Source organism: Hibiscus syriacus, unplaced genomic scaffold, assembly GCF_006381635.1.
Source record: "Hibiscus syriacus cultivar Baekdansim isolate YM2019G1 unplaced genomic scaffold, ASM638163v2 tig00110863_pilon, whole genome shotgun sequence".
Taxonomy (NCBI): domain Eukaryota; kingdom Viridiplantae; phylum Streptophyta; class Magnoliopsida; order Malvales; family Malvaceae; genus Hibiscus; species Hibiscus syriacus.
This window is the reverse complement of record NW_024062892.1, coordinates 268926-514908: the sequence shown is the minus strand read 5'-3', so window position 1 is coordinate 514908 and position 245983 is coordinate 268926. Positions and strand designations below refer to the sequence as shown.

Here is a 245983-nt window from a genome sequence, read left to right as displayed (position 1 = left end):
CGGCGGGGACTGAAGTCTGTGGGTACTCGATGAGAAATCCCATGCTAGTTTTGTCGAACAATCAGCCATTTTATTACTCTTACAAAAGGTACGCCAGAATTGCAACCTCCAGTCTTTCTGTATGGCTTGCACTACCTATTTACATATTTTAATATAAATATAATTATCAAAACTAGATATACTGTACACATTAATTCAAATTAATTAAGATAAAATTTGGAAATCGATACTACAATAAAAAAATTACTAAAAAGCTATTGGAAGAAAGATAAAACATCCACCAGCGTCCGAACTATTCTTTGAGATTAAATTTCACTAAAAAAAACCTGTGCTTTTTAGTCGTGATGTTTGACTACAGGATTTCATATTCTAGAATGACAATACAAATTTGCAAAAGCAATAATTTAGGGGTATTTCCGGAAGATAAAATATAATCCACCAGTTATAGCGATGATTATTAGAAAACGAATCGCCTCACGCAGTCATTAATTGTGTACCCCGGTTCTTACGCTTTTGCTTGTGGGTGGAAAAAAAAAGGCTTATTATAATACGATGAAAACTTGGGGGCGTAAAAAAAGGCTTTTTGTGTGATGAAATCACGTGTTAAATGTTAATCCCATCTTACTTAAAAGTAATCCCACTACGCCATGGTGCTGGGTGGGAATTGAGGAAACTTCCAAATATAAAAAGTTTAAGCTGTTTACGTATGATGATTGGTTGCTCTCTGGATAATGATACCAAATATTTGTTGGAAAATTTAAATCATTACTATGTCTTTTTGTGAGACCTTGTAACTGAAGTCTGAGTTTGTAACAGTTAGACGAGTGGTACTAAAACTAAAAACAAAATTCCATATATAATAGATAATGGATTTAAATTACGATTACAGTCGTACTTTTATTTGTCATATTTATAGCGATTATAGACACAATGAATGTTAGTGTGGTGATTTTGGATATCATGGTCATACAATAATAATATTGGGGAAGACAAAGATAATGAAATGATAAACTTACTGTTGCTGTGATATGTATATATGTACATTTAGAAGTGGAATACAGCTGCTCAATACCAACCTTTAAAGGATGCGATTACACTGATTGAAAAGCCGTTACTCTATACTTCCATCAGAGAGCACTGTCTCTACAACTGTTGAAACATCAAATGTCAAAGCATTAAAACTTTAGATTTATAGGACCATTGATATAGGTAGGCAGAAAAATACGAGTTAATTTAAAAGGGAAAACAAGTTTATCATAAAATTAATGTATTCTTAAATTATTCTTTTAATTCCTAACTATACTTTTCTTATTTTACTTGGCATTGGAGATAAATAGACATTGAAAAATATATATACTTTTAAACAGTGATAAAAGAATTTTGAACCTGCACTATTAAAAATTCTATATTCTTTTTCGGAAAAAAATTATTATCCATAAATCCTCAAATATTTTTTAATCATTTTTTTATTATACATCATGCTAAAAATACATTATACTAATTGAGTCGATATTAAAACATGTACAACAATCATCATCATCATCATCATCTATCCGTCTAATATATAAAAATACGAATTTAGAAAAGAAGAGTAAAACCCACTAATCCAAAGCCCTAGTTTTTTCCCTCAATGCTGAGTATAACAGAAATGCTTGCTGGGCCTTGAATACTAATTAAGCCTGACCCAAGATGAACATTGTTCGTATCGAGTCTGGAGAGAGATTTCAACTGTTATAAGTATGTTAAGTGGCATGGTTAGAAATTGGGGCTTCCAGCTTGGATCGGGATCCAAAGTTTCTTTCAAAACACACTTGCCAGCGGCAATAATTATTATCATGACGCTGTGTACTTTAACTTTTCCAATATAACATTCATTGGGACTAAATTATTCGTTTCCTCAGTGGACATAGTCCTTAATGTTGATAATTGGAATTCCCTAAAGTTGACTGCTCAAAAGCAACTGTTATTATTCTTTCCAAAAAGAAAGAAGCAACTGTTATTATTAGAGTTGTAAGTGGTGGTCTTATAGCTTCTTTTTTCTCTTTGGGAATGCCAGAAGAATGTTACTGTTTTGCATTAATGGAATAATTGTTGCTTTGGGATTGGGAATTTGAACACATTGTGTAGTGGATGAACCCTTTTTGCCTCTTTGTAGTGGATGCACATTAATGCCAATGTCGGGGAGTTGAATTATGGAGATTTTGCTTCAGTTTTGTGCAATTCCAGCTACTAGATACCATGGACCGCACTCCCCTCTATTGACATCATTCTGGACACTCCTCGGTTGCCGAAATTGTTTCAATTAATATGTTTTCAAAATGAAGGGAAAATGTTTAATTCTATAATGATTAATCTTCCCATTTAAAAATAACAGTTCGAGGTTTCAAATAAAACCTGAGTGGGTCTCTCAACGCTGAGTTAAACTCAATCCTACACGGGTTCAACTCAACGAAAGCGAGAGAGTGAAGCTTTTAACAGAATAAATTAACTTGCCAAGTCCCATTAAAACAAACGTGAGGAGAATGAGGCGTAGCTCGGTCGGTTGCTAAACGGTGACGTTTGATTTGCCTATATAGGTCATTATTTTGACCTATTTTAATTACCTATATAGGTAAACGCGGTAAAAAAATCTGATCAAAAAATGATGTTTTCGGTAAAGCGGTATCTAAAACATTATTTTTGACCGGATTTTTTTCACCGCGTTTACCTAAAACCGGTCAAAATAATGATTTTTCGGTCATTTTTACCGGTTTTATTATTTAAAATAATAATAAAACCGGTAACGCCTTATTTTAGCCGTATACTAAGGTGTCGCACGTGAGCGTTTCCCGTATATAAACGTTCTCCGACCTGTATTGTTTTGTTAAGTATATCGGATATTAAAAATTATAAAATAATATTTTAATTATAGATTTTATGTTATTGTATCTTTTAATTATACAATGTTATTTTATTGAGTCTATTGATTATTGAAATTTATAAAATAGTTCTCTTGCTATAGAACATTGTTTTTTTAGTATTTTAGCTATTAAAAGTTATAAAATAATTACTTGACTATTCATATGTTACAAATTCGTTCTTTTTCATTAAAAAATCGGTGGTTGTCTAAGTTGGACGTTAATTTGTTAATTGAGATATGATAAAATATGATCTCAAAATCATTTGAGTTATATTTTGTGGATCGAATCTCCGTTTATATTATGTCGTCAAAGCTAGTGCTTGAAACATTATGACTTCGAGCCAGTGCTTGAAAGTAAAGACGAAATTAGTAGACATCATTTAAAATATGATTTTATTATATCTTAATAACATGTTAACGTCTAGCTCAGAAGATCGTCATTTTTTAACGGAAAATTACAAGTTTGAAACATATTAATAGTTGAGTGATCGTTTTATAACTTTTAATAGTCGGAGACTTAACAAAGTAACACTCTATAATCAGATGATCATTTATATAATTTATCATTTTTTTATTAATATGAGGTGATTATAATATAATATATGTTTGAACAACTTTCAACCATTTAACAATGAATGTTTAAATATTTTTACAAACGTTGTACTTAATTTCGAACCTCTAAAAATAACAACTATTTATTAACTATTGTGATCATTTAATTCATATCTACCTCGAAAATAATTAAATAAACAACAAAGGCTCGGTCCGGATCTGCTTGGTTTTGGTACGGAACCAATGATTTGAATTTTTTGAACGTTAATAAAAATACACAGTGCTACTGGGATTTGAAATTAAAAAAGGATTGTATGATATCTCAACGACTTTTGGACTTTTAATCTAACAACTGTCAGTATAACTAAAAACCTAATAACCACAAATCTATGATTAAAAGAAACCTTTTGCTCTCTACCAGAACTGTCTTCGCCCAATGAAGAACCCAGAAATAAATTTGCGCAAAGTTGAGACGAAGCTCATTTGCTCACTCTTTGTTTGTTTCTCCGTCAAAGATTCGAAAGCTGCATGTTGCCTACCAATGGCCCATTTTCCACCAAGCGCCCAACTTTAGAATTCTTTATTCGCTTTCTGCTCACCTCCCTATTCCCTACAGAGCAGAGATCTCCATCAACTGATAACATCAAATCTTTTTTAACCTAAACAATAATCATAGTTGGGCTCCTCCAAGTCAATGTCTGTAAACGTGGAAGGAATTTGTTAGATGATTTTGTTGACAATAGCAGTTTTAATCATGTTTATAACAAAATAACTCGGATTCTATGAGATTTATGTGCTAGGTTTCAATTCAATCTTTAAAGATGATATTGTTGAAACACAAGTTTTGAATATAGGCCTTCAAATAAATATGGATCATTTGAATGTTTTGTAGAACTGGGTAGGGGAGATTTTTCTTTAAAAGCTGACCCTTTTATTAAACAAATTAAAAAGCATAAAGGAAGAAGTTTAAAAAAGAAGGCAGACACCAATAGGGCTGAGCTGCACCAGAATTCCTTTAGAGGGACCATACGCCAAGCCAACCTAACTTCCTATTCCGCCATTCCCGCCATTTGCATAATTTAATTACAACCTTAATCATACTTTTCTACTTTCCTTAATCATTCTCTGTACTCCACGCGTGCCAAGTCGGGCATTAGCCAATGATCTTCTTCCCCTCTTCTTTTTTGAGCCAGAAGGTAATCTCCTCGTTGGATTAAAAAAAAATTTGCTTCTGAAAATGTGAGGGTCGGAGACAGGTTTGGCTGTGGGGAAGAAGAGAGAGAGAGAGAGAGAGAGAGAGAGAGAGAGAGAGAGAGATTTAAAGTAGAGCTGGCTTTCTACATTCTACTGGAGCTAAAGAAGATAAAAGGTATGGAGAGAATGTGATTGTGCTGTCTGTAGTATCGAAAACGAAGCTAAAAATATAACTCAAACAGCGAAACCCCACCCAACTTTGCTTTCTTTTGTTCTTTGCTTCCTTGTTTTGATCTCTCATTTGTCATTTGTCATTTGGGAGAATTTTTGAATTTGGTTTCCTTGGGGGATTTGGGTGTTTTGGATGGTGGAACTGTAATATTTTTCTCCTTTCTTGGAATCTAGAAAATGGCGGCAGAGAGATTGTTGTCGTTTTCAGTTGCTTCGGTTGTGGAGGATGTACTGCAACAGCAATGTAATCGTTCCAAAGATCTTGATTTGGAATCTAGAAAAGCCGAGGAAGCTGGTATTTATTTTTTGTTCTTTTAGTTATTAATAACAGATAAAAAACAGCAGCTAGATTTTGTTGAATATAAAATTCCAACTGAAAACACTCATTTTCTTCCTTCCTTGTATACTTTTAACTAGTCACAACAATTGATTTCCATTGGTTTTCTCTTACTCTGATCCCCACCCTTTTCGAATAGGAAAAAAGAAGAAAAACTTGGATCATGGATCATTTACAGTTATTTAAAAAAAAAAACTGTGACATGTTGGTGAATAAAATTTGAATGAAATGATTTAATTTTTAAAGTTGTAAAAAGAACACAGAAAAACTGGCAGCAGCTGAATGTGATAATCTATTTTATGGCAGCATTAAGGAGGTATGAAGCGGCTGGATGGCTGAGGAAGATGGTTGGCGTAGCGGCGGCTAAAGATTTACCGGCAGAACCATCAGAGGAAGAATTTAGGCTTGGTTTGAGGAGTGGAATAATTCTATGCAATGTTCTCAACAAAGTTCAACCTGGAACTGTGCCTAAGGTGAGCTTTGTTAATTTTTCTTTCTTTGATTTTTCAATTGACTTTCCTTTTAATTAGGGTTTATTTCATTCTTTTTAGGTGGTGGAAAGTCAAGCTGATGCGGCCCTCATACCTGATGGAGCTGCATTGTCAGCATTCCAGTACTTTGAAAACGTGAGGAATTTCTTGGTTGCTGGGCAAGAGTTGGGGCTTCCTTCTTTTGAGGCATCTGATCTAGAACAAGTATGTTTCCCAAGTAATCTATTTGTTTACCGTGTAATGGAGCTTCCTGACACTTTTATGTACCATTTCTTTTACTCACAAAAAAAAAAAAAAACCGTTTTACCGAGTAATCTATTTGTTTACTTCAAATTTGGTTAAAATTCTTTAGGGAGGCAAATCTTCAAGGGTGGTGAATTGTGTTCTAGGGATGAAATCCTATTACGAATGGAAGCTCACAGGTGGAAATGGAGTATGGAAATTTGGTGGAAATATAAAACCTGGCACTACCACGTTGGGAAAGTCGATTGTAAGAAAGAATTCAGAGCCTTTCACCAACTCCTTGCTAAGGACCTCATCAATGAATGAGAAATTATCAAATGGTCACCCTAATGAAATTCAACCGAATAAAATGGTTGTGGTAAGCTTTGACTGTTAGTGTTTGTTTTATATTCTACTTGAACAACCAAAAAGGAATTATATTAGTTTTTCTTGTTGTACAAGCAGGCTGGTTCTGGTTCATTAAGTATGTTGGTTCGTGCCATTCTGATAGATAAAAAGCCAGAAGAAGTTCCGATGGTAATTTTCCTCATTTGTTTGTGTGATTAGTCTGCTAACTACTGATATATCGCAGTCATCTCAGGTCTTCCTGAGCCTGATATTATTGTAGAACAGTTTGCATTCTTATTAATTTATCACGTCTTCTATTAGTTTTCATTTTTATTTTTTTATATCATAAATGATGGTTATCCTTTTGCTATTTCTAATACTTATTTGGGTCATCTTGGTTGTTTTAGCTGGTTGAATCTGTGCTCGGTAAAGTCGTAGAGGAGTTTGAACATCGGATTGCAAGCCAATATGAAGTGGTATGCTAGTTTTTGTAATTGTGAAGTGTGTACTTCAAATAATAAAAGTCATTTACTGTTTAATTACTGATCTTAACTAATTTTTGCTATATAATTATTTTCCTTCAAATTGAAAGATGAAAACAACTTCAAAAGACATCACTCCTCATTTCAGCAAGTCTCTATTGAAACAAACTCCTGGGGACAATAAGGTATACGGTGCTCCTTTTCTACTTACAGATCATTAGATGAATTTTCTTATATGTCTCAGTGATGCAGATCATGTTTTATCTTTCTTTTTCATGATTGTAATGGCTTAGATTGAGGAAAAGAACATCAAAGTGATAAACCGCTATCAAAAGAATCTCACTGATGTTAAGGAATTAAAAAGGCGATGTCAAAAACAACAAATTATCTTTGATCAACAAGAAAGAAATATTCAGGTTGGAGCTAATTGTGCACTATTTTCTTTTTCTTTTCAATTTACATACTTGAATGAAACACTTATACGAACTATAAATTTTTATAGGAACTAAAACATTCTATTAATTATACAAAAGCTGGCATGCAATTGATACAAATGAAATTTCATGAAGAATTCAACAATCTTGGTATGCTAACTTTAATAGAAGTATTTATTTGTTTATTTTCTTGTTTAATGGAAGTATTCAACGGGTATTTTTCTCTTATTTTAGTTAATTATTATTTTACAGGCATGCATATTTGTGGTCTAGCTCATGCTGCTTCTGCTTACCATAGGGTTCTAGAAGAAAATCGCAAGCTATACAATCAAGTGCAGGACCTTAAAGGTAAATAATAGTTTATCATTGCGCAACTTTTAAATATCATGATCATCCTTGTTTTGAGTCTTCCCATTGATTATAAAAGGTTATCCACTTTATCTAACCAGGAAGTATTCGTGTTTACTGTCGGGTGAGACCATTCTTGTCTGGACAATCAAGCTACCTGAGCACTGTTGATCATATAGAAGAAGGAAACATCACTGTAAACACCCTGTCAAAGTATGGTAAAGGACAGAAGTCCTTCACCTTCAACAAAGTCTTTGGGCCATCTGCAACTCAAGGTTGCTTCACTATGAGTTTAATTGTATGGCGATAGTCTTTATTAAATTTTAGCTTCTATTTAAGTTATATCTTATTATATTGCCTTTGCAGCGGAGGTTTTTTCTGATATGCAGCCTCTTATACGATCAGTTCTTGATGGATACAATGTCTGTCTATTCGCATACGGCCAGACAGGCTCGGGAAAAACTTATACTATGGTAATACAGAGTGTTTGGATTATTCACTGAACTAGGAGAATGATAATTCGTACATTACTACTTGTTTTATGAAATATACCTTTAGCTTTGTAACTTAGTGGATTATTTTGGTTTGCATATACAGGCTGGCCCTAAAGACCTGACAGAGAAAAATCAAGGTGTTAATTATAGGGCATTAGGTGATTTGTTTATTCTAGCAGAACAAAGAAAGGATAGTTTCCGCTATGAAGTTTCTGTTCAGATGATCGAGATTTATAACGAGCAAGTCAGGGATCTCCTTATTACTGATGGAAGTAACAAAAGATATCCTTTTCTCAATCCATTTGGTTTTATATGCTACAAAAGTTATAATATTATATCATCTTATCAGTTCCCAAGTATGTAAATTTGTTTTGAGTTTTGACAGATTGATAATTTAGAAAAAAAGCTGTCCTACTATAGGTTTGGATGGATGATCCTTTGTATTCGTTTTTCTATCGAGGCTTATCCTTAATATATTAATTAATACATTAGATATTCGCAACAGGTCCCAAACAGGTCTTAACGTACCAGATGCTTGCCTCATGCCTGTTTTATCAACGGCTGATATTATTGATCTGATGAACCTAGGACAAAGGAATCGTGCAGTTGGTGCAACAGCCCTAAATGACCGTAGTAGTCGTTCTCATAGGTAACATCTTACTCTCTAGACTGCTTGATCCTGAAAATATCTTCATTCTAAAGCTAATTTCAGTTTTTATCACTTTGCAGTTGCTTGACTGTCCATGTTCAAGGAAGAGATTTAACATCTGGAACTATTCTCCGTGGCTGCATGCATCTTGTTGATCTTGCAGGAAGTGAGAGAGTAAACAAGTCCGAAGTAACAGGAGATCGACTAAAAGAAGCACAACACATAAACAAATCTCTATCAGCTTTAGGAGATGTGATTGCTTCCCTTTCTCAAAAGAATCCACATGTCCCTTACAGAAACAGCAAACTCACTCAACTTCTTCAGGATTCACTGGGTAAGTTTAAACTGTCAAAATAATTGTTGTTCAGTTCCATTTAGGTGTTAAATTTACTACATCAGTTTTTTTTTTTCTTTTCAAAAGTTTTAATTGCTCTGGAAATGTATCTTCAGGAGGGCAAGCCAAGTCACTAATGTTTGTTCACATAAGCCCTGAGCCTGATGCCATAGGTGAAACAATAAGTACTCTCAAATTTGCGGAGCGTGTGGCTACTGTTGAACTTGGAGCAGCGCGAGTGAACAAAGATACTGCTGATGTTAAAGAACTCAAAGAACAGGTTATTCTACTTTTAGTTACCTATTCATATTGATTGAGATTCTTATCTTGAGATAGTTGGAAAATGTGATATTGTCCCCTTTGGTAACTTATTGGAGTCATCTTTTTAGATTGTTAGCCTTAAGGCAGCATTGGCAAGGAAAGAGGGAGAAGCCGAGAAAAATCAGCATTATGAATTTAACAGCTCTGAAAAATTCCGAACAAAGGCTAGTGACTTATCTCCCTTTACGCCTAATCACCGGGCTGGAGATGTGTTGGGGGCTAGACAACCCATGGGTGATATGGGCAACATTGAGGTACTTGTTTTACATGAAGGTTTTAATTTCTTTAATCACGTTAGATACCATCAGTCACAAGTCCAAAATGCCTCCTCATAATTTAAAGAATATAGTGTTGATGGGTTCAACGAATTTAAATTTTTATGGCAATATGCAATCGAGTGATTGAGAGTGAGGACCATGGCCTAATACGAATTGACATGTGCATTTCTTTCTATTTTGCTCTCTCTCCGTTAAAGTTGTTTGGATAGGGGGAAATTATTCTCCAGTCAGTTTTCTTTTGAAATTTCTTGCCAAATTTTATGAATAATTATCAGTAATGTATCAACTTCGCTCGACAAGCTCTAGAAAGCTTGGCTATTCATATCATCAGGCATTCTGCTATTGCCATATTTACATGCATGCATACATATACTCTCTCTCTCTTGAGTTCAAATTTGATTACGTTTTCTGCTTTTTCAGCTGTGTACCAACTCTAAATTGAGGCAAAAGACGCAAAGCTTTGATCTTGATGAGCTATTAGCAAATTCACCTCCTTGGCCTCCTGTTAAGAGTCCTGCCCAAAATTTTAGGAATGATGAGCAAGAATTGGGCTCGGGTGAGTGGGTGGATAAGGTTATAGTGAACAAGCAAGCTGCCATTAACAGAGTAGGAAACTCCCTAGGATGTTGGGAAGCAGAAAATGGGAAGTTATCTGATGTCCTTTACCAGAAATATCTACAAGATTCTTCGAAGATGTACCCAGAACAATCATATAATGTGTTCATTGGGAGTAACAGGTTCAACATGGCTTGTTCTAATGACATAGATGATATTGATGCTGCTACCACCAGTGACTCATCTGAGACTGATTTGCTTTGGGAATTCAATCGTTCCAAGCTTAGCAGCATAACCAATGGGATGGAGTCAAATACCAAGAAACCTACTTTAAAACCAGCAAGGAGATCTGAACTAAGGTAAGGCAATTACGATACTCATGATCTCGAATATTGTGTACGTTCATCGTAAGCTTTTTCCAAGCAACTAAAAGAGCTGGTAAATGTTTTGCAGCAAAAGTTTATATCCAATGTCAGGGCCATCACCCTCTAGGAAACTTGCAAATGGAGTTGGCCAGCATTTGAACCGAAACGGTAGGCAACCAACTACTGCTGATGGTAAACGCAAAACTGGAAGTAGAAAGTAACAAGTTTATATACGCCTTAATTACCACGTTTGGGTGATTTATGATTCTTTCCTTTCCTTCTCTATGTTCTTTTTATGTCTTTTAGAGAGGGAAAAATATATATATAATTTTTAGGGTATAGTTAAAATGCAGCATAGAAATAATCCCAGTTGCTTTGTTTTTCAAAAGCAAGTTGCGTAGATACGTCTTGCTAGTGCTTTCTTGGTTTTGTGTGTGTGTGTGTGTAAGGACAGCTCCTATCGTATTGCAATGGCTGTTTTATTTCAAGATTGGTTAAATTTTAAAAGAATAATCAATTCAAAAGCCCATTTTTGTTTCCAATTTTCAACATCCTCACACGTTTTGTTCATGTATATTGATCATTTTATTTCCATACATAGTAGTACAAAATATGCATATTTTCTCTTAACAAAAAGCAAAAAAATAAGAGAATTCATTAGGAGATACAGAATGATTCAGAAGCTTCAATAACTAATACAGGGTTCTACAGGCTTTAAGCCCAGCTTTGACAATTTTGACATAATAGAGTTTATCCCAAGGAAACTAAGTGATAACTTTGCAATTCAAGCTAATAAGGTCCCAGATGGCTGGAAGAATAAATTGTCTACCATTAGCACCATATGCATTATAACTAGCTTTGCTCATTTTATTGACCAACAAAGCTCCGGGATACCCGGGATACGCCCCGCTGCCAAATATTCCAGGACAGGCCGCGACAGCTTCCAATGGTGCCAAAGCATCCCCTTGAAAATAACCTGTCTTGAAGGGGTTACTGGCAGCCCCTGCAAGTAGGGTAGCAATGTTTATGATCATGCCATCAGTTCCAATGCCGTTAGGTGCCACTAAGGCTTGTCCCGGAGGGCCATAAGCAGGCAGAGCATAAGGCCAAGCACAAAGACCGTGGCATTGGACAGTAGGGTCTCCCACATGTGCGAACACCACTTGAGATGTTGCCCCTACTAATATGCTGTCATGGAAACCGCATGATCCCATGCAGAACCTCTCTACTGTAACACTTTAGCAGTCAAAACCAAGTAAATTCCATTAGTGTCTAATGGAAAGATTTTGCTGTCTATCTTGCTTTTCAACAAGTTGGCTGTTTGGGCGCGCTTAAGGTTCTTCCCTGAAGAATATGCATCATCAACTTGTTTCACAAGTCTAACAGTGTTGGAAACTGGTTTCCCAGTTTTGTCCTTGTATGTACTGACTGTTCTCCACCATGTTGAAACAGAACGTCCTTGACGTGGACCGGGGCTCACGAAAGAAGCGAAGAAATCTGTTATGGAGCTTCGATCTTTCAGAGAGAACCCTCCGTACCATACGAGATAAACATTAATGCCATTCGAGTTGGACAAGAGAGGGCCTCCATGGTATCGAACCGTGTTGGATGCAGCGACTAACGAAGAAGGTTGCTGTTGCCGTTGGCTCAGCCCGTGTGACCACGGGGCTAAGGCCAAGACACAGATAAGAGGCAATAGCAAAGACCTCAAGAACAAGCTGGACATTTCTCGATTGGAATGAAGATTATTGGAGAATGATGAGTGTCATAGCTAGGCGAAGGGACGCTTTTTTTATAGATGCTAGGAAGTCAAGTTCTGGCACGTAAGTAGCTACAAATATAGAGTTTACAGTCGGATAACTTTTTGCATTATTGCAGCAAAGGATTGCCTAATTAACTTGAACCTCAATGTTGCCAAAAACACGTCGAGCTCATGCACTGTTGTGAAAGCAGTGTTTTCCAACCAAATTTCACGAGAGATGGATGATAAAGACATGTGAGAAAGGAGTAGCTTGAAACAATGGATTTGTAGCTGTAGATGATAACTGTCATGGTTAAGTTGATTTGTCAGCCAGGGCGCCAGCCCATTCATGATCCGATAATTTCTAAGCAATAAATAATGGTCAAGCACTACTACTTAGGGGTATGCAAATCCGGGTACCCGGATTTTCGTGTACCCGGAACTTCCGGGTCGACGATTTCTCGGCCCGTGTCTCGACCCGGATTTTACGGGTACCCGGTACCTGGTTTTTTTATTTTTTATTTTCAAAATATTAATTTTTTAAAAAATATACACAAATTTAAATATTCAAAACTTCGAATTACATACTCTAATATCCGAACATAAAATTTAAAAGTTCGAAATACAAAATCTAATAATCCATAATATAAATAATTTATTATATTTTATATAATTATATATAAAAAATATAAAAAATAAAAATATAAAAACTAATCGGGTACTCGGATAACCGGGTATCCGGAAAAACTAGATTTTGTGACCCGAGCCTGACCCGGAAAATGTCGGGCCGGGTACCCGACCCGGCCGGGTATTTTTTTAGAGAATTACCCGGTTTTTTATATCCGGGTCGGCGGATCAACGGGTCGGGTCAACCAGGTCGGGTAAATTTGCAAACCCCTACTACTACTTCAGGTATTTGAAATGGATTTTCTTAGTTGGCCTTTCGATATCGTATGAAAGTAACCCTCTTTTTCTTGAAATATCATGTGAAACTTCATTCGTCTTTAGTTGGATTAACTTTCCAAGAAGAGGATTTAGATTCAGATTTTAGAGATGAAATTGTTAAAACCTTAAAAACAGACACAATAATAATAATAATAACTCCTAACATAATTCTTCAAATCATTCCACAATTATAAATGAATACAACGTCGGATGAATAGTTCATTGACAATTTAATTTTAACTCGTTAATATTATTTTATTATACTAAATAAACATATATAATTAAGATTTTGAGTTTCGTGTATAAAATAGACTAATTACGAATAAGATATATCATAGACGTCGACTACATGTGGTGGTGGACATGGGGGTTAATTAATTATTAATCATGCATTTAAAATTTAAACCGGCCTTAATTGTTAAATAATGATGAGATACAAAGTGTTAAACCAAGTGGACGCAGCCATGCAAAAGATAAGGTGGCCATATGTGGAATGGGCTCCAAGCTGATTAATGTTAAGATAAGCATGGTTAGCTGCCCCCATTATTATCAACGTGTAATTAGGATAGGTTCAAGAATCCCAACCCCTTGATTTTCTTGTTTGGATCAGAGGGGAAGACTTTGAAGCTTCGTTGACAGGCCACCTACCACTTCGCCAATGCCACTCGCTAAGCTTTTCCATATGATCTTGATTGCCCGACATCACAATTTCCGCCATTCACTCTCTTAATCTCAGAGATTCTTCTTCAATCATTTTCCTTACTGATGTATTGTCTATTGTTCTGAAATGTACTTTAAGATAAGGCTTAACCTTATTTAGCATTTTTAGGTTAACAGAAGCAACTAGTTTTTTTTAAAAAAAAAAATAGGAAGAAAATCTAAAATTATAATAAAATGTTTATAACCATAAGCCTAATCTAAATGTATAATTAATATATTTTCCTATAACAATTATATAATACACTATTCACTTGAGATCATACAAAAGACCATGCAAGGAAAAGGTTAAAAATCCATTTAATAAAACTCGAATAAAATATTAATACAAATATATTTGACTGTATTGGCAAACGAACCATAACATGAAATGCAACTATTGTAAGACCATAAAAAGTGCAAATCAGAGTCAAGCATCATTAGATAAGTATATATGAACCCAAATTGCGAATCCAAATCGAATTTAAATCGAATTTGAGGGTCCAAAATATAGAAGATCAGTATGATACCAAATAAGCGTCATCCTGATCAGTCGAAATGATGTCAAATCTAATCCTGAGAAAATTAAATAAAAAATGTCAACCCATTGATAAAAAAATAAAAGCATGCCAAAAAAATATAACAAAAAGTGTTATAAAAGTAGAAAAATACGAATCATAAATATCTAATGATTAAAAACATATATATCAACGACCGAGAATCAGCTTTAAAACTAATGTCGTCCTCTGTAAACGAAAATAAAAGAGAGAGCGAGCGAGCAGAGCAAAAAATATAGAGGAATTTGACCTAAGCGCTTAATTATATTTAGTTAATTATTCTTTTTCGTTGGGTTTATACATATATATATATATATATAATTGTCATATGAAGTAAATTTTATGGTAGTAAATGTTGAAAACATTTTTGATGTTTTGATATAACAAATTAAGTTTAAATGAATTTTAAGATTTTACAAGCGATTTTCTAAGTATATTCGATTTAATTAATCGAATATCAAATTGTTACTCCAAGTCTTTCAAGATCAATTTCAAACCTTACTAAAAGTGTAAATTTTGTGTTTTATACTTAATATATATTTGAAACAATTTTCACAAAGTATTTTGAACCAAAATCAAGCCTAAAATCAATTTTTCAAAGTGATGCACCAATCCATGCATCGATGCACCATGGAATAAATTGAACATCAAATGGATTTTAATGCATCGATGCACTGAGGATTTTATGAAAACATCGAATGCATTTGATGCATCGATGCACCAACCATGCATTGATGCACTCTGACTATTTTGAAACATCGAATGCACTTGATGCATCGATGCACTCTTAGTGCACCGATGCACTAAGGGTCCAAACGGTTAAAATATTTGAATTTTACACTGATGCACCGATGAACCATGGGTATGCATCGATGCATTGACTCTCCCAACTGCTTTAATTAATTGTTTTCACACTTAAACGGCTCTATTGACTCCACTAAGCATCTCCAACGTTCAAAATCATTTGAAGGTGTATTTAAACAAGCTTAGAAGCCATTGATCAAAACAAGAAACAACAATCAACAAGAATCAAGAGAGAATCAAAGAGAAAGCAACAAACCTCAAGTTTGAGCATTTCAAGCATATTTTTCATTCAATATTCATTTTGCTTTCAAGAACACTACTTGTATTCAATTGTATTCATTTTTTAGTGTTTTTTTCTTTGTTCTAGAATTGTGCAAACATCTTGTCTTGTGAGAATTTTCTTGTAAGTTTGCAAAATTTGTATTATTCTCTTTGGGAGAGAGTGTTCTCAAGAATTTGGGGTATAATTCTTGAGGGATTTGTAAGGTTACTCTTTGTCCTCAAAAGAAAGACAAATTAGTGAATTTGTGGAAAATTCTTAGTGTGGATAACTAAGGTAGTGGACGTACACTTTGGTTGAGAAAGTTGAACCACTCTAAATCGTTGTGCAAATCTTTTCAATTTTCTGCAAAACTTCCACATAAAGTTTTATTTGCCAATTCACCCCCTCTTGGCCGATTCCGTCGATCGATTAACTCAATAATTGGTATCAGAGCCTCACTTATTTGAAGGTTTAATCGCCTCTTGAGTTGATTCGGGAAGAGTTACATCGATTATCAAGTCATCAATGGCCTCTACTTCAAATGTCGACTCCAGTCTCGATTCGATGCCCGTCAACAAGCCTCCTTTCTTCAATGGAGCTAACTATGCCTATTGGAAGAATATGATGATGTATTTCATTCAAGCGAGTGACATAGGAGCATGGAATGTTGTAGAAGACGGATATTTCAAGCCTCTCACTCATCCGAGATTGTAGAGTGAAGGAGAGACAAGAATGTTCCAGCTCAACTCCAAAGCAATCCATATCATATTTTGTGCTCTTGGACCAGATGAATATGGAAGAGTTTCATCTTGTACAATCGCCAAAGAAATATGGGATAAACTACAAGTCACTCATGAAGGCACCGAAGGTAAAAGAATCTAAAATTAGTCTTCTAACACATAGCTATGAAAATTTCATGATGAAACCAAATGAAGATATCAAAGCTATGATGGATAGATTCTCAACGATTGTCAATGGTCTCAAATCATATGGAGAGATCATTCCAAATGAAAAGCTTGTGAGGAAGTTAGTTTACTCACTTTCAAAATCGTGGCAATCCAAGAAGACGGCAATCATCGAGGCTAAGAACCTAAAATCCTTAACTCTTGAAGAGCTAATTGGTTCCCTCCTCACTCATGAAGTGATGCTTAAAGATGAGGTGGACCTCGATAAGATTAATAAGACACCAAAGGAGAAGGAGAAAAAGAAAAACATTGGAGTTACTCTCAAATCCACAAAAGATGAGAGTGATTTAGATGAAGATGACGAGGAAATGACATTGTTTGTCAAACGGTTCAGAAAAATGATGAGACCTTACCGAGGAAGAAAATTCAAACGAAATAAAAGTCTAAAAAATGAACCAAAAGAGAAGGACCATATCATTTGCTATGAATGCAAAAAGTCAGGGCATGTCAAATATGTTTGCCCACAATTGAAAAGAAAGGGTCAATCAAAGAATAAGCACAAGGCTCATGTGGCTACATGGAGCGATGAAGAGGGTTCTGATGAAGAGGAACAAGAAGTAGCAAACTTGTACTTGATGGCATTCGGGGAAGATTCTAAGGTAACCTCTAACTCATCTGAATTAGATGATTTATCTTATGATGAGTTATTAGAGGAATATAATGGGTTGACTTCGGATTATAAGAAATTGTTTTTAAAATATAAAAATGATGTCTCAAAATTGAAAAATGAAAATAAGCTCATATCCAATACCAACAATGATTTTGAAAGTAAAATCAAAGATTTGCAAATCAAACTAGAAGAATTTGAAAAGAAAAATTCAGATTTGCAAAATTTACTTTCAAAGGTCAATGATGATCATCAAAAGAAAATTGATGATCTTAAAGCTTCTTTTGATAAAGTTGAAACAAAACGTTTTGAAAATGGAGAAAATTCAAAATCTAACTTTGTTAGAAAAAGTTTTAAAAACTACAATCATAGAGGTCCCCGAAGAACCTCTAATGGAAAAATCGTTAGAAGTATATGGGTTCCTAAAGGACTCATTACTATTAAAGATAAAGATATCCTACACAAATGGATACCTAAGAGGACTAGGATTTTGGAAACTAATGATTATGGACCCAAAATAATTTGGGTACCAAAAATTAGAAATTAATCTATGTTTGTAGGAAAAGGAGCTTTGCTACAAGGCACGGGAAACAAATTCAAACTCATGGTACCTTGATAGTAGATGCTCAAGACACATGACCGGAAACAAAAGCCGGTTCATAGAGCTTAACGCCAAAAATGGAAGAGAAGCGACTTTTGGTGATAATTCAAAAGGTCACATTGAAAGTGTTAGGATCGAGTCATTCATTTCTGAACAACTTCCCAATGGGTCACCCATCCTTGGATTTCCCTAGTCCAAGCACGCTTAACCATAGAGTTCCGAAGCGAATGGTCACCATTCCTTCTTAAAACCAATTGGTGATAAGTAGGTGTGTCATTTTAATCTCATATCTTTGTAGTGAGTGATCACTGGGTTCCCCCAAGCCAAGGTGAATTCTTGTGGGGCACCTCCCACAGTTCACCACGGCATTGCAGAGCCCCGCATCTATAGCGTGCTGCGGGCGGGCCTAGGGGCTTCGCAAGGCATATGTGGGCCTCGGCAGGTTGGGCAGTCACGCACCGATATCGCGCCCATACATAATAAAATCCCTAAAGGTGATCGTTGGACCCCATAACCCAACAATCACCCTCCCAGCGACATCTGGGGAATTCGAACCTGCAACCTGCTCTGATACCAGTTGTTAGGATTGAGTCATTCATTTCTGAACAACTTCCCAGTGGGTCACCCATCATTGGATTTCCCTAGTCTAAGTACGCTTAACCATAGAGTTCTAAAGCGAATGGTCAACATTCCTTCTTAAAACCAATTGGTGATAAGTAGGTAGACCATTTTAACCTCATATCTTTATAGTGGGTGATCATTGGATTCCCCAAACTAAGGTGGATTCTTGTGGGGCACCCCCCACAGTTCACTATGGCATTGCAGAGCCCCGCATCTATAGCATACTGCGGGCGGGCCTAGGGGCTTCGCAAGGCACACGTGGGCCTCGACAGGTTGGGCAGTCACGCACCAATATCGCGCCCATACACGATAGAATCCCTTAGGGTGATCGCTGGACCCCATAACCCAACAGAAGGTATAGGTACCATAGGTAATACCTCTTCCATACAAATTAAAAATGTTTTATATGTGAATGTATTAAAGCATAATCTCTTAAGTATTAGTCAATTATGTGATAAATGATTCAATGTCATGTTTGAAACTAATGGTTGTAAAGTTATTGACATTGCATCTAATCAGATTATGCTTGTTGGTCATAGAATAGGAAACATATACATGGTGCATTTAGACTCTATTGATATGACTAATTTATGCCTAGTTGCTAAGGATGAGCATGATAGTTGGTTATGGCATAGGAGACTAGGACATGCTAGTATTAGTGTTTTGAAATGGCTAATTCAAGGAAATTTAGTTCGAGGGTTGCCTAAGCTTAAATATGATAATGATAAAATCTGTTATGCTTGTGCTAAAGGAAAATAAAAATGAATTTCTTTTAAATTCATTAATGATGTATCAACTAGTAGAGTATTACAATTGATCCATATAGATCTTGTTGGGCCAACTAGGACTACTAGCTTGGGTGGAAAACAATATGCATTTGTCTCAGTAGATGACTATTATAGATATACTTGGGTTCTTTTCTTAAGTACTAAAGATGAAGCATTAAAAAATTTCATCACATTTTCAAAAGTAATCCAAAACGAAAAAGGTTACTCTATAACTAGTGTTAGGAGTGATCATGGCTAGAATCATGCTTTGTGAAAACAATTTGCCAAAATATTTTTGGGTGGAAGCCACAAATACCGCTTGTTGTGTTATAAATCGAGTAATGATTAGGCCAATCTTAAAGAAAACTCCATATGAAATTTTCAAAAATAAAAAGCCTAACATTAACTATTTTCATCCTTTTGGATGTAAATGTTTTGTTTTAAACAATGGTAAAGACAATCTTGGTAAATTTGATGCTAAAAGCGATGAAGGAATTTTTCTGGGTTATTCCTTAAATTCTAAAGCTTATCGAGTATTTAATAAAAGAACTTTAGTTGTAGAATAGTCTATACATGTTGTTTTCGATGATAATCCCCTTCCGAGGAAGGATTCTTGTTTGAATGATGATGTAGGTATTATAAATATAAATGAAGTTGAACATGACGTTGGAGAACCATCATCAAAGGAAGAAACGAAAGATGAGGAAACTCAAGATCCTCTCAAGAATCCAACCATTGAAGAAAGGGAAGTATCTTACCCAAGAGAGTACAACTACGTCAAGGATGGTGAGATTATAGGTGATCCATCCAAAGGGGTAACAACTCGATCTTCTCTTAGAAATATTTGTAATTATGTTGCATTTATCTCATGCATAGAGCCTAAGAATAATAAAGAAGCATTAAAAGATAAACATTGGATTATGGCTATGCAAGAAGAGTTAAATCAATTTGAGAGAAGTAAAGTATGAACATTAGTTGAAAGGCCTAGAAATAAATCTACTGTAGGTACTAGATGAGTGTTTAGGAATAAACTTGATGAAAGTAGTAATATAGTGAGAAACAAGGCTAGACTTTTTGCTCAAGGGTATACTCAAGAAGAGGACATAGACTATGATGAAATATACGCTCCCGTAGCTAGGATGGAAGCAATTAGAATGTTATTAGCATTTGCATGTTTTCATGAATTTAAATTATACCAAATGGATGTTAAAAGTACATTTTTAAATGGTTTTATAAAGGAAGAAGTGTATGTGGAACAACCTCCAGGTTTTGAAGATTTAAAATTTCCAAATCATGTTCTTAAATTGACAAAAGCGCTTTATGGTTTAAAACAAGCTCCTAGAGCTTGGTATGAAAGATTGCCAAATTTTTTAATTGAAAAAGGTTTTTCAAAAGGGAAGGTTGACACTACATTGTTTTTAAAGCATAAAGGTAAAGATTTATAAGTAGTTCAAATTTATGTTGATGATATAATATTTGGTTATACTAATGATGTTCTTTGCCAATAATTTTCTAAGCTAATGCAAAGTGAATTCGAGATGAGCATGATGGGGGAGCTCTTATTTTTCTTGGGACTCCAAATCAAGCAAAGAAAAGATGACATCTTCATCAATCAAGCTAAGTACGTCAAAGACATGCTCAAGAAGTTTGGACTGAAAAATGGGAAACCACATGACACTCCAATGAGCTCATCAACAAAGCTTGACATAGATGAAGGAGGTAAATGTGTGGATGTTAAATTATATAGGTCAATGATTGGTTCTTTGCTTTATCTAACTGCAAGTAGTCCGGACATTATGTTTAGCGTTTTCTTATGTGCTAGATTTCAATCATGCCCTAAGGAATAACATTTACTAGCTGTTAAGAGGATCTTTAGATACCTTAAGGACACTCCTAGTTTAGGGCTTTGGTATCCTAGAGACTCTAGCTTTAGCTTGCATGCCTTCTCTGATGCGGATTATGGAGGATGCAAATTAGATAGGAAAAGCACCTCCGGTACTTGCCAATTCCTTGGAAATATGCTGATTTCTTGGTTTTCAAAGAAACAAAATTGTGTTGCATTATCTACCACTGAAGCAAAATACATTTCAGTCGGTAGTTGTTGTGCACAAGTTTTATGGATAAAACAACAACTTTTTGATTATGGAATTAAAGTAGGTACCATTCCTATCAAGTGTGACAATACTAGTGCTATTTGTCTCACTAAAAATCCCATCCAACACTCTAGAACTAAGCATATTGAAATTAGACATCACTTTATTAGAGACCATGTCGCTAAGGAATATGTAGTTCTAGAATTTGTTGATACTTTGCACCAATTAGCGGATATCTTTACAAAACCTTTAGAGAAGGAAAGATTTTGGACACTTAGGAGAGAATTAGGTTTAACTGAATTATCTTTACTTAGTGTTTAAAATAATTTTATCACTTTTAAGTATAAATGAAAAATGCTTATAATAATAATTTTTGATTGCATTCTTTGCTATTAGTTAGGGGGAGTTTATGTTGCTTGATGAAAATTAATTTTATGTTCAAAAGTAGTTTAAGGATTTATTTAATTGATTGGACATGATTAATTTTTCAATATATGAGTTGCCAATACCACTAGAGCCAATTAATTTAGCATTTTGAGTGTTTAAAACATATTTTTGACATTTTCGTGCTTCATGCATCGATACACCTAACAGTGCATCGATGCATCCTTGAATATACATCGATACACCATGAAGGTGCACCGATGCACGCCTTGAATGTGCATCGATGCACAAGGCCATGCATCGATGCATCAGTCAGATTTTGAGGTTTATAAGGCTTATTTTCTCATTTATTTCAAACCCTAAAAACTAAACTCTTTCAGCCGTACGCCTCCTCTCCATCTCATTCATGCTACTATCATTAAATCATGCAACACAACATCTCATTCCTCTTAAATCCGAAATTTTCAAGGTAATATTTCAAAAACCTCTATTTTATTGATTTTTGATCTTATGACTAGTTTAGATTAGTTCTAGGATGAACATTATATCAGACATTGAGTATTTGATGATTTCAAACTAGATTTTACAACCAATTTCATCAAAAACTTACAAATTTTCAATTTTTTTAAAATTTTTGAAATTAAAAAAAATTGTATTTTGAAAATCTGAATTTAATTTTTAAATTTGATGTTTTTATTTAATTATGTTGTTTTCATATACATCTTATGATTTTTCAAAAATTATTTTCAAATAGTTTACAAAACCTTGCCCATTAGGATTTGATTTAGAGAACCTTGAATTATTGAGGACTAAATTGAGTTTTGGGATTGATTAAATTGCATACATATGTTTCAATTTGCAGGTTATATTCTTTTTTTTTTATTCTTAAACCATGTCTAATCCCAAACGCCCTAGAACTTCATCGAGTCGTTCTCATTCAAACCAACCTCCTAATCCCGTTCTTCCTCCACCTACATATCTATTAGGATCTTGTTTTAATATGCCTGAGCGTCGTAGAGACGAATTGTACTCTAGGTACAGAAATTCTTTTCAATCTTATAGAATCCGGGAAGAGCGTATTCATTCTCTTCAAGCTATGATAGATATTGACTTTGAATACCTTCCGATTCTTAAAGCTTAGAAGTTTGATAAAATGTTTCAGCTCAAACCTATCGTTTATCAACAGTTAGTCCGCATTTTCTATTCCAATGTGGTATGTATTCAAAACGAAACTCAATGTGGGACTATAGCCATTAGATTCTATCTTTTAGGCCAATATATTAATATTGACCCCGAGACTATAGTTTTCCGTTTTGGGTTAGATGATGATGGGTTATTTAATGAGAATGAAAATGTGGAATATCACTATGTTCCAAATTCTAGTGTTAGTACTCTACGATCTCATCACGATTATTTCCTTCATTTGATGATTTCTTGGTGGTTTAGACCATCCGGAGGTAGGTACTCCACTCTACGTACTAGGGATTTATGGTGGATGCACTGTATTAAAAATAAGATCAAAATAAATCTGCCCACATTATTTTTAGTCAACTAGTAGACATCATAAACATTGTTCCTTCAAAACATGTCGAAACATTGATTTATGGATGTCTTATGAGTAACCTCTTTATCAAACTCGGTCTAGACGTCTCTCTCGACAATCATATCCCACTCCAAAATCAAATCAATCTTACCTCCTTGAAGAAAGCGGATTGGAAACAAGATGAGGAAACCGGTCTTTGGGTCTTTCGACCCGGTAAGCAAACTCCGGGAGCGAGTTCTTCACGAGATGCTCCTAGCTCTTCTTGTGCTCCTCCTCCTCCTCCGGCACCGGCTGCTGATGATGATCCTGAGTTTCAACAACTTATGCAAGTTATCTACGATCACGTTCCAGATGATGAGCCTGCACTGGAACCGGCACGGTAAGAAGATCAAATGCAACCATATTTTCGATCCTTCTTAGAGTCGTTTGATCTGAGGTTTGCCTCCATGGAGTCTCTGTTGAGTTAATCGATTGAAGAAATCAGCCAATAAGGGGTGAATTGGTAATTAAAATTTTGTGGAAGTTTTTGCAGAAAATTGAAAGTAATTGCACATCAATTTAGAGTGGTTCGACTTTATTAACCAAAGTCTACGTCCACTACCTTAGCTCTCCACACTAAGGATTTTCCAACTAATTCACTAATTTGTTCTTTCTTTTGAGGCCAAATAGATAACCTTACAACTCCCTCAAGAATATACCCCAATTCTTGAGAACACTCTTTTCTCAAAGAGAAGATTACAAATTTGTAAACTCACAAGAAAAACCTCACAAGGCAAATATGTTTGCACAATTTTAGAACAAAGGATGGACACTCAAGAATAAATACAATTGAGCACAATAAGTGTTCTTGAAAGAAAAATGAATATTGAATGAAAAATACGCTTGAAATGCTCAAACTTGAGGTTTGATGCTTTCTCTTTGATTCTCTCTTGATTCTAGTTGCTTGATGTTTCTTGTTATTGATCAATGGTTTCTAAGCTTATTTAAATACACCTTGAATCACTTCTGAATGTTGGGGATGATTAGTGGAGTCAATAGAGTTGTTTAAGTGTGAAAACAATTAATAAAATTAGTTGGGAGCATCAGTGCATCGATGCATACCCATGGTGCATCAGTGTAAAATTCAAATATATTGACCGTTGGACCCTTAGTGCATCGGTGCACTAAGAGTGCATCAATGCATCAAGTGCATTCGATGTTTCAAAATAGCCAGAGTGCATCGATGCATGGCTGGTGCATCGATGCATCAAATGCATTCGATGTTTTCATAAAATCCTCAGTGCATCGGTGCATGGTATGTTCATCGATGCATGAAATGCATTCGATGTTCAATTTAATTCATGGTGCATCGATGCATGGATTGGTGCATCAGTGCATCACTTTGAAAAATTGATTTTAGGCTTGATTTTGGTTCAAAATACTTTATGAAAATTATTTCAAAAATATATTAAGTATAAAACACAATTTTACACATTTAGTAAGGTTGAAATTGATCTTAAAAGTCTTGGAGTAATAATTTGATATTCAATTAATTGAATCGAATATATTTAGAAAATTATTTGTAAAATCTTAAAATTCATTTAAACTAATTTGTTATATCGAAATACAAAAATGTTTTCAACAATCTCCCCCTTTTTGATATAACAAAACTCTTAAGTAATTTTAAGATTTTCTTTGAAAATAAGTTTTGAAATCAATTGAAAAATTACTCAAAATTACTCCAAATTACTCCCCCTTACTATAACACTTCTCCCCTTTAAAACTGTTAACACTTAACACTTCTCCCCCTTTTTGTTAAATCAAAAAGACTTAAAATTGATTTAAACAAGGTTTTGAAAAACATAGCCAATTGATTATATATAGCTTAAGCTGCTAAGATCACAATCAAAAGAGAGATTAGCTATTAGTTTCATAATCAATATTCATAATAAAATGTGAAATGATAAATTAGTCATATTTCAACTAAAAGGTAAATGATGCATTTATTGAAACAAACCAGAATATATATATATGAAATAAAAGTTCAAATATCCATCAAACAGTCATCCAACAATCAAAGAAAGACAATCCAAAATGTTTTAACAATTTAAATTAAAGTTCAACCCAAAAACAATCAAAGCAAAATAAGTATATTCATCCATAGAAGGATCGGGAGGAGGAGGAGGGTAACGAGCTCTCATCTCAAGCGTGAGTGCATCCAAACGATCATTCATATCTTGTTGTCGAGCTCCCAAGGTAGAGAGCTGGGACTCAATGCATGTGAAGCGCGAATCCAAGGACGCATATCGTAAATCAAATGTCTCCAAAAACGAACGAAAATATGGAGGCATTTAATCTTCTTGTGGAGCTGGTTCCGGTGCAGGCTCGTCATCAGGTACGTGATCATCGATGTCTTGCATAAGTTGTTGAAATTCAGGATCATCGTCATCAGCCGGAGCTGGAGGAGGAGGAGCTAGGAGCAGTTCGTGAGAAACTAGCTCCCGGAGTTTGCTTGCATGGTCTAAAAACCCATTGACCGGTTACCTCGTCTTGTTTCCAATCCGCTTTCTTCAAGGATATGAGATTGATTTGATTTTGAAGTGGGATAGGATTGTCAAGAGAGACGTCTAGACCAAGTTTAATAAAGAAGTTGCTAAGAAGACATCCATAAATCAATGTTTCAATATGTTTTGAAGGAACAATGTTTATGATGTCCACTAGTTGACTGAATATAATGTGAGGGCAGATTTATTTTGATTTTATTTTTAAGACAATACATCCACCATAAATCCCTAGCACGAAGTGTGGAGTACCTACCTTCGGATGGTCTAAACCACCAAGAGATCATTAAATGGAGAAAACGATCGTGATGAGATCGTAGAGTACTAACACTGGAATTTGGAACATAGGGATATTCCACATTTTCATTCTCATTATATACACCACTATCTTCTAACCCAAATCAGAAAGCTATAGTCTCGGGGTCAATATTAATATATTGGCCTAAAAGATAGGATCTAATGGTTATAGTTCCACATTGAGTTTCATTTTGAATACACACCGCATTGGAATAGAAAATTCGGACCAATTGTTGATAGACAATAGGTTTAAGTTGAAATAATTTATCAAACTTCCATGCTTTAAGAGTCGGAAGGTATTCGAAGTCAATGTCAACCATGGTTTGAAGCGAAGGAATACGCTCTTCGCGAATTCTATAAGTTTTGAAAGAATTTCTATACCTAGAGTACAATTCGTCTCTACGACGCTCAGGCATGTTAAAACAAGATCCTAATAGAGATGAAGGTGGAGGAGGAACGGGATTAGGAGGTTGGTTTGAACGAGAATAACTCGATGAAGTTCTAGGGAGTTTAGGATTTGACATTGTTTAAAGGAAATCAGAATAAGGAATATTACCTGCAATTTGAAACACATGTATGCATAATCAATCCCAAAACTCAAATGAGTCCTCAATAATTCAAGGTTCTCTAAACCATATCCTAATGGGAATGTTTTGAAAACTTTTTAATAATATTTGATAATCATAATATAGTTTTCATGAAACCAACACAATTAAATAAAAATATTACTGTTGAACTATGTTTCGATATAACAATTTAAGGCAAAATGGTTTTTGGACTTGAATTGAATTTACAAAATGGTTTTTAGACTTGAATTGAATTTACAAAATGTTTTTGGACTTAATTGAATTTATTCAAAATTTACAAAAATAATTCAAAGTTCTTTTAATTTAAAATTGAGCACAAAAATGTTTCGAAATGAATGTCTCTTGTAGGTGTGTGTGAGCAATGGTGATGAAGATGATGATATTCAAGATGCTCTAGCCACACATGAAAAAGGAATGGGTAACCTCTAAGCTTAATGCTTTTAATTTTGGTTATTTGGTTGCTCATTTAATTTTAAGCATGCATGAGTATTTTAAGCATGCATGAGTTTTGATTTTAAGTAATTATGTATTATTTTTAATCTCATGTATGTTAAAAAGAAATTATGATGAACATTTTAATGTCTTAATAATTTTTCAAAATTTTTAGTTCATCATAATAAAATTTTGGTCAAAATTGGTTGTAATGCAATTGATATCTCTCTAACAATTGATATCAATTTTTCAAATACTTTGATTTTACAAATTTTAAAAATTTTTGACCTAAATTTGAATGTTTATGCATGTGGTTTAAATGAAAATGATATCTCTCTAACAATTGATATCAAAATTTTCAAATGCATAACATTTTTGGAAAACTTTATGCATATGCACTTAATTTTAACAATTGGTATTAATATCAAATTTCAACAATTGGTATTGCATAAAGTATTTTAGACTTGGATATATTGAATTTCATGTGCCTCTAACATGTTTGTTATTATTTGTAGAAATTCAATATTTTGTTTAAGTGTCATGAACTTAAAAATTTAATTTTATTTGGAATGCATTTATTCAGGGGGAGTTTTGATTTTTCAAATGATTTTTAAAATGTCAAATTTACTACTTACTCTCCAAAGTTATTTTGAACTTCAAAGATTGAATTATTTTTGATATAACAAAAAGGGGGGGAGGTTATGGTTTGAAAAATTCAATTTCTTAATGAAAAAGGAGAAAAGGGGGAGCTTAACATTTTCATATGTTTTCCAACAACTAGTATCTTTTTCATTAAACATTTTACTAAGGGAGAGTTTTGTCAAAAACAATTTTTCAAATGTTTTGTTATATCAAAAAGGGGGAGATTGTTGAACTATGTTTCGATATAACAATTTAAGGCAAAATGGTTTTTGGACTTGAATTGAATTTACAAAATGGTTTTTAGACTTGAATTGAATTTACAAAATGTTTTTGGACTTAATTGAATTTATTCAAAATTTACAAAAATAATTCAAAGTTCTTTTAATTTAAAATTGAGCACAAAAATGTTTTTCTGAATAGTAATTTACTATTTGAACAGTTTGTAAAAGGGGAACCGATTCCCCCCAAGGGGGTACCGATTCCCTCACTGTTCATCAGCCCAACGGTCATAATATTTGAATATTATGAAGGGGTATCGATTCCCTATGAAGGGGTACCGATTCCCCCCATTCTGGGCAGCCTATTTTTGTAGAAAAATCATTCCCAAACGGCTCCAAAACATCCCCAACGGCTAGATATGACTTCAAACACATTCCAAGCTATAAATACAAGCTAAGGACACTTGAAGAAGTAAGAGAACAATTATCCAAGCAATCAAACACAAGAGAAGAGTTTTTCAATCTTATTTCATCTTTCTCTTGTAAATATTTTGTTCTTGAGAGCTCAATCTTGTAAACACCTACCTTAGAGAGGTTTTCTTGTTTACATTCTTATCCTTTTGTAAAGGGGAAAGGTTCTAGCTTAGCCCGTGTAAAAGCTAGGGAAAGGTTCTAGTTTAGCCCGGAAAAACTAGGGAGTTTGTAAGGTTACTCTTTATCCTCAAAAGAAAGAACAAATTAGTGAATTTGTTGGAAAATCCTTGGTGAGGAGCTAAGGTAGTGGACGTAGACTTTGATTGAGAAAGTCGAACCACTCTAAATCGCTGTGCAATTTTCTATCTTTCAATCTCCTTACTCCCTAAACACAAAACCGTTCCAACCCCTCTTTGCAAACCATTCCGGTTGTCGATTCGAGCTTCCGAAAATCCCAACAATTACTAATTTTCGAAATCAATATTTTTTTATTTTGAAATTCAAGGAAAAATCTTGAAAAATTGTTTGTTTTTGACGAAATTGGTAGTAAAATCAAGTTTAGAACCAACAAACAATCAATGCCCGATATAATTTTCATCCTAGAACTAATCAAAACTAGTTCTAAAATAAAAAATCAATAAAATAGAGGTTTTTGAAATATTACCTTGAAAATTCGGATTGAGAGGGATGAAGAGTTGTTTTGCACGATTTAATGATATAAGCAGGTTTGAAAGATGAAAAACTTTAAGATTCCGACGAAAAACCGTTTATTTTGAGCAAGAATGGAGATTTTAGATAGAGAGGGATGAATGACTAGAGAGAATAGTTTTTAGGGTTTGAGATAAATGAGAAAAATAAGCCTTTAAAACCCCAAAACCCGACGGATGCATCGATGCATGACCTTGTGCATCGATGCATATTCAAGGCGTGCATCGGTGCATCAACATGATGAATCGATGCACATTCAAAGGGATGCATCGATGCATTGTTAAGTGCATCGGTGCATGAAGCACAAAAAGTCAAAAATTCGTTTTAAATACTTAAAATGCTAAATTAATTAGCTCTAGTGGTATTGGAAACTCATATATTAAAAATTAATCATGTTCAATCAATCAAATTAATATTTATTTGAACATTAATTTTCATCAAGAATCATAAACTCCCCCTAACTAATAGTAATGAATGTAATCAGAAATTACTATTATAAGGATTTTTTCATTTAATCTTAAAAGTGCTAAAATTATTTTAAACACTAAGTGAAGATAGGTCAGTTAAACCTAATTCTCTCCTAAGTGTCCAAAAACGTTCCTTGTCTAAAGGTTTTATAAAGATATCCGCTAATTGATGCAAAATATCAACAAATTCTAAAACTACATCTTCCTTAGTGACATGGTCTCTAATGAAGTGATGTCTTATTTCAATGTGCTTAGTTCTAGAGTGTTGGATGGGATTTTTAGTGAGACAAATAGCACTAGTATTGTCACACTTGATAGGAATGGTACCTACTTCAATTCCATAATCAAAAAGTTGTTGTTTCATCCATAAAACTTGTGCACAACAACTACCAGCTGAAATGTATTTGGCTTCAGTGGTAGATAATGCAACACAATTTTGTTTCTTTGAAAACCAAGAAATCAGTATATTTCCAAGGAATTGGCAAGTACCGGAGGTGCTTTTCCTATCTAATTTGCATCCTCCATAATCCGCATCAGAAAAAGCATGCAAGATAAAGCTAGAGTCTCTAGGATACCAAAGTCCTAAACTAGGAGTGTCCTTAAGGTATCTAAAGATTCTCTTAACAGCTAGTAAATGTGATTCCTTAGGGCATGATTGAAATCTAGCACATAAGCAAACACTAAACATAATGTCCGGTCTACTTGCAGTTAGATAAAGTAGAGATCCAATCATTGACCTATATAATTTAACATCTACACATTTACCTCCTTCATCCAAGTCAAGCTTTGTAGAAAAGCTCATTGGAGTGTCATGAGGTTTCCCATTTTCCAATCCAAACTTCTTGAGCATATCTTTGACGTACTTAGCTTGATTGATGAAGATGCCATCTTTTCTTTGTTTGATTTGGAGTCCCAAGAAAAATAAGAGCTCCCCCATCATGCTCATTTTGAATTCGCTTTGCATTAGCTTAGAAAATTCTTGGCAAAAAACATCATTAGTAGAACCAAATATTATATCATCAACATAAATTTGAACTACTAATAAATCTGTACCTTTATGCTTTAAAAACAATGTAGTGTCAACCTTCCCTTTTGAAAAACCTTTTTCAATTAAAAAATTTGACAGCCTTTCATACCAAGCTCTAAGAGCTTGTTTTAAACCATTAAGTGCTTTTGTCAATTTAAGAACATGATCCAGAAATTTTAAATCTTCAAAACCTGGAGGTTGTTCCACATACACTTCTTCTTTTATAAAACCATTTAAAAATACACTTTTAATATCCATTTGATATAGTTTAAATTCATGAAAACATGCAAATGCTAATAACATTCTAATTGCTTCCATACTAGCTACGGGAGCGTATGTTTCATCATAGTCTATGCCCTCTTCTTGAGTATACCCTTGAGCAACAAGTCTAGCCTTGTTTCTCACTATATTACCACTCTCATCAAGCTTATTCCTAAATACTCATCTAGTACCTATAGTAGATTTATTACTAGGCCTTTCAACTAATGTCCATACTTTACTTCTCTCAAATTGATTTAATTCTTCTTGCATAGCCATAATTCAATGTTCATCATTTAATGCTTCTTTAATATTCTTAGGCTCTATGTATGAAATAAATGAAACATAATTACAAATATTTCTAAGAGAAGATCGAGTTGTTACCCCTTTGGATGGATCACCTATAATCTCACCATCCTTGACATAGTTGCACTCTCTTGGATAAAATACTTCCCTTTCTTCAATGGTTGGATTCTCGAGAGGATCATGAGTTTCCTCATCTTTCGTTTCTTCCTTTGATGATGATTCTCCAACGTCATGTCTAACGTCATTTGTATTTATAATACCTACATCATCATTAACACAAGAATCCTTCCTCGGAAGGGGATTATCATCGAAAACAACATGCATAGACTCTTCTACAACTAAAGTTATTTTATTAAATACTTGATAAGCTTTAGAATTTAAGGAATAACCCATAAAAATTCCTTCATCACTTTTAGCATCAAATTTGCCAAGGTTTTCTTTACCGTTGTTCAAAACAAAACATTTACATCCAAAAGGATAAAAATAGATAATGTTAGGCTTTTTATTTTTGAAAATTTCATATGAAGTTTTCTTTAAAATTGGCTTAATCATTACTCGATTTATAACATAACAAGCGGTATTTGTGGCTTCCGCCCAAAAATATTTTGGCAAATTATTTTCACAAAGCATGGTTCTAGCCATTTCTTCTAAAGTTCGATTTTTCCTCTCAACAACTTCATTTTGTTGAGGGGTTCTAGGTGCTGAAAAATTATGGCTAATACTATTAGAATTACAAAACTCAATAAATCCAAGATTTTCAAATTCAGTGTCATGATCACTCCTAACACTAGTTATAGAGTAACCTTTTTCATTTTGGATTATTTTTTGAAAATGTGATGAAATGTTCTAATGATTCATCTTTAGTACTTAAAAAATAGAACCCAAGTATATCTAGAATAGTCATCTACCAAGACAAATGCATATTGTTTTCCACCCAAGCTAGTAGTTCTAGTTGGCCCAAAAAGATCTATATGGATCAATTGTAATACTCTACTAGTTGATACGTCATTAATGGATTTAAAAGAAACTCACTTTTGTTTTCCTTTAGCACAAGCATCACAGATTTTATCATTATCAAATTTTAGTTTAGGCAGCCCTCGAACCAATTCTCCTTTAACTAACCGTTGCAAAACACTCATGCCTAGTCTCCTATGCCATAACCAACTATCATGCTCATCCTTTGCAACTAGACATAAATTAGTCATTTTTATAGAGTCTAAATGCACCATGTATATGTTTCCTATTATATGTCCAACAAGCATAATCCGATTAGATGCAATGTCAATGACTTTACAATATCAAACATGACATTGAATCCCTTATCACAAAATTGACTAATACTCAATAGATTATGCTTTAATCCATTCACATATAAAACATTCTTAATTTGTATTGAAGAGGTATTACCAATAGTATCAATACCTTCAATGTGACCTTTTGAATCATCACCAAAAGTCACTTCTCCTCCATTTTTGGCGTTAAGTTCAATGAACCGGATTTTGTCTCCGGTCATGTGTCTTGAGCATCCACTATCAAGGTACCATGAATTCGGATTTGTTTCCCAAGCCTTGTAGCAATGCTCCTTTTCCTACAAACATAGATTAATTTCTAATTTTTGGTACCCAAATTCTTTTGGGTCCATATTCATTAGTTTCCAAAATCCTAGTCCCCTTAGGTATCCATTTGTGTAGGATATCCTTATCTTTAGTATTAATGAGCTCTTTAGGAACCCATATACTTCTAACGATTTTTCCATTGGAGGTTCTTTGGGGACCTCTATGATTGTAGTTTTTAAAACTTTTTCTAACAAAGTTAGATTTTGAATTTTCTCCATTTTCAAAACGTTTTGTTCCAACTTTATCAAAAGAAGCTTTAAGATCATCAATTTTCTTTTGATGATCATCATTGACCTTTGAAAGTAAATTTTGCAAATCCAAAATTTTCTTTTCAAACTCTTCTAGTTTGATTTGCAAATTTTTTATTTTACTTTCAAGATAGTTGTTGGTTTTGGATACGAGTTTATTTTCATTTTTCAATTTTGAAACATCATTTTTATATTTTAAAAATAATTTCTCATAATCCGAAGCCAACCCATTATATTCCTGTAATAGCTCATCATAGGATAAATCATCAAAATCAGATGAGTTAGAGGTTACCTTAGAATCTTCCTCGAATGCCATCAAACACAAGTTTGCTACTTTTTGTTCCTCTTCATCAGAACCTTCTTCATCCCTCCATGTAGCCACATGAGCCTTGTGCTTATTCTTTGATTGACCATTTCTCTTCAATTGTGGGCAATCATATTTGACATGCCCCGGCTTTTTGCATTCATAGCAAATGATTGGGTCCTTCTCTTTTGGTTCATTTTTAAGGCCTTCATTTCATTTGAATTTTATTCCTCGGTAAGGTCTCATCATTTTTCTGAACCATTTGGCAAACAATGCCATTTCCTCGTCATCGTCATCTTCATCCGAATCACTCTCATCTTTTGTGGATTTGAGAGCAACTCTAATATTTTTCTTTTTCTCATTCTCTTTTGGTGTCTCTTCAATCTTATCGATGTCCACCTCATCTTCAAGCATCATTTCATGAGTGAGGAGTGAACCGATTAGCTATTCAAGAGTTAAGGACGTTAGGTCCTTAAACTCGATGATTGTCGTCTTCTTTGATTGCCATAATTTTGGAAGGCAGTAAACTAACTTCCTCACAAGCTTTTCATTTGAAATGATCTCTCCATATGATTTGAGACCATTGACAATCGTTGAGAATCTATCTGTCATAGCTTTGATATCTTCATTTGGTTTCATCCTGAAATTTTCATAGCTATGCGTTAGAATACTAATTTTGGATTTCTTTAACTCATCGGTACCTTCATGAGTGACTTGAAGTTTGTCCCATATTTCTTTGGCGGTTGTACAAGATGAAACTCTTCCGTATTCATCTGGTCCAAGAGCACAAAATATGATATGGATGGCTTTGGAGTTGAGCTGGAACATTTTTGTCTCTCCTTCACTCCATAATCTTGGATGAGTGAGAGGCTTGAAGTATCCTTCTTCTACAAAATTCCATGCTCCTATGTCACTTGCTTGAATGAAGTACATCATCCTATTTTTCCAATAAGCATAGTTAGCCCCATTGAAGAAAGGAAGCTTGCTGACGGGCATCGAATCGAGACCGGAGTCGAAGTTTGAAGCAGAGGCCATTGATGACTTTGACTATCGATATAACTCTTCCTGAATCGACTCAAGAGGCGATTAAACATTCAAATGAGCTAGGCTCTGATACCAATTTTTGAGTTAATCGATTGACGGAATCGACCAAGAGGGGAGTGAATTGGAAATTAAAATTTTGTGGAAGCTTTTACAGAAAATTGAAAGTAATTGCATAGCGATTTAGAGTGGTTCGACTTTATCAACCAAAGTCTACGTCCACTACCTTAGCTATCCACACTAAGGATTTTCAACAGATTCACTAATTTGTTCTTTCTTTTGAGGCCAAAGAGATAACCTTACAACTTCCTCAAGAATATACCCCAATTCTTGAGAACACTCTTTTCTCAAAGAGAATATTACAAATTTGCAAACCTCACAAGGTAAATATGTTTGCACAATTCTAGAACAAAGGAAGAACACTCAAGAATAAATACAATTGAGTACAATAAGTGTTCTTGAAAGAAAAATGAATATTGAATGAAAATAGGCTTGAAATGCTCAAACTTGAGGTTTGATGCTTTTTCTTTGATTCTCTCTTGATTCTAGTTGCTTGATGTTTCTTGTTATTGATCAATGGCTTCTAATCTTGTTTAAATACACCTTGAATCACTTTTGAATGTTGGGGATGATTAGTGGAGTCAATAGAGCCGTTTAAGTGTGAAAACAATTAATAAAATTAGTTGGGACCGTCAGTGCATCGATGCATACCCATGGTGCATCGGTGCATCAGTGTAAAATTCAAATATATTGACCGTTGGACCCTTAGTGCATCGGTGCACTAAGAGTGCATCGATGCATCAAGTGCATTCGATGTTTCAAAATAGCCAAAGTGCATCGATGCATGGCTGGTGCATCGATGCATTAAATACATTCGATGTTTTCATAAAATCCTCAGTGCATCGGTGCATGGTATGTGCATCGATGCATGAAATGCATTCGATGTTCAATTTAATTCATGGTGCATCGATGCATGGATTGGTGCATCGGTGCATCACTCTGAAAAATTGATTTTAGGCTTGATTTTGGTTCAAAATACTTTGTGAAAATTGTTTCAAAAATATATTAAGTATAAAACACAATTTTACACATTTAGTAAGGTTTGAAATTGATCTTAAAAGTCTTGGAGTAATAATTTGATATTCAATTAATTGAATCGAATATATTTAGAAAATCATTTGTAAAATCTTAAAATTCATTTAAACTAATTTGTTATATCGAAATACAAAAATGTTTTCAACAGTCTCAGATTACTGAGTTTCAGCGGGAGATGCGTGAACGAATGGACGCTCTCACTCTTGAAGTTCAAGCTCATTATCCTCCTCCTCCCGATCCTCCAATGGAGTAGATTTGTTTCCTTGTTATGCTTTCTTGATTTTCTAAAACTTGGATTGATTTTGATGTTTTTGGATTGTTTGTTTTAGATTGTTAAATGCTTGAATTTGTTATGGTTTGGATGATTAGATTTTGAACTTAATATATATATATATTTGATTTGGTTGAATTTTCTTATTTTTGCATCATTAGATATATATGACCAATTATGCCATTTCACATTTGTTTTTTAATATTGATTATGAAACTAATGACTAATCTCTCTTTTGATTGTGATCTTAGCAGCTTAAGCTATATTTACTTATAATCAATTGGCTATGCTTTTCAAAACCCTATTTAAAAACGTTTTAAAATCCTTTTGATTTAACAAAAAGGGGGAGAAATATTAAGTGTTAAAATGGAGAAGTGTTATAGTAAGGGTGAGTAATTTTTCAAAATTGATTTCAAATTTTTAGAAAATCTTAAAATAACACAAATGTTTTGTTATATCAAAAAGGGGGAGATTGTTGAAAACATTTTTGATGTTTCGATATAACAAATTAAGTTTAAATGAATTTTAAGATTTTACAATTGATTTTCTAAGTATATTCGATTTAATTAATCGAATATCAAATTATTACTCCAAGTCTTTCAAGATCAATTTCAAACCTTACTAAAAGTGTAAAATTATGTTTTATACTTAATATATTTTTGAAACAATTTTCACAAAGTATTTTGAACCAAAATCAAGCCTAAAATAAATTTTTCAAAGTGATGCACCAATCCATGCATCGATGCACCATGAAATAAATTGAACATCGAATGCATTTCATGCATCGATGCACACACATGCATCGATGCACTAAGGATTTTATGAAAACATCGAATGCATTTGATGCATCGATACACCAGCCATGCATAGATGCACTCTGGCTATTTTGAAACATCGAATGCACTTAATGCATCGATGCACTCTTAGTGCACCAATGCACTAAGGGTCCAACTAGGTCTGTAAATGAACTGAACGTTCAGTGAACCGTACGACGGGAAGTTCGTTTATGTGTGTTTATTTATTAAATGAACGAACATGAACAAGATTTTGTGTTCGTTTAATTAAATGAACGAACATAAACATAGGTCTCGTTCGTTCATTTACGTTCGTGAACGTTCAGTTATGTTCGTTCAGTTATGTTCGTTTATGTTTGTTCGGTTATGTTCATTCATTTATGTTTAAGCCAATTTTCTTAAATCAATTTGGGTGACTAATTTGTAAGTATCTTAAAAATATTAATTAATCTGATATTCTGATGACCAACTCCATAATTAACCCAATTTTATTTTGAAAATCCAACAATATTAACATGGTTTAGTTCTTTTTGAACGATCCATAAGCTGCATACCCAGCATCGTCAACATCCACTGCGCCGGAACCCTATTTGACTACGCCACCAACTGGTTATCCGATGAGCAAAGAGGAGTCCCAGAAACCGGTTGCTTTCGAAACCAAGTCCAAAGGTGATGGATTCCGGAAGGGATGTTAAGTATTAAGCACTGTTTCTTCTACTCAAATAATCTTCTTTTCTTTCATATATAATGGAGTATTCGAATTTACAAGTAAATAGTGATCATCCAGCAACTCAAGTCAGCTTACTTTGAACTCAAGAATCCAATAATCTAGCTCTTAATTTTTTTTTTGAGTTCGAGCCTTTTCGAGTTCGAGTCGAGTTTCAATATTATATTTCGAGTTCGAGTCGAGCTTGATAATTTTAAGCTCGCGAGTTTTCGAGTCGAGTCAAGCTGCCTTTGAAAGTTTTCGAGCTCGACTCGGCTCGTTTACACCCTAGGTAGGGTCTCCAATGTTTATGTTCGTTTATGTTTGTGTTCATTTATGTTCGTGTTCGTTTATGTTTGTGTTCGTTTATGTTCGTTTATTTATTAAATGAACGAACATGAACAAGTTATATTCCTTAATAAACGAACATGAACAAAAAACATTTTGTTCGTTTATGTTCGTGTTCGTTTATGTTCGTTTATGTTCGTTTATTTATTAAATGAACGAACATGAACATACCTCCGTTCGTGTGCGTTCGGTTTGTTTACAGGCCTAGGTCCAACGGTCAAAATATTTGAATTTTACACTGATGCACCATGGGTATGCATCGATGCACTGACGCTCCCAACTGCTTTAATTAATTATTTTCACAGTTAAACGGCTCTATTGACTCCACTAAGCATCCCCAACGTTTAGAATCATTTGAAGGTGTATTTAAACAAGCTTAGAAGCCATTGATCAAAAACAAGAAACAACAATCAACAAGAATCAAGAGAGAATCAAAGAGAAAGCATCAAACCTTAAGTTTGAGCATTTCAAGCCTATTTTTCATTCAATATTCATTTTGCTTTCAAGAACACTACTTGTACTCAATTGTATTCATTTTTTAGTGTTCTTTTCTTTGTTCTAGAATTGTGCAAACATCTTATCTTGTGAGGATTTTCTTGTAAGTTTGCATATTTGTATTATTCTCTTTGGGAGAGAGTGTTCTCAAGAATTTGGGGTATAATTCTTGAGGGATTTGTAAGGTTACTCTTTTTCCTCAAAAGAAAGACAAATTAGTGAATTTGTGGAAAATCCTTAGTGTGGATAGCTAAGGTAGTGAACATAGACTTTGGTTGAGAAAGTCGAACCACTCTAAATCGTTGTGCAAATCTTTTCAATTTTCTGCAAAGCTTCCACAGAAATTTTTATTTGCCAATTCACCCCCTCTTGGCCGATTCCGTCGATCGATTAACTCAACAGTAAATCAAGATGAACCGACAATTTAAGGATTATATTTTGAATGTAAATGTAATACTCATATCCCGTATACCTTTCCGTACACGAGATACAGAGATCATATTACTTTATAAAAATGTTTGTCATTTGAAAACCCGTAAAAATTTGTTTTAAAATGATCAACTATAAAATATATTATTTCTGAAAGCAACTTACTAAACCTATCACATAATTACATTCCAAAAATATTTACCATAATTTAATTTACATGCCAACTAAGTTCTTAAATTAAATAAGATTGTCATAATATTACTGACGAGTCAACCTTTAATTGATGAAAGCTGCTGATACTGCTACACTCCTTATGAACTAGTCCTTGCCTCTACCTACGCGTGAAATAAACATACATTAATTAATTACTTAATGATATATAATATTGTAACGTAACCTTTGAATATACATAAATATGTCACATTTGTTTATTTTGTACTAAATCGTATATTCTTTAATTATCTCATACTCCTCCTCATTTAACCATATTTCATTCACAATTTTCTTAATTATTTTTCGTATGCCTAGCATACCTATCTTCCTTTACATTTTTCCTTTCCATTTATCTCTTTAGTCATTATTCTTTATTTTCATTGATAGCCTCCATTCATCAATATAATGCATCTATATGCATTTCAATTATGTCATCTTTACATGCCTTTTATACATTATTATACCTTTCAATTATGGCATCAATTTCATGCTTGTGTTATTTTGTTTACCTTTTTCCTTTATAACATCCATTCATACCATTATGCATTTTTGTACAATATATATACATATCATCACAATACATTAAAATTTATCCATTCTCTTACTCAACGGTGTTTAACGTTCGTCTAACTGACATAATTGACACCTTTCTACCAATGCACAGTTAGATAATTATTCTTTTACTCAACTGTACTTAACCGTTCATCTAACTGGCATAATTGACATCTTTCTACCAACTGCACAACTAGGCCATTTTCTTTTACTTAACCATTCATCTAACTGGCATAATTGACATCATTCTGCCAATTACACAGCTAGGCCATTTTTTTTTTACTCAACGGTACTTAACCGTTCATCTAACTTGCATAATTGACACCTTTTTGCCAATTGCACAGCTAGGCCATTTTCATTTACTCAACGATACTTAATCTTTCATCTAACTGACATAATTGACACTTTTTTGTCATATGCACAGTTAGGCCTCAAAGGCACTTAGCCTTTCATCTAACTGGCATAAATGACACCTTTATATCATATGCACAGTTAAGCCTCAAAGACATTTAGTTTTTCATCTAACTGGCATAAATGACACCTTTCTGTCATATAAACAGTTAGGCCTCAAAGACACTTAGTCTTTCATCTAACTGGCATAAATGACACATTTCTGTCATATGCTCAGTTAGGCCTCTTAATCTTTTATTTTAGAACAGTCTCTACTATAATATTTATTCATCATATCAATTAACATTTTCTATCATTCTACATTATATGGTTTATTCACATACTGCCAGTGCACTAATAGCTCAATTTTATTATAATTTACATGGATTACTCATCCAATACAATTACAATAATTCACATTCTATGTTGCCTAGTATCGATACCTTTACCATGGTATTGATACTACCCTACTAATGTATCGATATCCCCTACCGATATCGATACCAAAAATAGATTCGATGTTTCTTGGTATCGATACCCTTTATTATGGCATCGATACTACCTAATCGGTATCGATACTGATTGAATCAATATCGATACTACTCATCTAATATATCAAATTTTAGCCTATAGTATCTGAACTGTTCTTAGCAGTACTGATACCCTTGCCCAGAATTTCCAGTTTTCAACTCGATTATTACATAAATAGGGCCAAATTTTGTTATTTTTACACCATACAATACTATCAAACTATTCTTTAACTATTCATACTAACCTTTCTTCATTTTAATACTTAAAACATCCAATACCTCTCAAGATCATTGGATTCTAAGAATCACACCAATATTTCTAACTTGTTTTTAAACTCATCCAATGCTTCTAATCTCTTATTTACTACTTTGACAAGTCAATTCTATCAATAAACACTCATATTCCAACATATCATTTAAAAACTCATTTTCTTAAATCTCCAATATTTCATTCATTTCATAGTTTTAATCTCATTTAACTTTTCCTTAAGCTTACATATCACCTAAGGTTACAATAACAACCCAAAATCGAAAGGAAAAACTGATTAATTGAAGTTTACCTTGTGGAGCTATGGAAGAGAGAAAATCAGGAGAAGAAGATGAAGAGAAATAGGTGTTTTCACTTTCATCTTTTTTCTTAAATCCCTAATTTAATTGGTTTTTTAAATTCATTTCACCTAAAAGACCAAAATACCCTTTCAATAAACTATCTCTTACAAATTGGTCTTACTTAAGTCATTTTTTAGTTTTTACCAATTACTCAATTTAATCCTCCAAACTTTAATTCCTTTCAAATTAGTTACTACCTACTATTTGGGGTATTACTGTAAATCTTCTGCCCCTTTTATATACCCCTTCATATGCCCACCAATGAATCAATGCCACGTATATTAACGAGTTTTATTAAACTTAACAGAAGTTTGCCTTCAGTTTGCTGTTTTCAACCTTTTTTCTTTTACCGTGCGCTACTCACCTCCGTTACCCTTCTCTAACGAATGATCTCCATTGGTGAGTTGATATTTTGATGCCTCTATCGGTTGTATCAGAATTTTTAAGGAAGGTCCGGCGTAGGTAATGATGTGGTGGTTCTCTAGCGCCATGGTGATTTTGTTCGCATTGTTAGAGGCAGAGTGATGATCCCTTATCGTCTTCCTCTGTTTTGCTTAGGCGGAGCGATGATCCCTTATCGTCTTCCTCTGTTTTGCTTTCTTCCTGTTTGCTTGTTGGGTTTTAGCCATTATCACCGTTACCTTTCTTCATTGTTTCGTTGTGCAAATCTCAAACCTTTAAATTTGCAACGCCAATGCTATCAGAAGGAAGGAATTTGGACTCAAAGTATAATTCACTAATAGATATTATTCGCCGGAAGAGGGTGAAGGAGGAGGTGATTACCAACAGCCAAAAAAAAAGAGAGGCTAAAGAGTATATAAACAAACTGACGACAAACCTCCGTTAAATTGAGTAAATTTCATTAATACAAGTGGCATTGAATCATTGGTAGAGCATAAAGTGGGGCATATAAAAGGAGCACAAATTAAAATGGACATAAATATAAAAAAATAACTTTGTAATTGTTGGATCTCTCGACATATATAATAATAAACGAGCAAATATTTTACTTTCGCTCAGGCTATAGATCGATTTGATATATATATATTAACTTTTTTAGTAAACTTTTGGTTTGCATTGGTTTTCAAAAGTGTTTGAAGTTAAAAACAAGAAAGACTGATGAATTTTATAAACATTATACAATAACCATTTAATGTCTGATGAAATATATAACTTCCAAGCCCAAATGTGTCCATGCAATGCCTTAAAAATCTAAGGCCGGCTAAAGTAGAGTTCACTCGTAAGGATAAAATAGACCTGGAAAACATATTAAATTTTGCAGTTAAAGTAGAGTCCACTGGTGAAGATGAAGTTGACCTGCAAAACATATCAAAATTGAAATATAATAGTAATGAATCTTTTGTCCTGAATCATTAACTATAGGCAACGATTAAAAATCAAAGATCAATGAAATCAAATAAAAATTATCTGACTCTATTCCCATATATAATGGGGTGAGAGGGAGGTAGGATAGTAAGCTGTCCCAATACCAGGTTGAGAGCAGCTTCCGTAGAAGACCTCCGATAGTCAAAATTATGAATTATCCACCGTGGGACTCGATCCCACGACCATAAGATTAAGAACCTTGCGCTCTACCAACTGTGCTAGACAGGCAATTCATTAGTGAAATCAAATGTCATACCTAAAATAAAAATGTAATTATAATAAACCCTTTCTCGTTCTTTTCAAATTTGAGCCCTTGAATGGAACTAATTATCATTGTTGTTCACAAAAGAAAATATGATGATATTCTTTAAGGAACTAGAAATTAACTATATACTATTAGGTGGCGTTTGGTTCGTTAGAATCTTTACGAGAGAATTGGAATCTGTGAAGAAATTGGATTCTGGAGGAATTGGGATCTGAAGGAATTAGAATCTGAATCTGAAACCTGTTTGGTTGGCAATAAATTGAATTGGAATCCAATTCCATATTTTGTTTAGTTCGCAGACATGTTAGATGAATTTGATTTCAGTAATGTAAAATGATAGAATTGTCCTTCTTGTTTTTTTTTTTTTTTGCTTAATTTTAGTTTGTTTTATAACTCACATGTAGCAATATATTATAAAAACTTTGAAAATATTAAATTTTCATTTTATTGACTGATTATTCATTTCAATAAATTATAAAAATCATACTAATAAACATAATAAGTTAAAATCATCCTAATTAGGGATGGTCATGGGTCGGGTTTTTGGTCCACCCGACCCGACCTGAGAACAAGGGAACCTCCACCCGAGATCCGACTAAAATAAAGTTTCACCCGACCCGAATATATGAATTAGAAATCCGACCCGAAATAATAAAAAAATATTTTTATTCAATAAAAACAATGACTTAATTGAAAAATTATATATACAGGGGTATTATTATAATTATTCCTAAATATATAAGGTAACATTATATATTTTTTCGGGTCAGGTTGGGTGTTTTTCACCCTAAACCCGAACCCGACCCGAATATCACACTTAAAAAAACTTGACCTGAATATCAAACTTAAAAAAACCCGACCCGACCCGAACTCGAATTTTTTTTTTTAAAAAATCCTACCCGATCCCAATTTTTTTAAAAAAAAATCCGACCCGAATACTAAAAAATTGATGAGGGTAGTATGATCAAATTTTATATTCTCTCCTCTAAAGGATTTCAATTCTATCATGTTATAGATGAAATTTACTTTCCCTCCCTTGATGGAATTAGATTCCAATTTCTCCTTTAAAAACTTGAACCAAACATAAAAAAATAATAAAATTAGATTTCAATTCCTCTTTATTTTAAAAAATTTCAGCAAACCAAACATCACCTCTATAATAATTTCTCTGTGTTTTTAAAAGGATAAAATTTCATGATTAAAACTGAGAATAAAAAACCTTTCAAAATATAATACTTAATATTAATATCCTAATTTTGTGGGCTCGTACAACAGCTTTCACTTAACAGTAAGAAATTTGCTGTATTCTTTATTTTTATATACGGATCCATCCAATATGGACACCTTTGTCACCGAAATGAATTCGCATGTACCAGAAAAACCTTTTAAAAAAATATATATACTAAATAAAATCCAAATCAGTTCCTGCACGTGCAAAACAACCCCCCCCCCCCTTGAATGCGTCGTCTTCGCTGTCCGTGAAAGCCTTTGGCTTTCGCCCTCCTTCCACTTTACTCATTTTTCCACCTTCCCTTCCTTGCTTCTTCTTTCTCTCGCAGTTGCAAGTTGCAAGTTGCAAGTTGCAACTTTAAGAACATCAAAGAAAGAAGCTCGGAAGGGAAAGGGATACCGCTATCTCGAAAAATGGACGGCTTGGGTCACGCTCCTCGCATCTGCAACTAATCTATGGCCGTTCAATCTCCTTTTCTCTCTTCACTAGCTTGGTAATCCATTCATCTTCCCTTTTTTTAATCTATATTTATCTTTAGATTAAGTTTTCGAGGTTCATTTATTGTTTGTTTAAGATGAACTATGTTTTGGTATAATATATCCTGATTAACGAGTTTCGGGATTTGAGTAGTTTTGTTTCTTAAACTGTGTTTGAATCGAGGGACTTTATTTTCATTGGGGAAAAAAAGAGAATAGCTTCTCTCTGGAGAAAAATAATTTTGATTTCATATCATTAATTTAGTGATGCGATTAGCCGACTACTGATTAGCTATGCAAACCTTTTCAGAAAATGTTTTTCCTTCTATTTTTCTTATTTTCAAATGTATAATGATGTAGAAGACGACGGTGAATGTTTATGGAGAAAACATATTAATGTTCTTTTCATATATAAGAACTGGTAATGGAATCTTATACTCATGTTCTTGTAGGATAATTTTAAGATTGACTTAATGAATCCTATCATTGTACTGAGTTTTTTTTTTCACTAATGTGGCGCGATATTCCTTCTAAATACGGATATATGAATTTGGAGGGAAATCCTAACAAATTAAGCAGATCTTTCAGGATATATGTGAGCAGAACGAATTTCTCATTTACTTTATTGAATTGGAAGTTATATAATCTTTTCTTTTCTTTTCAGATTTAGAGCTGTTATTGGCCCATAATGGAGGCTTGTTACTGTATTGACTCTCAGTGGCCACCCGATGAGCTTCTGGTTAAATATCAGTATATATCTGATGTCTTAATCGCCCTGGCTTATTTCTCAATTCCTCTGGAACTTATCTATTTTGTTAAAAAATCTGCATTCTTCCCGTATCGATGGGTGCTTATGCAATTTGGTGCTTTCATCATTCTTTGTGGAGCAACCCACTTTATAAACTTGTGGACATTCACCATGCACACAAAAGCTGTTGCTGTGGTGATGACCATTGCAAAGGTTTCTTGTGCTCTTGTATCATGTGTAACTGCTTTGATGCTTGTACACATTATTCCCGATTTGTTGAGTGTTAAAACTCGTGAATTATTTCTGAGGAACAAGGCGGAACAGCTTGACAGGGAGATGGGCCTTATTCTCACTCAAGAAGAAACTGGAAGGCATGTAAGGATGCTAACTCATGAAATTAGGAGCACACTCGACAGGCATACGATATTGAAGACCACCCTTGTTGAATTAGGTAGGACCTTGGGCCTGGAGGAATGTGCATTGTGGATGCCATCAAGGACCAGTATGGATCTGCAACTTTCCCATACTCTAAACTACCAAATACAAGTTGGATCTACAGTTCAAATAAATCTTCCAGTTGTCAACGAAGTATTCAATAATGCTAGAGCAGTGCGTATACCCTATACCTGCCCTTTAGCTAGGATCAGACCTTTAGTGGGAAGATATTTGCCCCCAGAGGTTGTTGCTGTCCGGGTTCCACTTTTACATCTCTCAAACTTCCAAATTAATGACTGGCCTGATCTCTCAACCAAAAACTATGCTATCATGGTCCTTATTCTCCCCACTGATAGTGCCAGAAAATGGCGAGATCATGAATTGGAACTTGTTGAAGTTGTGGCAGACCAGGTAATCTTTATGTGCTTTATTTTGTTGGCTGCTTTTATGATATGCTCACATTCGGTTTTGATTATGTACTTAGTTGTAAATTTATGAATTTACTTTTAAAAAGCTCTAATGATTGAATTTTGTCTTCTCCTAGTTAGACAATGTTATTTACTTATTATGATTCACGAGCCTTTGATTCTTATGATGACTCCAGCGCTGAACTTATGGTAGTATTTGTACAGGTTGCTGTTGCTCTCTCTCATGCCGCTATTCTGGAGGAGTCTATGAGGGCCCGTGATCAGCTCATGGAACAAAATGTTGATTTAGACTTGGCTCGCCGAGAGGCTGAGAGGGCAATTCATGCACGGAATGATTTCCTTGCTGTAATGAACCATGAAATGCGAACGCCAATGCATGCAATCATTGCATTGTGTTCCCTTCTTCTCGAGACTGAGCTAACTCCAGAGCAAAGAGTTATGATCGAGACAATGCTAAAGAGTAGCAACCTTTTGGCAACACTAATCAATGATGTTCTGGATCTTTCAAGACTTGAAGATAATAACCTAAAATTAGAATTTGGAATGTTTGATCTTCATGGAATCTTCAAAGAGGTAGTTAATTGGATATTATATATATATTATATATATATATATATATATATATATATATCATGGAATAAATGGGAAAAAATTGCCTTTGCAGTTCAACTTAGGTATTAATGTTGATATTTTTGCATTTTAGGTCTTTAATCTGATAAAGCCTATCACATCTGTAAAGAAGCTATCTATGACTATGATTCTGGCACCTGATTTGCCAATGTTGGCTGTTGGTGATGAGAAACGTCTTGTGCAAACTATTTTAAATGTCGTGGGTAATGCTGTGAAGTTCACAAAGGAGGGTTATGTTTCAATTATAGCTTCTGTTGCAAAACCAGAGTCTTTAAGAGACTGGCGGCCTCCAGAATTTTACCCGGTTTCAATCGAAGGCCATTTCTATTTACGAGTGCAGGTTCTTAATTACTTCATTTAACTTTATTTTCAGTTCAGTTTACTTCTGTTTAGATTTTTGACCATATGATCTTAAAGGCACCGAATATTAATTTAAAGATGACTAAGTTTTTTTTTGTTTTGTTTTTCAGGCATCTAATGCTTTAAATTTCCTTTCGAATCATGTCATTTAGGATATACATTGAAGTTATCTCCTGGCTTTTGTTTATGAATTACCATCCATGTGATCTCATTGTGCATATTGTCTGGAGCTTTACTAGCTTCCAACATGATGCTCTTGTTGATCCTATCATCTATTCTTGCAGGTTAAGGATTCTGGTTGTGGTGTTCTCCCACAAGATATACCAAATCACTTTACCCAATTTGCACATCCTCGAAGTGGATCTGTTAGCGGTTGTGCTGGACTTGGACTTGCTATTTGTAGAAGGTAAAATTAGAAATACCGAATTCCTTTGCATAAGAAACATTTGGTTGTTAATCTTATTATAAAGGGACCATCCATTATAGGCATAAAAAATGACGTTGTCAACTTGCTGTAGTCATCACATGAATGACCTTTGTTCTCAAATGTTTGAACCAGGTTTGTAAATTTGATGGGAGGCCACATATGGATCGAGAGTGAGGGCCATGACAAAGGTTGCACTGCAACATTCCTTGTGAAGCTGGGGATCGGCAGCTATCCAAATGATTCGGCTATCCATCAAGCTTCACCGCACGTTAGAGCATACCATGGAAGTGCAGAAATGAGTGGACAAAAACCGGTGTTAAGAGATCATCGCGGTACTGCTAATCCCAATGCACGATACCAAAGAAGTCTTTAGGTGGCAGTGGTAGCTGACTAATGTTTGCAATGAGAAAAGGTTCGACTTACACTATTTTCTGTTTGAGGTGAAGATTGCTGCTTTTAAACTAAAAGAAACTTCTACAACATAGCCTTCACTGTTATTTGTTAAAAGGAGTTATATAGTGGAGTTAGAAGCGGCATTCCTTGCGTTTTATTTTCATTTTTTCCCCACGTTGTCCTTTCACACAATTTGAATTGGCCTTGGCGGGTACGGGTACGTAGGGAAGATCCCTTCAATATTTGAAAGGATACTAACAAACGCAAAAGCTAAACTTATACATTCAAAGTATAAATTAAGTTTTAAACTTTTTTTAACAATAGATCGATATTTCATTAATAAAAGCAAGGAAATAGTGAACCAGCCCATCAAACATCAATAGTTATTTTTGGGCCCCACAAAGTATAAAACCCAACGGCCTTAAAACGTCAAATGACTTGAAGAAAGTACATAGAATAGAAAGCTAAAAAAGAAAAGGTAAAGAGATGCCATAAATTAAGGGCTTGTTTGGTTCGGGGTATGTGGGATTATCGGAAGATATGAATCCTCATTCTTCCATTTGGTTGGCCAATAATCTTATTTCCGGTAATCTTTTATTCCCAACAGTGATTTTTTTGGAGTATATTACCGGGAATGTGATTACCCCTTCCCTTAGGTATTGTTGGATTATCGGCGTTTTGGACTAAATGACCTTAATTTTTTTTCTCAAAAATATCATTCTTCTATCGTTGAATAATAAAAAGTCTACGAAGGTTAAATTACAAATTTATCCTTGAACTATTTTAGATTTACAAAAAAAATCTATAATTAAAATTTTATATGAAGTTCAGGGGTTAAAATAAAATTTTACCCTTTCATTAAATCTATTTATCTTTTCAATTTTGTAAAAAAAATATAAATTTTATGAATTTATTTTTTTTAAAGAAAATATATAAATTAATTATAGTAATATTATAGTAGAATTCAACTTGTTAAAAAAACAAATATATAATAAGGACAAATTAGTAAAATATACATTTCAATAATCTTTTATTCGTTTAACCAAACACTGGAATCTTACATTACTGATAAATCAACCAAACACAAAATACAACATTCTCAGTAATCCTATTCTCCGATAATCTTTTATTTCCACTGGTAATCTTACATTTCGTAAACCAAACGCACCCTAAGAGATGTCCTCTTTCATTTACTTGCCTGTTTAGCCCGATAAAACCAGTCAATAAAAACTCTCCATCAAGCTAATATCTTCATCATCATCAATGTCCATTGGCAGTTAGCACAATTAAAAGATATTATTCATAAATGATACGCTTTTTTTTCAGAAAATTATCTAATAGTCGATTGTTTCTCATCCACAACACTGCAACTCGAACAATGATTTAGGTTTTGGTTTGTGTTGAGACCGAAAGGTCAATAAGTGATGATCATGGAAAGTTGATGGTTGAGTAATTATGGTTTGGGAATAGATTATTATATGTACTCGAAGCTTTAACGGTTTGTTGGATTATCTCAACGATGTAAAAATGATAAAGAAATATATATGGTTTAATATCAATATAACCTAATAGTAAGCGATAAAGATTAAAAATTAATCAAAACATTCTATAAAATATTTTCAATCAAAGGAATATAAAACTTACATTTAGGCAGATAAAACGAATTTAATAAAAATAAATGGCGAAAGTGTTTGAATAATACAATGGAAAAAATTCTTCACATAGTGCAGTCAAACAATTATTTTCTTAAGTATGGTGATTGCTACAGTGACCACCATATGTCTTCAGGAGCATATGGCGACCTCCAAAGGTCTCCAGGAGCATACGGCGACCTATGGAGCACTTGGGCGACCTATGAAACTACAACAGCGAGGAAAGAGAGAAGAGTTGATGTAACAAAGGAGGCTTTGTCGCAAGGAGCACTTGGCGACCTATGAAACACTTGGTGGCCTATAAAGTTACTGTAATAAACACTCTATTTCAAGAAATAATTTGGATAGAACCTTATATGGGAAATTTTTTTTTCTAACACCCTACATAGGCGAGAAAACCAAAAATAAATTACGAATCTCATCACCATTAACTATCACCGACGATAACCAATACAATAGATCACGATAATGACTAAAATTCAAGCTAATCAATACAATAGATCACAACACTGGCCAAAATTCGAGTAGATAGAGAAAAGATAAGGACGAACAAAAAGGAAAAGAAAAATAAGGATCTTTTTATATAGATCCAATACATTATTTTTAGTAAAAGTTTTACTTTTTTAAAAGACATTGTTTTATATCATGTCATAACATCATCAACTATTGCACAAATACCTCAATAATTAAAAAGATAATTATATCTTTAAAATTTTTGAGTTTAAACATGTTATTTGTAAGAGTATTTGAACAAACATTATCAAATGATTAAGAATGTTTTAAACATATATTACCTTATAATCACAAGTAAAAAAAGAACCTCTAACTATTTAAACACAATAAAAATTCAATGATTAAGTTAAAAATTTTAAACTTTAATGACTAAAATAAAAGTGAAGAAAAGTAAAGGGGTGAAGTTTGTAACTTTTCTAATGCCAATATGTAGCAATGCTTGCCAACCCAACCCAAACTTAGAGCAATTATGATACACTACTAATATGATAAAGTCCAAATCTGGTCTAATCCATAAAGATCTCAAAGTCAGAAAGACAACAAATGTTAACAGATGTATTTATGGACATGAGATTCAGAAATCTATAAAATCATAGCAAAAATAAAATAAACGTCAAATATAGGTAAACAAAAGAAACGGGAAAGTGAGAAGAAAATCATAATCCAGCTTAAACAAGTTTATATTAACCAAAAACAGCTCGACAGAAAACTACTTAGACAAGTTCATATTTAATTTCATGGCTCGCAAGTTCATCACAGATCTTCCGGAGGCCACCTTACTTCTTGGACTTCTTGGAACCACTGAATAATCAACATGAGCGGATAATACATCATTTGAACACTGATCATTTTCGGAAAAAAATTTCTCAACAATATACTTACCCAACTGGTTGAGCAGCTGCGGCAGCAGGAGGTGCTGCAGCTGGCTTATCTCCTCCTCCAGGCCCCTGAGGAGATTGAGAGAAAAAATGGAAACCCACATCAAAACATGAGATGAAAAATAATGAGCATGAATCTATTCAACATTATTGACAATAGCATACCGATAAAAAATCATTAAAAAGTAAAAAAGGATAAGAATTATAGAGGACGATAAGAGAACTTCAAAGCAAGGAACATCTATAGTTTCTGTAAAATATAGGAAAACACCAAAAATAAATGGTAAAACCAAATAATAGCGCACACTAGAAAAACTATAACGATACAAAAATTTTACCTGTGCCAATCGTTCCTCCCTCCTAGCAAATTTTCTTTCCCTGCTTGCCTTATTCTTAGCCCTCTTAGCTTCAAACTGGTCAGCCAAAGTCTTTTCTCTGGCCTTCTCAGCCTTAGATTTGTGGATGCTCTCCATGAGCACTCTCTTGTTCTTAAACACATTACCCTTGACTTTCATGTACATGTCATGGTACATATGCTTGTCAATCTTCTTTGATTCCCTGTACTTACGAAGCAAGCGCCTGAGAACACGCATCCTCCTCATCCACAAGATCTTTGTGGGCAACCTTGCCTCCCTTGTACCCTTACGCTTACCTAGAATCAGAATAAGAGTTGAGACCCAATTAGTCAAATTAAATTCAATACATATATTTTACATAATATGCATCACAACTTTAAGATTTGCTAACAAAGATTCCTAGCAGCATAAAAATCTCAATGATACTTCAATTGATTCTTTCCTCATGATTTTGGACATCCTAACTCTAGAAACATGATGAGTAGTCAATAATATGCTCTGATTTCAACATGGTAATTAATGTGCGAGTATGTAAAGTAACCAATTTCAACCAAGAATATGATATGGTGTCAACATGGAATTAACGTGCAAGTATGTAATTAGGTCAACAATTTCAACCGTGTACTCGGCATCTATAAATAACACCAAGTCCATTTAATTCCATGATCAAAATTAGATATCATACCATATCCAGAGTGACGTCCCTTTCTCTTGGCTTCCTTCATGCGACGAGCACGAGATCGAGAGTGAATCTTGGTTGGCTTCCTGATGATAAAACCATCTTTAACCAACTTCCTTATGTTCTGACCTGCAGTTTCCAGTTCATGTACAAAAATGAAGAAAAACAAGCAATTGCAAATATATAAAACCCTTTTGTTTTGCTCAAGTAAAAACAAAATACCCCTAATTCAATCAATTATTTCAGATTTGAATTATAAATAAATAAATGTACATGTATAACAGTAGAGTGAATTAGAAATTAATCCTTTGTTTAATCAAAATAATTTTCATTTGTAAAATACGTGACTGCTTCAGTGGAAATTAATCACTCTCCTGTATACAACGATGAAACAGAAAGGTAATTATTTTATCAGCAATCCATTAAGTTAATTGTTGTATTCACCAGAGAAGTCAATTAGCTAAAAGTGTCATCGTTTTACAACAAAAAAGTTGGATATTGCAAGCAAATTAACAATTGCATAATCACAAACTTAGCCTACATATCCCAAGGCTCATACGTGCTCGTTATATGAAACTTTTCCATTACAAATTAAAAGAAAAACCCATTCCAAAGAACACGCTTCAAACTGAGATTTAAATTACAGACTCCATTCCTGGAAACTAAAGCTTTAGCTTTCATTTTCCTAGTAGCTGATTATATACATAAATAAATGCTCTGAGCTTCAATTCAACCATATATTTGGATACAAATGAAGCTAAAACAAGATCAAATTACATTTAAACATAAAACCGATGATAAGGAAAATGAAAAGGAGTTGAAGCAGTGATAAAAAGAGAGGAGAAAAACGTACGGGAGTTGGCCATGGAGATTTCGTTGACTTCATTTGGATCGAGCCAAACCTTTCCTTTTCCACACTTTAGAACGCTGGCTGAGAGCCGCTTCTGGAGCTTCAGAGAAACCATTTTCTCCCTCTCTTTCTCTTTGGTAGCGGAGAAGGATAAGAAATACGTGATAGCGTCAATTTATATGAGCTCCGCATTAACCCTAGGGTTTGCGACGCCTGGTACTTCTGTTTGGACCGGGTTAGAAGTCGGTTTTTTTTAATTGCACTTTTAATGGACCGGGTTAGCTGTTTGGAACGCCTTAGCCTAAAACCAATTATTTTTGGGCCTAATTTTAGTTAAGAAAAGAACCCATTGGGCTTATCATGCTGAACTAAATACCCAATTATAGATTTAGAAAATCAGCCTAATAATTTCAAAACATTTACATAATATTTGAAAAAAATGGAGAAAAATACTTGTTGATGTTATTTTCATTTTGCAATGGTCACCGGTGAATCTAAAATAGTTGTAATATAAATAAATTAACACATCATACGGTATACATGTTTTAACCTCAACTTCTACAATGCAAGTTGCAAGCACTCTTTTATTCATATATATAACTTTTTATTAAATAAGGAGGAAATATCTTAAATTTATAAAATAATTCTATAAAAATAATAATAATAAGCTAATCATGTAATCTTAAAATTTCTCCTAAAACTATCGAAGTGCACAAACTAAACACACAAGAATTAAAAAATATCATAAAAATAGGGTTAAAAACGGAACAAAACAAATCAAACAAATGATAAATACAAATAACACTTGTCAACAATGAAGGATAAATACTATCAATATTAACGTAAAATTATATATAATGATGATTACTCGTTATTAAATTGATATGATCATAATTCAATCGTAATCTATCTTTAATGACTACAAGCGTCTTATAATATCTAGTCCGAGAAAAAGAAAGTAAAGATAAAATTATATATATAAGTTCTTATTAAATAAAGAGTGGAACCACCTCCCACCGTTCCCTCTATCTATCATGTATAAAATGCTAATGTCGGTAAAACAAATACCAATTAAATTAGTACAATTTTCTAAACGAAATATTCGCTGCTCTTTGCACGTCGTATTTAGATAATTAGATTGTGTATAATGCATGCATGGTTGGTTATTTGGTGCACACCAAATCCATCGTGCACCGTCTCTCCCATTACTGTAATCATTTCTATATCCTAATGGATAAGATTGTCCCTTCTCTTCAGAAAAATATATAAACCCCTTTCGCTATATCCCCTCAAGTAACTATAGCTCGATTCAGCAGTATGGGTCTCTCAAAGCGCCCTGAATTGATGGATTCCATGCAAATTTCTTTCAAAAGAATTGGGATATAGTTGGAGAAAAGTGTGTTCTCTTATCAAGAAGCGCCTTAATGGTGGTCAGATTGAGGAAGCCTTAAATAGAACTAGTCTTGTTTTACTCCCTAAGGTGCCTAAGCCTGAGAGAATAAACCAGTTTAGACCTATAAGTCTTTGCCAAGTAATCTATAAAATAATTACTAAAGTTATTGCCAACCGTCTTAAGCCTATGCTCCCTACTATGATTTCCAACAGTCAAACTAGTTTTATCCCGGGCAGGGTTATTACTTACAATATTATCCTTGCTCAAGAAGTGATCATTCGATGAAGAAGAAGAAAGGTAAAATAGGTTGGTTGGCCATCAAACTAGACCTTGAAAAAGTTTATGACAATTAGAGTGGTCTTTTATTAAAGATGGCATCGAAAGGATAAGGCTGCCAAATAAAATTATTGTGGCAATTATGAACTGCATTACTTTCAGTACTATTCAAATTAATTGGAATGGGGAACTTACTGAACCCTTTCAGCCTTCTAGGGGCATTAGACAGGGAGACCCTCTTTCGTCTTATCTCTTTGTCATCTGCATGGAAAGATTAGCTCAAGAGATTGTTTTAATAGTAAATCAAGGGAGGTGGAAACCTATTAAATTATCTAGAAATGGACCTGACATATCTCACATTTTTTTTGCAAATGACCTCATATTATTTGTGGAAGCAAACAACACTCAAATTGGAATTATCCAGAACACACTCAACAAATTCTGCAATAGCTCGGGACAGAAAGTTAGTCTCGAGAAATCTAATATATACTACTCCGAAAATGTCAATGCCCAGACCATAACCATTATTTCAAATTTGATTGGAATAAAGGAGATTGAGAACCTTGGAAATTACTTGGGAGTTCCCCTACTGCACAACAGAATTAATAAACTAACTTACATCAACATCACTCAAAGAGTGAAGGACAAATTGACAGGGTGGAAACCTAAATCTCTATCACTAGCTGGAAGAATCATTCTTGCCAAGGTTGTCCTCAACTCGATCCCTGCATACACCATGCAATCAATTTTAATCCCCAAAGGAACTTGCAATGAGCTTGAAAGACTTACAAGAAATTTCATTTGGGGAAACTTGAATGAGCAAAAGGGAGTACACCTTGTGAACTGGGATAATCTTTGTAAACCTATTAAAGGAGGGGGTCAAGGGTTAAAAAACCTTAGATTCCAAAATGAGGCTTTCATCTTTAAAATAGCTTACAAACTTACTAACCGAACTAATCTGTTATGGGTACAGGTAATGAGAAGCAAATACAAAATGAAAGAAATTATACCTGAAGAGCTTCAAAAAAGGGGAGGATCACCTCTATGGAATCACATATGTTCTTTGTGGACTAAATTCAAGCAGAACATTTGTTGGAATGTTGGAAATGGTAATCATATTAGCTTCCGGCATGACATATGGCTTGATCATAATGGCCCTCTGTCCAGATTCTGCAACCAACCGTTGGAGGTGGAAAAGGACAAGTCAAAAGTAAAGGAATTGATTAACCAAAATGGTAACTGGGATTTTAACAAACTTACGTTGTTGCTGCAGTCTCAAGCCATTAATATGCTGAAAGCCACTCCCCCTCCAGTGGATGAGAACATTGAAGACTCCCTGGGATGGATTTCCTCGGAGAATAGGGTCTTCACAATCAAATATGTATATAAGTGGATTGCAAATGTTAATAATGATATGGAATATAAGATTTGGGGCATCATAGCAAAGCACAAAAACATTCCCAGAGTCAAAACTTTCCTATGGCTAATTGGAAGAAATAGTATTTTGACTAACTCGGAAAGAGCTCGAAGACATATGACTATGGATGCAAGTTTCCCTATGTGCAATTATGAAGTTGAAGATATTAATCACGTGCTGAGGTATTGCCCTAATTCAATGGCAATCCCCCAGAAGATAGACAGGTTTCTGAACTGCAGACTCAAGGACTGGATCATTGAAAACCTTGAAGAAACTCAGTCACCGTCGCCAAGAATCGCGGGGTGGCCAAGTTTTTTCAGCTCAGTAATCTGGTACATATGAAAGAGAAGAAATCAAATGATTTTCGATCCTGAGATGATTGAAAGGGATTCGATTATTCAGCAAGCTAGTATACTGACCCAAGATTTGCAGAATTTTGATACTACTAATGCTGGAAGTATACAGATCAGAGATAATGCTCGATGCAAATGGCAAAAACCAACAATCAATTACTGCAAAATAAACACAGATGAAACCAAAAGACAGATCAATGGAGAAGATATGTGCGGGGTTGTTGCAAGGGACTACAATGGTAATTGGTGATGAGGTTTTGGGAAAAAGATAGGGATATATTCTATTTTAGAAGCAGAGTTATGGGGAATCCATGAGGGATTACGAATTGCTTGGTTGAGGGGAGAAAGGAGCGTGATTTTAGAAACAGACGACAGTGAAGCTATCAATCTAATAAAGAATAGATCGAGCACACACGGGAAATTTACCATTCTACAACACATTGAGAAAATGCTTAAGAACTGGCTTGAGGTCGTGGGATCAAGTCCCATGGAGGGCATTTCATAATTCAGAAGTCTCTTACGGAAGCTGCTCTCAACCTGGTGTTGGGGGTAGCCTACTATCTTACCTCCCCCTTACCCATATATATGGGAAAAAGGGACAGCCATTTTTGCTTAAGAACTGGCTTGTAGAATTGCATCACGTACCTAGAGAGGCCAATCGAGTCGCCGATTTTGTCTCCAAGAAGATGTGGAAACACCATGAAGATTCTAATTTCTGGAAGAATGCCCTAAAAAAGCTGAGGATATGCTGCTAGTGGATAAAACGGGAAGCTAGGCGGCCATGTACCTTTTTTCAACTAAAAAAAGGCATTTCCGGTGCTCCTATCGACATCTTCAGTCGCCTGCGTGATAAGAATATCAAGTTGTTTACCGTTGGGCCTTTCTTCTTCGTTCCACGGCAAGAGGCTAAATCAATCCCCGATGGATATTGAAATAAAGCATACAAGGAAAGAATCATTTTTGTTTAAGTTGTTATCTTTTACTTGAACATGAAAATTGGGAATCATCTTCTACAGCTTGCGTAAACGTATCAAGAAACATAAAGAGAACTGCCAAACTGCAACTAATTGAAGTGTAATCTCAATACCTCAGGCTCATACATATTATTTATATTGGAGAGAACAAGCAAATACAAGGCTAATGCTTGTTTATTTCAGCTTTCATTTCCTTAAGTTTGAATATTTTGATAATTTCAAAAAAAAAAATTGTAGCTTTGATAGTCGTGCAGTTGCACCGTTGTTTCCTTTAAGCTTGTCTATTTCGGTCTCCATCTTTTTGGATTTTCTAATGTGGTCTCAGTTGCTTGGATTTCCTTCTTAGATGATAACTTGTATCAGCGACATTCTCTTGGGTTACGTATCGTCTTACGAGGTGAAAACTATGGAATCTCAGCAAACCTCCGGGCGTGAAGCAAATTAAGATTCTATTTAGCCTCCCAACGAAATAATCTATGCTTCAAGCTCCCATCTTCCCCTCTTCAAGAAGAGTATCCCTTTGCGAGAGATTAAAGCCAAGAATACAAAACCAAAAATATTGAACCAATTAGTCTTCAAGAAAATAAACATGGAGAAGCGCAAGAGGGATGGTGCTGGTACCAGCAGAATGGAAAGGGTTGCTGTGTTGGGTGGAACCTTGGCTATTGCAAGCCTGGTGGGGAAAGATTACAATTTTTTTACGGAGAGAATCAATTTGGCAGAAGATGGAAAGGAAAGCCATATCAAAATTCACTGTGAGTATTTCATTGATATGGTTCCACCAAGTTCTACATGCGAAACTCTTGATTGTATGATTATATGAACTGTTAAGTTGCATTTGCGAATTTCTTAGACTATCGCTTGCATGTTTCTTTTGTAAATAATGTAATTTGGATGATCATTTATTTGCAGTTCCACAAACAATGGTGCATCGGATATTGTTATCCTAGAGATTGCAATAAATGATAGAGAGCAAGAAACAATTGGACTAACTGGTGGTTACGGTGATGTTGACCAGAGTTCTCGATCAGAAACTGAGCATGGTGCAATGAACGTGCTCGAGAATGAGAGCGATGATACTTTGGTGATGGAAAACATTGACATACTGGATGGGGAAGTCGGTACAGATGTAGAACGGTCGACGGTTGAAGAGTGTACACTGCAAGAACCATCTTTGTCATTATCAGAAGACAGATCATCATTTTCAGCGGTGGAAGATGATGCAGAAGAAAATCCACTCATTCAATCGTCGTTTTCAACGCAAGAAGAAGATGGTGAAGAAAGACATTCGCCAAGGCCGTTGTCATTTTCAACCGTAGAAGAAGAACAAGAAGATTATGATGATGATGATGATAAGGAGGAGGGGGAGGAGTATGAAGACGAGGATTCACCAATGGAATCACCACTTTCAGAAGAAGAAGAAGAAGAAGATGGTGTTGGTGTTGGTGGTGATGATGATTCACCATTGCAATCATCAACTTCAACAGAAGAAGAAGAAGAAAAAGATTATTATTATGATGATGATGAGGAGGAGGAGGAGGAGGATGGTGGTGGAGAGGATGATGAAGAAGAAGATTCACCGATGGAATCACCATTTTCAGAAGAAGAAGAAGATGTTGATGGCGGTGGTAATGATTCACCATTACAATCATCAGCTTCAACAGAAGAAGACGAAGAATATTCACCAATGCTATCAAGACTTTCAGAGGAGGAAGAAGAAGACTCACCGCGGCAATCATCATCATTTTCAACAGGGGAAGAAGATGAAGAAGAATATTCACGAGTGCAATCATTTGTTTCAACGGAAGATGAATATTCGCCAACGCGATCAACATTTTCAGAAGCAGAAGAAGAAGTTACAGAAACAGAAGAAGACAGCTCAGAAGGGACATGGAGCTCTTCCCCAGAATCTACTATGGAGCGAATTACGCAAGCAAAATAGATTAATAAGCCTTCCACTATCTGTAAACAAATTCCAGGAAAAAGACACAACAGCAGATAAATCATCACTTGGCTAAATTTTAATTTCAAAATAAATTAATATCCTTTTCAATTTTGCATAAACGTATCATTAATTAAATGAAACTTCAAACTTATAATTTCTAATTTTTACAACAAGTAATTGACTACGACATTTTAAAGTGCTAATCATTCTCTACACGTATGAACGTCGAACTCTCCTAAACTAAAAAACCAATATTTATGTAAAAACTGAAAGTTATATCTTGGTCTTAATTTTTAAACTTAAATATTTAAGTTTCAAAAATGAAACTTAGAATCATGTATCTATGTAATATTTATGTTTTATATCTAAAAATAATTCAAAAATAGGCGATTTTTTTGATATATCATCGGTGACCGGTAATATTATCGATCTAACACCGGTCAACTATATTTCTCGATCTAACACCCTTAGCAGTAAAGCGCGCCCACTGCACCGCGCTATACGATGATTTGGCGCCACGTGGGGTATAGCGCGCCCCCTGTACCGCGCTATACGGTGAGCTGGCGCCACGTAGGTATAGCGTGCCCCTTGCACCACGCTATACCTGTATATTTGATACGTGGGGTATAGCGCGGAGCAGGGGTCGCGCTATACCCCTAATCACCGACCCATCCTCCCTATAAATACCTCATCCTCAATAACTTTTATCACACCAAATTCTCTAAATTTCTCTCAAATACTCACTTTTTAAGGTATATTTTATAATATTTTTACTATTATGTTTTTACTTTATTTAATATTTTACTAATATAATTTTTTTGCATATATATAATGGAAGGCAGTCTACTTCGCTCAGATGGAAATCATATATCTCTACACTTTACTGATACGGTAACATTTTAACGTTTTAATTTAATTTAAATTATTAGTAATATTTAGTTGATTTATTTAATGTATGATTATTAGATTAAGAATTAAATATCTCGACACTTTGTTGATACGGTAACATTTTAACGGTTTAATTTAATTTAAATTATTATTAATAATTAGTTGATTCATTTAATGCATGATTATTAGATTAAGAATTAATTTTTGTAATTATTTATTTTTAGGAGAAGGATCGTGTATTAGATCCTTTTATTGGGAATCTTAAGTTAGTGATACACAGCTGTGTCTTGCCGTATTTAGTAGAGGTTGGATTCGGTTACATAGGTAGATATCAGGGTCAATGTAAGATAGAGTCAGGCCTGATTTCTGCCTAGTAGAGCAGTGGAGGCCGGAGACCCACACATTCCATCTTCCGTGCGGAGAGTGCACAATCACACTTGAGGATGTGATAACGGGGATAGCTTCCGGTTCTTGGACTGCTTTGTGTCGGGATAGTCTAGGACGTGTCCCAGAAAATTTTATCGGAGGTAGGATACCGTTAAATTGTTTAGATGCTAATTTTCGGGAGTTGAGCGCAGACGCATCTAAGGATGAGGTTAAGATGTATGCACGGGCATGCATACTGCAGCTGATAGGAGGGTTGCTGATGCCGGATAAATCGCGCAACCTAGTTCACTGCATGTGGTTGCGACATCTTAGCGACTTTCGTCTCGCCGGATCATTCAGTTGGGGCTCGGCAGTTTTGGCTTTGCTTCAGAGAGATGTGTGGAGCCACTGACTACAGGCGTAATGCTATCGGCGGATGTCTCCTGCTGCTGCAGTCTTGACCATGGTATCGATTGCCCTTTTTATATCCCGTTGTGAAGAACCCATTCATATTTCCACTACTTCTGAGGTAATTATAAAACTGATTTTGTATATTAATAATTTTATACAGCGTATAACAAATTTTTTCCCTTGAATAGGTGGTCTACTGATAGAAAAATCATCACGAGCTACCTAATGATTTAGAAAAGATTAGGGTGCTTAATCGATCAGAAAGCTGGCACACAGGTATGAATTTTAATGTTTAAAAATCGATTTTAGATTATAGTTATATAATTAGATTATTATTTTGATAAAAATTATATATTTTTTGTTTTAGTTTGAATGGGTGTCATATTCTACTGATGATGTGAGTGCGGTGATCCCACCTGAGTTGAGGGGTCCATTAGATATTTGGATGGCGATGGTCCCTCTGATTGTTATGCGACCATCGAGTGGCACTCCACTGATCGCGTGCTTCGACAGTTTGGTTGTTTTCAACCAATTTCGGAAGCATCTCGCAATATGGACGAGTTGCATAGCTTAGATAGACGCGGCAAGACAGATACAGATTGCTGGTGACGTGCACCCTTTAAGGTTGAATTGATTGCCTCTGCCAAGTTGGTTGTCATGTGTCCATATCGATATCCACCATCATATGCGTTCGTCCACATTTCTTTATCGATGAGGCTGATGTAATCATATCCTTCCTCGTTCTTCTCCCGCAACTCTTGAAACATTGATTCAAACGTTCGAGGAAGTAGTTCGTAACCTGATCAAAAAATATATAACTTACTAACTTGCTGTCTTTGCAAAATTAAAACGATCGAAAGAAAACAAACTTGCTAAGTTTCACTTACCTATGCGCACAATTAATTGACGCTCATCATTCTTCTTGTACCTTCCACGGTAGTTCGCGGCAATGTGTCGAAGACAATACCTATGTTGGACAAAGAGTGGTTGCCACATTGGACCCAAAGACTCCATTGCTGCTTTGATCTCAGCTCAGCGATCTAAAATGACACATATGTTTTCCCTCGTGATAACATGTGCCCGTAAATTTCGGAGGAAAAAAGCCCAAGAAGCTGTATCTTCTCATTCGACAAGAGCAAAAGAAACTGGAAGAATGTTGCGATTGCCATCTTGGACAACTGCCAATAATAAAACTTGCTTGTATTTTCCATACAAGAAAGTCCCGTCGATCTGGACCACAGGCTTGTAGTATTTGACAACATTAACGCACTCTGGGTAACTCCAAAAAACCTGGTAGAATTGGCATCGATCGCGAAGAACTCGATTATTATGGTATGCATAGGAGGTTTCGAAGTCCACAATTGTCACAGGATTCAACGTTCGCACCAGCCTAAACCAACCTGGAAGTTCGTTGTAAAATGCATCCCATTCGCCATGAAGTTTGACAATGGCATTTTGTTTTGTCAACCAAGCTTTTTTATAGGAGACAGTGTACCCATACTGCGATTGTATAGCTGAAATCAACATTGCAACAGCTATATGAGAGCTTGCTTTGACCATGGGCATGATGGCTTGGCATATCACTTCAGAGTCCAAGTTGGGATGATCTTGGTTGACCCCTCCAACGCAACATGTGTGAGGACCATTGTATACTGTTAGTTCCCATCTATTGTTTTTCCTCTTCCTTTTCGATACGCGAACCATCCAATTGCATCCGTTTTCACGCTGGGCACAGTAGCATACATATTTTTTGGTCGTGGAGCGGTCTACTCTGGACTGAACAGAATTACGGATATTGTAATTTTTGATAGCCATCATCGCTTCTTCTTTGCTTGAAAACTCCATGCCTAAAGATAACTCACCATTATTTATTGATGAGTAATACCCATAGTCACTGAGATGAGCATATCCGCAAATTCTGGCCCGTACATTGCACCATAATAAGCTTCATACATGTGTGCAGGAGGGTCAGTTTGTGTCATATTTCCTGGAACTTCATCATCATCGGAGTTGAATTGCGGTGATTCTGGGTCAATAAATAGTCCAGTCTCAGCACCATCCGCACCAGGCTCACGAAGCGGTTCTTCTGGTGGATATGATGGTTCCTCCATGCTCTCCACATTTAGGTCGAAGAACCCACTACTTGCACGCCTTCCCCTTGAACTGGAAGGCATATCGACATTGAGATTGAAAAAGCTCGCAGTCGAATGCCTCCCCCTAGAGCTTGAAGCCATCGCGTCAAATGAAAACTGCACAGATGGTTGCGTCGATGGCATCTCCATATTAAGGTCAAAGGGATTTGCAGATGAATGCCTTCCCCTTGAACTAGACGCGATGTTGCCATACGGATTGTTTGTCGACCTACCTCGGTACATATCGTAAGGAGTTGCGGATGAATGTCTCCCTATTATGGCATTAAAATCATTACACATTACTGTCGTCAGGCTGTCAACTTGATCAACTTGTTCAGTCAGCCCATAGTGGGAGCTTAATGATTGACCCCGAACAACACGCACTTGAACAAAATATACATACATCTCAATAGCGGCGTCTGAATAATTACTTTGAGCTTCAACTATCATTTCAACATCATCATTGTTCGAAAGTTCGAACGTTGTATAAGTTAATGGCAACAATGATGTTGGAAATCTATACTGCAACGACGACACTCTTCTACTACTTCCAACATGAATCTTCCTCGAAATCTTCGATATCAGCTCCTCAAGAGTTATGTTTCTCTTGAATGATATTTTAATACGCTCATTTGATATGAAAACAACGCCGGTTTCATCTTCTCGAATTTCACCATCATAATAAACAATAGCTAAAAGTCGCGCCATTATTTGAGTTTAAAAGTGCGGCACTATTATATCTGCAAAAATAAATAAATGAAACAAACCTGATTTAATAAATTATATATGAACGAACATATAACACAATAAAATTTTTACACATCAACGTAAATAAATTAAATAATATAATTTAATATTATTACTTGCACCGCAAAACTATTTCGACGTATGCTCCCGCTTTCCAATTTTACAAATACAAAAATTAATTGAAAATAATTAGTATACTATTTTTTCAAATAATCATAATAAACAATAAATATAATAAAAAATTATAACAAAATTACCTTATAACGAAAAATCGCACGAACTTCTAAATAAAATATGAGAATATTGCCAGAATTATTGACTCGTTGATGGAATTGTTGTATTAATTTATAAGTTGAGAGGAGAGATGTGAGAAATTAACCGGAGGAGAATGGTATTTATAGCGAGGAAAGTTATACAAAATGCGGTACATGCCCCGTGCTATATAAAATTATGTCAGGAGTAAATGTATGTCGCAGTACCTGTCCCACGCTATATAAAATTATGTAGTAAAGGTATAGTGTGGTACCTGATCCGCGCTATACCCATACGTGACGTATAGCGCGGTGCAGGGGGTGCGCTATACTCACGTGGCGCCAGCTCACCGTATAACGCGGTGCAGAAGGCTCGCTTTACTGTTAAGGATGTTAGATCAGAAAATATAATCTGATCGGTGTTAGATCGATAATATTACCGATCACCGGTGATATATCGAGAAAATCACCTCAAAAATATCCTTAAATAAACAATGAAAACAAAAATAACCAATGGTTAGAACATTAATTTAATATATTTTTATCATAATATAATACTCTTCGAATAATGTGAAAATGCTGCCATTTTATCTAATTAGGTTTGGTTCCTCCAACCAGCTCTAATTACCAACTACTTGGAAGGTTTGTCCAGTAGACTAATCTTAGCTCAGTTCTGACAGTCTCTGAAAAGGACCAGCTTTTTCTATACCACTGATTAACAATGTCGATCACGTGTAGCTCTTTGTTCGTACCAATTTTTTGCTTTTATCCCTATCAGGCTATCACTTTTCCCCCTACAACATTTTTTCAACGGTCAAATATCGTTTTCCCATTAAAGCTACAACGGTATAATATTCAATATCTGCATGCAATGCAACATTATCCACTATTACATTAATGGTCCCAACTAAAACACATCTAGTACAAGAGAGGTGTAACAGTTGTGCAAGTAGAGAAGACAAATTACAAGCTCCAAAAGAACATAAAGAAAGCATGGGAAAGGAGAAAAAGCAAATCCCCAAAACGGACTATTACTTGTTCGAGCCCAAAATTCTTATAGCTTGAGCTTTGCCGTTACAAATAAACGCCGTTCTTGGCACGCCATTAATACCAAAGGCTAAAAACTGTTTATAGATAAAAACAAACACAACCCCGTTCATCCTTGACAATTGTGCTTCAGCCTTCAAGGTTTGGACCCCCATTTGCCTCGACGCTTTGTGCACTTCCCGGAGGACTACTACTATAACTTTTTAACACTTTTTAAATTAATTAAAAAGAAAACATTACGGATACCTAAATATGTTAAAGTTGCAGATAACCCTGAAAAGGGGTAGTGGTGGAGACTATTGGGTCCCTTAAAGCTGACCAAAAGAGTGAGCAAGGTAAGCTAACGCTCCTACAAGGGGTGCATTGATGTATGTTGCTGGTTCTGATTGCTCATAATCAGACCGTTGGTCTGGAAACCTGTCGTGCTGGTCTGGACCACCAATGACTGCACCTACCAGAATGTTGGGGTTGGGAGATTGAGACTTCATGAAACTAAAGCCTGCGGAGCATTGGATCTTGGCTGGGTGATTTGCAACCGATGGCAAAGATGAGCCCCTATGGTGTATCCTTTGCGGGTACCTTGGACCGTATCCTACCATGTAGGACATCTTTAACGGGTTGTCCCCTAGCAGATAGTCCACCTGATAATTAACATATTTATGAAAGTCGGTTACAAGTTCAAAAAAATATAAACTCAAAAAAGAAAATGAACCAACAATGACCTGTTTCTTGGCAATGGTTCGGAGCCTTTTCGGGGTGACCCTGATGCCACCGCAGTTAACAACCTGGTGGGCTGATGTTAAGTACTTGGCATAGGTGAGAAGCAGGAATGAAGTGGAGGTAACATACTGCATGTTGCTGTCACTCATCTTAAACAAGAGCCCACCTTTTTATAGCAAGAAAAAACATTAAAGAAGAAAAAGATTGGCATTTTACATCTATTCGAGAAAGCTATATGGGAAGTAGGGACCTGGAGTGTATTGAGATGAAGAGAATGGGGCTCCTGGTATGATGGAGCAAATGAAATTATCTGCGTGTCCCTTGTAATCATGGAGAGATTTCAGTCTCTGGACAAGGAATGCCTGAAAGTTCAAGGACCACACGAATCAATTTAACTTTAATGACGAGGAACGTGATAAGAAAAGGACAAGAAAGGAAAGAAATAGAACCTTGGAAAGAAGAATCCTTGCTCCGACATGTTTGTTATCCCATCCGAAAGTGTTGTCGAACTCTGCAGCTCCAAGTATCTGCCCATTTACCTGAATGTAGCTTAGGTAGGTAGGGTTCTTGGTGGCTCGGTGTAGCCAAGCAGCCCCCCACAACAATTCATCCTAGCATTAAGCAGAGAAATAACTTAGGTTGGCGTACACTCACATTACCTCCAGCAAACAACACTTAAAACATCAAATCTTGAGTAACATTAACGCACCTGATAACCAGAATAAGAGCAATAGAACGGGCATACATTCTTTTTCAACCCATTGCTATAGGGGCCTCTGTACTTATCAGCAAACTGAAACACCTGTTACTCAGGGACAACGAAAATTTTCAATTTCCTGAGGAAATTTAGAACAGAGCAGGAATCATTTCACAAATGTTTTGTAGGAATGTATGATATTTTTTACCCTGATAGCCCTCCTAGCCAAAAGCTTGGAGTAAGTGGGGTCACTTCTTCTGAAGACCAAAGAGGCAGCTGCTAGAGCAGCAGCAGTTTCCCCAGCTACATCAGAACCGGGAGTGTTTTTGTCTACTTTGAAAACACTTCTCGGAGTGTCCATATCTTCTGGTCTTTCCCAGCAAGAATGGTCCTTGTTTGCATCACCAACCTACAAAAAAACCCAGAGCCAATATTAGATCCCCTGTTTTCTGCTTTAAAATTTTCCTTCCACATTGTTTGCAAAACAAAGTAGAAATTTTGAAGAGTTGGTGTACCTGAACATAAATGGTGTCTGGATGTGCAGTAGCTTTAAGCAAGTAATCAGTAGCCCAACGGATGGCTTGTTTTGCATTTTGTAACTCTCCTTTCATCAGCCCACCAAACTCAAGCACACTCCAGGAAAGCATGGTGGTGGTGAAGGCCATTGGGAACCCGAACTTCACATTATCTCCAGCATCATAGTATCCTCCCACCAAATCAACCTGCATTTTCATATTTCACACTCAAAATTTCACACGACAACCCAACCTGAAAATGAAACCAATAAAACATGCAAAGAAACAGACTATTTAAAAGTAAATGAGAGTATGGCTTTGCGTATTTACATGCATGGCAGCACCATCTGAGAGGCCAGAGTCTCTTCTCCAAGTAACCCTCTGGTTAGAGGGAAGCTTCCCTGACCTTTGGCCTTCGAAAAATATGATAGATTTGGAAAGTGCATCTCTATAGTTATGCTTGGCAACGCGACTGTGGTGGCGGCGAAAGGGGTTGCCATTACATTGAAGAAAAGAACCAGTGGAACAAGCAAGAACTATTAGAACCAAAGGAGAAAGAGAGAGACCCATATTTTCAGGCTGCCCCAAGTCCCCAACTAACCAATCTGCTGTAAGCCGCAGCGCAGATTACTTCCCTTCGTTGTTTATATAGCAAAAGCTGCTGCCCCTTTACCTTCCCGCTTGGCTACTGGCTACTGGCTACTGGCTACTGGCTACAACTTACAACTTACCACTTCACTCTTTTTGCTCTTTATTTATTTTTTAACAAGTTACCAGTTAGAACAATAATTAGACCCACATTCTCTATCAGGTGCTTAGCATTGTCTCATAAATACGTTGGAAATCTAGTAGAATGTATTATTAAGTTTGATTTAATTTAAAAGTTTTAAAATTGAGTTTGATTTGATTTGAAAATTCATGAGTTTATCACTATAAATCTCAACTCAATAAAAAATTAAAGTTAGACTCGAACACGAAACATTCTCAGTTCGATTGAAGCTTAACCTCTAGATCAAATATGAACTTTAAGTACATTAAATCTATTCAATTTAAGTATTGATCAAACTTTAACCGAATCGATTTTAAACATATTATAATATATCTCGTCTCGTTCACACCTATGCTCATAAATTCTACTCGATATTCCCCCAAGGTTTTTGTGGATTAATTTATTGAGCCATAGATACCCTTTTGAATTCAATGTTCATTTGCCCAAAAATACGGGCATGCAAGCAGGAATGGGGGTATTGATAACAGAAAAATCCAGTGGTCACATGGGTGTTTTGATTACATTAATTAACGTTTTGTTAAAATGTTCTTGGAAATTTTCCCAATAGTGTCATGACATGTAAGTACTCTCAGGAACACTTTTTCCACACCTACAACTGCTACTCTACACAGGATGTTCCATGGAGAGCGAAAAAAATAATATTGTTTTCAGAAGAAACGGTGGAAATCCTTTCACATTCTTCATCACCGGATCAGATTTGCAAGAAGAATATATTTTAAAAAATTTAACAACAGCAAGAGTGTTGTAAGGGCATTTTTGTATCATGGAGATTGCATTTTGATTTTCTACTTGTAAAATGAGTATAAATTTTCAATATTTTCAATATATTTTTTTGTAATATCTTAATAGAAAATTATTAATTTCACGAGATGAATTAAATTAAATGATATGATATTAGTTTAAAATATGATGTGATATTTTTAAGAGATATGAAATATCCATCCATTTTGTTATAATTTAAAATGTTTAAATAGTGCATTAAACTTTAATTGATTCGTAATTGATTCACTTGTTAAATATAACAATTTGAAAATTATAAACTAGAAGCCTGTAAACGAACCGAACGAACACGAACGGAGGTATGTTCATGTTATGTTCGTTCATTTAATAAATAAACGAACACGAACATAAACGAACAAATTTTTTTGTTCATGTTCGTTCATTAAGGAATATAGCTTGTTCATGTCCGTTCATTAAAATAATAAACGAACACGAACGAACGAACATAAACAAACAACACAAACACACAAAAAAACTTATTCGAACAAACAAATGAATGTAAAAAAAAGTAAACAACAATAATAACAACTTAAAATTCTTTAATATAACCTGCAACTTTAGAGTTAATTTGTTCGAATACAACAAAAACATACATAAATCATAAATAAATTATATGAACATAATAAAGTCTTAAAGTTAATTTGTTCAAAAAAACAATCTTCTTGAAATCCAAACAACTTCAATAATCTTCGTAACTTATTCAACTTGCGCTTTGTTCGAACATAAATGAATGAACATAAACGAACATATAATCAAACGTTCACGAACGTAAATGAACGAACGATCCCTTAGTTCATGTTTGTTCATTTAATTAAACGAACGCAAAATCTTGTTCATATTCGTTCATTTAATAAATAAACGAATATAAACGAACTTTTCGTCGCACGGTTCGCTGAACGTTCAGTTCATTTACAGGCCTAATAAACTACAATAAATTTGATGAATATATCACATTATTTTTCTCATAATATGTTAAAGATGAAGCTCGATCAAAGCTAATGCATCTTAAACATAATAGGTCAATATGAAGTATGTGTGTCAGTTCATTGAGCTCATGCTACAAGTCTCGGATATGAGCGACAAAGACACCTTCTTCACTTTTATGGACGGTTTGTAACGTTGGACTAATTATGAGCTTACAATGAAAAGATGTTAATGAGTTTTCCAAAACTATAACTATCATCGAGTCAATGATCAAGTTTGTTAGAGAAAATTGATTAGATTTAAATCTTCCATGTCCTAAAACGATGAGGAAGAATGGAAGATGATGAAAAATAATAAAGTGATGACCAAGGAAGCTCCTTGGATAGGAATGACAAAACCAAACCCAAACAATGGGAAAAGAAAAAAGAACAACAATCATTGAAGTGTTACTTTTTAGATGATCTTCACTTAACGAGAGGCTATCTCCAAACAATTGACGAAATTTTTTACGCAGAAAATTAAGTTATAAAATTTATATATAAGCCCAAATTGAAAAAATTATGTCAAAATTTAACTTCAGGCTCCTTTTATTTCCACTCTTCCACTTATTCCACAAAAGAATAAATATTAGCCAAAATTCAAAAATAAATATTCAAACCAATAAGACTCGACGATCACCGAATAAATAAAAACAATGCAACCAATCGTAAGATATAATTTTAGTTAAATTCGACATCCATAGACACTGAACCATACACGTAAAAGAAAAAAAATGGGAACAGATGTCCAAGACTGAACACTTATGTCGGAGAAAGATGGTGAATGGAAGCGTGGGTTAAAAAATGCTCTGGCGAAGCGATCTTTTGAGTTCAATGAGTTAGTCACAAAAGGGTGGATAGAGGCCCATAAAGAAGAAAATTCTGTACCCTGTGATCATACCCTTGAATCTAAAATTCAAGATAAGGCCGAAGAACTTCAAGTACTCATCCCCAGTGCACATGGGAGTTCGGGTCACCTCCACCCTCAAATAATTTCACAAATTTGTAAATGCTGGGTCATGCAATCTTGTTAAAGTGCTCTAATTTCATCTTTCTTTGGAGCGTCATGTAAATCATGAGCAAATATGATGGAAGGCTAAGCTTTTATAATTATATAAAGCGTCAATCTTGTATATCATATACTATCCCAAAATGAGTTTCTCCATGTGGGAGGGGATTTGATCTACTTTAGTGATTGAACTTTCTTTTTTGTGTGTGTATTCCACATGCGATACAGCATAATTTAGGTGGGGAACTCCCTTAATTTGCTGCCAATCAGAACAGGATTGAGACTAGACTTATATGTAGGTCTTAATTTTCTGAATTATGTAAAAGGGGTTGCAGAAGAGGAGGACCCATGTCATGTTGCTGAGCACAATGGTCAGTATGTATTTGATGCAAATGAATGAAAAGTCGAAAAGAGAAAAAACAATTATAAATAATAATATGAAAAAGCATCCATCACACCTCCCATTTTCATTATTGAAACATAACTAAACTGTTCATAGCTAATATATTTTAAAATATTATTTCACAACTCTAATATAATATAAATTTATATATTTGTTTGAATAATTCATACGTAAGTAAGGAGAGATGAAGAAGATTTACTATTAATGAATATTGAACTTATAATATAAGAAAAAGAAAATATGTTAACCGAAGACTTTTAATCATATGCTTCAGAGATTTTTAACTAATATATTATATTTTGATTTACATAAAATTATATATCTTCAATATATAAATGCTAATCCTGATAAAACTGTTGGCGTTACATTGGCATGTGGTGTTCTGAAATCCTCCTTTCCCACCCACATGCAAAAGCATGCAACACCATTTTCCTGTCTTTCTATAGATGTGCCTCTCTGGAAAAGCGAAGAAGAGACTACTCATTCCTCATCAAATGAGACGGAAAAAGTTGACACAAAATCTGCCTCATTACACTATAAATAATTAGGGCAATGGCTATGATATTTGGGATTTGGAGACGATCCAACGGATCTTCGGTTTTACTTACATTTACAAGACGGGTATAAACCAACAAAATCAATATTCATTGGTTTAAAAAACTTTTGGAACGTGAAAGCTTTTATATGAACGAGCTATACAATAGTTTTTGGGGTAAAACATACAAATAGTTACGATTATAGGGTGTTATATTTTTAAGTCTCTAACCATTAAAATTTGTAAAATAATCTTTTTACTATATGGTGTTATTTTATTGAGTTCCTAGAGTATTAAAAGTTATAAAATGATCATCCAACTATTCATATGTTCTAAACTCATCATTTTATGTTAAAATATTTGTGGTCATCTAAGCTGAACGTTAATAGGTTGACTGAGATATGATAAAATATGATCCCATAACCGTATGAGTTATATTTAATAAATCGATTTTCCGTTTACATTATGTCATCGAGTCAGTGCTTGAAAGCAATGATGGTGCGAATATACAACATTAAAATATTATTTTGTCATATCTCAATCAACATATTAATGTCCAACTCAGACGATCATCGATGTTTGATCGTAAAAAAATAAGTTTGAAATATATGAATAGTCAAATAACTATTTTGTAACTTTTAATAGTTGAAAGTTCAACAAAATAACGTCTTATAATTGATAAATTATTTTATAACTTTTATTAGTTAAATGACTCAACAAAATAACATTTATAATAAGAAATCATTTGTATCATTTACCCTAAGTTTTAACAAATAATTTTGTAGTGTCTTATTGAATTTGATGTTCGATTGAGTTGTAATATAAACACTCAATATTTATAGTGCATAAACACACAAAAGCACGCATATTGGCAGCTGCGGGTAAAGTTTATGAAGGACAATTCTGGAGTGCGGTGTCTTAATATAAGGTTAAAATAAGACGTTATCGATTTTGTTATTATTTTAAATAATAAAATCGGTAAAAAATGATCGAAAATATCATTATTTTGACCGGTTATAATTACTTAAATAGGTAAACGCGATAAAAAAATTTAGTCAAAAAATGATGTTTTAGGTAGCGCTTTACCGAAAACATTATTTTTTGACTGAATTTTTTTTATCGAGTTTACTTTTATAGGTAATTAAAATCGATCAAAATAATATGTTTCCGATCCTTTTTTACCGAATTTATTATTTAAAATAATAATAAAATTGATAACACTTTATTTTAACCGTGTATTAAGACGCCGCACATTACCGTTTCCCGTCTATGAACCATTGGATTATTGTGGGGATATGAGTGATCAGTGGGTGCCCGGGTTTCATTGTTTTCTTTGCATCGCGCGATTTCCGATATTTGCTACAGAAAAATGGTCGCACTATTTCTACAGTTTGGGCATCCTATGTGTTTTCGGGGACCATCCAGTCAAGACTCAAGACTACTGCCAATGGCGCATCATTCTTGTGGAAGATCCATAGAAAAGATAATACTGTCATAAGTTGGGATATCTGAAGATTTCATGTCCGAATTCCCTCTACTATCATAAGTTTAGTTTTTTTTAATTAATCACTGATATTCGATATATTAATCTATTAATTTAGATCGAATTTTACAGATGTTCATTATAAAGACGATACTCTCAACTCAATTTATTCCATTCATAAACATTAAAATTTAAATTTTTAATCTTACTTAAAAATTCTAATACCTCGTACAACTAGACTAATTGTTGGTCATAAATTTACTTTATAAATAGTTGGTTTTCGGGGAAAAAAACATTTCCAAAAATATGGCATCCCAAGTTGATAACCTCACAGTCCTAGCGGTCTGAAGGCTGAGAGCCCAAGATATTTAATAAAGGGAAAAAGAAATGCCCAAGATGTATTGTCATGCTAAAGAGCATTAATTGAGTTAATTTAAATAGGCCGCTTCTATCTGAAAGATAGCAGCCCAAAAGGTCTGGTCCTATTAACCCAATGAGATACCTTCCCTCACTCTAACCCGTGTTTGCCTTGTAGGTGAATTTAGAGTTAAATTTTGCATATGATACTTTGTCGGCGAGACTAGGGATGTGCATGGGTAGGGTATCCAAAAATAATACATTCTCCACTCGAACTCAATTCAATCCGAAAAAAATATATCTTCCATCCGAATCGAATCTAATTTGATTTTTTGAGATAAAATCCAAATCCGACCTAATTTTTTGAGATAAAATCCGAATCCAAACCGATCCGACCCGAAATAATATATTTATTAAAAATATTATTTTTATTCAATAAAAATAAAGATTTAATTGAACAAAAATATATATAGAGGGGCATTGTTGCAATTATCCGCAAATATAAAGGTAAAATTATATGTTTTTCTCGGGTCGGGTCAGATCGATTATTTTTCACCATAAACCCAAACCCGACCCGACCCAAATCCGATTTAAAAAAATCTAACCCAATTAGATGGGTCGGATCAAAATCTGTCGGATTCGAGTACCATGCCCATCCTAAACGAGACTTTGGCTAAAATGACGAGGTTGAGATATTAAAATTTTGATGATGTATTTTCTAGCTTCATCTTATAAAAAGTATACATAAATTTTTAACGCTTCATTTGAATTGTGCAAACCTATCTAACTATATGTGAAATCAAAACCCTAACTTTAGAAAGATAGTCCCAAATCAGTTCATTTTTTTTTTTTTGTTATAGACGGGAAAAAGTAAAAGAAGGTGTTTCTGGTTTACAGCAAATCCTCTTAGGAAAGGAATACCCCTAGCATCAGCTTCTAAGAATGACATGATCTCACCCAAATCACTTCAATTTCACTTGTAATGTGAGCTTAGTAAAAAAAAATTACAGGAATTGAGGAACTCGTCAATAAATGACAATACTTCCTCCCATCAATTGTTGATTATCGATTTTTTTAAAATCAAAATTTTTAAATTTTAACTATGATTATTTTAAATATTTTAAACAATTAAACTTTATAAAATATATATTTAAAAAATATTTGATTTAAGATTTTTAAAATATATTTCTTCATATTTTTATCAATAATAAAATTTAATTATTAATTAAGTTAGATTTAAAAAAAAATGAAAAAAAACTAGCGGCGAACAAGTTTAATGAGATAAATGGAATAGTTATTTTAATTAGTTACCTGAAAATAATTATCGAATAAAACGTTAGCTACATACTCTAATGGAAAATAAATAAACACCTAAAATCAATAAAAATAAAGTTTGACACTTATTTTACAAATAAACTTTAATTTTAATAGAAAAGCAATTTGACAAGTCATCAAAATGCAGGGTGGCCTAACTTGATCAAGCCAAGATCATTACTAAAAAAAAAAAAAAGAGACAGCTAAATTTAGCACTCGAGCACTTTCAACTCAAACCAAGAGCGAATGGAATAGCAGTAGAATTTAACCACTCACTTCCTTGTATAAATGGCTCAACAGTAAACCGAATTACCTCAGTTGAACTGTTGATAACCCTATAACCAGGCCAAGTTACTCTTGCACTCGTATTCGATCCTGGCCCTCGGTTCAAATACTCCCCATAATAAAGGGTACTCAAAGCAAATGTCTCATTCCATTCTAACCATCCACCAGGATCCACCGAGTCATCAATGTACGAACGTACAATAACTGTCCTCGAATACTCTTTCCAAGGACGCCCCAAATACGTCTTGAACGACGATTTTACGGGGATTAGATCCGCGGCAGCAGCGATCTTGCAGTTCAAAATTGAAATCCCAGTGTTCTGGTTAGGGTCTTCTCTTCCTTGAGCGGTGAAAATGTTCTTTTGGTTCGGATTCGGTTTACGAGCGTATAAGTTGCAGCTTTGGAAAACAGCAGCTGCGTTCCCGAATATGAAGTCGACGGTCCCGTATATGTCACATTCGCGATAGAATTGCCTGAGGGAATGTACGTAAAGAGTGTCTTGGTAGGCAACGAAGCTGCATTTATAGAATGCCGAGAGGTCTGACCCGCTCCTTAATGCCACTGCTTGATGTTTGCTCGGCCCTGCAGAGTTCTCGAACGTTACCCCCTTGGCTATGAATCCGTCCCCCACCACAGCTGAAACAAATTAAAGAAAAAGACACAATACTCTGCTTTAATTAGTTAGAGAACTTTCTTAATGATAAGGAAGATAAACGAAAAGACCCACAAAGCATGTGAGCAACTGTGCAGAGTGTTGAATTTTTCTTGTAAAGTTGTTTCTTAATAAAGATGATTAGCAATAATGAGGTGAAATGATGGATTATGGACGGTGTTCTGAATAAAAGGAAAAGACAAAATTCTTTCTACCCGACAAATTCGGTAAGTAACGCGCTTTCGTTAATCCTGGATGCACGGGCATCTGGACATGCCTGCCCTGTTCTAATCTTATGCTACCGACACACATTAAAATGGATAAAACAATTTCATCCCTACAACTGTAATCTCATATTTTCTTAGCTCTTTTATAATGCACACACATCTTGCATAAATAATTGTTTAAATTTGGGACTTTTATGAAAAGTAATATATACACACTATATATATACAACTACTCGAATTCAGAACTTTTAAGAAGAACAATAATCTCTTTCATTATTAAAACCATTAAATCAATTCGAATGATATGATCCATCGTTGAAACAATGGGGTTGCTTTTATCATTGCATGCCCAATGCCTAAACTTTATTCAAATTATTGGAAATTGCCCACAAGGATCTATCAATATCATCTACAGAAAAAGGAACAAAAAGATCATGCGCGGACACATCAGCAAGACTTTCGTTTCCGAATGATAAAAGAAACAATGGAGATACACTCCTGTACATGGTGAATACATCCAATATGGATTATTACACATGTGAGTTGAGCGCAAAATTATTTTGCTAGAACTAACAGTTTGTCGTAAATTAGGAAGTTATTTGAGAATTTCAAACTCACCAACAGTGGCAGAACGGAAAGTCGTCGAACCATCAACCACATTTCTACTGGCCTTCACCACTGTCTTCCCGATCCCATCTCCCACAAACATTAGCATTTTCTTTTTCCTTACCACTTCTACATTTTCAAAATAAGTCCCTGCTTTTATGTGTATCACAAACCTGTCTCAACAAATAAGCAGCCTTAATCAATGTTCTCAAGCTAATTAACATCTCACGGCAATATGTAGCATGAATTTGTCAACTAACTAACCTCGTGTCACTGTTATTTGGAGCAGCGGCAACAGCCTCACTAATCGTCGTGAAGTTCCCAGTGCCGTCCCTTGCAACTACCAGGTCGAACTTGGTTTCATTAACTGAAGCCTGTACGAGTCTCCGATCTCTCCGGGTTAACCATGAAGGGAACCCGTTTTTCAATCGTCCGTGTTGAGGAAAAGCCTCCGATTTGGATTTGTTGACACCAGGGACTTTGTTGAGCATGACGAGAGAGTTGCTGACGTGGTGGCTGATCTTGTGAAGACCCTTTTTGATAATGTTCCTAACATTTCCCCTGCTGCCGGAGAACCCATCAAGACACGTGTACTGGTTCGTGATTGCCGCGCTTAGCAATGTCTGCAAGTCGTGGTAGTTCTCGGAGGCTGCCAGTTTCACGGGGGCGAGATCAGCTAGGGCAACTCTCAACTCCTCCAGGGTGTCGTCAAAGAGCTCAAGGCAATCTTTAATGGCTGCCTCTTCCAATGCGTTGTAACGTTTGAGCTTCTTTTCGATGTTGGTGCAGTTTGAAGAGGAGAGTCTGACCTCGTACATCGTTTGGTTCAGAGTTGCTTGGATGAGCTCCGGCAATGATTTGGAGGTGAGATCTGGGAGTGCGGAGATGGTGGAGACACAAAGGTCGGGGTATAAGGTTCCTTCACATGCTGAGTGAGCAATTTGTAGGTGATCGTGGACATGAAAATGCTGGATTTGTGTGGCATTGGGGCTCTTTGTTGGAAGAGCTACGGACGAAAGGAAGACCAAGACAAGTGCTGAAATGGGTAAAAGAAGAAGCAAGGTCTTGGACCTTGCACTAGGATTATACATGTTCGATGCTAGTTTTCTGATGTTGGAAATCGAAGGGAAATAGAGACGAGAGGATGGGGAAGGATTAGAGCTCAGATACAGACAAATGCACAAAGGCGAGTTGCTATTTGCTAGTTATCTACTACTAGTATTAAATAAGTTTGGTGATTGCCGTTGAGTGGATTGATGTTTGTATACCTCACGGGGTCTGCCTCAAAGGGAACTTTTTAAAAAGGTTTTTGTTTTGGGCGTACAGTCCTAATCTAATGCCGAAGTTAGCTGGTTAAAATGCTAATCAAACTTAAACAACACATAGCTTGACGTGAACCTTTGTTGTGAATATGCAAATGTGCAATTGTGAACCATACTAGTCGAGCATTAACTCGATGTTCATGGCATATTGCGCCTATATCAGTTGACTAAGGGGCTGTTTGTTTGGCTCTGAATGGAACCATTCAGCGTTGAATGCTGAACCGTTCAACATTCAATGTGTTTGTTTCTCACATCTGAATGATTCAGTGCTGACTGATTCAGCAAAACAGTGCTGAATGATTCAACACAGAAGTACATTCTGAATGATTCAGAGCCATTATCAAACAACATGTCACATTCATAGCTAATTCATACATATCCTATGAATCATTCAACATTTGAATCATTCAGCGCTTAATCATTCTGAAGTAAACAAACAACCCCTAAATCTCTCCCTTAATATGCCATCGTTAGTATGTAATTTCGTCCGGGCCGACCCAATATATCAGAACATTAAATTTACAGAAAGACTAAAATTAGGCTCAAGCCCATTTTCTCCTCAATCAAAAGTCGGGCTTAAAATCAAACTTAAACTCGAGTCTAAACACAAAAATCAACTCACCTTTCTTAGTTAAACCCAACTCTTTCAATCTCGTTTAAAGCCCCCAAAATCACTCTCTCACATCTTAAACCCTTCAAATAAGAGAAAACACGCAAACTCCTTAAAATAATGTTTTTTATGTTTAATTTCATAAGTTTTAAAGAGTTTTGAGAAAAATATAAACTGATAAAATGATAGAGGACAATGAAACGTGTTCATCGGTGTCTAGGATGACCACAAAAGACGTTGAAGAATGACATTTTTGGTAGAAGCAAAACATGAGTGAAAACCCTAATTTTGATGAAGAAGCAAGTGAGATAGAATTAAAAATATATATTATTTTTTGGCTTTTATTTCATCATCAAACTGTCACAAAATTAAACTATTAATGATTTAATGACTCAATGCTAAAAAAATTAACATCGAAAGTTTAATGCTAAAACTAAAATTGTTTAAAGTTCATTGATAAAATCGATACGTAGACTAAAGTTAAGTTACTAACAAAATAGTTTACTTTAAATTTAAGAGGATAAATTGTCTCGATAGTCACTAAACTTTATTTTACGTATCAATTTTATCATTAAACTTTAAAAATTTCAATTTTAGCACTAAACTTTCAACATTATTTTTTTTGACATTGGGTCATAATTCATTAACAATGTAATGATGTGGTTGTTTCTTCCTCTATTTTTTTGTTAAAGAAATATAAACTCCTTTGGTTGTTTTTGTCAGACAATCGTAGACCGTCACTGATTAGCATATGTGACAAGATTAGTATCAAAATATTATAATTTTAGTCGTTTTTATTCTCTTATTGTTTTTTCACGAAACTTGATTAAATCGACACAAATCAATCTAAAGGTTTTCGACGTTTTAATGCTCTTATCTCCTTTAAAATCCGCACGACGAGACTAGTTATGAGGTATATTGTTTATCTTATTAAAAAATATTTCTCATCATTTAGATAAACAACTCAAATATGAGAAAGTATCAAATTCTAAAAATAAGGATTTTTATATTTAACTTCACGAGTTTATGGGTATTTAGGTTGGTTTCAGAAAATACTGGATAATGGTGATTTTTTATGGCAGTTGAAAATAAATGACAAAAATTAGTAATTTTAATGAAAAATACGATGAGGTAGAATAAAAAATTTTATTTGTTGATTTCCACATCAGCATCAAATGGCCACGTAAACTTATTATGAATGATTTAATGATCAGATACAAAAATCAAGGATAAAGTTCATCAAAGGTCACTAAACATGGTCAAATGATCGTTTTAGTTATTATATTTTTAAAGTTATAAAATTGTCATTAAATTTATATAAATGATACAAAATGATCATTATATTTTATCGAATTATTACAAATTGATCATTAAATTTATCAAAATTTTACACTTACTATAGCGTGATAGTGATTATTTTATGACAAGTTGATAAATTTGATTATCATTTTATAACATTTGAAAGTTCAATAACCAAAATTATAATTTGAGCATAGTTAAGTGACCGATGATATACTTTACCCAAAAAGACAATGTGAAAAGCTTAGTACTAAAATTAAACTTTTTAAAAAATTTAATGACAAACTAGGTATACAAATTAAAATTCAATGAGTAAAGGAAGAATTTAAATAATTTAAAAATATAGCATGAGATTCAAAATACGAAGAGGTGCCAAAACTTTTTTTGAAAGTAGGGAAGAAATGTACGTGAGAATATTAAAAGCCAGCTTGTGGTACTGGTACGTAAGCCAAACGCCATGCTCATGCTTTCACGTGATAAAGCCATTCGACATTGATGAACTGTTGTCGTATGAATTTCTTGATAAAGGGGGGAGGGGCCAACAATGGGCCACTGCACATCATCACTGGCAAATTCGGTTTGTACATTTCAGAGCTAAATTAAAAGGCAATTTTCTCGATAAATCACCGGTGATCGATATATTTATCGATTTAACACCGGTCAGATTATATTTTTTGATTTAACACCCGTAGTAGTAAAGAATGTCCCCTGAATCACGCTATACGCTGATTTGACGCCACGTGGGTATAACGCGCCCCTGCCCCGCGATATACGATGATCTGGCACCACGTGGGTATAGCGCGCCCCCTGATCCGCGCTATACCTGGGTATCTGACATGTGGAGTATAGCACGATGCAGGGGACGCTCTATACCCCTAAATACCCATCCCTTCACGTCCCTATCCTCCCTATAAATGCCTCCATCCTCAATCACTTTTATCACACCAAATTCTCTCAAATTCTCTAAATTTATCTCAAATACTCTATCTTTTTAATATATATTTTATAATATTTTTACTATTATGTATTTACTTTATTTAATATTTTATTAATATAATTCTTTTACAGATATATAATGGAAGGCACTCTATCTCAAATACCTTTCCACGACGTCAACAAAGACGTTCACCGACACAGCACCATCGTCCCCCGACTCGTGGACGGAGAGCATGTGCTTCCGGTTCATCCTCAGCTGCACCAGCAGTACCTTTCCAGCAGCCAACGCAGCCATATATGATGCCGCCATCGCCTTTCCATTACCAGATGCTGCCGCCTTCACCTGGTTTTATGACCCCGCCACCGTCACAGATGACCCATCCTGGAGGCTATTATGGGTCTATGTTTGTAGATCTGACTTGGGGTTCATATACTGGATATTTGGCGGGTTCAGTCTCATCACCCATGGCCGCAACACAGACACCTCCTGTACAGTTTTCACACTCAGCGATGTCTGGGTTTTCCCAGTTTTCGCAGGCCGGTGGGATAGTCAGTCATACACCTCCAGGGTCCTTATTCTATGGAGGTGCTTCATCGCCATCAGCTCCTCATCAACCTAATGTACCTGCTCAGGACGACGACGATGACGATGGTGACGACGACGTCGACGATGACAACGATGAGTCAGAACCAGTTATACGAAGAAATCCTCCTCGAGACCGACATCCACAGCCCTGCGGAACACATTCGCGACGCAGGCATCGATATATTTTTTTTATTATATTTGTATTTACTTTATTTTGTTTAATTGTAATTTTTTATTATTTATCATTTAATACTTACTTTATTTTGTTAAATTTGTTGGACTTTTTTTTAATATATTTCATTTAATTTTGTTTATTTCCATTTAATATCAGTTATTGTAATTTGATTATCATTTACCATTTAATTCTTATTGTAAGTTTGTTGTATTTAAATACCAAATTGTTATTAGTTTGATAAAATTTAATGATTGTGTTCGTTTTTTTAATCTTCATCAGCGATTATCGAATGACATTAACTTGAAGTAAATGCAAATTAAAATACAAGAATTATTATTTGATAAACAAATACATCATTTCCTCATCAATTGTTACTTGATGACAACAGAAGTGGACATGTTTTTCTAGTGTGTCCTGGGTTTCTACAATGGCCACATCTTCTGTCTTGTCTAGATCTTTCTCGAATATCCATATCACAATGAATTCGATTGGATTTTGGACGACCACGCTCCCTCAATAAACTCGGATTTGGTACAATCGGAAGCCAATCTTGAACCTCATCAGGGTCTTTGTCATTACCTATGGGGGGAAACTGAAATTCGTATACCTTAAAAACTTCATATAGTAGGTATACAGGATCCACAAAATGGTTATAGTCTTGACGTGTATGCGAGCAAGATGCTATCACATGAGAGCATGGATACTTCAGAGCTTGAAAAAACCCGCAGTCATGTTCTGTCCCTTAGATTTACTCTTAACGACACAGCTTCAATCCCTTGAAGAGGTCGCGACAACTCTGTGACACGAAACATTTTATGCCATCTTGAGAAGCTTGTTACAGACATTCCATTTGATGCAGCAATTTTTTTCCTGTAGATCTGCAACTAATCTAGGGTGATAGACATGACCGCCTTGCATCCAGGTTTGAGCTTGTCCCCCGAGCTTCGCAAAAAGCGCCCCCAAACAAAAATATGTAGTTTTTACCAAAGCCGCTACAGGTAAGTGACGTACACCCTTTAAGATTGAATTGATTGTCTCAGCCAAGTTGGTTGTCATGTGTCCATATCGATATCCACCATCATGTGCGTTCGTCCACATTTCTTTATCGATGAGGCTGATGTAATCGTATCCTTCCTCGTTCTTCGCCTGCAAATCTTGAAGCATTGATTCAAACGTTCGAGGAAGTAGTTCGTAACCTGATCAAAAAATGTATAACTTACTAACTTACTTTCTTTGCAAAATTAAAATGATAAAAAAATGTATAACTTACTAACTTGCTTTCACTTACCCATGCGCACAATTAATTGACGCTCATCATTCTTCTTGTACCTTCCATGATAGTTCGCAGCAATATGTCGGAGACAATACCTATGTTGGACAAAGGGTGGTTGCCACATTGGACCCAAAGACTACATTGCTGCTTTGATCCCAGCTCCGCGATTTGAAATGAAACAGATTTTTTCCCTCGTGATAACATGTGCACGTAAATTTCGGAGGAAAAAAGCCCAATAATCTGTATCTTCTCTTTCAACAAGAGCAAAAGCAACTGGAAGAATGTTGCGATTGCCATCTTGGACAACTGCCAATAATAAAACTTGCTTGTATTTTCCATAAAAGAAAGTCTCGTCGATCTGGACCACAGGCTTGCAGTATTTGGAAGTATTAACACACTGTGGGTAACTCCAAAAAACCCGGTAGAATTGGCATCGATCGCGAAGAACTCGATCATTATGGTATGCATAGGAGGTTTCGAAGTCCACAATTGTCCCAGGATTCAACGTCCACACCAGCCTAAACCAACCTGGAAGTTCGTTTTAAGATGCATCTCATTCGCCATGAAGTTTGACAATGACATTTTGTTTTGCCAACCAAACTTTTTTATAGGAGACGGTGTATCCATACTGCGATTGTATAGCTGAAATCAACACTGCAACAGCTATATGAGAGCTTGCTTTTACCATGGGCATGATGACTTGACATATCACTTCAGAGTCTAAGTTGGGATGATCTTGGTTGACCCCTCCAGCACAACATGTGTGAGGACCGTTGTATACTGTTAGTTCCCATATATTATTTTTCCTCTTCATTTTCGATACGCGAACAATCCAATTGCATCCGTTTTCACGTCGGGCACAGTAGCATACATATTTTTCGGTCGTCGATCGGTTGACTCTGGATTGAACAGAATTACGGATATTGTAATTTTTTATAGCCATCATCGCTTCTTCTTTGCTTGAAAACTCCATGCCTAAAGATAACTCACCATTATTTATTGATGAGTAATATCCATAGTCACCTAGATGAGGCATATCCGCAAATTATGACCCGTACATTGCACCATAATCAGCTTCATACATGTGTGCAGGAGGGTCAGTTTGTGCCACATTTCCTAGAACTTCATCATCATCGGAGTTGAATTGTGGTAATTCCGGGTGAATGAATAGTCCAGTCTCAGCACCATCCGCACCAGGCTCACGAAGCGGTTTTTCTGGTGGAGATGATGGTTCCTCCATGCTCTCCACATTTAGGTCGAAGAACTTACTAATACTTGCACGCCTTTCCCTTGAACTGGAAGGCATATCGACATTGAGATCGAAAAAGCTCGCAATTGAATGCCTCCCCCTGGAGCTTGAAACCATCGTGTCAAATGAAAACTGCACAGATGGTTGCGTCGATGACACTCCATATGGTCAAAGAAATTTGCAGATGAATGCCTTCCCCTTGAACTGGACGCGGTGTTGCTATACGGATTGTTAGTGGACCCACCTCGGTACATATCGTAAGGAGTTGCGGATGAATGTCTCCCCATTATGGCATTAAAATCATTACACATTACTGTAGTCAGATTGTCAACTTGATCAACTTGTTCAGCCAGCCCATAGTGTGCGCTTAAAGATTGACCCCGAACAACACACACTTGAACAAAATGTGCATACATCTCAATAGCGGCGTCTGAATAATTACTTTGAGCTTCAACCATCATTTGAACATCATCATTGTTCGAAAGTTCGAACGCTGTATAAGTTAATGGCAACAATGATGTTGGAAATCTATACTGCAACGACGACATTCTTCTGTTACTTCCAACATGAATCTTTCCCGAAATCTTCGTTTTCAGCTCCTCAAGAGTTATGTTTCTCTTGAATGATATTTTAACATGCTCATTTGATACGAAAACAACACCGGTTTCATATTCTCGAATTTCACCATCATAATAAACAATAGCTGAAAGTCGCGTCATTCTTTGAGTTTAAAAGTGCGGCAATATTATATCTACAAAAAAATAACTTAAACAAACCTGATTAAATAAATTATATATGAACGAAAATATAACACAAAATTTTTTTTACACATCAACGTAAATAATTTAAATAATATAATTTTATATTATTACCTGCACCGCAAAACTATTTTGACGTATGCTCCCGCTTTTCAATTTTACAAACATAAAAATTAATTAAAAATAATTAGTATAATATTTTTTCAAATAATGATAATAAACAATAAGTATAATTAAAAAATTATAACAAAATTACCTTATAACGAAAAATCGCACGAACTTCTAAATCAAATATAAGAAGATTGCCAGAATTATTACTCGTTGACGGAATTGTTGTATTAATTTATAAGAGAGGAGAGATGCGAGGAGATATGAGGATAGATGCGAGAACGGGAGGTATTTATAAACATATAAGGCGCGGTACCTGCACTGCATTGTATGTAATTATTATATAGTGCGGATCAAGGACCGCGTTAAATATAATTTTGGTACGGCGTATAGCGCGGCTACTGATCCGCGCTATACCCCTACGTGGCGTATAGCGCGGAGCAGGGGGCGCGCTATACCCCACGTGTAACTCAGTCAGCGTATAGCGCGCGCGCTATACTCCACGTGGCGCCAAATCATCATATAGCGCGGTTCAGGGGCGCGCTTTACTGCTACGGGTGTTAGATCGAGAAATATAATCTGACCGGTGTTAGATTAGTATATATACCGATCACCGGTAATTTTTGGGAAAAATCGCCAAATTAAAACAATGATTGCTGAGCACTTCTTTTTCCAATGAAGGTAGGGGTGTTCAAATAACCGAATTAATTCGGTTAACCGATTGAATCGAATTAGTTCGGTTAATTCGGTTCGATTCCCGATTTAATTCGGTCGGTTAACGGTTAAAAAAATTTAGAATTCGATTAACGGTTAATTCGGTTCGAATTCGGTTAATTAACCGAACGAAATTGATAACCAAACGAAATTGAGAAAGTATTATCTCATGGAATACTATCATAACGGAACGTATGATTATCTATATGGAATATATAATTACATCATATATTGGTCCGTCTGGACTCTGGAACTAAATCTGGGCATGATTGCAACATTGTACCGTTACTACCGTATGACAACCAGTCAACTGCTTTATGATGAACTGAATTGGATAGGCTAGTTACGTTGATTGTAGATGGCCGCTGGAGGAAGGAAAAAGTAATTATTCAACATTTCCCCACCCATCTCATTGAAGTAGAGCAGGCGGCTCCAGCTTGAAGCAATCAGAGCTCCTGAGTCGGCCATGGCTTCAATTAAGAACCCCAATCGGGTTAATAACGTGAATATACGATGGTATCCACCTCCTCAAAACTGGTGTAAGGTGAATACTGACGGTACTCGTAATAGTAGTACGGATGGTTTCGCCTCTTGTGGGGGGTCTTATTCGTTCTCGCAGGGTGACTGGTCACTTGGCTTTTCAAAGAAAATTGGTATTTGCCCTGTTGTTGAAGCGGAGCTCTGGGAGTGCATGAAGGCTTACTCCATGCTTGGAATCTTGGCGAGAGGTAAGTCATTGTGGAAGTGGATAGCTTGGAGACTATTCGGATCATTCAAAAGAAAGCACAAGCTGGGATCCTTCACCCTTTTAGATCGTGTGTCTGATCTTTTGAGTCGAGACTGGAATGTGCAATTTGTCCATGTCTACAAAGATGTTAATAAAGTTGCTGATAAGCTAGCTAAGATGGCTGGTACAAGAGGAATTGCAAATCCTGTTTACTCCAACCCACCCCTGGGGATTGCTTCGGTTTTGTAGATGGATGACAATGGCCCAGGAATGTCGGTCCTCGCTTGATGCTTGCTACACTCTTATTTATCAAAAAAAGTAATACAAATATGGGCGATGGCGCGAAGTCCATATCTAAGGAAGGTGATACATACAAGGAAACCCTGCACTTAATTATGGAGTCGAATTTATCCTTAAACATGAATAAATAAAATCTTGAGATCATTCAGGACATTAAATTTGAGATATTCTATAAATTATTATTATAGGATAAATTAAACATATAAAAAATTAAGGGTAAAGTATATAAATATTCATTATACTTGAGGAGCACATGTATAATAATTCACCTAATCATATTTGATTAGTAAGCCTCTCATTACATATGTTTGAAGTTAAACTTATATGTATGATTACGAGTTTGTAATTCCCTATTAAGTCGATCCAAAGTATTGGCTTGCGCGGTGTATTGTGATCTCTAAGTTTTGTCTCGTTGACCTACGCAACAAAACCAACTTGTAAAATATTTTAATGTCTTTGAACGCCTTGCTTGCTTCTCAATGTTTCCATTTCTTGAACTGCACTAAATATTTAGTTTACCACACAACCCATATTATGGAGTTCGGACCATTCATGCTGTATTTATAGATTATTTTCAGACTCCTACGAGTAAGCAGCCTCTGCATGTGTGTAGGGGAACAAACTACTAAATATGCATGTTTCATGTAGTTATATAATTATATGCATATGTTAAAAATATTACATACAATAAATAAACCCATGTTCTTCTCTTTAAATACTTCTAATGCCATCAACAATTTTTGTAAAATCAGCTCACCTCTCTTTTATTAAACAATCAAAACCTATGGCTTCCAAGCTCTGCTATCTTCTAACATTGTCTTTCTTCATTCTTCCTTTCTTCCTTTCTCCGTCGCTTGCTGATGCTTCCCCATATGATCCTGTCTCACCAGGTACCATTTGCAAGTCCACCCCAGATCCTGCCTATTGCAGATCAATCATTCCTAATCGAACCACCAATGTCTATGAATATGGTCGATTCTCTGTTCGCAAATCTCTGTCACGGTCCCGAAAGTTCCACGACTTAGTTGAAGAGTATTGAAATGAATATTGGTTGTCTTTATCGGCATCCGCCAATTGTTCTCTAGAGGATTGCCGCTTTCTAGTTGGCCTGAACATGGGTTTCCTTTTGAGCGCCTTTAAAACCGTCAACGCCACTAGTGAAACTCTGTCCTCTAGGGAAGTTGATTGTTGGTTTTTTTGGCAAAATCTCACATTTGTTGTGTATAAGGAGGAAGAGAAATTCTTTTGTTATAAATAGAGCGCTCTTCCTCCTTTGTTTAGCATCCCACAAATATAAGCATTCTTCACTATTAAAGATTATTTGTACTCTTTCTCTCTTTGTAATATTTTCTCTATTAGTGAAATATTATTTTAGTAGTGTTCGAGGACATAGGCATAACTTTGGCCGAACCTCGTTAAATTTTGGTGTTCTCTTTTATGTCTATTTAATAACTATTATCGGGTATAGTTGTTGTTAATTATTGTCCTATTAAAATTACTTGTCTTGGTAGTTCTGTCTAAGGAAAGTGGGTTTTAAGAGGGACCATTGTGACTCCTCCTCTTTCCTGAGAATCTACCTTGGGGTGATTTTTAGTACAATCGTTTTCACACTAGTCACCTAGATAATAGTTTTCAAGGTGAATTTGTTATTATTGGTGGAAATTAACTCAAATTCCACAACAATTAGTATCAGAGCTCTTGGTTTATTTTAGTATGCTATGTGGTTGCGGCTTAGGCTGATCTTCCATATCATAAAAAATTTCCTTGGGATAATTGACATTCCGCATTGACAGCTATTAAATAGAGTTTGTAGTAGAAATGTCAGACAACACAAAAACATCCACAAGAAATGTTGTGACAAATGTTAGATTTGCAGTGGAAATTTTTTATGGCACCAGTCATTTCGACATGTGGCAAAGTGAGGTTCTAGATGCCCTATTTCAGTAGGGTCTAAACATTGCTATTGAAGGAGAGAAACTAGATGATGTTGAGGAGAAACAACGGAAGAGGATCAATAGATTAACATGTGGTACTATTCGATCGTGTCTTTCTAGAGAGCAGAAGTATGCATTTTCTAAGGAAATATCTGCAAGTAAATTGTGGAAGGCACTGAAGGAGAAATTTTTGAAGAAAAGCGGCCAGAACAAGCTCTACATGAAACATAGATTGTTCCGCTTCAACTATGTACCAGGTACCACTATGAATGATCACATTACTAGCTTTAATCAGCTGGTGACTGATCTGATGAATATTAACGTGACTTTTGAAGACGAAGATCTGGCTCTGATGTTGATGGGATCACTTCCTGATGAGTTTGAGTATCTTGAAACTACTCTATTTCATGGAAAGGTTTATGTGTCTCTCAGTGAAGTAACTGCTGCCTTGTATAGTTATGAATTGAGAAAGAAAGACAAACAAGAAAACACAAGTGTCGAAGTAGAAGCTCTTGTTGTTAGAGGCCGTTCGAAGAGTCAGAATAAAGGAAAGAGAGAGAGATCGAAGTCAAATTCCAGATTGAGCAAAGATAAATGTGCCTTTTGTAGAGAAAGAGGGCACTGGAAGAAAGAATGTCCCAGGCTAAAGAATAAAGGCAAACCTGAAAGGGGAAAGGTTGTCTCAGAATCAAATGAGGTCGAGTATGATGATGCAGATTCAGATTTCGCATTCGCTGCTACGCCATCAACCAGCTGTTCCAGTTCATGGCTGTTAGATTCAGCTTGTAGCCACCATATGACCCCCAATAGAGAATGGTTCTTTGATTTTAAATAACTAAAAGGTGGAATTGTCTACACAGCAAATAATTCCCCTTTTGACACACTTGGGATTGGTTCAATTCGCTTGAGGAATCAGGATGAATCAATCAGAACCTTAACAGGTGTCCATTATGTATCAGGTTTAATGAGAAATCTCATCTCTGTGGGAACCTTAGAGTCAAAAGGTTTAGAAGTGAGGGCAAAAGATGGGATTATGAGGATTATCTCTGGTGCACTGGTGATAATGAAGGGAATCCAGAAAAGAAACAATGTGTATTACTTTCTGGGTAGTACAATTGTTAGGACAACAACAGTGGCAGCTTCTACTGATGAAGAGGAGTCAGAAGCAACCAAGTTATGACATATGCGCTTAGGGCATATTGGTGAAAATCCTTGAAATTGCTGATAGATCAAAGATTATTGAAGGGTACTCGGGCTTGCAAATTAGCTTTTTGTGAGCATTGCATCAAAGGGAAGAAGACGAGGGTGAAATTTAGAACAAAAATCCATGATACTAAAAGTATTTTGGATTATGTTCATTCAGACGTATGGGGGCCTTCCAAGACAACTTCATTGGGAGGAACGCACTATTATGTCACCTTTGTGGATGATTTTTCCCGGAGAGTTTGGATGTATACAATTAAGACAAAAGATGAGGTGCTAGGATATTTCCTTAAATGGAAAAAGATGGTGGAGACTCAAACAGACAGAAAAATCAAACGTCTCCGTACAGACAATGGTGGAGAGTACAAAAATGATCCATTTCTGAAAGTCTGTGAAGAAGAAGGTATTGTCAGGCATTTCACTGTCAGATCTACACCACAATAGAATGGGATGGTAGAGCGTATGAACCGGACATTAGTGGAGAAGGTTCGATGTATGTTGTCTAATGCTGGGTTAGGCAAAGAATTTTGGGTTGAGGCTTTGGTCTATGCTTGTCACCTTGTCAACCGCTTACCATCGACTGCTATTGGTAGTAATACACCATTAGAGAAATGGTTTGGATAACCTGTTACAGATTATGATTCCTTACATGTGTTTGGTTCCACTGTATACTACCATGTTAAGGAGTCAAAGATGGATCCAAGAGTAAAGAAGGCGATCTTTATGGGGATCACCTCTGGTATGAAAGGCTATCGTCTTTGGTGTCCAGAAACAAAGAAAATAATCTTCAGCAGGGATGTTACCTTTGATGAATCTACCATGTTGAGAAAGGTGACTTCAGAAAAATTGGAGCAGACAGATGGAACTCCCAAACATGTGGAGTTTAAAAGAAGCAGAATTGTCCCAACCAGTAAAGAAATTGGCATTGACTCTCCTATGGTAGAAGAAGAGTCAGATGAAGAAGAAGTTCATACCCAAGAACCTCCACAGCAACATGAATCAATTGCACTCAGAAATGGAAAGATGATCATTAGACAACCTGCTCATTATGCTGATATGGTCTCTTTTGCATCACCAATTGCAATTGATGACGTTCATGCCACTTTTAATGAAGCAGTCCAAAGTTCATAACATAAAAGGTGGAGGATCGCTATGAATGAAGAATGCAATCCCTTCAAAAGAATCAGACATGGAAACTAGCTAGTCTTCCGAAGGGAAAGAAGACAATTGGGTGCAAGTGGGTATATACAAAGAAAGATGGATTTCCTGACAAGAATAACATCCGCTACAAATCAAGATTGGTGGCTAAAGGCTACGCTCAAACGGAGGGAGTTGATTATAATGAAGTATTTTCTCCAGTTGTAAAACATTCCTCCATCAGAATTTTGTTGGCTTTGGTAGCGCAGTTGGATTTGGAACTAGTTCAGATGGATGTAAAAATTGCATTTTTACATGGATACTTGGATGAGGAAATCTACATGACTCAGCCAGATGGATTCAAAGTTGCTGAAAAAGAAAAGATGGTGTGCAAATTAGAAAAATCGATGTACGGTTTGAAGCAATCTCCAAGGCAGTGGTACAAGCGATTTGACAAGTTTATGATAGGACAGAAGTACACAAGAAGCAAATATGATCATTGTGTGTATTTATAAAAACTACAAGACGGATCCTATATTTATCTTCTTCTTTATGTTGATAATATGTTGATAGCTTCCAGGAGTCAGACAGAAATTGTGAAACTAAAGACTCAATTGAACAGGGAGTTTGAGATGAAGGATCTTGGTGAACCGAAGAAGATTCTAGGCATGGAGATATCAAGGGATAAGAAATTGGGGAGACTTTGTTTGTCTTGGAAAGAATATCTGAGGAAGGTACTAAAACGTTTTGGCATGAATAAGAAGTCAAAACCAATTAGTACACCTCTTGCTCCTCATTTTAAGCTCGGTGCATCCATATCACCTAAGGATGATGCAGAACGGGAATACATTTCAAAAGTTCCATATGCAAGTGTTGTTGGTAGCTTGATGTATGCAATGGTGTGTACGAGACCCGATATTTCACAGGCAGTTGGGATTGTGAGCAGGTATATGCATGATCCTGGAAATGAGCATTGATAAGCTGTGAAATGGATTTTGCGGTATATTTTGAACACCATAGATGTTGGTTTGGTCTTTCAACAGGACAAACAAGATGGTCAGTGTGTAGTTGAGTATTGTGATTCAGACTATGCAGGTGATTTGGACAAGCGTCGATCAACTACTGGTTATGTGTTTACATTTGCAAAGGCACCAATCAGTTGGAAGTCCACCTTACAGTCAACAGTGGCTTTGTCTACTACAGAGGCAGAGTATATGGCAGTTACAGAGGCTGTGAAGGAGGCAATTTGGCTTCAAGGGTTGCTTGGTGAATTGGGAATGGAACAGAAGCACAGCAAAGTGCATTGTGACAATCAGAGTGCTATTCATTTAGCAAAGAACCAGGTTTACCATGCAAAGAAGGTGGAGTCATAATCCAGAAGATTCGAAACACTGAGAATCCTACTGATATGTTGACAAAAGTGGTAACTGCGGTCAAGTTTAAACATTGTTTAGACTTGGTCAATATTGTTACAAATTGAAAGATGAATTTGCAGATACCACTTATACACAAATATAAGCCTTTTTCACTATTAAAGTCTATTTGTACTCTTTCTCTTTGTAATATTTCCTCTATTAGTGAAATATTATTTTAGTCGTGTTTGAGGACATAGGCATAATTTTGGCCGAACCTCGTTAAGTTTTGATGTTCTTTTTTATGTCTATTTAATAGCTATTATCGGGTATAGTTGTTATTAATTATTGTCCTATTAAAATTACTTGTATTGTAGTTCTGTCTAAAGAAAGTGGGTTTTAAGAGAGACCATTGTAACCCCTCCTCTTTCCTGGGAATCTACCTTGAGGTGATTTTTAGTACAATCGTTTTCACACTAGTCACCTAAATAATAGTTTTTAAGGTTAATTTGTTATTATTGGTGGAAATTAACCTGAATTCCACAACACTGATGACATACAGAACTTCCTTAGTGCTGTTATAACTAACCAGGAAACCTGTCTGGACAGCATACAATCGACTGATTCAGCTCGGAGCATAAGGAACGGCCTAATTGATCCTCTGTTAAACGACACAAAACTCCATAGTGTTTCTCTGGCCCTTTTTACAATAGGGTGGGTTCCTAAGAGGAAAAAAACCGACCGCACGGCAACCCAATAATATGCATATAGGTTTCAAAAATTGGCGTTTGCAAATGTCTAGCCGGACACGGTCGACAATTTACTAAACCGTAAACCGAAGGAAGCTTCTTCAGTCAACTGCTCCCAATGATGTTTTAATCAGTAACGTCACGGTGGTGAGTCAGGACAGTAGCGGAAATTTCACTACCATAAACGATCCTATATCGGCAGCACCAAACAACACCAATGGTCTATTAGGTTACTTTTTGATTTACATCGCTTTTGGTGTTTATCAAGAGTACATTTCAATTCCTCAGAACAAAAAATACTTGATGATGGTCGGTGGCGGAATCAACCAGACAATTATCAACGGAAACCATAGCGTTGTCGATGGTTGGACAACATTTAACTCTGCAACCTTTGGTAATTATTCAATAAACTACATGTGAAACTGCATAATAGCTTAATGATCTGATAAATTGTGTTTAATATTACAGCTGTGGCAGCTTCAAATTTTATTGCGGTAAACATAACATTCCAGAACACTGCCGGAGCGATCAAGCACCAGGCTGTCGCAGTTTGAAACGGGGCTGATTTGTCAACATTCTATAGTTGCAGTTTTGAAGGATACCAGGACACTTTATATACTCATTCCTTAAGGCAGTTCTATAGGGAATGTGATATCTATGGTACCGTTGATTTCATTTTCAGAAACGCTGCGGTTGTTTTTCAGAACTGCAACATGTATCCTCGACAACCAATGAAGGATCAGTTCAATGCAATCACTGCACAAGGGCACACTGATCCGAACCAGAACACAGGCACATCGATTCATGTCTGCAACATCAAGGGAGGCCATGGAAGGAGTATTCGAGGACGGTATACATGCAGAGTTTCATGGACAGTTTGATAGATCCTGCTGGATGGAAGGAATGGAATGGAAGTTTTGCGTTTAGTACATTATACCATGCCGAGTATGACAATAATGGACCTGGATCCAACACGTCCAATAGGGTCACATGGCCTGGTTACCATTTGATTAATGCTACCGATGCTGCTAACTTTACGGTGTCTAGTTCCTTGTTGGGTAACGACTGGTTGCCACCCACTGAAGTGCCTTGCAATGAAACCTTCATATGACATGGAATTTTGCCTTCTTTCAATTTTGCTTTTATAACGTAATAAACATGTAAATGCCTCAGAAAGTCGATTGTTTTGCTGTTGCTGTACAATTTAAGAACGTCTCCTTAATTTATTTTTTTATGGAAAAGAAAAAAATTGATCGAAGCTCAATCTATTACACAGATAACAGTAACTAACAAATTTCTTTTGGAAGTTATAATTAACAAAAAAGAAATCATTCGATGCAAGTGTTTTTATATTATTTTGTTAATAAATGAATTTTAAGCACAGAAGGTTTTAACTCGGATGAATCATGCAGTCTCTATAAATTAAACATGTGTTGTATTCCATAATGATTATAGCTAATAATTGGGAATAACCAAACTTGCGTTGACAATTTAGAAGTTAATTAGCTTATTAATTACGTTCACCAATAAAAGAAAGTTTGTTTTTTTTAATATACAATTGGGTTGATGATCGTGCTCGATGCTAGTGATTGTTTGTTCTCCTTTAATTTATTGTTAGAAACGATGAACAGAAGGATTCGATTTCTAATCGAGAAAAAAAGAGGAGAGAGAAAAATTTACCCGAATTTGGATTACCTCTCTCGTAAAAGATAGTGCTATGCGACAACGTCAGATAGTGGTTAAGAGAAAATATGATGTCTGTTGGTATACTTGTCACGGTCTTATATTTGATTAGGAATCTTTTATTTTAGAGATTGTTCAAATACGAGTCTAATATTTTTAGATTATTCAAATAAGGATTTAATATTTAAATGGTTCAAATAAGAGTCTAATCTATAACCCTCTAGATCCAATCTAGATATTACGGTCGAATCCCAAAGCTTATATTGATCACTAAAGTAATATAGATTTCAGTTAAAAAAAATCTTGACATATATTTAATCAGATTTACAAATAATTTATTCAATGTTTATCCCTTTATTAGAAAATAATTTAACAAAATGTGATATAAAATTCGAGACTTTGATCTTCCAAATGTCGATTTGATCCTCACATCCTAGAATATCTGAAAGGGATAAGGTATTGAATTCAGCACAATCAAAATATGCAGATAAATAGAGTATTCATAAAATCAAACAAATATACATAACTAATTCGCAAGTACAGACACGAGCTAATAAGCTCCTAACTACCCAATTATCCGCTAAGCTTCACAAGACGAGTTTTCTAGAGCCCGTAATCAACCAAACGTCAAATAGAATCCGACAAATTGCATAAATAGAAGTGGTGATCACTAAAATTCATAAATAAATAAATAAACTGTTTGTGAGAACCGTGTGATGGATACACCACAAGGAGTTGTAAACTGCTAAAACAGGAGTTATGGACCACTGAAGTTCCTCATTCACATCTCAACCCATGAAACCAGATAAGTATGACATGCTTATACAAATTACAAGACATGTGATATTGAAATCAAAGCAGTTTCAGGAATATGCACAAATACAGTCTTCATGAACATATTGATAACCAATGAATTTCACAATTCAGAACACATATCATAATAACACAGATAAAATTACATAAGAAATCAAATTCTTACACTAATACTGATCAACGTTAAATCAACTTCAGATCAAAAATATTTGTAGCACGATAAAATATATACCTAATAATAACCATCGAAAAAAGTAAAATCGCACGTCCTAATTAATTGAGGGCCTTTTTTGGTGATTTAAACTCCCTAATTTTATAATCTTTCTCATAATCTACATATTGTTTTGTGTGTTGGACTATAGCGTATCTTAAACATATATATGTGGTGGATTTGTGAAAGAAATGGTTGGTTTTAATTTGATCAACAATCAAGGACTCTTGTGGGCCAGGTTTTATACTTCATTTTGCTGGAATAACTGCAGAATTTGCTGGAGAAGTCGGTATCCATTAACTAATCACTGCAATGTTTCTTACATTCTGGATACACCCTATATTTATAACATTTTCTTTTCTTTGTCTTCGACTCTCTTATTTATATAGAGAATTAACAAATAATTATTATGAACCCTTCCATTAAGTGATTTTAGTAATAAATAAAAATTATTTTTAATTTTTTTTAAGTTAGAACAGTTATATTTTAGTTATTTATAAATTAATTTTTTTAAACAAATACTATTTTATAATCACTTCATATTAATATTAAAAAAATAAACCATTATTACCTAATGCCGGTACTATCATCAAACATCACTCAGTCTACCTGATTCATAAAATTGTTGTTTGTTGTTAGTTTACGATTAAAGCATACTAATTAGTAACATCAGATCTTAACGGCTTTGGTTAACAGCTAAGAAAATTAATGAAAAAGAAGCGAAAATTAGCCGTTTTGTTTATCAAAACTTCATAAGATATTGTTTTCTGAAAGTAAAAATTATCACTTATCACCGATCAAGTAATTAAATTATCATTTTCACCGATAAACAATTTTAAAATCATTTTTTAAAATTCAATTCATTATAAAATAATATACTATGACATGAATGATTTATGTCAATCATATACGTAAATTATCATACAAAATCATTACATCATAATTAAAATTTTGAGATAAGCTTTGCATGTAGCGATTAGCTGGCTGGGCTTAGAATAATTAAATCAGATGACTGGCATTTTAATTTGAAGTGTAATCGTTTTTTTCCTTTGAAGACGTTTCTCCGAATTTCCGGCGGCCAAGCCGAGGAATTTAACGCAAGGGAAATGTCAAACAAAGTCTATATTTACTCTTCCCTTCCGAAAACAGAAATTACAAACAAGCCCATCTATCAGTTCTCATCACACTAGTGTCAATTTCATCAAAACAACCAAACACATCATTTTTGGGTGTCCAAAACCCCCCGATTCACACCCAACCCAACCCAACCCAACCCACTTCTCTCTTTCTATCATCATGGCGCCATCAACGTTACCGTTAAAAGAAATGCAGTCAACGAGGTCACGTCGCAAAGTGGAGCCAGGCGCCGCCGATGCTGGAGAATCCGGCGAAAAGCAGGAACAGCTCCTCCTTTCTTCCGCTATCTGTAACGGCGATGACCTCGGCCCTTTCGTCCGCAAAGCGTTCGCTTCTAGTAGGCCTGAAACCCTGCTTCACCACCTCCGTCATTTTTCTCGTTCAAAAGAATCGGAAATCGAAGAAGTTTGCAAAGCTCACTACCAAGATTTTATTCTTGCTATCGATGATCTTCGATCTCTTCTCTCCGACGTCGATTCCCTCAAATCTTCTCTCTACGACTCCAACTCAAGACTCCAATCCGTCGCCGGTCCCCTGCTTTCTTCCCTTGATTCCTTAGTCGAAGCTCAAAATGTTTCGAAGAACGTGGACTCCGCTTTGCAATCAGTGTCTTTGTGTATTAAGCTAATGGAACTTTGCTCAAGAGCTAATCATCACTTCTCAAACGGCAGTTTCTACATGGCCTTGAAATGTTTAGACTCGATTGAAAACGAGTTCCAAGATAAAACGCCATCGTCTACTTTAAAAAGGATGCTAGAGAGCAAGATTCCAGAGATTCGATCTCATATCGAGAGGAAAACCAGCAGAGAGTTCGGCGATTGGCTCGTAGAGATTCGCGTAGTGAGTCGCAATTTAGGGCAATTAGCAATCGGACAAGCCTCAGCTGCTAGGCAACGTGAAGTGGATCTGAGAATTAAGCAAAGGCAAGCCGAGGAACGGAGTTATGCTTTAGAAGAAGAAGATGATGATGAAGGTGGACTTGGAGGAGACGAAAACGATGGTTATAATTACGGTGATAACGGCTTGTTAGGTTTTGATTTGACTCCTCTTTATAAAGCTTATCATATTCATCAAACTTTAGGACACGAAGACCGATTTAAGCAGTATTACTTTGAGAACAGGAAACTTCAACTAACGTCAGATTTTCAAGTATCTTCTATGACTCCCTTTCTTGAATCTCATCAAACATTTTTCGCTCAAATTGCGGGATTTTTTATTATTGAAGATCGGGTTTTAAGGACAGGAGGCGGTTTAATTTCGAAAATGGAAGTCGAGAATTTGTGGGAAACTGCTGTTAGTAAAATGTGCGCTGTTTTAGAGGATCAGTTTTCAAGGATGCAGAATGCTAATCACTTGTTACTGATTAAGGATTATGTGAGTTTGTTTGGGGTTGCGGAGGTATGGCTACGCTGTTGGTGCATTGCTTGATGTTCTGAGTAAGCATAGGGATAAGTACCATGAATTGCTGTTGTCTGATTGCCGGAAGCAGATTGCAGAAGCACTCGCTGCTGATAAATTTGAGCAGATGTTGATGAAGAAGGAGTATGAGTATTCGATGAATGTTCTATCTTTCCAGATACAAACATTGGATATTATTCCGGCATTTCCTTATGCAGCACCATTTTCATCTACTGACCTGATTGTTGTCGGATTGTTAGATCTTTTATTGAAGACTCTGTTAGTTTTATGTCTCATGGTGGGCATTTTGATTTCTACGATGTTGTTAAGAAGTATTTGGACCGGCTTTTGAGTGAGGTTTTGGACGGGGCTCTTCTGAAGCTTATTAATTCTTCCGTCCATGGGGTTTCTCAGGCTATGCAGGTTGCAGCAAATATGGCTGTATTGGAGCGTGCTTGCGATTTCTTCTTTCATCATGCGGCACAACTTTCAGGCATTCCTTTGAGAATGGCAGAAAGGAGTAGGAGGCAGTTTCCTCTTAGCAAAGCCTGCAATGCTGCAGAAGAAATGATGTCCGGGATGCTCAAGACAAAGGTTTATGGTTTCATGACATTGATTGAGAGTGTGAACTGGATGACTGATGAACCTTTACAAGGTGGTAATGAATATGTGAATGGAGTCCTAATATATTTGGAAACTCTAGTTTCTACTGCACAACAGATATTACAACCTCAAGTTCTTAAAAGAGCTTTACAAGAAGTGTTGTAGTTGGAGAAGAAAGGGAAGATCGAGGAAAGGAGCAGGATTTGAATGAACATGAATTGGGAATGGAAGAGGAACGAGGGTTAGGGATTATGGAATGTAATTTGGGAATTGGAATGAAAGGAAGAATTGAAGCACGAGGAGAAAGGGGATTAAAGTTACCTGGGGGTTGAAGCAGGCTGAAGACGTCGAAGACCAAGTGGAGCAGCCCAATACGAATGGCCCAGTACCTGCAACAACAATTAAATGATATAAATCAGTCTGTTATGAGTTTGTTAGCATAACATGCCAGCTGGTATTTTTTAGATTCCCTGAACCAGCTTGTAACTAAATAAAACTGTTGCGTAATCAACAATTTCCCTTATGCAATGAATGAATGACTGTTTCTTTCTCTCAATTCTCTCATTCTTTTCTCGAACCTCAGTCTATTTCTCTTGTTCTATAACAATTTGGTAATCAGAGCTAAGATTCTGGCAAAAATTTTTTTTGAGGGCATGCCAAAGAAGAACCAATCTATGGCAGAATCTGATTTAGCCGGGATTCAGAAACAAATTGAAGACCTTGATGCTTTGGTGAAACAAGGTCAAAATGAGACTGTCCGTGTTTTGTGAGTATTATATATGGATGCGGAAATGTGTGCAAGTATACACAATCAAACAAGTAATATAGTGATGAGTGAGTATCGTATCCACAGGGATTGGAGAGATATTGAGTAAAGTTTATGCACTATTCTAAAGTAACTAAGTATAGCTAATGATATTCACAAATGAGAATGCTATGACAAAATGAAATGGATATCGGTGAGAATGGGATAATGGTAATATGGGAGCAAATGGAGATGTCGTGGCAAATTATATTATGTTCAGTGCAAACAAATGAAAATGCGAAGGCAAAATAAATTGTAAATACCGGATTTGCTTATAAAGACTTTATACTCCTCACACGACAAGCTACTATGGGAATGAGTGATGGGAGTTACTTAGGAAAATCTAAGTCTACTTCTCAGAATGGTCTTACTTCTATGCCTTATCTGCCCGAAAGAGTTTACTAAGGGTGCCTTATGCTATCTCTAGTTAAGGGACTCGACAGATTGAAGATGCCTTGGCAAAACCGATTGGCGTTAGCTACTGCAGGGATCCTATTGGTCCAGATAACAGGATATGTCTCGGCAATACCTTTTTGCGGCAGCATTAACATCTAACCTATCGCTCATGCACTACTCCTTTTAGTCGAATGAAATCATAGCCTTATCTCTAAGTTGGATTAGGCCTAGTTACTATCTAGAAACCCCTTACTTATGTGGTTCCTCCCTAGTTTCTCTCGAATACTAAGGATATGCTACTTAGGCATTCTCTCGAACACTAAGTAATCACCTAAGGAATGACTACTCTCATAGCTCCTACAACCTTAAGGCATTAAAATTCATAAGCAAAACAGATTATAACATAGAAAAACAATCATTCATTAAAGAAAAACTTAAATATCCAAAATAAACTCCCACCAAATAGGATTAGTTCATGGTGGGGTTCGAAATAAGCAAGCACAAAGAAAGTTAATATGTTCCTTACAACCCAAATAATAAATAACAAAAACAAAGAGAAAAGGGAAGGAGGAAAAGCCTTCGACGTGCACTGCCAGAGCTTCCCTCGGCCACCACGAACAATCCCAACGATCCAGCTCTTTCTCGGACGCCTAGTTCGCCACTCCCTATAGCCTGTCAGCGGAGGAATGCCAAGGCAAAAACGATTGACGGGAAAAAAAGAGAACTTTTTCTCTGAATTTTTAGGCTCTTGGCGACTGTCTAAAAATCTCCCACTCTCTTCAAAAAGTCAGGCTTCATCTCTTATTTATAGGGGAGAATGAACCTAGGGTTTTGTGTTAAAATTACACTAGTACCCTAAAGTTCATTCCTTTTATGTGAGAGTCGGTGCAAAGATGGTAATTGGCCCCTCCTTTATGGCTGATTGCAGAAAGCACTTTTTATGCCATGACAACTGACTCTTACTAAAAATATATTCTTTGACTTTTTCTGCCCAGAAATACCGTCCGAGACGTCGCGACAATCACATTTTGCTCAGTAGTCTCATCATGTCATGGCAATTCCCTTTTGCTTATCTTTGCTCCCAAATCCTGCACATCATTAAACAGAACACCTTCCCCATAACGCAACACTAATTACAAAATAAAATGCCTCGGCAAACATAATTCCACCACATGCAACTATATGCTCCTAAATACATCTATATGATCCTAAATGTGCTTTTAGACAGTCAATAACTTAAGTGAAAAGGTCTCAAATATGACTTTTTTACGGAGTTATCACACCCCCAAACTTAAGTTATTGCTTGTCCTCAAGCAATGGATAGTATCATGCAAAATAAAAGTACCATGGCAGGTTCAGAAGCAAAATAGTAATATGGGATAGAATTTCAGCCCTCAGAACATTTGGCTTCAACATGATAGACTATTTTGAGAAATCAAGTACTGCCCCCTAGGGCAAGATTCTTTGTGTGGGTGTGTGTGCGTTTGTATCCAGTCCATGCTTAACAAACCTAAAAATTTTCTACGCAAGCTTTCTTGTTTTGCCACGACATTTACAATTTTTTACTCCCACATTGTTTTCTTTTCCTTTTTGCTTTTTTTTAACACTGCTACGAGGGGAGTCAGCCCATCACACCTACCATCCCACACTATAGGTGAAATGGAGCATACCTTCCACCCCCGAGCTAGTCAAGTAGAGTCATCCCGTGACTACTTTCATTCACTCATATACCATAGCTGCTATTTATTTATTTGGAGTTTCCAGAAAATGCCATGGCATAGCGGAGTGTCCCTCTACAGATATGCTGAAGCATTTATTCACAACTTTATTTTTTCTTTATTTTTTCTTTTTTTTATTTTTTTAACATAATGGGGTTTTCATCATTTATGCCAAGACATGCAAGAATTCTCTTATAAAAAATTTCTAAGTTCCTTAAGCATGAAAAACATACAATCGTGTATTCAAGGGTTTCAAAGAAGCAAATCCAAGAGTTGGTTCTATCATCCTCAACAGTCATGTACATTCAATCCTAGCCATCAAGAATTCATCATCATCGGGCATCCTTAATTTATTCCAAAAAACCAATGCAACCACTTACTAATGTCATGTCATATTCATTCTACTAATACTATCATGCAATGATTTGAGAACCCTACCTCCCCCAAACTTGAGAGAAGCATTGTCCTCAATGCTTATTAAAAACTAAGGCAAAACTGAACTACATGCTATGAAATGCAATGCAATGCAATGCAAGGTACCTTGACTTTACGCTTGTGGTGGTGCAACGGTCGTGCGACGTGTGCGCTTTCGCAGTTGTGTGGGCTGAAATGTTCAGAATCTGATGCTGGTACGGTTGAAAGTTGGATGGACTCTAACCTTGCAAAGAAAAATAAAATAGCTAACTAAAAGGAAACTGAATAAAAACAGTAACAAAATAAACATTTATTTATGCACATGAGTAAATCCAAAATGTAACGGCATATTCAAGATGCTTGGCAAGTCTCGACATCATGCAAGAGGAGTGCAGATTTGTCACGTTCGATTGGAGCACCAGTGTAGACCAAAATGCCTCACACATATAACAGTTCCACCTTCAAAATATTTTGCCTTGGTATTTCGGGTCTTTCACATCTGAATTGTAGGACCTTTGCAGTAGTCCTCTCTTTTTCAAAGTGCTCTTTGCCTGAAGCTGAATGGTAGTGGAGTAAGATCTCTTTTCGCTCATTTTTGCTGTGGCAACTTGAAATCATTTGGGCAGCAAATTCGTTGAAGAGGTCGAGGTCATCCCTTTGACAGTAGCCACCATCGTGTATGATCTTGTTCTTTCATAGGCTATTCAAGTAAGGAAGCAAAACAACACTAACGAAAAAAATTGACAATGTTAGCATACCAAAAAATTGTCACGGCAAATAATAATTTCTCATTAGGGAATTTTTCCTTAATCTCCATTCTATTCCTTAATTCTTTTATAATTTCTAGTCTAGACAGATGGACAGTTACTTGGGGTTTGGGATGAGTAAATTCAATAGAATCCAAAGGTTCAAATTTCATACCTAGTCTAGCTATGGGTGAGCTAGACTGACTCATCTCCTTTTGAATATCATTGAGCTTCTCTTCGTCTTCTTGATCAAGCTTTAAGTGATTATCAGCGCATAACAATTTGTTGCGGCAAAATTATGCAGTTTCTCTTTGGTCATCAACTCCTACTGATGGGGGCTTTTCTTTTGCCGTGGCAAAATTTTTCTTGTCTTCATTGGATGTACTCTTCAAACCCTCATCATTATTTTTCAGTGAATATGAATCATCTTGCACCTTCGGATCTTCATGCACAATCTCATGCCCGAGCTCTCCGAGTGTCTCCCCCCCCAAACTTAGCATCTTTGTAGATTTTGATGTCACTCCTTAAGGTGAACATACTATAATGCTCCCTATCTTGAACCTTAGTGACTTCAGTATCACTAGGAAGACTACCATGTGGGCGAGAATGTAATGTCATGGCAATTTTTCCAACCTGACCTTCCAAGGCCCTCAAACACGAGCTGTGGCTTTGAAGCAAAGATTCTTGGCTTTTTATAGAGGTCGCATGGATATGCAGCATGGTCTTCATGGTTGCGATAAAATCTTGCATTGTGGCCTCCAATGAGCTTATGTTGGATGAAAATGGTACTCCCTCATTATAATTATGCCATGGCATATTTGTTTGAAAACCCTGGGAGTCACTGAAGTTTTGTTGCCTAGCGGGCTGACTAGCATTGTTGGTTCCTTGATTTCCCCACGAGAAGTTTGGACGCTGACACCATCCAAGATTGTTAGAATAGGGGTTGTTGCCTCGATTGTAGTTCTCTACATAGTTTATAGACTCCTGATTAGTCGGACACTCGCTCTCATGGTGATTGCCATGGCATAATAGACATGCTGAGTTGGATGCATTTGTCGAGGCATCTGGCATCATCCTTGACCTTAAATAGGGAAATTGGTAATCATGGTTAGCAATTCGATCAAGAATTTTAAAAGCCTCTTCAGGTGATTTGTTGAGCAATGTCCCATTTGTCATGGCATCTAACATCATCCTCGTGGGTGCATTGACTCCATTGTAGAACATCACAACTTGAGTCCAGTCGTTGAATCCATGATTGGGACACTTGCGAAGAAAACTTTTGTATCGGTCCCAGCACTCATGCATAGACTCTTCATCGCCTTGGTGAAAAGATGCTATGACATTTCTAAGATAGTTGTTCATATTGGGTTGATTATACCGTAGCAAATTTTTTTTGCATAAGTCATCCCAATACCTTATCGAGCCTGAAGGTAATCCATTGAGCCATGCCCTGGCGTGATCTTTCAAAAAATATGGAAATAACTTCAATTTTAGCACATCTTCATGCACACCTTGTTGTCGAAAGGAATCACAGACCTCTGAAAATGCCCGAACATGTTGCCTTGCATCCTCATGAGGAGCACCACCAAATTGTCCAATCAAGTCCAACATGTCGAACATAACCTGTTTGAGCTCGAATTGGGTTGCCTGAATCTTGGGAGCTACAATAGCAAGTTTTAGGTCGTCCAAGGTAGGATATAAGTGATCTCTAATAGTTCGTGGTCGAGCAGGATTCTCAGCATTTGGAATTGTCGTGACATTTAGAACTGCATGATCCTTCACCTGATTTTGAACAACATGAGCCTCAGGTTCAATATGAAATAATGATTCTTTGGGTCTTTTACGGGTCATGCGATAACGTAACACCTGATAAAGGTAAACAAAAAAACAAGTAACTATGTACAAATAAAAAAAATAAAACGGTGCAAAAACTAAACTCAACATCTTCAATTGCCAATCCCCGGCAACGGCGCCAAAAACTTGTCCGCGTTTTGTGAGTACTATATATGGATGCGGAAATGTGTGCAAGTATACACAATCAAATAAGTAATACAGTGATGAGTGAGTATCGTATCCACAGGGATTGGAGAGATCTTGAGTAAAGTTTATGCACTATTATAAAGTAACTAAGTATAGCTAATGATATTCACAAATGAGAATGCTATGACAAAACGAAATGGATGTTGGTGAGAATGGGATGATGGTAATATGGGAGCAAATGGAGATGTCGTGGAAAATTATATTATGTTTAGTGCAAACAAATGAAAATGCGAAGGCAAAATAAACTGTAAATACTGGATTTGCTTATAAAGGCTTTAGACTCCTCACACGACAAACTACTATGGGAATGAGTGATGGGAGTTACTTAGGAAAATCTAGGTCTACTTCTCAGAATGGTCTTACTTCTATGCCTTATCTGCCCGACAAAGTTTAATAAGGGTGTCCTATGCTATCTATAGTTAAGGGACTCGACAGACTGAAGATGCCTTGGCAAAACCGATTGGCGTTAGCTACTGCAGGGATCCTATTGGTCCAGATAACAGGATATGTCTCGGTAATACCTTTTTGCGGCAGCATTAACATCTAACCTATCGCTCATGCACTACTCTTTTTAGTCGAATGAAATCCTAGCCTTATCTCTAAGATGGATTAGGCCTAGTTACTATCTAGAAACCCCTTACTTATGTGGTTCCTCCCTAGTTTCTCTCGAATACTAAGGATATGCTACTTAGGCATTCTCTCGAACACTAAGTAATCACCTAAGGAATGACTACTCTCATAGCTCCTACAACCTTAAGGCATTAAAATTCATAAGCAAAACATATTATAGCATAGAAAAACAATCATTCATTAAAGCAAAACTTAAATATCTAAAATAAACTCCCACCAAATAGGATTAGTTCATGGTGGGGTTCGAAATAAGCAAGCACAAAGCAAGTTAATCCGTTCCTTACAACCCAAATAATAAATAACGAAAGCAAAGAGCAAAGGGAAGGAGGAAAAGCCTTCGACGTGCACTGACGGAGCTTCCCTCGGCCACCACGAACAATCCCAGCGATCCAGCTCCTCTCGGACGCCTAGTTCGCCACTCCCTATAGCCTGTCAGCGGAGGAATGCCACAGCAAAAACGATTGACGGAAAAAAAGAGAACTTTTTCTCCGAATTTTTAGGCTCTTGACGGCTGTCTAAAAATCTCCCACTCTCTTAAAAAATTCAGGCTTCATCTCTTATTTATAAGGGAGAATGAACCTAGGGTTTTGTGTTAAAATTACACTAGTACCCTAAAGTTAATTCCTTTTATGTGAGAGTCGGTGCAAAGATGGTAATTGGCCCCTCCTTTATGGCTGATTGCAGAAAGCACTTTTTATGCCATGACAGCTGGCTCTTACTAAAAATATATTCTTTGACTTTTTCTGCCCAGAAATGCCGTCCGAGATGTCGCGACAATCATATTTTGCTCAGTAGTCTCATCATGTCATGGCAATTCCTTTTTGCTTATATTTGCTCCCAAATCCTGCACATCATTAAACAGAACACCTTCCCCATAATGCATCACTAATTACAAAATAAAATGCCTCGACAAACAGAATTCCACCACATGCAACTATATGCTCCTAAATGCATCTATATGATCCTAAATGGGCTTTTAGACAGTCAATAACTTAAGTGAAAAGGTCTCAAATATGACTTTTTTACGGAGTTATCAGAGACTAATCCACCTAAATGGTGGGAGACTCAAGAAAACATGATTACTGCATTGGAGGCAAGGATGACCACGAATCACAGCTATGTGGAAGATATACTGAAGATCTTAACGGACAGAAGTGGTTAACAAGAGCAGTCTGCAAGGGATCAGGTATATACTCCTAATAGCTCTAAAAATGGGGAGAAAAATCCTGTTATGGTGACTGTAGTTAAGGATAAATCAAGATTCTCTTATAAAACTGATGAACCTGGGATTTTGAAGGATAAGCCTGATTGTTGTTTAACCCTTAAGAACAATTCTAGGCCTGACAATCAACTGGGTGAAAATAGTCAAAATAGACCTATTATGATGGGGCTAGAAACTTAAAATAGAGGACCAGGGTGTTCATTTAGCAGTTCAGAGAGTATGTGGCATAAACCTAAAATTGAACTGCCATATTTTAAAGGAATAAATCCTAGGGGGTGGATTCAAAAGTGCCTTAAGTATTTTTTCCCATGTCATATTCCTGTAGAGCAGAGAGTTGAGGTGACCACTATATATCTCACAGGAAAAGCAGAAATATGGTTTGATGGATATATTATGCAGAAGCATCATGTAACTTGGCATGAGTTGAGGCTGATATTTGTCATAGGTTTATTGATAGATCTTTTTCTGACATTGTGGAGGAATTCACTAAGCTAACTCAGAAGGGATCTGTTGAGGATTATCAGGAGAAGTTTGAGGAGTTACAACCTCATATGCTTTTACAGAATCCTACTTTGATTGAGGAATTTTTTGTGTCACTTTTTATTAGTGGATCAGAGATGATATTAAACATAGGGTCAAGGCTTTAGATCCTAAGAATCTCTTTGAAGCAAGTAAGCAAGCTAAACTCTATGAACTATCTGTGGAGTTTGAGAATAGAAGATTGAAGCCCTCTTTTAAAAACCCACCCAACCCAAACCCCACAACTGTTTCTAAACCATCTTTATTGCCAGCAAATACAAAATCTACAGCACTACAGAATCCTAAACAAACTCTTATTGACTATAGAAGACAGAATAATCTCTGTTTTAAATGTGGTGAAAAGTATATTCCATGTCATCAATCTTATTGGGCATGTCTTTGTTTCAAACTGCTGTATGCTTGTCTTTTACAAGCTTGCAATAACTACAGTATTACAACTCTACATGTTGAAGAAATGTGAATTTCATTGTTGGTTAATTCTTTTTTCTTTTAATTACAGGGAATTTTACACTGTGATTCCCATGATTTTGGATTTAGAAAAATGCGTGAGTCTTCTTCTTCCTCCTCCCCTATTCTCTTCTTCCTCTAGCCATACCCAATAACAATATTACAACTCACATGGAACTATCCGTGGCAGGTGATTTTGTCATTGACATACCTCAGAAGTTGAAAAATAAGTTGGAAATGGTGATTTATACCTAGCTACCCTATATTGTAATTATGCCCGAGTGTTTTACGAGTTTGTGCCAATTTCTTAGTTGTTTTCTTAAATAAGTTAATCTCAGTTCCTCTCATGTAATTGAAGGTTGAAGCCCTGGGAGAAATAGAGGTTGCATCAAAATTATTAATGGATGACACTATGGAGGAGGTATTTTGCTTCTAAGATCTGATGTTCTTTTCTACATTTTCTCCCTTTGTTAATCTCCCATTTAGTCCATCCTTCAAATAAGTTGAAGAAAAAGTTGTGTTTTAAACAACTAAAAATGTTTGAACACATTAGAAGCATTGCATACAACAACCGTGTTTGTATTTCGCTTGCAAGTTTTGATTATCATCGTCTTCATATGCATCATGCACGAATCTTGAGGAGAAAGTTGAGTTTGTTGTAAACTGTAGAACTTCTTTTTCATTTGTGAGTGCTTTAATTGTATGACCTGTAAGCCATATGGCCAACAGGCTACAACTATGTCTTTCATCTCTATCTTCTTTTGTTAAATTAATGAATCCATGCATGCATACACACACAAGTACTATTGATATGTTTATGTGTTTCTGTTCCTTCTCATTTGATTATTCGTGCACTAATTTTTTGCTCTATTTAATTTTATGGGGAATGTTTAGGAAGATCCTTTACATTATTCGTTACCAACAGCTTCATTGTGAACTGGTTCCACTTGACAATGATTCTGAGGAATTTGCTACGGTATTTGTTCATCTTTGAAGCTTTGAATTTTGAAGTGAACATGAAACTTAAGCAATTTGGAACTTTCCGTTTTCTTTGGAGGCCCTATTAATTTTGAAAACTTGCAGAAGAATTATTGACTTCCATTACATTTTTAGCCATGCATTTGGGAAACTAGCTTGTTTACATTTTCTCCATTCATTTTTCCTTCCCCTGGTCAGATTGTGTAGTATATTCAGAACACTCATGCAAAGACACATTCATATTATATGGTTGATGTTACTCAGATATTCAATGTGACAAGAGAAGGTGAACTTGAACGCTTTACAAAGGTGCCTCCCATGAAAATGTTATTTTCCTGTTAAGAGTAGAATATTTTTTTTATCCAAGTAATTATTATTGGTCTAACTTTATGGCTTCTTACCTTAGCAGTTTTCTAGAACAAAAAATAGAATGCTTTTGTGGCATGGTTCTCGGCATACTAATTGGACTGGCATTCTGTCCCAAGATCTATCCTTTTCTCTCTTGTTTCTAAATGTAATTATGTATGTGGATTTGTGGGTAGTATTTGTTCCTAGTTTCTCCTGTTTCTGGATATTGGAATTATGTAATTATGTATGTAGATTTGTGGGTAGTATGTGTTCCTGTTTCTAAATGTAATTATGTAATTGGAATGGCATTCTGTATCAAGGTCTTTCGTTTTCTCCTTTGTGTATGCATGTTGTCAAGGGCGTATGAGTGGGAATATGGAATGTGTTTGTCAATAACCACAGGATATCTGACAGCATCTTGTGCTTAACATCCATCAAGTTTGCGCATTGCTCCACCTGAAGCATCTGTGACAGGTTACATGTTTGGGAAGGATATGTTCTCCAAAAGCGCAAATTATTGCTATGCTAAATCTAGCTTCAGGACTGGGGTGTTGCTTCTGTGTGAGGTTGTTCTTCAATCAGTTCAAATGATATTTTGGGAACACCATGGAACATGGTTGATGGTTTCACCATAAATGTGTTGCATATTTATACCAGAAATTATAATCTGAGTGTTTCCTTATCTCAGAGATTAGTTAACCAGGTTCTCTTTGTATCAATGGTTCAAATTGATTGGTTTTCACTAGAGAAAAATTAGTTTCCTATCATTGATCTCCTTACATTGAAGCTCTGGATACAAATTTTCTTGGAAATTCAGAAATTGACTCCTTGCTATCTATTTCTGCATGTCTGCTTTCCATCATCCTTGCATATGTTATAATCATTCCTTTCTTGTGGTTAAGTATTCTTGTAAGCCATTTATCTCTTAGGTTGCCCTGGGCGACATGGATGAGCTTCTACACGGTAGAAGTGATGCTGATAAGTTGCCAGATGGGAAGTTGAGGTTTGTAAATTTAAACCGAATGATTGTTTTTATGTAACTGTCATCTATATGTTTTGATATCCTAGGATTTTCCAAATCCACGACTAAAATTATTGAGGAGCTTTCTCCGGCCTTAATCAATTTTGAATGCGCTGTTTATATTGTACCATTTAAGAGCAACGGCGGTATTATATTGTACTCTTTTTAAAACATGTTAATTGACATTGATTCTGTATTGCCAGCACAAAAGGTGTTGGTGCAACGGCCCCAGATCCTTCTGAAGCCCAGACACTTGATGACGGTGTCATAGTTCCCTTAGGAAAACCAAAAGAGCAAAAACGTGAGGTATGTTTAAGAACTTTATTCAAGGAAATCAATCATTTCTTCTGAAACTGTACTGAAAAAATTGAAGTTCGCTAGATGCATTTGTATTTCCTTTGCAGGGTGCTTTATGGTACAATGAATATATAGTCTACAATGTCGACCAGATAAGGATGTGCTACGCAAATATACCTAGTTTTCAAGACATTTTAGATTTACTGGTTCTTAATCCATGTCTTGTAAATTTATGAAGGATATTTGCATCCTCTCTGTACCCGGCTGTTGTGCTCTTGTTTCATACGTTTTAAATGTATTTCCTTAGAAATTTGAACGTAGAGAAGAACTTGAATCGCTTAGCACAAAATATGTTTGAACCCACCATAGTTGTACGGAATGGCTTTTCTCTAGTGCTTTCAGGATATGTTAATATCTCATTTTGGGTCATGGCATGGCACGAACAATAGTCAAACTGAAACAATATGATGCCTACGTGGGCCAAATTTGTTTTTTAGCTGTTTTCTTTGTTGAAGCAAAGTCAAGTATGTGCATCAATTCAAAAGCACGATGAACATTTATTTCTTTATAGCTTGTTGGAAATGTTTTGAGTGTATAGCCAAATAAGGCATTTACTACAAAACCCACCACGCAGCACGCTAGCTGGCATTTATGTCTCTAAATTAGATTTTGATGATGACTTCAGCTCAGAATCTATGTTCTTCCCCAACACAAATATGGACGACACCACCTCCTGCAACGCTTTTAGATGCACTTCCGATCATGCTCTCAATCATACATACATGGATGCATGCATACATACATACACATACAGGAAGGGGCTGGAATAACAGGTTTTTGAGAAGATGTAGAAAATGGTGAAATTATGATGGTATGTCATCATTCTTGCAACTTTGAAACCATTGCTTTGGTATTGCTTACGTGCAAATCCCTTTGAATCTATGACAGTGTTTGAAATTCCATAACAGTGTTGATGTATGACATAAGGCCATGGAATTTGCAGGGAATCCGGATTTAGTTTAAAGAGATGGTCAAATATATTAAAAAAAGCTGGCGACTGCATTTATATAACAGTGAATGATGCCAAAGACCTAGGGAACCCCTGTCTCTGTTTCTCTCATACTCGCACGTCTGCATCCAACACGGCAACACGCAAAGCCTACGTCTACTCGACGTGCACTCTTACATTATTCTCTTCTGCACTTTGCATCCAACACAACAACAGTTTTGGTGATATCCATTATTATGGCGAATTCTTCTAAAATACATTTTTTAATTTTGTGGTATTTAATTTGATTCTCAAGTCATATAAAATTTTATAAGACTTGTATTATGAAAATTAATATTTATTTTTAATTAGTTTAAATTCATTAAAATTTTAACTTCTATTTAATTAACAAATAAAACACTTGAATTTAGTTGAGTATGTGCCTTGGGTGGTGCAGGGGGAACAAACAAGGTGTTGATGGCGAGGATTTAGTGCAACGAGGCAGAGCTTGTATCTATACTTTTAATATCTTTGCCTTGTGTACCACTATATCATACATGATTGTATATCGCGTTGCTTTTGGCTCTCTTTTGTCAGATTTTTGTCTTTTATTTTGCAACACCATGAATTTCACTCATTGTTTCCCTTCCTTACCTATCGGCCAATGCCTTTGCGATTGTCACTAAATAAAACTACAAAAAAAAAGGCCCAACTCTCTCTCTCTCTCTCTCTCTCACTTATAAATACTTGAGCTTCCTCAATTCATTCGTATATTTCACATCTCGACTCAAAATACGTCTCAAACTCAATATTTCATGGACGTCAGTAGTGGGTGCGTAGCTCCTTGTTGGAGAAGCAGGGCACGTGCAAACAGAGGTGGAACATGATGGGGTCAGAAGGTCTTGACCTCTCTAAACTGTGTTGTCAAGATTGGTAATTATGTGCAAAAATACATGGATTGCCACAATGTAGCCTCTCTGCATGTGCTCTCTTTCTCCAACGTGGGTTCCTCACCTTATTATCTCTCTCTGCATGCTCCTCTAATTCCTGAATTATTTGTAAGTAACGTAGTAGCATGTCATTATAATTATATTACCAATCTCCACTTACTCATCAAAATTTCTGCCTTTCTTCTTCTGCTTAATAATATTTTTTATTAATACATGTTGAAGTTCGTTCACTATGCTAAACAACTGGATTGGAATATGTATATAGAAGGATTCTTTTTATTTTCCATAATCCATTTCTGGATTGCAATGCTTCGTCAAGTTATCACTTGGGGAAAGTAAAAGTGTCATTGAATCTCGGATGACGACGACTTTGATGTTGGTGAAAATAAATGTTGATGGGGTTGAAGAAATAGATGATGAAGCAAGAAATCATTGGAATGTCAAGTGATGCCTTTGCAGGCTAGACTTTGTTTAGTATACATTGTTGGAGTATGATGTTTAGTGATCAAAGTTCAATGACCTATCTATGTTTTTAATGGTTGTACGTACAACTCTAATTCAATTTTGCATTTTTTTCATCTAATCAATTAATCGTAATTTAATTGATATTAATATTAATTTTTTTAAAACCAACCATTTAAGTAAGCTTAAGCGAATAATGTATTTTATTTTATTGATCTCTTTCTAATCGCAAATTCAGCACTTGCACATCGTGTAGAGAAAAAAAACTCGAAATCTATAAATATTGTGTTTATATGTTGGTAATTTATTTTTGTTAGTTTCAAGATTTCAGATTTTGTATCATTTTTTAGTATTTTACTTTAAACGTTTTAATATAAATATTGAATTTTGGTTTTAGGTTCGACTAGTATATTGAGATGTTAAATTATTAACGACGTGATGAGGTGATAATTTCTTCATGTTTTTTTAAATAAAAAACCGCGAACTCCTCTAGTGGTCACTATTGATCAATCGGAGTCCATCACGAGTCATCATTTGCAATAAGATTAATATTAAAACACTTGCATTTTACTCATATTCTTCTCCTTAGATTGATCTTTTAATGAAACTGACTCAAAATTGATGAAAATGTATCTAAAGGATTGATTTTCAAATGCTTCATTCTTTTTCGAAGGTTGTCCAACGAAACTAGTTTTGAGGTATATTCTTTGTCTTTTTGAAAGAATGGTTATCACCGTTCAAATTTTTGAGCAAATATCACAAACTCCTCAAACCCAGTAAATAGATAGAGGATGAAGAGATGCATTTATCAGTATCTAGAGTGATCACAAAAAAATCAAATCATAGAATGATAATTTTTAATGTCAACTTAAAATGAATAAAAAAACTCAATTTTGATGAAAACATGATAAAAAAATATATATATATATATATATATATATATGAAGATATGAAATTAATATGTTTAAACGTTTGATATTCTATGATTTAAGAGTGAGGTTTTAATAATATAAATATTGTATAAAGAAAACATGCTTGGTACAGGTGATTAAGAAACCGGATGTAATTATAGAACCTTTCAAATTTGGGCCTTGAGGAAGACGATCAGAATCGGAGTTAGACAAAGCTGGACAACAAACAAAAGCAAAGGTGCCGCTGTTGGCAAGACGAAGAAATAAACAATACACACAACCTAAATCTCATGCTTTCCGGAATTGCTTAACATACTGATACGATTGTTGTTTAAAGGATTTAAAAGATCAGAGTTCTGTTCTATTATTTGTAATCGGCGAAGCTTAGTTACTAATGAAGTGCATTAAAGCAAGTCAAAAACTTGTTATGTTTCATCCTCATTTATTTACAGCTTAAAGAATCAGTTGTCTATTGAATCAATGCTTGAAAGTGGAAACTTGATAAGTTCCATCGATTTGTTGACCTACACTAACTGGTGAGGAGCGGCATTTGGGCTCGATATGTATCAGGGCCCAATCCATACTAATGTTGTCTACTGGAAACTGCAGTAGTGGGGTGAGCCGGCACTGTTGTACCGCCGCCGGCATTTTGGAGGCTAACTTATAATTCAAATTTAATATTCGGCAACTGAAATTTTACTCTTGCTGTTATCAGAGAGACTAGTAAGTATCAGCCGTGAATTCTCTCTAATTGTATTTCATTTTGCAAAAAAAGAGGGAAATGTTGCACGAGATTTTACTAGCACTTGTGGGTTACACCGGAGATCTCATAATCGACGAGCGTGAACACAATAAATCTCTCGGCATTTGCTTATCCCCCGACGCACCCATCTCCGAGCAACGTTCCTTCAAGCTTGCTTCCGATATCTCCTTTATCGACCCCAGTGAAAGGTCTTATGTTTTCTATAAATAAAAATTAGAAAATTTCCCATTTTCATAATCCACAACCCCCTCTTTTTTTTCCATTCTCTTCCTTGGATTTCATGCAAATGATTTTGTCTCAGGGATTTTATCGAGAAGCTAATTACTTTAGGGTTTTACTACCGAGAGCTCGATCGCTTTGCCACGAAATCCCGGAATTTAAGCTGGATTAGATCCGCTGATGTATCTCCTTTGGACAGAGCTTATGAGTTGTCAAATCCTAAAACTGGGAAGCCAAGCGTTTATCGAAGAGCCATTGCTAATGGTCTGGTGGAGATACTCTCTGTCTACAAGTCTACTGTTCTTCAAATTGAGCAGAAATTGTTGTCGGAAACCATGCCCATTTTGGCAACTGTCACTCACGGCCTCAATAAGGTTTCTTCTTACCTTAAGCATATCGCTTGTATAATTTCCTATTGCTCTTTATTCTAGCTTTATAAGTTAATATTTTCCTTGCAGTTCTTTGTTATTTTGCCACCTTTGTACGAGCTTATTCTAGAGATTGAGCGTGATGATATCCGTGGAGGACAGCTTCTAACCTTTTACACAAACGTTGCCACTGTGGGGTGCCTGAATTGCAGGCCTGCATTCAAAGGTATTGATTTTCTTTCTTTCTTTCTTCCTTCCTTCACCTTTTTAGGTGTTCATGTAATTGCTTGCGGATGGCTGGGGAGCCTTTGACTATGTTTATGCCTGGTTATAAGGGTCTCTTCAAATGAAGTTATAAGTTATAACTACATGTTGATTGCTTAAAATGCTAAGATCTTTTTTATCAGCTTGTAAACTAATTCCTGAACCATAGGCTTCTTTGGCATGCTCATCAAGTGTTGTATAACCAACTTTCGTCATGGATGGTTTATGGAATTCTACAAGACCAGCACGGAGAGTTTTTCATCAGAAGGTAAGGACTAATACTGCATATGTATGCCCTTCTTTATTCTAAATTTATGATTAATTTTCATCTCTTATTTCCCATTTTTGTTCTTGAAATTTTAGCATCTTTTATTTCTTTCATTTCATAATCTTGCATCGACATTCTCTTTGGTTTGTGTCCTTACAAATTGAAATGGTTTGATAATTACATTATTTTCAGGCAAGAAGATCGAGATATGGAGTATGGCTCATCTATCCCAGATACTTCAGAAAAGTTGGCAGGTTTGTCAACTGATGATACATCTTTGACGGATTGGCACTTGGGCTTTCATATATTCCTGGTATTTTGGATCTGTCTCTCAATTGTTTTTTATTTTTACTTTTTGTAGTCACTTTTTTGTGAACTTCCATTCCTTGTTCTAGTTATAATGAGTTATAAACTATTTTGGATGGGGAACACTGTTCTAGGGCTTGCGGTCAATTAACATACTTTCAGCCACATTCCAGTATTTAGTTAGCAATTTGTTATCAGGGTAGGGGACATTGCTCACTTTTATTGTTGTTTTGTAGGATATGCTCCCCGAGTATATCCATATGCGAGTTGCAGAGTCTATTCTTTTTGCTGGTAAAGCCATAAGGGTTCTCCGGAATCCAAGCCCTTCCATTCAATTTCAGGACACTCTATACAATCAGCAGACAAAAAAAGGCTCTCAAAAGCTTCTTGGATCTGCGGGGGTGTTCCTTTCCAGAGAGAGCCTTTTCTGGATGTAAAAATGATTGGAGAAGAATTGCTTCCACAATCAGAGGCTGATAAGATTGAAACTATGCTTTTAGATCTAAAGGTTTTCTTCAGCAGTTATGGTGTCTACTTATGCCCTTAGATGGTATAAAGGCTTTATTAATCGAGCTTTTGCCATATGTAGGAATCATCGGAATTTCACAAAAGATCATTTGAATGCTCAGTTGACTCTATCCGGGCTATTGCAGCTAGTCATCTTTGGCAGGTGCTGTGTTCAAAACTTGCTTCATGATATATTTGAAGCCTGTACTTATTTAATTTGCTCTAATCCTGCAGCTGGTGGTTGTACGAGCTGACTTGAATGGCCACCTAAAGGCTCTAAAAGACTATTTTCTTTTGGCAAATGGAGACTTTTTCCAGGTAAAGAATGTATAGCAATATGTCCTGTGCTCCACACCCAAAAAAGATTGTGTGTGTGTGTGTGTATGGTTTTGGGGTGGGGGTGTAAAAAAGGAAAACTTTGTGTGTTCTACTGTTCTCTCTTAACCAACTAGATAAAATTATTTTATTTCCTTGAAAATATATAATAAATATTTATTATCACTCTAGTGCTTCCTTGAGGAGAGCCGGCAGTTAATGCACCTGCCACCACGCCAGTCAACTGCTGAAGCAGATCTTATGGTCCCATTTCAGTTGGTATGAGATTATTTCTATTAACTTGTTTGAAACCAATCTATAGAAATGGAATAAATGTAGTTTTTCTTGGCTTCTTTTAGAGGTTCCAGAATTATTAACTGCTTGTATGAATTCCTTGGTACTACATATTTTGCAGGCAGCCATAAAGACTATTAGTGAGGAGGAAAAGTACTTTTCTAGAGTATCTTTGCAGTAAGAATCTAGTCATTTTTCAGTTGTGCCACCTGGAAATTATATGGAACATGTTCTTAACTGTCTTCCTCATCAATCAGGATGCCTTCATTTGGGATCACGGTGAAATCCTCTCAAAGAGATTTGCCGAAGACAAAAGCGTTCACTGATGGAAGTTCAGAGACCTCACTTGGTGGTTGGGGTGGTATTGCACTTGAATATTCTGTTGATTGGCCCTTACAGCTGTTCTTTACCCAAGAAGTGCTCTCCAAGTAAGATTCAATTGCTTTGCAGGTCCCTTATATCTTTCTTATTGCTAAAATCTCCTTTAAGCAAGAAGCAACTTTCTGAATAATACTTGACAACTTTAGAAGAAATTGACAGGCTTAGCCTATATATGATTAAAAGAAATATGATTAAAAGAAAATCTTTCATCTTAATTGTATTCCAGGTATCGTAGAATTTTCCAATACCTGCTGAGGCTCAAACGAACACAAATGGAATTGGAGAAGTCCTGGGCATCTGTGATGCACCAGGATCACACAGATTTTGCCAAACACCGCATGACCAGATGAACTGCTCAATTTCTCAGCCACGGAGACAACGTTTTAGACCAATGTGGCGTGTTAGAGAGCATATGGCATTTTTAATCAGAAATCTTCAATTTTATATCCAGGTCCTTTATTCCATACAGTTCAAATCATGCTTCTGAAAAATGTTTCCTTATTTTTCTAACAAAGAAATAAAGGATTTTTATTATACTTTCTAGGCATCATGGAGTTGTCCATTTATACACTTGGACCTGCACAACATCTCATTTTACATTATTAATTAAACTTTATATCTTTGACAATGATCTAGGCTACTGTTACACGGGTAGCTGAAATAGTTAGATCATTAGATAAGGCTGCTAAGTGCTAACTGGGCCTTATATTTTTTGAAAGGTGCTCGTTACTTGAAGTTTCTAGTTAGCAGCACCTTCCATTTAATTCAAGTATCATATGACAAAATACTGGCATAAACATGAAATTACCATTTGAGCTATATGGTATTTTGGGATGTCATCTGAGGTCTTTAATGACTTCTTCAGTGCTGCATCAGAGGTGGATGAATGACATCTACACCAGTGAATTACTTTAAACCCAACACCTGGATCCTAGTCAAAAGGTGTTGAGTGCACGATTGCCGGAAGGGAAATCAAATATCATGACTTCTGAAAGACTCCTATATAATTCGACTAGACAAATTCTGATAGATTTTGAGCTATAAGATGCTCTAAAATAAAATGATTTTGAGAATTAAATACTAACAAACTTTATTCCATTTTTTGTTATTCTTAACTGTCCAATATTGATGTGTTAGTTGTTTATTGTATTTATATTCTTAAGCTATGTCCAATATAGATTTTATCTTTCTGTTTAGGTTGATGTGATAGAATCTCAATGGAATGTTTTGCAATCTCATATTCAAGATTCTCATGACTTCACTGAACTTGTGGGTTTCCATCAAGAGTAAGTAGGATGAGTTCTTTATGCCATCATCCTTCTGAACTTTTGTTACCATGTCAGATTGTTATCTGCTAACATAAATGGAAAATCAAACACCCTAAAATCTGAGTCATTATTGCTTGTTACTATTAATAAGGAGTAAGGACTAGGTTCAGCTGAATTTAATACAAGTTATCTTGAATTATGTTTATCCATTTGGGTCACTATTGTATATTTCATATATAATTTGTCTTGCCTAAACTGAATGATGGCTGAATGCTTACATGTTCTTAATATTATTACAGGTATTATCAGCTTTAATCTCCCAGTCTTTCTTGGACATTGGTTCTGTGTCAAGGATATTGGACAGCATAATGACGCTTTGTCTGCAGTTCTGCTGGAATATTGAGAACCAAGAAAGCAGTCAGAATACATCTGAACTAGAACGTATAACTGAGGTACCCATAACTAGCATCTCTTATAATCTTATTTGCTTATGCAGGTAGAACTGGCAAGAATTGGTTTTTTGAATTAGTGAATATGATGGATATGTGCCTTTGAATATCCAACAAGACTTAAAACTTGTGCTTTAGTGGGCTCAGACAATTTGCTTTGGATTTTAACTCTTGAGATAAGTCAGATCTCCACAAAAGGAAAAAGAAAAAATGGATAGGTTATGGTTCATTCTCTCCGTGAAAGACTGAAGGAGTTTGGTTGGTTTGCCACTTGCTATTAGTAGTGGGACTAGACCTCCATCTTTGTATATCCCAGAAGCTGTTATACTCATCATTTTGATATGCATGTATATTGTTTAGTTAACTTGTGATTAGGAGTTTTTTTATTATTCGTGTTACTGTTTGCATGACCTCATTTTTCAAGGACATTGTTCTGAGCCTTCTTTCTCCAGGAATTTAACAAGAAATCAAACTCCTTATATACCATATTGCGTAGTAGCAGGCTTGCTGGGAGTCAGCGAGCTCCATTTCTCAGACGTTTCCTTTTGCGAATGAATTTTAATTCATTCTTTGAGGTAGGGATACATGCAGTCATACAGATACTAAAAAAATTAGCACCCATACCTTTCTTACATGCTGTTTTTTCTCTATTTACAGGCAACTGCTAGGGGTGTGCTGAATGTTGTTAGACCACGTCCATCTCTTCCTGTTTTAAGTCGGCCATAGCATGATGATCATACGAAATCTCTGAGGTAGCTTGTCCTGATTCTTGTTTGAGTTTTCCGAGTTGTGCTGATGTCTCCTTTTGTTTTTTTTTTTACTGGAGAATAGTGCTTTCCTCTACCCAGCCTGAGGTGCATGCATGCATGCCTGATCTCAGCTTTCTGAATTCTTTATAACCTTCTCAGTCCTGTTACTAGTTGTTTACAAGGTATCTGACTTGACGGTTTCTGCTTGCTACCTGTTGAAATTGAAAGTTGAGATAATATTTCTGTGATTAGATAGGCATGGCCGTAGCAGGAAGTAGAGTGTTTGTCAGTTGAATTGAACCTGTTGTGTATGACATTGTACATTGGGCATGGCAGTTGGTTGCATTTGTTTTGCATGCCACAGGGAACGCAGTGGATGGCCCTGGCATACATGCATATAAATCTCTGTAAACATTCCAGATTATACATGTATTTTGGAGTTGTTCCTCCATTTCTCAGTTTGAAAGGCAGCAACAAAGTTTCCATATATAGAGGGAGTTCATAGCAGAGCTCAGAATGGTCAATGTTGGACGTGTCGCTATCTTCCTTCTACTTCTATGATGTTGTGTTTTATGTGTAATCGTATTTCATGGGACTAAACAAGAAGCAAAACCTCAAACTCAGAGTCAACTAAGAAGAGCATAAAATATGCCTGGCGTCTTCACTGTTGTCGACCCCGCAGTTCTTACTTTTGGTTCTTTTCATTCCGAGTATCCCAATTTTAAGCTGAAAAGTGGCAATCAAAATCCTAAACCAATTTAGTAGATTTACATTCTCACACACAAAAAGAAAAAGGATGGAAGAAAGTTGTTATTGTTATTACAATTTTTCATCCGAGTATCCCAATTTTAAGCTGAAAAGTGGCAATCAAAATCCTAAACCAATTTAGTAGATTACATTCTCCACACAAAAAGAAAAAGGAGGGAAGAAAGTTGTTATACTAAACACCTGTTATAACAAAACCTTAAATAATGTTACAATTCGAATCACAGTCACCATTAACTTCATAATAGTAGCATGGCGGCATAATGTGTTCACTTGTTACTTTTTTTTTAATCAAAATGGAAATTCATTAATTAGAAATCATGTACATGAGCAAAGAAGATAGAAGAATGTAGCCACAGTATTCGGTTGCAGGTCATATTTTCAGGGTCCTCCATGTTGCTATTGGTAATGAGAGGTGTTTTAGGGATTGAATGAATACGATTAGGGTGGGTTTGTTAGGATAAGGGTTGAGTGAAGGAGTTTATGATAGGGTTTGCTCTCTTGGTTGGAGGAAGGAGAGGCTAATTAGAGACCGGGTAGACCTGGCTTGGGTCGGAGGTTTTTTGTTTTGGGTTAGGGCAACAGGTTTGGGTGGTGAATTCAGTGCAACATCATGCCTGATTAATGGATTGATACGGGCTTTGAGCAATGTTTTGGAGATCTTAGACAAAATAAATTCAATTTTAAAATTCTAAAGTTTAAATCTATCCTTTAATTAGTCAACCAAACACTTTCTTAAATTTTAAAGTATTGCTGCAGACAATTGATTTGTTTTTTATTCTACCAACCCATCCCTCCAAAGGCAAGTAAAGTGAGCCCCGAATTAATTCATTGTACAAAATAATTTTGCCCAAGTTTGAAAGGTGGATTAAGACTTAATAGAACTTTGAAAATGGTAGAAATTTTATAGGTGTAGTTGTTGGAGTAGTGAACCACAAATTTAGAATCAATAAGGCACTAACAAAAATAGATTTTTTTTTCAAGACTATAAGGCGGGCAAGGGGATCACAACAAAGCGTCTCTCACTACCAGTTCACCTCCCCACATTCACCGTCTCCTCCACGCCCAGCTTTCTTATCTTCACCAGAAACAACCATGGATTCCGACACTCAGTCTCGTGAAAACCCAGGAACCGAATCAACTGAAGAACAAGCCAAAATCCAGTTTCTCAATCCCCATTTGCCACTGCTTCTCTTTCTTTATTCCTTGCCCGCAATCCTACCTACCCAGTTCTTCAAACCCAAAATCTTATCTTTATTCTCCTCTAAATCAACCACTAAAGCGAAAGTTCCAACCCAGGCTTCCTCCTTTTGTAATCTCTCTCTTTCCTCACTTCCCCTTCCCCTTCCAAATTTTCATTCAAATCCACCTTTGCCAACAACCCTCTCCAGTCTCCTCTCTCCTTGGGTCCGCGCCGCCCTCTGGACCCTTCCAATGGCGCCGCAATTCGCCGAGCTTCCATCGTTTGGTTCCGCAACGATTTACGGGTCCACGACAACGAGTGTATCAACACGGCCAACAATGAGTCCATGTCTGTTTTGCCTGTGTACTGTTTTGACCCTCGAGATTACGGGAAATCCTCGTCTGGGTTCGATAAAACGGGTCCCTACAGAGCCACATTCTTGATTGAATCAGTTTCGGATCTCCGAAAGAATCTACAAGCACGAGGGTCGGATCTCGTGGTCCGAATTGGGAAGCCGGAGAGTGTTCTGGTTGAGTTAGCTAAAGCTATTGGGCTGACGCTATTTATGCTCATAGAGAAGTATCTCATGATGAGTCAAGCGAGGAAAAGACTGAGGCGGCCATGAAGGAAGAAGGGTTGAGTTAAGTACTTTTGGGGAAGTACTTTGTTCCATGATGATTTGCCTTTTAAATTGGAAGATATGCCTTCCAATTACGGGGATTTAAGGAGAAAGTGAAAGGCTTGAGATAAGAAGACGATTGAAGCACTGGACCAAATGAAAGGAATGCCTTCGAGGTGATGTGGAGGCTGGAGATATTCCTTCATTGACAGATTTGGGACTTACCCCAGTGCCACAATGGCTCAGGTTTGAATTTGATATTTAAATTTATGTTCAATGTTTTCTTAGCAATATTAATTAATTTATGTTTGCATTTCGCTTCAAACTAGTTGAAGTATTAGGGTACTCACATGTGTTGTCAGTCACTGTATAGTCTTCATTGTTGAGAGTTAATAAGATGTTTGATTTAGACATTGCATCTAATGAATGCTGATAGATGTAACTCATTTGAACTGGATTCAATTAGCAATGGTAGCTGTGCCTTATGGTTGTTTGGATGATGATTATTGGGGAGTGTTCTTTTGGAAGCTATACTTAGGATTTTGTTTGATTTGGATTATGGTTCTGTAAAGGCATTGAGAAAGCAAGTATTGTTTGTTTACATCTAGGACGGTAGGCAATCTGTTAGTGCTACTATGGCTGGGGGGAGAATGAAGCATTGCAGAGGCTTAAAAAATTTGCAGCTGAGTGTCAAGCACAGCCGTACAAGGGGAGCAAGGATGGTAGCCAGGACAGATATACGGTGCTAACTTTTCTTGCAAATATCTCCATGCTAGCCATGGGATGCATATCTCCCAGGTTCATGTTTGATGAACTAAAGAAAACTGCGAATAGGTATGCTTTCAATTACCCCCTTTTTTTCTATCTCTAAAATGTACAATATTGAGCTTTTTCTTGTGGATATGGACGAAAACATATTACAATGGAGGAAATTGATTCATACAAACCCCATGTAGTTGGAGAAGGCTTGGTTGTGGTATAAACAATTTCAGGTTATCAGATATTTACTATTGTTGAATGCATTTTATGTGGTCTGCAGGACCATTTTGCTACTTCAAAGAAAAATGATGGCGGTAGTGGCTCACCTGATACTCAAATGAACTGGTTGATGTATGAGTTGCTGTGGAGGGATTTCTTCAGGTAAAATGACCTCGATTCACCTTTGCAGTGATGTTTTTAATTTTCCTTCAACCAAATCAAAGCTGAATATTTCATTGTGAAATGTCCTTTTTGTTGTAGATTCATCACCAAGAAATACAGTTGTGTAAAGGTTGGAAGTGCTTCTCCTGCCACAGCCTGTACAAGTGCCCTTGCTTAAGCAAAGAATTTGTACTGATTTTGAGGGGGGTTACTGTTTTGGGAGTGGTTTTCTCAATTATTCATGGATTTTCAACTTGCATTGAGTAGCTATTAAATGAAATGGTAGAATAGGTTTGCTCAAAAGGCAATCCTCCTTGTTGAACTCTTTGTTCATGTCGCCTAATAAACTGCTTTGTTATTGTAAATTTGTCCTGGCTTTCGGGCTTTGAAACTACAATGGCTATTTCTGCGTTGTTTAAATGGAAATTAGGGTTTGAGGGATATCAGTTCGGACCGTTTTCTGAGAAAGAAAGTACTACTAAAAAAAACCCGAACAGAACTCGAAGTTATTGGTTTGGATTGATTCGATTAATTGATTTTAAAACAGTTAAACTATACTCATGATGTTTTGATTTTGAATTTTTTAAGTATTTAGATATTTTTTTAATTTACTCTCACCAAGTGATTTGAGGCAAGGCTTTCACATGCATTATTGTTTGGTTTGTGTTCGGATTAACAAATATTTTGACATCTGAACATGTTTTAGACAATAAATTTATTTTGGATAAATTACACTTGTATCGGTTATCAATCTTTCAATTTTATTTAGATTAGATGTCTCATGACACGTTACCATTTAACTAAAGGAAAATAAATGGAAGAAGAGAAGGGTTGGAGTATTCAAACCTGGGCTAGATAAGGACTAGTATGCCTTTACCACTGGACTCGCATTCTTGGTAATAAAATCAGTATTATTAAAGTAAATAACACTAGCATGGTGACATGACAAGAATTATTGGTCAATAATAGTTTAGAGGGGCACTTCTGTCTAAAAATTTAGGTACTAAATTGAGAAAATAAATATAACTTAGGGGACAATTTGTCCATTACGTCACTAATAAATTATTTTATTTTATCAAATATTACTATTATGAATCATATATGAATAAAGGGGTCTCTAAATTGAAAAATTATACAGTAAAAAAGAAAACAAATGCTAAATAACATATTATATGAAGCCAGAAACTCTAAGGGTAGAGAGCACAACAAATATAAGCCAAAGCAACATAAAGAATACACTAGTAACCCAGGCCCAAAACCTAGGACCTCCAAGCTCTGCCCCCAGTATCAGGCGCCTAATCACCAAAACCGAAATGCACCCAACAGTAGAGAAGAACACTATCAAAGAGAAACTGAGTCCGTCTGCATTTTCTATTCTCAACGGTTCTCCATATGCAATGAAATTGTATAAAGTATCAATCAACCACGGAATGCCGATGCCAATGTAAATGTTCACCGAATTACTGCAAAAGGACACATTTCAGAAACTCAGTAGTAGTCTTATCTTTACCTTGCCAAATGTGAACACTTCAGATAAAAGTGGTGGAGCAATTGACATCACTCTAAAGCTTTAAATCTTAGAAGTAAAACAAAGGCACCTCTTCTTCCTCTTAAATTAAGGAATCTTATGGTAACACTGAAACAGCTTCATAGGATTTAGCCATTTGGTACCTTATACTGAATTAACTAATATCAGTCATTACAGAAACTCCTAATAGAAAGACTTGGGTCTCTAGATTTTGAAGTACAGCTAAAATACAACATTCCGTGAGCTATACCTGCAAGTAATGTTTGCTATAGCAGAGTCAGCTGTTATCTGACGTTCAGCAGCAATCTTACTTGCCACTAGATCTGGCCATGAAGTTCCAGCTGCTAATGCTGTAAATGCTATGACATAACCATCTCGGAGCATAATAGAGAATTCACTTGATAACCAATAGGAAAAATAATATTTTTTTTGGGGTGTGTGTTGGGGGTGGGGGGTGGAAGGATGAAAAACCTGTGACACAGCTTATGAGATCAGTCAGCTTTGTTACAATGTATGCTATCCCACTGATGAAAATTAGAGAGCATATGAAGGCAATCCATCCATGAGCAATGTGATAAGGAGGTACAAAAGCGAACAGGAGTCTCCATGGTAAGTAGTGACTGCCAAAATATTCTTGCTAGCCGAAGATAGATATTGTTTAGTTCCTTTGGTTGACGTTTTTCCAACTGTTTAAAAAATAAGGAATTATTCACTACTGCTAAGCTTAGATAAGAGGGAGGTGGGCAAAGAAGTTCTCTTGTGTGCACATGGGATATGATGGAAAATAACTAGATCAAAGAAAAAATAAAATGTCCAAATCTAACATGCATAAGCTCCAAGAAACTTGAAGTGCTGACTCAAACAAAGGAAGCAAGATCTACTTAAAGGGGAAAACTCAAGGGAGCTTCATGTAGAAATGTTTGTTCCAACTTCTAGAGACGAGAGATTGAGGCGATCATTACAATGATAGATTGCTTTCTTCTTTTTAGCTCTAAATAATTCACCAATAATTATAAGATGTTACAGTGTAAAGATACATACTGTAAGTGCATCCACGAACTGTGTTTTCCAGAGTTCAAGCACATGAAGGCTTCTGAATTGGTCTCCTTCTGAAAGGGTACGTCGGAGGTTTCAACTAAATCTTCAGTTGGAGGCAGCTTCTGATAAATAGGGTCTGCAACCACTAGAATTTTTAAAATTAGTTCTGATTAATCCATCATCGGCTTAAGCTACTGAAACTTAATATTAACTAAGTTGCTATTGGCTTATAGCCAACCTCTCAACGCCGTTAGAATAATAAGAGACAACTAATTAATTTAAATCATCTAAAATAAACATGATTTTGTCCAGCATCAATATCCATGAATCATTGCATACCAGAACCTCTCTTTATTTTGGTTTCTAATTTGCCTTATTGAGCACAATCTGGTAACCTGCAGCCTCTAACTTCTAATTCCATGTCTTCTCTATGACTTCATCTTCTATGATTCTATATCTCAATAGCATAAAAGAAGGCAAGTGGATATTGAATTATAGTTTTGATGAACAATGCTTATGTTGTACATGTTCCATCATATGTAACATTAATTTGAAGATATGATTTCACTCGTATTAGTTTTCTAAGGGAAAGACTGCTAGAGGATCATAGTCAATGATAAGCTGTCACCTTAATCAAAACAATGTAGTCAGAAGAGTGCTATTACCTTGTTTTTCTGAATGAATGGAAAAAATATCAACAATTTCCTTATTTTCATCTTCTCCAACTGCATGTATCTCAGGGTACCCATCATAGGCATATCCTCATATTCAACTGAGGCAACCTCAGCTGGCACCCAGTCCTCAGGCCTCTCACTTCTTGATCAGATGAAAAGAAAAGAAATCAGAAGCATAACAGCACAGAGACATAATAGGGGGAAGAAGAAAAATGCATACAAGGGAAGGGATATATAAGGCCAGCGTTTGTCCTGAGCATATGCATGAGTGAGCAGTAGTCCATACATCAGGACTGTCAATAAGGCTTCCCAAAGTGTACAACATTTGGTGTCCACACCTGCAAAATGAATTAAGATCTATCCATGACCAAGTTCTTCATAGATGTGACCCATTTAGTGTAATGCACTTACCCATTAATTGAACATAGAGAAATGGTGAAACTAACTACAGTTTATACAAAATGAAAACAATTTTCTTAAACCTCTTCACTGAAAATCAAAGAAACAGTATAAAGGTTTTCAGCTAACAGCATAAATAATTAATATTGCTATAAATACAAATCATGAAGCTTTACTTCAGAAGCAGTTACTTAAAGCTACCTCTAAAATTATGTAGAGCCAAGCATAAGCCCAAAAGGACCAAAGAGCTCCACCAGCCAACACCTATATCAGATTTTTTTCAACTCTCCTGCTTTTGGAACTACAACACAAACAGCATGGATGGGGAAAAGGTCGAATGCAGCTGAACCCACAAGAGTGCCAGGACCCAAACCTGTAGTTAAGTAATCTAACAGATATCAATGACAGATGATCATTATTCATGGTTCACTAAGACATAGTACCTATATCCCATTTCAAAATTAAAATTTGTTCTAATTAATGAAAATAGAGAAAGAGCATATAACAAACAAACCTCCAGCATAGAGGTTCCCATGTTTCGAATGGCATCAATAGTTGCTAAAGATATTTGAGGGAAGCTAGTCCCAAAGGCAAGCAGAGTGATGTCTGCAATAGTATAATTCCACACCTTTTCTTGTCTAATATTTCAGTATTAGTGTAAGGATCTATCTCTACAACTGTACGGGAGTGTTTCACAACATTCTCCATTGATCGGAAGAAAACGAGCAGTTATAGCTGACAGCCCAATGAAGCCAATAAGACAGGCCAAGAAATACAGAAGGCTCGTAATCCATTCCCGAGCTCAGTTTCACCATAGAAAAGCAAGTAACTATCACAGTTTTCATCCCCCCAAATCCTGGAAATTCCGTCATGCTGTTACCGAAATTCCTTCACTCTTGAAGCATCAGCGAACTTGTTTTGCTCACCACAAATGACCTGAAAGTTAAAGAAAATAATAAAGAATTCATATTTGAAACATTAATAGGATAAAATTATGATCCTGAAATCAAATCCAGAATCAAAGAAACGAGACTCAAAATGGGAAACACACTCCACAAACAAACAGAATAAATCCAAAAACTTCCCTTGAGGTCAATGTAATCCAAAAACTTTGCTGAGATCGGAAAGACTATTTTTGGGGGTTTTTCTATTGTCACCAAAATGAGGCCAGACTTTACCAAGAGCTAGGAGGGATCGCCGGACTTCTCCTCTGAGAAAGGTACAGTTCTGCGGACGGTTGACGCTTTTTGGAATTCAATGAAGCGTAGAACGAACAGCGTAGATTTAGTTAAGAATTACGTACTTTTATCAGATAGGATTTGGTGTTCCATGTTAAAAATGAATTAAGCGATAGAATTGAATTAATTTAATTAAATGACAAATTACTGTAATATTCGTCAGATATAGTTAAGAAATAAATTAAAATTGATTAACTCGGTTTGAAACCGACTAATCTATTAAATTAACTAAAATTTTAATATATAATTAATATATTTTTCATTTTAAAATTAAGTTTTCATGATATTTAAAATCTAGATATTTAAAATCTAATGTTTGTTTCTAACTCTAAAATTAAATTTAAATAAAAAATATATAAATAAAGATTATCTAATAAATAATTTATTTTCAATTTATTGTTACTTGAATTCTTATTTTGAATCAAAATTGAAATTATATTAACTTATTTTTTATTAATTTAAAAATCATTCAAGTTAACTATAATTATTTTGATTCAGTTATTTTTTTTAAATAATTCAAATTGATTAACAATAAAGAATTTTAAAAGTATCTATTCAAAAAATTGTTACTTGAATTATTATTTTGAATCAATTTTTTTATTATTTAAAAATTAATCAAGTTTACTATAATTATTTGATTCAGTTAACTTTTTTATAAATAATTCAAATTGATTAACGATTAATTTTTGAATATATTCAAAAAATAAAAAAAAATTATTTTAATTAATATTATTGAATTTAATTATTTCTGAACTCACACTCTAAGTCTAAACAAACCATAGAGTATGATTATATATGGAAAGTGAAAGTCAGCTCTGCATTATTGGATTGTTTCTCACGTGAAAAAAATGGGGTATTTCCCTCTTTTTTTCTGATTTAATTATTTTTATTTATTTCTCTCTCTCTCTCTCCCTCTCATCTTTTTGGGTAAAATACATTATTGTTCACTAAACTATTTGCTTTTTATTTTGGCTACCAAACTTCTGTTTTGGTAAAATCATCATTAAAGTTCTATTTTGTTTTGTTCTATTTTTATTATTAACCCTTAAAAAATTAAGGGAGATGATGTTGTATCTTAATATAACAATATCTTTAATCTTTTTTTTGGTAAAATACATTACAAATATCTAGATTTCATCTACAAATGTTTCACGTCTTGGCTGATGTTCCTTATTTAATAATAGACTCTTATAATATTAAAATTGATTGATTTTAGCTCTCACGTATGCATCATAAATAATTCAACTCTGTGTGTGTGGGAAGGGATGTGAATCATACTGATTTTAGATTTTATTATTGTATTGTGTTAAAATATTACAATTGATTGATTTCTCTTACGCAAGCATCATAAATAATTCTACTCTATGTGAGGCTGTGAGTCATACCAGTTTTGGATATTATTGTATTGTTTGTAATTTTCTTCTGTTTTTTTCTTGTTGTCGTTTTTTTCTGGTATGATCTGAGAAGATTTTATGTTGGTTTTAAAATTATGGTAGTTTAGATTTCTTTGAAATTTATAATGGTCGTTTTTCTGCATTTGAATCATGGGTTCAACGATGCCCAGTTTTTGCCCGAACCACCATATGTAGTGAGGCGATGATTACCAGTTTTGATTTAAAAAGAGAGTCATAATTGGTATTTAATGGTGATGCTGCAAACGGTTTTTTTCTTTTATTTTTCCAAAAGTAGAATTGGAAGAAGATAATGAAGTGAAGAGAATGATGCTAGATCTCTCACAGTCTTGGTAGATTTTATAATGACTTTTAATGATGGTATTAGACGTAAATAATGATAATTGCTCGTATGTTAGTAGGATAGATCCGACTCTTAATATATCACGTGAATCTATCGGTAATCGTTTGTTTTAATTTTAATTGCATTGTGCATGAATATTAATCTGAGCAAAGGAAGAGAAGGTCTGGCAGAAGTGAAAGAAGAAAAAACTGAGCAAAGTCATGTTGTAACACTGTTAAAGAAAATCGGAGTCAGCTACAGATAGCCACATCAGCTTTATTTTGATTAGTTAGCAGACGGCCTATGGGCGTATATAGTAGAGAACGACAACACATCATTTTAATTTATGAAAATCAGTAGGATAATAAGAGCTGAAATTTCACCAGAAGAGAGAGATTGTTTCACCAGAAAGATGATTCTAACTTCAAATCATACTTAACCAATCATTGTGGGACAATATTCGACTTTCCTCTTTGTTATTTGTTTGATTGCCTATACTTGCACATTAATTCCTAACTAGAAAAATTGTCAACGAGTTTTTATTTATTGTCGCGTATTATAAATTTGTGTGAATTGTTTTTGGTTATTAATTTTAGTTTTAGTAGTTAGCTAAAGTACGTTTATCTGGTTGGTTTTGTTGTTCATCTTCATTCCCTCATATTAAGTCACGAGTTCTAAATTCATTAAGAGTACCGCATTCCTTCTTCTAAAGTCGCATTCTCCTCCCCAATAAGTAGGAATTAGAATTACATTTTATCAAAAATAATAATAATTACTTTATTTTTCTTTTGTTACTCCCAGGTGTTCGCCAAGATAAATGAATAGAAAACTAAAATTATATTTACTTTATCCTAAAATTTAGTGAACTTTCATAAGAGAAATAATGAATGTAGCAATTGTTCCTAATGAGTTAGATGATAGAACTTGAAATATTAGAGAATATGTTATCTTGAGTTTAATTTGAGAATTGAAATGCCTATCATTCAAGTATCATAATTTGAATGAGAGCTTGTAATATTTTAAATGCTTCAAATAGTATGATAATTTAATGTGATGTCTGTTGAAAATTCGAAATCATATAAAGTTGTTTACCGAAGTTTAGGATTTTTTAGACAACAAAGGGTGCATAAAAATTTCAAGGTTGGAGTTGTTTTCTTATTCGTTGAAAAATTGAGCAAATTTGGTTAAATTCATTGCCCTCTGACTCAGTTACAACTTGGAATGACTTGATCTAATTTTTTTATTTTTATTATTATTATTATTATTATTATTATTTGGCTCAAATATCATCTACTAGGAATGTTAAATTAAGGAATGATTTTTTTGAACAATTTCAATTAAGAAATGATATTACTTTTTTTAGATAACCGTATAATGAGATGATTTATGAAGTTTAGAAGAGACTCAATGAATTCTTTAAAAAATATTAATGTTATGGTTTTCTTCGATGAACTCAAATGGAATCATTAAATGTTCAATTTATATGGTGGTTGATGCATTAGCTAATGGAACTCTTCTTGACAAATCCTACCAATTTATCATGAAGTCTATGAAATTCTTGAAAAGATAGCAAATAATGATTACCAATATCTAACAATTCGAGTTACATCAGAGAGAGAAGATTAACTGGAGCACATGAGGTGGATGCTTTTACATCACTCTCAACTCAAGTATCTTTTTAGGTGATATGATTAACTCCAAAAAAATCGAATACTATTAAAAGAATATAAGTAATAACAATCTCATGTGTCTATTACAAAAAAGATAATCTCTTTAATAATTATTTATTTAACTCATTCTTCAATTTGCTATATGAGAAATTACAAATCGTAATAGTATTCCTTATTTAAACTCCTCTAACTCATTATAGAAGCAACACACCAACTTTTTATAGAGCAATCAAGGTGCTAGTGCGTCTAATGCACCTAATCGGTGTTGGAAATATGGACTGCAAAACCACACCGTTAGCACTGACAAGAAAGATAAACAGTAATTTAAAAGGAACAGATTCGTAAACCGTGTCGTGGTAAAACCACTACCTTAGAAACGAATTTGCCCCGATGTGTGTAATCGCTACAGTAGGTGGACCGTCCCCCGAGGTTAATACGGTCGCTCTGAATTCCGTACACCCAAAACTGGAGTGGACTGATGGTGGTATTGCACTTCTGATCGGAAAGCACACAGAGAAAATATTTAGAAACACTTGGAGAGTGAATTCTGAGAGTGAATTCTGAATGTTGAGAGTAGAGCTGGGTATATGGGCTAAGGCCCGCGGGCTACCCGTTTAACCCGCGACCCGTGAGGGCTTCGGGCCTCAAAAATTGAAGACCGTTTAAATTGCGGGCTTTTTAGCCCGGACCGTTAAACCCGTGGGTTTAATGGGTATAACCGCGGGCTACCCGTTAAACCCGCTAAAGCCCGCTTAATTTAAAATTTATAAAAGTTTAGAGAAAATAAACTTAAAGAATTTTATAGAAAAAGAAAATAAATTACTTATAAATATGATGTTACTTATAACTATTGTAGTTCTTAAATTTATTAGGGCGTTTGTCATAATTTTACCGTTGCTTGATATTTTTTTTCATTTAAATAGACATCATTATCATTTTGGTATTTAAAGTTTTTTTTATTTAATTTTGACCTTTATTTTTTTCATGAAGTATGTTATCCATTTTGTTCTTTAATTATAAAAAGTCACGTGATATTCTAATAATATATCACATGACACGTAATGTTTGGATTAAAAATAAGAAAGAAAAGTAAAATAAAAAATTGAAAACATACTTTTCAACTTTTAAAACTTTTACAAAATAAATATATTTTAACAAATTAATGACTTATATTTTATCAATTTTAGTATAATTGTATCTTTCAAATTTACTCTTATACTGTAAGTATTTATTTATATTTTCATATTATGTTTTAGTATTTCTCTAAAGTATCCATAAAATACAATTATTAGAAACACTTGACAACTTTCTTGTTAGATTTTGTATATTTGACTTTGTTGAATTTTTATGTTTGAATTTCTACTTTCAGACACTTCTGTGTATTCATATTATAGCCGTGAATAATCGTGTTTTATAAAAGTATAATGTGGTTATTGTTTTATTTGTTTTTCAATTTGGTGATATAAGTGAATATTGTTTTTTTTAATTTGAGTTTAAGTAATTATATCATTATATATATTTATATATATATAATATTAATGATTAAAAAATAAAAAAAAAATTATTTATAATCATTTCCGGCTATTTAAAATAAAATTTAAATATTATTTATTATTTTGACAGTGCTACCTTCCTTTTCAAGTTGCTCGATCATTTTTAAAGGTATAGTAAGTTAAAACATTATTTTTTATTGTATTTAAAGCATTTAAAATTATTTTTATTAAACGGGCCGCGGGTAATCCCGTTTAGCCCGCGGGTTAAATGGACGGGCCGCGGGCCTTAAAATTCAAAACCGTTTATGAATGCGGGCTTTTTAGCCCGCTCCGTTTAAGCCCGCACCGTCAAAACCCGCGGGCTAAACGGGCGGGTAGCCCGTATACCCACCTCTAGTTGAGAGTGAGTTGAGAAGTTGAATCCAGTTCTCTATTATAGGCTAGAAATAGGGTTAAATCGTATATAAAATATCAGGATTAAAACCCTTCATTGTAACAGCTGAAACGTATAGATAAACCTGACTCAGAAATAGTCCAGGTTCATTGCATCATTATTCAGCTGTTATAACTCATGAAATTATATCATGTAACTCCTGAAATTAAATCATGTAACTCCTGTAACTCATGAAATTAAATCATAAATCAGCTGTTATCATTCGAATTTAAACAGTCCTCAGCAGCTATAAATATCAGTTGAAATCTTTCACATTTTCCATTTGTTTCTTTCAAAGAGAAATTCCTCAATAATTTTCTCTAAAAAGATAGTATCCGAGCGGACGTGTCGAAGACACATATTACCACAACCAAAACCACGACCTCGACCTCGACCACGGCCACGACCACGAGTCGAGCAGTGCCGAGACGAGACGGACGGCGGCGGCGGCGGTACGCGAGAGTCCCCTTTGTTCTTTTTCACTCAACAAGGAAGTGGAGAATCCAAACCTTAAATTCTCATTCCCAATAATGTTTCCAATACTATATGAGATTGAGCATTACCAACATTCCCCCACTAATGCGAAAGAATTCTTTTGAAACTTGAAAACAAACTTTCCAGAAGAGCAATAGCGAGATTAGTTGCTTAAGCACTAGTGAACGTATCTGGAACTAGTACATAGTGATGATGAGCAATCCTTCTCTTAGATAAGTGAAACTAGTCTAGAACTTTCTAAGATGAGGGTAAACTCATAACACACAACTAACCCCTTCATCCACTTGAGTCCTCGATGTGTAAGATATATATATATACAAAAGTATATATTTGGTCATCTTACCTCAGGATTCTAGTAAGTGTGCTAGAAAAATGGCCCAACATTTTTCATAGAAGGCGGCTAACCCTTCTCACTTACATAGGTTATTTCATCAAGTTATCTCAACATAAACCACCCTTAAAAATGGATATGAAATAATTAAGAGCTTTTATAATAGCTTAACCTCACAAAGGGTATAGTGACTTTCTTCAAGTTTATTATTAATGAACCACCCAAACTTTGGGCTAAGAAGTCATTAAGAATAAATATTCAACCTCATTTATCGGTAAATTCAATAAGTCATTCTCACTAGAACCATCCAAATACTTGGATTTGAATTTATTAAGAGTTTAACAAACTCAACATTTATGTAGGTAAGTTCATTATTTCCTTCTCATTTAGGAATATCCTCTCACTCTGGGTTATGAACTTATTAAGAATAGATATTCAGCCAAAATCGGTAAATTCATCAAGTCTTTCTCACTAAGACCACCCAAAGCCTGGGCTATGAATTTATTAAGAGCAATTAAGCTCATCCTGGGCATACACATTATTCATCATAGGGATAGGCAGTAGGAATGTGCACTATGAGTCTTTCCATGGTTTCGTTTGACCACATGGAACTTAGATAACTAAGTTGGGTATCCTCCATGAATTCCTCAACCAATGGGCTTTAGACCCATCCCCCTCGACGAATCTAGGATCAGTTTCCGACTTAACCATTTGGTAAGCGAATCTGCTAGGTTCCTTTCCGACTTCACATACTTTAAAGAGAGCACTCCATTTTTTATTAAGTGTCTAACTGATCCATGTCTTATGCAAATGTGTATTTTCTTACCATTGTAAGCTTGGTTAGTAGTCACATATATCGCAGCTTGTGAATAACACAACAATGAAACTGGAGGAGTCAGTCTTCCACACAACGGAATATCTGCTAACAAGCTTCTGAGCCACTCGGCTTCTTGCCCAGCTAGGTCAAGAGCTATAAATTCTGACTCCATGGTAGAACAAGCAATACAAGTCTGCTTTGATGATTTCCACGAGATTGCTGCTCCACCCAAAGTAAAAACATACCCGCTCATAGAGCTTACCTCATCATTATCAGAAACCCAGTTGGCATCACAATATCCTTTCAGTACCACAGGAAAGCCAACAAACTTAAGTTTCTAATCCAAAGTACCCTTAAGATACTTCAGTAAACGTTTAAGAGCAATCCAGTGTTCACCACTTGGATTATGAGTATATCTACTCAGTCTACTCACAACATAAGCAATATCAGGCCGAGTATAGTTCATTAAGAACATTAAGCTTCCGATTAATTTAGCATATTCAGTTTGGGAAACACTACTTCCTTTATTATTAACTAGATGTATGCTAGGGTCATAAGGAGTTCGAACAGAGACGACATCATAACTGTCAAATTTCTTTAGCACTTTCTCTATATAATGTGCTTGACTTAAATAAAATCTCTTTTTCAGTTTTGGTAACTTTGACTCCTAAGCTTACATCTACTTCTCCCAAATCTGTCATCTCAAACTTAGTGGACAAGAAATTATTAACTTTGTTAATGGACTCAATATTAGAACTGAAAATCAACATGCCATCAACATACAAACTTATGATGACACATTCAGTTCCAAACATCTTCGAATACACACAAGCATCCGAACCATTCACAACAAAACAAAAACTAAGAATAGTTTTATGAAATTTCTCATACCACTGTTTAGGAGTCTGCTTAAGTCCATAAAGTGACTTTTGAAGTCTACAGACTTTTCCTTCCATACCAGGTGCTTCAAAACCTAGTGGCTGCTCAATGTAAATCTCCTCATATAGATCCCATTCAAGAAAGCAGTCTTAACATCCATTTGATGTACCTACAACTTATGAATAGAGGCTAGAGCAAATAATGCACGAATCGTTGAGATTTTCGTAACGAGAGAGTATGTATCAAAGTAGTTTAAACTAAATCTTTGAGTGAACCCTTTGACGACTAACCTTGCCTTGTACCGCTGAATCGAACCATCTGGCCTCAGTTTCTTTTGAAATACCCATTTGTTGCAGATTGGTTAGAATCCCTTAGGCAAGTCAACTAATTCCCAAGTATGATTAGACATTATCTATTCTAGTTCATCATTAATAGAGTTTTTCCAGAAACTAGCATCGATAGATCTTATAGCTTCTTCAAAAGTTTTAGGATCCTCATCTAATAGAAAATTTTGAGCTATAGGATCTGAAATGGAGTCTAAATCATTTATCTCAGAAATAAAGGAAGTAATAAAGTCTGGTCCAAAAGAGGTTTCAACTCTTTGCCTTTTACTTCTTCTAGGCTCAAAAACAATTTGTTTAGAAGACCTAGCATGATTACTAGAAGAAGTGGATGAAATATATTATATTTGTGTTTCAATATTTATTCTCAGTTCCTTTAAAGGAAAAGTATTTTCAAAGAAAACAACATCCCTTGACTCACAAATAGAATAATCTTGTAAAAGCATAAATTTGTATGCGACACTATTCGTAGCATACCCTATAAACACTGCATCAACGGTTTTAGGTCCGATGGTGGACTTCTTAAAGTCTGGCAAACCCACTTTGGTCAGACACCCCCACATTTTCAGGTATTGTAAATTAGGAGCGTATCCTTTCCACAATTCATATGGGGTAGAATTTAATTTCTTTTGAGGAACTCGGTTTAAGATATGAGTTGCTGATAGAATGCTTCCCCCACATGTTATCAGATAACCCTAAACTTATTAGTAAAGAATTCACCATCTCTTTTAAAGTTCTATTTTTCCTTTCGGCTATACCATTTTGTTGAGGAAAATAGGGGGTTGATGTTTCATGAATCATGTCATTATTTTCACAAATATCTTTTAAGAAATTAGATCCATATTCACCACCTCTATCAGATCTAACCCGTTTGATTCTCCTATCTAACTGATTTTCAACTTCTACCTTATAAACAAGAAAGAAGTTTTCAGCTTCATCTTTAGTCCTTAGAAGATAAACTTTTGTATATCTTGAATAATCATCTACAAAAGTTATGTAGTAGTGTTTTCCTCCTTTACTTTCAGTGTTTCTAAAATCTGCTAGATCAGTATGAATGAGATCTAACAGCTCGGTCTTTCTATTAGAAACAGTCTTAAAGTGAGGTCTAGTATGCTTAGCTTCTACACAAATCTTACATTTGTTAAAGCTAGTTGTGTCTAGTTTAGGGAGAACATTCATATTAATCAATTTCTTTAAAGCATGAATATTCACGTGTCCTAATCTAGCATGCCACATATCAATGGATTCAACAATATAAGCAGAAGTGGTAACTTTATTTTTATTAAATTGAGATTCTATAACAAATAAACCATTGCTTAAAAACCCTTTCCCAACATAATCACCATTTCGAGAAAGTACAAGTTTATCTGCCTCAAAAACTAACTTAATGCCTGCCTTATTCAGAAGCCCACCACTTATCAAATTTCTACGCAAGGCAGGTACATACAGAACATTATTTAAAGCCAGAGTTTTACCAGAGGTCAGTTTGAGTAAAATATTTCATTTGCCTAGCACTTCAGAGCTGCTAGAGCTCCCCATGTACACACGTTCAACTGTGTTCCCATCCTCGAATTCGGTGAAAAACTCCTTCCTTGCGCAGAAATATTTCGAAGCGCCAGTGTCAACTACCCATTCTGAACTGTTTTCCACCAGATTAACTTCTGAGACCACCGCAGCAATGATTTCTTCATCTTCTTATACAACGTGCATCTGTGGCTTGTTGTCATTCTGGCGGTCTGAGCGGTGTTGGCATTGGTAAGCTTTGTGGTCGGGTAAACCGCAGATATATCACTTGAGCGTCTTTCCTTCAGGTTTGGCCTTTCTTGACTTCTTGAAGTTGGTAACCTTATGAGGTTTTATCTTTTTGTCTTGATTCCCACGTTTCATAATCTTCTTGAACCTAGACTCAACCAAGTTAGCTCTAAAAGATAAATTACTCATAGAATTAGTAAGCTTATCTTTTATACGATTGGATTCTTCAATCTTCATATGGCCCACCAGTTCTTCAAGCAAAATTTCTCTCTTGTTATGCTTAAGAGAATTGCGGTAGTCGGAGCAGGACTTGGGCAGCTTCTCAATGAGAACATTGGCTTGCAGCACCTCACACATTTGTATCCCTTCGGCGATGATGTCAGCGCTAAGTGCTCACAGTCATAGACTTGATCCATTATCGGCTTGTCGTTTGTCATCTGGAATTTGAGTCATTCACCGACAACATACTTTTTGATGTCCGCATCATCCGTACCATACTTTTTCTCCAGAGTGTCCCATATTGCCTTGGCACTCCTTTCTCTAAGAAACATATCAAATAGTTTATTTGACATGTGACTGAGCAGGTGTCCTCACACTGTTTTGTTGTCTTTCTCGTATTTCTCGTATTTCTCGTAGGTAGTGAGAGCGGCGGCGGCAGTTACTAAGGCATCATCATTCAGGACCGCATCCGTATCATTACCAGCAGTTGGGGTTGGCAGCATGGTAGATGGTGGCTTGAGTAGCACGTAGTCAAGATCAAGCTGGTCGAAGAATATCAGGATTCGTTGGGACCACTTTCTATAATTCTTTCCATCAAATGCATCAAACTTGGAAAGATCAAGAATCAGTTTGCTCAAAGGTGTTGTCATGATTGCAGTATATGGAATTCATTTCTAAATTGTTGGAAATATGGACTGCAAAACCACACCGTTAGCACTGACAGGAAAAATAAACAATAATTTAAAAAGAACAGATTCGTAAACCGTGTCGTGGTAAAACCACTGCCTTAGAAACGAATTCGGCCTGATGTGTGTAATTGCTGCAGTAGGTGGATCGTCCCCCGAGGTTAACATAGTCACTTCGAATTTCGTATACCCGAAACCTGAGTGGATTGCTGGTGGTATTTCACTTCTGATCGGAAAGCACACAGAGAAAATATTTAGAAAACACTTGGAGCGTGAATTCTGAATGTTGAGAGTGAGTTGAGAAGCTGAATCCAACTCTCTATTTATAAGCTAGAAATATCAGATGTTATAACTCCTGAAATTATATCATGTAACTCCTGATATTGGCCTTAAATATCAGTTGAAATCTTTCACATTTTCCATTTGTTATCCGCACGGACGTGTCGAAGACACGTATTACCACGACCACGAGCCGAGCCAATACATACGGTGGCGGCAGCGGTGCGCGAGAGTCCCCCTTGTTCTCTTTCATTCAACAAGGAAGTGAGAAATCCAAACCTTAAATACTCATTCCCAATAGTATTTCTAATATTATGTGGGATTGAGCATTACCAACAATCGGTCTAATGAAAATTCGGGTTTTACCCTTAATATTTAATATCCATTATGTGGTAGGGAATATGATGGAATCTTGATTCTTTAGTCTAAAATTATAATTATATTATGGGGGGACTCCAATCTTGACGCATCTGAGAATTAGATTATGTTTTGGCAAGTGAGCAGATGTTATATTATAGGTCTAAAAAGGGTGGCATTATCACGTGTATAAGGGACTTTACGGATTACAAAGATGTCTAATAATTAATAAACATGACCCATACGAGGGGTGTACTTTAAAGGGCAGACCAAATGAGGCCCCCACAGCCTACCCTGAAGCCGCCCCTACTCTCAATGTTGGACCGAGTCTACGCCTGTAAATGAACTGAACGTTCAGCGAACCGTTCATGAACCGTGCGGTGAGAAGTTCGTTTATGTGCGTTTATTTATTAAATGAACGAACATGAACAAGATTTTGTGTTCGTTTAATTAAATGAACGAACATGAACATAGGTCTCGTTCGTTCATTCATGTTCGTGAACGTTCGATTATGTTCGTTTATTTTCATTCATTTATGTTTAACCCAATCTTCTTAAATCAATTTTGGTGACCAATTTGTAAGTATCTTAAAAATATTAATTAATCTGATATTATGATATCCAATTTATGTGCCAATATTCATTTTCCCCCTTTTTTCCCAAACCCTAGTGTTCACTGGAGAGTGGAGACGATTGCTGAAAGCTTCAAAACAAATTATATTATAGTGCAATCTGAAGTTTTACATGTATGTTTTCATCTCTTTCTCTATTTTATTTGGCTTAATAGTTGATATGTAAAGTTATTGAGGGTATCTTCACATCTAAAACTCAAGAAAACATCGTACTTCTTTCTAGAAATATATGGGAAGATAAATGTAACAATCGGAAGTATATGAGCATCAGTAAAGATAAAAATATATAGAATTTGCCAGAAAACAGAACAAAGGTTTCTATGTAATTTCTAAAAAAGAGTGTAATAGCGGAAGTAATGGGTTTTCCATGAAGAACCCATTAATAAGTAGAAAATACACTTTGACAATGAACTTTTGTTTTCATAGTTCTTGTGTGACCTTTAGTTGTGGAGTAGACTTTAGGTACGTTAAAATTTTGAATGGTGGTTTAGCAATAATATCAGTTACGATATGTAGCATCGAAGGGATTTCAGATCTATGTTATTGCCTTGTAATCTAATTTGTACCGTTCAAAATCTTCATGCTGTTAAATTTTCTACTCTGCCAACGGAAAGGACCATTATTAACAAACCTCACTAAAGTCTGACATTGATGTCACAAAACTTTTAGCCGGCGAATTTATAAGAATAACGTAGTGGAAAATGATTGTTCATATGTAATCATCGACCACTAAGATAAATGCTATAGCGTTAAATTAAAGTCGTGTGAATCATTTAATATCTTTAAAAGATCGATTGAAATATTTGATATCTTCAAACATTTCATCACTGCTAATCAGCTCTTACGCTATTTATCACTGTAGATTTGGTTGATTTGCATTGTCGACTATTTTTCATGAAAAAACAATGGAATGTAGGGTCTCCAACATTTATGCTCGTTTATGTTCGTGTTCGTTTATGTTCGTGTAACACCCCTAACCCGTATCTGACCCGAATACGAGTATGAGGTGTCACATTGACTTTTCAAACTTTGACACTTATAGAAAAACAAGGAATTTAAAACTTTCATTCAAAATAAAAACTGTTAATTTACAAAAATTGATCATACTACATAAAATCGATCAGAGCATTTATAACTCACAAGTTGTTTACATGCCAACACACTAATTACAACAAAATACCTACATTACAAGTTACTCATGATCTGATCCTTCCTGTAAAGTATATTGTCCACTCAACTCTTAATTCTGATCATCTTGCTTCTTGGCACCTACGTGTAAATCACTTACACGCTAAGTCACAGACTTAGTGAGGCAATAAATGAACATGTAACAATAAATTCATGAATATGCACTCTTACCTTTTCATCATGATATTTTAATGTACATATATCTTATATGATAACATATGTAAACATGATATGCACATATGAACTTTACTTCTTATACAATTTTCCATTCCATTTTTCTTTAGATTGTCTATGTACATTATTGAGAACAGAGGTACTTGAGTACATTGAGGTTGTGCACTAATGCTGTCACCACAGCTCAATAAATTCCCTCATGGGGCACCGAACATTCGTTTAGTATTTGTCCCGAAGGACCACTATTGTAATAGCCTCAATACCGGGTTAGTGACTAAATTATAAAACTTCAGAATGTGGTGATTAAATGATTAAATAGTGTTGAAATTTGGTATAGGGTTAAATTGTAAGGAAAATGAAATTGAAGGATAGAATGGTCATTTGTAAGGGAAAATAATTAAGATTTCTTATATTTATTTTAGCTACACGTGGAAGAAGAAGAAAAAAATAAGCTTCCAGAGTTCTCTTCTTTTCTCTTCTTGTTCTTCACGTGTGAAGCTAAGCAAGGTGAGATTTCAAGGTGAGATTTCTTTAAGCTGATTATGTACTGAAATTTAAGTTGGGTTTTGACTATTAGGTGATAAGTAAGGTTAAGAAGCTTAATTTGCTTCAAAACAACAAAATGAAGAGTGTAGGAGATTTAAAGATTTGAGTTTGTGAATGAAATTTTGAAATAGAGTTCATAATTAGAATAAGAAGTTGAATTGACTGTCATCTACCTAATAAGGTTATAAAGTGTCGAAATTAGATTTTGAGCATGTTGGAATTGGGGTGAAATTCTTGAATGTTATGTGGAAGATTGATTTTAAGTTTAAAGAAGTGATTATTGAGTAGTAATGAGTGTAAGTATATGTATGCAAGTAGAAACATTAAGGAAGTGAAATAAGAAGAATTGGGGGAGAAAAAGGGATGAATTTCGTGATAAAAATAACAATTCTGGGATATGTGCATCGATGCACATTCAATATGCATCGATGCATCAAGGATAAATCCTAGAAATTGTTCAAGGTGTATCGATGCACATGAAGTGCATCGATGCACTCTGATAAAATAAAAACATCGAATGCCATTAGTGCATCGATGCATAAGGAGTGCACGATGCACCCCATTGAATACAAACATCGAATGTGATTCATGCACGATGCATAAGTAGTGCATCGATGCACCCGTTAAGAAATGCATCGATACACTGTAGAGTGCATCAATGCATACCCTTATTAAAGATAAAGTTATCCTTCTTTTAGACTAAGAAGTGATAGTTTAGCATATTATTAGTATACTGATATATATTAATGTATTACTTGTAGATATAGAACGTAAGTCTGTTCCGGAACAAAAAGGATAGTATCGAGTCAAAACGAGCAAGGCTAAGGTGAGTGCATTTATGGTTTAAGTATATGGAGATAAGACTTGTGATAAGTCTATCCCTGATAGTTGAATTATAATTTCATATTCAGGTATATGCATACATGCATTATTGTTATAGTGATTTTGTGCACAATTTATTATGCTTTAATATGATATTATGTGAACAAATGCCATTACAAGGGTAATTGATACAAGTATGTGAATATTGAAAAGAATCATGTGTATATGAAATAAATTATGTGCTATATGAGAAGTGATAGTAGTGATATGATAATGAGAATGTTAATTAAGCCCATGTCCTTTAATATGAGAAATATATTGGCATGCCAAGAGTCGAGGGATACAGTGGTCCTTCGGGACATAGTGGTCCTTCGGGACATAGTGGTTCTTCGGAACAATCAGTGGTCCTTCGGGACATAGTGGTCATTCGGGACATAGTGGTCATTCGGGACAAATACTGAACGAATGTTCGATGCCCCATGAGGGAATTTATTGAGCTGTGGTGACAGCATTAGTGCACAACCTCAATGTACTCAAGTACCTCTGTTCTCAATAATGTACATGGGCAATTTAAAGATAAATATAATGGAAAAGTATATAAGAAGTAAAGTTCATATGTGCATATCATTTTACATATGTTATCATATAATATATATGTACATTGAAACATCATGATAAAAAGGTAAGAGGGCATATTCATGAATTTATTGTTACATGTTCATTGATTGCCTCACTAAGTCTGTGACTTAGCGTGTAAGTGATTTACACGTAGGTGCCAAGAAGCAAGAGGATCAGAATTAAGAGCTGAGTGGACATTATACTTTACAGGAAGGATCAGATCAGGAGTAATTTGCAATGTAGGTATTTTGTTGTAATTAGTATGTTGGCATGTAAACAACTTGTGAGTTATAAATGCTCTGATCGATTTTGTGTAACATGTTCAATTTTTGTAAATTAACAGTTTTTATTTTGAATGAAAGTTTTAAATTTTCCTTGTTTTTCAATAAGTGTCAAAGTTTGAAAAGTCAATGTGACACCTCAGACTCGTATTTGGGTCGGATACGGGTTAGGGGTGTTACATTTAATGGTATCAGAGCTACGGTTTAGTCAATTCTCGGCATGAACCGATGTCTAGAGTGTCTTATAATGTGTACATGCCAATAAAATAGTGAGAACTTCTGATATGATATACCAGTAAGTATGTTCTTTTGCTAATAGAACGATATAATTATATTATTATAGATGTCCAGACATGGTAGCTCTAAGAGTGAAGCGGGAGATGATAGGCCCGCTGAAAGCAGCAATTCACTTGCCCTAGTCAGGCAGAGTGAAGAGCAGGCACTCTCTGGAGTGTCGATAGGTGAACAAGATGTGTTCTTTAGAACACTGGACGCGGTATTGGCGCGTTTTCAACCTTCTTTTACTTCAACTCTAAGAATGAATGTTACAAAGGAGTTGAAAAGTTTAGGAGCACCAGAGTTTAGAGGTGAAGCCGAAGAAGGTCCTGTTATTGCGGACCTTTGGCTTAATGACGTAAAGATTATGCTTGAAGGACTTCACTGTTCTGAAGCTGAGAAATTAGATGGAGTAGTCTCCTTGCTCCGAGGGCAAGCGAGAATTTGGTGGACCAATGTTATCTTGAGGATGCCTAGTGATCAAGTAACTTGGTCTTTCTTTTTAGAAGAATTTAAGCATAAGTACATCGGGGATCAGTTTATGCGGCAGATGAAACAAGAGTTTATGAGTTTGAAACATTGGAGTCATACAGTGTATGAGTACGAGTGCGAATTCAATTGACTGAGCCGCTTTGCTACTGAACTTATTCCTACGGAAAAAGATGCTTGCGATTGGTTTGTAGAAGGTTTGCATCCAAGAATAAAAGAAATGTTAATTGTGTTAAATCTATCGTCATTTCAAAAAGTGGTGAACCGTGTTAAAGCTCTGGAAAGAGATCAAAATGAGAGATTTGGAGATTCACGAGCTCAGATGTCAAAGAGATCGGGTGCATCCTCGAGTTCTGCACCATCCAAGAGAGGTAGAGATGCTGGTGTTAGACCCCAAGCTAGAACATAGATAGTGACATCCTCTGCTAGAGGATCTAATCAGATGAGGGGTCGACAAATTCAGTCGATAGAATCAAGTGCTGGGAGATCTAATCAGAATCAAGCTAAGCCATGTCCACACTGTGGAAATAATCACTCGAGAACTTGTAGACTGATCTCTGGAGCCTACTTTAAGTGTGGGGACACTGGACATTTTGTTCGGGATTGTCCCATGTTAGCCGGTGATTCCGCTCAGCCAGAGAGGTTTGCCTCGGCTCCCCAGAGAGGAAGAGGTAAAGGCAGAGGAAGAAGTCAATCCGAGTCATCAGCTCCACAAGAGATACGCTACACCGCTCGGGTGTATAATCTCAAGACTAGCGAGGATAGAGATGACCCAGAAATCATAGCAGATACCTTCCAATTGTATGTCAAGAATGTGTTTGTATTGATTGATTCGGGGTCTACTTATTCTTACATTTGCAGTAAGTTGGTTAAAGAATTGAATATTTCGTTAGAAGTTACTAGCAGTGAGGTAATAGTGACCAATCCGTTAGGACACAGTGCTCGAGTCAATACGGTATGTCGAGGGTGTCCCATGCGGATTCAGGGAATTGAATTCCATGCTAATCTGATGGAACTACCTTTTGATGAATTCGAGGTGATATTGAGAATGAACTGGTTATATCGTTATTATGCTAATGTTGACTATAGACTGAAAAGAGTAACGTTGAGAAGTCCAGAAGGGGTAGAAGTTATAGTATTTAGTGAAGGATGTAAGCCATTGGCTAATGTAATTTCAGTGATGTCGGCAAAGAAGTTATTGCTACAGGGATGTCAAGGGTTTATTGTAAGTGTGTTGGATGTGAGAGATAAAGAGAAGGGGATTGAAGAAATCCTTATAGTCAGAGAATTTTCTAACATTTTTCCTGCAGAGTTATCGGGTTTGCCTTCAGACAGAGAAGTAGAATTTCAGATTGAAGTAATGCTGGGAACTGCACCTATCGCCATGGCACCCTACAGAATGGCTCCGAAAGAGTTACAAGAATTAAAGATCCAATTACAAGAATTATTGGACAAAGGATTTATTAGACCGAGTGTTTCACCATGGGGAGCTCCAGTTTTGTTTGTCAAAAAGAAAGATGGATCCATGCGTCTTTGCATTGATTATAGGCAACTCAATAAGGTGACCATCAAGAACAAGTATCCACTCCCCCGAATTGACGATTTATTTGATCAGTTAAAGGGAGCTTCAGTGTTTTCAAAATTTGATCTCCGTTCTGGGTATCATCAATTAAAGATTCAAAATAAAGATATTCTAAAGACATCATTCAGAACGAGGTATGGTCATTATGAGTTTATTGTGATGTCGTTTGGAGTTACGAATGCTTCAGCTGCTTTCATGGATCTTATGAACCGGATATTTCAACCCTACTTGGATCGATTCGTAGTGGTGTTCATCGATGATATCTTAGTGTATTCGAAGTCGAAAGAAGAGCATAATTTGCATTTGAAGACAGTTCTACAGACTTTGAGAGAAAAGAAACTTTATGCCAAACTTTCCAAATGTGAATTCTGGTTGAAAGAAGTGACGTTCCTTGGACATATGATTTCTGCTAAAGGAATTCGAGTAGATCCTCAAAAGATTAAAGCTATTTTAAAGTGGGAAATTCCGAAGAATGTTTCAGAAGTCCAGAGTTTTCTGGGGTTAGCTGGTTATTACCAAAGATTCGTTAAAAACTTTTCGATAATAGCATTACATCTAACTAAGTTATTGAGGAAAGAAGTAAAATTTGCTTGGACTCCGGAGTGTCAAGAGAGTTTTGAAAAGTTAAAGAAGATTTTGACAAAAGCTCCAGTTTTGGTGCAACCTTAATCTAGTAAGAACTTTGTAGTGTACAGTGATGCGTCTCGTAACGGTTTGGGATGTGTGTTAATGCAGGAAGGTAAAGTCGTGGCCTATGCTTCGAGTCAATTAAAATCAAATGAGAAGAATTATCCAACACATGATCTGGAGATGGTGGCAGTAGTGTTCGCTCTTAAGATATAGCGTCACTACTTGTATGGTGAACGATGTTATTTGTACACAGACCATAAGAGTTTAAAGTATTTGATGACTCAGAAGGAGTTGAATTTAAGACAAAGAAGATGGGTGGAATTCTTAAAGGATTACGATGTAGTGATTGATTTCCATCCGGGTAAAGCAAATGTAGTAGCTGATGCTTTAAGCCGAAAGACGTTTGCAGCTTTGCGAGCTCTTAATGCCAGATTATCAATTAGAGAAGACGGTGTAATTTGTACAGAAATGACTCTCAAGCCATCGTGGCTGAATCGAATTAAAGAATTGCAAGCTAGAGATGAAATGTGTTTGAAAAAGCTGCAACAAGTGAAAGAAGATAAAGTAAAAGATTTTGAGATTAAGTCGGATGGGAGTCTATATTATCAAGGGAGGTTGGTGATTCCGGATCATGATGAGTTAAAGAAAGATTTGTTAACGGAAGCTCATTGTAGTCCATTGACTATGCATCCGGGAGGAAACAAGATGCATATGGACCTTAAGAGTCGATATTGGTGGCCTGGAATGAAAAGAGACATTACAGAATTCATATCTAAATGTTTGACGTGTCAGCAAGTCAAAGCTGAACATCAGGTTTCGTCTGGACTGTTGCAACCTATGTCTATTCCTCAGTGGAAATAGGAGAATGTAACAATGGATTTTGTAGCGGGGTTACCTTTGACCCCGAATAAAAGAGATTCCACTTGGGTGATTGTAGATAGATTGACTAAGTGTGCTCATTTTATTCCCGTACGAGTTAATTTTTCCATGGATAAGTATGCGGAGTTATACATCAGGGAGATTATACGTTTACATAGAGTGTATGTTTCTATTGTTTCGGATCGAGATCCTAGATTTACTTCATGATTTTGGAAATCATTGCATAAAGCGTTGGGAACTCAGTTGAACTTTAGTACAGCGTTTCATCCACAAACCGATGGGCAATCCGAGAGAACAATACAAATTTTGGAGGATATGTTGAGAGCTTGTGTTATCGAGTTCAAAGGATCATGGGAAAAGTATTTGCCTCTTTTTGAGTTCGCTTACAATAATAGTTATCAATCAAGCATTAAAATGACTCCCTATGAAGCTCTTTATGGAGGAAGATGTCGTATGCCCCTAAATTGGTATGAGCTTAAAGATAGAGAAGTCCTCGGTCCAGAATTGATTCAAGAAGTGAAAGGAAAAGTTCAGGTTATTCAGAATAATCTTAAAGCACCAGCTGATAGACATAAATCATATGCAGATTTAAAGAGAAAGGAAATAGAGTATCAAGTTGGAGACAAGGTATTTTTAAAAGTATCTCATTGGAAGAAAATTTTGAGATTTGAACGTAAAGGAAAGCTGATTCCCAGATTTATTGGTCCATATGAAATCGTGAAAAGAGTAGGATCAATAGCATATAAGTTGGAATTACCATCTGAAATGGAAAAGATTCATGACGTATTCCATGTCTCAATGCTTCGGAAATATCGAACCGATCCCTCCCATATCGTCATCCCAGAAGAAGTTGAGGTTCAACCGGATTTGACTTATGCGGAAGAACCGGTTAAAATCTTAGCATACGAGGTTAAGCAATTGAGGAACAAGACTATTCCATTGGTTAAAGTCTTGTGGAAGAATCATAAGGTAGAGGAAGCAACATGGGAGCGTGAAGAAGACGTGAAGAATCAGTACCCCCATCTCTTTGCACAATGAAAATTCGAGGACGAATTTTTCTTAAGGGGGAGATTTGTAACAGCCTCAATACCGGGTTAGTAACTAAATTATAAAACTTCAGAATGTGGTGATTAAAATAGAATGATTAAATAGTGTTGAAATTTGGTATAGGGTTAAATTACAAGGAAAATGAAATTGAAGGATAGAATGGTCATTTGTAAGGGGAAAATAATTAAGATTTCTTATATTTATTTTAGCTACACGTGGAAGAAGGAAGAAAAAACATAAGCTTCCAGAGTTCTCTTCCTTTCTCTTCTTGTTCTTCACGTGTGAAGCTAAGCAAAGGTGAGATTTCTTTTAAGCTGATTATGTACTGAAATTTAAGTTGGGTTTTGACTATTAGGTGATAAGTAAGGTTAAGGAAAGCTTAATTTGCTTCAAAACAACAAAATGAAGAGTGTAGGAGGATTTAAAGATTTAGAGTTTGTAAATGAAATTTTGAAATAGAGTTCATAATTAGAATAAGAAGTTGAATTTGACTTGTCATCTACCTAATTAAAGGTTATGAAGTGTCGAAATTAGATTTTGAGCATGTTGGAATTGGGGTGAAATTCTTGAATGTTATGTGGAAGATTGGATTTTAAGTTTAAAGAAGTGATTATTGAGTAGTAATGAGTGTAAGTATATATATGCAAGTTAGAAACATTAAAGGAAGTGAAATAAGAAGAATTGGGGAGAAAAAAGGGATGAATTTCGTGATAAAAATAATAATTCTGGGCTATGTGCATCTATGCACATTCAATATGCATCGATGCATCAAGGATAAATCCCAGAAATTGTTCAAGGTGCATCGATGCACATGAAGTGCATCGATGCACTCTGATAAAATAAAAACATCGAATGCCATTAGTGCATCGATGCATAAGGAGTGCATCGATGCACCCCATTGAATACAAACATCGAATGTGATTCATGCACCGATGCATAAGTAGTGCATCGATGCACCCATTAAGGAATGCATCGATCCACTGTAGAGTGCATCGATGCATACCCTCATTAAAGATAAAGTTATCCTTTCTTTTAGACTAAGAAGTGATAGTTTAGCATATATTAATTAGTATACTGATATGTATTAATGTATTACTATGCAGATATAGAACGTAAGTCTGTTCCGGAACAATCAAATGATTAGTATCGAGTCAAAACGAGCAAGGCTAAGGTGAGTGCATTTTATGGTTTAAGTATATGGAGATAAGACTTGTAATAAGTCTATCCCTAATAGTTGAATTCATAATTTCATATTCAGGTATATGCATACATGCATTATTGTTATAGTGATTTTGTGTACAATTTATTATGCTTTAATATGATATTATGTGAACAAATTGTTGAGTTAATCGATTGACGGAGTCGGCCAAGAGGGGGGTGAATTGGCAATTAAAAATTTCGGTGGAAGCTTTTGCAGAAATTTGAAAAGATTAACACAACGATTTAGAGTGGTTCGACTTTCTCAATCAAAGTCTACGTCCACTACCTTAGCTATCCACACTAAGGATTTTCCAACAAATTCACTAATTTGTTCTTTCTTTTGAGGCCAAAGAGATAACCTTACAACTCCCTCAAGAATATACCCCAATTCTTGAGAACACTCTTTTCTCAAAGAGAATGTTACAAATTTGCAAACTTACAAGAAAACCTCACAAGGTAAGATGTTTGCACAATTCTAGAACAAAGAAAAGAACACTCAAAGATAAATATAATTGAGCACAATAAGTGTTCTTGAAAGCAAAAATGAATATTGAATGAAAGTAGGCTTGAAATGCTCAAACTTGAGGTTTGATGCTTTCTCTTTGATTCTCTCTTGATTCTAGTTGCTTGATATTTCTTGTTATTGATCAATGGCTTCTAAGCTTGCTTAAATACACCTTGAATCACTTCTGAACGTTGGGGATGATTAGAGAAGATATTATAGTCGTTTTAGTGTGAAAACATTTAATAAAATAGCTTGGAGCGTGAGGCGAATCGGTTCCCCCTTGAAGGGAATCGGTTCATAAGTGTAAAATTCAAATATTTCGACCGTTGAACAGGGGGGGAATCGGTACCCCCTATGGGGGAATCGGTTCCCTCCGAGCATTCTGGAAATCTCGGAGCCAAACCATTCAGGGGGGAATCGGTACCCCCTTGGGGGGGAATCGGTTCCCTCTGAGCAATCTGGAATTTTTGGCTTTGAAATGGTTCGAAATACTTTGTAAGATTATTTTGAAATTGTTTTATGATTAAAACTTAATTTTACACTTAAGTAAGGATTAAAAATTATTTTTGAAATATTTGGAGTAATGTTTTGATATTCGAATAGTTATATCGAATATACTTAGAAATCATTTGGAAAATCTTAAAATTCATTTAACTTAATTTGTTATATCGAAATATCAAAATGTTTCAACAATCTCCCCCTTTTTGATTTAACAAAACATTTTAGTAATTTTAAGATTTTTGAAATCATGTTTTGAAATTACTCCCCCTTACTTTAACACTTCTCCCATTTATCATTTAAAAACTCACACACTTACACTTCTCCCCCTTTTTGTTAAATAAAAAAAAAATTGAAAGAATCGAAACAAGGTTTTGAAGTCATTTAGCCAATTAATTGTATATAATTTAAGATGCTAAGATCACAATCAAGAGAAACGTTAGCCATTAGTTCCAAAATCAATATTCATAAACAATGTGATATGGCAAAATTGGTCATATTGCTAATAATGATGTAAATGATGCAATAACGAACACACCAAACATATAAGTTCACACCATCCATAAATCCAAAGAAATTCACAATCCACAAATTCAAACATTCAAAATGTTAAAACAATAAGTTTGAAGTTCTTAAGCTAAACACATAATCAAGCATCCGGATCGGTAGGAGGAAAACGAGCTCGCATAGCAGCCATTTCATGAGTGAGTTCATTAATACGAGCATTGATTGCTTCATGGTTTGCACGCATCTCCTGAAGAATCTCTAATTGTTGAGCTCCCATTGTGGATAAATGAGACTCTATAGAGGAAAAACGTGAATACATTGTCGCATATCGGAAATCAAATGTCTCCATAAAGGATTGAAAATATGGAGGCATTTGATTCGATTGTTGTGCGTGCTCCTTGGGTTGTTCAGGCTCATCTTCAGCTTTATCGATATCCCTCATTAATTGTTCAAACTCGGGATCTTCGTCAGCTTCGGGTGGAGCTTGTGAAGAACTAGCTCCCGGAGTATTTTCAGAAGATCGAACCCATGCACCGGTTTCCTTATTTTTGACCCATCCCGCTCTTGTTAAAGAAAGAAGATTGATTTGTTTCTTAAGAGGAAATGAGGCATCTAGACCAACTCGGAGTTCAGCTTTAGAAAAGATATTACTAAGGATACAACCGTAAACTAGTGAAGAACAGAGTTTCTTATTTGGCACTAGGTTAACGGTTTCAACAATTTCAGCAAAGATAATCTCGGAGAGGTTTATTTTTATATTGTTTTCAAAACAATGCAACCACCAAAGATCTAAAGCTCTAAGAGTTGAATATCGACCCCCGGATGGTCAAAACTACCAAGTGATCATGAGATGAAGAAAACGCTCATGGAGATCCAAAACACTTGCACTATCATTTCGTTTATAGCGAGAGCCTAAAACTTGTTTTTCGTTTGATAAACTTTCATTATCCAAGCCTAAGGCATTGGCCATGTAAGCCGGATCAAGATGAAAATATTGACCTAGGAGGTAGGAACATACTCCTATGGTTTTGGTTTTGTCACGATTTTTGATACAAACGGCATTACTATAGAATATACGAACAAGTTGATGATAGACAACGGGTTCAAGTTCGAAAAGTTTATCAAATTTCCATTCGTGCAAGATAGGGAGATATTTAAAGTTAATAGCAATCATAGCTTGAAGAGATGGTATATGTTCTTCCCTAATCTTATACGAGTCAAAATATTGATAAAACCAAAAGCGATAATCTTTAGGACCTGGTTGATTGAAACAAGAATTTTGGATAGTCAAGTTGGGATCAAGATTTGGAATAGGATTTTGAGGGATAGGAGGAGGATTTGGAGGTGGATTTGGTTGACGACTAGAACGACTAGATGAAGACCTAGCACGTTTAGGATTGGACATGGTGAAGGAAATCGGAATAGATCGAATAACCTGCAATTAAAAACAAATGTATGCAATTCAATTAATCCCAAAACTCAATTGAGTCCTCAATATTTCAAGGTTCTCTAAATCAATCCTATTGGGCAAAGTTTTGAAAAACTTTTTGAAAAATACGGTTTTGAGAAACAATATATGTATAGTTTTCATAACAACAACATAATTTAATCAAAACACAATAATTTGAAAAACATTTTTTTTTAATTTCGAAAATTTAAAAGTTTTTGGAAAATTCTTGTGTTTTTGATGAAATTAGTTGTAAAATCTAGTTTCCAATCACTAAACAATCAATGCCCGATCACTATTTCAACCTAGAACTAATTAAAACTAATCATATGTTCAAAAACAATGAAATAGAGAGTTTTAGAAAAAATTACCTTGAAAGATGAAGATTGAGGGGATTTAGATGTTGTTTGCACGATTTTAATGATGATTGCAAGTTTAGGAGATGATATTTGAAGTGATTTCCGATTGAAATCAATGATTTGAGGCAAGAATGGAGATTTGAGTGTTTGATGGAGAGAAATGGCGGAATAGGTTTTGGGGTTTTGGGTGTTCTTGCCCGATTTTAACAGAACCCCAGGGGGGTATCGATTCCCCTGTGGGGGGAATCGGTTCCCCTTCAAAGGGGAAATCGGTTCCCTCAAGGGGGGATCGATTCCCTCTGCACCAAAATGCTAAAATCCGATTTTTAAGCACACAAAATGCTAAATTAATCTTTTCTAGTGGTATTGGCAACTCATATATTGAAAAATAATTATGTTCAATCAATTAAATTAATCTTTAATCGATTTTTGAACATAAAATTAATTTTTCATCAAGAATCATAAACTCCCCCTAACTAATAGCAAGAATGCAATCAAAAATTATTATAATAAGCATTTTTCAAAATTTATTAAAAGTGCTAAAATTATTTTAAACACTAAGTGAAGATAGGTCAGTTAAACCTAATTCTCTCCTAAGTGTCCAAAATCTTTCCTTGTCTAAGGGTTTTGTAAAGATATCCGCTAATTGGTGCAAAGTATCAACAAATTCTAGAACTACATCTTCCTAAGTGACATGGTCTCTAATGAAGTGATGTCTTATTTCAATGTGCTTAGTTCTAGAGTGTTGGATGGGATTTTTAGTGAGACAAATAGCACTAGTATTGTCACACTTGATAGGAATAGTACCTACTTCAATTCCATAATCAAAAAGTTGTTGTTTCATCCATAAAATTTGTGCACAGCAACTACCAGCTGAAATGTATTCGGCTTCAGTGGTAGATAATGCAACACAATTTTGTTTCTTTGAAAACCAAGAAATCATCATATTTCCAAGGAATTGGCAAGTACCGGAGGTGCTTTTCCTATCTAATTTGCATCCTCCATAATCCGCATCAGAAAAAGCATGCAAGCTAAAGCTAGAGTCTCTAGGATACCAAAGTCCTAAACTAGGAGTGTCCTTAAGGTATCTAAAGATTCTCTTAACAGCTAGTAAATGTGATTCCTTAGGACATGATTGAAATCTAGCACATAAGCAAACACTAAACATAATGTCCGGTCTACTTGCAGTTAGATAAAGCAAGAGCCAATCATTGACCTATATAATTTAACATCTACACATTTACCTCCTTCATCTAAGTCAAGCTTTGTTGAAGAGCTCATTGGAGTGTCATGAGGTTTCCCATTTTCCAGTCCAAACTTCTTGAGCATATCTTTGACGTACTTAGCTTGATTAATAAAGATGCCATCTTTTCTTTGCTTGATTTGGAGTCCCAAGAAAAATGAGAGCTCCCCCATCATGCTCATCTCAAACTCACTTTGCATTAGCTTAGAAAAATCTTGGCAAAGAATATCATTAGTAGAACCAAATATTATATCATCAACATAAATTTGAACTACTAATAAATCTTTACCTTTATGCTTTAAAAACAATGTAGTGTCAACCTTCCCTTTTGAAAACCTTTTTCAATTAAAAAATTTGACAATCTTTCATACCAAGCTCTAGGAGCTTGTTTTAAACCATAAAGAGCTTTTGTCAATTTAAGAACATGATCCGGAAATTTTGAATCTTCAAAACCTGGAGGTTGTTCCACATACACTTCTTCCTTTATAAAACCATTTAAAAATGCACTTTTAACATCCATTTGATATAACTTAAATTCATGAAAACATGCAAATGCTAATAACATTCTAATTGCTTCCATCCTAGCTACGGGAGCATATGTTTCATCATAGTCTATGCCCTCTTCTTGAGTATAGCCTTGAGCAACAAGTCTAGCTTTGTTTCTCACTATATTACCACTTTCATCAAGCTTATTCCTAAATACCCATCTAGTACCTACAGTAGATTTATTACTAGGCCTTTCAACTAATGTCCATACTTTACTCCTCTCAAATTGATTTAATTCTTCTTGCATAGCCATAATCCAATGTTCATCATTTAATGCTTCTTTAATATTCTTAGGCTCTATGCATGAAATAAATGCAACATAATTACAAATATTTCTAAGAGAAGATCGAGTTGTTACCCCTTTGGATGGATCACCTATAATCTCACCACCCTTGACATAGTTGTACTCTCTTGGATAAGATACTTCCCTTTCTTCAATGGTTGGATTCTCAAGAGGATCATGAGTTTCCTCATTTTTTGTTTCTTCCTATGATGATGGTTCCCCAACTTCATATCTAACGCCATTTGTATTTATAACACCTACATCATCATTCACACAAGAATCCTTCCTCGGAAGGGGATTATCATCGAAAACAACATGTATAGACTCTTATACAACTAAAGTTCTTTTATTAAATACTCGATAAGCTTTAAAATTTAAGGAATAACCCAGAAAAATTCCTTCATCACTTTTAGCATCAAATTTGCCAAGGCTTTCTTTACCGTTGTTTAAAACAAAACATTTACATCCAAAAGGATGAAAATAGCTAAAGTTAGGCTTTTTATTTTTGAGAATTTCATATGGAGTTTTCTTTAAAATTGGCCTAATCATTACTCGATTTACAACATAACAAGCGGTATTTGTGGCTTCCGCCCAAAAATATTTTGGCAAATTATTTTCACAAAGCATGGTTCTAGCCATCTCTTCTAAAGTTCGATTTTTCCTCTCAACAACTCCATTTTGTTGAGGGGTTCTAGGTGCTGAAAAATTGTGGCTAATACCATTAGAATTACAAAAATCAATAAATCCAAGATTTTCAAATTCAGTGCCATGGTCACTCCTAACACTAGTTATAGAGTAACCTTTTTCATTTTGGATTATTTTTGAAACTGTGATGAACTGTTCTAATGATTCATCTTTAGTACTTAAAAATAGAACCCAAGTATATCTAGAATAGTCATCTACCAAGACAAATGCATATTGTTTTCCACCCAAGCTAGTAGTCCTAGTTGGCCCAAAAAGATCTACATGGATCAATTGTAATACTCTACTAGTTGATACGTCATTAATGGATTTAAAAGAAACGCGCTTTTGTTTTCCTTTAGCACAAGCATCACATATTTTATCATTATCAAATTTAAGCTTAGGCAACCCTCGAACTAAATCACTTTGAATTAGCCGTTGCAAAACACTCATACTAGCATGTCCTACTCTCCTATGCCATAACCAACTATCATGTTCATCCTTAGCAACTAGGTACAAATTAGTCATATCAATAGAATCTAAATGCACCATGTATATGTTTCCTATTCTATGACCAACAAGCATAATCTGATTAGATGCAATGTCAATGACTTTACAACCATTAATATCAAACATGACATTGAATCCCTTATCACAAAATTGACTAATACTTAATAGATTATGCTTTAATCCATTCACATATAAACATTTTTAATTTGTATGGAAGAGGTATTACCAATAGTACCAATACCTTCAATGTGACCTTTCGAATCATCACCAAAAGTCACTTCTCCTCCATTTTTGGCGTTAAGCTTAATAAACCGGCTTTTGTCTCCGGTCATGTGTCTTGAGCATCCACTATCAAGGTACCATGAGTTTGAATTTGTTTCCCGTGCCTTGTAGCAATGCTCCTTTTCCTACAAACATAGATTAATTTCTAATTTTTGGTACCCAAATTCTTTTGGGTCCATATTCATTAGTTTCCAAAATCCTAGTCCCCTTAGGTATCCATTTGTGTAGGATATCTTTATCCTTAGTAGTAATGAGTCCTTTAGGAACCCATATACTCTTAAAGATTTTTCCATTTAAGGTTCGTTGAGGATTTCTATGATTGTAGTTTCTAAAATCTTTTCTAACAAAGTTGGATTTTGAATTTTCTCCTTTTTCAAAATGTTTTGTTCCAACTTTATCAAAAGAGATTTTAAGATCATCAATTTTCTTTTGATGATCATTATTGACCTTTGAAAGTAAATTTTGCAAATCTAAATTTTTCTTTTCAAACTCTTCTAGTTTGATTTGCAAATCTTTGATTTTACTTTCAAGATCGTTGTTGGTTTTGGATATGAGTTTATTTTCATTTTTCAATTTTGAAACATCATTTTTATATTTTAAAAATAATTTCTCATAATCCAAAGCCAACCCATTATATTCCTCTAATAACTCATCATAAGATAAATCATCAAATTCAGATGAGTTAGAAGTTACCTTAGAATCTTCCCCGAATGCCATCAAGCACAAGTTTGCTACTTCTTGTTCCTCTTCATCGGAACCTTCTTCATCGCTCCATGTAGCCACATGAGCCTTGTGCTTATTCTTCGATTGACCCTTCCTTTTTAATTGTGGGCAATCATATTTGACATGCCCTGGCTTTTTGCATTCATAGCAAATGATTGGGTCCTTCTCTTTTGGTTCATCTTTGAGGCCTTCATTTCGTTTGAATTTTCTTCCTCGGTAAGGTCTCATCATTTTTCTGAACCGTTTGGCAAACAATGCCATTTCCTCGTCATCATCATCATCATTAGAATCACTCTCATCTTTTGTGGATTTGAGAGCAACTCCAATGTTTTTCTTCCTCTCCTTCTCCTTTGGTGTCTCTTCAACTTTATCAAGGTCCACCTCATCTTCAAGCATCATCTCATGAGTGAGGAGTGAACCGATAAGTTCTTCAAGAGTTAAGGACGATAGGTCCTTAGACTCGATGATTGACGTCTTCTTTGATTGCCATGATTTTGGGAGGGAGTAGACTAACTTCCTCACAAGCTTTTCATTTGAGATGATCTCTTCATATGATTTGAGACCATTGACAATCGTTGAAAATCTATCCGTCATAGCTTTGATGTCTTCATTTGGTTTCATCCTGAAATTTTCATAGCTATGCGTTAGAATACTAATTTTAGATTTCTTTACCTCATCGGTACCTTCATGTGTGACTTGAAGCTTGTCCCATATTTCTTTGGCGGTTGTACAAGATGAAACTCTTCCGTATTCATCTGGTCCAAGAGCACAAAAAATAATATGGATGGCTTTGGAGTTGAGCTGGAACATTTTTGTCTCTCCTTCACTCCACAATCTTGGATGAGTGATAGGCTTGATGTATCCTTCTACTACGACATTCCAAGCACCCATGTCACTTGCTTGAATGAAGTACATCATTCTATTCTTCCAATAGGCGTAGTTAGCCCCATTGAAGAAAGGAGGCTTGTTGACGGGCATCGAATCGAGACCGGAGTCAAAGTTTGAAGCGGAGGCCATTGATGACTTTGATTATCGATATAACTCCTCCCGGATCTACTCAAGAGGCGATTAGACCTTCAAATGAGTCAAGCTCTGATGCCAATTGTTGAGTTAATCGATTGACGGAGTCGGCCAAGAGGGGGTGAATTGGCAATTAAAAATTTCGGTGGAAGCTTTTGTAGAAAATTGAAAAGATTTGCACAACGATTTAGAGTGGTTCGACTTTCTCAATCAAAGTCTACGTCCACTACCTTAGCTATCCACACTAAGGATTTTCCAACAAATTCACTACTTTGTTCTTTATTTTGAGGCCAAAGAGATAACCTTACAACTCCCTCAAAAATATACCCCAATTCTTGAGAACACTCTTTTCTCAAAGAGAAGATTACAAATTTGCAAACTTACAAGAAAACCTCACAAGGTAAGATGTTTGCACAATTCTAGAACAAAGAAAAGAACACTCAAAGATAAATATAATTGAGCACAATAAGTGTTCTTGAAAGAAAAAATGAATATTGAATGAAAGTAGGCTTGAAATGCTCAAACTTGAGGTTTGATGCTTTCTCTTTGATTCTCTCTTGATTCTAGTTGCTTGATATTTCTTGTTATTGATCAATGGCTTCTAAGCTTGCTTAAATACACCTTGAATCACTTCTGAACGTTGGGGATGATTAGAGAAGATATTATAGCCGTTTTAGTGTGAAAACATTTAATAAAACAGCTTGGAGCGTGAGGGGAATCGGTTCCCCCTTGAAGGGAATCGGTTCCTAAGTGTAAAATTCAAATATTTCGACCATTGAACAGGGGGGAATCGGTACCCCCTATGGGGGAATCGGTACCCCCTATGGGGGAATCGGTTCCCTCCGAGCATTCTGGAAATCTCGGAGCCAAACCATTCAGGGGGAATCGGTACCCCCTTGGGGGGGAATCGGTTCCCTCTGAGCAATCTGGAATTTTTGGCTTTGAAATGGTTCGAAATACTTTGTAAGATTATTTTGAAATTGTTTTATGATTAAAACTTAATTTTACACTTAAGTAAGGATTAAAAATGATTTTTGAAATATTTGGAGTAATGTTTTGATATTCGAATAGTTATATTGAATATACTTAGAAAATCATTTGGAAAATCTTAAAATTCATTTAACTTAATTTGTTATATCGAAATATCAAAATGTTTCAACACAAATGCCATTGCAAGGGTAATTGATACAAGTATGTGAATATTGAAAAGAATCATGTGTATATGAAATAAATTATGTGCTATATGAGAAGAGATAGCAGTGATATGATAATGAGAATGTTAATTAAGCCCATATCCTTTAATATGAGAAATGTGGGTATAATTGGTAGGCCAAGAGTTGAGGGATATACAATGGTCCTTCGAGACATAGTGGTCCTTCGGGACATAGTGGTTCTTCGGAACAATCAGTGGTCCTTCGGGACATAGTGGTCCTTCGGGACAAATATTGAACGAATGTTCGGTGCCCCATGAGGGAATTTATTGAGATGTGGTGACAGCATTAGTGCACAATCTCAATGTACTCAAGTGCCTCTGTTCTCAATAATGTACATGGGCAATTTAAAGATAAATGGAATGGAAAAGTATATAAGAAGTAAAGTTCATATGTGCATATCATGTTTACATATGTTATCATATAATATATATGTACATTGAAACATCATGATAAAAAGGTAAGAGGACATATTCATGAATTTATTATTACATGTTCATTGATTGCCTCACTAAGTCTGTGACTTAGCGTGTAAGTGATTTACACGTAGGTGCCAAGAAGCAAGAGGATCAGAATTAAGAGCTGAGTGGACAATATACTTTACAGGAAGGATCAGATCAGGAGTAATTTGCAATGTAGGTATTTTGTTATAATTAGTGCGTTGGCATGTAAACAACTTGTGAGTTATAAATGCTCTGATCGGTTTTGTGTAGTATGCTCAATTTTTGTAAATTAACAGTTTTTATTTTGAATGAAAGTTTTAAATTTTCCTTGTTTTTCAATAAGTGTCAAAGTTTGAAAAGTCAATGTGACAACTCAGACTCGTATTCGGGTAGGATACGGGTTGAGGGTGTTACAACTATGTCCCGAAGGACCACTGATTGTTCCGAAGAACCACTATGTCCCGAAGGACCACTGTATATCCCTCGACTCTTGGCATGCCAATTATACCCACATTTCTCATATTAAAGGACATGGGCTTAATTAAAATTCTCATTATCATATCACTGCTATAACTTCTCATATAGCACATAATTTATTTCATATACACATGATTCTTTTCAATATTCACATACCTGTATCAATTACCCTTGCAATGGCATTTGTTCCCATAATATCATATTAAAGCATAATAAATTGTGCACAAAATCACTATAACGATAATGCATGTATGCATATACATGAATATGAAATTATGAATTCAACTATCAGAGATAGACTTATCACAAGTCTTATCTCCATGCACTTAAACCATAAAATGCACTCACCTTAGCCTTGCTCGTTTTGACTAGATACTAATCCTTTGATTGTTCTGGAACAGACTTACGTTCTATATCTACATAGTAATACATTAATACATATCAGTATACTAATTAATATATGCTAAACTATCACTTCTTAGTCTAAAAGAAGGATAACTTTATCTTTAATGAGGGTATACATCGATGCACTCTACAATGCATCGATGCATTCCTTAACGGGTGCATCGATGCACTTTATAGTGGATCGATGCATTCCTTAACGGGTGCATCGATGCACTACTTATGCATCGGTGCATGAATCACATTCGATGTTTGTATTCAATGGGGTGCATCGATGCACTCCTTATGCATCGATGCACTAATGGCATTCGATGTTTTTATTTTATCAGAGTGCATCGATGCACTTCATGTGCATCGATACACCTTGAACAATTTCTGGGATTTATCATTGATGCATCGATGCATATTGAATGTGCATCGATGCACATAGCCAAGAATTGTTATTTTTATCATGAAATTCATCCATTTTTCTCCCCAATTCTTCTTATTTCATTTCCTTTAATGTTTCTAACTTGCATACATATACTTACACTCATTACTACTCAATAATCACTTTTTTAACTTAAAATCCAATCTTCCACATAAAATTCAAGAATTTCACCCCAATTTCAACATGTTCAAAATCTAATTTCGACACTTCATATCCTTTAATTAGGTAGATGACAAGTCAAATTCAACTTCTTATTCTAATTATGAATTCTATTTCGAAATTTCATTCACAAACTCCAAATCTTTAAATCCTCCTACACTTTTCATTTTGTTGTTTTGAAGCAAATTAAGCTTTTCTTAATCTTACTTATCACCTAATAGTCAAAACCCAACTGAAATTTCAGCACATAATCAACTTAAAAGAAATCTCACATTTGCTTAGCTTCACACGTGAAGAACAAGAAGAGAAAGGAAGAGAACTCTGGAAGCTTATGTTTTTTCTTCCTTCTTCCACGTGTAGCTAAAATAAATATAAGAAATCTTAATTATTTTCCCTTACAAATGACCATTATATCCTTCAATTTCATTTTCCTTGCAATTTAACCATATACCAAATTTCAACACTATTCAATCATTCCATTTTAATCACCACATTTCAAAGTTTTATAAATGAGTCACTAACCCGATATCGAGGCTGTTACAAATCTCCCCCCTTAAGAAAAATTCGTCCTCGAATTTTCATTGCGCAAAGAGATGGGGGTACTGATTCTTCACGTCTTCTTCACGCTCCCATGTTGCTTCCTCTACCTTATGATTCTTCCACAAGACTTTAACCAATGGAATAGTCTTGTTCCTCAATTGCTTAACCTCGTATGTTAAGATTTTAACCGGTTCTTCTTCATAAGTCAAATCCGGTTGAACCTCAACTTCTTCTGGGATGACGATATGGGAGGGATCGGATCGATATTTCTGAAGCATTGAGACATGGAATACGTCATGAATCTTTTCCATTTCAGATGGTAATTCCAACTGATATGCTACTGATCCCACTCTTTTCACAATCTCATATGGACCAATAAATATGGGACTCAGCTTTCCTTTACGTCTAAATCTCAAAATTTTCTTCCAATGAGATACTTTTAAAAATACCTTGTCTCCAACTTGATACTCTATTTCCTTTCTCTTTAAGTCTGCATATGATTTCTGTCTATCAGCTATTTCTTTAAGATTATTCTAAATAACCTGAACTTTTCCTTTCACTTCTTGAATCAATTCTGGACCGAGGACTTCTCTATCTTTAAGCTCATACCAATTTAGGGGTATATGACATCTTCTTCCATAAAGAGCTTCATAGGGAGCCATTTTAATGCTCGATTGATAACTATTATTGTAAGCGAACTCAGCAAGAGGCAAATACTTTTCCCATAATCCTTTGAACTCGATAACACAAGCTCTCAACATATCCTCCAAAATTTGGATTGTTCTCTCGGATTGCCCATCGGTTTGTGGATGAAACGCTGTACTAAAGTTCAACCGAGTTCCCAACACTTTATGCAATGATTTCCAAAATCGTGAAGTAAATCTAGGATCTCGATCCGAAACAATAGAAACAGGCACTCCATGTAAACGTATAATCTCCCTGATGTATAACTCATCATACTTATCCATGGAAAAGTCAACTCGTACGGGAATAAAATAAGCAGACTTAGTCAATCTATCTATAATCACCCAAATGGAATCTCTTTTATTCGGGGTCAAAGGTAACCCCACTACAAAATCCATTGTTACATTCTCCCATTTCCTCTAAGGAATAGACATAGGTTGCAATAGTCCAGACGGAACCTGATGTTCAGCTTTGACTTGCTGACACGTCAAACATTTAGATATGAATTCTGTAATGTCTCTTTTCATTCCAGGCCACCAATATCGACTCTTAAGGTCCATATACATCTTGTTTCCTCCCGGATGCATAGTCAATGGACTACAATGAGCTTTCGTTAACAAATCTTTCTTTAACTCATCATGATCCGGAATCACCAACCTCCCTTGATAATAAAGACTCCCATCCGACTTAATCTCAAAATCTTTTACTTTCTCTTCTTTCACTTGTTGCAGCTTTTTCAAACACATCTCATCTCTAGCTTGCAATTCTTTAATTCGATCCAGCCACGATGGCTTGAGAGTCATTTCTGTACAAATTGCACCGTCTTCACTAATTGATAATTTGACATTAAGAGCTCACAAAGCTGCAAACGTCTTTCGGCTTAAAGCATCAGCTACTACATTTGCTTTACCCAGATGGAAATCAATCACTACATCGTAATCCTTTAAGAATTCCACCCATCTTCTTTGTCTTAAATTCAACTTCTTCTGAGTCATCAAATACTTTAAACTCTTATGGTCTGTGTACAAATAACATCGTTCACCATACAAGTAATGACGCCATATCTTAAGAGCGAACACTACTGCCGCCATCTCCAGATCATGTGTTGGATAATTCTTCTCATTTGATTTTAATTGCCTCGAAGCATAGGCCGCCACTTTACCTTCCTGCATTAACACACATCCCAAACCGTTATGAGATGCATCACTGTACACTACAAAGTTCTTACCAGATTCGGGTTGCACCAAAACTGGAGCTTCTGTCAAAATCTTCTTTAACTTTTCAAAACTCTCTTGACACTCCGGTGTCCAAGCAAATTTTACCTCTTTCCTCAATAACTTAGTTAGAGGTAATGCTATTATCGAAAAGTTTTTAACGAATCTTCGCTAATAACCAGCTAACCCCAGAAAACTCCGGACTTCTAACACATTCTTTGGAATTTCCCACTCTAAAATAGCTTTAATCTTTTGAGGATCCACTCGAATTCCTTCAGCAGAAATCATATGTCCAATGAACGTCACTTCTTTCAACCAGAATTCACATTTGGAAAGTTTGGCATAAAGCTTCTTTTCTCTCAAAGTCTGTATAATTGTCTTCAAATGCAAATTATGTTCTTCTTCCGACTTCGAATACACTAAGATATCATCGATGAACACCACTACGAATCGATCCAAGTAGGGTTGAAATATCCGGTTCATAAGATCCATGAAAGCAGCCGGAGCATTTGTAACTCCAAACGGCATCACAATAAATTCATAATGACCATACCTCATTCTGAATGTTGTCTTTGGAATATCTTTATCTTGAATCTTCAATTGATGATACCCAGAACGGAGATAAATTTTTAAAAACACTGAAGCTCCCTTTAACTGATCAAATAAATCGTCAATTCGGGGGAGTGGATACTTGTTCTTGATGGTCACCTTATTGAGTTGCCTATAATCAATGCAAAGACGCATGGATCCATCCTTCTTTTTGACAAACAAAACTGGAGCTCCCCATGGTGAAACACTTGGTCTAATAAATCCTTTGTCCAATAATTCTTGCAATTGGATCTTTAATTCTTGTAACTCTTTCGGAGCCATTCTGTAGGGTGCCATGGAGATAGGTGCAGTTCCCGGCATTACTTCAATCTGAAATTCTACTTCTCTGTCTGGAGGCAAACCCGGTAACTCTGCAGGAAAAACGTCAGAAAATTCTCTGACTATAGGGATTTCTTTAATCCCCTTCTCTTTAGCTCTCACATCCAGCACACTTGCAATAAACCCTTGACATCCCTGTAGCAATAAATTCTTTGCCGACATCACTGAAATTACATTAGCCAATGGGTTCCATCATTCACTAAATATTATAACTTCTACCCCTTCTGGACTTCTCAACGTTACTCTTTTTAGCCTACAGTCAACATTAGCATAATAACGATATAACCAGTCCATTCCTAATATCACATCGAATTCATCAAAAGGTAGTTCCATCAGATTAGCAGGGAATTCAATTCCCTGAATCCGTATGGGACACCCTCGACATACCGTACTGACTCGAGCACTGCGTCCTAACGGATTGGTCACTATTACCTCACTGCTAGTAACTTCTAACGAAATATTCAATTCTTTCACTAACTTACTGCAAATGTAAGAATAAGTAGACCTCGAATCAATCAATACAAACACATTCTTGTCATACAATTGGAAGGTACCTACTATGATCTCTGGGTCATCTCTATCCTCGCTAGTCTTGAGATTATACACCCGAGCGGTGAAGCGTATCTCTTGTGGAGCTGATGAATCAGATTGACTTCTTCCTCTGCTTCTACCTCTTCCTCTCTGGGGAGCCGAGGCAAACCTCTCTGGCTGAGCGGAATCACCGGCTAACATGGGACAATCCCGAACAAAATGTCAAGTATCCACACACTTAAAGCATGATCCAGAGATCAGTCTACAAGTTCCCGAGTGATTCCTTCCACAATGTGGACATGGCTTAGCTTGATTCTAATTAGATCTCCCAGCACTTGATCCTACCGACTGAATTTGTCGATCCCTCATCTGATTAGATCCTCTAGCGGAGGAGGTCACCGACTCTGTTCTAACTTGGGGTCTAACACCAGCATCTCTACCTCTCTTGGATGGTGCAGAACTCGAGGATGCACCCGATCTCTTTGACGTTTGAGCTCGTGAATCTCCAAATCTCTCATTTTGAGCTCTTTCCAGAGCTTTAGCATGATTCACCACTTCTTGAAATGACGATAGATTTAACACAATTAACATTTATTTTATTCTTGGACGTAAACCTTCTACAAACCAATCGCAAGCATCCTTTTCCGTAAGAATAAGCTCAGTAGCAAAGCGGCTCAGTCTATTGAATCTGCACTCGTAGTCATACACTGTACGACTCCATTGTTTCAAACTCATAAACTATTGTTTCATCTACCGCATGAACTGATCTCCGATTTACTTATGCTTAAATTCTTCTAAAAAGAAAGACCAAGTTACTTGATCACCAGGCATCCTCAAGGTAACATTGGTCCACCAAATTCTCGCTTGCCCTCGGAGCAAGGAGACTACTCCATCCAATTTCTCAGCTTCAGAACAGTGAAGTCCTTCAAGCATAATCTTTACGTCATTAAGCCAAAGGTCCGCAACATCAGGACCTTCTTCGGCTTCACCTCTAAACTCTGGTGCTCCTAAAATCTTCAACTCCTTTGCAACATTCATTCTTGGAGTTGAAGTAACAGAAGGTTGAAAACGCGCCAATACCGCGTCCAGTGTTCTAAAGAACACATCTTGTTCACCTATAGGCACTCCAGAGGGTGTCTGCTCTTCACTATGCCTGGCCAGGACAGGTGAATTGCTGCTTTCAGCAGGCATATCATCTTCCGCTTCACTCTTAGAGTTACCCTGTCCGGACATCTATAATAATATAATTATATCGTTCTATTAGCAAAACATCATACTTACTGTTACATCAGATCAGAAGTTCTCACTATTTTATTGGCATGTACACATTATAAGACACTCTAGACACCAGTTCATACCGAGAATCGACTAAACTATAGCTCTGATACCATTAATTGTAACACCCCAACCCGTATCCGACCCGAATACGAGTCTGATGTGTCACATTGAATTTTCAAACTTTGACACTTATAGAAAAACAAGGAATTTAAAACTTTCATTCAAAATAAAAACTGTTAATTTACAAAAATTGACAATACTACATAAAATCGATCAGAGCATTTATAACTCACAAGTTGTTTACATGCCAACACACTAATTACAACAAAATACCTACATTGCGAGTTACTCCTGATCTGATCCTTCTTGTAAAGTATACTGTCCACTCAGCTCTTAATTCTGATCTTCTTGTTTTTTGGCACCTACGTGTAAATCACTTACACGCTAAGTCACAGACTTAGTGAGACAATAAATGAACATGTAACAATAAATTCATGAATATGCACTCTTACCTTTTCATCATGATATTTCAATGTACATATATCTTATATGATAACATATGTAAACATGATATGCACATATGAACTTTACTTCTTATACACTTTTCCATTCCATTTATCTTTAGATTGCCCATGTACATTATTGAGAACAGAGGTACTTGAGTACATTGAGGTTGTGCACTAATGCTGTCACCACAGCTCAATAAATTCCCTCATGGGGCACCGAACATTCGTTCAGTATTTGTTCCAAAGGACCACTATGTCCCGAAAGACCACTGATTGTTCCGAAGAACCACTATGTCCCGAAGGACCACTATGTCCCGAAGGACCGCTGTATATCCCTCGACTCTTGGTATGCCAATTATACCCACATTTCTCATATTAAAGGACATGGGCTTAATTAAAATTATCATTATCATATCACTGCTATCACTTCATATATACACATGATTCTTTTCAATATTCACATACCTGTATCAATTACCCTTGCAATGACATTTGTTCCCATAATATCATATTAAAGCATAATAAATTGTGCACAAAATCACTATAACAATAATGCATGTATGCATATACATGAATATGAAATTATGAATTCAACTATCAGAGATAGACTTATCACAAGTCTTATCTCCATACACTTAAACCATAAAACGCACTCACCTTAGCCTTGCTCGTTTTGACTCGATACTAATCCTTTGATTGTTCCAGAACAGACTTACGTTTTATATCTACATAGTAATACATTAATACATATCAATATACTAATTAATATATGCTAAACTATAACTTATTAGTCTAAAAGAAGGATAACTTTATCTTTAATGAGGGTATGCATCGATGCACTCTACAATGCATCGATGCATTCCTTAACGGGTGCATCGATGCACTACTTATGCATCGGTGCATGAATCACATTCGATGTTTGTATTCAATGGGGTGCATCGATGCACTAATGTCATTCGATGTTTTTATTTTATCAGAGTGTATCGATACACCTTGAACAATTTCTGGGATTTATCCTTGATGCATCGATGCATATTGAATGTGTATCGATGCACATAGCCCATAAATTTTATTTTTATCACGAAATTCATCCTTTTTTCTCCCCAATTCTTCTTATTTCACTTTCTTTAATGTTTCTAACTTGCATACATATACTTACACTCATTACTACTCAATAATCACTTCTTTAACTTAAAATCCAATCTTCCACATAAAATTCAAGAATTTCACCCCAATTTCAACATGTTCAAAATCTAATTTCGACACTTCATATCCTTTAATTAGGTAGATGACAAGTCAAATTCAACTTCTTATTCTAATTATGAACTCTATTTCGAAATTTCATTCACAAACTCCAAATCTTTAAATCCTCCTACACTTTTCATTTTGTTGTTTTGAAGCAAATTAAGCTTTCCTTAATCTTACTTATCACCTAATAGTCAAAACCCAACTCAAATTTCAGCACATAATCAGCTTAAAAGAAATCTCACCTTTGTTTAGCTTCACACGTGAAGAACAAGAAGAGAAAGGAAGAAAACTCTGGAAGCTTATGTTTTTTCTTCATTCTTCCACGTGTAGCTAAAATAAATATAAGAAATCTTAATTATTTTTCCTTACAAATGACCATTCTATCCTTCAATTTCATTTTCCTTGCAATTTAACCCTATATCAAATTTCAACAGTATTCAATCATTCTATTTTAATCACCACATTTCGAAGTTTTATAATTGAGTCACTAACCCGGTATCGAGGCTGTTACAGTTCATGTTCGTTTATATTCGTTTATTTATTAAATGAACGAACATGAACAAGTTATATTCCTTAATAAACGAACATGAACAAAAAAAAAATTGTTCGTTTATGTTTGTGTTCGTTTATGTTCATTTATTTATTAAATGAACGAACATTAACATACTTCCGTCCGTGTACGTTCAGTTCGTTTACAGGCCTAACTGAGTCAGCTTGCTGATGGTTGGTACTAATAGAGAGAGCCTGTATAATGGTTTCACGTAGATAGTGATAGATTTAAAAATATTTTTGAGGATCAATATATATGTTAATAATTTAAAAATTTTAATTGAAGTAGGTATAAATAAAATTTTTAAATAAGGTCGATGTAAATAAAATTTTAGGATGAATACTATTAATAAAAAAAGTAATTAATCGAAAAAAAATTGAATTCTAGGAAGGGCGCGTGCCCACACTCAACAACATGTGGCTCTGCCATTGCACATAGGAGTGAGCGTTCGATCGAGTTGAGTAAAAAAAATTCGAGTTTGTGTTTAAATTTAATTGTAAATATTTATAATAGTATGATTCTATTTAATTCTAATTTAAATGATTTTTTATAACCATATACAATACATATATATTTCTTCATATTTTTTTCATATGTGCTATACATATATCATAAGTTATCGAGGGACTCGACTAAAACTTAAAAATAAATCTACTGATTACTAAAAATTGTGAGTTATTCAAATTACTATTTGAGTTATTCGAGTTGTATTTTATAACTCGACTTAAATTTAAAATTTTTTAATCAAGTCGAATTTATAAAATTACAACTTAAAATCAATTCTAATCGAATTTTCTTGAATCTAAATTTCTTGAATCGAATTAAATGGAAAAAATCAATTTTTCAAGTAAAAAAAATTACTCGGCTCTAATTCACAAGCTTGGAAAACTTTTGTTGTTCCAATGGTTTAACCTTCTTTACTCCTCGTATGAGTTTATCAGCTTCCTCATTTGTCCAGTAATAGCTGTCACAGAGTCAATAACTTCAAACTCGGTTAAGAACTTATTAAATATCCTAATTAGTTGATTGGTTTTTTTAGGATTAAAGTCGTCGGAATGGGTTGTCCTTGTCCCACTAAAGGTCCCAATTTCCAATGCATAGTCTGATTCCACTTTAAATGTGACAGTTAAGGCTTTCTTTATTTCTTATCTTCCTCCAACGCTTTCCTATATTTTCCATGGAGTATCTCTACCACTGCCTTGGCTTCATATTCTTCATTTTTCTCACTATCAAGCTTTTAACTCGAAGAAAGCAAAACCTACCTCCCAGTCCCTTGTCTCTGCCGATTATTGGCCACTTTCACCTTCTCAGTAACCCTCTCTACAAATCATTAGCAACCTTGTTATCAAAGTATGGACCCATTTTATATCTCAGAGTAGGTTCTAGGCGTATCCTTGTTGCATCTTCCCCTTCTGCTGTTGAGGAATGCATCGGCAAAAACGATATGATTTTTGCAAACCGGCCCCCGACTATGGCCGGGGATATTTTAATGTACGACGGCCGTTCTTACGTGTGGGCTCCTCACGGACATCTTTGGAAGAACCTTCGCCGTCTCAGCGTCGTCGAGATTTTATCGACAACCAGCGTTCAGAAGTCTTCTTCCATACGTGAAGATGAAGTCGGCAACTTGGTTCATCGTCACTTGCTTGGAGTCTCGGCAGATAACGGCAGCAGCCGAAAGGTGGACTTGAAATACTTGTTTGGTCTTCTGACGATGAATGTCATGTTGAAGATGGCGTCCGGAGAGGCTGCAGCTAGGGACAAGGAGACAGAAAAGATGGTATTTAAAGAATTTAAGAGTTTATTTTTTCCGAGCTTGGGAACCAACATATGTGATTTCTTCCCTGTTCTGAAATGGATTGGTTTCCAAGGGATTGAAAAGGGGTTGAAAGAATTGTATAGGAGGAGAGACGAATACGTACAGAAATTAGTGGATGGAATTAGATTCAAGAGAACTCGTGACAATGCCATAGAGAATCCTTCGGTGATCGAAAAGCTTCTGTCTTTTCAAGAAGAAGATCCTGAATTCTTTTCCGAGGAAGTCATCAAAGGCACGACACTGGTAAGTAGTTATTTCACATCTCAAAGCATAAAAGGAAAAACAGAGTACGGTTGTCGCCTGTTATCTCAAGCCTTTACAACTGCATTAATTATACAAATATGCAGAAGTAGACTATTTTACAACTGCATTACTTAACACAAATCTCAGAAGTCAAAAGGAGACCCATTTTATGCAAAAGTCCATCTTCAACAATTATTATATAAAAAAAAATCATTGGCTCATAATGCTTGGTTTGATTAATCTATCACAGCGATGATTAATCAGTATTCTGCTTTTAATGATTTTAACATCGGCATGCAACATGTGCCCCAGATGATGTTCATTGCAGGAACTGAAACGACTTCAGTTACACTAGAATGGGCAATGTCACTCCTATTAAATCATCCAGAGGCTTTGAAGAAAGTGAGAGCCGAGATTGATAGCCGTGTCGGGCATGAGCGTCTACTGAATGACTCAGATCTCTCCAAGCTTCCTTATCTTCGTAGTGCTGTAAATGAGACACTCAGGTTATATCCTCCAGCGCCGGTTCTAGTGCCCCATTATTCATCCGAAGACTGTATGGTGTGTGGATACGAGGTACCTAAAGGCACACTGCTGATTGTCAATGCTTGGGCCATACACAATGATCCTAAAATATGGGACGAGCCAACCAAGTTCAAGCCTGAAAGATTTGAGGAGGAGAAAGAAGGATCGAAATTTCTTCCATTTGGACTCGGGAGGAGAGCTTGTCCCGGCGCTACCATTGGCTTGCGGTTGGTTCTGTTGGCACTTGGTACAGTTATACAATGCTTTGAATGGGAAAATGTGGGGTCAGATACTGTAGATATGACCCCAGGTACTGGACTAGGTTTGTCCAAGGCTATGCCATTGGAGGCTCTGTGTTTTCCACGGCCTGATTTGATTAATCTCCTCTCTCAATTTTAAAGTTAACTTCAACTAAAATTTTCAGCTTCAAAAGATTTTGAGATTGTAACTACAATTGCCATAGTGTTGGCCTTAAAAAAGGCACAGGATTTTCAGGGTTAAGAATTCAAAAGCTGAAAGGATATACATCCACATATATAAATAACTTGTCAGGCGGTTTATATCTGAGTTGTATAGTAGAAAATGGTAGACCTGCTATACCTTAAATCTTGTTCAAGTCATGCTATTAAAGATGTTCTTTAAATCTGGTCGGATGGCCAGGTCCTCCCGGTAGATAACACTTCTAATGGACAGTCCTGAGTCCATCACAACAGAAAGTGCTGCTAGCCAGTACGAGGGGCCAGCAAGCTTCCTGGCAAGGTACAAGAAAGGCTTCTCAAAATTGTAGTTGCTCTTGGTAGAAATTTCGTAGTATTGCAGGTTCTTCTTCCTGTGGAATGTGACCTGCTTTGCCTTAACCTGTCTGTTCTTTACATCAAACTTGTTACCGCATAGAACAATAGGAATATTCTCACACACCCTGCAAAGATCACGATGCCATGTAGGAACATTCTTGTATGTCAACCGGGCAGTAACATCAAACATAATAAATTAATAATGGCACATTGCCCATGAATGTAGTAACCATCTCTGAGACCACCAAACTTCTCTTGCCCAGCAGTATCCCAGCAATAAAACCGGATTTTCCCAGTGAAGAACTCCAATGGGTGAACCTCAACTCCAATGGTTGGCTCATACTTCTTTTCAAACTCTCCAGTTAAATGCCTCTTCACAAAAGTGGTCTTTCCAGTTCCTCCATCGCCGACGATGACGAGCTTGAAGCTCGGGTAATCAACAGTTTGCTGATTAGGCAACGCCATCGATCGCGAAGCAACAAAGAGAGGATAAATGAATCTGCAATTCTTGCGTTTGTTTGGCGAAATGAGAGGGCTCGCAGCGCGTAAAACATATTTCTAGATGTTAGAATCCGACGAAAATTCGAGCACGATTATCAAAGGAGGAGAATTGTAACATCTCAAATTTAAAAAACCTAAATCCGACCGAGTGATATTTTCCAATAAAATAATTATTTTAATTGATATTTTATTTTTTTTATGGTTAAACTATTCAATTTATTTTCTATGAAATCTGATACAACAAATATGATATTGAATATTTTATAAATTATTTTATATCTAAAGTTTCTTAATTGTTTTGAAATACCGAATGAATAGTTTGAAATTCATTTTCAAATACCAAATTAAAAATCGAGATGATTTAATTTATATACGTATATATGTATTAATTTTTATAAATTAGATGTATTTATATGTATACGCATATATTAGATTTGTTTTAATATATAAATGATGAATTTGATGGATGATGACTTGATTTGATTGATTAACTAATATTAATATTATTATGATAATTATTATTTTATTTGGTAATTGTGAAACCACAAATTTAGAGATATTTTTCCATGCATAGACTTGTTTCAATAATGCAGCGACTCACTCGACGCTTATATCTTATCTTCCCTAAACGATTTCCTTATCTTTTCCATGAAGAATCTCGTACCTCTGCTTCATATTCTTCATTTTTTTTTATCCTTAAATTAAAATGGAAACTATAAACTGTTGATTGTATTTGATAAAAGTAAATGCGCCAAAAAGCAAATTTTGGAAATATCCCTAAGATTCACACTAGCTATTCCAAAATTGGTTCAATAATATTTTTCCACAAATAAAAATGTTACGGTGTTATCGGGACAGTTTTTATTTTAAATTCAAAGCGGATCTTGACTTAAATGAATGATTTATCATTTTGAAGTTGTCATCGATTTTTTGGGTTAAATATGATTGAATATCGAAAATTATCTTTTTATTAGATCTACGTTTTATTAAAGATTCAACTAGAAGAACTCAAGAAGTTACATGCGAAGAATGACGAGCACTCTCACAATGTTTAAATTGATACCAACACATTATATATTGTTTTAAGAGAGTAAATAAAATAAATTATGATTTTGAAAAATATAAAAGTAAAAATAATTTAGGTTTAATCTGAAAAAGTGAGACAAAAAATTACAATTAATGAAAATAACGAAAGTAATTCAAAATACATGAGAAAGTACATTAATATTAAAATTGAATAAAAAAATTAAACGACATGTAAAAGTAAATAAATGCAAAGTACTTAAAATAAATAAATGAATAAATCATAAATGCAAATAAATGATAAAAAATAATTTAAAATAAAGACATTTTTAGAGAATACTTTTTTTCGTTGCTTTTCCGATTCTTCAGTGTTTTGTCATGACTAATGTGGATTGATCTGTATCGCACGTTTAATTTTTGTGGGTGAGTCTTCCAACTGAAAATTTTTGCATACATAAGTCCTCAAACTCGAGACATATTTAAGCGATATCAAACTGCTTACTAATTGAACAAACCACTGTTGGTAATAAATTAGAATATTAAATTAAAAAAATAAAATTATAATAATTTTTTAAGGGTAAACTACACCAGTGATCACTAATATTTGAGTAAATTTTCGTTTTCCCACTAAAGTTTTAAATGTAATAAATTAGTCACTAATATTATCGATTTGTAATAAAATGATCACTATCGCCCCGACGCAACAACATTAACAAAAACGTAGGACCACCAATAATCAAACCGGTAACAACACTTACCACTCATATTCAAGAATGGAGGAGAAGAATGAAACTTACCACCATCCAACAGTTCCGACCACAAGGTCCACAACGCCGAACAGTTCTAAACACCCAAAGGACGCAGAACCCTTCTCTTATGAACCGACAACGCAAGGAACACCGGAAAACTTACCGACAGTCCTTCGTATTCGTTTCACAGTATAATGTGATTTCATTTCTTCTTGCACTTGCAACTTAACTTCATCACCCTCGTCTCCTATCTCATGGTAGAGCAGTTTTCAGTATGATAAACATGATGCAGACACATGATCCCACTTTCAATAGTGCAACGACTCAAAATGATTAAATTTCAATGCATAGACTGATCCCACTTTAAATAATTCAGTGACTCACTCGAGGCTTCTATAAATTCTAGGGACAGTTAAGGCTTTCTTTATTTCTTCTCTTCCTCCAACGGTTTCCTATCTTTTCCATGAAGAGTCTCTACCACTGCATTGGCTTCATAATCTTCATTTTTCTCACCATCAAGCTTTTAACTCAACGAAAGCAAAACTTACCACCTAGACCCTTGTCTCTGCCAATTATTGGCCATTTTCACCTTCTCGGTAGCCAGCTCTAAAAATCATTAGCAACCTTGTTATCCAAGTATGGCCCCATTTTATATCTCAGAGTAGGTTGTAGGCGTATGCTTGTCGTATCTTCTCCTTCTGCTGTTAAGGAATGCTTCGGCAAGAACGATATCATATTTGCAAACCGGCCTCCGACTATGGCCGGGGATATTTCGACGTTCCTACATATGGGCTCCTCATGGACCTCTTTGGAAGTACCTTCGCCGTCTCACCGTCGTTAAACTTTTATCGACAATCAGCGTTCAGAAGTCTTCTTCCATACATGAAGATGAAGTCGGCAACTTGCTTCGTCGTCACTTGCTTAACGTGTCGGTAGCTAACGGCAGCGGCCGAAAGGTGGACTTGACATACTAGTTTAATCTTTTGACGGTGAATTTCCTGTTGAAGATGGCGTCCGGAAAGGCTGCAACTAGGAACAAGGAGACAGAAAAGATGGTATTCCAAGAATTTAAGAGTTTATTTTTTCGGAGCATGCAAACAACCATATGCGATTACTTTCCAATTCTGAAGTGGATTGGTTTCCAAGGGATTGAAAAGGGGTATAAAGAATTGCAGAGGAGAAGAGACGAATACCTACAGAAATTAGTGGATGGAATTAGATCAAACAGAACTCGAGATGCTGCTGTCAATGCCATAGAAAATCCTTCGGTGATCTAAAAGCTTCTGTCTTATCAAGAAGAAAATCCTGAATTCCTTTCCGATGAAGTCATCAAGGGCACGGCAGTGGTAAGTTGTTATTTCTCATCTCAAGGCAGTGGTAAAGTTTAAATATATCAAAAGTTAATATGCTTTTAATGATATTAACATCCGCATGCAACATGTGTCCCAGATGATGTTCATTGCGGGATCTGAAATGCCAAAAGTTACAATAGAATGGGCAATGTCACTCCTATTAAACCATCCTGAGGTTTTGAAGAAAGTGAGAGCCGAGATCGATAACCACGTCGGGCACGAGCGTCTACTGAATGAATCGGATCTCACCAAGCTTCCTTATCTTCGTTGCATTGTAAATGAGACACTCAGGTTATATCCCGCAGGACCGTTTCTGGTGCCCAATTATTCATCCGAAGACTGTATGGTGGGCGTATACGAGGTACCTAAAGGCACACTGCTGATTGTCAACGCTTGGGCTATACAATGATCCTAATATATGGGACGAGGCAACCAAGTTCAAGCCTGAAAGATTCGAGGGAACTTGGGAGGTGAAGGATCGATACTAATTTTTTCCATTTGGACTCGGGAGGAGAGCTTGTCCCGGCACTACCATGGGCTTGCGGTTGGTTCTGTTGGCACTGGGTACAGCTACAATGCTTTGAATGGGAAAATGTAGGGTCAGATACTGTAGATATGACCCCACGTACTGGATCACTTTTGTCCAAGGCTATGCCATTGGAAGCTCTGTGTTCTCCACGGCCTGAATTGATTAAGCTCCTCACTCAATTTTAAAGTTCGAACTTCAACTAAAATTTGCAGCTTCCAAATATTGTGATAATGTAACTACAAGTGCCACAGAGTTGGCCTTAAATAAGACACCGGATTGTCAGACGGTTTAAATCTGTGTTTCATAGTGAAATGGAAGCCATTCTACCCTCAAAATCATGTTCAAGGCATATGCTATTAAAGATGTTCTTTAAATCGAGTCAAATGGCCAGGACAACCCGGTAGATAACTCTTCTCACAAATGCCAAGTCCTAAGTCATGACCATCACTACAGAAAGTACTGCTACCAGCCGTTGTTAAAAAAAAGCAAAGTGCAAGATCAATTAAATGCTTGTGTAAGTTATAATCAGCTCCTTGGAGAAACATGCACCTTTTTTATGAAAAATAGAGAAGATTCGAAATAACAATGAAACCAGTTCAAAAATATAACACTTGAGATAGATAAACGAGGTTCCTCATAACAATTAAACCGAACAAACAGGTGACTATGGAAAAGGCTGAACCGATCTTCACTCTTCCTCCTCACCCTCATTCTCAGCAATATTGAAGTATCGTAGTTCATAAACATTACGATCCTTGTTGGAAGCAATCACTCGAAGCCAATCCCTGACATTGTGCTTCTTCAAATATTTCTTGGTCAAGTACTTAAGATACCTAAACACCAATAAGAAAGACAAAGAAACCATCAGCTAAGAGGCTCAAATATTTTAATATCAGGACAAACAACCATAAAGGGAAAAAACTAGATATATTAAAGGTCTCAGACATCAAGGACGTGTTGTCATCAACCTTAAAATTAAAAGTTAGAAAGGTTCCACTTCCATACATAACGCTAAGTTGGTAAAGCTAAAGTTACTTACAGAATAAACAATCAAGGATTAATGAACTCCATTAATCCTTGCACTATAAAGGTTAGTGAACTCCATATTCAGGCCATATTTGAGGAGATACATCTTAGTTTCTTTAAGACAATCTAGTTAATTCCAAGGATTGGCACTCATTTCAGTCATTACTTTCTTCAAACGGAAGCAGCTGTTTTTGGAAAGGAGTAAATGTGATTTTGGAGCTAATGAGGTCAATTATTTGGGTCATGTGATTAGTGAGAAAGGGGTAGCAATGGATTATAAGAAAATTCAATGTAGTGGATTAAACGGAACCTAACCATCAAGGCTTTGAGAGGATTCCTCAGCCTTACAGGGTATTATAGAAAATCCATTAAAGGTTGTGGGTTGATAGCTATTGAAGAAGGGTGGGTTTGTATGGAGTGGCCAGCCTCAGTTAGCCTTTGAGAATCTTAAGCAGGCTGTCACTATAGCTCCTTTGCTCGCACCGCCCAGTTTCACTAGGTATTTGTGGTAGCGACAGATGCTTCAAAAACAGATGTCGGAGATGTGTTTCAAGATAGAAGATTAGGTGTTAAGTATCGATCATTGTCGGCATACAAAAAAGAAATGCTTGAGGTTTTGCTGGCGGTTAGGAAATGGAATGCTTAGTTGGTTAGTAGGCATTTCATTGCTCAAATGGATCATAAAAACTTGCGACTATTACTTACACACCATCATTAACCAAAGTAAAGCTTCATGAGGTGCTGTTGTGAGGCTACAAAAAGTGATACAACAGCTAAAAAACAACACTAGTAGTGTGTCTAAATATTCAAGTTCTATCGCAAGCAAAAATCCATTTCCTCTAAAGATTCAGTTCAAATTGGGCTTTATATTCAAAACAATCCGACATAAACCATAGAATTAAAAGATTCCACCATCATAACTTAACATTCAAAACATTTTCAAGCAAAAAGTTCATGGAAGCGGAGGAGATGGTATCGTAATGAACTAAAAGATCAAAAGATAAAAATGAAAAGTACCGCTTGGAGAAGTTGGAATCAGAGGTGACGGTGATTTTGCTCTTTTCACGGGTGACAGTGACGGAGTCGCCAAGAGCACCTGCTTTGCCACCGACCTTGATCCTTTCTTGGAGGAACTTTTCCAGTGAGGATATGTCCATGATCTTATCCTCAACCGGCTTAGAACAGTCGATGGTGAAGGACGCTCCCTTCTTCTTCCCCTTGGGTCCCGCGGCTGCTCCACGACTCATCTTCGCACCAAATCACGGAGTTTTAATTGAGTCAACTCAATAAGAAAAAAAAAGAGAAGGAGGAAAAAAAAAAGGAATGAAGAGAGAGACAAATAGAGTACCTTAGCTGCCTCTGTTGTTTCGAAGATACAAATCGGTGAAGTTACAAAGACCTAGTCTTTTTAGCAGTTTCTTAACAAATATATTGATTCCTAGGGTTTTCGGATGTACTTTCCATGGTTAGATTTTGGGCCTTTATTGTGTGGGTTTTAGGCTAAAACAGGAAGGGGGAAAAAGAATGGAGATGGATTACTGCCATTATTCAACCCATAGAACTCTTGGATGGACCTGAAAATGAATTCCAAGCTCCAAGTCCAAAGTTTTTTTAAGAAATTTCTATATTTCTTGTGAAAGTATCTGTCATATATTTTTTAAATTTTAAAATAAACATAATTAATAAAATAATAATTAATCTAATAAAATTTAGATTTTAATGTGGACATTGATTACCCTTGGACCTTAATGGATTCATCATTGAAAAGGTCATTTTTATGAAGATGTTTATTGCTTAAAAATATCAATTACAGTTTTACTTGTTGAAAAATAATGTATTCGTAAGATCAGAGGAGAATTAGGGATAATCATTTGATTTGGGTACAATAGATTTCGACCCAATTCAATAGATTTAGGGCTTTCTTTAAAGAAAAATGGGTTCGAATAGAGCTTATTTAAGAGTAGGATTGACTTTGAATTTAAGGTAAAAAAATCTAACCAAATCTAACATAATATTATATATTTAGATATATTTACAAATAATTTTTTATATTATTTTTTTTAATTATATCTTTATTTTATCTAATAAAAATTATATATATAGATCGAGTTAAATTGGGTGCAGATTTTATCTTAAAAAATTGAATCGAATTTCAGTTCGAATAATGTCCTCATAAATTCAATATCAAATAAAAATTAATTTTCAAATTAAATTCAAGTATTCTAAAAAATCTCAACCCGTGAATATCCCTAAAAGATAACCATGATTTTTCTACTTAGATAACATTGCAGTATGACGAATAGGGCTCTTATTATGTTGTTTGTGGAAAAGTAAAACCTTAATCATAAATTCTTCTACCTATGTTTCCTTTTATGCGGATAATATCACCATATTAGAATAGACCACCTCTTGGACTTTTTTCAAAAAAGAAAAATAGAAGTAGCTAATGCAATTTTCAGCAAGTGATAAATTAGATAAATAATTATTACTTAATTTAGATGCTTTTAGGCTGAGCTGCTACAACAATCCAAAGCAAGTGAAAAATAGGGTAGTTCTTTATTTTTATTTTTATTTTTATTTGTACTCCCAAGATTTACAAAAGAAAAAAGAAATAAAATTAAATATGGATAAACATTCTTGTTTAAGCCGTTGACTTAGGTGGTGTTTATTTTTGCAGAGGTAAAAGATCTACAGTCTGCGGACCACATCTGCAGGCATCTGCAGCAGAAGAGGTGGATCAAAAGTCTGCAGTCTGCAAGAAGAAGACTGTTTGTTTTTTAACGTCTGCAGACTGCTAAAATAAACTGAAATATAAATAAACTGATTTTTTAAACTATACCCAAATAACCATTTTTGCTATTAATTTTTTAAAAATTATAAAATGTCATTAAATTTAATGAATTATTACAAAATAGTCACTATAATGTTGTAATAAATTATAAAAGTTTGATAATATAATAATTATTTTATAGTATTTAGATAAATTTATTAATAATTTAATAATTTTTTAATAAATTTAATAAATATTTTATAATTTTTTAACCTTTATTGACGAAAATGATTATTTGTATATAACTCAACGTATCTAATATACTTTATTTGAAAAAATATATTAAATAAATTTTATATGAATTTTATTATTATAAATTTACATCTACGGACTATTAGATTTTGGTTTTAATATTATATATCATTTTAAAAATTATTATTAAATCAATCGATAATGAAATCAATTTGATTATAATTCAATCTATTTGTTTCGGTTTAAGTAATTGTTAAAAAAATTATATTTTAATTCTCAATAATTATCGATTCACAAATATATCAATACTCGATTTTATAATATCATTTAAATCATCTTAATTTATTCGAGTGGTACAATCCGATTCTAGTAACATCAAAAAATATATATAATATATACTCCATATAATATACATCAATTAGTATTTTTCTATTTAGAAAAAATATATTATTTGTTTTTTATTTATTTATTCTGTATAAAGGGACTTTCGTACTTTACCAGAATTAAATGATAAGAATCAGATTTTTCAATAGTGTGAATATTTTTTATTAAAACATTTATTTTGTATTTTAAAGCTAATAATCGTATGTCCCCGTGATTTTCTAAGTTTTTATATAAAAAAAGTTTATTAAGTTTAATTGTATAATATTTTTTACTAAGTATAATATATTTTTTCAAATAAAATATATTAGATATCGTTGTATACAAATGATCATTTTCGTCAATAAAGTTTAAAAAATTATAAAATACTTATTAAATTTATTAAAATATTATAAAATTATTAATAAATTTATCTAAATACTATAAAATAATTATTATATTATCGAATTTTTATAATTTATTACAATATTATAGCGACTATTTTGTAATAATTCATTAAATTTAATGACATTTTATAATTTTTAAAAAATTAATAGCAAAAATAGTTCTTTGAAGAGGTTAGAAGAACTTTGAAGACATAAGTCCACGTCTGCGCTAAGAAGAGGACGCGCAGATGTTAGAAGAGCTTTTGTCTTCTAAAAAACAAACGGTCTGCGAAGTCCAATGTCTGCGCGTGGTCTGCGAGACGCATACATAAGAGCTTTGAAGACCATAAACAATAAAAACAAATACCACCTTATTAAAAAATCTAACATGCTTTTATGGCAAATACGAGCGTCGTCCGTCGTTTAACCCTTGTGATCAATTTTTAACGTAAAGCTTTTCGTGAGCTGAAGGCGACTCTGTTTTGCCGCTCTTCTTCGCCTTCGGCTTCTCTTCGCTTACTTTCACCTTCGATTTCTTATCTTCTTTTTCGTTTTTCTTCTCAGTTTCTTTTCCGTTGCTACTACATGGGAGCTTCAAATCTTTGAACCTCCAAAGATCGGAGAATCCTGTCGAGTTGCTATCCCCACACGTGTCTGGTGAAACTTACCCCAAGGTCCGGTGAATCTTCCACGAAAACCTTCCTCACATGAGGACGTAGAGCGACATCACCCTCTTCAATCTTGAGAATGGCGTCGTTTTCGTCGGTAAAGAGGAGGTCTCGGTTGAATACCTAATTTTTTTAGGGATATTAATTGAAATGGTTCGAGGATTAATACAACGGATTTTGAGGAGGAAACTTCAATCTCAATATGTTGTAAGTTTCTTTCCTAATTTTCCTTCATTAACAACATGCATATGGAGTGGATTTATAAAGACTTTGTATTCTACGTAGTTTTTATTGGATTTCTTATATAATCTTGAGATATTTAGCTACATAGATTCTCCACTTTCCTGGAGATGAATTCTAACTTTTCAAGGCCAGTTTTGTAACATTTGTAGTGTCTTTTCATCTTTTCTATAGGATTTATCCTGCAATATGTTTCTATCACTTATCAATATTTATTATTTATTATTGTTCAGGTTCAAGCTTTATCGCGGTTTACATAAGGAAAGTTAATGCCGATGTTGATTCTGCTGGTATGAGGAGTTGAGGACAGTTGCACTCATTGGAGCCGGTGTTACTGGTTTACTGGGTTTTGCAACAAAAGAAGAAGAAACACGTGGGTTTTTTTGGGATTTTTTTATATTTTAGTTGTTAACTCAGACTTTTATTAATGGGTTAATAAAAATTAACAGCTCAAGGATTTAAATTGAATGAAATGACACCATAAGATACCAAATGTACTTTGTTTTTAAACCGATAATCAAAATCGGACTATTTATATAGCTTACCCTAAAAGAAATGGCAAGAAAAAAGATGAGCAAGAAAATGAAATAATTTAAACAAAAATCTGCAATACATTGAACAGAAAAATATATTGCCCAAAAAATATCAAATAATTTAAACAAAAATTCTCAGGTAATAAACAACAATAATGTTGTCTCTACATAATTTCGTTTGTTGAAATACACTTCTCTTTTTATATGCTAACTTATGAATATGCATTGGAATAGTCATCGAGTCTTTGCTGCTACAAAAGGATTTACAAAACACAATATGAAAAAAATGAAAGAATGAAGGCATGTGACAGATTGACAGCACAAAGCTTAAAACAGTCATTTTAAATGACAATTCCAACCAATATTGTTAATCACTGTGTTACTTAAGGTAACACCCTCAACCCCGTATCCGACCCGAATCCAGATCTCAGGTGTCACATTGACTTTTCAAAACTCTTTTCTTTACAAATCCACAAAAATCTTAAATTCATCATTTGAAAAAGTGAGTACTTTTTAGAAATAAATATAATCAAATCGTTTTACAAACCAACCAGAACATATTCAATCCAAATCTTGTAACTACATGCCAACTAAATTTTATAACACAAAATACATATACTCCATATGTTTCTGATATGATATTCGTAAGGAAGATGCTAACTTGTCTTGCTCCTCTTAACTTCTCTTTTCGTTTCTGTAACCTACGTGTGAAAATATCACACGCTAAGTCTATGACTTAGTGAGGCATTAAATTATAAAAGAACTCTAACTATTTACACATGCATGAACATATCATCTTATAATGCCACATCAAAATAATATAACATTATATATAACGTACTATACACATATACATATCACACATTATTTTCATCTCTAACCTTATTCCACTATCAATATTCTTATCATTTATATTTTATAATTATATCCTCTTATATCTATTCTTTTACTCAACATATGATTCAATTAACCAAGCAATACAGACATTATCATATAAATCATATCAGATTATCTAATAGGAAATACATGCATACATATAAATCATCATTAGTCACTTATCATTTTAATCACATAGCACATATACTTAACCTTCTTAATCATATACTATACCCATACCTCATCATGTCCTTGTTATAAAATTTATCATATCACAACATATATTTGTTATTATCTCTTGATTAGCCCATGTACATATGTGAGAACTATAGATATGTGAGTCTCTAGAGGTTGTGCACTAATGCTGTCACCACAGCTCGTATAAATACACCGAAGTGCCACGTAGAATTGCACCGAAGTGCCGCGTAGAATTGCACCGAAGTACCATATAAAATGTCCCTAAGGACCACGTAGAAAATTCCTTAATAATCATATATATATGCTAAGGATCAAGTATGTATCTCAAAAAGACATTACACATGTTCCAAGGAATACATATATGTCCCGAAGGACCGCATAGACCCTCGACTCTTGGCATGCCAACTATACCTCTAGCTCTCATGACACTTCACATGGGCATTAATATTTATGTTATCACACATTGCCATATTCATATCACATATACACATAATCTTATAGTTCTTTCACATAGATCATTGTCACATTTTCATAAGATCACACATAGTCACGTAGTTCATTTTCATATCATTCACATATACATATACTCATATAGTCAAATATCATTTCTCTTGTCATATCTCAAAACAGACATCATGTACCTATAATAACTTATTCATATCATATAAATTATAGTTTGTACTTTTATACTCACATATATCAATATCATAGAACTTGGTTCACTTTTCATGTTATAATACCAGCATATAATCTTATAAATCCTATAGGTAAAGCTATTTATCTTTATCTCATTTTCCTGTTGTACCAGCTTACATGGTTTATTATACTAACATGTACAATAACATATAACCCTTATCACTTATCTCACATTATTTAAATACGAGTTTATTATATCCATTTAATTTAGTTTCACATAACTCTCATAACCTTCTCATAAGGTTTTATAGTTCTTCGTTTTATACTTCCTATATCATAGTTTCCTTTTAAATATATCACTCTTTCCTATAGTGTTTATCCTATAAGTTCGTATCATCGTTATGTTATATCCCCTAATTTATATATTATTTTCGTAGAGTCTCTTAATTTATTATCTTCTGATTTATATTTTCTTCTCTTAAATATTCTCATAGTCACATATCTCCATGACTTATCACTTATATACAGTTACATTTCATTCTTACGTATCACAATAAACCTTGGCTTAATTATTCTGTCAGTAACATATACATACATGGCTTGTTTCTTACAAGCATATCTTTACATATCTTATTTTATGATCTTTCATTATCACATAATAATATTTTACATAAATCATGTATCATATACAAAGCATATCAACATATAACACATATAATCATATCAAACTATTCTCATGTTCATGACTTCATGCATATTACTCTAGGAAATAGACTTATGGCAAGTCAAATTTCTAGTAAACATTACATATCACTAATATGCACTCACATTGGCCTCACTAAGTTCCAATCCCCTTTTATGATTTCCTTTCTTCCGATCGAATCTTAACTTGATGGTCATCCCGGAACTTGTTCGTGCTCGATATCTATATATTTATACATTGATACATATCAGTATCTAATTGATGTATTCTAATCTATCATTTCTTAGACCAAAAGAAAGGTCTAATTCTATTTCCCCTTGAAGTGCATCGGTACATTCTACAGCGCATCGATGCATTCCTTAACATGTGCATCGATGCACTATCCATGCATCGGTACACAAATTACATTCGATGTTTTCATTTTAAGGGGGTGCATCGATACACTCCTTATGCATCGATGCACTAATTGCATTCGATGTTTATTTATTTGAGAGTGCATGGATACACATTGAAGATGCATCAATGCACACAACCCAGAAATTCCATTTTGAGTACGAAAATGTCTTACTTTGTCCTCAAATTCTACTTATTAACCTCTCCTTATACCTTAAAACTTATCTATACATACTGAGCCTCATTAATATTCATCTATCTCATCTTTAACCTCAATATCCTCTTTTCTTTATGAAATTCAAGAATCATGCTCAATTTTCAACATGTTCTAAATCCACTTTTAACACTTCATATCTTTTAATTCCACTAATGATAATTCAAATTCAACTTCAAAGTCTATTAACTCCTTTTATTTCAAGAATTCACTTAAAAACTCCTTTTACTTAATCTCTCATAACTCCATCATCCTTTATTTTTAAGATAATTTAAGCTTTTCTTAAGCTTAATTATTATCCAATAATCATAAACCAACTTTAATTTCAACAAATAATCAACTAACCACAAAACTCACCTTTGTTATGGTGACTCACGGCTGAAGAAGAAGAGAACTCTGGAAGTTTGTTTTGCCTTCTTTTCTCTTCCACGTGGGATTTCTTATCTTATAAAGGAAAACAAAAATCTTTCATGTCAAATGACCATTTTGCCCTTTACTTCATCTAATAATTACTAACAATGATGCATAAAATATCTTTAAATAAGTCATTGAACTATTCAATTATCCCACTTTAATCACCAATTTCTGAAATTTTTCAATCTAGTCACTAACCCGATATTGAGGATGTCATAAATCTCTCATCCTTTTAAGAAAATTCATCCTCGAATTTTTACCGCACTCATTGATAAGTACACTATCCATACATATCTTCTAATGATATTCATCCACATTCGTTCCTTTATACATTCATCTACTATCGCTTATCATATAAACAGTAACCAGAAATTTCAATCTATTTCTGTCTTTTCTCTCCTTCAATTCTGCATTTTCCTTTGATCATTTCTAAAATTTCATATAATGTCACTCATCCCGTAGACAGTAACATTCATTTTCATCACTCAACCTCCTAAATCCATCTCTAATTACCTTATAACAATTACCAAAATCGTTTTTCATCATCATTTGACCAAGAACACAACCTTAAATCTTTTTTAAATATGATTAAACATACACTTTAAAGAATCGTTTCACAACACCTTGCACACTTTTCTTACTTCTATATCGAAATTATCATCTACACTTCCGTATAACCTTTATCGTATCTGATCCTTTAAACTCAATCATTTTCATTTCTTTATTCTATTATTCCTTTATTCATTTAAAATTGAAATCTTCTTATACATAAATCATATCTTTCATTTCATATCCATATATTCTTGTCCTATCACCTATACTCATCTCTGTGTACCAATCTTTATTGCATCCTCGAACTTTGATAACCCAATTTACTTAAACAGAACCTTATTCTTTACCATATCTTATACTTGTATTTTCCTTTCTTAAAGCTCCATACAATTACTTTTCTCCTTATCTACATCATAGTTATCCGATCAAAATACACAACTATATTCAGATCCACATCATAATTAATTAATTCAACTTTATCCTTTCTTCCAATCTTATAACTTTATCACCTTTACTCTGACAGGTAGTCGATAACATCTGTTCAATCTAGGGCACAAGCCCTAGTCAACCAATCATATACATCCTAAAATTTTCGTTACTCAAACTCGACATTCTGACTTCCTTTGTCATATAATATGATCATCGATATACTTATTCTTAAACTCTTCTTATCAATCCTCAGCTTTACTCAAATATAAAAATCCTTACTTCCTTTACTATACCACATTACTATGATCCAAATATACAACCGTATCCGGATCCATTTCATATTTGGTTATCATATCCTGACAATATCTTATAATCTTATAATTCTGGTACATTTTTATCACATACTCTGGTTAGCCAACGCTAACTCTTTCCGTCTTAACTACAAACCCTTATCATCTAAACACTCTTGCTTATACACAATGTTATCCCTTCGTTTCGAACTCATAAGCTCTAACTTTATACATTTTATATGCTTGTCACTGATACACTTATTCTTGAACTCTTCTACCAATTCTCACTGCATCATTTAATCTTTTAACGCTCTTATGGTGACACTTGTTCACCATATTCTATCTTATCCATAAAATAACAAAACTACTCCATATCACTTTTCCACTTCAAAACAGTGAAAAACTTTTTATCCTTATTCAGATATGATTTCAACTTTCTGAAATCAACATTTAATCTTATAAGACACTTTCTGAGGTTTTCGCTCTTCATCCTGCATGGCCAGTGCAGGTGAATTGCTATCACCATCAGATTTGTCAGCTATCAATTCACTTTGAAAATTTCTATAATCAATTTCTACTATATCATACAAATCTTATTCTATTAGCAAGGCATCATACTCCTTACACTATCATATCAGAAATTTTCAATTTGAACTGGCATTTACACATTTTTAAACCTCATTTGGTTTCGGTTTAAGCCTAGAATCGGCTAAACCTTAGCTCTGATACCATTAAATGTAACACCCTCAACCCGTATCCGACCCGGATCCGGGTCTGAGGTGTCACATTGACTTTTCAAAACTCTTTTTTTTACAAATCCACCAAAATCTTAAATTCATCATTTGAAAAAGTGAGTACTTTTTAGAAATAAATATAATCAAATCATTTTACAAACCAATCAGAGCATATTCAATCCAAATCTTGTAACTACATGCCAACTAAATTTTATAACACAAAATACATATACTCCATATGTTTCTGATCTGATATTCGTAAGGAATATGCTAACCTGTCTTGCTCCTCTTAACTTCTCTTCTCGTTTCTGTAACCTACGTGTGAAACAATCACACGCTAAGTCTATGACTTAGTGAGACATTAAATTATAAAAGAACTCTAACTATTTACACATGCATGAACATATCATCTTATAATGACACATCAAAACAATATTACATTATATATAACGTACTATACACAGATACATATCACACATTATTTTCATCTCTAACCTTATTCCACTATCAATATTCTTATCATTTATATATTATAATTATATCCTCTTATATATATTATTTTACTCAACATACGATTCAATTAACCAAGCAATACATACATCATCATATAAATCATATCATATTATCTAATAGGAAATACATGCATACATATAAATCATCATTAGTCACTTATCATTTAATCACATAGCACATATACTTAACCTTCTTAATCATATACTATACCCATACCTCATCATGTCCTTGCTATAAAATTTATCATATCACAACATATATTTGTTATTATCTCTTGATTAGCCCATGTACATATGTGAGAACTATAGATATGTGAGTCTCTAGAGGTTGTGCACTAATGATGTCACCACAACTCGTATAAATACACCGAAGTGCCACGTAGAATTGCACCGAAGTGACGCGTAGAATTGCACCGAAGTGCCATATAAAATGTCCCTAAGGACCACGTAGAAAATTCCTTAAGAATCATATATATATGCTAAGGATCAAGTATGTGTCTCAAAAGACATCACACATGTTCCAAGGAATACATATATGTCCCGAAGAACCGCGTAAACCTTCAACTCTTGGCATGCCAACTATACCTCTAGCTTTCATGGCACATAACATTGGCATTAATATTTATGTTATCACACATTACCATATTCATATCACATATACACATAATCTTATAGTTCTTTCACATAGCTCATTGTCACGTTTTCAAAAGATCACACATAGTCACGTAATTCATTTTCATATCATTCACATATACATATACTCATATAGTCAAATATCATTTCTCTTGTAATTACATAGATCATATCTCATAACAGACATCATGTACCTATAATAACTTATTCATATCATATAAATTATGGTTTGTACTTTTATACACACATATATCAATATCATAGAACTTGGTTCACTTTTCATGTTATCATACCAGCATATAATCTTATAAATCCTATAGGTAAAACTATTTATCTTTATCTCATTTTCCTGTTGTACCAGCTTACATGGTTTATTATACTAACCTGTACAATAACATATAACCCTTATCACTTATCTCACATTATTTAAATACGAGTTTATTATATCCATTTAATTTAGTTTCACATAACTCTCATAACATTCTCATAAGGTTTTATAGTTCTTCGTTTTATACTTCCTATATCATAGTTTCCTTTTAAATATATCACTCTTTCCTATAATGCTTATCCTATAAGTTCGTATCATCGTTATGTTATGTCCCCTAATTTATATATTATTTTCGTAGAGTCACTTAATTTATTATCTTTTGATTTATATTTTCTTCTCTTAAATATTCTCATAGTCACATATCTCCATGACTTATCACTTATATACAGTTACATTTCATTCTTATGTATCATAATAAACCTTGGCTTAATTATTCTGTCAGTAACATATACCTACATGGCTTGTTTCTTACAAGCATATCTTTACATATCTTATTTTATGATATTCCATTTTCACATAATAATATTTTACATAAATCATGTATCATATACAAAACATATCAACATATAACACATATAATCATATCAAACTATTCTCATGTTCATGACTTCATGCATATTACTTTAAGAAATGGACTTATCGTAAGTCAAATTTCCAGTAAACATTACTTATCATTAATATGCACTCACCTTGGCCTCACTAAGTTCCAATCCCCTTTTATGATTTCCTTTCTTCCGATCGAATCTTAACTTGATGGTCATCCCGGAACTTGTTCGTGCTTGATATCTACATATTTATACATTGATACATATCAGTATCTAATTGATGTATTCTAATATATCATTTCTTAGACCAAAAGAAAGGTCTAATTCTATTTCCCCTTGAAGTGCATCGGTACATTCTACAGTGCATAGATGCACTATCCATGCACCGGTACACAAATTACATTCGATGTTTGTTTATTTGAGAGTGCATGAATACATATTGAAGATGCATCGATGCACACAACCCAGAAATTCCATTTTGAGCATGAAAATGTCTTACTTTGTCCTCAACTTCTACTATTTAACCTCTCCTTATACCTTAAAACTTATCTATACATACTGAGCCTTATTAATATTCATCTATCTCATCTTTAACCTCAATATCCTCTTTTCTTTATGAAATTCAAGAATCATGCTCAATTTTCAACATGTTCTAAATCCATTTCTAACACTTCATATCTTTTAATTCCACTAATGATAAGTCAAATTCAACTTAAAAGTCTATTAACTCTTTTTATTTCAAGAATTCACTTAAAAACTCCTTTTACTTAATCTCTCATAACTCCATCATCCTTTATTTTTAAGATAATTTAAGCTTTCCTTAAGTTTAATTATCATCCAATAATCATAAACCAACTTTAATTTCAACAAATAATAAACTAACCACAAAACTCACCTTTGTTATGGTGACTCACGGCTGAAGAATAAGAGAACTCTGGAAGTTTGTTTTGCCTTCTTTTCTCTTCCACGTGGGCTTCCTTATCTTATAAAGGAAAATAAAAATCTTTCATGTCAAATGACCATTTTTCCCTTTACTTCATCTAATAATTACTAACAATGATGCATAAAATATCTTCAAATAAGTCATTGAACTATTCAATTATCCCACTTTAATCACCAATTTCTGAAATTTTTCAATCTAGTCACTAACCCGGTATTGAGGATGTTACACTTAAAGTCAAGTGTAAGTGTGGGATATATGAATGTATTTAGGGATTATGAGCATTCATTTCAAACTCTAGAAATCTGTTGGGCCTATGCTTCACTCAAGCACCTACATAAATTGAAGATCGTACGGAAGAAAGGATAATTTGGTAATTGTCTGTGAGAATTCGGGCATAGAGGTTGCTTTGGACCTTGACAACTTTAATACCACCACATCACTTGTCGTTAAAGACTTGGTCATCATTGTTTCTTATCATAATCCTATAAAAGCTTTGATAGTTTTAGGTTCCTGCCGGACCACAATACATTGGATTTTCTTATAATTCATTTTTACCCCTTGCTCACTAATCACATGACCTGAATAATCGACCTCATTAGCTCTAAAATCACATTTACACCTTCCCAAAAATAGCTGCCACCGTTGCAAAAAAAGAAAAAGTCCTCAATTTGTTAGAAAATAGACCGTTGCAAAACAAGGCATTAGATTGACTGAACAAATTAAATAAATAATCAAACGGAACAATAATTGTGTCGTGGTGATCCACTGCCATAGAAGCGAATTCATCCCGATGTGTGTAATTGCTACAATGGACGAATGTCCCTCTAAAGTTAGCATGGCTCTCCAAATTTCATACACCTAAAAAATAAAGTGGACTTTTGGTAGTACTACTTTTCTCTCAAAACTCGGGATTTTACTCAAAAAAATTATGAAAACACTAAGAAGAAGAGTGTTTTAAAACAAATGTTATTTGCTTGGGATATCTCAAAAGATAAAAAAAAAACTCATTATTTATAAGCTAAATAGTGAGGGCAGAAATGTCATTTCATTAAAACTAGTATTAAAAATGCTTTAAAACCAAGCATTAAAAGCATCATTAAAAATGCTTTAAATCCGACTATTACTAAAATTCCCCCACTAATGCGAAAGATGCCCTTTTTGAAAAATTGAATTGTAGTTTAAAACACGAGAAGAGCAAAAGCGGGACTAACCGCTAAGCACTAATGAACATAACTTGAACTAGTACATAATCACAATGAGTAATTATTCTCTTAACTAAGTGAACGAATCTTGAACTTGTTAAGATAAGGGTGAACTCATGACACACGATTAATCTCATTTATCCACCAAAGTATGCGATAAATCAACTATATATATATATCATACTTCCTCGGGATTATGGTAAATGTATTAGAAAGATGGTTCAATGTCTTTAATAGAAGTCGACTAATCCTTCTCATTTACGTAGGTAATTTCATCAGATTTATCTAACTATAAATCATCCGAATCAGAGCTATGAAATTATTAAGACTTTTTTGTAAGCTCAACCTCATAATAAAAGTGAATTTTCAAGTTCATTTACAAAATGAACAACCCAAACTCTAGATAAGAATTTATTAAGAATAAAAACTCAACATCTTCATCGATGAATTCAATAAGTCATTCTCAAAGAGGATCTCCCTAACTCTTGGGATTGAATTCATTAAGAGTTAAGAAATTCATCCTTCCTAGCGACAAGTTCCTAGTCTTTTGTGATAGGATCACCCAAACAATACATTGGGTTATGAACTTATTAAGAGTATATAATCATCCAAAGATGGTAAATTCATCAAATCTTTCTCATTAAAACCACCCCAAAATTGGGCTATGAATTTATTAAGAGCAAAAGACTCATTTCGTGTATGTACATTATTCGTCATAAAGATTGGTAGGTAAAAATGTACACTATGAGTCTTTCCATGGTTTTGTTTGACCACATTGAACTTGGATAACTAAGTTAAGTATCCACCATGAATTCCTCAACCAATGAGCTTTAGACTAATCCTCTCGACAAATCTCGAACCAATTTTTGACTTAACCCTTTGATAAGCGGATCAATTAGATTCCTTTCCGACTTCACATACTTTAAAGAGAGTACTCTCTTCTTTATTAAAATCCTTATTGATTCTTGTCATGTGTGAATATATCTCTGCTTTGGACCATGGCTTCGGCTTCGAGAGAGAGATCGGCCAGGAGTAGGGCTTGTAGACGAATCCCGCTTAGAATCATATTCCTTAACCTAATTGAAGGCAAAAGGTCTAGTAGGCAAAGTGAAATGTAATGAAAGCCAACAGAGAGAAATAGCATTAAAACTAAGAAGTCAATTAAGTTTGAAGGTCAAACATATATTAATTGAAAAATGAATCATCTTCCTTCCATTTCTAGAAGAGTAGGTTATATCATATACCCGAGCTAATGCATTACGTAACTCGGACTCGTCAAGTTTCTTAATCTGCAAAAAAAAAAGACCACAATTTTTTGTAGATATTAGTCCATGACATTAATTAGGTCTTTCAGACTGTCAACAAGAGTTGGAAGGAAGAAAGGTAACTTACAGCATACTTCATATATATCATCATAGTTGGTGTAGTCCGTGCAAAACCAAAAAAGAAACTTCAGCGAGTAAACCTGCACAGTATTGATCCAAACACAATTGTTTTAATCAATTCAATTAAAAATTTAGTAATTCTAACCAAACTCTTGTATAAAAGCTAAACCATGAGTCAACGATAAACATAGCGTCTTACCGCCACCATCACGGAGAACTTTTACATTGTTTTTTTTCTTTTTACTAGTAATTTATGTGTCATTTTTTAATATTTTATTTGACATCTAAAAAAACAACATTTAGATTGCTGATAAGGGAAAATAAAATGATAAAAATAATTATATTAATACCATAATAACGTCATTATTGAATATTCAACGACCAATAAAAAAAATAACACTGGTGATATATTTTTACGAAAAGATAATTACATAATTAAAATAAAAATAATAAATTGGTGACAACTTATACAGTTTTTCTTATTATTTAAGAAACGGAAAATACGGGCATTAATTGTTAAGCTGAAAGAATAAGAACGTGGCTAGGGATGGCAAACGGGTACAGTTTCGTAGATTTTATACCGTATCTGTTTCAATTGGAGCGGGGATGAGTATAATTTTAGCGGGTAGTGGGCGGGTGTGGATTTATAAAGTGGTACCCGTCGTGGGTGGTGGGCGGGTAATGGGTTTGAGACATTACCCGCACCGCATCCGCCCGCCCCACATCCGCCCGCCCAACTAAATATCTATTAAATTTTGGACCATAATGAATTTAGGTGTAATTTTAGAGACTAATTTATAAATTTTAATATTGTATAATATATAAACATATAATTTAACCAAATATTAAGGATATTTAGTCTTTAATCTGATCTTTAATTAGGGAAATATTCGGCTCTTTGATTAAACCCATAATCCCACTAACCACGTCATTTTCCATGTTCTTTAGCCCATGCTGCTGATACAAACACAAATTAGCCGTACTATAAGCATTAACATCAAAATGAGCAATTTCCATGTTCTTTAGCCCCTCAAAACCCATATTAAGCACACTATGAGCATTAACATCGAAAGCACTCAACAATCCAGCTCTGCGACTACATGCTCCCTACAATCTGTCTCCATAATATTCGTAGAGCCACTCTTCTGACAAATTGAAGCATGCGCTGCTACCCCATCACGAACTGTATGGGAACCGACTCCAACATCCCATTAGTTTGTTGTCAGGCGGGTATAGATGGGTATGTCGCTAGTGGGTGTGGGGATAGATTTGAAAATATACCTGCGTGGGCGGGTGTGGATTTGAAAATTTGTACCCATCATGGGTGGTGGGCGGGTGGTAGATTAAAAAATATTAGATGGGTATAGGAATGGAGGAGGGGGTATCTGCAACCGACCCGCCCGTTTGCCATCCCTAAACGTGGCCCTGGCACTTATCCCGTCGATCAGAAACTAAGCTTGGAAACCCCCTAACACAGGTGTGGTCAAGCTCAATACGGACGGAGCTGTAACCCAGACTTCAATGGAGGCGTCGAGTGGTGGTGTGCTTCGGAAAACTGATGGTGAATGAGTTGTGGGCTACTGCTGTAACATAGGTCGAAGTTCGGTTCTCCACACTGAGTTGTGGGCACTGTTGGATGGCTTGCACATCGCCCCTAGTTATTCGATTTTGATTATCTGAAAATTTGGATATCTAATTTTTCGAATTGGATCTGGATCACTAATTTAATTATTAGAAAATCCGATATTTGAATTTATTGGAGTGGTCAAGCTCAATCCGATTTTTGTTAATTATATATAAAAGCATTATTTAAGGACTTATTTGATTTTTTAGCAATAGTTTAGAGATAAAACTAAATATTAACATTTTTATTAATGTTGTCACATCAGATAATGGTGGAATGGTCATTTTGTTATAAATCGATAATGTTAGTGATTAAAATGTTATTTTTAAAGCTTAAGTGGGAAAAATAAAAAAATTACTCAAATATTAGTGACCCATTATGTAGTTTACCTTTTTCTTTTATCTTTTCTTTCCCCTCTTTTTTTTTCCTCGTTTTTTTCTGTTTTGCATGCCCTTCTCCTATTCTAACGCCTCCCCTGACAGATGCTGGTTGCTTCAAGTTTTTAGCTTTGGCTTTGGTCAGTGTGTGTTTGGGGTTGTTCCCTTATCAGTGCCAAGGTTATCCCGAGCGGTTCTTGTGTTCGCTCGATTGCTTTGGATTCGAGCTTTGGCAGAACAGTTACTCTCTAACTTTGTCTGTGTTTGTTGATGATTTACCCGATGACTAGGAGCCTATTTTTTGTGGATGGGAAGGCATCCACGGCCCAGGGACTAAGGTAAGGCAAGATGTTCCCGACAAGCTCTTAATTTATGTGCGCGTTATGCGTCTGATTCTTGTCTTTGTTTGTTGGATTTGTGCAAGTTTATATGGTACGGAAAGAGGGATACACCAGGCACTCAAATTTTGATGAAGGCTTAATGAAAAAGGGTAAACTACACTTTTAGTACCCAACTATCATTTTTATTTTTTTTGGTCATCAAACTATTTTCTTTTTTAAAATTACATCTAATGTTTAGTTTTGATTTTATTTTGGTCACCCTCCGTTAAAAAATTAACGTTGATGATAACATGTCATCATAAGATAATGTCATGTTATCGTCACAAAAATTTTAAATCTTAAATCACGCCTTAATCCATAAATCTATGAATTTTTATGCTTAAACTTAATATTTAAGTCTTAACCCTAAATTCAAATTTACAATGATGCGACAGTTACCAAAACTACTTATTCTCTTCGGCAGTTTAAGAGTTACAAGCAAATCGACGGGGTCTTTGGGCAGTGGTGGTGGCTGATCACGACCATCTCCATGCCCTTTTGTTCCCATATTTCATTATTTCCTTTTACTTTTACTAGTTTTCAATTTTAGTTTTATCATAGTTTAATATTATTATTTTCTCTTGGTCATTTTTCTAGTAAAGAGTATCATGGTTACCGGTGTTTGTGGACTTCCGGTGCATGTTTATTTATTAGTTTTTCTTTTTGGTTTGTATTTCAACATGCTTCCATGGATGGGATTTTCTTTCAGGGGAGATCGTCTTCTCTGTTTGTCGTTTTGAATCTTCTTCAAATTTTTCTCCTCCATGGTTAGTGTCAGGAGCCGTTGGTGCAATCAGTTTTTATATATATTTAAAAAGTTCAGGGTCTTATTGTACAGTTAATCCATTATGAAAATTTAGTTATAGTTCTAATAAAAATCTTATTAAACCGTGATTTCGAATTTTCTGAAATCGCAATCGTATTCAGAAATTGATATATACAAGTATTGGATGAATATGGGAAGATATTAATGACGAAGTTATCCAAGGAGAAATTGAAAGCTCTGCTACAAAGCTTGGGGTAAGATTTGGAGCAGAAATTTGTGGAGTCCTAGTTCGGAAACTGCAATGGTTATTTGTTTGTGAATAGCAGTTTGAATTCAAATTATTTTAGATTTATATTAAAATTATAACTGATTTTTTATTAAAAAAATTAATCGCTCTATGGGTTTTTAAACTTTTTAAATATATTTTTAAAAATTAATAATATATATTAGTGTATAGCATTAATGATGTATTTCATATACAATATTTATTATAGAAAATAACCTCAGTGACCAAAAATCTCAGATAATATACGATTTTGATCAACTTTTTTTGGATTTGCGAAAATGACCAACAAAATCGCAATGCGATCTCTAATTCGCATTGCGATCTCTACTATCGTAAATTCGCATTGCATTTCGCGTTGCGATAGTTGAAAATCGCGTTGCGATTTTTCATTTCGCGTTGCGCTAGTCTACAGTTGTCGTTGCGATTTTTCAAATTCGTTGCGATAGTCTACAGTTGTTGTTGCGATAATTAAAAAAAAAGATTTTGTTTCTTAAGAATTTTCTTCTAAAAAGATAGTATCCGCGCGGACGTGTCGAAGACACGTACGACCACGACCCGAGACGGACGGCGGCGGCGGCGGCGCGCGAGAGTCCCCCTTGTTCTCTATCACTCAACAAGGAAGTGGGAAAGCCAAGCCTTAAATACCATTCCCAATAGTGTTTCCAATACTATGTGGGATTTGAGCATTACCAACACTTGTTCCCAATACTATGTGGGATTGAGCCTTAAATAGTGATATTATTTTTGAATGTTTTATTTAAAATTGCAATAATCGCGATTGATTGTAGATTAACTTTTAATTATGACATATTTAATCGTATAATACTAATGCAATTGGTTGCTGGTTCAATTGTTTTAAGGTGCATGATTATTAATTGTTTCCTGAATAATCACATTGTATTGGAAAAAAGTGTTGGTAATGCTTAATCCCACATAGTATTAGAAATACTATTGGGAATGATATTTAAGGCTTGGCTTTCCCACTTCCTTGTTGAGTGATAGAGAACAAGGGGGACTCTCGCGCGTCGCCGCCGCCGCCGTCCGTCTCGTCTCGGGTCGTGGTCGTGGTCGTGGTAATACGTGTCTTCGACACGTCCGCACGGATACTATCTTTTTAGAGAAAATTCTTAAGAAATAAAATCTTTTTTTTAACTATCACAACGAATTTTCGTAACGAATTTGTAAAATCGTAACGACAACTGTAGACTATCGCAACACGAAATGAAAAATCGCAACGCGAAAGAAAAGGAAGGCGTTTAGCTTATTTAGCCAAACAATGAACCCCGTCGCCTACCTAAATAGCTTTGGAAATAAAAGGAAGGTGTTTTTCCCCAACAAATACAACCCGATGGATTCTTAAGGACAAGCATCCCCACAAATAGACCAATCATTAGAAAGAAAGAAAGAAAAGTTAAATTAGATCATTAGTTATTAATATATTATTTTTTATATATTTTATTCATTCAAATTTTAAAAATAATAATAATAATAATAATAATAATACTAATAAGATATTTTTATTTTATTTTTTGAATTTTTATGTTATGTTCTCTTTCTTCGGTAGTTAATATTTTAATATTACTATTTGATTAGTAAAATAATACCATGTTATATTGTTTTACTAAATAAATAAAAAATACTATGCTACTTGTATTAAAAAAAGTATTCGGATCTTAGACCTGTTATACCAATGAACTTAATATGAAACTTATCCATTGAATCTATTAACTTTAAATATATTTTATAATAAAAAAACAAATATTTATTAAAAAATCCAATTAAGAATCTTATTCAAAAGTATTGCTAAACTAAGATCCATAAAATCAAGCGAGTATTGTGGATCAATGTCAAATAAATTTCTTTTCACTTTCGGTTTTAAGTTTTCGTTTTGACTAATTCGGATCGATTCGGGTCAACTTGACTCCCAGTGAAAGTTTTTTATATATTCAAGAACTTAAACTCGATACATACTTAAACGATATCAAGTTACTAAACACTTGAATCAATCACGTTAATAATATATATTAATGTTTAAGACAGCGTTTTATTATATTTTAATTTGGGAATAATAAACGGAAATATATCATTCGTTAGTAACGTAAAAAACCATGAACTTAAAAAAGGAGAGAGAGAAGCAGCGTCAGAGATTGAGTGGTGAGCGGGAACTCTATAAAACTAGACGGAACGCAAGACAACGCAACGCAACAACCTCTCCCTCAAACGTTGTCTCGCTCATAATTCTTTCCGTTTGCTTCCTCTCCTTCCCTTTTTAATCGTTGCTTTCTCCAAACTCAGTTCTTTCTTCCAGTTTTATCCGTTCATCATTTTCATCTTCCTTCTCTGCTTCTCTTGACTGTGTCCTCTCCTCTCTTTCTGAAGTTTTTTTGGATAAGTTTCAATTGTATTACCCAGTCTTTCTGAGTTTTTGTTCTCAAAGTTTCATTAATTTTTTTTTAAAAAAGTCTTCGTTTTTTTTGTGAAAAACAACAAACAAGAAGAAATGAGTATGAGAATTGAATATCAAGAGGTAAATGGCTTCTTCTTCATCTGTATTTATTTCCATTTCCTTGCCTGTTGATGTTCATTTGTTTTCTTTTTTAATCGTTCATAATTGCGTGGGGGTTGTATTTTAGGAGGATATAAAGAACTCAAGAGGAGTTTTTCTGTTTACTTGCAGATGGTTGCCTTTCTCTTCTCCTACAGCTCTTGTTTTCCTTTGCCATGGTACGCCCCTCTCTCTTTCGACAATCCCTCGCTCATTAGCATATTACATATCAAACAAACATGTAACATTGTGGTTGCAGGTTATGGCATGGAATGCAGTGGATTCATGAAAGGTAATCCAATATTAATTAAAAATAAAAGTATAAGCTTCCCTTTACATATTCTCTGCCATTATCTTCCTTTTAAAATTTTTATTGCCATTCTAATGCATAGGTGCAAGTGTAACCTCAAAGATAATGTATATAATTCAAGCACCAAGACAAAAACAAGTTTATCCTATCAACATTGGCATGACGTTCTCAATGATTTTTCTTTCAATTATACGCAAAGCCTAATAAAGCCAACATTTTCAATTCTGGCATTTTAACAGCATTCTTTTAACAGAATGTGGAACCAGGCTAGCCAAAGCAGGATACGCCGTGTTTGGGATTGATTATGAAGGACATGGAAAATCCGAGGGTGCTCGGTGTTTCATTAAGAATTTTGAAAACATCGTTAACGACTGCGATGAATACTTCAAATCTGTCTGCGGTATATGTCTTAAACACTTCGATTCACTTATCCATGTGCCAAATCCTTAATCTTCAGCTGTGGTTTATTCTTCCAGCTGAGGAAAAATACAGGGAAAAGAGCAGATTTTTATACGGAGAGTCGATGGGAGGTGCAGTGGCCTTACTGCTCCATAAAAAAGACTCTTCCTTTTGGAATGGTGCTGTTCTTGTAGCACCCATGTGTAAGATATCAGAAAATGTGAAGCCGCATCCAGTGGTCGTAAATATATTGACTAAAATGGAACTATTTATACCTAAATGGAAGATTGTACCCACAAGAGATGTAATTGACTCAGCTTTCAAAGACCCTGTTAAACGAAAAGAGGTGAGTACATTGTTCTTTGTTAAATCTTGGACTGGTCCTATTGGATTCATCCATTTTATGTTTGGTGCAGATAAGGAACAATAAGCTGATATACCATGGGAAACCCAGACTAAAAACAGCGTTGGAAATGCTTAGAACCAGCATGAGCATTGAAAATAGTTTAAATGAGGTTTAAAAATCTTTCCCTCTATGTGCCTCAACATGCTGTATCATCGGTCTTGTATGATTCTTGGGGTTTTTTTTGGCAGATGACGCTCCCCTTCTTCGTTTTGCACGGCGAAGCAGATACGGTGACGGACCCCGAAGTAAGCAAGGCGTTGTACGAGAAAGCAAGAAGCAATGACAAGACCATAAGATTGTATCCAGGGATGTGGCACGGGTTGACGGCGGGAGAGTCCGATGAAAACGTCGAAATTGTCTTTGCGGATATCAGAGCTTGGATCGACAGGCTATGCACTACGTTAGAGCAATTTCTTCAACCATTCGACGAAGGTGCGACGGCCATTGGCGGAACACAATCAAACGGGGGGCATCTGGGCACAGATTGAAGGGACCTCACGCGCGACCTCACTCGGCAATGTAGCCTCATTGTGTGAAGTAACTACAATTGGTCCATTACTGTTTGGATTGGATAGATTTTTCTTTAGGGTTCCTGAATATAATTGATGTTTTAGCTTTACATGATTAAATTATTGTAAAAAACAAGCTTTGTTTTGGCCCATTATTTATCTCATGGGCTTAGTTGATTTTAAAAATAAATTTTGCGTCAGTGCCTAATCTATGCAAATTGCATATAATTACGTCCGTGTTTAAAATATAAGTTTATTTTAAAATTTATATTATTTGATTTAGTAAAACGAGGTTATACTTTTAAAGTAAATATTAAGATTCAAACTTAAACAAGGTGAAATAATGTTAACAACATTGACCACTTGATCAATTAATAAATCTCTAAAACTTATATTATTTAATTAAAATAAAATATTTTTAAACTAATTAAATATTTTTTTCTAAATGCGTAGTATAAGAATGGACACAGCGAGTTTAGGGCCAACAAGAGAAACTTGAACTATTAAAAATGACGACAAATAATACATATGGTTAGATGTAGTCACGTCCTTTGTGCACATTTTAAGCATAAGCATCTTGAATTAAAAAGAAGATAAGATAAAATGTTACTTTTTTTAGATCCGGAAAGTTCACTGTAAAATTAAGATTTCAAAAGAAGAAGAGATGGCAAACTACAAAAGATAGCAAACAAATAAATGTAAAAAATAAAAGACTCCATCCCATATCTACTATAAAGAGACTTCCCTGCTTCCTCAGAACTATCGCATTAATTGTTTCAATGGGAGAAAGTTTTTTCCACAATCCATGTTTCTGTGTAAGAGTATATATATGCAACCTTAAGCTGATGAGGCAGCATTCTTGGTGGTGGTGGTGGTGGTGCCCTCCTTGTGATCACCAAAGATACGTTGCCGGAAGTCCGAAACCATTAGAGGTAGACCCTTTCGGAGCGATACCTTGGGTTCCCAACCGAGCAACTCTTTGGCTCTTCCGATATCAGGCTTCCTCTTGTGTGGATCATCTTCTGTGTTCGGTCTGAACTCTATCTTCGCATTCGGGTCGATCGTTTCTTGTACCACCTATAACGTCATGGAGAAATCAATATTAGCGCTCTAACTTTCCATGGATAAATATTAGTAATTTACAGAGTTTAGGCAGTGAAAAAGGAAAATGTTTACCTCAGCAAGCTCAAGCATGGTGAATTCACCTGGGTTCCCAAGATTAAAAGGTCCAACGTGTTCTCCTTCCATCAAACGCATCAGACCCTCCACCTGTTTTAGCCCAGAGTTTTAGTTTTAACTCGATAATACCTCACAAATCTAGCTTACCTAAATTCAGACAATAAATAATTCCAAAACATGGTTTTACCAGATCAGAAACATATTGGAAACTCCTTGTCTGATTCCCATCACCATACACAGTCAATGGCTCTTTCCTTAAAGCCTGCAAATATTATTTAGTTGCTCGAATAAATAACAATCGAATAATTTCTTTTAAATAAAATTACTGAAATGAATAAAAAGGATACCTGAGCAACAAAGTTGCTGACGACGCGGCCGTCGTCGATGCACATACGAGGTCCGTAAGTGTTGAAGATTCTGGCAATCCTAACCTGAAACAATAATTTTTTATAAAATGATCGAATAGTGGAGATCATACTGCGTCGGAGAGAATAAAATATTTAATCTTTTTAATTAACTAAGATTAAGAATTAGTTTAATTATGTTAGCTAACCTCAACGCCGGCTCCTCTGTGATAATCCATTGTCAACGTTTCAGCAGTACGCTTTCCCTCGTCGTAACAGCTTCGGACACCTGTCATTGAACATTCAAATCAATTTATTTGGTTGGTTCCAGAAAAGAAATGTAAATAATTCAAAAAGCTTTTTCCAGAATTTAAGCATCAACAAACACAAACAAACAAATCTAAACTCCACATAATCCAAATTTACAGACACAACCACAGCACCGCCAGCATATTGTCAGTTTTCTTTTCTCACAGTTCCAAAACCCAAAAAAAGGAAAAAGAAGTGATAGCAGATACGAAAAACGTGTCATTGTGTCGTGAGATAAAAAGTAAAATTTGTGTGTTGGGGGGGGGGGGGAACGCCACTGATCATGGGTTTCGCGTGAAATGCTCGACAAGATCTAAAAATTTCTACAGCGCCGATGCCGGCAATACTCTTACAACTTCAAAAACAAGACAACTCATGTGTTAAGCGAACCAAACTCGGTTCCAAAAGAAACTAACCAATGGGATTAACGTTGCCCCAGTAAGTTTCCTTCTGAGGATGTTGCAGAGGATCTCCGTAGACTTCACTGGTACTAGTTAACAAGAACCTGGCACCAACTCTTTTTGCCAGCCCTAACATGTTCAGTGTTCCCACAACATTTGTCTTGTAAAAACGACATTCAAATTAAGGAGAGAAAAAAAAGAACAAATAATGCAAAAAACATATAGGAATTTGTAAATTAAATATTGAGTAAAATAAATAGCAAAAAAAGGATATGATAGTTTTGACGGGATTGAATTTGTAATGAACTGGAGAAGCAGGGCAAGCGAGATGGTAGATCTGATCAACTTCCAAGAGCAGAGGCTCAACGACGTCGTGCCGGATGAGCTCGAAGTTCGGGTTCCCGAAATGGTGCATGACGTTCTCCTTCCTTCCGGTGAAGAAATTATCGACCACGATCACGCTGTCTCCTCTTGCTATTAAACGGTCCACGAGGTGTGATCCTACGAACCCGGCTCCACCCGTTACGACGATCCTCAGACCCTTTCGCTTCAGCCCCAACGGAATCTTTCCGGTCGGATTGCCCGACCCGAAACCGAGACGGTTTTGGTAGGAGAATTTGTTTTGGGTCCCGATTGGAAAGTAGTTGATGGAATCGAGGATCGGGGTGTTAGTGTGGGGAGCAAGCGGAACACGTGAGGTTGGGATGATGGTGAAGATCAGGGTGGCTATGGCAATGCCCACAAGCACGAAGAGGAGGCGCTGTTCGCGGAGCAAGTAACGGGCGGCGCGTGTGACGGAGGCCCATGGTTTGTCCGGTTTAGGTGAATATGAATCCGAAGCAGGCTGGGTCTCATGGCCTCTGTATATAAGCTCCGACCCCATAGGTATTCGATTTGAAAAGAAAAAAAAACTGAACTCAAATTATAAGATTATAGAAAGAGAGAGATTTTCAAAAGAATTCTGGACAGTAAATCGCCAGGAGCCTAGGTCCCCGACGAGTTTGAGGCAGATTGGCGATGGGGTGGAAGGGGATTTGATGTAAGAAGACGAGAAGATTAAATATAAATAAAGGGCTCTGGGAAAGAGTGATATTACGAAAATGGCCTGCTGGGTGGCATTTTTTTTATGGATTAAATTGAAAAGTAAACAATTGTCGGCTATTTTCCCGGTATATCACCGGTGATCGGTATTATTATCGATTTAACATCGGTCAGATTATATTTTTCGATCTAACACCCTTAGTAGGAAAGCGTGCCTCTGCACCGCGTTATATGTTGATTTGGCGTCACGTAAGTATAACGCGCCCCCTGCCCCGCGATATACGGTGATCTGACATCACGTGGGTATAATGCGCCCCCGATCCGCGCTATACGCCACGTAGGGATATAGCGCGGATCAAGGGCCGCGCTATACGCCGTACCAAAATTATATTTAACGCGGTCTCTGATCTGCGCTATATCTTTTATTTGAATAATTACATATAGCGTGGTGCAGGTACCGTGCCTTATATGCTTATAAATACACTCTTCCGGCTCACATCTCCTCGCATCTCTCATCTCTTATAAATTAATACAACAATTCCGTCAACGAATAATAATTCTCGCAATCTTCTCAAATTTAATTTAGAAGTTCGTGTGATTTTTCGTTATAAGGTAATTTTGTTATAATTTTTTAATTATACTTATTGTTTATTATCATTATTTGAAAAAATATTATACTAATTATTTTCAATTAATTTTTATGTTTGTAAAATTGAAAAGCGGGAGCATACGTCGAAATAGTTTTACGGTGCAGGTAATAATATAAAATTATATTATTTAAATTATTTACGTGTAAAAAATTTATTGTGTTATATTTTCGTTCATATATAATTTATTTAATCAGGTTTGTTTAAGTTTTTTTTTGCAGATATAATATTGTCGCACTTTTAAACTCAAAGAATGGCACGACTTTCAACTATTGTTTATTATGATGGTGAAATTCGAGAAGATGAAACCGGCGTTGTTTTCGTATCAAATGAGCGTGTTAAAATATCATTCAAGAGAAACATAACTCTTCAGGAGCTAATAATGAAGATTTCGATGAAGATTCATGTTGGAAGTAACAGAAGAATGTCGTCGTTGCAGTACAGATTTTTCAACATCATTGTTGCCATTAACTTATACAGCGTTCGAACTTTCGAACAATGATGATGTTCAAATGATGGTTGAAGCTCAAAGTAATTATTCAGACGCCGCTATTGAGATGTATGCACATTTTGTTAAAGTGCGTCGGGGTCAATCTTTAAGCTCATACTATGGGCTGGCTGAACAAGTTGATAAAGTTGACAGCCCGACTACAATAATGTGTAATGATTTTAATGCCATAATGGGGAGACATTCATCCGCAACTCCTTACGATATGTACCGAGGTGGGTCCACGAATAATCCGTATGGCAACACCGCGTCCAGTTCAAGAGGGAGGCATTCATCTGCAAATTTCTTTGACCATATGGAGATGCCATCGACGCAACCATCTGTGCAGTTTCCATTTGACACGATGGCTTCAAGCTCCAGGGGGAGGCATTCAACCGCGAGCTTTTTCGATCTCAATGTCGATATGTCTTCCAGTTCAAGGGGAAGGCGTGCAAGTAGTAGGTTCTTCGACCTAAATGTGGAGAGCATAGAGGAACCATAATCTCTACCAGAAGAACTGCTTCGTGAGCCTGGTGCGGATGGTGCTGAGACTGGACTATTCATTCACCCAGAATCACCGCAATTCAACTCCGATGATGATGAAGTTATAGGAAATGTGGCACAAACTGACCCTCCTGCACACATGTATGAAGCTGATTATGGTGCAATGTACGGGGCAGAATTTGCGGATATGCCTCATCTCGGTGACTATGGATATTACTCATCAATAAATAATGATGAGTTATCTTTAGGTATGGAGTTTTCAAGCAAAGAATAAGCGATGATGGCTATAAAAAATTACAATATCCGTAATTCTGTTCAGTCTAGAGTCAACCGATCGACGACCGGAAAATATGTATACTACTGTGCCGACGCGAAAACGGATGCAATTGGATGGTTCGCGTATCGAAAATGAAGAGGAAAAATAACATATGGGAACTAACAGTATACAACGGTCCTCACACATGTTGTGCTGGAGGGGTCAACCAAGATCATCCGAACTTGGACTCTGAAGTGGTATGCCAAGCCATCATGCCTATAGTAAAAGCAAGCTCTCATATAGCTGTTGCAGTATTGATTTCAGCTATACAATCGCAGTATGGGTACACTGTCTCCTATAAAAAAGCTTGGTTGGCAAAACAAAATGCCATTGTCAAACTTCATGGCGAATGGGATGCATCTTACAACGAACTTCCAGGTTGGTTTAGGCTGGTGCGGACGTTGAATCCTGGGACAATTATGGACTTCGAAACCTCTTATGCATATCATAATGATCGAGTTCTTCACGATCGATGCCAATTCTACCAGATTTTTTGGAGTTACCCACAGTGCGTTAATGCTGCCAAATACTGCAAGCCTGTGGTCCAGATCGACGAGACTTTCTTGTATGGAAAATACAAGCAAGTTTTATTATTGGCAGTTGTCCAAGATGGCAATCGCAACATTCTTCTAGTTTCTTTTGCTCTTGTCGAAGGAGAAGATACAGATTCTTGGGCTTTTTTTCTCCGAAATTTACGTGCACATGTTATCACGAGGGAAAAAATTTGTGTCATTTCAGATCGCAGAGTTGGGATCAAAGCAGCAATGGAGTCTTTGGCTCCAATGTAGCAACCACCCTTTGTCCAACATAGGTATTGTCTCCGACACATTGCTGCGAACTATCATGAAGGTACAAGAAGAATGACGAGCGTCAATTAATTGTGCGCATGGGTAAGTGAAAGCAAGTTAGTAAGTTATACATTTTTTGATCATTTTAATTTTGCAAAGAAAGTAAGTTAGTAAGTTATACATTTTTTGATCAGGTTACGAACTACTTCCTCGAACGTTTGAATCAATGCTTCAAGATTTGCGGGCGAAGAACGAGGAATGATACGATTACATCAGCCTCATCGATAAAGAAATGTGGACGAACACATATGATGGTGGATATCGATATGGACACATGACGACCAACTTGGCTGAGGCAATCAATTCAACCTTAAAGGGTGCACGTCACTTACCTGTAGCGGCTTTGGTAAAAACTATATATTTTCGTTTGGGGGCGCTTTTTGCGAAGCTCGGGGGACAAGCTCAAACATGGATGTAAGGCGGTCATGTCTATCACCCTAGATTAGTTGCAGATCTACAGAAAAAAATGGCTGCATAAAATGGAATGTCTATAACAAGCTTCTCTAGAAGGCATGAAATGTTTCGTGTCACAGAGTTGCCCCGACCTCTTCAAGGGATTGAAGTTGTGTCGTTAAGAGTAAATCTAAGGGACAGAGCATGCGATTGCGGGTTTTTTCAAGCTCTGAAGTATCCATGCTCTCATGTGATAGCAGCTTGCTCGCATACACGTCAAGACTATAACTATTTTGTGGATCCCGTATACCTACTATCTGAAGTTTTTAAGGTATACGAATTTGAGTTTCCCCCATAGGTAATGACAAAGACCCTGATGAGGTTCAAGATTGGCTTCCGATTGTACCAAATCCGAGTTTATTGAGGGAGCGTGGTCGTCCAAAATCCAATCGAATTCATTGCGATATGGATATTCGAGAAAGATCTAGACAAGACAGAAGATGTGGCCATTGTAGAAACCCATGACACACTAGAAAAACATGTCCACTTCTGTTGTCATCAAGTAACAATTGATGAGGAAATGATGTATTTGTTTAACAAATAATAATTCTTGTATTTTAATTTGCATTTACTTCAAGTTAATGTCATTCGATAATCGCTGATGAAGATTAAAAAAAATGAACACAATTATTAAATTTTATCAAACTAATAACAATTTGATATTTAAATACAACAAACTTACAATAAGAATTAAATGGTAAATGATAACCAAATTACAATAACTGATATTAAATGGTAATAAACAAAATTAACTAAAATATATTAAAAAAATCCAACAAATTCAACAAAATAAAGTAAGTATTAAATGAGAAATAATAAAAAATTAAAATTAAAAAAATAAAGTAAATACAAATATATTAAAAAAATCTATCGATGCCTACGTCGCGAATGTGATCCGCATGGCGGTGGCTGTCGGTCTCAAGGAGGATTTCTTCGTATCACTAGTTCTGACTCCTCGTTGTCATCATCATCGTCATCGTCGTCGTCACCATCGTCATCGTCGTCATCATCATCGTCATCGTCATTGTCCTGAGCAGGTACATCAGGTTGATGAGGAGCTGATGATGATGAAGCACCTCCATAGAATAAGGTCCCTGGAGGTGTATGACTGACTATCCCACCGGCATGTGAAAACTGGGAAAACTGGGAAAACCCAGACATCGCTGAGTGTGAAAACTGTACAGGAGATGTCTGCTGCGGCCATGGATGATGAGGATGAACCCGCCAAATATCCAGTATATGAACCCCAAGTCGGATATGCAAACATAGACCCATAATAGCCTCCAGGATGGGTCATCTGTGACGGTGGCGGTGGCGGGGTCATAAAACCAGGTGAAGGCGGCTGCGTCGACATCTGGTAATGGAAAGGCGATGGCGGATCATATATGGTTGCGGTGGCTGCTGGGAAGGTCCTGCTGGTGCAGCTGAGGATGAACCGGAAGCACCTGCTCTCCGTCTACGAGTCGGGGGACGATGGTGCTGTGTCGGTGAACGTCTCTGTCGACGTCGTGGAAACGTCTGCCCTCGTGCATCCTCGGGAAGTAGAAACGGTTTCCCGTTACTGTTGAACCACTCATAATAATCCTCAGCATACATCAAGAGGTCATCAAAAATGGGTTCTCTACGGGGAAAGCCGATGCCGATCCTCCCACAACACGACCTACCCATGATGCCTCACAACAAATCTGTATCTGTCTTGCCGCGTCTATCTAAGCTATGCAACTCGTCTATATTGCGAAGTGCTTTCGAATTGGTTGAAAACAACCAAACTGCCGGAGCACGCGATCAGTGGAGTGCCACTCGACAGTCGCATAACAGATCAAGGGACCATCGCCATCCAAACATCTGGTGGACCCCTCAACTCAGGTGGGATCACCGCCCTCACATCATCAGTAGAATATGACACCCATTCAAACTAAAACAAATAATATATAATTTTTATCAAAATAATAATATAATTATATAACTATAATCTAAAATCGATTTTTAAACATTAAAATTCATACCTGTGTGCCAGCCTTCTGATCGATTAGCACCCTAATTTTTTCTAAATCATCAGGTAGCTCTTGATGATTTTTCCTATCAGTAGACCACCTATTCAAGGAAAAAAATTGTTATACGCTGTATAAAATTATTAATATACAAAACCAGTTTTATAATTACCTCAGAAGTAGTGGAAATGCGAATGGGTTCTTCACAACGGGACATAAAAAGGGCAATCGATACCATGCCCAAGACTGCAGCAGTAGGAGACATCTACCGATAGCATTACGCCTGTAGTTAGTGGCTCCACACATCTCCCTGTACAGCAAAGCCAAAACTGCCGAGCCCCAACTGAATGATCGGCGAGACGAAAGTCGCTAAGATGTCGCAACCACATGCAGTGAACTATGTTGCACGATTTGTCCGGTATCAGCAACCCTCCTATCAGCTGCAGTATGCATGCCCGTGCATACATCTTAACCTCATCCTCAGAGACGTCTACGCTCAACTCCCGAAAATTGGCATCTAACCAATTTAACGGTATCCTACCTCCGATAAAATTTTCCGGGACACGTCCTAGACTATCCCGACACAAAGTAGTCCAAGAACCGGAAGCTATCCCCGATATCACATCTCCATCCACCGGAAGCCCCAGGTGCATAGAAACATCCTCAAGCGTGATCATGCACTCTCCGCACGGAAGATGGAATTTGTGGGTCTCCGGCCTCCACCGCTCTACTAAAGCAGAAATCAGGTCTGGCTCTATCTTACAGTGACCCTGATATCTACCTATGTAGCCGAATCTAGCCTCTACTAAATACGGCAAGACACGGCTGGGTATCACTAACTTAAGATTCCTAATAAAAGGATCTAATACACGGTCCTTCTCCTAAAAATAAATAATTACAAAAATTAATTCTTAATCTAATAATCATGCATTAAATGAATCAACTAATTATTACTAATAATTTAAATTAAATTAAAACGTTAAAATGTTACCGTATTAGCAAAGTGTCGAGATATTTAATTCTTAAATAATAATCATGCATTAAATAAATCAACTAAATATTACTAATAATTTAAATTAAATTAAAACGTTCAAATGTTACCGTATCAGCAAAGTGTAGAGATATATGATTTCCATCCGAGCGAAGTAGGCTGCCTTCCATTATATATCTGCAAAAGAATTATATTAATAAAATATTAAATAAAGTAAAAACATAATAGTAAAAATATTATAAAATATACCTTAAAATAGAGTATTTGAGAGAAATTTAGATAATTTGAGATAATTTGATGTGATAAAAGTAATTGATGATGGGGACGTGAAGGGTTGGTAATTAGAGGTATAGCGCGCCCCCTGCACCGCGCTATACCCCACGTGTCAGCTATCCAGGTATAGCGCGGATCAGGGGGGCACGCTATACCCACGTGGCGCCAGATCACCGTATATCGCGGGGCAGGGGGCGCGATATACCCACGTGGCGCCAAATCAACATATAACGCGGTGCAGGGGGAACGTTTTCCTGCTAAGGATGTTAGATCGAGAAATATAATCTGACCGATATTAGATTGATAATAATACCGATTACCGATGATATACCGAGAAAATAACCACAATTGTCATCTGTTGGATAATTTTTAAAAGCTTTTAAAATTCTTTCTTTCACTTTTTGGTTAGGGATTTTTTCTTGTTAATTGTAATTTTAAGTAGTAAAATATTGATTACATTTCGTAATGTATTTAAAATGAGGTAAATTACATGAATGATCCCTGACTATAAGATACAATTTTGTTGAGTCTCCGACTATTAAAAGTTATAAAATAGTTCCTCAATTATAGAAGTTGTTTTATTGAGTCACTTGACTATTAAAAATTATAAAAGAATTACTTTATCATTCATTATGTTTCAAACTTGTCCTTTTTGGTTAAAAAATTAACGACAGTCTAAGCTAAACGTTAACTTGTTGATTGAGATGTGATAAAATTTGATATTATAATCTCAAACGATTATCATATCTCAATCAACATATTAACGTTCAGCTCAAACGATCGTTAATTTTTTAACAGAAAATGACAAATTTAGAATATAATGAATAAATCGATGCTCATTTTATAACTTTTGATAAATGACTGACTCAACAAAATAATTCTCTACAATGGGGATACCTTAAAAATTCAAAATTGAATCCATGCATTAAAAAGGTTAGTACATGTACTGATATTGTTGAATTCGTTAGCTGTCTTGGTTGACATTGTGTTTTGTTTCATTTTGAAACTTTAATCATAGGCCCAGTTTCTTCAAACATATCACCTATCATTGCTTTTCTTTCTAAATCCAAGTGTATGGTAAATGTTGCATGGCAAATTATTTTAGGCTTAAATATAAAAAGTTGTTCAACTTATATCCGTTTTTCAGTTTAGTTCCTAAAGTTTATTTCGTTTCAGTTTGGTGTTTAACGTTTCATTTCGTTACTCAAAATGAGTCAAGTCATGACATACCGTTAGTTTTCATCATTAAGTGACACGTGTCACAATATGATAACTTTAAAATTTTTATATAAAATTTAAAAAATAAAATTATATATTTAAAAAACATAAATTTCAAAATAACCATAAAACTTTGAAAACCTTCATTTCAATCCTAAACCCACATTGATTATAGCCCATTGTCGTCGACTAAGGTCCACCCAATCCCATCTCCCCCAGCGACCAAAATCCCTATGAAACCGTGATTGATCAACAGCTATTGATGGAGAATCGACGTTTTATATCCTGCAAACCCTAGGATGAAAATTTCAATCACAAGCGATTTCGATTGTCAATCGACGACAACTACAACAACTTATAACTAGGATGATGACAAGGACTACGTCGACGAGACTGGTCGTGGCCAGAAAGGGCGGCAGTGGCGGGTTAGTGTTAAGGTTTGGGGATTTTATAGATTTTAAGGTTTTTTTGTAATTTAAAAAACTAAGGGTTTTTTTTATAAATATAATGATAATTTTAATATTTTTTAAAAAAGATAAATTTCAAAATTATGAGATTGTGACACGTGTCACTTAACGGAAAAAACTAACAGTCCATCATTGCCTGACCCATTTTGAGTAACAGAATGAAATGTTAGGCACTAAACTGGAACGAAATAAACGTTTGACACTAAACTGGAAAAACGAGCATAGGTTGGCACCTTTTGTATATTTAAGCCATTATTTTATGGGAAAACTATGCATTTAATACCTAAACTAATAGTTTTGATTCGTTTTAGTAGCTAAACTTTCAATTTTTTCAAACTCGTAACTAAAGTTTATTTTTTGTTTCATTTTAATACCTCGCCGTTAAGTTTGAAAAAAATGAAAGTATGGGTACCGAAACACGTTTAGTACATAAAACATACTTAAGTTTTGATTTTTTTTTTTAAAAAATTAGGTACTAAAATGGATTAAAATTGATAGTTTAGGTATTAAATGCGATAAGTTTTTAACGATTAGTATTAAAATGAAACAAAAAGTAAACTTTAGGTATGATTTTGAAATAATTAAAAGTTTAGGTACTAAAATAGATCAAAACTGGTAGTTTAGGTACTAGATGCGGAATATACTCTTATTTTATTTACTAGTAGTAGTAGGGTGAGTGTCCGTCCGAGTCGAGTTAAAAAAATTTGAGTTATTCAAGTTGACGAGTCGTATTTTATAATTTAAATTTTATTTGAATTTTTTTCGAGCCTAGTTATTTAATTTTTGTTTATATTTAATTATAAATATTTATAATAATATGATACTATTTGATTCAAATTTAAACAATTTTCTATAACTATATACAATCATATATTGACTCAATATTTTAGTTCGATATCACGATCTGCTAAAAAAAATAAAGAAATAAAATCTTAAAGAGTAACCATGTTTAAAAGAGACATTGACTCGATCAAAGTAACTATTGTGATCATTCAGAAGTCACTCTTGTTAAAGATGATAACGAGAGGACTCAAGTTAAAATCATACCGATAAAGAACAAGTTTACTTGATTGATGTATTTTAACCTATAAGATCAAATTGTTTAAACTTAGTTGGTATATTTAAAGTCTTTAAGTTAATCTTTAAACATAGTCTCAAACGTCATAAATTTAAAAGAATAAAGTTATATTGAGCTTAGCGTGTATTTTTAATTGTTAATTCAAATTATTAGTTTGTTTTAGACAATAATAAAAAAATTACATTTATAAATAATTGATTTGAAAGTTATGTGTAAAAATAAAAGTGAATGTTTAAGATTGATTCTAAGAAACACATGTTATTTACGAGTGTTTAGTGCATCAATTCCCTTCTCTGTAAATGCATAAGCACGTTATTCATTTTTATGCTCAATATTTTAATTCATAAATATTATGATAAGTTGACACACGTTGTAGTTTAATGGAGTTGAAAGTAGAGTTTAAAATAAATAAAACTGTTTTTAAAAATAATCCTTAAATGACTAAAACTAAAAATAAAGTAAGAGATATTGAACAAATTCATTTGTTTCATCAGTAAACCAAACCTATATCTCTAACATTCCTTGTTCATGGTGGTCAACCGATGGATCCCAAATTTGTTGAATCAAAGTCGAGTAATAAAGACGCTCTCCGCTTTTAATAGACCTGCGATACCTACCTGCACAAGACTGTAGATTATCGAAAAGAATAGTTCAGGTTATTATATTTGCTCTTTTATCGGCTTTTTTTTCGAAAAATTATCGGTGATCAGTATATTTATCGATCTAACATTGGTCAGATTATATTTTTTGATCTAACACCCTTTGCAGTAAAACGCGCCCCTTGTACCGTGCTATATACTGATTTGACACAACGTGGGGTAAGACACACCCCTGAACCGCGCTATATGCTGACATACACGTGGGTATAGCGCAACCATTAGAGCGCGCCTTACGCCACGTAGGGTATAGCGCGAGTCAAGGGCCGCGCCTTACCTTTAATTATCTGACATAATTATATATAGCACGGGACAGGGGTCGCATCATACATTTAACTGATATAATTATATAAGGCACGGTGCAGATATCGCGCCTTGTATAATTATAACAACTTTTCTCGGCTATAAATATCATTCTCACCCAGTTAAGTTCCTCACATTTCCTCACATCTCTCCTCTCAACTTATAAATTAATACAACAATTTCGTCAACGAATCAATAATTCTGAGAATTGTCTCATATTTGATTCAGAAGTTCGTGCGATTTTTCGTTATAAAGTAATTTTGTGATAAATTTTTTATTATACTTATTGTTTATTATGATTATTTGAAAAAAAAAATATTATACTAATTGTTGTCAATTAATTTCTGTATTTGTAAAATTAGAAAGCGGGAATATACGTCGAAATAGTTTTGCGGTACATGTAATAATATAAAATTATATTATTTAAATTATTTACGTTTATGTGTAAAAAATTATTTGTTATATTTTGTTCATCAAATGAGCGTGTTAAAATATCATTGAAGAAAAACATAACTCTTGAGGAGCTGATAACGAAAATTTCGATGAAGATTCATGTTGGAAGTAGTAGAAGAATGTCGTCGTTGCAGTACAGATTTCCAACATCATTGTTGCCATTAACTTATACAGCGTTCGAACTTTTGAACAATGATGATGTTGAAATGATGGTTGAAGCTCAAAGTAATTTTTCAGACGCCAATATTGAGATGTATACAAAATTTATTCAAGTGTGTGCCGTTCGGGGTCAATCATTAAGCTCCCATTATGGGCTGGCTAAACAAGTTGATCAAGTTGACAGCCCGACGACAGTAATGTGTATTGATTTTAATGCCATAATGGGGAGACATTCATCCGCAACTCCTTACGATATGTACCGAGGTGGGTTGACGAACAATCCGTATGGCAACATCGCGTCCAGTTCAAGGGGAAGACATTCATCTGCAAATCCGTTTGACCTTAATATGGAGATGTCATCGACACAACCATCTGTGCAGTTTCCATTTGACATGATGGCTTCAAGCTCCAAGGGGAGGCATTCGACTGCGAGCTTTTTCGATCTCAATGTCGATATGCCTTCTAGTTCAAGGGGAATGTGTTGCAAGTAGTAGGTTCTTCGACCTAAATGTGGAGCACATGGAGGAACCATCATCTCCACCAGAAGAACCGCTTCGTGAGCCTGGTGCGGATGGTGCTAAGACTGGACTATTCATTCACCCAGAATCACCGCAATTCAACTCCGATGGTGATGAAGTTCTAGGAAATGTGGCACAAACTGACCCTCCTGCACACATGTATGAAGCTGATTATGGTGCAATGTACGGGCCATAATTTGCGGATATGCCTCATCTCGGTGACTATAAATATTACTCATCAATAAATAATGGTGAATTATCTTTAGGCATGGAGTTTTCAAGCAAAGAAGAAGCGGTGATGGCTATAAAAAATTACAATATCCGTAATTCTGGTCAGTCCAGAGTCAACCGATCCACGACCGAAAAATATGTATGCTACTGTGCCCGACGAGAAAATAGATACAATTGGATGGTTCGCGTATCAAAAATGAAGAGGAAAAACAACATATGAGAACTAACAGTATACAACGGGTCCTCATACATGTTGTGCTAGAGGGGTCAACCAAGATCATCCCAACTTGGACTCTAAAATGATATGCCAAGCCATCATGCCCATGGTAAAAACAAGCTCTCATATAACAGTTGCAGTGTTGATTTCAGCTATACAATCGAAGTATGGGTACATTGTCTCCTATAAAAAGGTTTGGTTGGCAAAATAAAATGTGTTGTCAAACTTCATGACGAATGGGATGCATCTTACAAAGAACTTCCAGGTTGGTTTAGGCTGGTGCGGACGTTGAATCCTGGGATAATTGTGGACTTCGAAACCTCCTATGCATACCATAATGATCAAGTTCTTCGCGATCAATGTCAATTCTACCGGGTTTTTTGGAGTTACCCACAGTGCGTTAATGCTGTCAAATACTGCAAGCCTGTGGTCCAAATCGATGAGACTTTCTTGTATGGAAAATACATGTTACACCCCCAACCAGTACCCGACCCGAATACAAGTCCGAGGTGTCAAATTGACAGTTCAAACGTTTACTTTATCAAAATCTAATGAAATTCAATTAAACATTTCCAATAAAACCCAAATAATTTCTATTGTATAAAACGTATGGTTTTACAAATTGATCAGATCGTATCCAGTACAAATCTTTTATCTTACATGCCAACTACATTCATATGACAAAATACATAAAATTTAAACATATTTCTGATCTGAATTGTGGAAAGGAGAATCTGACATGTCTTGCTCCTCTAAATTTCTCTCACTTCTGTAACCTACGTGTGAAACAATCACGCTAAGTCTATGACTTAGTGAGGCATTACATTTATAAAAGAACTCTAATTATTAAACATGCAGGAACACATCTCTCATGATGTCATACCAAAACAATTTAACATTACATACAATGTAATATACACATATACATATCTCACTATTTCCATTACTAACTTATTCCACTATCCATATTCTTATCATTTATGTCTCATAATCATTACTCATATAGTCATTCTTTTAAGCACATATGATTCAATTAATCAAGCATATAACACATCATCTCATATATCATATAATACAATTCATATCACAAAAGCATATACTTTACATGTAATATATATATATTTATTGTTATATTTTTGTTAGCCCATGCACATCTGTGAGAACTGTAGATATGTGAGTCTATTGAGGTTGTGCACTATGCTTTCACAACAGCTCGTATGGGGTCCCACTAGGGGCTATGAAATTTGTCCCGAATGACCACTATGAAATATCCCGAAGGATCACTGTATGTCCCGAAGGACCGCGTAGACCCTCGACTCTTGGCATGCCAACTATACCTATAGCTCTTGAATCATATAACATGGGCATTTTCACTTATATCATTTCACATATTCATATATACACGTAGTTCACTTACGCGTAGAACATTTTCATATAATTCACATTTACATGTCACATAGCTTATATTCTTTCTCACATAGTCACATAGATCCATGTCATATAACATATATCAAAAGTGCATATAATCACGTAGATCATATCATATAGCTTAGATCATTTCTTAGATGTTCATGTAAACCTACATATCATATCTTGTGCACATATAATCATATATACTTCATATAGCACATAGAAAAACCTAGAACACTTCCACATAGCTTATATCAATTTTCCGTGTCCTTTCATATTACTTGATAACATACATCATATATGTATATAATAACTTATGTCATATCATCTACCTTATGCTTTATTTCTTTGTATTCCCTTAGATTACATAAACTATGTGGTATTTCTAAACATATATCGTTTAATAGTTTTATTTATATATTAATTTAATCTATTTACTTAATTAAATTTCATATATTCCTTATAACCTTTTCATAGAGCTCCATAAATCTTTAGCATATAACTTATCTTATATATTCGTATCATCATTTTTATATTCAAGTTTCCTAATTGATATACTATTCCCATTTCATTCTATAATTCAATCTTATTTAGTTCCCTTAACTCATTAATCAAAAAGCTCTATTTACTAATTCTCATAATGGATCATACCACTATGTACTTGTCCAACTCATGTTTCTATTAAGCATTATGTACACATGTTTACCTAGTCCTATCACTTCTCATGAACTCACTTTCATCATATTTTTCTATTATTACATATTTTATCTCATAATCATATATTCACATAGTCTTATATTTCATTATCATATGACTTATATTTGGTCTCCTATAACTCTTCATAGACATCTATTTCTATTTCCATATATCACTTGACTTATCTTCTATATTCCTATAATTTCATAACTTATTTTATATTCTCTCATTAACACTTAATAGTGTTTTTACGTAAACCACATAGCACATACAAAAATTTCAATCATATAATCAAATTACATACACTTCATGTTGTTAACATACTTATGATCAAGACTTAATGAGTTATTACTATAGGAAATAGACTTATCACAAGTCCAATTTCCATATAATCTTATAAAAATAAATTGCACTCACCTTGGCCTCACTACGTTCCAATTCACTCTTATGATTTCCTCTCTTTCGATCGAATCTTAACTTGATAATCGTTCCGGAACTTGTTCGTGCTCGATATCTATATAATCATACATTGATACATATCAGTATCTAATTGATGTATTCTAATCTATCATTTCTTAGACCAAAAGAAAGGTATAATTCTATTTTCCCCTTGAAGTGCATCGATACATTCTACAGTGCATCGATGCATTCTTTAACATGTGCATCGATGCACTACCCATGCATCGATACACCAATCACCTTCGATGTTTCATTTAAAGGGGTGCATCGATGCACTCCTTATGATCGATGCACTAATTGCATTCGATGTTTCTTCTTTAAAGAGTGCATCGATACACATTGAATGTGCATCGATACACCTTGCCCAGAATTTGCATTTTAAGCCCGGAAACCATCAAATTTTCACTCAATTCTATTTTAAGCCTCATGTCATTAAACTCAACTACCATACTTAAACCAACTTATATCCATATAAACCATCTTATCTTCCATATCTCATCATAATTCTTAAAAATTAAGAATCTTACTAAACTTTTAACTTGTTATTATCCTTTCTAACTTCATAAATCTTTATCTTATTGATGGCAGTCAAATTCAACTTTCAATTCATATTATAAACTCTATTTCAATATTTCACTCAAGAACTCCAAATCTTTAATCTTCTCTAACTCTTTTATATTTTGATTTTAAGATAACTTAAGCTTTCCTTAAGCTTAGTTATCATCTAATGATCATAACCCACCTTAATTTAACCAGAAATTATCTAAATAAAGACACCTTTTGTTCAAGCCTTCACGTATGAAGAAGGAAGAAGATAAGGTAAGAGAACTCTAGAACCTTTCTCTATTCCACGTGGTTTCCTTATCATATAAGGGAAAATAAAATCTTCCTTGTCAAAACCATTTTACCCTTACTTTATTTATAATTACCAATATCCCTAAAAAATATTTACAAATAAGTCCCTACATTTATAATCTTTTGAAATCATACATCAAAGTTTCAAAAATTCCATTTTAGTCACTCACCCTGATTTTGGGATATTACAAATCTTCCTTCCTTTTAAGAAAATTTGTCCTCGAATTTTCATTGCACATACCAATAAGAACATACCTTCTAATGTTCTCATGTTGCCTCCTGTACTTAACCTTTCATTCCTTTAGTTCTTCAACTTCCTTTTTCCTTTATACATTTATTTACTGTCACTTATTATATACAGTAACCACGTAACCTCAATCCATCATGTATTTTCTCTCCTTCGATGCTGCATTTCTCTAACCTTTCTAAAATTCCTAATGTCTTATCACGTAGACATTAACATCCCTCTCTAATTACCTTATAACCATAACCAAACTCTTTTCCATCATCATTTACCAAGAACGACCTTAATCTTCTTTAAAATTGATTCAACATACACTTTAAAGAATCTTTTCACTTCACCTTGCATACTTTTCTTACTTCTATATCAAAATTATCATCTACACTTCCATATAACCTTTATCGTTTGTATTCTTTAATTCAATCCCTTTCATTTCTTTATTCCATTATTCCTTATTTAGTCCTTATACAAAATATATTTCCTTTCATGTCACATACTCTTGTCTTATCACTATACTCATCTCTATGTACAAATCTTCATTGCATTATCATAACTTTGATAACCCATTCTTATACAGAGCTTCATTCTTTATCATTTCTTATACTTGTATTTTTCTTCCTTAAGGTTTCATGCAAATACTTATCTCCTTTTCTACATCATAGCTATCTAATCAGAATACACAACTATATTTAGATTCACATCATAATTGATTAACTCAATTTTATCTTTTCCTCCAATCTCATAACTCTATCACTTTTACTATGATAGTTAGTCAATAACATCTGTTCAGTCTAGGGCACAAGCCCTATTCTACCAATCATATACATCATTTCCAATCGAAATTATCTCAAAATTAGTTTACTTAACTTATCAATTTCACCTCTATTCTCATACATCCTTAAATTCGGTGTTTCAAACTCACATTATGACTTCATTTGTCTTATAACTGATCATCGATATACTATTCTCAAACTCTTCTTATCAATCCTCAGCTTTACTCAAATATACAAATCCTTATTTCCTTTACTATACCATATTACCATGATACAAATATACAACTATATCCATATCCATTTCATATTTGGTTATCATATCCTGACAATATCTTATAATCTTATAATTCCAGTATATTCCCATCACATATTCTTGTTAGCCAACACTAACTTTTTCCTTCTAAAATGCAATATCTTATCATATCAACACTTTTGCTTATGTACAATACTATTCTTTGTTTCAACTCATAAACTATGGCTTTCTATATCTTATACGCTTGTCACTGATGCACTTATTCTTGAGCTCTTCTATAAGTACTCACCACGTCATTTGATATTTTTAACGTTCTTATGGTGAAACTTGTTCACCATATTCTATCTTATCCACATACTAACAAAACTAATTCATATCGCTTTTACGATTCAAAACAATAAAGATCTTCTATCACTATTCTAATATGATTTCAACTTTCTGAAATCAACCTTTAATCTTATAAGACACTTTCTGAGGTTTTCGCTCTTCATCCTTCCTGGCCAGGGCAGGTTAATTGCTATCACCATCATATTTTTCAGCTGTCGATTTACTTTACTTTGAAAATTTCTATAATCAATTCCTACTATATCATACAAATCTTATTCTATTAGCAAGACAACATACTCCTTACACTATCAGATAAGAAATTTTCACTTTTAGTTGGCATGTATAAATTTTTAAACCTCATTTGACTTCAGTTTAAGCCTAGAATCGGCTAAACCTTAGCTCTGATACCATTAAATGTAACACATCCAACCCGTATCCGACCCGAATACGAGTCCGGGGTGTCACATTGACCGTTCAAAACGTTTACTTTGTCAAAATCTAATGAAATTCAGTTAAACATTTCCAATAAAACCCAAATAATTTCTATTGTATAAAACGTATGGTTTTACAAATTGATCAGAGCGTATCCAGTACAAATATTTTATCTTAGATGCCAACTACATTCATATGAAAAAAATATATATAATTTAAACATATTTCTTATCTGAATTGTGGAAAGGAGAATCTGACATGTCTTGCTCCTCTAAACTTCTCTTCTCACTTCTGTAGCCTACGTGTGAAACAATCACACGCTAAGCCTATGACTTAGTAAGGCATTACATTTATAAAAGAACTCTAATTATTTAAATATGCAGGAACACATCATCTCATTATGTTATACCAAAACAATTTAACATTGCATACAATTTAATATACACATATACATATCTCACACTATTTACATTACTAACCTTATTCCACTATCCATATTCTATCATTATGTCTCATAATCATATACTCATATTCATTCTTTAAAGCCACATATGATTCAATTAATCAAGCAATATACACATCATCTCATATATCATATAATACAATTCATATCACAAAAGCATATATTTTACATGTAATATATATATTTATTGTTATCTCTTTGTTAGCCCATGTATATTTGTGAGAACTGTAGATATGTGAGTCTATTGAGGTTGTGCACTATGCTATCATAACAGCTCGTATGGGGTCCCACTAGGGGCTATGAAATTTATCCCGAATGATCACTATGAAATATCCCGAAGGATCACTGTATATCCCGAATGACCGCGTAGACCCTCGACTCTTGGCATGCCAACTATACCTATAGCTCTCGTATCATATAACATGGGCATTTTCACTTATATCATTTCAGATATTCATATATACACATAGTTCACTTACGCGTAAAACATTTTCATATAATTTACATTTACATGTCACATAACTTATATTCTTTCTCACGTAGTCACATAGATCCATGTCATATAACATATATCCAAAGTGCATATAATCACGTAGACCATATCATATAGCTTAGATCATTTCTTAGATGTTCATGTAAACCTACATATCATATCTTGTTCACATATAATCATATATACTTCATATAGCACATAACAACACCTAGAACACTTTCACATAACTTATATCAATTTTCTGAGACCTTTCATATTACTTGACAACATATATCATATATGTATATAATAACTTATGTCATATCATCTACCTTATGCTTTATTTCTTTGTATTCCCTTAGATTACATAAACTATGTCGTATTTCTAAACATATATCATTTAATAGTATTTTATTTATATATTAATTTAATCTATTTACTTAATTCAATTTCATATATTCCTTATAACCCTTTCATATAGCTACATAAATATTTAGCATATAACTTATCTTATATATTCGTATCATCCTTTTTATATTCAAGTTTCCTAATTGATATACTATTCCCATTTCATTCTATAATTCAATCTTATTTAGTTCCCTTAACTCTAATTAAATCAAAAAGCTCTATTTTACTAATTCTCATAATGGATCATACTACTATGTACTTGTCCAACTCATGTTTCTATTAAGCATAAATTGTTACACATGTTTACCTAGTTCCTATCACTACTCATGAACTCACTTTCATCATATTTTACTATTATTACATATTTTATCTCATAACCATGTATTCACATAGTCTTATATTTCATTATCATATGACTTATATTTGTTCTTCTATAACTCTTCATAGACATCTATTTCCATTTCCATATATCACTTGACTTATCTTCTATATTCCTATAATTTCATAAATTATTTTATATTCTCTCATTAACACTTAATAGTGTTTTTATGTAAACCACATAGCACATACAAAAAACATTTCAATTCATATAATCAAATATACATACACATCATGTTGTTAACATACTTATGATCAAGACTTAATGAGATAAGCTATTAATATAGGAAATAGACTTATCACAAGTCCAATTTCCATATAATCTTATAAAAATAAAATGTACTCACCTTGGCCTCACTACGTTCCAATTCACTTTTATGATTTCATCTTTTTCGATCGAATCTTAACTTGATAATCGTTTCGGAACTTGTTCGTGCTCGATATCTATATAATCATACAATGATACATACCAGTATCCAATTGATGTATTCTAATCTATAATTTCATATACCAAAAGAAAGGTATAATTCTATTTTCCCCTTGAAGTGCATCGATACATTTTACAGTGCATCGATGCATTCTTTAACATGTGCATCGATGCACTACCCATGCATCGATACACCAATCACCTTCTATGTTTTCATTTAAAGGGGGTGCATCGATGCACTCCTTATGCATCGATGCACTAATTGCATTCGATGTTTCTTCTTTAAAGAGCGCATCGATACACCTTGCCTAAAATTTGCATTTTAAGCCCGAAAACCATCAACTTTTCACTCAATTCTTCTATTTTAAGCTCCTATCATGTCATTAAACTCAACTACCATTACTTAAACCAACTTATATCCATATAAACCATCTTTATCTTCCATATCTCATCATGATTCTTAAAATTTAAGAATCTTACTAAACTTTTAACTTTGTTATTAATCCTTTCTAACTTCATAAATATCTTATTCTTATTGATGGCAAGTCAAATTCAATTTTCAATTCTTATTATAAACTCTATTTCAATATTTCACTCAAGAACTCCAAATCTTTAATCTTCCCTAACTCCTTTATCTTTTGATTTTAAGATAACGTAAGCTTTCCTTAAGCTTAGTTATCATCTAATGATCATAACCCAACCTTAAATTTAACCAGAAATTATCTAAATAGAAGACCCACATTTTGTTCCAGCCTTCACGTATTAAGAAGGAAGAAGATAAGAGAAGAGAAATCTAGAACCTTTTCTCTCTTCCCACGTGGTTTCCTTATCTTATAAGGGAAAATAAAAATCTTCCTTGTCAAATGACCATTTTACCCTTTACTTCATTTAATAATTACCAATAATCCCTAAAAATATTTACAAATAAGTCCCTATATTTATAATCTTTTGAAATCATACATCAAAGTTTCAAAAATTCCATTTTAGTCACTCACCCTGATTTTAGGATATTACAAATCTTCTCTCTTTTTAAGAAAATTCGTCCTCAAATTTTCATTGCACATACCAATAAGAATCACCTTCGATACAACAATCACGTTCGATGTTTTCATTTAAAGGGGGTGCATCGATGCACTCCTTATGCATCGATGCACTAATTGCATTCGATGTTTCTTCTTTAAAGAATGCATCGATACACCTTGCCCAGAATTTGCATTTTAAGCCCAAAAACCATCAAATTTTCACTCATTTCTTTTATTTTAAGCCCCTATCATGTCATTAAACTCAACTACCATTACTTAAACCAACTTATATCCATATAAACCATCTTTATCTTCCATATCTCATCATGATTCTTAAAATTTAAGAATCTTACTAAACTTTCAACTTTATTATTAATCCTTTCTAACTTCATAAATCTCTTATTCTTATTGATGGCAAGTAAAATTCAACTTTCAATTCTTATTATAAACTCTATTTCAATATTTCACTCAAGAACTCCAAAATCTTTAATCTTCCCTAACTCCTTTATCTTTTGATTTTAAGATAACTTAAGCTTTCCTTAAGCTTAGTTATCATCTAATTATCATAACCCAACCTTAAATTTAACCAGAAATTATCTAAATAGAAGACTCACCTTTTATTCAAGCCTTCACGTATGAAGAAGGAAGAAGATAAGAGAAGAGAACATTGGAACCTTTTCTCTCTTCCCACGTAGTTTCCTTATCTTATAAGGGAAAATAAAAATCTTCCTTGTCAAATGACCATTTTACCCTTTACTTCATTTAATAATTACCAACAATCCCTAAAAAATATTTACAAATAAGTCCCTACATTTATAATCTTTTGAAATTATACATCAAAGTTTTAAAAATTCTATTTTAGTCACGCACCCTGATTTTTGGATATTACAATAAGTTATGGGTAAGTAAAACTGATGTAGTTTGTTTTCTTTCGATCGTTTTAATTTTGCAAAGAAAGCAAGTTAGTAAGTTATACATTTTTTGATCAGGTTACGAACTACTTCCTCGAACGTTTGAATCAATGTTTCAAGATTTGCCCATGAAGAACGAGGAAGAATACGATTACATCAACCTTATCGATAAAGAAATATAAACGAACGCATATGATGGTGGATATCGATATGGAGACATGACTACCAACTTGGCAGAGGCAATCAATTCAACCTTAAAGGGTGCACGTCGCTTACAAGTAGCAGCTTTGGTAAAGACTGCATATTTTCGTTTGGGGGTATTTTTTTGCGAAGCTCGGGGGACAAGCTCAAACCTGGATGTAAGGCAGTCATGTCTATCACCCTAGATTAGTTACAGATCTACAGAAAAAAATTTCTGCATCAAATGGAATATCTGTAACAAGCTTCTCTATAAGGCATGAAATGTTTCGTGTCACAGAGTTGCCACGACCTCTTCAAGGGATTGAAGTTATGTCGTTAAGAGTAAATCTAAGGGGCAGAACGTGTGACTGTGAGTTTTTTCAAGCTCTGAAGTATCCATGCTCTCATGTGATAGTAGCTTGCTCGCATACACGTCAAGACTATAACCATTTTGTGGATCTCTTATACCTATTATATGAAGTTTTTAAGGTATACGAATTTGAGTTTCCCCCTATAGGTAATGAAAAAGACCCTGATGAGGTTCAAGATTGGTTTCCGATTGTACTAAATCCGAGTTTATTGAGGGAGCGTGGTCGTCCAAAATCCAATCGAATTCATTGCGATATGGATATTCGAGAAAGATCTAGACAAGACAGAAGATGTGGGCATTGTAGAAACCCATAACACACTAGAAAAACATGTCCACTTATGTTGCCATCAAGTAACAATTGATGAGGAAATGATGTATTTGTTTATCAAATAATAATTTTTGTACTTTAATTTGCATTTACTTCAAGTTAATGTCATTCGATAATCGCTGATGAAGATTAAAAAAACGATACAATAATACGAGATTGGTATTAAATGGTAAATGATAACCAAATTACAATAACTGATATTAAATTGTAATAAACAAAATTAACTGAAATACATTAAAAAAATCCAACAAATTTAACAAAATAAAGTAAGTATTAAATGAGAAATAATAAAAAACTACAATTAAAAAGTCCAATAAACTAAATACAAATATAATAAAAAACAAAATCTATCGATGCATGCGACACGAATGTGTTCCGCAGGGCGGTGGCTGTCGGTCTCGAGGAGGATTTCTTCGTATCACTGGTTGTGACTCCTCGCTGTCATCATCATCACCATTATCATCGTCGTCATCGTCGTCGTCGTCCTCTTCCTCCTGAGTAGGTACATTAGGTTGATGAGGAGCTGATGACGATGAAGCACCTCTATAGAATAAGGTTCCTGGAGATGTATGACTGACTATCCCACCGACCTGTGAAAACTCATAAAACCCAGACATCGCCGGGTGTGAAAACTGTACAGGAGGTGTCTGTGCTGCGGCCATGGGTGATGAGGCTGAACCCGCCAAATATATAACATATGAACCCCAAGTCGAATCTACAAACATAGACCCATAATAGCCTTCAGGAGGGGTCATCTGTGACGGCGATGACAACGGGGTCATAAAACCAGGTGAAGGCGGTGGTGGCGACATCTGGTAATGGAAAGGCGGTGGCAACATCATATATGGTTGCGGTATGTAAGTCGCTGGATACAGTGGTTGCTGTGAAGATCCTGCTGGTTCTGTTGGTGCAACTGAGAATGAAACAGAAGCACCTGCTCTCCATCCATAAGTCGGGGGACGATGGTACTGTATCGGTGAACGTCTCTATCGACGTCGCGGAAAGGTCTGCCCTCGTGCATCCTCGGGAAGAAGAAATGGTTTCCCGTTACTATTGAACCACTCATAATAACCGTCAGCAACCATCAAGAGGTCATAAAAAATGGGCTCTCTACGGGGAAGGCGCCGATGTCGATCCTCCCACAACACGACCCACTCATGATGCCTCACCAGCCAATCTGTATCTGTCTTGTCGCGTCTATCTGTGCTATGCAACTCATCTATATTGCGAGGTGCTTCCGGAATTGGTTGAAAACAACCAAATTTTCGGAGCACGTGATCAATGGAGTGCCACTCGACGATCGTATAACAGATCAAGGGGACCATTGCCATCCAAACATCTGATGGGCCCCTCAACTCAGGTGAGATCACCGCCCTCACATCATCAGTAGAATATGGCACCCATTCAAACTAAAACAAATATATATAATTTTTATCAAAAGAATAATCTAATTATATAACTATAATCTAAAATCGATTTTTAAACATTAAATTCATACATATGTGCCAGCCTTCTGATCGATTAGCACCCTAATTTTTTCTAAATCATCAGGTAGCTCTTGATGATTTTTCCTATCAGTAGACCACTTATTCAAGAAAAAAATATTATACGCTTTATAAAATTATTAATGAACGAAATCATTTTTATAATTACCTCAGGAGTAGTGGAAATACGAATGGGTTCTTCACAACAGGACATAAAAAGGGCAATAGATACCATGCCCAAGACTGTAGCAGCGGGAGACATCCGTCGATAGCATTACGCCTGTAGTTAGGGATGGCAATGAGTCGGGTCGGGTCGGGTTTTTGGGCCACCCGACCCGACCTGAGAAGAAAGTGTTCTCTACCCGTGACCCGACCCGACCCGACAAAATTAATGTTTCACCCGACCCGACCCGACCCGAATATATGACTTAGAAACCCGACCCGACCCGAAATAATAAAAAAAAATTTAATTCAATGAAAACAGTGACTTAATTGAAAAAAATTATATATGGAGGGATATTATTGTAATTATCCCTAAATATATAAGATAAAATTATATATTTTTCGGGTCGGGTCGGGTCGGATTTTTTTACCCTAAACCCGACCCGACCCGAACAGTGCATTTAAAAAAAATCCGACCCGACCCGAACCCGAAATTTTTTTAAAAAAATCCGACCCGATCGGGTCGGGTCGGGTCAGAACCCGTCGGATTCGGGTTGAGTTGCCATCCCTACCTGTAGTCAATGGCTCGACACATCTCCCTGTACAGCAAAGCCAAAACTGTCGAGCCCTAACTGAATGATTCAGCCAGATGAAAGTCGCTTAGATGTCGCAACCACATGCAGTGAACTTGTTTGCGCGATTTGTCCAGCATCAGTAACTCTCCTATCAGCTGCAGTATGCATGCCCGTGCATACATTTTAACTTAATCCTCAGACGCGTCCTCGCTCAACTCCCGAAAATTGGCATCTAACCAATTTAACGGTATCCGACCACCGTTAAAACTTTCCAGTACACGTCCTAGATTTTCCCTGCACAAAGTAGTCCAGGAACCCTGTGCGATCCCTGATATAACATCCCCATCCACCGGAAGCCCCAGGTGCATAGCAACATCCTCAAGTGTAATCGTGCACTCTCCGCACTGAAGATGGAATGTGTGGGTCTCCGGCCTCCACCGCTATACTAAGGCAGAGATAAGGTCTGGTTCTATCTTACAGTGACCCTGATATCTACCTATATAACAAAATCCAGCCTCTACAAATACGGCAAGACACGGCTAGGTATCACTAACGTAAGGTTCCTAATAAAAGGATCTAATACACGGTCCTTCTCCTAAAAATAAATAATTACAAAAATTAATTCTTAATCTAATAATCATGCATTAAATAAATCAACAAATTATTACTAATAATTTAAATTAAATTAAAACGTTAAAATGTTACTGTATCAGCAAAGTGTCAAGATATATGATTTTCATCCAAGCGAAGTAGACCGTCTTCCATTATATATCTGCAAAAAAAATTATATAAGTAAAATATTAAATAAATTAAAATACTTAATAAATTAAATACAGAATATTAAAATTATGATAAAATATATCTTAAAGAGAGAATATAAGAGTATTTGAGAGAAGTTGAGAGAAATTGACAGAATTTGGTGTGATGAAAGTGATTGAAGATAGGAATATTTATAGGGAAGATTGGGGTGTAAAGCGTCGGGGTATGGGGTAATTAAACATATAGCGCGGGATAGGGGTGCGCCTTTCTGGCGCGTGGCAAATACACAGGTAAGGCGCGCCCCTGATCCGCGCTATACCCACGTGTATCCCATGTCAGCATATAGCGCGGTTCAGGGGGCGCGTCTTACCCTACATGGCGTCAAATCAGCATATAGCGCGATGTAGGAGACGCGCTTTACTGCAAATGATGTTAGATCGGGAAATATAGTCTGACCGATGTTAGATCGGGAAATATAATCTGACAGATGTTAGATCGATAAATATACTGGTCACCGATGATTTTTCGAAAAAAACGCTTTTTTTCCATCAATATTATTATATTTTCTCTTTTTCCATCAATAGTGTTATATTTTCTCTTTTTCCAAACCCACTTTACGTAAACCATAAATATATAATTGCTCCTTTTCATTTAAAATATGTATGATTACCATATACGTAGTTTCACAAAATAGTGGGATCAGGAGTCGGAGCAATAGAAACAAGTTTGTGTGTGGAATCATATATATATATATATATATATATATATATGATTTTAGGTTAAGAATAATGAATTTATAAAATTTTAAAACTAAGAATAAATTATTATGAAACTTAAATTTTCTTTCGTTAATTATTTATTTTATTGATAATATTTATCTTAAAATTCTATTTATATATATCCTATTAAATATTTTTTTATATATTTATCAATTTTCAAAAATGTTTTTTTAATCCATAGTCTCCGTCGGTTCCTAAGTGGGACCAAAGAGAAGGACCTGAATTGCACGTTGTTTGGTTGGAGCATTCCATCTTAAGCAACGTGTTGGGCAGTGGGCGACTCTCAAGGATTTCCCACGTTTTTTCCACCCGCCTTTTTCATTCATTCCAACGCTCCACCCGCCTTCATCCTCGACACTAAACCCGTCAAAAGCCAAACTCATTCCCTATAATACTCAACCGGTCAAACACATCAACCGGCACATTTCTTAAGCCTCTAAATACCTTTTTACCTCGATTTCGCTTCCAGTTGAATGAAGACTAATCGTGTTTAGAATTGTCTTTTTAATTACAATATTTTGTTATTTTTTCCCATCCAACTAAATATATATATTTTAAAATTTAAAAATATATCATTTAAAATATTTTATTAAAATAATAATAAATAATTACATTTATACTTTTTTTATTTTATACATTTTATTTTTTTAACGTCTATGAAAATAAAACTGAAAAATCTATTCATGATTCTTTTGGGATTTTATTATTTTCTTCATTTTATATAACTTTAACTTTATCTTTTAAAATTATGTGTTTGATCAATACAACGATAGATCCAAAAATATTTTTTAGAGTATATATATATACATTAATAACATAAAATTTTTATATGGGATTGACACAAATAAAATTTTAATACGGATACAATTAATAAAAATAAATAAATAAATAAATAAAATTTATACTTCAAAGTGAACCCCAAATAAAGGATAGATTTGTCACTAGCTTAATATGATATAAAACTAATAGACGGAGGGAGTTGTTGATTAAAAAAAACCTAATTGTATTATAAATTACAAACACAGCTGTGGATTACGACATATGAAGAGATGAATGGGGTATTAGAAAGATAGTTTCAGTCGGAATCGAATAAAATAGTGTTGGTTAGCTGATAATAATTTATATATGATTTAGCTACTTAATGTTGACAATCTTTTAGTAGTTCAAATACATGCATCATGTTGTTTAAAACTTTAACACTAATGTTTCATTTCATTTCATTTGTTTTTTTTACTCAAGTAATTTTTATAGATAATTATCTATATGTTTTTATGTCAGATTTTTTTCTATTATTATAAAATGTTTTTGTTCTCTCTCTCTCTTTTATCTTTTAGTGTGTACTTTTTTTAATATTTGGACGACAAATGTTGAAAGAGAACTAATAGAGTTCTTTATCGGAAAGATGAGAAGATTTTGGGATCTTGAGATCAGATCATTGATATATAGATCTCTCTTATGATAGTTACTTTATTGACCCTTTTCTAATGACGAGTATAATTAGTCTTCAACTGATATCAACGATGTTGGTAAATGTATGTCATTTTTCTATTAAAATAACAAATATATTTAAAAAATAAATAAAATTATGCATGTATTATCTCACCTACTTTCAAAGCAACACTATTATTGATAAGGCTAAAACAAATAAAAGATAGAAAGAACCATTTTAAGGGGTGAAATGAGGAAAAATAAATAGAATGCAAAGTGAGAAAAATGTATAAAAATATGTTATAATTAAAGGATTTATATGATACATTGATCGATTTTTTTAATGTATCTTTATTGAGGGGCCAAAATTTATGACGTGGGAATACTTAAAGTGGTAAATTGAAAAAAATAGTTTAGGTTGTAAAATGGGAAAAATAATAATTGGAGAGATAAATGATTAATTAAGCCTATTAATAAAGTTTTTTTCAGTATAATATTTGATCAATTTTTTTTTTTAAAAAGTTACAATAATAATAATTTGCTAATTATATATCACCTTAACCAATGTTTAGTAGTAGTGGTTTACATTTGTTTTAAGAACATAACAGATTGGATCCTAATTCATTTTAATAAAATAAAATTTAGGAGAAATAAAAACAAAATAAGTAACCTAAGACGTGTGTATATGGAAGGGGGAAAAAAGGAGCGGATGGGATTTGTGAAAACTGATGGATGCATTTACCTAAAATGATATTGAATTCCACGGCCAATGGACGGACAGAATAAGTAGACACATGAGATAATCGTGTCTTAAAAATTTTAAAATTTTATACATTTTAAATATTTTTTTTATTAAAAATTTATTTTATCCCTTTAGATTTTGTAAGTTTATTTACTCTTAAAATTTTATAATTTTATCTATTAACATAAATTTTTACATCAATGCCTACCACTCCAATTAGATTTAATCCTTTCCGAAAATGACTCCCACCAACGTGATTTGACCAAAACCATCAGGCAATTGGCTTAATTCAGCGACACTTGTCTTTGGATTGGACTAAATCATGAAAATAATGTTTGCGGTCTTAAATTTACGGGGACGATTATGGTCAACATTTTGTTGGAACATGCAGTGTTATTGGATGATTCTGACCCAAGTGGGACAATTTTTATATTTGAATTACGAGATATTACAGCGGGTATAGACAGAGATTTTGGGTTAAATTTCAAGTGCTTTGGCCTGAAATAAAACTTATAAAGTATAAAAAGTTAAGCATATAGAGGTATAGTTGTTGGCACTTCATGGCGGGTGGGACTGAGTTTTCATGTTCTGTACTAATATAATAACGTGGAATCTGGTATCGTTTCAATTTTGTAGATTGTAGTATCTTGTGAAATGATTGAGCATAGAAGGTTCCCCATAATTCATTGCCCTTTTGAATTCTCTGTAACACATGTCGAAGCAATAAAATAACTTGAAATACTAGGAACCAGACAAGTTAGTTGCATTATTTCTTTTACAACAAAAATATTGTATTTGTAGAGGATGTGCATGGTTTTTGGGAGCCTTGTCTGGATCGTGGGGAATTAATAACTGGTTGGAGATGGTTCTTTTTTTTTTGGTCGAAAACAAGGAACTTAGACGTTGAAACTTTGAAAATGGTCCCATACTAGCAAAACAAGGAGGGTTTGATCCTTATTCTTTCTCTGTCGACATCAAATCATGCATGCGTGGTCAATTAGCTTTCCTTTTGATCTAATTAATGCTTTCACTGAACCTATCTGCCCTTATATATTGGACTACATTATCTGTTTGCTTCAGAAACCACCTTCCCAATGAACGGTGGCCTCATAAGATTACTGTTTTCCGGTTAACTGAAGTTACCTTTTGCCGCCGTAAAACTCATCGAGACATCTACAAAACGATTCAATCAAATCTAAGATGCATTTCACATGGATGTACTGAATTACTGATCTGATACAACAACCTCCTCATTCAACGAACGACCCCTTCTGTTAAAATATTTTTTTTACCTTAAAAAGATAATAATGCATAGTTTTATTCATAATCTTTAATATATTAGATAGAAAGTATATTTAAAAGCAGCAGTTAACAAAATCGTTTTATTACCCTGGAATTTTCCACCGAGGTTTACTAGTTCTAAGTCATAGCGGTGCTAATAACCTTGCTTTCAATCAACTTGGAGTAATCAGCCAAAGATATTGCAAACATTAATGGGAATGAACTTAATTTAATACTCCATTTTATCAACGGACCAGAAGATGGATGTAAGAAAAGTACTCTCTAAGTGCTGAAATATAGATTGGTGGGTGGTGGTGCAATGAATGGACAATGACCCTCCATTCCAAATACCAACCACAATTCATTTTTCCTCTCCAAAACCCCTCAAATTTGATAACCGTTACAACCTGTGTGTTAAATACAAAAAAAACAATGTTCACTTCACTGCCTGTAGATTTCAATGAATTTGATTCTCCAATCAAGGAATATGAGTAACTGGAAACTTTCAGAAAAGGAACATTAACGCAAGTTGAGAACCAAAATTGGTTTTGCATTAGTACATTTCAGATTACTTTCTCACCACAAACATGATACAAAGTACAATGTTAGTGAATATTCAAATTCTCTAAAGCTTAATCTATAAAAGCATCTATGCAAAGACCCGGAACAATATCGCCACTCTTCTTCGACAGCTCAAGGTTTCTAAGGTTATTGATGCATTACAATTACTCTCATGTAGCAATCTAGAAGCTAACAAATCCTTCCAGGAGGTATAAACTATGATCAAGGTGGTATAAGGGAGTATGCCATTATTCAATAACTGGATTAAATTAATTTACCTCAGGGAATCAACCGTTCTATAATCATTCTTTTTGCCACGGCATTTGTGATGGACTTTCTGATCAGAGAACGTGTTCTCCCCGACAATCTCCATTTTAGAATATGCATCTGGTGCAAGGAAAATGATGCAGTCAGTTCATGAAACAACATGCAAACAAAAAGGTAAAGCTAAGGGAGACATTAAGGCAAAACAGTAATTTCATAAGCAATTAGTCGGTTCACAGAGAACTTGTGAACCACAATGATATAAACTTAATCAAGACATGAAAAACATAGATCCTGCAGTGTAACACATCCAGAATGCAAATTATAAACTAAAAAAATACCAAAAGGAAAATTTTATGATTTATGAGAGGTTATATTGCCTATGAAATTTAAAGAGGTTCATTGAGTCTAACAATCACTAAATGTGTGAAAGTAACTTTTAAGTCAACAGCAGACAAAGTACTAGCTCAGTTGACACTGTTGCTGCTGAAGACTCCAGGAAATTGCAGGTTGACTGAACTTGGGCCCGTAATCTCCTCAGGAGAGTATTACTTAGGGGATTAAGAGCATAATAGAAAATGTATCCCAAAAAAATGCATCAATAGTATATCCTTGCTGCATTGCCACTCAAGTCACCACTTTCCTCTTTAACAAGGTTACAAGACCAAAACTCAAAGTTGATGAAGTTCACACATGGTTGGATATCTGATCTGATACTCAAATTGCCTTGAGGCAGACTACAATGCTACCAAGTTGCATGATAACTTTCTCTGACATAAGAACAAAGAAACCTATATTATCCCAGCTGTAAATTATTGTCATGTGGAACCTAAATTAACCATCTTTCATAATGGACCAAAATGCTTCTCCTACGCATTTTACAACTCAAAACTTATTTAATAGTATCTTTTCATCTTACTAAAAATCCTGTCTTCAGTTCATGAATCAAGTAAGGAAGAGCAAAATTTACCATTTTCGGTCAAATTTGTTAAATCGGTATGCATTCTCAATTTAGCATGCGTAAGTATCACTTGTATGAATCATTTGCTTTTGATCATTCACACTACACAGAAAACATTAACAAACAAAAAAAAAAATACCAGAATCACACCGCCTAGAAATTTCAAATTACCTTATATTTAAATTTTTTTTCTTTATAGCTTTTATTGATTATCTAATTTCGCAACTCCAAAATTTGATAACTCTTTAACCTTAAATTTTTAATATAACTTCCAAGTTCACACCGATCAACATAAAAATTTGATAACTCTTTCCCACTAAATTTTTAATATAACTTCTAAGTTCGGACCAAAAATACATAAATTTCTGCCCGCCCGATAAGAAATATATAAAGAAATAAAATATAAGCATCAAAGTTATTGAAAAACAAGAAGAATTAGCAATACCTCCAAAGTGATCTCCCCAAAACAACAAGGGAGTGTCCTCTTCTTCCTCATCAACCTCATCCCCATACCCAAACTCTCCATCCCCACGATACCCATGCTCACTACCATATCCAGATTCATTCCCTTGAGCATCAACGCTCCCAAGTTGTGCCGCCGCCTAAACTCCTCTCCACTCCCATTATCCCCTCTTTCTCTTCTGGGATTCCGGGCCTCGCTAACATCCGAGGCCCAATTCGCGTCCCCAACATTCCCAAAAAGCTCCCCACTCGAGTCCGTCCCAATTGTCATCGGAAAATCAGAGCACGTCCCGTAAGCCGCCGACGCCCCCACGGAACAACACCTTCGAGTCCCGCGGGTCGAAGTTCAGATCGATCTGAACCGACTCGACCCGCGGCGGCGGCGTTTTCTTGCGAACAGCTTGAAGCTGCTTCGCTTGGGGTTGGCTCCGATTGGGTTGTTGTCGTCGATGATGGTTAGTTTTGAGAGGTCGATGGAGAAAGAAGTGGTGCGATCGGAAAGGCAAGGACGCTTGGAAAGGAAACCACTAGTGGAGGAGCGTTTCGGGAGATCGAAGGAGGAGTCGAGGTGGAAAGGTCTCTATGAATGGAGGTGGAAAGTGCAGGAGCCTATTGAGTGGCGCGAGTCCAGAGCCTTGTGTGACATGTAATGGCACAATGAATTCTGAGATTCAGGTTTTCGCAATTGTAATCTTAGAATTTACAAAAAGATCTCAGCTTTTTAGAATCAAATTGGGTGTTTTACTTTTTGGCTCAAATCCAGTCGATCTGACTGGGAATACGTGTATTTCTATAAACATGGATAACTCCATAATCCATATATTGATTTCATGGCCCCAGTACTCACCATCCTTCAATCGGAAATTCAAATATTTTTCAAAAACGATAATTTGGTAGATTTAATTAATTTTGACAATTAAAATAAAGGCATAATATCTAAAACATCTATGACATTCGATAACATAATTATTTTTATTCTTATTTTTTTAGATTATTTTAATTCAATGGTTGATGTGACAGTATCACATATGTAAAATGTTGATGTGATAAAAATAATATTATTTAAATTAGGATAAATTATACAGTGATCATTAATGTTTGAATAAGTTTTTATTTTCACCATTGATGTTTTAAAATTTATAAATCGATCATTAATATTATCGTTTGTTATAAATTGGTCACTTGACATTAACAGTTGTTAACAGGGGTGACGAAAAACACAGCTGACGCGTTAACTGCTTATATGAACTTTTGACCGCCACGTTGGAGGACCATTGGAATCCCTTTGACCTATGCTTGAACTAATATATAATTAATAATTAATTAATTAATAGGGGGAATCAAAGGTTTTATTTACCATTATGAACCAATCTTCTTCTTTCATAAACATTTTATTATTTTTCCATAAACTCATTGCTTCTTCTTATTCTTCCATAAACCCATTTCTTCTTATTGCATTAGTCTGAGAGAAAAAGTAGAGAGAAAAACGAGCAAAGAAAAATCATCGTACTTACATGAAGGTTATGACAAAGGGGGGGACAACGCTATGCTTTCTGGTAAGCTTCTTTTGGGTTTAATAGAAAATAAAAATAGAAAATAAAACCTTACCTGGGCATCCACAATTACAAAGCATAACATCAATGAAGTCTTCCATCTTCACAACATTTCTCTTCTCTTACAATTTTCAGAAAAAAATAAAGAATATAGATAGGAATGAAAAATCCTAAATTAAGTTTAGGGACTGATATTTTTTTAAGAGAAAATAACTTAAGTGACCGAAAATGCCTTATAATATACGATTTTAACCAATTTTTTTGGATTTACGAAAATGACCAACAAATTCGCAACGCGAACTCCAATTTCGCAACACAGTTTCCAAATTCGCAACTCAATTTCTGCAATCGCAACACGAATTTCTTTCTCGCAATGCGATTTTCCAAATTCGCAACACGGAATTTCAAATTCGCAACTCGATTTCTGAATTCACAATGCGAATTTCTTTTTCGCAACACAAGTTTCCTTTTCGCAACAAGATTTTCTAAATCGCAACACGAATTTTGTTTTCGCAACTCGATTTTTGAATTCGCAACACGAATTTTAATTTTGCAACAGCTTTTATTTTCGCAACACAAATGTTTTGGGTATATAAACTACGCAGCAGCAACAACTCATAACCTAAATCCCTAAATCATAACTCATTCCATCTTTATCTATCACTCTCTCCGGCGACATCCGTTCTTATATCCAACGACATCCTTCCCCATCTCTAATTTTTTTTGACATAATTTTATTTCTATATAATTTTTCAATAATTTCTCTCCCAAATTATCAACTATCAACTTAATAAAGGTATGTTTTTCTCTAAGTTAGTGATGATATCTAGTTTATAGCTCGTTTGTTTAGTAAATTAATTTATAATTTGTAGAATGAAATCATCTAATATTGATCATGTTTGGATTGATTTATGTTTTGGAGGGTCATGGGAGAATGTTCATGGTGTTTTACAATATATGCATTTACCCATGAATCTTCAACTAAAATTGTCATTAAAAAAGTTAACTTATGAAACTCTAATGTTACGTTTTGCAAAGAAATTGAATTTAGAGCTTCTAAGTGGATTTAGGCTATCTTATCAGAGAAAAGGTAAAGTTTATTTGTTAACCAACAATGAAGATGTTGAACGATTCATTGCTTACATTAATGTTTCACAATATGATGTTACATTGTATGTTGTTGAACCTAGAAGTAGTGAAGTTGGGTCAGTAGCGGGTAGTAATCAACTAAGTTCTTCAACCCCAGTTTATGGTGCTCACAATTTACAACGTTGTTATCAACCTCAAAATTTAATGGTTCCACCACAATTTCATCACCAAGAAAATTTTATTTCACCACATTTCCAATACCAAACACAATCTCAAAACCCACAACCTTTCCCTAATCCAAATCCCAATCAACTTTCAGCACCAAATTTCAGTTTTCGTATTGACCAGTTAGACGATGATGAGCCAACAGAAAAATTGTGAGTACTAGTCAGTATTCGAAATTTGATCTTGGTCAATACCCAAACTTTGATCTTGGTCAATACCCGGACTTTGATCTTGGTCAATACTCGGATTTTGATGATGTTTCAGAAGAATAAATAGACCCTGCGTGTAATGATTTTTGTAATACCCCAAAAATTTAGACAATGACCAAAATGAAAATTTTGAAAGTTTGATGGTCAAAGTAGTAAATTTGGAAAAAAATTAGGAAATTAAGTGATAATTTCCTAAAAAGAATTTTATTCCATAAATAGATGGTTTATTCTTGAGAGGGGAATTTTATGGAAATCATATTTTTGGATTTGGAATTTTTATTAAAGAAAAACTAGAAAATGTTAAAGTCCGATAAGGAATCGATAATTCCGGTCGAATTGGAATTTTATAAAAATTGTTAAGGATGTTATAAAATGGTTGGAATTATTATTTGAATATTTTATATCAGAGAAATTTGGTTTGGAATGTGCAATTTTTTTAGATTTAATCGAAACAGTGGAATTTAGTGACTAAAACGCAAGTTTTGAAAATTTCATGGCATTTTCGTAAGTCAAAGTCAAATTTATTCATCTTTGACTTTGAAATATGATAAGGATGAGTTGTCATGATTTTATGGTAAATTAGAAGATTCATTAAGGGTGATTTGGTTTTATCCCAATTAAATAAATAATATATTCATTTAAGTGGAATATAAGGTAAATTAAGATGAAATATTCTCCACATTTCAACAAAATTTGCTCATCTTCTTCTCCAAAACCAGACGTGGGTTTCTCCTAAGGTAAGAGCAAGCTTTAATTTCATTTTCAAGCAATTTCCTTAGGATTTTGAGTATGCTGAAAATAGAAAATTGTTATATGGGAAAAACGCTATCATTTGGTACCAATATTGCATGATAATCTTGTTGGTTGTTCAAGTTCATCTTGAGTTAATGAAGGGGTTCTTGTGTTTTATGGGTTATGAAGAGTTAAGTGATTTTAAAGAATTGGTTGTAAGAATTGATGAAGAACTTAAGGATGAGGTTTAAGAAAACAGTTTAGATTTTGAGATTGACGGTGGGTTTGAAAATTCACCAGAATTAATATAAAAATAATTTGAAGGTTATTTTTATATATTGTGTTCATATATTGATCTAGTTTTGTTTGAAATAATCTGGGATCAATTTCAAGGTGTATACAAAAAGATATGAATTTTTAACCAAGGAGAGGTCAGAAAATCGGACAGCAGATTCTGCACAAAACAGATTATGTTGATCAACTTTGAAAATTCACCATAAATTGTAAAAATGAATTAAAAGGAGTTCTTGATATGGATAGATTTTTATTTGAGTCTAGTTTTCAACGGAAGAAATGGAATTAAATTACAGTCTGTATATCAGTATAGAATACTGATTCTTTAAAGGTAGTGCAAGTTGTCAGAATATGGAAATTTTAGAAAGTTTGGTGATTGTAATACAAATTTTGAATTGTTGGGATTGTTATTGTAATTATGCCTTTTGTGTACTTGATTGATAATAATTTCAATACTGGAATTTTTGTATTGAAATTCTAAGTGATAAAAGGGTGAAGGACTATTTTATGTAAATTGGAAAAGTTGGATACAATACTAAAATGAATTAATAAGTTTTAAAGTATTTGGTGGTGAATAGTTTCAAATATATTATGGAGTTATTTTGATATGTTTATGTTAGTACAATACTAACATATGTATTATTATGAATTTGTGAATTATACAGATTATGATTGATTTGCGATTGAAGCAAATCAAGAGGGTTTATTGTGGAACAATAGTAAGGCTCATATTTTGGAAAATTATAAAGTGTCAAGGTGAGTGCAATACATGCATGATATTATACATGGATGTTTTATACATCATCAGGAAGACTTGCGATAAGTCGACCTTGCTTATGTTGACATGATATTTATGTCATTTATCATATATTTGACATATTCTAAATATGTCAAGGTTGAATATAAAATGCATTGATCACTAATTTTTGCATATGATGTTATCATGAACATATATGATTTTTTATCATGAATAATATTGTGGGTATGAACTACCCAATGTTAAATGATATACTTTGCCATGTATGGATCGAATAAAATTGACTATATGCCCAAGTATGTTATTGAGGATCAGTGGTATTAATGGCATGCCATAGAGTCTAGCAGTTGCAATATTAGGTAGCACTAGAGTGTCTAGGGAAGGCACATAGTGCAGGCCTTAGTGTCTAGTGAAGACACAGTACAAACACTACGGTGTACTAGGTGGGTAAATCCCGACCTCAACACTATGGTGCATTATTAGGTGAGCAAAGCTCGACCTCAACACTTCGGTGTAATATTTGACTCCTATAATGGGTTCCTCATACATCTATACTATGGGCTTTGATATATGAGTTATGGTTTATTGGTTAATAAATGATAAGTATGCAAATAAGCTTATGAGCTTATGAATAATGGCAAATATATTGATAAAATAAGCTTACGAGCTTATGAAATTTAAATGGTAAGTATTTTGGTAAAATAAGGTTACGAGCTTATGGGATAAATGGTAAGAGATTTTATATTATTTTGATCATGGTAAAATATTAGATATGTTAGTAAAAATGATTTTATGGAAATTTGATTATTTGACATTGAAATTAATGCATGAATTGTATTGTATTGCATTGTATATTGTTTTAAATTGCCTCACTAAGTTTATACTTAGCGTGTGATGATTTTCACGCGTAGGTAAAAAGCTCGTAGAGGAATAGAGAGTTCAAGGTGACTTCAAGCATCAAGAAGTATATTTCTATATCAGTAAGACATCCTAAGATGTAATGTAGACTTAATTAGTGGCATGTAATTATTATGTTTTTAATTGCTTTGTTGAACAAAATTGGAAACAAAATGGAATTTTATGAACTTATATGTATTTTCGGAGGTACTGTAGCAGTTATTGTAGCAATGAACAGTAACCGCGTTTTAGCAAAAATTTCCGGAATGTAAAAAGGGAACCGATTACTCCACTGTTCATGGGTAGTGTTCAATGTTCACGGGTACTATTCACTATTTAAAAAAATGTTTTGAATTAAATTGGTTACAACGAAACATGATTTATATGATATGAAATTTTTATAATATCATTTACTATTTTAAGAAAATAAATTTTAAATTGCTTTTGAATTGATAAAATGGTTTTAGAAATTCGGATAACATCTATAATCTGTATAGGTATAATTATATGGGTTATGGGTGTTACAATTTTGATATTGGTCAATACCCGAATTTTGATGATGAAACAGCCATTGCCGAGGAAGATGTTGTTGATGATAATGAGGAGGAAGTTACGAGTGCGAATAAACATGTTGAACATCCATTCTGTAATTCATATAACCCTGAAGAAGAAGAAGAAGAAAAAGTCCCCGAAGAAAAGAAAAAGAAGAAAATACCACGAGAGTATAACTGGAATATGACAGAATTACTTTAGATACCGGAAGAAGAGTTGGTAAAAATAGCAGTTGATTGTTACACAAAAGTTATTCATATCAAGAAAGATGATTGTTTTGATACAAAGGAAGACTTGAAGATAGCTTTGTATACGAAATGTGTGGAAGATGGCTATCAACTAAAAGTTAACAAATCAAGCAAAGATCATTTCGAAACAAAGTGTATGATTGACAAAAATTGTACGTGGCGTATGATTGCAAAGAGGATAAAAGATTACGAAATGTTTCAAGTTATGACTTTTATTGATAAACATACATGTTCAAGAACCCAATTTTTCCTCACCATAGACAGGCAAACAAAAAGGTGTTGGGTGGTTTTCTAGCTAAGTTAATGTTTTTTAATGGCAGGGTATATCGGGGACATGAAATTATGACTGGCATGAATGCTCGGTTCAAGATTAGTATCTCATATTCTCAAGCTTGGAGAGCCAAATGTTATGCCTTGGAATTGTTGAGGGGGTTGTCAGAAGCATCGTTTGCCCAATTGCCGGCTTATTGTCACAATTTAAAGCTGAAAAATCTTGGGTCGGTAACTCATATCAAAACAGATAGAAATGGATGCTTTAAGTTGTTGTTTATCTCCATTGGTGCTGCAGTTAGTAAATCAATATAATTTTGTTGACTCATTTTTGTTAGTTACATGCATTTCATATTTAAATGATTATATTTCTTGTGTATATTATTTTGTAGATTCGTTCGTTTATTACTTGCATGCGTCCAGTTATTATAGTTGACGGAGCACATTTGAAAGGTCAATACCTTGGAGTAAACTTATTAGTAGTAGCCATGGATGCTAACAATGGGATACTTCCAATAGTTTACGGGGTTGGCAAATCTGAAACCTCTGATTCATGGACATGGTTTATAGGGCATCTTAGGGATTGCATAGGTCCTATTAACAATCTGACAATCATATCCGATAGGGATAACTCAATTGACAACGCTGTTAGAAGGTTTTTCCCATATGCTTTTCATGGACTTTGTGGTATTCATTTATACAGAAATCTAAAATCAAGGTATGATGGTATAAAAAATCACAAATGGACATACTGGAAGACTGTAAAAGCTTATCGGGAAGTGGATTTTAATAAGCATATAAATTGTTTAAGACGTGTTTTGCCTCAATGTGCTCAAACACTAGAATATGTCGTGTTTGAAAGATGGTCAAGAGTACATCAACTTGGAGCAAGATATGGTTTCATGAAGTCTAATAGTGCAGAATCAATCAACGCTCTAAGTCATCATTCCCGAAAATTACCCATTACTATGTTAATGGAGTTTTTTCGAGCCTCTATTCAACAGTGGTACTACAAGAAAAGAAACCATGCATATATTATTTCTTTAAATTCGTAACTTATCATATTTAATATATTTTACTAAGTATTATTTATTTAAATTTACAGGAACATTGGAACGTCGTGTTACACCATGGACTGAAAAAAAGATAACAAAACGTATTGTGAAGTCAACGTCATGGAGAGTTGAACCATGTTCAAACACTTTGTTTGAAGTATTGGATAATAACTTAAATGAGCTTGACGATCTAAATGCAAAGACGTGTAGTTGTATGAAATGGTAAACATCTGGTTATCCGTGTGGTCATGTTATAAAAGTTGCTCTTAATCTAAACCAAGATGATTCAAGCGCATACGCTATGGATTGCTACACTACAGAAGTATATCGACAGACTTATGCCGAGATTGTCTACCCTATTCCATATCCTTCTGAGTGGGACATACCAGATGACTTACAAACAGTTTTGCCACCAGTCATGGACAGCAGGCTACCTGGCAGACCAAAAAATCACGATCGTGTACCGTCTAAGGGTGAAGAGAAGAGGATATCGATGTAACATCCTAAACTATGGGTTAATGACTAAATCGTAAAGTTTCAAAATTTGGTGACTAAAGTAAAAGAATGGAATAATTTAATGATTATTTGGAAATATTACTTGAAAGATGTTAGTAATTATTAGATGAATTGAAGGGCAAAAGGGTCATTTGCAGGGAAAATAATTAAAAATGGTTATATATATTAAACACGTGGAAGAGAAGAGGAAACAAAGTGGTTTCTAGAGTTCTCTTCATCTTTCTTCTTCCTTCACTCGTGAAAACCAAGAACTAAAGGTAAGTTTTCTGATTTTGAGTTTCTGGTTAAATTTAAGGTTGAGTTTTGATTATTAAGTGATAATTAAGCTTAAGGAGAGCTTAAATTGTTTTGAAACAATAAGATGAAGGGAATAGAGGGAATTAAAGAAAAAAAGAGGAATAAGTGAAATCTTGAAAGAAGGTTCTTTAATAAGGTTTAAGAGTGAATTTATCTTGTCATCAATCTAATTAACATGTATGAAGTGTTAGAATTGGATTTGTAACATGCTAAAATTTAGGTATGATTCTTGAATTTCATAAGGAGGAGAGGATATGGAGGTTAAAGAAGTGATTATTGAATAGAAATGAGTTTGAATATGTGTATGTGAGTTAAGAAAAGGGAATGAAATATGAAGAGTTGAGCTAAAAAGAAAGTGAATTCCGTGCTCTAATTGGAATTTCTGGGTTGTGTGCATCGATGCACATTCATTGTGTACCGATGCACATTCATTGTGTACCAATGCACTCTCAAATAAATGAACATCGAATACAGTGAGTGCATCGATGCATAGAGGGTGCATCGATATACCCCTTAAAATGAAAACATCGAATGTAAATTGTGTATCGATGCATGGGTAGTGCATCGATGCACATGTTAAGGGATGCATCGATACACTGTAGAATATACCGATACACTTCAAGGGAAAATAGAATTAGGTATTTCCTTTGGTCTAGGAAATGATAGATTAGATTACATCAATTTGATACTGATATGTATCAATGTATAAACATGTAGATATCGAGCACGAACAAGTTCTAGGATGACCATCAAGTTAAGATTCGATCGAAAGAGAGGAAAATCATAAAAGGGGATTTGAACTTAGTGAGGCCAAGGTGAGTGCATACAAGTTAGTTTATGATGTTTAAAGGAAATAAGACTTGCGACGAGTCTATTTCCTATATTAAAATGCATGAATTTATTATCATATGCATATGTTTGATTTGGGTATATGTGATATATATTATAGTATGTATTAAATGATTTGTGTGAATACATGTAGTGTGATAAGTTATAGGAATTAATATGAATGATTTATATGATTACATGAGAATGTGAAATATGTT

At 35.0% G+C, this 245983-nt stretch overlaps 12 protein-coding genes and 8 pseudogenes across 13 annotated transcripts; 11 read left to right on the top strand and 9 right to left on the bottom strand.

Annotated features, from left to right (window-relative positions):
* Positions 1 to 4775: 4775 nt before the first annotated feature.
* On the top strand, positions 4776 to 10885 carry LOC120143762 (kinesin-like protein KIN-14I). Of its 2 annotated transcripts, none has more exons than XM_039157999.1 (19): positions 4776 to 5171; positions 5520 to 5686; positions 5765 to 5908; positions 6057 to 6299; positions 6392 to 6463; positions 6682 to 6750; positions 6867 to 6941; positions 7050 to 7172; positions 7259 to 7340; positions 7443 to 7538; positions 7640 to 7813; positions 7905 to 8011; positions 8136 to 8314; positions 8520 to 8681; positions 8762 to 9015; positions 9132 to 9295; positions 9405 to 9590; positions 10035 to 10528; positions 10623 to 10885. In XM_039157999.1, the coding sequence occupies exons 1-19, from the start codon at positions 5054 to 5056 to the stop codon at positions 10753 to 10755; spliced, it is 3042 nt and encodes a 1013-aa protein (XP_039013930.1). In that variant the 5' UTR covers positions 4776 to 5053; the 3' UTR covers positions 10756 to 10885. The 2 variants fall into 2 exon arrangements, with proteins under 2 accessions (XP_039013930.1, XP_039013928.1); XM_039157997.1 differs by having other exon boundaries at positions 6389 to 6463.
* Positions 10886 to 11197: 312 nt separating this feature from the next.
* On the bottom strand, positions 11198 to 12302 carry LOC120143763 (annotated as a pseudogene).
* Positions 12303 to 43881: 31579 nt separating this feature from the next.
* On the top strand, positions 43882 to 47559 carry LOC120143717 (probable ethylene response sensor 1). Its single transcript, XM_039157962.1, has 6 exons — positions 43882 to 44092; positions 44740 to 45669; positions 45891 to 46259; positions 46390 to 46656; positions 46961 to 47082; positions 47236 to 47559. The coding sequence occupies exons 2-6, from the start codon at positions 44764 to 44766 to the stop codon at positions 47474 to 47476; spliced, it is 1905 nt and encodes a 634-aa protein (XP_039013893.1). The 5' UTR covers positions 43882 to 44092; positions 44740 to 44763; the 3' UTR covers positions 47477 to 47559.
* A 2761-nt stretch (positions 47560 to 50320) lies between these two features.
* Positions 50321 to 52587, bottom strand: LOC120143719 (60S ribosomal protein L19-3). The gene is made up of 5 exons (XM_039157963.1): positions 52428 to 52587; positions 51581 to 51703; positions 50878 to 51191; positions 50544 to 50608; positions 50321 to 50462 (listed from the first exon to the last, which is right to left on the bottom strand). Exons 1-5 carry the CDS (start codon positions 52537 to 52539, stop codon positions 50438 to 50440), a joined length of 639 nt encoding a protein of 212 aa, XP_039013894.1. The 5' UTR covers positions 52540 to 52587; the 3' UTR covers positions 50321 to 50437.
* A 4839-nt stretch (positions 52588 to 57426) lies between these two features.
* Positions 57427 to 58779, top strand: LOC120143735 (glutamic acid-rich protein-like). Its single transcript, XM_039157973.1, has 3 exons — positions 57427 to 57596; positions 57750 to 58278; positions 58369 to 58779. Exons 1-3 carry the CDS (start codon positions 57427 to 57429, stop codon positions 58777 to 58779), a joined length of 1110 nt encoding a protein of 369 aa, XP_039013904.1.
* Positions 58780 to 64579: 5800 nt separating this feature from the next.
* Positions 64580 to 67171, bottom strand: LOC120143751 (endoglucanase 17-like). The gene is made up of 8 exons (XM_039157985.1): positions 66887 to 67171; positions 66557 to 66763; positions 66250 to 66450; positions 66054 to 66146; positions 65794 to 65955; positions 65595 to 65706; positions 65347 to 65510; positions 64580 to 65265 (listed from the first exon to the last, which is right to left on the bottom strand). Exons 1-8 carry the CDS (start codon positions 67124 to 67126, stop codon positions 64933 to 64935), a joined length of 1512 nt encoding a protein of 503 aa, XP_039013916.1. The 5' UTR covers positions 67127 to 67171; the 3' UTR covers positions 64580 to 64932.
* A 7187-nt stretch (positions 67172 to 74358) lies between these two features.
* Positions 74359 to 77090, bottom strand: LOC120143749 (pectinesterase-like). The gene is made up of 3 exons (XM_039157984.1): positions 76224 to 77090; positions 75972 to 76132; positions 74359 to 75110 (listed from the first exon to the last, which is right to left on the bottom strand). Exons 1-3 carry the CDS (start codon positions 77048 to 77050, stop codon positions 74416 to 74418), a joined length of 1683 nt encoding a protein of 560 aa, XP_039013915.1. The 5' UTR covers positions 77051 to 77090; the 3' UTR covers positions 74359 to 74415.
* A 9710-nt stretch (positions 77091 to 86800) lies between these two features.
* LOC120143742 lies at positions 86801 to 93554 on the top strand (annotated as a pseudogene).
* A 2592-nt stretch (positions 93555 to 96146) lies between these two features.
* LOC120143741 lies at positions 96147 to 98670 on the top strand (annotated as a pseudogene).
* A 7368-nt stretch (positions 98671 to 106038) lies between these two features.
* Positions 106039 to 110196, top strand: LOC120143734 (annotated as a pseudogene).
* Positions 110197 to 113877: 3681 nt separating this feature from the next.
* Positions 113878 to 119707, top strand: LOC120143701 (annotated as a pseudogene).
* Positions 119708 to 121074: 1367 nt separating this feature from the next.
* LOC120143708 lies at positions 121075 to 123448 on the top strand (annotated as a pseudogene).
* A 677-nt stretch (positions 123449 to 124125) lies between these two features.
* LOC120143733 (magnesium/proton exchanger 1) lies at positions 124126 to 138698 on the bottom strand. Its single transcript, XM_039157971.1, is given in 18 exon segments — positions 124126 to 124470; positions 124786 to 124911; positions 125003 to 125146; positions 125148 to 125221; positions 125577 to 125623; positions 125626 to 125718; positions 126239 to 126331; positions 126334 to 126389; positions 126468 to 126567; positions 126570 to 126585; positions 126848 to 126891; positions 126894 to 127019; positions 127161 to 127181; positions 127184 to 127288; positions 127291 to 127366; positions 127368 to 127423; positions 127426 to 127519; positions 138492 to 138698. Coding segments are annotated over 18 exon segments (1773 nt in total). The 3' UTR covers positions 124126 to 124175.
* A 31395-nt stretch (positions 138699 to 170093) lies between these two features.
* LOC120143703 (cytochrome P450 81C13-like) lies at positions 170094 to 172500 on the top strand. Its single transcript, XM_039157954.1, has 2 exons — positions 170094 to 170999; positions 171312 to 172500. The coding sequence occupies exons 1-2, from the start codon at positions 170115 to 170117 to the stop codon at positions 171921 to 171923; spliced, it is 1497 nt and encodes a 498-aa protein (XP_039013885.1). The 5' UTR covers positions 170094 to 170114; the 3' UTR covers positions 171924 to 172500.
* Positions 172137 to 172869, bottom strand: LOC120143732 (annotated as a pseudogene).
* A 2174-nt stretch (positions 172870 to 175043) lies between these two features.
* On the top strand, positions 175044 to 176717 carry LOC120143748 (annotated as a pseudogene).
* A 348-nt stretch (positions 176718 to 177065) lies between these two features.
* LOC120143720 (60S ribosomal protein L22-2-like) lies at positions 177066 to 178941 on the bottom strand. The gene is made up of 3 exons (XM_039157964.1): positions 178848 to 178941; positions 178516 to 178761; positions 177066 to 177305 (listed from the first exon to the last, which is right to left on the bottom strand). Exons 2-3 carry the CDS (start codon positions 178743 to 178745, stop codon positions 177161 to 177163), a joined length of 375 nt encoding a protein of 124 aa, XP_039013895.1. The 5' UTR covers positions 178746 to 178761; positions 178848 to 178941; the 3' UTR covers positions 177066 to 177160.
* A 20661-nt stretch (positions 178942 to 199602) lies between these two features.
* On the top strand, positions 199603 to 213575 carry LOC120143757 (caffeoylshikimate esterase-like). Its single transcript, XM_039157991.1, has 8 exons — positions 199603 to 199654; positions 199761 to 199851; positions 199932 to 199964; positions 200236 to 200382; positions 200459 to 200727; positions 200798 to 200896; positions 200976 to 201326; positions 213554 to 213575. Exons 1-7 carry the CDS (start codon positions 199628 to 199630, stop codon positions 201273 to 201275), a joined length of 966 nt encoding a protein of 321 aa, XP_039013922.1. The 5' UTR covers positions 199603 to 199627; the 3' UTR covers positions 201276 to 201326; positions 213554 to 213575.
* Positions 202039 to 204542, bottom strand: LOC120143756 (UDP-glucuronic acid decarboxylase 2-like). Its single transcript, XM_039157990.1, has 7 exons — positions 203804 to 204542; positions 203545 to 203692; positions 203029 to 203108; positions 202823 to 202906; positions 202663 to 202737; positions 202473 to 202565; positions 202039 to 202373 (listed from the first exon to the last, which is right to left on the bottom strand). Exons 1-7 carry the CDS (start codon positions 204410 to 204412, stop codon positions 202134 to 202136), a joined length of 1329 nt encoding a protein of 442 aa, XP_039013921.1. The 5' UTR covers positions 204413 to 204542; the 3' UTR covers positions 202039 to 202133.
* Positions 213576 to 234528: 20953 nt separating the features above from the next.
* Positions 234529 to 236984, bottom strand: LOC120143704. Its single transcript, XM_039157955.1, has 2 exons — positions 236227 to 236984; positions 234529 to 234943 (listed from the first exon to the last, which is right to left on the bottom strand). Exons 1-2 carry the CDS (start codon positions 236512 to 236514, stop codon positions 234836 to 234838), a joined length of 396 nt encoding a protein of 131 aa, XP_039013886.1. The 5' UTR covers positions 236515 to 236984; the 3' UTR covers positions 234529 to 234835.
* Positions 236985 to 245983: the final 8999 nt, after the last annotated feature.

Excerpts from the sequence above, each read along its gene's own strand:
- LOC120143719 (XM_039157963.1), bottom strand. The coding sequence starts at position 52,539 with ATGGTTTCTCTGAAGCTCCAGAAGCGGCTCTCAGCCAGCGTTCTAAAG. Across the intron at positions 51,704-52,427 it reads AATCTCCATGGCCAACTCCC|GTCAGAACATAAGGAAGTTG; the intron begins GTACGTTTTTCT and ends TGGAAACTGCAG. Across the intron at positions 50,463-50,543 it reads GCAGCTGCTCAACCAGTTGG|TGGTTCCAAGAAGTCCAAGA; the intron begins GTAAGTATATTG and ends TTGATTATTCAG.
- LOC120143720 (XM_039157964.1), bottom strand. The coding sequence starts at position 178,745 with ATGAGTCGTGGAGCAGCCGCGGGACCCAAGGGGAAGAAGAAGGGAGCG. Across the intron at positions 177,306-178,515 it reads GATTCCAACTTCTCCAAGCG|GTATCTTAAGTACTTGACCA; the intron begins GTACTTTTCATT and ends ATTGGTGTTTAG.
- LOC120143717 (XM_039157962.1), top strand. The coding sequence starts at position 44,764 with ATGGAGGCTTGTTACTGTATTGACTCTCAGTGGCCACCCGATGAGCTT. Across the intron at positions 45,670-45,890 it reads TTGAAGTTGTGGCAGACCAG|GTTGCTGTTGCTCTCTCTCA; the intron begins GTAATCTTTATG and ends GTATTTGTACAG. Across the intron at positions 46,260-46,389 it reads TTCATGGAATCTTCAAAGAG|GTCTTTAATCTGATAAAGCC; the intron begins GTAGTTAATTGG and ends TTTGCATTTTAG.
- LOC120143757 (XM_039157991.1), top strand. The coding sequence starts at position 199,628 with ATGAGTATGAGAATTGAATATCAAGAG. Across the intron at positions 199,852-199,931 it reads TCTTGTTTTCCTTTGCCATG|GTTATGGCATGGAATGCAGT; the intron begins GTACGCCCCTCT and ends TTGTGGTTGCAG. Across the intron at positions 200,728-200,797 it reads ACCCTGTTAAACGAAAAGAG|ATAAGGAACAATAAGCTGAT; the intron begins GTGAGTACATTG and ends TGTTTGGTGCAG.
- LOC120143751 (XM_039157985.1), bottom strand. The coding sequence starts at position 67,126 with ATGGGTCTCTCTCTTTCTCCTTTGGTTCTAATAGTTCTTGCTTGTTCC. Across the intron at positions 66,764-66,886 it reads CAGATGGTGCTGCCATGCAT|GTTGATTTGGTGGGAGGATA; the intron begins GTAAATACGCAA and ends ATGAAAATGCAG. Across the intron at positions 65,266-65,346 it reads GAACCATTGCCAAGAAACAG|GTGGACTATCTGCTAGGGGA; the intron begins GTCATTGTTGGT and ends GTTAATTATCAG.
- LOC120143735 (XM_039157973.1), top strand. The coding sequence starts at position 57,427 with ATGGAGAAGCGCAAGAGGGATGGTGCTGGTACCAGCAGAATGGAAAGG. Across the intron at positions 57,597-57,749 it reads CATATCAAAATTCACTGTGA|TTCCACAAACAATGGTGCAT; the intron begins GTATTTCATTGA and ends ATTTATTTGCAG. Across the intron at positions 58,279-58,368 it reads AAGAAGAAGATGGTGTTGGT|GAGGAGGAGGAGGATGGTGG; the intron begins GTTGGTGGTGAT and ends GATGATGAGGAG.
- LOC120143756 (XM_039157990.1), bottom strand. The coding sequence starts at position 204,412 with ATGGGGTCGGAGCTTATATACAGAGGCCATGAGACCCAGCCTGCTTCG. Across the intron at positions 203,693-203,803 it reads TCAATCCCGTCAAAACTATC|AAGACAAATGTTGTGGGAAC; the intron begins ATATCCTTTTTT and ends TGTCGTTTTTAC. Across the intron at positions 202,374-202,472 it reads CCATGCTTGAGCTTGCTGAG|GTGGTACAAGAAACGATCGA; the intron begins GTAAACATTTTC and ends ATGACGTTATAG.
- LOC120143762 (XM_039157997.1), top strand. The coding sequence starts at position 5,054 with ATGGCGGCAGAGAGATTGTTGTCGTTTTCAGTTGCTTCGGTTGTGGAG. Across the intron at positions 5,687-5,764 it reads AACCTGGAACTGTGCCTAAG|GTGGTGGAAAGTCAAGCTGA; the intron begins GTGAGCTTTGTT and ends CATTCTTTTTAG. Across the intron at positions 7,341-7,442 it reads TGAAGAATTCAACAATCTTG|GCATGCATATTTGTGGTCTA; the intron begins GTATGCTAACTT and ends ATTATTTTACAG.
- LOC120143704 (XM_039157955.1), bottom strand. The coding sequence starts at position 236,514 with ATGACAATTGGGACGGACTCGAGTGGGGAGCTTTTTGGGAATGTTGGG. Across the intron at positions 234,944-236,226 it reads TTGGGGAGATCACTTTGGAG|ATGCATATTCTAAAATGGAG; the intron begins GTATTGCTAATT and ends TCCTTGCACCAG.
- LOC120143749 (XM_039157984.1), bottom strand. The coding sequence starts at position 77,050 with ATGTATAATCCTAGTGCAAGGTCCAAGACCTTGCTTCTTCTTTTACCC. Across the intron at positions 76,133-76,223 it reads CCAAATAACAGTGACACGAG|GTTTGTGATACACATAAAAG; the intron begins GTTAGTTAGTTG and ends TTGTTGAGACAG. Across the intron at positions 75,111-75,971 it reads TTTCCGTTCTGCCACTGTTG|CTGTGGTGGGGGACGGATTC; the intron begins GTGAGTTTGAAA and ends AATTTGTTTCAG.
- LOC120143703 (XM_039157954.1), top strand. The coding sequence starts at position 170,115 with ATGGAGTATCTCTACCACTGCCTTGGCTTCATATTCTTCATTTTTCTC. Across the intron at positions 171,000-171,311 it reads TCATCAAAGGCACGACACTG|ATGATGTTCATTGCAGGAAC; the intron begins GTAAGTAGTTAT and ends CATGTGCCCCAG.